This window comes from Castor canadensis, chromosome 1 (genome assembly GCF_047511655.1).
Source record: "Castor canadensis chromosome 1, mCasCan1.hap1v2, whole genome shotgun sequence".
In the NCBI taxonomy this organism is placed as follows: Eukaryota; Metazoa; Chordata; class Mammalia; order Rodentia; family Castoridae; genus Castor; species Castor canadensis.
Window position 1 is genome coordinate 198,438,362 of NC_133386.1, and position 252,530 is coordinate 198,690,891.

The 252,530-nt window shown below is 50.0% G+C and overlaps 5 protein-coding genes, 2 long non-coding RNA genes, 2 other non-coding genes and 1 pseudogene across 20 annotated transcripts; 8 read left to right on the plus strand and 2 right to left on the minus strand.

The window, feature by feature from the left end:
* The first annotated feature begins 5,936 nt into the window (after window positions 1-5,936).
* On the plus strand, window positions 5,937-23,741 carry LOC141413830 (uncharacterized). The gene is made up of 3 exons (XR_012438762.1): window positions 5,937-6,134; window positions 7,501-7,622; window positions 18,743-23,741. It is a non-coding gene; the product is annotated as an uncharacterized lncRNA (long non-coding RNA).
* Window positions 23,742-60,740: 36,999 nt separating this feature from the next.
* Dagla (diacylglycerol lipase alpha) lies at window positions 60,741-120,640 on the plus strand. Of its 5 annotated transcripts, none has more exons than XM_074046945.1 (20): window positions 60,741-60,866; window positions 95,772-95,909; window positions 96,312-96,523; window positions 97,853-97,954; window positions 98,371-98,509; window positions 101,606-101,693; window positions 103,651-103,785; window positions 104,365-104,442; window positions 106,211-106,335; window positions 109,839-109,992; window positions 110,485-110,568; window positions 110,674-110,751; window positions 111,196-111,276; window positions 112,005-112,147; window positions 112,516-112,584; window positions 112,893-112,965; window positions 114,178-114,374; window positions 115,121-115,250; window positions 115,849-116,036; window positions 117,404-120,640. In XM_074046945.1, exons 2-20 carry the CDS (start codon window positions 95,815-95,817, stop codon window positions 118,359-118,361), a joined length of 3,129 nt encoding a protein of 1,042 aa, XP_073903046.1. In that variant the 5' UTR covers window positions 60,741-60,866; window positions 95,772-95,814; the 3' UTR covers window positions 118,362-120,640. The 5 variants fall into 5 exon arrangements, with proteins under 5 accessions (XP_073903046.1, XP_073903070.1, XP_073903065.1 ...); XM_074046969.1 differs by having other exon boundaries at window positions 112,098-112,147; XM_074046964.1 differs by lacking the exon at window positions 60,741-60,866 and adding an exon at window positions 61,015-61,187.
* Window positions 120,641-124,565: 3,925 nt separating this feature from the next.
* Window positions 124,566-156,783, plus strand: Myrf (myelin regulatory factor). Of its 6 annotated transcripts, none has more exons than XM_074046978.1 (27): window positions 124,566-124,697; window positions 136,003-136,090; window positions 136,282-136,545; window positions 139,023-139,084; window positions 139,990-140,266; window positions 141,214-141,464; window positions 141,558-141,681; window positions 143,355-143,550; window positions 144,835-144,911; window positions 145,068-145,178; window positions 145,590-145,680; window positions 146,065-146,265; window positions 146,465-146,576; window positions 147,061-147,170; window positions 147,845-148,005; window positions 148,088-148,160; window positions 148,424-148,512; window positions 148,802-148,870; window positions 149,234-149,314; window positions 149,456-149,544; window positions 149,642-149,827; window positions 150,057-150,308; window positions 151,888-151,975; window positions 152,162-152,236; window positions 152,548-152,653; window positions 154,109-154,183; window positions 154,379-156,783. In XM_074046978.1, exons 1-27 carry the CDS (start codon window positions 124,652-124,654, stop codon window positions 154,457-154,459), a joined length of 3,435 nt encoding a protein of 1,144 aa, XP_073903079.1. In that variant the 5' UTR covers window positions 124,566-124,651; the 3' UTR covers window positions 154,460-156,783. The 6 variants fall into 6 exon arrangements, with proteins under 6 accessions (XP_073903079.1, XP_073903082.1, XP_073903088.1 ...); XM_074046981.1 differs by having other exon boundaries at window positions 149,459-149,544; XM_074046987.1 differs by lacking the exon at window positions 149,234-149,314.
* Window positions 156,784-157,385: 602 nt separating this feature from the next.
* Tmem258 (transmembrane protein 258) lies at window positions 157,386-160,481 on the minus strand. 2 transcript variants are annotated; one of them, XM_020162733.2, is made up of 4 exons: window positions 160,338-160,481; window positions 158,676-158,785; window positions 158,007-158,143; window positions 157,386-157,493 (listed from the first exon to the last, which is right to left on the minus strand). In XM_020162733.2, the coding sequence occupies exons 1-3, from the start codon at window positions 160,338-160,340 to the stop codon at window positions 158,017-158,019; spliced, it is 240 nt and encodes a 79-aa protein (XP_020018322.1). In that variant the 5' UTR covers window positions 160,341-160,481; the 3' UTR covers window positions 157,386-157,493; window positions 158,007-158,016. The 2 variants fall into 2 exon arrangements, with proteins under 2 accessions (XP_020018322.1, XP_073903152.1); XM_074047051.1 differs by having other exon boundaries at window positions 158,676-158,892; window positions 160,338-160,409.
* On the plus strand, window positions 160,470-167,711 carry Fen1 (flap structure-specific endonuclease 1). The gene is made up of 2 exons (XM_020162611.2): window positions 160,470-160,797; window positions 163,081-167,711. The coding sequence occupies exon 2, from the start codon at window positions 163,102-163,104 to the stop codon at window positions 164,242-164,244; it is 1,143 nt and encodes a 380-aa protein (XP_020018200.1). The 5' UTR covers window positions 160,470-160,797; window positions 163,081-163,101; the 3' UTR covers window positions 164,245-167,711.
* Window positions 166,547-180,025, minus strand: Fads1 (fatty acid desaturase 1). Of its 2 annotated transcripts, none has more exons than XM_020162494.2 (12): window positions 179,676-180,025; window positions 177,663-177,773; window positions 176,962-177,159; window positions 176,157-176,258; window positions 175,920-176,048; window positions 172,184-172,244; window positions 170,846-170,922; window positions 169,904-170,001; window positions 169,622-169,718; window positions 169,356-169,435; window positions 169,131-169,256; window positions 166,547-168,767 (listed from the first exon to the last, which is right to left on the minus strand). In XM_020162494.2, the coding sequence occupies exons 1-12, from the start codon at window positions 179,880-179,882 to the stop codon at window positions 168,716-168,718; spliced, it is 1,338 nt and encodes a 445-aa protein (XP_020018083.1). In that variant the 5' UTR covers window positions 179,883-180,025; the 3' UTR covers window positions 166,547-168,715. The 2 variants fall into 2 exon arrangements, with proteins under 2 accessions (XP_020018083.1, XP_073903126.1); XM_074047025.1 differs by lacking the exon at window positions 179,676-180,025 and adding an exon at window positions 178,928-179,420.
* Window positions 180,026-180,098: 73 nt separating this feature from the next.
* Window positions 180,099-240,957, plus strand: LOC141413835 (uncharacterized). The gene is made up of 4 exons (XR_012438769.1): window positions 180,099-180,445; window positions 189,256-189,395; window positions 238,478-238,516; window positions 240,559-240,957. It is a non-coding gene; the product is annotated as an uncharacterized lncRNA (long non-coding RNA).
* Trnat-agu (transfer RNA threonine (anticodon AGU)) lies at window positions 186,036-186,108 on the plus strand. Its single transcript has one exon. It is a non-coding gene; the product is annotated as a tRNA-Thr (tRNA).
* Window positions 195,553-196,467, plus strand: LOC109701630 (G/T mismatch-specific thymine DNA glycosylase pseudogene; annotated as a pseudogene).
* On the plus strand, window positions 227,764-227,836 carry Trnav-aac (transfer RNA valine (anticodon AAC)). The gene has a single exon. It is a non-coding gene; the product is annotated as a tRNA-Val (tRNA).
* Window positions 240,958-252,530: the final 11,573 nt, after the last annotated feature.

Below are 252,530 nucleotides of genomic sequence, written 5' to 3' on the forward strand. Positions count from 1 at the left end.
CCTTCTCCCCAACTTGGATCCATCAGCCCTGAGCGCTTGAGGTGTCCGGGTCCGGGAGATTGCAGGGCGAGGATGCGCGTGCGCGTGCGCGGAGGGGGCGCCGCGGCGGGGGGGGGGGGGCGCCGCGGGGTGGGGTGCCGCGGGGGGGGTGCTGCGGGGGGGGCGCCGCGGGGGGGGCGCCGCGGAGTGCGAGTGACAGGCAATGCAGCAGGATGGGAGAGCACGCAACCGCGCCCTCCCGAGAGGAGGAGAGGTCCGGTGCATAGAGCTTGCGGCCCTGGCACTCTGGGAAGAACCCCAACCCTGGTACTGAGTCTCACTCCACCCTCCCCAGCAGGAGTAGAAGATCGCGTTAGGGGTGGGATCCTAGCCCTCAGCAGGTCAGAGGGTTGTCTGTATGGGGAGAGCTGTGACTGTCCTGATGCCACCATCCCTGGTTCTGGGTCCTTGAGGGTGTCAAGAGGGGCACCACCACTCCAAAAAGCAGATGAGTTCAGATCGCCAGGCCCTCTCCCTCACCGAGGCCTCAAGGGACTGCTGGAGTCCTTGGCCCTGCCAGACGTAGCACCAGAATCCAGTCCCCACTCTGTAATAATTATAATAGCAGCAGTCACCATTTATTGAGCTCTGAGGGCTTGCCAGGCCTGAGTGCCAAGTGCATAATACGGCATTATCCCGCTTAATAGTCAAAGCAACCGGAGGAAGAAGTCCCGTTGTGCTCCCCTTAGGAAGGTGAGGAGGCTGAGCTTTGGAGGTGGTGGTATGGCCTGCCTGAGGTCACAGCCAGGGGTTAGGGGTGGGGGAGCAGGTTAGCAGAGTGGGCTTTGTTGCCTTTGACTCTGTGGCGCTTTTCTGAAGGCTAGGCAGGGACCAAGAGCAGCTCAGTAGTACCATGGGGTGTGGCCCTGCTCATGGAGGTGAGGGGGAGCCGAGGCCCACAACATGAACAGGGAAGAGAAGATGGGGGACCACCCCCACCAGCTCTCTGGCTGCTCTATTTTCTTCTGGATCCTTTGTCTTCCTGCTCCCACCTCTCCCAACAGTGGGTGGCCCCTGAGGCTCTGTCCTCAGCCTTCATCTTCTTTTTCCCCCACACTCTTTTCTTGTGATCTCATTCACTCCCACAGCCTTAACTTTTGCTTCAGCCCCACTCCCAGCCCTGTCTCTGGGGCCCTGACCTCCCTCCCCAGCCCGCATCTGTGTTCTTAATGAACCATCTCCACCCAAGTGGAGTGAACTCATTACCTTCCAGGGAAGAGGCACTCCCTGATCACACATGCCTGGGAAGGCCTCATTTCTCTCCCAAGCAGCAGATCATTTTCCCAATCCCTCCTGAGGCTCTTCTCATTTAACCAACCTCTTTTCTCTGCAAAGCTTCTCAGACTCTGCAGCCACCTCCCTAAGTTACACTCACAGCCTCTCGCCCTCTGCCTCAGCAGAAGCTTCTAACTAGTTGCCTGCCTCCTCCAGTCCTTACAATCCAGTATGCTCCTTGCTGTGGTTTTTCTGACAAGATATGGTCATCCCCCTTGTTCCCCAGCCTTGGGCCTTCAGTGGCTCCCTGTTGCTTATGGAGTCGGGTATGAGCAACTTTATCTGACATGGGGTCCTCCCTAGTATGACCCTCTGCCTCCTGCTCCTTTGCCTTGCACAATGTCCTACTTTCAGCTAAAAACTGTTCAAGTTTCTATCTGTGGATTTCCACTCTTCAAAGCCCATCTTACATGACACTTTTTCCAGGGAGCCATCCATGATTCCCCCTGAGTAACTTTGAACTCTTCTCTACTATTGCCTCTCAGTACTCTCCCTGCTCTTTTCTGGTGGAATTGTTTACTTTAACAGTATTTATGTAAGCTGGGTGTGGTGTTGGACACATGTAATTCCAGTTTCTTGGGAGACAGAGGCAGGAGGACCTCAAGCCCAGTTCAAGGCCAACCTGGCAAAGTTAACAAGACCCTATCTGAAGAACAAAATATAAACGAAAGGGCTGAGTGCATGCCTGTACCAGAGTTCTTGGGAGAAGCTTTGTGTTAAATCCCAGTACTGGCAAAAAAAAAAAAAAGGATTTATGTACTTCTCTAATCACACAATTCTTTATCTTGTCTTTTCCTATCCTAACTTATTTTATTTTTTTAGTTATATAGCCCAGGCTGACCTGGAACTCATGATCCTGCAGCCTTAGCCTCCTGAATGCTGGGATTATAGATGTGTGACATTATGCCTGTCTCTGGGAGCTCTTTAAATGCAAGAATTGCTCATTACTATCCATCTTCATCTTTCTTGCCTTTACATTTTTATTGATCCATTTGGTAAACATTAATTGAGTTGCTACTATGTGCTAGGCACCACATACACCAATCCCTATTCTAGGCTACCCCTGGATAACAGGTATACAGTGGGATGGAAGCAGTAATGGAGGCATGGTCAAGGTGTATTCAGAGTAAGCATTCCCATTTCTCCAGGCTCCTGAGGCACAAAGGGGAAATACAAACTGGAATAAGACCAAGTGTTGCCCTCCAGGATGGAGCAATGAGATGGGCACAGATGCAGGTATAGACCAAGTACTCTGGACTATAGAAGGCAAAAGAATGACCTTAGCCCTGGGAAAATTCAGAAGCTTCCCAAATACCCAGTGCCTTGCATCAAGTGTGAGCCTCACAAATCTTTGCTGAATTAAATTGGTTTGAAGAGCAAAGAAGGTGTAATAGAGACTATAGAGAAAAAGAAAGGTTATGGTGGGGGGTGGGGTGGCAGGGCATTTTCACAACATTTGCACAAAGTGGCCTGGTAGCTCACCCCAGAGGGATATCTTGAGGATGAATGGACATGCATTGGGCTGAACTCTTGGAAAGAAACAAGATTATTTTTAGTCTGTCCTTATCAGACCAGGGGAGTCCTATCCATGAAGCCTCAGTTCCAGCCCCCCCAGCCCCCAAGAAAATCAGGTATGCCCTCTGGCAATTCATTTCTCTGTTTGTGCCTCAGTTTCTCCACCAGAAACATAAAGATGAAGGAGGACATGCCCTGAGGATGCTCCATGAGACAGCTATCTGACCAGGGCACGCCCTCTCTGTCCTTTGTACAACACCTTGGGATGACCTGATTTATCCCCATGGTGTCACAAAGGCTACTCCCAGTCATATTTGTCTTTCTGGTTAAACAAGGCTATGTAGAAAATTACAAAGTGTGGAGTTTTTGACTGGATGTTTCCTACAAATCCTGGAGCACAGGCTTGAAGCCTGTTTCCTAATAAAAGCCCCTGTGTGTGCCCTCCCCTGCATCCCAGGTCCAGGGTCTGGGTTCCCTGGGGCAACTCCATCCCTCTCCAAATCCTTCTAGGTCTTACCCATTATACTTAGGAGTCTTAAGGTACATCATGTCCCCAGTGAAAGGGGTGGGAATGGGGGAGAAGTTTCTGCCGTAGGACCTCCTTACCTCCTCTTGATGTGGGCCCCATTTTCTGCCCTTGGCTAATGTGTTTCCCTCCCAGCCCCCATGTAAAGGAGAGACCTCCTCTTTTCTTTTCCTTACCTAGCACATTTCATTGATGACAATCCTGTCTCCCCACTGTCCCTCCAGTTCTTCACAGCCTCCCCATCCCAACCACCCTCACATCCTCTGCTCTAGTCCAGGTTCTCTTGCCTCCCATGGGCTTCCTCCCTGACCCCCATTCAACCTTGAAGCTGGCTCCACTCCCATCCACTTGTGTATGGGCATCAAAGCATGAATAAGACTATGTCACTCTTTAGTTCAAATCCCTTCCATGGACCCCCATTTCTCTTAGGAAAAAGCTCAGACTTCCTATCTGGCAGGCAGGTCCCTTCCTGACCTAAACCAGAGCAGTGAAATGGTCTTTGAGAGGGTTGTGAAGGTGAGAAAGAGCTTGCTGGAGGATGGTGCTGGAGGCCAATTTCTGAGGGAAGGAACCACGAGTACAAAGGTGGGGAGATAGGATGGCTCTGGGGTGGCACATAGGAGTGCCCAATACACACATAGTCATCCCAGGCTTCTGCGTGCCAGGCACTCCTGTGTGTCAGGTGCTGAGGATACAGCAGAGTCCAAAATGAAGATCTCAGCCCTCAATAAGCCAACATCCAACGGGGCAAATAGTCAGCCAAGAAGTAGCACAAGAATACAGGGTATGAATAGCCAGTAGAGTATGCTGAGGGTCATGAAGAAGTAAGAGGAGGGTGGGGAGGAGCAAGGGCGATCTAGACTGTCTGGGAGCCAATTGTGACATTAAGACAGGTGGACAGGGCACCTTTATTGAGAAGGTGACATCTGAGCAGACTCTGAGGGGGTGATCTTCAATTCTGTGGGTAACATGTAGCAGCGATAGCAATTAGTCAAGGCAAAGGCTCTAACTCAAGACTATGCCTGGTGTGTTTGGCATACAGCAAGGTCCTTATGGGGCTGGAGCCAAGGGAGGGTGGTGGCAAGGAAGTAGGAGAGTACCGGGCATGTGGGGAGGGCAGGGCACTATAAGGGAGTTGGGAGATGAAGAGGAAGGTGGGAGCTGGCTCACACATAAAAGAATCCCTGTGCTGTGTGCAGAGGGAGCCGGGACAGCCTCCGCAAGACACATGGCTGCTATTGCAATAATCCATGTGAAGAAATGATGGTGGTTGGATGTCGTATGGGTGGTGGGGAGCTGCTGGAATCTGGATCTGTTCTGAAGGCAGAACCAGCGGGATTTCCTGGTGGATCAGATGTGGGTTGTGACGAAAAGGAAGGAGGTGAGATCAAATCCGAGGTTTTGGCCTGAACAATGCCTGGATGGGATGCCAGTGGCTGAAACAGGAAGTCTGTGTTACAGTGACGGCAATGTTTCCTAAACTTTTTTCATTGCCCATCTCCAGGGAGCTGTTTTAGACTTTTTTTCCCCAATCACTCTGCCCTAAGGGTGCAGCTATCATACATGTATGTTGATACACTTTGGCTTTTTGGAGAGCCACAAGCCATAAGACGTTTTTGTCCCCCAAGAACCAATTTTTGGCCCCTTGGGAGACATACTGTCCCCATGGAGGATGCATGTGTTAGAGCAAGTTGTGCAAGGCAGAGCAGAGCTCAGCTTTGCACACGTTGGATTTGTACTGGCTAGTATAGGGCGATGTCAGATAGACGGTGGGGCATTTGAGGTCCAGGCTAGAGTTGTAGATTTGGGAGTCCCTTGAATATATATGCCATTTAAAGCCATGAGATTGAGTGTGCATGTCAGGCGAATGAGTGCAGAGAGATCAAAGTCGAAGACTGACCTTAGGATGGGAGATCGCGGAGAAGAGAAATAACCAGTGAGAAAGTAAAGAACAAACAGCCGGAAAAGTGAAAAAAAAAAAAAAAAAAGAAAAGTGAGAACAGCAGACCACCCAGAAGCCAAGTGTAAACAATGTTTCAGGGAGCAGGAAAGGATATTGTGTCAATTGCTTCCAGATATCGAATAGCAGGAAGTCCAGTAACTGATCACTGGAGAAGCTGGGAAGTCTCTGGAAAGACAGGAGCACCTTTGATGGAATGGTGAAAACCAAAGCCAGATTGGAGTGAGTTTAAGAGAGAACAGGGCCGGGTGTGGTAGTAAAAGTCTATAATCCCAGCTATTCTGGAGGTGGAGTTTGGGAGGATCAAGATTTGAGGGTCAGCCTTGACAAAAAGTTAGGAAGACCTCCATTTCAACCAATAAGTGGATTATGATGGCAAGTGCCTGTCATCACAGTTACCTACCTGAAAAATAAGCTAAAAAGCAAAAAGGGCTTAAGGCATGGCTCAAATGGTAGAGTGTTTGTGGAATACACCCAAGGTCCTGAGTTCAAACTCAGGATCCAGAAAACAATGAGGAGGAGGAGGAGGAAGAGGAAGAAGGAGAGGAGGAAGAAGAGGGAGGAGGAGGAGAAAATACAAAAGAAAGAAAAAGAAGGGGAAGAAAAGAGAGAGCAGTGGATAGACACTAAGGAAGAATCTGGCTGCACAAGGACACAAGGAAATGGGCAAGGGAAGAGCCAGAATCTGGCTGCACAAGGACACAAGGAAATGGGCAGGGAAGAGCCAGGGTCCAGAGGTGTCAGTGAGAGGGGAGGAGAAACAGTGTATTTGTTCACTGGCAGGAATGATCCAAGGAGAAGGAAGGACTGGTGATGCAGGTCAGCGGAGACTTGCTGGAGCCACGTCTCCAGAAGGGCTGGGTCCCATTTCTGAATGGGGAGGAGTGTGGGTAGTCAGTCATGTCTCCTGAGACTCAGGAGACAGAGTTGTGGGTGCAGATGCTGGTGGCTGGTGAGGGCTGATGTGCCTGTGTGCATCTGGCAGTACTTCTGATAGCTGACATTGTCTTTGGGGAGTGGGAAAGAAGGTCAACCACAGAGTGAGGACCTGGAGGAGAAGCAGAGGAAGTGAGTGGGTGGAGGGAAGTGTGTGTAGTGGTGGAACAGCAGCCCTGAGTATTCACCTCCAGCTCTGGGCTCCCTGACTCTACTGAATTTAAAATTTTTAAACACCGACTGTTCTGGTTCCTCCAGAACAGGATCTCTTTCTTTCTTTTTTTTTTTTTTTTTTGGCAGTACTGGGGCTTGAACTCAGGGCCTACACCTTGAGCCACTCCACTAGCCCTTTTTTGTGATGAATTTTTTCAAGATAGGGTTTCATGGAACTATTTGCTCGGGCTGGCTTTGAGTCATGATCCTCTGATCTCTGCCTCCTGAGTAGCTAGGATTATAGGCGTGAGCCACCAGCGCCCAGCTCTTTCTTTTCTATTCTAGTGACCTTCAAGGGCTTAGCAGTCAGGCAGCCAGTGCTGGAATTCTGCATGACTTACTTGCTGTACAATCTTCCACACTTTTCTTTCTTTCTTTGTTTTTAACGTCCTCATACCTGTGTTCTTATCTATACGGTAGAAGCAATGGTAGAAGTAAGCACTGTGTCGTCACTATTTTGTACCTGTTGCCTGGGGGAGGAGGGAGGACTCAGTAGATGAAGAGTGAAGGGGGAGAAGGGCATGGTGGTGCACATCGGCAATCCCAGCACTTGAGAGGCTGAGGCAGGCAGATTGAGAGTTTGAGGCCAGCCTTGGCTACATATCAAGACCGTCTTAAAATCCCTCCCCCAAAAGGAATGAATGAGGGAGTGGGAGAGAGATTTTGCTCTCCATCCTTGCATGCCAAAAAGTAAGGTGAAGAGGGCAATTGTTACTTCTGTGTCCTGGCTGAGGGAGGACTCTGACCCCCAACTCTAGTGCATAACTCCACTATGTGAGCTGAGACCCCTGAAAGGGTTCTCAGTGGCCCTTGAGGACAGGCCTTCCAGTGAAGCCCAGGATAGTCCCTTGCTTAGCTCAAGGTCAGGGCCAATCTGGGCACCTTCAGCAGAGCACACTGAGCAGGGTGCTGCGTCTTCCTCTGGGACCCCACCCTTGGGACTTCCTCCCCAGCCTGGCCCTTCCTGTTTTTCCTCCCTGGACATGAAGGCCATTCCTCCATGGGGTCAACGTGGGCTGTTGCTTTCTCTCTCTAGAGCCTGGAGCCTTCTGGACTCACAAACCTCAGAGCTGGGCCTTTGGGGTACATAGGAAGTAGCCCAACTGGCTTATCCTCTACCCAGAGGCCGAGATGTGAGGGGGTGAGACTCTGCCAAGGGTGAGTCCAGCATGTGTGTGTGTGTGAAGAGGTCTAGTCTTGCCCTCTGCCTGGCTGGCAGCATAGCATAGAAAGCCACAGGACCAGAGCTGGCAGCCCTGAAAGAGGGGCCTCAAGGCCCTGTGACCTACTGTGACCCAGCTAGAGCCTCTCCCTCCCAGAACTTTCTTCTCCACCCCCTGCAACCTGGAGGCAGCAATAAAGCCTCCATCACAGGGGGCCAGCAAGCAGCAAGGGCTAATGGACTTGAATGGGGCTCCATAGACCGTTATGAGAGCCACAATGTTCCTGCTTGTTCCCAAACGCCTGGCGGAAAGGGCTGGGCGGGAGCTGCTAAGTGCCAGGTGGTGTTAAGGCTGGAGGGGGTGGGGGTTGGGACAAAGTGCTTTGCACAGCCTTTGCCTGCTTCTCACCCCTTAATGAGCAAACCAGCATTCACCAGAAGCTTCCTTCTCACGTCCTGGTGGAGGCTGGTGCCGGCACTAATGCCTGATTGTCCTGATCGCTCATGTGTCCTGCACACAGGCGGCTTAATACAGCACTGGTCCCAGGAACCCCTGACCCATTCCCACCCTTGAGTGCAGCCTTGCTCCTTGGCTCCTCCAGAGGGGCAGGGCCGTGGTACAGAGTCCAGGAGCAGGCCACAAGCCGGGGGACCTTAGTCATTACTTAGTAACGCAGTATTTGTATCATGTAGCCTGCTATTTGTATCATGGTGGATAAACAAACAGAAAGGGCATGGAACTTGCCTGAGGATGCACAGTCATTCTTTCAGAGACAGCCTGCTGCCTCCTCTTGCAACAGTCAGATTCCCATTCCCCTTCAGGGGACTGTGGAATAAAAGACGTCACCACTTTTGCCCCTACTAGTGATGTCAAGCCAGAAATAGTACAGGATGGAGAGAAAATAACAGTTCCCTTTTATTGGAGACCTACTATGTGTCAGGCAGAGTCTTAGGTGCCTGTGAATTAGTTTAGTGAGTGAGGCAAAGTCTGCCCTTACAGACCTCATGTTACTGCATTAAGTCCTCTCACACCCTACATGGTTAGTACTGCTGTACCCAGTTTACAGGTGGAGAAACTGAGGCTTACAGAATGTAAATAACTAGGAAGCTAGGTCAGGTTCCAGAGCCCGTGAGTGTCACAGCAGGGATCTGAACCCAGGTGTGTCAGCCTGGCCTCTTTTTTTTTTTTCATTTTTCTTTTATTATTCATATGTGCATACAAGGCTTGGTTCATTTCTCCCCCCTGCCCCCACCCCCTCCCTTACCACCCACTCCGCCCCCTCCCGCTCCCCCACCTCAATACCCAGCAGAAACTATTTTGCCCTTATTTCTAATTTTGTTGTAGAGCGAGTATAAGCAATAATAGGAAGGGACAAGGGTTTTTGCTGGTTGAGATAAGGATAGCTCTATACAGGGCATTGACTCACATTGATTTCCTGTGCGTGGGTGTTACCTTCTAGGTTAATTCTTTTTGATCTAACCTTTTCTCTAGTACCTGTTTCCCTTTTCCTATTGGCCTCAGTTGCTTTAAGGTATCTGCTTTAGTTTCTCTGCGTTAAGGGCAACAAATGCTAGCTAATTTTTTAGGTGTCTTACCCATCCTCACCCCTCCCTTGTGTGCTCTCGCTTTCATCATGTGCTCATAGTCCAATCCCCTTGTTGTGTTTGCCCTTGATCTAATGTCCACATATGAGGGAGAACATACGAATTTTGGTCTTTTGGGCCATCAGCCTGGCCTCTTAACCACTGGGATGTATCAGAAAGAGCCTTGGGCTTGGAATCAGAACACATGTTGGTCACTCACTGGGGTATGGGCTTTGGGACAGCTTTCCCCACCCTGGACTTCATCTGTATCTGACCCAGAAGGTTCCTTCCAGCATTTGTGCAATCATGGAATGTCAAAAGACCTGGAAATCTGGCTCTCCAAAAGATCTTCAGGCAAGAATTCTTCTCCTTGATACTGCACCCAGGTAGATGGGACAGGAACCAGCCTTTGCAGTGTAGGGGGAACTTGGATCCTAACCTTCATAGCAACCTGACCAGGCTTTGCCACAGTTCTCTTGGTGACTCTACTTTCCATTCCCACCACTGGTCTCAGCTTGGTATTGGACTTAAAGGTACAACTTCTAGTTTTGACTTTGCTTCTTCTAACTTGCTGTGTGACTAGGGGGAGCCCCTGCCACTCTCTGGGCTTCGGATTTCTCATGTACAGGGATGAGCTCATGTCTGAGTCTCCCTGGCTCTGCTGATCTGATTGCATAAGCATGTCAAGCCATTCATTCAGCCCAGTGCTTGCTGGGAACTGAGGTAAAGAGCATCTTCTGGTCTTGAACTCCACTCTGTCCTGCATCTCATCTTCCCTATAAACAAGGAAGGGAAGAATGGCATGTCTCACCTGCACCTGGGGTTCCCCTCTCCCATCCCCCATGCATAGGCTCTGAGTCCTCAGCACCCCTCCTCCCATGAGAGGCGTTTTCACCGCCACCTCCCCATTGGTCAGGGGGAGAAGACAGAGTGGACAGCCAGACGATCATGACAGGTAGGGCTAGGAGGTAGCAAGGGCTCTGTGGAGACCATGCTTAGCTGGAAAGGAATTTCTCATTGTGGGCACGCCTGCCAGGTAGTGGGAGGACCATTTCTTTCTTTGCTTTTTTTATCCCTATCTAACGTGGCTGGGAGTGAGGGTGCCTAGGGAAAAAGACTCCCAAGATGGAGGATGAGCCAGGGGGTCCACAACCTCGGCTCAGACGGGCTGGCACTTGCATTCAGGGTCTCCCACATTCTGCCCCATTCAGACCCAGGCCCAATGCAGGCTGCACCCCCTAGCTGGGTAGAGGAAGGGCTGGACATGCTCTCTTTTCCAATTCTGTCATAATGTTAACGTGGGCACCCCACTTTACAAATGAGGCCACTGAGGCTCAGAGCAGAGAAATGGCCGGCAGATAATTGGGACAAGTAACACGCCTCCTGGGAATTCTCTAGCCTCTTCAGGTAGAAATGGTAAGCTCACCTGAAGGGAGAGAATCATCTCACCCTCTTTATTAAAGTGGGGACTATGGAGAGCCAGGAATAGAGAGGAACAAAGAAGTCAGTCCAACTACTACTGGAGTGGTCCCAATAGTCTAACTACTGAGAGTTCCCAGTCTACATCCAGACCTCTGACTGGGCTTTCCTTCTTCCTTGAACTAGTTCCCCCAGTTGGCCAACTCCTATTCATCCTCCAAGTCTCACTTTAGCTGTCACCTCCTCCAGGAAGTCTTTCCTGATTTCCCTGGGATTAGACAGCCCTGCTATGTGTTCCCACTGCTCCCAGGACTTTCCTCCAGGGCACAAATCACTTGGTATGTTGTGTATTTCTCCTCTTCAGACTGGGAACCTTTTGAAGAAAAGGCTGTGCCCTAATGTCACTTACTATCTACATCCCAGAACTACCCGGCATGGAATTGAGTACATAGTTTGCTCCAAGAGGTATCTGTGGAATTAGCAAATGGCTGAATAGATATCTGTAGACTCCAACTCTGTGCGAGGCTGGTACAGAGGTCCAGTGGCAAATATGACCAGCTCAACCCCATGCGGCATCCACAGGTACGATGACACTTCTAGTGAGAGCCAGGACAAGGTGTAGCAGGAGCTCAGAGAAGGGAAACAGCACCAAGTAAGGCTGCTAGGAAGCTCCAGGAAGAATGGCCAGGGGCAGGCATTGGGCTATGGGGCTGGCTTAGTGATCCCAGACCACTTTGCTGAGTGGTCTCAGCAAAGTTGAGCCCATGAGTGGACCACTGGACAGGGAAACTGAGACACCTAATGGAGTCCCATTTCCAGGTGAGCCCAGAGAGGGCAAGTATCATGTCTAAGGTAACACAGCTAAGCATCTGCTACCAGCCTGGACTTTGTGCTGTTCACCACCCTGCTTCCCCCACCTGGCAGCCTTGGGGCTCCAGGCGAACAAGCTTCCATGGGCTCCAGGGATGCAGCATCAGAGGGAGGTGACAATAAAAGCTTATCAAATAGCACGGAGGAGGCAGCCACAAATTTCAGCAGCTAAGTAATCTGGGTCTACCGTTCACTTAGCAGAGCGTGAGCCTCTGAAATGTCAGTGCCCGAGGTCTGCCCCTGTAGCGGCCAGAGCCGCAGAAGCCTGGGGAAGGGAGTCACTCTCCCAGCCACCTGGCACCAGGGATGTGGGGACTGTGGGGGGCGGGGTAGGGGACAGTGCTGGAAGAGCACCTGAATCTTCAGATACCAGGTTATCCTGGGACTCCTTCCAGGGAGAAAAGAAGCTTCATTTTTGGTTTTGAAAAGAGTATTCAGGAACATGGAGTCAGAGCTGCCCATGTACAGACAGGGGATAGAAGAGGCTTAGCTGTGGGAACTCAGCCTGAGTGACTTCAGAGCCTGGCTTTACCCATGAGCCTCTGCTGCTTCTCTGAGTGTCCTGGGACACCCACCCCAAGGGGCACAGGGGAGGAATCCTACCCTCATTCGGTGCCATGGAAATGAGGCCACACATGGGCTATATGGAGAAGGGGCTTGGGTTCAGGACCTTTCTGAAGGCCAAAGGACTCAACCTTACCTCCTGAGTGCACATGCAGGGCTTTGGGGTCTACTTCTGCCCCATCTCCCTGTGTGACCTCAGGCAAATCCTCAGTCCTCTCTGGGCCTCAGTTTCCCCTATCTATAAAGTGGCTGGAAAGGTCTCCAAAGTCCTATCCTTGTACAATGTCTTCTACATGATAAATGAGACACCTGCGCCTCCTGTTCCTTGCCTTCTGATCTGCTTCTGTCTTCTCCCTAGCACAGGGGTCTTTGTTTTGGTCACTGCAGTATTTCTAGCCCTGGGGCCTATCATATAGTGGGTGGTCAGATAATATTGCTGGCTTTGAAACTCTCAGAGACCACCCCACTTCCTTGCCATAGATCTCTTTCTCTTGGAAGAGATGAATCCCACCTCCTGCCCCCACTTTTTGCTGGTCCCCTCGGAGGCTGGGCTGCATCACAAACTCCTGTGCACGTGTTGGTGTGCAGATCTGGAAGCCTCCCCCTGTTTCTATTCCACCTTCTCCTTTCCATCGTGGGTGCGTGGGCACCATGTCTTCTTTTAGATCCCCCTGGCACAGCTAGGATGAGTGCCAGGCCCTGGTGGTACAGCCGGTGCTCTGTGGAGTTGTTTACAGCCTGCCATGACTCACCCACAACAGCCCAGAGAAGGCTATGCCCAGCTTGTGTCCCCAAGGAATCAAGAGAGACCATATCTTGAAAGCACCCTGGGATTCTAGACCTAGGAACCAAAGGTCTCCTTCCCAGCCTTACCCTGGTCCTAGGGGAGCAGGGATGGGGATTTGAGGGGGCCAAGCTGGGCCAGGACTGAAAGGATCTGTTCTTCCCAGACCCAGGGATTCATTCATGTGCAGGCCCTGGTCAGGGCCTCACTCTAGGCCCCTGGGCTGAGAGCCAGGACCCTGGGATAAATCAGCTCAGGTCTTGGCATCCAGGAGCTTAAAGGGTGACAGAGAAGGCAGGGGTGTTGTGATCCACTGGAGTCAGCCACAGGGGATGTACATGTGCAGTTGGGGTGGCTGTTAGCTCAGTGGGCTCAGACTTTCTGAGGAGGGGTCCTACTGGCAGGAACAACACACATACCTAACTGCCAAGGTTGAACTCTGCAGTGAGTGCCCAGAGGCTGGTCCTGTCTTGCTCCTTGTGTCCATGGGCCACCCTCACCCCTGGATTTCAGTGTTGATACTACTCGGGCGATTAGGGGTTAGGGGTTGATCTGAAAGTTTTCCTGGGCCTCTCCAGTAATGAAGGGGGATTGTGCAGGAACAAGAGGAGTGAGGTGTCCTCAGAGAGATCTGGTGGCAGTGAGGTCCTGGTAGCTGGGCAGACTGGACAAACAGGGCTGTCTGTTTGGGCAAGGAGGGGAACTAGAAGTAGGATACTGCCAGCCAATTAGACTGTCTCTCCAAGTCTCATATTTGTTGATGGAAGAAGGGTGTGTCAACAGTGGGGAATGAGGTGGCCCTGCATTACACAGCCTGTCTCTGGAGCTAGTCATCGAGAGCGCCAGCTGGCAGGAGCCCATGAAGTCCAATGTTCCCATTAAGTGAGGTGCTCAGAGAGCTCAGCCCAGGCTGTGTCTCCAGCTCTCTTCCCCTGTCTCAGTTTAAGGAAAGGGGCAGGGGGTGGCCCATCCCCGCAGTAGGGAAGGGAGCCCCCAGTGCCTCCATCTTGGTCCCACTGGTTGCCCAAGACCATATGGTTCAGTCTTCCCTCTGTCACTAATTTGTTGGGTGACCCTGGGCCAATCTTTCCCTATCTCGAGCGAAGTCTCCATATCACTTTTCCTCCCTGAAATGAGACTAGGCGACAGTGTATTAGCAGTTGGGACTCCACTCTGCTTCTGCCAGAGCAGTTCTGCCTGAAGGCTGACTCCTTTGTGTCCTGACCAGTGGTCTGTGCCTGCTCCATGCCACATGGGGTAATGAGAGAGAGCAGCTAGCTTCTTCAGCGTCAGTCAGCTTCTCCTTCTGAAGGGAGGTCAGTGAACCCGGATTGTACACAGGGTCCAGAGATTTGTCCTTGCCCATGATCAGTCATGTGACCTCATGTGACCCCCCACCCCCACCCCATGCCTCATCTGTAAACTGGGGATAACTATAGCACCCTATTGGATTGCTGTGACACCACCCAGTATAATGCGTTTCGAAGGCAGGCATCCAGAAAGCCAAGGTTGCTGTTACTTTTACAAAGGTTCCCAACAGCTCCACCCAGTTCGAAGAAGGTGTGGTGGTGGAGAAAAAGTCCTATGGGCTATGCAGGGGTAAAAGAGAGGGACTGAGATGGGCGGGATAGGTGGCACAGAAGATGGTGGGAGGCGGTGCCTTCCCTACTTCTTCCATTACACCCCCTCCACACTCCATCAAGCTAGCAGTTCAAGGATCTTTTGAAAGAACCCCTAACCAACACACAGAAGCTTCAGACCTCTTGTCAGGGAAACACCTTCCTACGTTAGGTCTGTTTGTCCAGGAAAGCAGGGAAGGTACCAGACAGGCCTCCCATCAGGCAAATGGAGAAACCGAGGCCTAAGTGTTAGGGAAACCAACCATCTTCCTACCATCAGGGCCCAGGAAGAGCTCTAGGCCTGGTTCCCTGCCCCATTTGTAGGGAGCAGAGTAAGGCTTAGAGCTCCCTGACACCAGGTCAGGTGTGCCTTTGTTCCACCCTGCCCCTTCAGGGCATCAGCCACCGAGCACACCCTCTGAGGTGCCTGCCTCCCCCCAGGGGAAGCAGATGGTGCCAGAGCCTGCGGGGAAGTGGCTGTCCTGGAGCCCAGCTGTTACACAGATGTGTGGGGGTAGGCAGGGAATGGGGTTCTGAAGGCAGGGACCCTTGGCAGCTCGGGTGTGAGTCACCATCAGCTCCAGGAGCGGTAATGAGGGATTAGGTTATTACTGCCAGATGACTGGGAGTGCACTTGCTCACCCAAGCAACCGCTGACGAAGGCCTGGTCACACACGGCTGCCATGCCAGGCCCACCTTGCCTGGCCCTCTCATTGACCTCAGCAACATCTGTGGCCTTCACACACCTCATTAGAACTGCCTGGACCTGCCCACCCACTGCTCAGACGTCACCCCTCTTGTTCCTCTTCCTGGGCTTGGTAGGGGACACAGAGCCTAACTTGGGTCTTTTATAAGTAATCAGGGAAAGTGGTATAAAGTCCCTTTGCCCATGTGGAACTGGGGCAAGGACAGGGTGTATCAGGGAACCAGCCATCAAGGCAGCCTTTGTCTGGTCACCTCCCAAGGATCTGCAAGCAGGGGGCCACATAGATCAGGCTAGGGATACCTCAGTTTCCAGGGAGGACCACACCTTCTTCCCCACTGGGCCTCATGTCTTTGCTTCTGCCAGTCAAAGCAGGACCAGAACCAAAATGGCCAAGTGGCCAAGGGCTAAGAGATGGAGCTGTGAATCAGGACAGCCATAACAGTACTTATTATGTCCCAGCCGTCCTGGTGAAAGTGCCGAGTGTGTTTTTATTCACTTTGTCTTCACAACAGCTCCAAAGGTGAGTATATTATCATCATCTCCATTCTATGGATAACAGGCCCCAGCTCACACAGCTGGTGGGCAGCACAGCTGGAATTCCATCCAAGCCTCTCTCAATTCCTGCCTTTGGTGGCTTCACTGCACCTGCCCCAGGGCTTCTCTGCCTGAGTTGATCCCCACTGCCAACCTCACTAATCATCTTCCAGAAAGGCACCTCACATCCTCCAAACAGAAGACTTCTGGTGTTGGGGCCCACTATCCATCCCATCCTCCCTCATTTTCAAGGCTTAGGCCACCTCTCACACTTCAGCCTCTCGTTGCTTCCTTGGTCGTCCCTGTTCTTGTGCTTGCTTGAGCTGTGCCTCTACCGGGAATGCGCTTTCTGTCATGTCCACCTGGCTCCATAATACCACCTGCCCTGTCTGCCCAAGCGGACAAGCATCCTCGAGGCTCAAGGGGAGGAGGGAATACTGGAGAGAGGCAGTAGAGAACTTAGGACTTTGGACTGAGGTATGTGACTTCAGAGCAAGTCGTCAAATTGTCACCTCCCCGAGCCTCTGTGTCTGCTAATCATCCCAGCTTCCCTTGAAGTTTAATGATAATGGACTTGATGCTCTTGGCATCCAGTGTGTTCATAACCACCTGCTGTGACAGATGTAGGGAGACCCCTGCTGTCCTTGTGAGGTCCACTGAAGACCCTTTGGTGTTGGCAATAAAGAAAGTCCATTTAGCTGAGGCTTTTGTCCCTCTAGACTCGCTGATCCCGGATGCCTCTCTACTCTGGTTCCATCACTAACAGCAGGGCTGGAAGAGGTGGGTACATATCAGGTGGTCCCTAGTGACCAATGTTGGGAGAGCATCTTCACCCCTTCTCCTGGAGCCCAATACTTGCCAACCCCTGTGCTGGGAGGGGGTGGGTGGCACCTGCCGCCTGCACGCTGTTGCCTTCTCAAAGAGTTAGAATCCAGGGAGACGGTCTCCTGGCAGCAGAGCTCCTGCCATAGACACATGAGTGTCTATGATGCTACCACACCCACTGGGAGTGGCATCAGAGCTGACTACACCTTGAGAGTGGGATGAGGGGCAGGAACCCAAGGTGGCTGCTGGCCAGGGGGCAGGTGCCACCATGGTGCACCCCCCAGAGATTGTGGGCAGGTGTCATGCAGTTCTGACTGCCCTGGGCTCCTGCCCCTTGTCAAGGGAAAGTACCTAACACAGGTGCACATCAGGTGATCAGTGATGGGCCAACCTTCCTTGGTAGGATTGTGAACACTTCCACTACCAAGAGTGTCTGAATTGCTGGGGAAGGAGGTGTGCATTTGATAATGGCTGTTGGGAGAACAGGAAATGTCTCACCCTTCCGTGTGAGAGGCACTGGTGTCCTACTGGGCCAGGCTCAGCCAGACATGGGCAGATTAACGTGACCAGGACAGACCTAAGGATGAGATGCCATTTCTACCCTGGGATGCTGTCACGGAACCAAAAGCACATTTGGAGTTCTGTCTTCACCAGGAGGGTCTAATAATAAACTTAATAAAATAAGTAATTAAAAGGAAGCAATTTATGGTTTAAATGAGTAGTATACTCACACTATTCAAAAGTCAACACTCAAGAATGAGGGCCCTGGCATGATGGCACACAGCTAGTTGGGAGGAAAACGTGGGAGGGTCTCAGTCAGAGGCCAGCCCAAGCAAAAGCATGAGACCCTATCTGAAAAACAAACTAATAGCAAAAGAACTGGGACTGTGACCCAACTGATAGAGTATTTGCCTAGCAAGTGCAAGGCCCTGAGTCCAAACCCCAATACTGTCTTAAATACGTAAATAAATAAATACAGCACCAGTCACTTCTCCACTCTGTCCCCAGCTGCCCAGTTGCCCTCTCCAGAGAGAAGTGTTGTCGCCAGTTCCTCTCTTCTTTTCTTGAAATATACAATGCACCAACCATCACCTTCATACTTCTTTGCATTTGTTATCCTTTTAATATGCATACACATCCTTCTCTGTACTTGGCTTTCTTCCCTTAAAAATATATCTTGGTTACTGTTCTGTGTCATTTGCAAACAGCTTCCTCATCCTTACTTTGTGGTTGCCCATGGCTTCCCTGTAAGGAGGGACCTGCGTTATTTAACTGATCCCTTATTGATGCACACTTAGCTTGTTTCTAGTCTTGGGCAATTACATTAAATGTTGTAATAAATAACCTTGCACACAGGCCACTTCACAGGGAGGCAGAGAAATTCCCGTGGTGGAGTCGCTGCTGGGTGAGGTAAGGCAGGTGGTGACTGAGGTCCTGAAGGGGTGGAAGGTCCCAGCCTTGTCTGCATTTGCTTACTACTGGAAAGAGAGCAAATGCTGTGTTTCTGTGGAGAAACTGAGGCTCAGGGGTCATGCTTCCCTACAGTCCTACAGCCTTGAAGAGCAGGGTGGAGATTTGAACTCAGATCCTCTGACTTAAGCTCATGCTTCTTCCCTGTTCCAGAATACCTTCCTGGGATGGACTGCTGAAAGTACCCCAGGCCTGAGGACAACCCCCTCCCCGCTCTGGGACTCTGGGCCCTGCCAGGGATATTGGTCCTCAGGAGTGAGTGATGGACAGAGTTGTGGCCCCCCATATCCCTGCCTGGGGGGTGTGGCCCTCCCTGAGATAGATCCCCAGGTCCCCAGCTCTGCCCTCCTAAGATGCGCTCAATGGGAGATGGGCAGGCTGACATCCCTTGACAGGGTTCTTTTCCCAGCAGCAACTTCCACAGTCTGCTTCCTGAGTCCTTTCCCTTTCCGGAGCCCTCCCACCACCCTCCCCAGGAAACCCCCATCCCAGTGCCCTGTCCACAGCAGAGGATTCCTGGGGCATGTCCCTTCTGGTCTCCAAATCTCCTTGGTACAACCAACAGCCAGCTGGAGAGTGCTTTTGACTTGTCCCCTGGTGAGCCCAGAGCTGGGGGAGAAGGGTGTTGAGGCAAGAGCCCAGAGTCCACCTCTCTGTGTGTTGACCTTCCTGGACCTCACTGCATCATGAAAACTGTGAAGTGCCATCCAGACCTGCCAACTCTTTTTCTTCTGTCCCCAGGAAGGCTAAAGAGACTCCAGCTGCCAAGAAGAGCTGTTCCCATTATAACACCCAGCTGGTGTCTCTCTAGAGACCCTGAGGCCTTCACCACCACAGCTTGTTTCCCTGCTTGGCACCCGCCAGCAACTCTGAACTCTGATCCTGGTTTGTCCAGCACGGGTGGGGCGGGAGTTCTGTCAACAATGGGAGAAACTTGTTAACTGAATGTCAACAGGATTATAGGCTTTGATGGTCCAGGAGACAAGGGTGACATCACTTGACCTGATGGACAGTGGGGAAGGGCTGCCTGGAGCAGGTGTGTGGGTGTGGGTGTGGGTGTGAGAGAGAGAGAGAGAGAAGAGATGGCGGATGAAGAGAGAGAGAGAAGAGATGGGGGATGAAGGGATGAAGAGAGAGAGAGAAGAGATGGGGGATGAATGAGTCTATAAAAGGAGCAAGGAAAATGAAGATTGAGCACCTAGAGGTGTTCTGGACTGAGAAGCCTTCTGTGGAAACCATGGACAGCACCCCCAGGGACTGAGAATGGCAGGTTTGTCACTCAGACAAGGACAAGATGTATTAAGCACCCACGGGGTGTCAAACTCTGCTGTGTTGTTGCAGGGGCAGGCAGGAATGGCAGAATGGCAGAGAGAAGAAGGTTGCCTCTGCCCTGGGGCTTCCAGACACACGGGGGAGTGTGGGCATGGGCTGACGTAGAAAGAACCTGACCACCTCCCCTGGGGACCCATGAGGCAAAGTGGAGCTCCCAAGATAACTCAGCTAGCCAGGCATAGGTGTGGTCCTGGGCCGGAGACTCCTGGCCCAGTGCTCACTCCACAGTACAGTGGTACTGCCCAGCAGGTGGGATGCTGTGTGCACACACAGGGAAGGTGTATGATGCTTGGTGCCTGGTGTGAGGTATGGAGAGCACCATTGTAGTTCTTCCAGGCTAAGCAGGAAGGTGCAGGAAAGTGATCAAGAATAGTGAATGCTGAGCAAAGGTTGAAGTACTGCCGGGTGTGGTAGCTCACACCTGTAATCCAATCTACTCAGTAGGTAGAAGCAGGAGAATTGAGAGTATGAGGCCAGACTGGGCAAAGATAGTGAGAACTATCTCAAAAACCACTCAGAAAAGCCACTGTTGGAGTGGTTAACATCATAGAGCACCTGCCTAGCAAGCATGAGTCCCTGAGTTCAACCCCCAGGTAACCAAACTGAAACAAATAAACAGTAACAACAATCCAAAAAAGGGCTAGGGATGTGCCTCAAGTGGTAGAGGGCTTGCCTAACATGCTCAAGGTTCTGGGTTCAGTTCCTAGTATGAGAAGGAGGAGGAGGAGGAGGAGGAGGAGGAGAAGGAGAAAGGTTGGAATTAATGCTTTCTGTGGTGCAAATGATGGGATCTGGCTCTGGGTTGTGATCTTATCATGAATGCTCTCCTCTGAGCCTCAGTTTCCTCTTCTGGAATAGCAGGGCTGTTGTGAGGTTTAGAGGGGAGCCCCTGCACATAGTAGGACTCCAGGATTCTGCTTTTCCTTGCCCCCATTCGAAGTTCATGAGAAGACCAGTAAGGCCTCTTTGGATGCACTTGGCCCTGGGAGGAAGCTGAGTGAAGCAGGATGACAGGAAAGAGGATCAGAGGGTTCCTGCCTGATTCTGGGGTCCTTCAGCCACAGTCAGGAAAGTGGAGGCCAGGAAGCCTGGGCACACAGCCTGGATGCAGCAGTACAAACCCCACCTTCTTTGGGAGATGCCCAAAGCAGAGAGGAGTCTCAGAGCTGCCCCATTCCTGGTAGGGCCCAGGACATCTGCCATGCCTGTGCCACTGGCTGGCACACACGCAGGCAGGCAGGCGGGCAGGCCGGCAGGCACTCCAGAAGTGTAAATTCCACATTTGCATCATGGATGTTCCCAGTCCCAGGGGCCTCTGACCTTTACAGCTGCTGCTTCCACCCTTCTTCCCCTGCAGGTCTCCTGGCCTCAGCCCGGCTGGTCACCAGATGCTGGGGCCTTGGAAGCTAGGGAGCCAGGGGCTGGGAGCCAGGAGCTGGGGAGCTGGGCCCTGTGATCCCAGCTTGTCCTCCCCTTGCCCTGACTCAGCTTTAGTACTACCCCCACCCCAATGCCAGGATCCCCTCTGCTCTCTTTCAGCAAGTCACTGCCTCACGTGTGCATGGGCAACTTGGGCCCCAGTCTCATTGGCAGTAGTGTCAATGAGACTTCAGTCGCCCCGGCTGCTGTGACATCTCCCTGGGGACTCCCCTTCTGTGCTGAGTGGCAGCAGCTCTGAGCACTGTCAGCTTTTCTGGGCTCAGCAGCCAAGCCTGCACCTCTGGGGGCAGAAACCCCTCCCAGCCAACCCAGCCCCTGAGGACTCTTGTCATGGGTGGCTTGGGCAGCCAGCTGACAGGGCAAATCTCCCGAGACACATCTAAATTGAAATCCATCTACTGGCCCTTGAGGAAAGCAGGCTCTGTCCTAAGTCCTGGGACCACACACATGGGACACCAAGTCCTACCGTGGGAAGAAACCATTTATTCATTCCCTACCCTCCCACCCCATACTGGGGATTGAAGATTAGACCCAGGGCTTCATGCTGGCTAGGCAAGTGCTCTATGGCTTGAGCTATGCACCCAGTCCTTTTGCTTTTTAGTGTGCTTTTCAGATTGGGTCTCATGATTTTGCCCAGGCTGGCCTCAGACCAAGATTCTCTTCTTTCCTCTTCCTGAGTAGCTGGGATTATAGAAGTGTGCCACCACACTCCATACTCATTTTTTTATTCTTTTGGTTCATTTCACCTCACAGACACCTCTCTGGCCGGGTAGAGGGAGGGGACTTTAGTGAGTGTTAGGAGTTGAGTTATATCTCCCCAAAGGATATACTGAAGTCCTTACTTACCCCTGGCATCTCAGAATGGGGCTTTCTTTGGAAATAGGGTATTGAAGGTGTAATCGAGTTAAGATGAGGTCCTGCTGAGGTAGGGTGCCCTTCATCTAATGTGGTGGTGTCCTTATGAGAAGAGGGAAGACAAGTCAAATGAAGTCACTGACACAGAGGAAGATGCTTTTACCAAGGAACACGAAGGGCTGCCGGGATGGGGTGGGGAGAAACTGTCCCTGCTGGCACTTGGTTTCACACTTCTGGCTTCCAGAATTTTGAGGCAATTGCTTGAGGACGTCCAGTTGGTGGTAATTTGTTACAGCAGCCTTAAGAGACTAATAAATTCTGTGAGAACCACTAATACTGTGGTTTTGGGCCTGCTGGAGCTGACGAAGGAGCCAGGGGAAGATGGAGGCCACAGCAAAGGAGATAAACACACACGTGACCGTCCTTGTGCTCTGTCTCGTGCTTGCTACCTGCCTGGCACAGTTACAGGGCTTTTTGTTTGTTTTGAGATGGGGTCTTGCTATGTGGCCCAGACTAGTCTTGAACTCCAGTTCAACTGGTCCTCCTGCTTCAGTCTCCTGAGTAGCTGGGACTACAGATGGGAGTCACTGTGCCTGACTTGTCACAAGTCTTTATACAAAGCTCAACTAATCCCCACACCAAAGCTGTGGTGCCCATTTTACAGATGAGGAAACTGAGAAGCAGAGAGGTTGAACGTTGTGCCTGTGGTCGTACACTAGTCTATGGCGTGGGAGCATTTGAACCCAGGATGCTGGGCTCCAGACTCCACATGTTTAACCATTACTCAACATCCCATGCAGGAAACAAATAGGGAACTAAAAGATAGGGTGGGAGACCATCTGCAAAGAGAACCGAGGATCCTTTCAAGCAAAACCCAGACACATCGCCTTCCTCCCGCTCAGCCCTTCAGTGGCTCCCTTGTCTGCCTCACAGGGGGCTCTTCACCCCCTCCAGCTGGGGAGAAGCCTGACAGGTGGTAGGTAAGGATAGGGATTCGGAACTGAGGCTGAGCTGAACTTGAGTCCTGGTTCCATCACTTACGAGGGTGACTTCTGACCCTCGGCCCTTCACCTGCAGGAAGGAGAAGGGGACCCCACTGGGTTCATGAAATAAAGAACGGGAGACCCTGGCACAGCAGGTGCTGCAGGAAGGGCTCCCCCAGGCCCTGCTCTGCCCCCACTGAATAGAGAGGCCAAGGTGGCTCTGACCTGCTGGCAAGTCTCTCTGCCCACTGTCACTCATGCTGTCCCCTACATGGGATGCCTTTCCCTTCCTTCTTCACTTCCAATATCCCCCTTGAAGCATCCCCTGCTTAGACCATTGGGGCCAGGTGTCCCCCCATCATGGCCTCCCAGGATGCCCTCCAAGGACATCTCCCTGGGAGCCTTGTGAACAGGAGGAGCCCTCCCCATCTGCCCTCACCCCCTGGGGCAGCAGCAGGACCATAGATGGGTCTTGCCTCAGTTTACCCATCTTGAGAGTGCTGTGGCACCCCGGTCCCAGTACCTTCCCTTACTTGTCCATCTGCTCTGCCAGCTGGCCCCCCAGCACCTCCCCCTACCCCCTCTGCCCTGCCACCCCCTGTCTACCAAGCGTCAGCCTCAGCAGGGGGTAGAGGATGGGGCCCGCCTCCTCTCCCCAGCTGACGGGCAGATTACAGAGCTGTCTCTCCCGAAAGAGAGTGGGTGACAGGGGTAATTAGCTGCCTGCCAACTAGCCACCAAGGAGCAAGCTCTGCCCTGGAGGTTGGTGACAGCAGGGAAGGCCTTCTTCACCTACTATGGCCAGACTCTCCCTCTCTGGGCAGGAATCCTGACGATACCCAGCCCCTGCAGCCTTCTCACAGGACTTGTCAACCATAAAGTCATATCTTGCTGGGAGTGGTAGGAAGACTGCAACTTCCATTCCAGTCCTGCCTCTTCTTTGCTGTGTGATCTTGGGCAAGTCACTTCCCCTCTCTGAATCCTGGGACCCCAGTACAAATGGGCTTCCATCACACAACTGTGCAAACACTTGACACCCACTTCATACCCATTCCCTCCCTTTCTACTGGTTGGCCTCACTCCAGTTTGTTCAAGGACTGTGGATGCATCAGGGTACCTTCCCTTCCTGTTTCCCCTCACTCTGTGGTTGACCAATGAAATAAAAATAGAAGTTGACTACCATTCCAGAAAGTCTTAATTTTTATTTTATTGTATTTTATTAAATAAGGGTAGACTGGGCTAGGAGGATTCCTTTTGGCCCCAACTTCCTTTTTCTTACCAGGAACCTGGACACGATGCTTGGAGGTGTAGCAGCCATTCTGGCACCACAATGTTGACTCCTAACATCTAAGGCTGGGAGAGAGGCAGCTAGAAGGCAGTGCCCTGGCCCTGGCCCCTTGCCTCCAGACTCCTGTTTTGTGAGACGCTTTGAAGAGTTTAAGCCACAGCTTTCAGGTTTTCTTTGACTTGAGACCAAATATGTTCCTCAAACATGCATGGGATGACACACTGATGTCCCCCTTGCTCTGTCTACTTTAGTAGGTTTGGAGCCTGTGACTTGGTGGCACTACCAAATGCCTGATGACTGGCTAACTGACTGAATGGATGAATTCATCATCGTTGTTCTGATAAACTGAATCCTTGATGTGCTTTCTCTGTGGAGCAGGATCTGATTTAATCCTCACAGCAGATTAAACACCCTCCCTGTCCCCATTTCACAGATGAGGACAGCAGTCTCAAAATGGAGTCTGCAGCTTGTAGGTGGTGAAACTGGGGTTTACCTCAAGTACCTGAGTGTGTGCTCCTCTCACCTCACACCCTCAGACCGAAGGACCCAGCTTGACCATTGTGTCTCTCAGCAGAGCTCCTGCCTAGCAAGTGCAAGGCCCTGAGTTCAAATCCCAGTGCTGCCAAAAAAAAAAAAAGGCCTGGCTGGCTCAGCGTGAGGGGCAGAGGACAGAGGGGTTGGGTGGGATGTGGGGGCCAGTCTCTGCTGGATTATATGTGTGGGATGGGTGACATGGAGGGGTGGACAATGGCCACGAAGACTCAGAATGGCCCAGCCAGGAGGAGCAGGCTCTGGGCTGGAGCTGGAGCCTCCCTCAGGCCTCGTCCAGCTCAGCACTCTGAGGTTGTAGTTAAACACTCTGAAAAATAACCCATGCTCGTGAGAATCCGCCCGTCAGACGGTGGCCCTGCAAGGTCCTCCATTTCCTTCAGGCCCCCTGGAGGTCAAGGGGAAGAGGCGCCTGCCCTGAACTCAAGGCTAGCCACTGTGCCCACTTGCCCCCCTCGATGTCCCTCTGTGATTAGCCCTTTCCCTCTCCTCTTGGCTCAGCCCTGCATACAGAAGGGGATCTGAGTGCAAATGCTGTGCAGGAGGCAGGTTCTGCACCCAAGGACAGGGAGGACTGGAGCAGCAAAAGTGCTTATTTGATCTAGAAGGTTCCCCAAGGGCCTGGATGTTAAAGGCTTGGTCCCCGGCTTGGTGCTCTTGGCAGGCGGTGGAAACCATGAAGTGGGGCCTGGGGGAGGTCTCAACTCTTTGGGGTTGTGCCCTTGAAAGAGACGGCTGGAATCTGAAACCTCCCTCCTGGCCGTCTTGAGGTGAGCAGCGTCTCCACCATGTGCTCCCACCATGATTGCTTCCTCACTACAGGCCCCAAAGCCACTGGGCCAACCAGCTATAGATTGAAGCCTTCGAAACTGTGAGCCCAAATAAAACTTCTCTCTCTTTCTGATGATCATCTCCAGTATTTTGTTGCAGTAACAGAACGCTGACCAACACAAGGAGAGAAAATGCAAGTTAGCTAACTTGTCCAGTCCCCCCTTAGAGAGCTGGAATGCAGACCAAAGGCCAATCTTCTTGCTTTTCCTTTCTGTACCAATTTTTCGTTCCAGATGTTCTTGTGAGTTAATGAAATATCCATAGCCATCACGGCAGCTGAGGGACTTCTGCAACGTTTAAACAATTCGCATTGCTTTTATATTTGTATATATGGATTCAGGTATAAATGTGATGCTAGTTCGTCCTATTACCAACCACATGGGCTTTGAACACTAGAAGTGCTAAAAGGTTTTCAAAAATGCTAAGATCCTATCAAAATTTCAAAAAAAAAAACTGTTGGAAATTCAGATTTTATTTCGAGTGATGATTTTAACTGCTACATTAATTGCAACTTGAATTTTGTCTTTTCATTTCAACACATAATTTTGGATATTTTTTTAAAAATGCCTTTTTGAAAAAATATCTTTAAAATTTTACATTTAGGATAATTTATCTTTTTTGATGAAAACCGTGTTTCATTTCTTTAATCTTTTTGGATCGCTACGGTCACTGGTGTACAAATGAGGACTTTTGGTGAAATGAAGGCATGGACATTTTTATGGACTAAAACAATGGTTATTTATGCGTTATGTACGTCTTTATTCTATCACTTGTCAAAACACAGCAGGCCCGTCATCAGAATTTCCAAACATGACAAGCAAAGAAAAACCAGAGCTGAACACATTTGTCTCGGTTCTGCCACTGTGAGGGTACATTTGTCAAGGTAAGAGAAGAGACCATATTTTATTTAACAACTGGCTCACTTGATTTTTAAATATTTAGGCATCTGGTATATGGGTCTTCATTTGTGCTTCTGCAAATCTCAGAGACGGGTCTGGATTTTTTTCAACAATAGCTTTTTTGATATATATAATTCAGATGCCATAAAGTTCACCCTCCTGAAGTGTACACTTCAGTGGTTTTTAATATATTCACTAAGTCTTGCATCGATCACCATGATCTAATTCCAGCTCATTTACGTCACTCCCAAAAAAACTCTGCCCCCATTAGTGACCACCGCCCGCTCCTCCCCACTGCCAGGCCCTAGAAATCACTCGTGTGCTTTCTGTTTCTCTGACTTCACCAGCTCTGGGCATCTCCTGTGAATGGAATCACACAGAACAAGTCCTTTTGGGTCTGGCTCCTTCACTTAGCATGATGTTTTCCGCATGTATCTGTATTGTAGTGTGAATTAGTGTTTCATTCCTTTTTTATTACTGAATAATATTCCACTGTGTGGATGTATCCCTTTGTCAGTTGATGGACATTGGAGTTGTTTCCATCTTTCTGCTATTATGAACGATGTATCTGTGGCCATTCCTACACCATTTTTTTTTTTTTGGCAGTACTGGGCTTTGAACTCAGGGTCCATGCTTGCAAGGCAGGTGCTCTACTGCTGGAGCTGATACCATTTTTTTGAGGACATATCAATTCAATTCTCTTGAACTGAGAGTGGAATGACCAGGCCACGTGGTAATTCCACGTTTAGCTTTTTTGAGGAACTGCCAAACCGTGTTCCAAAGCCACTGCCCATGGAGCATCCCCTCCAGCAATGCACAGGGCTCCAATTCCTCCATCTCATTGCCAGCACTTGCTATTGTCTGGTTTTGATTACAACCATCCTGGTGTCTGTAAAGTAGTGTCTTCTTGTTGTTCTGATTTGCATTTCCCTGAGGAGTGGTATTGAGCATCTTACTGGCTCTGTGTAAATTTGCTCTGAAGAATGCCTCTGCAAATCCTTTGCCCGTTTTTAATTGGGTGATTCAAGCCTTGTTTTAATACTCACAGGGATACACGGCAGCCAGAGGACCCTGCTGCTTGCTTTCCCAGCAGCCTGAACGCTTTGGGGCGGCTGCACCTTCCTTCTAAAGCCTTTACACAAGCGGGTGCTGTGGCCTAGCACACTTCTCGCTTCTTCCCCATCCTCTGATCGCAGAGAGATACCTGACCATGCTGGACCAGAGTCAGCTAGAGGCGGTGACTAAGAGCTTGGGCTGAGGGCCAGCCCACCTGGTCCCTGTCTGCACTCTAGCTTCCCGGGCCTTGCTGCGCACCCTGGACAGCTCACTCCCCAGTTTCCTCCTCCAAGGTGGCACAATGACCTTCCTTACAGAGCTGTCTGTCTGCATCTGTGCCTGATCCACACTTGGTACCTTTCCCCGGGGCACAGCCCTCCCGGTTACCAGGCTCAAGACCTTCTATTTAGTGTTAATTGGAGGAAGCCCTTGGAGTGTTTGGAAATCATCCTGTGCCCACCTGCAGGGTCCCAGGGCCACAGGGGCCTTTGGAGTGGAGGCCTGGGGTTCCCCACTGTCAGCTGTCACTGGCCATGCACTCCTCCCCTTCCCTTTATGTGTCCTCCCTGAGTGGCGGGTGACTGCCCAAGGGATGTGAGAGGCAGCTGGAAAGTGGCACAGCACCCCTTAATTACCCTTGCTGCCTTTATCCCAGCTCCTAAATTTAGCCAGCAGAACTGGCGACCAGTTTCTCCCTCCCCAGGCAGGGCTTCTCATGATCCTGGGGGTGCCGGGGAGACATAGCTGAGGCCCGGCAGGGGCACTGGGCTCCAGCTGGCAGGTGGCGATGGGGGCTGGAAGTCACAAGACAGCAGAATGCCACTTGACCACCCCCTGCCTTTGTTAATGATGGGGAGCCTGGGAGGGAGAGTCAGAGAAAGGGGTCGGAGTGTTAGGGGCACAGGTGCCAGATTTGTGCAACAAGCGGGAAGTTCTGAGCCTCAGCTCCACCCACTGGCAGCTGTGTGACCTCGGGCAAGTCACTGCACATCTCTGGGCATCTTTCCTCATTGCAAAAATGTGAACCTCCTAAGTAAGGAGACTGTGAGGTTTAAATGAGATGATACAAATAAAGCATGTTGTACCAAGAAAATACCTGATGGACTGAGCCAGTTACTGTCCATGTTTCATGGCATGAATCCACACTCCTCCTCCGTCAGTGACTCTCAATGCCTCTTTCAGACGGGGACACTGAGGCAGAGAGAGGCTAATGCTAGCTCCAAGGTGGTCTGGTTACCTGGAAGTAAGGTGGGGATTTGAACCAGGTCCTGTAGGTGCTAGAGCTCTCTGCAGCTAGGCCTTCTTCACGGTGCTTGAGGCAAGGTTCCCCTCTTTTATGCCCTCAGAGCCTGCCGCCTCCAGGAAGCCTGCCTGGCTCGCTCCATGAAGTCCCTCTACGTTTCCCAGCAGCAGATGTTGGGTCCAGACCAAGCCCAGATCCAGATGAGGCTCTGGAGGGAGACAGCTTGCTATTGCTTCTGTGAGTATTTGAAGGTCCTAGAACAGAGCCTGTGTGAGTGCCAAATTGCTGATCTTTGTAGCAAATAGAAAAATGGGGTATGGGCAGGCAGGAGGGGAAAGTGAGGCAGGTTGGAGAGTTGGCTGGGGGGAAAGAAGTCTACTGAAGGAATGTGCCTGCCCTGCTCGGCACTTCACACAGGTGACAGTTAGGGGACAAGAGTGCGGTGCCAGGGTCAAGCAGGCCTGGAATTGAGCTCTAGTTCTGGGTCTCCAGGCCTTAGTTCCTCATCTGCAGAAGCCAGGCAGTAAGGGCCTGGGTGGAGGAGGATGGATCGAGTGCGCCAGCTCCTCAGGCCTCTCCTGTCCCCTGAGGCAGCCATTCACGCATGGCCTTCAGTACAGAGAGCACTTCTGGAGGATCGGTGGAGGTAGCTGGGGTATGACCTGGCCACACCCCCCCACTTCTTGGTCACACAGGAGCTCCTGGGCACAAGCCCTCAAGGACATGGGTGGAGGAGCCCCTGCCCGTCTGCTACCCTGACCCCGGCCTCCCCATTGTCACCAAAGCCAAGCAAGGAAATCAGGGCCCAGCGGGGTTAAGGAAAACTCCAGAAGGGTGGCGCTCCAATTCAGACCCCGACAGTCTAGGCCCCAAGTCTGCACTTGAGGCCACCACACCCTTCTGCCCTTGAGCAGGACCCCTTTGTGAATGGGAGGTGACAGTCTTGGGTGTGCAGAGGGCGTTTTGGAGGTGGCATCTCCAAAGCCAAAATCCTCCCTGGATGCGTCCCTCACCAAGGGGCCCATGGACTTGGAGCTCCTCTCTTGATACACCTCCCTATGATAATAATGATAATAAAATATTAATAATGATACATTAGCAGCTCATGTACTTTAGGCAGGCTTGGTGCACCCAGCACCATCCCAAAACGTGACATTCGTTGACTATCTCATGTTCATGATGCCCTAGGAGAAAGGTCTGCTGAGTTTTTTCATTGTCTAGATAGGGAAACTGAGGCCAGGAGTGGTCAAGTCACTGGGCAGCTCCCAGAGCTGGTGGTGGAGTGGGTGGAAGTCAAAACCAGTCCCTCTGGCTCCAGCCATTCACTCGCCCTGTGCCTCTTCACCTCATGGCCTCCTTCTGCCTCACCCCTTGTGATGTGCTCTGTCCCCATGAGGGAAGTGGTTCCACCCCTGCAGCAGCCAGGATGATGGGACACAGCCCTGGCACTCCAGCCCTGGAGCAGGCGGGAGGAGACGTGGGAAGGAGGGGTGTGCTGGGCACCAGAGCAGCCCAGGAGACCCGAGGCCTCTGCTCCTGGCCACCCCCAGGAGGCCTCGGGGGCCACATGGCCCCACGCTCTGGAGCCCATGCTGCCCTTGCACACAAACACAAGATGGGAGACAGAAACCTGAGTTGTCCCAGCTGCCTCTCGTTCTCTCACCCTGGATCCAGTAAGCGGCCTGACCCTGCAGAGAGGTGCTGGGGCCTTTAACCACGGCTCTCTCTCGGTGACACTAGATGAGGGTTGTTCCCGTAAAAGCTCCATTAAGACCTCAGCCAATGGGGATGTAGCCAGTAGCGTGTAGCGTGCGCAAGGCCATGGGTTCCATCCCAGGACCACAAAACAAAACAAAACTCAGCTAAGGACTGCATCTCTGCTTCCATCCCAGCCCAGGGAAAGGGGACACGGGCAGTCCCCTTGTGGAGAGTTGAACATTGCAAAGGGTACAGTGCGGGGGGGGAGGCCTTCACTAGATGAGCGCTATTATAATTGTTTATATTGTCAACACAGCAAAGAACTCAAAACCTAATGTATCTAGGGAGGGAATAAAAACGGCAGCCCAACGATGCTGAGGAGTTAAATAAGTTTCTACCATGTTTTCCCCCCAGCACTGAGTGGTTTGTGTTTAGGGGGCTCATGGAGTCAGAAGACCAGGCTTTCTGAGTGGGGGCCTGGCCTGGGGACCAATCTCTCTCAGGATGCTTTGTTAAGGCTGCATCAAAGATGGCATGTTTCTGAGCGTCGCATGGAAGCTTCCCTGGAGAGAAATCTCTGGACAGGGTCCGGGCGTGTGGGATGATTCTGGAGAAATGGCAGCGTGCCTGTGACTGCTTATGAGGTGTAAGGTGCCCCTGGGGTTTTCTTTCTTTTTCTAGATCATGAATTTATTTCAGTGACAGAATAATGGTGTGTAAGGGATCTTGAGAAGTTTCCTTCTTGACCTGTGTGTGTTTAGGATATTCCACCTGAAGGAGACAGAAAAAAAAACCCACGCACATAGCATGGCAACATTATAGAAACTGATTGTTCTCCCGAGTAAACAACATTTGGAGGGATCTGGTTCGGGGTTAGTATGGCAGCTTCATAAGCAGGCACCCAAATCACCCTTTTCTTGTTGTTTAGTCATCTTAACATATGGGCTTCTACCTAACCAAGATGGCTGCTCCAGCTCCAGCAATCACATGTATATTCCAGCCAGTAGAGAAGAAGCCATTAAGAGGGAAAAAGAGGGCACTCCACCGACTTTTCAATGACATCTCTTATATTCCATGGAAGAACTTATACATATGGTCATGCATATGGTTAAGGGAACCCAGGAAATATAATCTTCCTTTCAGGTGGTTTTGTGCCCAGCTAAAAACCAGGGGTTCGGTGGCAGAGACAGAAGAACAGATGTTGGAAAATAGCTGGCAGTCTCTGGGCATATTGTAATATTCCTCCATTCCACGGGGAAGGTTGGCACCACGCCCCAGGCAGCCTTGGATAGGTTGCTTGTTCTTGGATATTGCTCCCAATCTCTAGCACAAAGCCAGACTGCCTTAAGAGCAAGACAGGGACCAACCCACAGAACAAAGCCTTCACTCTGGCATTCAGGGTCCTTGGCCACTGGACCCCATCAGCTGCCAGAGCCCCATGCTCCTCTGCCTAGTCCCTCAGAGTCACCTGCCTGCTGCTGAATACCTTTCCTGACCTCTGCAGGGACTCCTGGTCAACCTCAAAGACCCACCACCAAATGGAACTTGGTTGGTGCCTCACTTAGCCGCTTGGGGAGAATCAGACTCTCTTTCCCCTGCCTCCCCTGGGCTTCCAGAGCCTTCTGTCATCCCTCTATTTATAGTTCAAGTCAGGTGCCCCTGGACATGTTGCTGGGAGGGCAGGGCTTCGGCTGGAAGAGCAGGTTCTGAGACCTGTGTTGGGAAGGGCTGGGATTTTCCAGGACAGCTCCTTCCTCCCTATGTCCATCTCACTACGTCTGAGAGGGGCACACACCAGGGCAGCCCTTGTCACCTGCACCCTGGTGGCTGCTTGTCTCCCAGCTTTGCTGTGTGCCCCGGGATGGAGATGTGTGCATTCCACCCCTCAAACGTGGAGCCACACCCCAAGTCTGACCCAGCTCCGTGGTTGTGCATTGGTGTCAGTCACTGGGGTTGGGTTGGATGGTCTCGGTGTTAAGAGGGCACTGAGCGGGAGGGTCCCTGTTAGAGCAGCTGGTGGAGAGGTCAGAGCTGGCGGTGACTTTGGAGGCTTTTTCCTTGGACACTTGGCTTCCCTCCAGCTTCCTCGGCTGGTCCAGACCATGCACGGTGGGTGAGGGAGAAGCAGTCACCCTGCAGAAAGCTGAGCAGAGGAGAGAAAGGGCCCTGTGTCCCCATACTCAGTGGCACTTTCACCTTCCCTCACGCAACCCAGCTCTTCCTAGTCAGGTCCACACCGACTCAGAACTTGCTCTGAATTCTTTGGCCTCTCCCACCATTGCTCACTACCCATCACAGTCTCTTCAACCCAGCCTCCAAAGGCTCTCTACACCTCAGGTTCCCAGCTGTCACCACCCACATTCTTCCAATAGACTGACAAATGTGAATTCTGGGCCACTGCGACCTGGGATCTGTGTTGGATGCACACTCCCATTTACACACTCCTGTCAGGCTCATTGGCCCAGCTACCCGCTGTGTGTCCCCTGCCCTTTCCAGTCCCACACCCAGCCCTGACCCCTTGGACCCAGCCCCTCAAGCCTTGAGCAACTGCAGGAGCTCCTTGTGCAGGGCTCATCCCCTTTGTCACTACTGAGGCTGGCAGGTCCAGTGACCAGCACCTTCCTGCCTGCCAGGGGCCATGAGACAGGTACAGTCCAGTGCCTCCACCCTGAGCCTCACCTGAACCAGGGCTTGCTCAGGTGTTCAGAGCTAGACAGACCTGGCTATGCAACCTCCAGCAGCTTGCTAACCCTTGCTGAGCCTCTGACATTTGTAGGCTGACACACAAAACTCCCAAGAGGCTTAAGGAGGGGACCAAAGGGGTTTCATGTCCTGTGGGTTTGACATCTCACTTTTCCCCACCCCTCCCTTACCTTTGGGATTTGAGGGGTGGCTGCTTCTATGGGGATGGGCCAGGAGGAGGAAAGAGGATCACTGTGCCTGTGAATCTTGCCTCAGGAGCTAGCAGCGTTCAGTGACCACCACAGAGGGTCCCTCTCCTGAGGGTCAAGGACATTCTGGTGCCAGCCGGGAGACTCCAGTCTGGGGCGCCTCCTAGTGGACACCAAGGGAACAGCTGCTGGTAGACAAGTGGTCCAGACAGCTTTCAGCTTGAAGTCAGGGTCCACGACGAAGCCCATTACTGCCATCTGTGTGCAGTGAGGTTTTCCAGGTCCTGAGAGGCAGAACCTTGCTCAGGGGCCACAGTGAACTGGTGGGCAGGTTGGGTGAGGAATCAGACTCCTGGCCCTGTGCTGTTTCAGCGTGACCTTGGACTTTCCAGGTCTATTATCTTTTCGTGCGGCTCTGAGCGTTTTCAGATGTTTTAGCGCTATTAACACGCCTGTCCCAGGAACGAGTTCACAACTACATCCCATTAACCTTCCTGCCAACAGTTACGGGATGTGATTTCCTTTCCAGCGTTTGCTGGGACATCTCTGTTCCCATCTTTCTGGAAGACAGAAGTCTTTCATGAGCCACTCGCTTGCTATGCCTCCAGCTGGGGCCATGAGGAGTCTCTGGTCTCCAGCCTGAAGATTTGGGGCTCTCTGCCAGGAGCCAAGGATGACCTGCTCAGCTGGTACCCCATGATGCTTCTGCCCCATATGAGGGTACAGGTAGAGAGAAGGGACTTCCCTAGAGGGAAAGGGGGTGCAAAAGGGGGCCACAACCTGTCTGATCTTTTTGTTTAATCCCTAACAGTGGAGAATGGGCCCTTCTGAAGTGCATGCTGGGTAAGGCAGCAGCACCCCAATTCCTCCATGCTAATGAGGCTGGCACTGGGCGTGGAGCCGACTGGGGGGCTTTTGACACAGCCCACTGCTGTGGTTGCATGGGAGTGGCTGGTGGGATATGTCCCTATTGCTGTAGCCCTTGCAATCACCTCTCACATCCCAGGAAGGCCCAGGGGCCTTGGTGATGGGGCTGAGGATCTGCAGAGACACCTAGACTCTTCCACGCTGTGACATACCAGCTTCTGGGAAACACCTTTTGTGAGCACCTATAGATGAACAGACACACAGGCAAGCAAAGACAGAAACCACTGGTTCATGGCCCCAAGAAGACTCTGCAGATAACACACCGGTGGAAGAAGGGGAGGGAGTCCAGATCTCTGGGAGAGCTAAGCAGAGAGCAATGGGTGAAGTGGATAGCTGGGCACACAAAGAACAAGTCTACCCCCCTCCCAGCCAGACCACCTTTGTCCAAGACCCCCCACTAAAAAATGGGGCTGGGGAGCAGGAAGAACATGGCCTGAAGCTGATAACCCAATCCCAGGCCTGGACAGCCACATTGGGGATCAGATAGCGTCAAGGCCCCAGGTTGAACCAGCTAATATTACCTTTTACCTTCTCCTGGCTCCCTCTTCCCACACTCACCTGTGCTGCCATCCAGCTCACCTGTCCCTTCCTCCCTGCAGGGGGACACACCTTAAGCACCTGCTAGGCTTTTCCATGCTGTCCCAGCCCCCACCAACTTATGCCTTTCTCCTAGGCTCTGGCCAACACTGGATCCTCATCCAAGGTCCAGCTCCTCGGACCTTGGAAGCTCCCCCACGCTCCAACTGGGATCTACCTCCTAGCTCTGACAGGACCTCTGCACTGACCAAGTCTTCCTGATGTAAGGTTCCATGTGCAGCACCATCAGCAGAAGGCCATGGCAGGGTCTTAAAAGAACTCTGTATTGGATTAGATTTGCACTTTAGAAATGCAGAGGCAGATGGCGATGGAGGTGGGAAGAGACACTTGGGGTACAGCCTCCTCACAGCTGAAGGTCCTCAACCTGGCCCTGCACCAGAATCCTCTGAGAAGACTTAAAAAAAAAAAAGAAAGATTCCTCAGATGCATTTAATAGGATCTCAGGACTGAGGGGCAGAATTTAAAATTTTTTATTGTAGTAAAAAAAAGGACATAATACAAAATTTATCATCTTAACCATTTTTGAGTAAAAGTATAGGATAGTGTTAAGTATATTTGCTTTGATGCCTAAGATTTTATCTCGTAAGTTGGAAACTCTGTCCCTATCAATGACAACTTCCCAACCCTCTGCCCCCAACCCTCAACACCTGCCATTCTGTTTCTGCTTCTATTAATTTGACTACTTTAGATCTTTTTGTGAGGGAATCATACACTAGTTGTCTTTTTTGTGACTTGGAATTTGTATTTAAAAAAAAAATCCTGTGGGGCATGGGTGGCTCACATCTGTAATACTAGCTACTCAGGGAACAGACATCAGGACGATTGGGGTTTGAAGCCAGCCCGGACAAATAGTCCTTGAGACCCTATCTTGAAAAACCCTTCATAAAAACAGGGTTGGTAGAGTGGCTCAAGGGGAAGCCCCTGAGTTCAAGTCCCAGTACCACAAAAAAAAAAAAAAATCCTCATGCAGTGCTGAAGTAGCTGGTGTGTGGCCAGGAATTTAGGGACCATGGACCCTGTCACTCAAGCAGAAGGTGCTCATGCCCTGATTTTGTCCTTATGAACAAAACCAGATCCTAGTGACCTGAGGCTTGAGTGGGGTGGGGATGGGGGATTCCCTTTGACCTCTGGGGAGAATTTCCTCTCAGACAGGCGCTCAAAGTCTACCACGTTTAGACCAGGTAAGAACTCAACACCTCAGTTATGATGCGATTTCATGACCTCCATTTTTGTAATGTTTTTGATGCTGGCTGTTCAAAGTGTGGTCCCTCGTAAGTCCTCACTGACCCCGTCCTGACCACGGAACCAGCAATCAGGATGAGCATGCCAGCCAGCGCCTTGGAGGTTCAGCACATTGACCCTGCAGCTTTCAGGGTTAACAGAGCAGATCGTGTCTGCTGGGAGTTGGGGGATGGAAGGGCATTTGAGATGCTGGAGGGAGACCAGGCTGAAGGAGACCAGGTTCTGTCCCAACTCACAGTCACAGTTGCCTTTGAATAAAGCTGTGCTGCCCCGCCCCATCCACACTTGTCAAAAGCTTCCTGGTGGCCTAGTCCCTGGTTCTCAGATGCCTGCCTTGTGACCAGCTTTTCCAGGCCTCAGTGACAAATGCCCAGAGCAGCCTGGCTATTGGAAACATGGCCTTGCACTTGACTTCTCTTCCACAGTCCAGCCTGACACAGACCCTTCCAGCAGAGCACCAGGTCTGGTGAGTTCCCACCCATCCCTCCGGTCACACTTGTCACACGGCTTACTGAGCACTTATTAAGAGCCAAGCCCTGAGAAGAGGGCTCACAGCCTCCAGGCCACTCAGTGCCTCAGAAGTCCAGGAGGATGCCACAGGGGTCATCCCCTGGAAGGTCAAGTGACAGGTGCAAGGTCCCATGTGTACTAAGTGCCAGAGTTAGAATTGGAATTGAGGCAGTCTGACAAGGCTGAGTTCCTAACGGGGACACCTCTGTTCTTGCTGTCTTTTTCTAGAGCACACTGAAGTTCAGTTTCATAACCTGCCCAAGGCCATATGTCTGTTAGGTACAGGACCAGGGAATTGAACTCAGGATCATACACAACCAGGTCCTGAGTTCTTTACTACTGGGCTTGGTTTCTTAACCTCATTTTCAAATGTGGGAGTTTCTGCAAGTCACCCTGAGTATGTGAGGATCTCCAGGCTGGCTTGGGCACCCCGTTTCCAGCTGCCTTGGCTCACCCCTGGCTTCAGCCCCCTCTACTCAGGCAGCTACCAGCACCAATCAACCGGGTCCCCAGAGCCAGAGCTGCGCTCGAGAGCTCAGCACCACAGGGAGAAATGGAAAGTGACACCTTTGAATCCCACGGCTCAGTGCCCAGGCAGGGGCGCATACTGCACACCTGGGCGCGGGAGGTGGCTGAGTGCAGCAGCTGTCTTGAATCAGGAGGCAGCAGGAATGGAAAGTGACAGTATAGGTGGATCTGCTCACCCACCACAATTGGAATCGAGGCTGGGGGTGCAGAGTGCTCAGGACAGCCCCCTGGCCAGCTGGGCAGAGAGGACAGGGCCTTTGAGCTGGCTCCCACACAGTGACAGGAGACATAGCTCAGATTTAAAGTGCCCTCCTTAGCTGGACTTCTGGGGGTGAGTTGCTTCAGCTCCTCGTGTATAATAGGGATGGAGGTAATAGCACTTCTTGAGCTGCTGAGATGCTCTGGGCACTAGTGTACAGGGAATGACTACTGCCCAATACACCTCATTTTGTGGGCTGGCTGAGTCTAAGACAGGCAATTTACACCTGGCTGCTGTGAGGGACAGGTGAATTATACACAGGAAAAACCACATAGTACCAAGCATGCAGCAAGCTCTCTGTCGGTAATAGGTATTATTATTAGGATCGAGGCCAACTACATAATTTGCAGAGCACAATACAAAATGGAAATGTGTGGGGCAGGGGACCTTGCTTGAAAATGATGAAGAATTTCAAGATGGCGGCCACAGACCATGAAACAGAGACCAAGCCCTTCCGAGCCCAGACACCTGTGTAACTGGGCAGGTTGCAACCCACGGCTGGCCCTAATTAAGAGACAGGACACCAGCTGTCTGTCCTTGAGGGTGGTGCCCATCTGTTCAACATTGGCACTGGGTAATTTCCCCATTCCTATTCCTGCCTCCCTGGTCTCTAGATTATTCTGGTAGAACTTGTTTGCTGGGAGCTCCTAACATTTCCCTCTCTTTAGTCAACTCCAAGTTTATTCATCCAGTATGAGAGAATAGAATCCTTGAGCATGATAGCAAGTGACCTTTTAAAATCATCCCATGCCCACTTCAAGAGGGCAAGACCCTGCAAGACTGAGACCTGGCTTCTGACTCCCAGCCTGGGGTCCCATCTTCCAGAACCGCCTGAGACAGGATGGGGATTCCAGGGCTCTGCGGCCGGAAAAGGGTGTGCCCTTGAGGGAAAGTTTTCGGAAGGATCTTTAGTTGCCTGTATGTTAACCTAGGTTGTCCTTGGGGGCCAGGATGGGGGAGTTTCTGTTCTCTTGGTTTCTGTGTGTTTTCTGCAGTGGCAGAAATTGCTTTTGTAACAGCAGGAAAAACTATAAACGAGCCTCTATTTAAGAAAAAGCACAGTGTTCTCATAGGAACCAACATGATAAGACTCTGATGCAAAGCATATTGAAGGAGAAGAAAATAAAAACCACAGCAATGATTAGATTAGAGCAATTGATCTTATAATGTCCCCTTACCACTCGCTCCCTCCGTGACATCCTGGGGTGACGGAGGATTGACTCCCCACTGGGCTGTTGGATTCTAGGTGGGGATGGTGTGTGTGTGTAGCAGAATATTGTAGATGCTGGACCCGTGGTGTCCTAGGGATGCTCATAGCAACAGATCGACCCAGAAAGAACATGGACTTTGGAACAGGGAAGAATTGTATTGGAATCTCAAACCTGTCACATCACCTTCCCAAGCAACAGTTCCCCATGTATGAGATGAGAAAACGATGGCTTCAGGGGGTTGTAGCTGTGAGAACAACAACAACAAAATGCGCTGGCACCAAGCCTCCTTAGCACATAGTAGGTGTTCAACCAGCGTGACCTCCCCCCCACCCCAAACACACACACACACATTCACTTTGCACTTGACAGTTCCAGAGGCTGGATCTCATGGTGATCTGTAATCTGACCTCAGGGGACAGCAGGGAGGCCCTAGGGCATCGTGGGGGACCAGGGCCTGGAGTTCCATGTGCCACACCTGTCACCATCTAGCCCCACAGTCAGAGGCTTCAAGTGAATCATTGTCAGCCCAGCCCAATCCTTAGCAGGACCCTGGAAGGAGACATTTGGCGGAGCGTTGAGACCCCTAGTGGCCATAGTGGGGACTGCACCTCCAAGCCTAAAATCTCCCACGGAACAGGAGACTTCTCTGCCCTCGTCTCCCTCCTAGGCTCTGCAACATTTATAGAAAAAAAGTGCCAAGGCTTGTGTTTAGTGCTGTGGTTGTAGAGAGGAGGTAATTCCCAGTCCCAAGAAGCCCATCTCCAGAAGTGGAGGCTGGGCTGCCCCACTCCTACCTCCACCCCTATGTACATCTGTGTAGAAAAGAGCCTGGGGCTCACTCAGGGACCCAGGGCAATACACTCCTAAGTGGAGTGAGGCACTCTCCACTTAGGCCTGTGTGAGTGGAGTGGTGCTCTGCAGGGCATCACTGGGACAAGCAAGAGCTCAAATTTTCCTGTGATTATCCAAGGTCAGAGGTCACGCTCCCTTACTCCTTTCCAAGCTCATTGGAGACTGCTAGACTGATGCTTGAAGCAAGTTTCTGTGATGGGTCAGGTACTGGGAGAGCGAGCCCTCTGCATATGGGGGATTCCTGTGACACTTCCATATGCGCTTACAATGTATCTAAATTAGATTCACCCCCTCCTTCATTCTCCCTCATCCCTCTGCTCTCTTATTAGAAAATTTCAACAGGTTTTATTGTTCTATTTTCACACCTGTATGAAGTACATCCACCATATTTGCCCTCCTTCATTCTCTCTCTGTGTCCTCCCCCCTCACACTGGTACCTATCGCCAGACAGGACCTGTTTTACCTTTCAGTCCTTTTTAAAAATGTATATTGATTGCTCAGGGAGGGGTTGCCATGGTATTTCACACATGTATAATTGTACTTTAATCAGACTAACCCTCTCCATTATTTCCTCTTTCCCTGTTGCCTTGCTCCCCTATTACGCAACAGCTTTCAAAGCATTTTGTTATACTGTCTTCATACACAGTACAGGAGGCGTCTTAACCCACCCTTGAGGAAGCTTGGGAAACTCAGCCACGGTGGAAGAGTAGGGATTTGAACCTAGGATCAATTGGCTCCAGCACCCAAGCTTTTGAGCACAAAGCAATATGTCTGCCGCAGAGGACAGCCGGGAACTCACCAGCAAATGTATTCATGTCTCCAGACCTCAGAGTCCTTGGTCAAGCCGATTCCCGGCTCCAGCTGCATTTGGACACTGAGTTCCAGGGGTCTGGTCACAGCCTGGTATCAGAGTTTTCAAGTTTCCTGGGTAGTTGTAACAAGCAGACAGGGCTGAGAAGGACCATGCGGGCTGCCCTACAGGGCTTGTGCACTGTTCTGTTAGGAATTAAGCCTGTGGAGGCTCCTCACACCAGGTCTTCTCAGTTACTTGTCACTATTCATTTCTTAAATGAAACTCACTCCCTTTAAAGAGTGCAATTCAGTGACTGTGCAACCATTGTTGTCAGATTGCAAAACATTTTCATCCCCTGCAAAGAATTCCTAAACCCATTAGCAGTCTCTTCCCACTCCCTTTGGTCACTGGAAACTCTAATCTACTTCCTGTGTCTATAATATGCTTATTGTGGACATATTCCATATCTCATAAAAATGGAATCATATACTTCTTTTATTTAGCACGGTGTTTTCGAGGTTCAGCTAGGTGTGGCCTTTCAAGTGCTGAATAATATTCCATTGTATGGCCAGGCCACATTCTAAAAATCCATTCATCACTCCACAGATAGGTTTAAGTCTCTGATAATCTCTGGGCCTAGAAAGGTGACCCAATTGGCACAAGAGGTGGCTGGAAGAGACATCAGGAAGCCGGGACCTTAATCTGGGGGAATACCCAGAGAAGGGTGTGAAAATCAATCCCAGAGTTCCAGAGGGTGCATCAGGTTAAACCCTGAGCAACTGTGAAAGGTGGGCACACCTGTCCCCTCACCTCCTTAGCAATAACCAGGAGCTGCGTCATTGTGGTGTGGTGGAAACAGTGAAAACACAGAAACAACCTAAATGTCTGACAATCAGGAAGTAATAACAGGCCACCATAAACTATGGCATGTCCATCCACAGGAACAGCACGCAGTCCAAAGTGGCACCGAATCAGCCCTTGCTAATTGGGCCTGCTGTGCTGAGCCCTGCTTGTGGATTTCAGCCACTCAATCACCTCACAGATAGAGGCTTTCACAATGCCCAGGTTGCAATGCAGAGAGAGAAGCAGGGAGCAATTTCAGATCTTGCTCAATGCTATGCAGAAAGAAAGCCTTAAAGCTGAGATGCCAACTGGGGTTCACTTATGTAGCACCTCTGTTCTCCCTCCTCCCCGAGGGAAGAAAGCAATATTTACTGACATGAGAAGCTGTTCACAAAATATTGGTTGGGTGGAAAAAGCAGGTTATGGAGCAGCATTCAGCACGTGAATCAAGTCTGGAAGGAAACAATGCCAGATTGTGGTTAGAGGAGGTCTCTCCACGTTCAGATTATGAGTGTTTTTTACTTTCTGCTCTGTGATTGTGGTTTTCCAATATTCTATGAGGAATGCAGTTTTGTTTTGTTTTGTTTTTTTTACAAGAAAAAAGTATTTCGTTTGGTTCACTGAAAAAAAAACAGTGAACTGAAAAAACACCTTTCACATGCTGCTGGTGGGCAATTTTGCAATATCTGGCAAGGTTGCAAATACATTTGCCTATAGACAGCAATCCTGAGTCTACTTTTTTTTTTGGCAGCACTGGGGTTTGAACTCAGGGCATCACGCTTGCTAGGTAGGCGCTCTACTACTTGAGCCACTCCATCAGCCCATGAGCCTATGTCTTATCCCTTCATTTTCTAGGTAGAGGAGTATAATACGCCTGAGGTAGGTTATTCACTGGAGTGTTTCCTGTAGTAGCAAAAGGTCAGAAACAACCTAAGCACGCACTTTACAGGGGCATGGTTAAATAAACTGTGGAAGGAATTCTATACAACCGTAAAATAGATGGAGGAGGCTTTGTATACTGATAGGAATAGCCTTAACAGAAAAGGCAAGACAGAACGGTGTGCTTATGATGTCACTTCTGGGTAAGAAGGAGGGGTGGTGTTTTAGTCAGTTCAGGATGCTGTAACAGAATTCCACTGACTGATGGTTTCATAAACACACAAACTTATTTCTCACAATTCTGGGGGCTGAAAGCCCCAGATCAGGTGCCAGCATGGTCGGGCTCTGGTGAGGGCCCTCTTCTGGGTTGCACCATATCTTCACATGGTAGAAGAGCTAGAGAACTCTCTGCTGGCCCTTGCATAAGAGTACTAATACCATTCCTAGGGGCTCCACCTTTGTGAACTAATCACTTCCCAAAGCCTTAACTCCTGGTACCATCACCTTGGCAGTTAGGATTTCAACATATGCATTTGTGGGGGGGATGGACACAAACATCCAGCTTAATGTGGGGAGGAAGAGGAAAAAGAATATGTGCCTGTTTATACTTTACCAAAGAGATGGGAACAGGTCTTCTCAGTCTCTGCCCTATATAGTATTTTGATTTTTGAGCCATGGATTGTATTGTCTGGTCCCAAATAACAATAATCATTTGCTTCCTCATTCTTTTTTTACAGCTGTGTAATATTCCTTCCATAATTTATTTAACCAGACCCCTATAAAATGCGTGCTCAAATTGTTTCCGTTCTTTTGCTATTATAAACGCACATACACCTCTACCTAGAAAATGTAGGAATAAAATGTAGGCTCAGGATTGCTCAGTCAAAAGACAGAAATTTTCATTTTACAAAACACTGCATGCTAGGATGGCTTCCAGTTCCAGTTCTGCTATCACAGAAGCATGGGGAAGACTTAGAGGAGAGCGTTTGGTAGAGTGCAGAGGGTGCTGGGTATCCTGACACCTTAGGGTGACCCCTGTCTGTCTGTCTCTTTTGCTTCAGCTCAGGAGTGAAGCCTTAAACCTTCCCTGAAGTGTTGGTCTTCACTATACTGGCTCAGGTATGTAAGGACATAGGTGAGGGTCAGTGTGCTTCCGAGACCCCCCTCAAAGACCCCAGGATGCAGGCACTTCCTTGGTTTCCCTGGCTTGGTCAGTGCGCAGCACATAGTAGGTGCTTAGAAAACCTTCCTTTAATGAATGGGGCTCTCCCTCCCTCCCTCCCCTGCCTCATTACTTCACCTTTTGGGGTCGGGGTAAGCCACTTTTCCACACAAATCTGCCTGGTGGCTTAAACCTTGAACTTGCTGGTACGAGGCCCTTATTATTTTAATCAGATAATCAGATTTCTCCCTTCCTTCATCTGGCAGAGATCCGTGCATTAACCAAAGGGCAATGAAACCCTCAAGCGTCCACTGCATTGGGCAGACATTTATCTGCAACCTGCTACGTACCAGTCACAGGCCAAGTTCTGTGTTGAGGAATGCCTTGGCTTCCTTAGCTAAAGGAGAAACCAGGCTGCCCATTGTCCCTGCCTTGACGTCTGCTGAGGTGACTTATGTGACTTGTGCACACTTATGGAGCAGTGACATGAGGATGGCACCGGGTGGGGCGCTCTGCACAAACAGCTCACTTAATCCTCATAAGAACCGGGACTAGAAGTGCTTTCATTACTAGAGGCAATGGGCTTGCAATGGGTGCAAGCCACAGAGATTCTCCCTGGCTCCAGGCCGGTTTTGATCTTTATTTCCCACTTCTAGTGGGAGCTTGGCACACGTTAGATGACTGTGAACGTGGATAGATGGAGGAACACACCGTCAGGATGGAAGGTAGACTGGAGTGTGAGCAGAACTCTTTATCCAAGGCTCTCTTTGCTTGATCTGGCTTTTCATTGACCTTGGGGTTGGCGAACGGAGATGTCTCCCAGGTTGTTTTTGGGGATGTGTTAACGACACTGATTCAGTCTGCCTGGGGTTGGGATAAAGGAAGGGTCCAGTATTGTGTCTCTGGCCAGATGCTTTGTAGACTTTCTGGGCCTCATTTTACTCCTAAGCAGAGTCCTGCCAGAAGGACATTCAGTAAGGACAGCCAGAGCTGGGCCACCTTCACAGCCCCAGAGCCTCCCTCTGTCTCCTGCTGCCAGCAGAAAGGCTCCCTCCTTGCCAGAGGGAAACCTGATCCCTACTCAGCTGACAGATTCTGGGGACAGGAAAGCTGTGTCCCCTGCCCCACCCCCATCCTAGAGGAAAGGCCAGTCCCTCCAAAAGGCAAGGACAGATGTGGGGCCTCCTCATGGCAACAGCAAGCCCAGGGCCTGACCCACAGGCAAGGCCCAGAGGGCTCAAGGGCCAGACACACCAAGGCCTCTGTGGACAGAGAAGTTCAGGCCCTGGGGCCTGGCACAGGAAAAGGTAAAGAATGGCCCCACTCTGCTCACTTTGCCCTCTGAGTCTCAGTTTCCTTGGAATGAAATCATAACTTGCACGTCTTGGGTTTGGGCGGATGCTCCAAGGAGGTCCCTGGAGGTTCAAGAAGACCCTTGGTAAACTGCAACAGCTTGGGTCTAGGAGGCTGCTCTTGGATCCTGAGTTTCTATGCCTGGATAGCCTTCCACCTAGTTCTGCAAGAAGTTGTTCCTCTAACCCTGCCTCACTTGTTACGTTATGGCGATTCTGATGGGGCATGGAGAGTGGGGAGTGGGTTGGGAGGGGGCAGTTAGGACCACCATTCACATGATGCTTAATGGCTTGATACTAGCAATTTCCAATTTATCGGAAATGTAGGAGACAGAGGAACAAACTTAACAAGAGGGAGCCTCTGAGACAAATCCTGACGGTGAACCATTTTGCAAAACAACTGGTCCAGTCTTTCCAAGTTATTGTCATAACACAGGGACTTGCAGGACCCAGAGAGACTTGAATGCATCCAGCCAGAGGCCTCACAGAGTTCTTGACTACACACAGCTTAAAGGACACTTGGGGACATGAGGAAACTTGGATATGAACCCTGCATGCACAAGATGAAGACATATTGGCAGGGAAAGGCTGAGGTTCTCACTGAAGAGGCCTGTATGATCTCACTGTGATTAAAACATTTATATGCATAAAAAGAAGAGACAATAAGGTGTTTACAGTGATACTCCCCAGGTGGCAGGAAGAGAGTAGTTTTGTTTTCTTATTTTTGCTCATCTGTGTGTTCCAGCTTTCTACAATGTACATGTACAACTTTGATGTTAATAAAAGGTTATTTTATTTTGAGATGAGGTCTTGCCATGTTGCCTAAGCTGGTCTTGAAATCTTGGGCTCAAGAGATCCTCCTGCCTCAGTCTCCGAAGTAGTAGGTAGGACTACAGGTATGCACCAGCACACCCAGCAAGATGATTATTTAATTAAATTAATCAGTTTAGTTTGGGCACTGGGAATTGAACCCAGAGCTTTGTGCATGGTAGACAAGCACTCCACCACTGAGCTACTCCCCCAGTCCCTTAAAAGATTATTTTAAATCAGAGCTGTTCTCTGCATAGTCCCTAACTCTGACCAAGTGTCCTTTGGCCTCAGCCTTCCCTGCTTTCTGGGAGCCGTCATCTATACTGACCTGGGTACTGTTGTGTGACTCAGGCCACAGCTTCCCTCCTCAAGAGGCCCATCTTTCTGCCTATCCTCCCTGGCATCCTGGTGTTGCTTTAGGGGGAAATGGGGCCTCTGATTGCAGTAATGTTCCGCCTAATTTTGTGCTTCCTCCCCTCCTCCTCCACAGAGAAGTGACTTAGCTGATGGCCAAGTTCAGGACGAGCTCCTGGGCATGCAGGGACTCACTCCACCTCTTTTGAAAGACTTCTGTTCCTGCCTGGTAGTCAGCAGCTGCTAGTATCCCCACTGGGCCAGGGACTCAACAGCTTCATAGGGTATCCCAGATGGAGAAGATCACAGAGACAAAGGCAAGAAGGCTGGTGGCAGCACAGGAAAGGAGGGGAGCGGAGCAGAAGCCAAGACAAGGCTGAGCCTTTTTTGCACACAGCTCTAGGGATGCCCGCTTGGACCATGGAGCCACATCCAGTTTTTAAGCTGAGAAGCATTTGCAAGTTACAAACATCTCTGGGGCTGTGAGGACAGACCGAGGGGAGTAAGGAGCTCAGTCATGGAGTTGTTCACCTAGACACTCACTAGGGAGAGGGAAAGAGCTACATAAAAGAACAAGTGATGGCAGCAGCCTCCACATCCCACATGCGAGCAGATTGAAGGTTTCATTTCAGGAACAAATCCCTCTCAGCTGATGGCTGATGTGAAACCTCAGAAATGGGTTTTGTGAATTATGCAGAGGTGGTCCTTGAGCTGTGGCTTGCAGTCCCCTCACACCCAGCCCCCACTTGGGTGACAAATATTTCCTTAATGTCCCCTTCCGCAAGATGAAAAAAAAATCGATATACTACCCTAACTATAGTATGAAGGAGAAATAAAAAGAAAGTAACTTATAACAAAAGAACTTGAGTTTCAGGATGAAAAGGCACAGGTCAGCTATAGCAGGTGATGGGGTGATACAGTTCTACACTTGCTCCAAAGGTGGGACCACAGAGACCGTGGCAGCCACAGAGGCAGATGGACACAGGTGGCTATGAGGGTGACTCAGACGCCACAAGTGGCGCTGTTGCTGGTGACATGAATTGGGCAACAGATCCTGGCAAGATGCCGAACAAAACAAAGGACAATCTTCTCTTCGTGTACACAACTGTCTTGTTCCCAGAAAATTCTGTGTATATTAGAAGCATGCAAAAATTACTTTGTGTTGATATATAAACAGGTCACACAACACACACACATTCCCTTTGTGACCAAGAAAGATGCATTTGCATATTTGCCAGAGCCCTTTGAGAGGCCGCCTTGGCCTCATTGAGCGCAATTGTCCTAGAACCGCGTCTGTAATGACAACATTGAGACCAAAATGCAGATGCCCTGTGGAATTGATTGTGCACCTTCTCCTGGTGGTGGAGGGCGTGGGGGGAGGACAGTTGGAAGGAGGGTCCAGGGAGACAGGTGCTGAGCAGGTCCCAGGAAATGGCATCAGACCAAGGCCAAGTGGAGACACTGGCTGCTAAGACTTTTCTTGTTACAGGTTGGACAAAAGAGGCTAAGCAGGTTGAAGCTGGCAGTTCAGGTATAAGCTGTTCAATGCTGGGCTGTGCTGTTCGCAAACCAGCCATAAATATCAGTTACACACAGCAGTGCATATAAAGAACTGAAGAAAAATGGCGGCTCATACTTCCTAACTGCCAAGCACTGGGGCCCACCATCAACTCATTTGACCTTCAACAAGTCCTAAGAGGCAGGTGCCCCATTGGTAATGAGGAAACCAAAGCCCAGGGAGTCAAAGCACCTTGCCCAAGGTCAGTGGCAGAGCTACGTTGATCTTGGCTCCTACTGAGTATGCCAGCTCAGCCCTCCAGGGCCAGGCCTGTCCTGGGTGAAGCACTGTGGAGAGAACCAGCAGCAGCAGGCAGGGAGCTGGGGCTTGATTGCAGAAATGTGGATTGAACAGTAACAGGAGGTCACAAGCATCCATTGGAGAGTCTCAGAAATATTGAGAAGGATTCTGTGCTCCCTGGGTACAAAGGACAGGTACTCAGAAATTTTAACTGCATTTTACATGAAGAGGGGGAGTGCATGCCAGGAGGTGGGAGACTTGTGGTATTCTGTCCTGATGGAACCCCCAAAGGACCATGTTAGCTCACATCCAGAGTCCATCTCAATTTGTTTTCTGAAGCCTTAAATTTCGATGGCATCAAAGCTGGGCAAGGAGGTTCATACCTGTGATCCCTGCTACTCAAGATCTGAAGCTGGTCCAAGCAAAAGCTTGATACCCTATCTGAAAAACAAACTAAAAACAAAAATACTGGGGGTGTGGCTTACAGGCCAGAGTGCTTTCCTAGTAAACATGAGACCCTGGGTTCAATACCCAGTACTGCCAAAAGTAAATAAATAAATAAAATAAAACAAACAAACAAAAAACCCAAAGGCAACAACCTTACCTATTTCTATCCATTTGTTAGTAGCTGCATTTTTATGTGTTCGTTGGCTGAAAAAAACATAGCACAAAAAGACGACAGTGAGTTCAGAAATACTTTCATTGAACATGAATGTCATTAATCACGATGGAGTCCACACACACTGGGAAGCATTACACACAGTGGCACATGTGGAAACCAAATGCTTCCCAGCTATGCTGCCCGGCAGCTACAGAAGACAGTGCACGGGAGGAGCTTGGAAAAGACACGATGGGTGCGACCGACGCTCCTGAGCTACAACCCCCAAGCTCCAGATCACCCCACAGGTGTGGCTTGGGTCCCCAGAACAGCCCTAATCCTTGTCATCCCCTCCCTGCTGCCACAGGACCTGAAGAAAGGCTTTGGGTGGACAGTGCTATGGTTTTGGACATAGTTTGAATGTGTCGCTGAGGTTTCATGTACTGAAATTTAATCCCAGTGGTGAGGTGTTAAGAGGGTGAAACTTAATCCTACTGCAGTGTTTACAGGTGGGGTCTTTGGGAGGTGATGAGGAGTAGATAAGGTTATTGGGGTGAGTCCCCAAGATTGAATCCTGGTGGCTTTATAGAAGACACACACACACCCTCCCTGCCTCCTGTCCCCTGCCGTGTGAGGTCCTGCGTTAGGTCAGGATTCTGCAGCATGACTATCACCAGCTGTGGTCCCTTGACCTTGGATGCACCTCCAGAACTGTGAATCAAAGTAACACTTTCTTTAGAACAAACACCCCAGACTGTGGTGTTGTGTTATCAGCAACAGAAAATGGACAAATACAGGAGGTTCTAATGCCACTCATCACAGACAAACTCCATGGGCGGAGCTTAGCCCAACCCCCACCCCCATGAGGTAACTGACCTCTGTCCAATCCATAGAGAGGTACCTTCAGATTGAAGGCCAGGCCAATCAGCTGTGACCAACGGAGCCAGTACAGACCTGTTGGAAAGGATGTGAAGCAACAGGGTTGGTGGGAAGAAGATGGTAAAGCCACTTTGGAAACTTGGAAAGACTGACCAAATCTAACATACCTGCAAATCCCCTCCCCCCTACCCATGAATATACTTGACAGAAATGCTCACCAAGAGAAATGCACAAATGTTCATGGCAAAAAAACATCCATTGACTATAAAGTGGATAATGTGAGGTTGAAACTTATGAAACAGCCTTTTTGGATAAATAGATCAAAGATGTATTATAGTTTATTTGTATTATGGAATACTATGTAGACACGAAAAAGAATGGGCCTACTGCTACATGCAATGCTGCAGATGAACTGCACAGACACCAGATGAGTGAAAGAAGCAATTGCAAAAATAAGTAGACTTTATGATTCCGCTTACTGGAAGTTGTAAAAGAGGCAACAATATCCAAGTCAGAAGTTGGAGTGGTGTTTTTCTTTGGGGAATCATGACTGGGAGGAGTCATCAAGAGCCCTTCTGGGATTGTGGAATGTTCTAAATCTTGACCTGAATGACAAGCATCCAGTTGTATATGTATGCAAAATAAAACACTGAAGCTGGACACTTAGGATTACAGTGTGACTTTCATCTCAACAAAAAAAGAAAGAAAAAACTCTACTTAAGATTTGCCAATGAGTACATGAAAGATGGCCGACCTCACTAATCATTAGCGAAATGTAAATCAAAACCACAACGAGGCACCACTTTACACCCATTAGGATAGCTATCATGAAACAGAAAGACAAACCCAAAGACAACAAACACTGGCAAGGATATGGATAAGCTGGAGCCCTTGTGCAGTGCTGGGATGAATGCAAAATGCTGTAGCCACGGTGAGCACAGTTAAGACACAAAGGTCCTGTGACCCAGTCATCCCACTTCAGAACACACACCCAAAGAACGAAAGCAGGGACTTCAATAGCTGCTTGCACACACATATTCTCAGCAACATTATTCAAGTCAAAAGGTGGAGACGACCCCGATGCCCACGAAAGGATGAAATAGGGTTTTCAGCGGTGGGGAAATGTGGCATATACACAAAACAGAATGTTATTCAGCCTTAAGAAGGAATGGAATTCTGACACGTGCTACAAAGTGGGAGGATCTTGAAGCCATTGTTTCCTTTTTTTCTTTTTTTTTATGGTAGTGGGGTTTAAGCTCAGGGTCTTGTGCTTACTAAGCAGGCGCTCTACCACTTGCGCCATATCCTAGCCCCTTGAAGCCATTATGCTAACTGAAATAAACCAGGGTAAACACTGTATGACTCCACTTGCGTGAAGTATCTAGAACAATCCGCAGCCATAGAAAGTAGAACCTTGATTATCAGAGGGTTGGGGACAGGGAACTGGAGAATTATTGGTTAACGGGGATATAACAGGTGCTTAACAGCTCCTTTTTGCCCAGGAGCACTGACTCCTTTCTTGGACCCAGAACTTAACTAAAGGCAGGAGACAGATGATTGTGACATCTCTTTTCCATAGAAATAGAAGGAACAAGTTGACAGTGGGGAAAAGGTAACTGGTACTAACCAGATACTCTGCTTGTTATCCAAACTGACATTCCCCGCCAACCTCTCTCTCTCTCTCCCTCTTTCTGCTGGAGAGACCAAGGTTAACATTCTCTAACCTTTGATTAAACCAGGCAATCTTCTTCCCCTTCTCTCTCTCTCTGATTACCCAGGAACAAACCTGTCAACCAACACACAAGACATACAGCTTCAGTGATGTGGCACTAGTAAGCCGGGAGGAAAGAGTCAAAGTTTTGGGACATGTGTTTTGTCACATACTGTAACTGAGCTCCTGAACTCCCCTTTACATGGGAGCTGACCCTCCTTGTCCTCCTCTTCATCTTACCAATAATAAACCTTATTTCCTTTTTCTCAAAAACCCTGCTCTGGCTATTTGTGAACTGGCATTGTTGGAGCCAGGACACAGACTTTCTGGTAACAGGGACAGAGCTTCAGGTGAGGGAAGATGAGAAAGTTCTAGAGGTGAATGGTGGGGACGGTTTATCCAGCACTGTGATTATATTCAATATCCCTGCTCTGCTCACCTAAAAATGGTTAAGATAGCAAATTTTATGTTATGTATGCTTTACTACAATTTTTTAAACCCCCAAAACTATACTTAGTCCCTTGTACCCATGAGTTCCACATCTGCAGATTCAACTGATTGTGGATAGAAAATACTTAGAAAAAAAAATTGGGTCTAGCCTGGTGTGGGCACTCAAGAGGCTGAGGCAGGAGAATAACTTCAGCTCAGGAGCTCAATGCTAGTGTGGGTGTCACAGAAAGACTCATAAACACATGCAGGCTTTTTTTTTTCTTGTCATCATTTCCTAAACCATACAGAATAATAGCTATTTATAGCATTTACAATGCACTAGTCATCTAGAAGTGATTTCCAGTATATAGGGATGTATGGAGGTTATATGCAAATGTTACACCATTTATATAAGGGGCTTGAGTGTCATGGACTTTGGTATCCTTGGAGGTAGTCCCTACAGATTGGAGGGACAATGGTGTTGAGGGACAGGTGTCTGAGATTTGAGGTGGCCCTGAGATTTCCTGGACTCAAATACCCCCTCAGCTGTGCTGTTCTGGGAGACCCCATTATATACCTGCCTCTAGTGTCCCAGGGTTCAAATCCTTGTCCCCCTTTCCTGACATCCACTTCAAAAGGTGGGAAATTTTTGAGAAGTCTTTTGGCCCCTTTGGGGCCTGCTAGGAAGCTATTATCCTTCATAGTTTTATCACAAAGGCCACCTTCTGGCTCACGCTTCAGGATGGGTTGGATAGTTCACCCAGTTAAGGAATCAGTTTGAATTTCTGCTAACAGTGCTCGAGTTCAGCTGAGACGGTCCCCAAACCCAGGGATCTGGGGCAGGAAAGCACCTCACTGAGTACCTACCATGCACCAAGTGCCTAGACTCCCATACACCACCAAATGAGGGGGATATTAGCAAAGCCATCTTCCCAACAGAAAACTGAGCCTCAAAGGGGGTTCTCACAATCAAAAACAGGGATTCAGACTTTAGAGCCAGCACTGCTTGGTTCTGAATCTGCTGTGAACTTTTCAGCTCACGTCTGGCCTGGGGAGGAGCAGGCTGTAGGGCTGCTCCTCAGAGATAACAGGAGAGAGGGACAAAGTCAGGCGTCCTGCGTTCACAGCAGGCGCTTCACCCAGAAGTTGCTTGGAGAGGCAGCCTCTGACTGGAGGGAACTTCTGTGTCTCCCACAGACTCTTTGCCTGCTCCCTAACCCCCAGGGTCAGACACTTCTTAGTAAAGGAAGCTTTGGGTGGGAGGGGAAGTGCATCTTTGAGTGAGAAGCTGATGGCTCAGAACAGGGCTGGCTCAGAACCTTATAAGGTAGGAGCGCTCCTAGTGGGGAAAGAACCCTGGAGTAGGAATCAACCTGGAGTTTTAATCCTAACTCAGCCTCCATCATACTGTGCAACCTGGATCGGGTCCCTTCCCCTCTCTGTTCCCCTGTCTATTCAACAGTGGGGTTGGAGTTCATCATTGTTAAGGCTTCATCCACAGATTACATAAATATTAATTGAGTCCCTTCTCCAGCCACCAGCCAAGCTTTGGGGGCCTAGCTGGGAGCAAGTTAGACTTGCCTCCCACTCCTGGAGCCTAGCAGGGAAGACAGACGAAGACCACAGCCCACAGATCAGATCTAGCCTCAGGGATCTACCCAGAGTACAAACAACAGTCTGTTCTCTTCTGGGCGTTACCCTGGAACCCCTGTCCCTTGAATGTTCCTGATACCCCCTGCCTGGGGTCAGCCCATCAGGGGCTCCAGACTCCAAATGGGGGCTCTCACCCTTGCTTCCGGATGAGTCTGAAGAGAAATACAAACTGTCATTTTCAGAAATGGAAACAACTCGACTAAGCAGAAAGGGCAGGAAAGAGCCACAGGCAGAGAGCAGCTCTAAGGGTTATTCCAGAGTAGCAAAGTTCCCAGAGCAGATGAGGGTGGGACTAGTGCAAGGTTAGTAGCAAGAAAGCGAGAAAAAGAGGCTCTGTTGGCCCTGTGGTGCTCAACCCCAGCTGCATATTAAGGAGAAGAGTATGACCTCTAGACACTCTGCAGAACTGGCCTGGGGTGCAGCCTGGGCAGGTGACTGAAGGTTACGTTGGCAGAAGGCTGGAGTCTGCTCAGAGGCCAAGGGGGAAAGTGGCTAAACAGGTCAGAGGGCAGCCGGCGCTGTCCAGGAAACAAACAAGCTGAATTCTGAGCAGCATAGGGTAGGTCCCTAGAAAGGTAGGGAAGCAGCGATCGACACCCTTAAAGCCCCACTCCAAGCCCCAGATAAAACACAGGATGCCCAGTTCAACTGGAACTTCAAAGGGATAATGAGTATCGTTTTAGTTTAAGTACGTCCCTTGCAACCTTCAGGCTATGCTTACATTTAAAAACTTGGTGTGTTTATCTGAAACTCAAATTGAGTTGTGCATCCTGTTTCTGTACTGGTTAAATCTGGTAACATCCCCTGCCCCACACCCCAACACACACTGAGCTCAGAAGCAACAGCCCTGGATTTGGGTCCCAGCTCTGATTCTAACATGGAGAAGGCCTTATCAACTCACTGCCCATCTCACCTACTTCCATATCCCTCCTGCCTCAGGGGCTGGGAGACTGTTTCCAAGCATGAGTCACAGGTCCTCAGAAAGGCTCTGAGCTGTCTGCAAAGGAATGCAGGACTTGCTTACCAAGAGATCAGGATTTTCCTCTTGTGGCTGAACCCAAAGGATGTTTTTCTTTCTTTCTTTCTTTTTTTTTTTTTTGGCAGTGCTTATATTTGAACTCAGGGCCTTGTGCTTGCTAAGAAAATGCTCTACCACTAGAGCCATGCTTCCAGCCCTTTTCATTTTTAGGTTATTTACAGATAGAGTCTTGAATTTTTGTCTCAGGGGAGGCGTTGGTGTGCAAGCCTCCTTCCCATGCCTCCTGTGTAGCTGGGATTACAGGCATGCAGGCAGTAGCTCAAGATGTGGGTACAGAGTTGGCAGGGCCAGCAAGACTGGATGGTGGAAGCCACGTGGAGAGTCTTTTCTGTAGTTTATGACCAGCAACTCCAACAGCTTCCTGTGCTACTGTAACAAATTGCCACAACCTTGGTGGCTTAAAACAAACCTATTATCTCACAGTTATGAAGGTCAGAAGTCTGAAATAAGTCTCAATGGGTTAAAATTGAGGTGGGGGCAGGGCTGTGCACCTTCTGGAGGGTCTCAGGGGGCATCTCCTTGCCTTTGCCAGCTCCAAGAGGCTCATCTCTTGGGCTCATCTTCCAAGCCAACAATGGCTGGCAGAGTCTCTCTCACACTGCCATCTCTGGTTCTCTCACTCGCCTCCCTCTTACGCTCAAAAGGATTCTTGGGATTACGCTGAGCCTATCCAGATAACCCAGGATAGTCTCATCATCTCAAAGTCAACTGAGGTGAAAACTTAATTCTACCTGCAGCCTTAATTTCCCTTTTCCATGTAACCTAACATAGTCATAGATTCTGGAGATGAAGATGTGGACATCTTTTGGTGGGGGAAACCACTAACCCCCTATTCTGCTTTTCATGCTATCCAAGAAAAAAAGTACGTCTACCAAAAGACTCATACATGAGAATGTTCACAACAGGCTGCCTTAGTCTATTCCTGCCGCTGTAACAAAATATCTTAGACTGGGTAATATATAAATGATAAAACTGTTTCTCACAGTTCTGGTGGCTGGGAAGTCCAAGTTCAAGGTGCCAGCATGCCAGCAGATTCAGTGTCTGGTGAAGGCCAGCTCTCTCTTTTCAAAATGCTGCCTTTTGCTGTGTCTCACATGGAAGAAGAGAAAAAGGGGCTAGCCATTCCCCTCATGCCTTTTAGAAGGCACTAATCTCATCCAGCAAGGCAGAGCCCTCACGATATAATCATTCCCCAAGGGCCTCACCTTTTCATACCATCACCTCGTGTGTTAAATTCCAACATATGGATTTTGGAGGGACATATACATTCAAACCATAGCACAGTCTTATTCATAAGAGCCCCAAACTGGCAAAAGCCTTGCTATCCATCACCAGAATAGATATTCATCAACAGAATAGATTAGCAAATTATGGTATATTAATCTAATGAAATATTGCATAGCAATGAGGAAGAATGGATGAACAATCTCTATAAAAACATGGATACATCTCACAGAGATGTAGTTGAGAAAACAAGGCAAATACAGAAGGGTACATAGTATATGACAGACAAAACTCATCTATGGCACAGTCCAAATACTGATTACTTCTGGGAGATAGTTACTGACTGTGAAGGACACTAAGAACTGGAAATGCAGTCACAGGTATGTGCGTATATAGAAATTCATCAAGCTGCAAACTGTACTGTGTGAGTTACAGCTAAGAAAAACTACAGTCTGTATTTTAAGAGCAGCAGGAAACTTCTGCAGGGTCTTAGGCAGTGATGTAACCTAATGGTCATTTATGAAAGGTCACCCCATTTGTTGGGTGGAAAATGGGTAAGAGTTGAGAGCCACTTTGGTTGCCCTGAAGACAGACAAGGGTGCCCTAGACTTGGAAGATACTTGTGGAAATAGACAAAAGTGGGTAGCCTCAGAGATATTAAAAAGGAAGAATTAAACAGACATCATTTAGGAGGCAGTTGAATAGATGGATGGATGGATGGATGGGTGAGAGATGGGAATGTTGACAGATGGACAGATGGAAGGATGGATAAATTGATAGATGAGTGCTAGGGTGGGTGGGTGAATGGACAGACTGAGTGGTTGGATGGGTGTTGGGAGAATGAGTGGGTGGGCAAACAAGTGGATGGACGGATGAACACTGTCAAAGGATACACTCTCTACTCTGGTTGTTGGTGTAGAGAAAGTGTACATGAATCACACAGACTTCCCCCTGAGACATCTGTGTTTATACTCCCGTAGGTCCCCAGTGCCCCAAGGAGAAAAACTAGTTACTACAATACTCATCCGGGAGCAGACACTTACAAATTGACTGACTTAATGAGATGCAAGGCTCTCCCAATCCTCTGGGCATTACAGGGAGAGTGTTGGTGACACCCAAGCAAACACATGCAGCAGGAGTAGAAAAACCTTCCACAACTTTCCCTTTCTCCTCTCCATCATCACCACCACCAAGCCACCATCGCCATCATCTCCTCTAGCATCTCCAACATCACCCCTGTCACTCTGACCATCACATGGATCTGTTGACTGAAGTTTGTGCTAACTCAGGTCAAAGATGTGGGATTTTAGGCTTTCCACTGGTGGGAGGGAACAACTTACTTCTTGGACAGAACCTCAGCATATCTTGGGTGCCAGCAAAGCCATGTGGTCCAGCCTCCACTTCCACCCTATTTGCCCCCGAATCCACTCCTGTTACTTCATAGCTGGAGGGCCAAGGAAGGCAGGGAGGGTAAAGGCCTGGCAGTACAGGGAGAGTAGCTGTTTACAGAGGCAAGAAGGTCTGAAATCCTCCCAGGAGATGGTCCCATGATCTGCAGGTGGAGCTCCCTTCAGGTGTCCCAAACCCCAATTCACATGCATTCCCTAGCCTTGCACCTGGCTAATTTCTCTCCCTGTGGGAGTCTGACAGCTCAGCCTCCAGAGCTTCTCTCCCACTTGCTTCCCTAGGCAGGCTGAGTTCATACTTTTTGGGTAAACAACAATCCCCTCCTTGTTTGCCACAGACGAACTTATTTACCTGGTGGCAGGGTCCCACCCGTCTCCATCAGCGGTGCCAGGGCTCAGGGTGGGAGCTAACACTGTGTAACACTTAGGGACATAAGACTTAGCCTCTGGGGGTGGACAATGATCTCCTATTAGCCACAGGGATCCAGGGTGGGGTACCACAAAGTCAAAGTCACTATTTATCTCTGAGGCCTGGCTGGTCTTTCTACACTTGGGAAAAGCTAAAGTCATCATGCCTTGGGGTTGTGATTTCATCCAGTTATCCTACACCCTGCATCTAAGTGAAAATATAGTCATTGGATCCCCTTCGCCCATGTATAGACACTTTATACTTTAAAATCTTGTGTGCTTGAATTCTCCCAACCCCTGGCCTGTGTGTCTTGGTGCTGCTCTCTCCCAGAGGCGGTGAGGAAAGCAGATCACTTGATCACTGCCTCCAAGGGGCAGTGCAATCTAAGGTGGTGTCCAGTTCAGGAATTCTGCAGTTGTTTTTCTGCAGGCGGCTCTGTCCTACTGCAATCACTGTCCAGGCCGTCCCAGGCTGCAGCTGCTGGGAGCTGAGTCTGGGGCAGGGTACAGCTGTGCCAGCTGTCAGAGACAGATTACGATATGAAGCTTGGCTGTGACTCACATTCCAGTACAGGGGAGATGTGCCGGCTTTGGGGTGCCAAAAATCATCTTGGTTTTGTCTTGCAAGATGTTCAGCTTGCAGAGCATGGGGCAGACACGGGAAGGGGGTGTGGAGGAGACAAGGGGAGCAGATCTGTCTCCAGCCGACTCTGCCTGTCACACACCCTCCATCGCTTTTAATAACAACACTCAGCATTTAATCAGCCCCTTTGTGGAAGCAGGCGATGTAACACTCATTAATTAGTTAATCCACACAGCCCCCTGGGAGGAAGACCCATGTTATTATCCCCACTGGGACTCAGAGGGAAACTGAGGCCAGAGTGGGAATTTGGCAAGGAGCTGAGGGAGCATAGCCTGGCAGCTGGACCAAGACCAGTCTACAACTTGTCATCAGCTCTGGTGCCCTCACGCTTGTCCTTCTCCCCAGCTCCAATCTGCTCACACCTCTAGTGACTGTATCCAAAGACACCTGACTAAACTTTCAGAATTGCACCAAAAGGTACCCTGAGGAAAGGCCAAATATGGCATTAGAGCCTGGTGTCTGCACCAGACTGGGTACCCAGGAGTATGTGCTGAGAACTAGCCACACTTCATGGGCTGTTTCTTCCAGAGGGTCTCAGAATTGGGGGTGGAGGTGATGACATCAGTAAGATGTCTGCTCTGGGTTTTGATTTTGTGCCTGGTGTTTTCAGAACTGGAGGGAGAAACATTTCCATCAGGAGGCATAATCGTGGTTCACCAGATTAGAAACTGGGACAAGGGGAGAGAGAGAGAGACAGAGAAGGTGGAGCTAGGGCTCCCATGAAGTACCTCCTATGTCATTGCACCCAGTGGTAAATGTGGCTGGAAGCCTGCCGAGATGTTTTATAGTTGGAACCACCAAAGGCTCTGCCCTCAAGGATGAAGATTTAGGTTAGTCTGCCAGGCAAATTAGGTGCAGGCAGGAAGCAAGCAGAAGGGGGAATAAGTCAGAGGAAAGAGTCAAAACCAGGAGTTTGCAACCAGATGCAAAAATAACGCCTGCAGCTTCTATCTGCATCTCCTTGCTTGTTACTGGAGTTGTTGAAGAATAAATAATCACCCTTTCTCCCTCCCCCTTTTTTAAAATTTTTGGTGTTGGGGATTGAATCCAGGACCTTGAACATGGTATGCATTCTTAGCACATCCCCAGATACATCCCCAGACCTGACTTTTTAAATAGGAATGATCACAAATTTAAAAAAAATTTCCTTGTCTTTTCTTTTCCTTTGCCCCAGGATGTATAATAGCAGTGTTTCTCAAACTTTAAGGTGCATACGAATTATCTGGGGACTTTGTGATCAGGCTGAGATTTTGGGGCCTGAGATTTTGCATTTCCAGCAAGCTCCCCAGTAGTGTCAATTCCACGTGTGGGGTTGCAAGATGTATTGGTGGTGGTTAAACGTACCCTTCATCCCATTGGTGAATGCCTGGACGGAATGACTACAGAACCTGAGGAGGAATGAACATCGCCTTGAAGACCTTGGATAATAGTGGCCTTGTGCACGAAGTCTGGGGGTGGCTGAACAGGAACTATTCAAACTCGTTTGGTGAGGACAACTGGATGAATGGGAAGGAAGAGGTGTTGGGGGACAGATGTGTGCACATGGACTCCTGTGCATTCCCATGCATGGGGCAGTTAAGGTGTGGAAAGCCATCTTTGTAGTAAGCCATCTTGGAGCAGTTATTCAGGTCACAAATTCTCCTTTGGGAACTTCTGTCAATAAGGAAGAGTGGATTTGTATGACACAACACTTTTTTGCCATAGCTGATCAGCCATGGCCCATGTTGGACCAATAACATTCTTTCTTCTGGGAATCTGGAACTTCAAGCCAAGAGATATTAAGTCTGGCTGTTTTGGCTGAGTGTGGTGGTACATTCTGTAATCCCAACACTTGGAGGCTGAGGCAGGAGGATTGTTATTTCAAGGCCAGCCTTACATAGCATGTTCCACGACAGTTTGGGAGACCCTGTCTCTCAAAAAAAAAGTCTTTTTTTTTCTTTTGATGGTGCTGAGGGTTGAACTCAGGGTCTCTTGCTTCAGAGGCAGGGCTCTACCACCTGAGCCAAGCCCCCAGACCTTTTTTATGTTGGTTATTTTTGAGATAGAATTTTGCTGGCCTGGACTCCAATCTTATTTGTGTTTCCCCATATAGTTGGGATGACAAGAGCAGGCCACCTTGCCCAGCCATTTGTTGAGATGGGGTCTCCCAAATGCCCCCTTTCCTTTGGCCTCCAACCGTGAACCTCCCAATCTCTGCTCCCAATTAGTCTGGATTACAGGCTGCTACACCCAGTGCTGTTTTGATTCTGATTAATTGTAATGATCTAGAAGGAAGGTCCCTGAACCGAAACTGCTATAGTCAGTCCCTAAGGCCTCCCCTGATCTCTTTCCAAAAACCTGGGGATTCTGCTCCTCCTTAAATCCCTCCAGGCAGCTCTGGGTATTGGTATTTATCTCTGGTCCCCATTTTCTTTTCCTTTTTTTTTTAACCTAAGCCAGTTTGTCTTCGCCAAGACCATAGATATTACAGAATACTCCCAGGAGAAGGCTGTCCCGGAATACGGATTTCGCTTTCAGCCAAATGTCCAGGTAATCTTGGGGGGGAGGCTCCACCTCAGCCTCCCTTACACGTACCTCCTTAGATCCACCTGTGGCTCCCACTCCTACTGAACTGCAGCCAGTCACCCTAATTTCTTAGGATGGCAACGTTTTAGAGGCCTTCCCTGCCTGAAGCACTTTACTCTTCTTTTTTTGTGTGTCTGATGAATTTCTGCTTGACCTCTGAGACCTGGCTGAATTGCCATGATCTCCAGACCCACTGGCGTCTTCTAAGAGCTCTGAACGTCTCCACAGCTCCCGGCTTTGCTTCCATTGGAAACATCATTCCTTTGGCTGCCTTCCTCAAGGAGAGAGGAGAGAGCTCCTTGAGGGCAGGGCAGGTTCTCATCCACTTGTGCCCTCCCCCTCCCGGCTCGGCACAGCGATGGGATACAGCAGTGCCCCTGCCTAAAGATCAGCTGTCAGGAAGACTTGCTAAGTGACTTGCTGCGTGGATGAATGGGCGTGTGTGAAGAACAGGAGGGGTGATTTTCTTCATTTACCAGAAATTCAAATTTGACCGAGCGCCCCTTTGGATGTCAGGCACGCTGGGCTTGGTGGGTGGTGGTGGTGGTGGTGGTGGAGGGGAGGACACAGATGAAGATGTGCTCCGACTCCTTAAGGAGCTGCTCAGTAACCCCAAGAAGGTGGAACCCATCTCTCTCTTTCCTCCCCCCAAATAAACCAGTTCTCCAGTGATCTTACTTGCTATTTTTCCTCTCCCACGCTAAACCCCGTCACGCGGGGCCTAAAGGAGGGGGACCCAGGCAGCTCTCATCCCCGCATGCAGTGCTGCCCGTCTAACCCCTCCCATCTGCCCACGGAGCCCCTACCGAGGCCAGAGTCAGGGGCCCACCGCCCCCATGCATGGGGCCCAGCGCAGCCAAATGCTCCGCTTGCTCGGGCCTCGGCGCCGCTCCCCTCCCTGACGCCAGAGGGCGCTGTTGCCCCACGGCCGTCGCCATGGTCACCGCTGGCGGCGGAGTGGGGTTTACGTAAAGGACGCAGCGTCCCCCGGGGGGTGGAGGCGGCCTTCGCGCCGGCGCCGGCGCCCTGCGGAAGCAGTGTTAGTGAATCGGGGCCTTGGGGAGCCCAGGATGGAGGTGGCGGTCGCGGCGGCGGCGGCGGCGGGCCGAGCCCTGCAGCGGGCGGGAGGTAAGGGGGACCTCGGGCGCGGCGGGCTGGGGCGCGGGCGCGGTGCGCGCGGCGCGGCAGGCTGGGCAGCGTCCAGGGCGCGCGGTGGCCGGCCCGAGGTTCGCGGGCGGAGGTTAGGCTGCCACGCGCGCCAGTGGCAGGTGTGAGGTCCGTGGAGCCCCGGGCACCAGTGTGGGGATGGTGACACCGTGGTCGGGGTGTGGGCAACGTGGATCTGGCACGGGCAGCGTGGTTTTCCTGGCACGCGTGTCAGAAGACTCACCCCCACCTTGGTGTGGTGGTGGCCGCCCAGGTGTGAGGCGGGTGCAGCCCTCCGTACAGGTAGGTGGTGCGCATAGAGCTCCGGCTGGTTGGGAGTGGGTGCCCAGCTGGTGCCGGCATGCAGGTGCGGCGGGCATGGTTGTGAGGAAGGGCTGCCATTGCTGGGGTGTTGGGGTAATTCTGGCTGTGGGCTTAACATGGTCTGGAGTGACAGCCCTGAGGACTTTAAAAATCGGTGTCCTCAGATGGTTTGAGTCCCTGAAGTGACTATGAGAAATGTCCTTGGCTCTGCTCCGGGCTGTCTGGCATTATGAGGGGGTGAATTGGTGGCCCTCAGACCCAGGTGGAATGGAGAGTAAACATCCACCCTGGGGTGATGAAGGGCATTGCCTCTGTCAAAGGACCCAGCTTTCATGCCTGTTGGGTACATTGGACTGAGCAGAGGCTAGGAGAAGGTTAGTGTCCTTTATAAAGGACATGAAAGAGAAACTCTAGTAGATGCTTCCACCATGAGGTTCTCCATGGTGACCCAGATGAGACCTAGCCTGGTGCTAGCATTGTGCTGGACTCATGAGTCCATCCCTCTTTGGGGAAGATGGGAGGGGTGGATAGTTCTCATTGTTCCTGATCACAGGAAAGGTGAACATGGAAAGGGTGCCAAGAGGTGACCCATGTCAGCAGGTCAGGGGGCCATGTGGCACACCACCTGTCGGTAGTCCCTGGGCCTGTCTTCTCATTGGGTTGATGGGTTCACTGCTGAGGACCTGGGAGTGAGCTCTCTTTTTTGATGCTTGGAAACCTTTGGGTCCAGGGGACCGTTTGGGGGATGCTTGGAAGATGATTCTGTAACCACTGGGATCTTGCTGGGATTATATCTGTCCTCATACCAGTCCTTTGGGAAGATTTGGGGGAGATGTCACCTGGTGTCCTACTTCTCAGAGGGACAATTTCCAGACCTCCAGAGAAGTCTTGGGATGTGGGGGAAATCTTTAGGTCTTTGTAGATCTCTTGGAGAAGTAGCATTGAGGGTGGAAGAAGAAAAGTAGTGAACTTGGGTTGGTCTGGGAAAGGCATTTAAGAGTCCAAAAAGACAAGATCGAGGGTATTGGACACTAAGGTGGTAGGTGCAAATTTGCCAAGGTGAGTGTCTGGAGATACCAAGTTCCCTCACTCTAGAGTACTTTTAGTGGCATTTGGATCCAAATAACTTCAATTCCAGTAGTGGTTGTGTGACCTTGAGCAGGTGACTTTACCTGTCAGAGCCACTTCATATGGTGGTCAGTGGTCACAGAGAACAAAAGGAGAGGTGCACATGGAAATCCTCTGTAAACAGTGAAAGGCTCTGCAGAGGTTAGGGATTCTCTTCAGGTAAAGAGACCAGGGCGGGAGGGAGGAGGCCATAACAAATGGAAACATGGAATGTGATTGGGGAGGAAGGGAGCCAAAAGTTGAGGGCCTGTCATCAGGAATTAGAGTCCCTGAGTGTCCATGCTCCTGGTGGGGGGAAAGTGGGTTCTGTTGACACTGTGAGTCTGCTACTGAGCTGGAAGCAGGCCCGGGGTCTCTCGAGGATGATTCTGGACATGGCCGAAGAAACTGAGTCTGCAGGAGTGGAGGAGCCCCTGCAGGAGGAACCTCTGCAGGAGGGAGCCCCTGGCTTGGGCTGCAGGCACAGCTCATCATCTGGGTAGGTCTGGGAGGTGTCTGTGGCTGAACGATCTAGGGTGCTTGTGTGGGAGGGAGACTGGGAAGTATGCGTTTTCTCTTGAGAATTTCCCTTGGCTCCCGGCTCTGGGTGGGGAGCAGTCAAATCAGCATTGGGGGCTGTAAGCCTGAAGAAAGTGAACTGGGTCAGGGCACTCACTGAGTGGACTCAGGACTGGCTGGTCCTGTGAAGGAGGTTGAGGCTGAATGGCAGGGGGACTCGGGACAGTGGGTGGTGCCTTAGATGCATGGGGAAGAGAAAGGGGCAATGGACCCCTTAGAGGGTGCCCCAAGGGTAGACAGATGTGAGAACTCAAAGGACATCTCTCCTGATGTGGTCCAAGTTCCAACTGAAGGCCCTTCCCAGATGGGGAAGATGAGAGAGGCTGCACATTGCATTACATCAGCCACCAGGAGCATAATTCTTGATAAGGGGCTGCAGAGTCTGAATTACAGTCCCCTGTGGATGGCAGACTTGGTACTGGAAAGCCCCTCGAATCCAGGCCCATTTTCTTGACCATTTCCTGTGGGCGTCTGCCATAGCCAGCAACCCATTTCACAAGCTTGCAACCCCGAGGCAGAAAGTTTTTGCCTTATGTCCAAGCTGCAGTGGAACCACGTGGGTAGGAGGACATAGCCGTGCCAAGCCCAGGGTGGCAAGCTGACTTTTCCATGCTGTGAAAAAGTGACTGCTGCTGGGACACTGCCTGGCATTGCAAGTGCTCCCTTGGTCATTCCCTGGTTGGCCTGAGGGGCGTCCAATGCATGTTCCCACAGTGCCTTTATACCTCCCGAAGGAATTGCCTGGCACTTCAGCTCCTGCCTGGAAAACGCTCTGAAGTGCAGAGTCTATTAAGGAGGAAGCCTTCAGCCTCCCTGTTGTGAATATTCAATGTTCATGTCCCCTCAGCTCACCCTCCACACCTCCGCCTGTTTGTTCTGATTTGTGGCTCAGCCTTATGGTTTGGGGCTCCAGGAGCCCTTTTCAGCCACCCCTTGCCATCTGCTTGGGATGCTGGGACTCTGCAGAGCTGGGCGGCAGGCGAGGCAGATCGGAAGATGCTAAGAGAAGGAGCTGGTCTCAGTTCCTGCAGAGCAGAGCAAGCTTTCTGCCCATCCTCGGGGTTTGAGGCAATAGGGAATCCAGCCAGGTGACCAGCCCTGATTCTTGTGCAGAGATGCCGATTTGGACAGATTCAGCAGAGACAAGGGGCTAGGGACATAGGACATAAAGGGCAAGCTGAGGTTTTTCAACTCTTGTCTTCAGTCCTATTTCCGTTTTTTTTTTTTTTTTTTTTTGGTCTGTGTTTCTCCAAAAGTTGCTTTACTCAGCTCCTGGCAACCTTTCCTTCCTTAGCTGCCCCATAAATCATAATGCCAGGCTACTCCGCTTGAGGGGTGCCAGGGAATCAGGCATCACAGGCTGGAGGATGCTGACCATTTCTGAGAGTGCCAGGTCAGCTGGCTACAGCTGAAGGCGTGGCCCATTAGAAGAAGCCTGTCCACCTCACTCTGTCCCTGTCCTCAGGCCAGAAAGGGACTTCAGTGTTTAATCACTTGTTGGTCCAGCCTCCATCAGAGTCAATTTCTCACCAGAATAGCTTTACATTACCCTCCAGTGGACTAAGCAAGTAGCGCTGGGGGAAATATCAATGAGCGTGTGGTCAGAGAAAGATAAATCTTTTAGAACCGCCAAGCCCAGGACATTTGAGGATGTGGTTACCTCCTCCCATGGGCAGAGCTGAAAATTCTTCATCTTGATTTTCCTTTTTGATACCGATTTGGGCTGGGCTTGATCTGGGTCGGATGGAGAAGAGCATATGTCTATGGCTGTGAAATATCCAGGAAGCTGCCTCTTGGCGGTGACTTCTTTGCTGCCAAGACATCCAGGGAGATGGTGTGGAGGGATCTGTGGGCTAAGGGTGAGGTGTTTTCATGGGGTGCGTGGCAGGTCATGTTGAAGAGAGCAGGGCTGGATGATTTCCTCTGCAGGACTGCTCAGGGAATGTATGTGTGTGAAACCGAGTGTGCCCGCAAGTGTGTTTATGGGAAGCAAGGGCTGAGGGAGTGTGAGCGGCTGGTGGTGTGGGAATTTGTGGGCTCTGGTGTCTGGCTGGCCTAGTGTCAGTGGGTGTGTGGAGTGGGGCGTTGCTGGGCTCCTGGCAGCAGCAGGAGGAGGGAACAGAGGAGCCTGAGGGGGCAGTCTTCTAGCTCAGGGAGGGTGGGAGGGTGGGATTCATGCCTCCCTCCTGTGATGATACTTGTGCTACTTATGGGGGTAGCCTTTCTGCTTTCTCAGTAATCCTTAGAAGGAAGCCCAGGCTAGAGGTGTGGCTCTGAAACACCCATATGTGCACTACCTGGGGGCGACTCACACACTCCTGCCTTCCAGAGTCAGCTGCGGATAGTCCACAGGGGTGACAGAGAGAGCAGTGTAGTCCTAGGCATTGTGACTTTAGAGCCTGAGGGCATACAGACCCAGATGTGAATCTTGGTAGCTGGCCACTCCTCAGTTTCCTTGTCTGTAAGTTGGGGACAGTAACTTCCTCGAGGGGAGAATTGTAAGAATTCTGCCAGATAATGCCAGACAAGCAGAGACACTGCAATCAAAGAGAGTAGTCAGTAAGCGTCTCTGTTCTTGCAGCCAGAATCTTTTCCTGGGGAAAGTGTTCCATCATGATCTGTGTAGGTTAGCACCAGGAAGGTGTAATAGATCCAGTACTTGATAAGGAGATGGTAACTCTACCCTGCCCTGGGGGTGGACAAAATTTTGCCTATCTATCCGTATCACCTACCAGGATAATGAGTTAGTCCTGGGGATGCCTCTGCCTGGATTCAGGGGCAGTTATTTCTTGACCACCTACCGTGGGTTGTGGTCAACAAGAGCCATGAAGATGAATTGGACATACCAGGTTCACAAGGTGTAGATTTTGTCTTCGAGGATTCAAAGTCTGTCAAGAAGACATGGCAATTTCTAGAAGTGGGTGCTGTGGGAAGTCAAATGAGAGGAATAACTTGAACCAGGGTGATCAGGGGAGACTTGGGTGGTCATGGTCTTTGACTCAGGCCCTTAGGACAAGTAGGAGTGAACACAGGAAGGTGAGTCTAGAAGTGGCAGCAACCTGAAAGCTAATGTTGGAAAGGTGGGTAGGAAATAGGTTCTTGGGACCACAGCTGTAGGGCCAGAGGTTGAGTCTACATCTGTGGAAAACATGGGAGTTGCTAAAATGTCCTGAGTGAGGGTGTGGAGCCTTGTGCCAGGAAGAGGCACCTGGTGGCAGGTGACAGTACTACTGATGGTCAGAAGTGGTGAGGGCCCAGGGGCAGAGCCCTTGAATTGGGGCAGTGGTTTACCCTGAGGAAGGAAAGGGAGAGACAAAGTCTGGTATGTTATGGAGGTCAGGAAGGAGGGTCTGTGGAAGGCGGACATGGGAAGGGGCAGAAGGTAGGGCCTGGAGCCTGCTCAAGGCCATAAGTCTGGGTGTCTTTCCCACTTGACTTTCAGCTCCTTACAGTGCTAGGCCATAATGTGAGCAAGGGACTTTCAAGGATCCCTGAGGACCACTGAGGGGTTCTGATGTTTCTAGCACTTATTTCCAAGCTTTTGATCATTTTTTCATCAAATTACCCCTTGAAATTTTGCCTCCCTGAGTTCAGCCCAGGAGGTTACTATTCTGGGACGTTTCATCAAAACCCTTTCAGCATCGGAGAGTTCTCCGAGCCAGGGGCTGGGTGGGAGGAGAACAGAGCCTGTCTTCTCTTGTGTTCTGAGGAGTGGTCTCTACACCTGGAGGCTTTCCTGGCTAAGGAGCCTGCGGGACTTGCTCGGGACTTGATCTTGCTGGGGGCTGGGAGGGAGAGTGGCCTTGGCTGTGTAAGCTGAAGCAGGATTACTGCTAACTCATCTCCAGTAACCCTTATCATTGTCTCTCAGGGAGCCATTTCATTAATTTATGATTGATGTTCCTGGACTTAGTCGAGGTTAATTCATTGTTGATGTCCCTTCATTTTGTGCCACATATCCTGCCCCTCTCCCTCAGGGCAACCCTGTAGACTGGCCTTATGAGGGGTGGGCTCCATGGGGTTGTACCTCAGTCCCTCTGTGGACAGAGCCCTGCACTTGCCTTTTGTCAACCCTTTCAGGTTTGGAGTCAGGGAGGGCACCAGGGCATGTCTGCAGGAGGCTTTGCTCAGCCATAAAACAATAATAATAATGACAATAGTTTCCATCTTGTGAGTAAGAAGGGACTTTGCCCAACTCAGGGGGAAAGAGGATCTCATTTACTCCATGCAACGGGTACTCCCTTCACACCCCCATCCTACAACCCTGTCTTATAGGAGGCTTGGAGAGGTTGCATCACCTGCTCAGGGACTCAAGGATCCAGTGGGGAGCCAGAGTCTGAGCAGGGTGTGTTCCGTCCAGTGTCCCACATACACCCTGCGCTCCTCCAGGCCTCTCACACAAGCCCCCTCCTCCAGGAAGCCTTTCTTCATGCTCTGCTGAACTCTAGTCTATCTACAGAGCCTAGAGCCCCCCTGAGAGTGTGTGTGTCTCCCCTCACTCACTCATCCATGTCCTCTTGAAAAATGAGGATCCCGGTGACATAGCGTTCACTGAACACAGATGCCAGCACCATGCTAAGTGCTTTCCATTTCTTAGCCACCACCCCAGGGGCAGGTGGCACTAAGCCATTTTATAGATGACATTTAGAAACTTGCTCAGTTTCATTCAGCTGAGAGGTGCTGGGGCCTGGATCCATAGGCTTCCAACTTGGTTCGTCCTCAGGGTTTTCTTCTCTCTCCATCTTCTTGGGCCTATTTGTCCATTGTCTGCGTGTTTATCAAACAGGCACTCCTGACTCCTATCTGACCTGTGTTGGGCCCAGGAGTGCACACTTCTACAGATGGGTGATTTTAGAGAGACAGGGTGGAATGTGGAGACGGCTGGGCCTGGATTCGGTTCCTGGCTCTGCTGGGCATTGTTGGATAAGTCACTTATCCTTTCCCAGCCTCAGGTGTCCCATTTGCATCACCGCAGCAATGGTATTTATCCTCTTCCCCTCACTGACCGCCCCACATTCCAAGGTAATGGGACTCAAGGAAGACATGGTGCTAATGGGAGGTGTGTATGTGTATGTGTGTGTGTTTCCAGAGCTGACACCCAAGGCCAGAATGCTTAAGGCTGAGCACGCAAACCCAGGCTGAAGCATCTGAACTCACCCACCAAGCCACCCTGGGCAGGCTGTGAGAGAATTCTGTGGCTTGTCAGCTGCCAAGAACTTGCCCAAGGACCTTGTGGGGCCAAAAGAGGGTCAGAAGATCCCCAATGTGGTGCTAGGCCCTGGTCTGTGTCCTGGTTGGCTAAGCAGTGCTGGGTCCTTGGGGACAGCCCCTCCTCTGGATCTTGGTTGTATGGAAATGCAGAGGGCCTTCCGGGGTTCTTCCACTGTCTCCCACGCTCATCTTAACTAGGTCGATTCAGACTGGGCTGGTGAGGAAGGAGGATAGCTTGCCCAGCAGCCGCCCAGACCTCCCCACCCTCCAAGCATGTGGAAGCCTGATGAAGAGGTGAGCCCCATGTCCAGAAAATAGCCAAACCACCAGGCTCTCTGTGACAGGGTTCCCAGGGCGTTGGCTAGGAATCCTCTGCTTTCTCATCAGCTCTGCCCCAGCAAGCAAGCGAGCAAGTGCTGGTCAGCGCCTGGCCAGGCTCAGGAAGGCAACACATGCTGCACAGCTGGCTCCTCCCAGCCCCAGGAAGAGGGCTGAGTGACTTGAGGGTGGGGGTAAGGCAGGCCTGGCTTCACTTATTGGAAATCTGTGGTCGGGCTGCCGTTAGGTGACGTTTTGTTTCACTTCCCAAGTTTCCGCCTTCTGCAGGCCAGGATTACATCAAGCTCCCCTGGCACGCCCTGCAGCCAGCTCCCACTCCATCCTGCTCCCCCACTGTCCTACAGCAGCAGCCCCGCTGCAGTTTCTGGGCAGTTTCAAGAGTGGCTAGGCTGCCCTAGGCTGGGCTGAGGGACTGTCCTGGCCTTTCAGGTCTCAGCTGCAGGAGTCTGTATCCCCAAAGCCTGTCTTCCAGAGAGCAGCTGCCTGCTTCATCCCCCCAAAACTGCCTGTCTTCAAGAACATGCCACCCCTTTGTGCCTCGATTGTCTGCTTGTAGTTCATGCATTCTGTCTTTAAGTTCAACCTTGCACAGACCTTCAGATGTGGGCTTCTCACGATGACAGAGTTTCATTTGAGTGCAGTGCTACTTAAGCAGGTTGCTGACCTCTGTGAGCCTCAGTTTCATCTCCAAACAGGGACTCTAATGGAATGTGGCACACTGGAATCAAATGAGACTCATGTAGGAAGCCCTGCCCAAAGCCAAGAACATGCTAGGGTCGCAGTACACACAGTACATGTTAAGTACTGCAGTAATTGTCTTGATTGCTTCTCTCAATCACTCTGTCAGCCCAGCGGGGTGCTAAGGCTGAAAGACCTTCAGTTTCCTCGTGCTGTAGCCAGGCCGCCCTGCCCTACTCTTGCCATGCAGATCACTTGGGCTTCCCTCCCCTCCAGCATCTTCTCAAAGCTGGCAGCATCTGCTGCCCTCTGGATCTTACCCTTTTCACACCCAGCCCTCTCTGGGGCTGGGCTTCCCAGCCCCCCAGTTCCTTTGGGTTCTTCTCCTATTTTGGTTTCCTTCACTTTGATGCCTCTTCAGTCCAGCTCTTTTCAGGCCTTCCTCTCCCAAGATCTTTGGTGGAAGCCAGTTTGTTCCTTGGAGCCCCTCTGAGCCTCCTTGTGCAAAGCCACTCAGCGCCTCCAGCTGTCCTTGGGCTGTGGAATGATGACTCTGTGGGCCAGACTGTGCGCCAAGATGGGGGTCATGGCTTGGCCTCACAGCTAGGAACATTGTTGGCCCTGGCAAATCAGAGTTCCACTGTGTCCTTTTCAGCCAGGAACCTTGCTTGGGTCTGGCAGCCTCTCTGGAGAAGCAGGGACCACAGGGCACTGCTGAGGCATGAGGCTTTCCTGTGTCCCAAGGATGTGAAGAAGAAGTCCAGGTCAGCTGAGTGTTCCCAAAACCCAAACACCAGTCATGTAGAGACTTTCCTCCGGTGGAGTCAAGGAATTTTTCTCATGGGTCATTTCAGTTTTGTGCCTTGGAAAAGAACTTGGTCTTCCTCCGGCACTTCCCTGGGATGCGGGCCAGACCACAAGCAGGGAATAATTCTGTCACTTGCAACTTCCTATCCACCCATTCATTCCAGAACACTTATTAAGTGTCTACTGTGTGTTAAGCTTTGTGTATGGAGCTGGGGGGTTATAAGAGAAAAGTTACCCAGAGTCCTCTGGTCTTGTTAGTAACTGACATACGAATGGACATTATAGCTCTGACAGCAGCCACAATAGCACACACTTCCAGGGTCGTCCTTCCTGCCATATCTGTTTGAGTGTTTCAAATATAAGAACACACTTAATACAAAGAGCAGTGACAACTTCCGTTTTGTGGACACTCACCCCAGGCTCTGTGCTTAGGACAGTCCCACAGCTCTCTAGGAGGGCGCACTCGTGTTTTACAGTAGAGTATGGGCCAGGACCTCAGCTTCTTTGGAGAATCAAGGGAATGTGCTAGAAGCCACGTAGTTGCAGCTAGTGTCTGTCTGGCCTTGTTTTCAGGATGTTCCTCTCCTTAATTCATATTGGGGAGCCTGTGGCTACAGGCAGAACAGGTTCCCAAAAAAGGAAGACCCCTTTGGTCACCCTGTTGCTGAGCCCAGCCTTCTGCATTCTTAGGAAGCCCCGTTTCTATCCCCCATGTGTAGGCCTGTCTGTGGCTCAAGGCTGGCTTGGTACATGGCTTCCCAGATCAGCCTTCCTTAGACCCTACACCTCCCTGGCCTTGGTAGGTGCCTTTCAGGCTCACATAGGGTGGTTCCTCTTACCCCACATGCCCCCTTCCAGTGCTGCTGAGCTGCCCAGATTGTTCTCCTTGCTGCCTGCCTGCTATACTTTGCAGTATAATCTGCAGGCTCATGGAGGCCCTGGGTACCTCAGGAGCTGCCGTCTCCATTTCTCGGCCCCTTTAGAGAGTCTGTCCCTCCCTTCCCCAGGTGAACCCCATTCAGCAGGCTTCTGGGAGTGGTAACTAAGCCAGGCGCCCAGCCTGCCACCTGCTCAGTATTTTATAAAAGTTTAACCTTAATGGTGTAATGAACTCCCGTCATAAAGCAGCTGGAGCAGTGCATCCTGGGATGTATAAATTATAGGAGCCCTCTGAAGTTGTAATTGGAAATGGCAGCAACTGGAACGTTGAAAGAGGCTGGCCTCACTGGGCTGAGCACAGCTATTCTCTTCTTTCTTTCAAAAGGCACACAGAACTGGGTCTGGCTGTGAAGAAAGAATGTCCTCAGACCAAACCGAGCTCCTGGTTCTTCCGCCCCAGATCCCACTTCCTGCCCCCGACTGTGTCTGTGGAGCCTGTGGGCTTTGGAGGCAGGACCTCCACCCCTGCTCAGGCTCGAGTTGCAGACCTGCAGACAGAGTGGGCTGTGGGGGAATGAACTCAGCTCCAGACAGCCAGTGAGGTCAGCTCCAGCTCTACCATCCAGGGAGGGCTGCTGTGCAGTTGATTTGACTTCCCTGTATTTCCACAGTCTGATCTGTGAGGTGCAGAGGAAGCCCACCTCAGCAGTGGTGGTGGGGTTGGAACAGAATCCTGGGGAGGGGTGTGTGCTCCAAATGGGGTTGGTGTCTGGCCCCTTGTCACATTTATTGCTGGTTGTGTGTTCTTAACTGAGTCATTTAACCTCAGTTGCAGTTCTCATCTTTAGAATGGGGGCACTCTTCAGTCGCTTGTCCAGAACTCACTGTGGTGCTGCTTTGTTGTTCACAAATGATGCAGGGAGCTTGCTGATGAAGGCACAGCATTTCTAATAAGCACTTGTGGGGCTACTGCTGATCAATTGACCACACTATGAGAGGTGAAGGCAGGATGTGTGACACTTAGTAAATGCTTGCTGTGACGATCCACCAGGCAAATGGTACCTGTCATCTGCACCTGCCCAGAACTGGCACCAGTGCCCATGTAGGTGTCATTAAGTGCTCCTGAGTGTGGCCCTGAACCAAGGAACAGGCTAGAAAGGAGAATCTCACTCATTGCCAATCCATCTGACTCTGGGATGGAGCCCTGAGTAGCAGGAAGCCTGGCACTGGAAATGAGCCCTCTGCACACTCAGGTGGGACTCGCCCTCCAGAGCAGGGTTTCTCTGAGTGCAAGGTTGGTCAGCTGTGGCATCAGAACCTGTTGGGGTTGGCCTATGTGGAACTTGCTAAAATACAGGTTCCTGGGCCCTGCCTTGGCCTCACTGATTAAAAATTGCTAAACGGGAGCCTGGGAATCTGTATTTATCAGTCTGCTCCATGCCTATTCAAGTTCAAGTCCGAGCATTACTGGGAATCACTTGCTGCCCAAGAGCTGTGGTAAAGGGCAGAATCCCCACTCCCTGCCCCAACCTTGTGCATAAGGTTTTGCCTCTGCTGAAGGAAGAACAGGGCTCTGGTATGGTTTGCCACCAAAGCCTGGAGCCCAGAGCTGCCCTGTCCTGGGCCTACCACAGGGCCTTTCTCACAGTTAGAAGAGGGGGGAAAAAACCCTGATTGTCTACCAGTAGGGACTTGGGAAAATGAACCAGTGATTCTACTGTAACAAGGAAAGTTGGTGGTGAAATACATTTACTAAAGAAAAAGTTCACTTTCTCTAGTTCTCTAGTGGTAGCTACAGAGTGGCCCCATATTTGTACACAAATCAGAAAGACTAGAAGGATGGTAATAGTTAATAGTTCTCCTGGCGGGATCTCAGGTGTTGTCTATTTTGTTCTTTTTGTTGTTGGTTTCTATTTTCTACAGAGAACATAATTTTGTAATAAGAAAAATGTAGGCATAAACATGTCTGGTCCAGGGTCCTTGGGTCACGGAGTACTTGCCCTGCCTGAGACGAGAGTCCTCCCCAAGCCAGGGGCAGTCCAGCCTCCCAGGGCTCTGGTTTTCTTGTGGGGCTGACCTTCACCATGTCCCTCACCTCCAGGCTGTCTCGCATACTGTCTCTCCTGCCTCTTTCTGCTTTGGTTTTTCCCTGGTGATGATAAGGATACCTCCTCTATGTTATGTGGGAAAGGAAACCAGAGAGGAGTGCAGCCCCCTCCCCAAACCCCAACTCGCAAGGCTCTGGGGCAGAGTTCATTTTTCATCACCTCAGCATCCAAACCCTTAACTTCAGAGCCTAGGCATGTTAGATTCACTTGGGAGGCAGTGGTTACATGAATGAGGCTCAGAGTGCTGTCAAGGACAGGGAAAAGCCCAAAGCTGTGTAACCTTGGGCACATCGACATACCTCTCTGGGCTAAGGGTCTTCATCTGTAAGGTTCTGGGGATCTGGGAGGTCTGGATGCTGGTTTCCCCTGGTCCTTCTAGCTCTGATCTTTTGGGGAGTCACATGCCTTCCCACTTCTGCTCTGCCTGATTTTCTGAGCAAGTTATGCTGCCCAAGAAAACCTCTCCTGTCTGTTCTAATTGCCTAGTAACAGTTTGTACCTGAGTGGCTGCTGGGGCGCAGCACTCCAGGTAAGGGTTTGAGCAGGGAAAATACTGTCTCCCACAGTCAAGAGGAGGGAGAGGGCAGTGCTGGGACAAGAGTGTGACCCACTGACCACAGAGGGCTGGGTGCTTTAGCTGTCCTGGGCCTGAGGTTGGCCTCCCCTGAGCCCTTTGCAGCCTCTTCGTTGGGTGTCTTCCTTTCCTTCTTTCTTGGCCTGAGTTGCCTTGTGAGTGCCCCCGCTGGGCTTTGTGTCTGAGACCCATTTCCATCAGCCCCAGCAGTCCAGAGTCTCAGCCTTTTGAGCTACTGGTTTCCATTGAGTGGCTCAGTGGGGAGGGAGGGTGGGAGAAATCCATTCAAGCCATTTGTTTGAAAGACATTTAAGTAAACCCAGGAGATTTGTGTGGTCACATGTTTTCAGTGTTCTTTCAGAGGAGCGGATGGGCTTCTGAATCTCTCCCACCACCCACTTTCCTGCCTGGGAAGTGCATGAGGCCTAGGCCTCAGGAAGAATCATAGAGAGGAAGCCTGCCTGGAGCCTGAAGATCAAAGCTGGTAGGGGGCTGAAGAAACCTGAGCATGAACTTCAGCTGCCACTTCGTGCTTCCTGTCAGTGGAGGGGCTCCCTCTGCCTACCCAGGCAACACCAAGTATGTGTGTACCTGTGATGCCAGGGAAGCAGCATCACGGCTTCTGTGCACTCTCAAGCAAGCTTTCCCTGGCCTGCAGGAGCTGCCACCTTCTCAGGCAGCCCAGAGCAGGAGTGGGGAGTTGCTGGTGGCATTCAGTACCAGGGCCTCTAGTGCAGTGTTGGGGAGGCAGGCCTCTGCTGGCCTAGGGCCCTGCACATGGTTGCACCCACTGTCCACCTGGCACTGGGAAGTCTTTGCGTTTGGGATGGAAGGAGGTGAGAGGAAATGAGCCAGCCTTGCTTCCCCTTGTTGTTGCTCCATGGTCAGTCCCTCCAAGAAGCCTTCTGTGTTGCCTGGCTGAGCAGTGGGTCCCACCCTGGGGTCCCTGGTATTAGAGCCCTGTACTTACTGGCCCACCTTGGTTTCCTTGACAGTCTGTCCTGTGAACTCCTTGAGATTGGTCCTTGGCATTACATGTGCATGTCCTCAGAAGCTCCTTCATGAGGTCCTGCTGAGTGTGACCAGTGCCTCCTGGTCAGGGATCTCCCAGGTCCAGGTCTGGTCTTTGAACCACCAGAGGCTGTGGGTGGGTTGTACTTTGGAACATCTGTTTCACCTCACATTCCTCACATACTGTCACCTCACTCTCTTCTCACTCACTGTGTGAGTGTCAGGCTGGAGAGGAGAAGTAATGGAGGGAGAGGGTAGAAGGTCCCCAGGCGGGTCCAGCCAAGGTAGATCCATTCATAGTGGCCAAAGCCAAGATCTCTCTTATGTGCCCTCAGGCAGGCACACAAGGAGGTGGCCAGATAGCCACTGGCACCAACCGGTCTGGTAAGTTTGCAGACCTGGCCATTTCTCCTGTTCCTCCAGGGACTGGGTGTCTTGAGGCTTTGTGCCTTCTCTCCCCTTTGCACAGGGAGGGTGTTGACCCCTGGCCTAGGTTTTGGTCCTTTCTCAATCCTGCCCTTTTTGGGGTCTAAGGTAGTACACAGTAGGGGTACTGGGCTCAGGCAGAATAGGAACCCTGGCTGGACAGGGGTCAGGCACCTCAGAAATATGGTCGGGTATCCCTGCTTTCATCCCCTGAGACCATGGGGGATACTAAGTCCTTGGAAAGTAGGATACTCAAAGGCTAGGACGCCAGGCACTAGATGGGAGCTGGCAGGGGCTCTCTCAGTTAATGTGCCCAGGACAAGGGTTCAGAGGCCCAAAAAGGCAGCCATGTGCCCATGGCCTCACTTGCAGGGTTCATATGCATTGTGACTTCTCTGTGCCCCTACCCGCCTGTCTCCCCTCTCAGAGAACAGGAAATGGGGGTGGGGGAGCCCGGGTGCTCCTCTCACCCCTGTAGGAGGGGCTTGACACCCCCTCATAGGTGTCAGCAGAGCCTCCCCAGTGGTGGTGTGGGTTCTGGGATTTCCCTGGCTGAGTCACCCTCGGCCTGGCTGTGCCTCAGCTGAGGCAGGAATGATTTGTGAAGGTGTTTGGGTGGTGACAGCGACTCACACAGAGTCCCAGGCGCGGGACGTGTGGGGTGGAGGGCCCTGCATCCCCTGCTGGCTGTGAGCAGCGACCCCTTCTCCATCAAGCCCACCATTCCCACTTCTCAGCACAGGAGGAGTGAGGCTTCAGGTCCTGAGCACAGCTGGCAGCTCCCAGAGATTCCCTGGGCCAAATGCCTTCCCTTCTCTGCCCCTGCCAAGAGTCTAGAGAATAGGAAAGCCATTGAGTCCCTCCCCAGGAAGAGCTGCTTCACAGACTGGGCACCAGGCAGGATACTGTGAGAGGCAGGAAGTGGGGTCAGCATGGTGACCTAGTGGGGGCCAAAGACCCCTGGGAGGAAGGGGGAAACTGTAGGCTCACTCCCTAGAAAATCACATAGATCTTTGTGTACTTGGGGTGCACAGTTGAGGGAGCTCATCCTCATCCCCCTTCCCAGGCAGTGGTGGGTGCAGTCAGTAGGACGGAGGTGTCGCAATCACGGCATGGGGGAGGGAGGGGGAGGACAAGCAGACAGGAGTCTGCTCTGGAGTATGTGGCTTGCAAGCAGGCCTGTGGGGGCGGTGTCAGCAGTGCTGCTGGGGGGGTGGGGTGGGATGTGCAGTTCTGGGTGACTGGCCCCAGAGTCCCTGTCTTCCGGTTGCCAGTAGGAGAGAGGGTAGCCCTCTGGGCTAGAAATGGCAGCCTCGGGGTGACATTTGGAACCCTGGCATGATTTGGTCTTGGCAGGCAGACTTTTCAGCCTCTACCCACCCGCCTGGCCCGGTGAGAAATGCAGCCGTTTTTGTTGGCAGGGTGCCAGGGGGCAGCTGTAGCGTCTGTGTGGACGGTGTTTAAATGCCTACGAGCACATCTGGCCCATTGGTTGCACAAATTCTTCTGAGTGCAGGCACAGGATAGGGTGTTCTGGGAAGGAATGTGACTGGTAGGCCAGCCTTATGAGCCCCCAGTTTGGCCCACTGCTATGTCAGGAGCACTGAGGCTGAGCCAGCCACAGCCCAAGCAGGCAGCACGAGCCAGTGGGGTAGTAGAGTAGTGAGAGGCCTGGTCCCAGCTAGGCTAGCACTCCCTGGGCCTGCCAAGGGGGTGTCTTTAAAGGAAATGTGTCCAGCCACTTGGGAAGTAAGCAAGTGTTACAGGCTAGTTGGTGCCAAGGACAGGAGGGTGATCCTGCCCAGGAGTGGGCCAAGCCCTTTCTTGGACCCTCTGTTTCCTCCTCCCCTGGGAGTGATGAGGAGACATGAGGTGATGGCTACAAGTTCCCTGGACAGGGTCTCTGGTGGGTACTTGGGCTCTAAATAAGCAAGAGCTGGTATCATTGCCCTCATTACCCTTTTTTTTTGGCAGTGCTGGCATTTGAACTCAGGACCTTGAGCTTGCTAGGCAGGTGCTCTACCACTTGAGCCATATCCCAGTGCTCCCTTATTACCTTGATGTTTAAATTAGCATCATCATTACTGTGAAGTTGGTTTCCCAGAGCCTGGAGATCCCCCTGGAACAGGAAGTGTGCCTTGTGTCCTTGACTGGCATCCTGGTCCCTGTCTACCCAAGAATTAGAAGTTCAGAGATAGGCAGTCGCAGTGTCTGGGTAGACAGGACAGGACCTTGGTGCGTCTCTGTGGCCTCTGCAGACTTGGTTGAGCCGCCCACTCCCATCTGCAGGGGGCTAGCCCCACCCTCCTGAGTTGGCTGGGAGACCTCCGAGAGAGGAGCGTGTGTTCTCCAAACATCTCGCTCACAGCAGATGGCAGCCACAACTGCCTTTCTCCCTGCAGTTCCGGTGCAGTTCCCTTCCCTTGCTCACCCCCTGTTAACTTTGCTTTTGGAATTGGAGAGGCAGCCTCCAAGCCCCCAAAGCCACTTCCGATTGTGGATAAGGCTTGGCACAGGTCGTGTGGACAGTTTGTAAAGGAGTGGAAACTTCATGCTCCCACCTACTTTATGGGGATGCTCAGTCTTGCTCTGGTTCCTGCTAGCTGACTCTCAGTCACTTTGGCCAAGTGTGCTGGCAGCATGATCTGAGAGGAGCAAAGTTGCTGGGCCCTGGCCTTACTTGATATTTCTTGTATAGCTGCTAGACACCAGGTGCTGTGCTGGGTGCCAGGGACACAAAGAGGCAGTATGTGCAGCCCTGCTTTCCAGTGGGGAGTTTGGAATGGAGGTCCACTGACCGAAATTCCTGGAGGATTGGTTAACCCTGGTGGCCACACGGAGGAGGTGGTGCTTAGGCTGAACTGATTGAAAAGGGCATCCTGGGCCAAGAACAGCCTGTGCAAAGGCATGGAGGGATGAAGAGCTCTGCCCACAAAGCACTCAATTGTGGCACATGGCAGAGCAGAGGAAGAATGTACTGCCTCCTCTGGACCTGCTGTTCACCCTAGGAGAAGAGTCTCTCCTAGCTGTTTCTAGATTAGGGTCAGCCGAAAGCAAAAGCGCCAAACAGGAGCCAGTGATGACCAGGTTTTTCTCAGCTTGGGGGTGGGATCTGCCCTGGGTTTGGGGCCAGCAGGAGCAGCCCCTATAAGTGGAGTAGACCTGGTGTGTCTCTTCCTCCAGGCTGGTCCTGCAGCCAGGAGATTGACAGTCAGGTATTCACACTGCTCCTCAGGAGATCCTAGAGCAACTGGGTGAACATGCCCTTGGAGGGGGTGGTGCCAGATGACCACAGCACTTCCCCACATTCTGCACTGGTTCCCCCAGTATCGACAGGCAGCACTAGAATGAGCATTCATGTGGCTAGGTGCTTGTGTGTGCTGAACCCTAGGATGAGTGTTCCCATACAGGCCTCATCGTCTTTAGCCTAATAAAGGCCATGAGCAGCTGGCACTGGTGGCACATACCTGTAATCCTAGCTACCCAGGAGGTGGAGATCAGGAGGATCACAGTTTGAAGCCAGCCTGGGCAAATAGTTCATGAGACCCTATCTCAGAAATACCGAATGCAAAAAAGGGCTGGTGGAGTGGCTCAAGTGGTAGAGTGCCTGTCTAGCAAGATTGAGGCCCTGAGTTTAAGCCCTAGTACTGCCATAAAAAAAGAAAGGACGTGATCAGTGGGCATCACTACTGGCCCCAGGGTCCCAGACCTTGCTCGAAGTTACTCGGGAAAGACACCCTCAGAGACTCCAGGCCCAAGAAGCCTGTCACTCTCCAGCATATCTCCTGCTGGGTTACCCTGTCCCCAAGACAAGGCTCTGGGCGTGTGGGGGGGGGGGCGGGGGAGGTGGGTGGCAGCCAACTTTCAGGAGCCCAGTTTGGAGGACTCAGGGCTGCCCCATTCTTCGCTGTTGCTGCCTCACCCACCTCACAATCAGGCCCCTCTCGGGGAGTGACGTGGGAGGAAGCCAACTCATTCACCCTGTGGGGCCCTCCAAGTACTGGGGGCACCAGCAGCTGCTGCCGACAGGGCCTTTCGAACACTGCCCTGTGGGGCAGCAGCCAGCAGAGTGGACACCCTGGTGTTTGCTTTTCCCAGCCCTGTGCTTGCTGTGCCTCTTGCACCTGCATGACTGTTTGCCCAAGGATTTACCCTCCTGGAAGATGGGCGGGGCTGGGTGAGGTTTGGCAGGCAGGTGGCCTTTTAGTTCTGGGTACCCAGCTTTTCTGCAGACCCCACACTGCCCATTAGCATCATTGCTGCCCCGGTGGTCCCTGAGGCTATCCCAGCAGTGTGTGGCCTCTCCTACACAGAGCATGTGACCTTGCAATGCCTGGGCCTGGCATGCCTGGCATCCTGGGTGGCGGCAGCAGCAACAGCTGGACTGTTAGATAGCCCTGTGCTGGGGCACTGGCCCCAGAGTGTGGGGGTGAGGGGCAGCATCAATGGGACTTTTGTGTGGCCAGGGCAGAGGAACACATGGCCGGAGCCAGGAGCCCTGCACAGGCACATCTGTTCCTTTCTTTCCCAGAGTAGTCTGTCTTCAGGCCCCCACCCTTTCTCCTAGCAGGAGACCTTGTCTTGATTCAATCCATCCCAGCCCTGACCTTCCTTTCACCCTCTTTCAGATGAATCAGCCCCAGAAACTTGCACTTGAATTTCTCCAGTACTGGGCCTGCGTCCTGAAGGTCTGGTCTTCCAGCACCTTTCCCCAGGCTGACTGAACTCATCACCAGTGACTCCTTGAGGCCCTAGTCCTGGTCCTCTGGGTTGAAGGCAACAGAGTAGATAACTAGTGGCTGGATAGATCTGGCATCTGGGAATGAGGGAGCCCTTTATCTCTAGTAGCTGGGAGGCCAAATTAGGGCTTGCATTAGCCAGGCAAGGAGCCAGGCATCTCTCTCCCTGAAGTCTTGCCTGTGGCCAGCCATATGGAGTGCCTTTGTCCCTGTTAGGAGGGGTTTCTAAGCACCATCTTGGAGTTTCTACTCTACTTTGCACAGTGGCCTTCAGCAAATCCACGGCTCTCTGCCACTCAGTATCTGCCATACAAGCCATGTGAGAACAAGCAGGCCATCTCCAAGAGGCTGTGCTGCATCCTCCATAGGCAAAGAATTCTGTAAACAGGACAGCTTTGAGAGCACATTCACTCAGGCTTGGTGACAGCCTTCCCAGGTGGGCACCACTGTAAGAGGTGGCCTCATCACTCCCAAGTGCCTGTGGGGATCTGGGCCATGTGTTGGGTGCAAGGAGGTAGCCTGTCCAGGGTAGCCTGGCCTGGCGAGGGGTGCCTGCGGCTACTGGCTTTAGATCTGCTAGGTGCTCCCAGGTCTCCTCCAAGCAAGGGAGCAGGACAGCAGGACGGATGTGGAAGAAGGTGAGTACTGGTCTCCCTGCTTCACGGATGGGGGCAGGGGAGCTTGCCCAGGAAGCTGGTCTTGGGACACAAACAGGGTCAGCCAGCCTGGGAGGCATTGCAAAAGCCCCATCCTCAGGCCATCATTCAGAACCACGTCCATGTGCACTGCTCTGGGACACTCTGTTCCATGCCAGGCACATGCCCTGACTCCTCCCTGTGGGCTGGTGCTTTTGCAATCTGCATTACAGAAAGGAAATCCTATCAGTGCTGCATTTCTACATCACTCAGATGTTGCCTGTCCCCCTCTTCCAGGAATTGGGGCTCAAAGAGGCTGCACCTTGCCCACACCTGTGAAGGGGCTGGGCGCAATTCCAGCCCACATTCTGTGACACCAAGCCCCATGCATTTCCCACTCTGCCCCTGCAGTCACAGAAGTGCTAATAAATAAATACACTAATACATAATTAATCCCATGTCTAACCCTCTGGCCTTTTCTCTCTGAGCACTTCCCAGATGTGATCTCATGTGTCCTGTCAGAGCCCCAGAAGAGCTTTGGGGAGGCCTTGTGCAGACAGTGGGGAAGGACACATGGGCCACAGGAACTTAAAACTGCCCCCCACTTCCCTCAGGCTCAGCCTAACACCTGTACACTGCCCTCCTTCAGCCCTCTGCCTCTGGGTAGGTAGTTTTGGGGCAACGTTCACCTGCTCTCTTACTCTGGACTCCTCAGGGGTGCAAGTGGGAGGAGGAGAAGGTGGGTGTGCAGGGTGAACAGAATGTGGCTGAGGCTCATTATAGGGCTTTCCTGCTAAGAAGTCTCCTTACAGCTGCTTGTTCTCATATTCCCTGGAAACTGGCAAAGAGCAGATCAGGGTCATGGGAGGGAGGCAGAGAACAAGTTCCTTACCCAGGGTCTTCCTCTATTCCCCAGTGGCTGGGAGGTAGTGGCTGTTCCTGTCTCCATTGTGTGGAGAAGATGGGGCTTAGAGCCTCATCCAGATCCCATGGGAGTCACTGAAGGACTCTGATGGACTTCAAAAGTCAGGGCACTTACAAGGCTGGGCCTGTTTCCTGAGAAAGCCAGTGAGAAAGGCAGCAACAGGCTCAGCCTCTGTACTTTTCAGGGCATATTCCTGAGCTGGAGGCTGAAGAATATATGTATAGAAACCCAGCATGCATGGGGAAGAAGTGAATCCTAAGAAACTGGAGGCTGTGGTTGACCCCCTTACCTACTATAAGACGACCCTGAGGCTCAGTTCTCCTTGCTTACAATCAGGCCACAGCATCCTTAGCTGAGGTCAAGGCTCAGCCCCAGGCTGTAGGCCTGTCACCAGGAGAGGGCACATTCCTCAGGGCTCTTCCCCAGAGGTCCTCCTTCCCTCCCTCAGGGACGCTTTACAGAGGTGGACATTTGTCATAGTTTCTCAGATGCCCAGGGAGACCACAGGCATGGAGATCTATAGAAGGTAGAGGGGAACCAGGCTTGTCACTGCTGGGGAGCCCCTCAGGTTCACAAGATCTGCTCACAGTGTCACCTATGTAAGTCACTCAGCATCCCCTTTCTGCTCCAGTTGCCTCCTCCATAAAATGAAGATACTGCATTTATTTCCTTCCTGGCCCCCAGCAGGGTGCTGCACACCCATGCCATCTGCCTGTGGTCCCTGCTGTAGGAACAGGTTAGGGTTGGGTTTTAGATCTGAGCATCCAGTGAAGTGAAAAAAGCTTGAGGTTGGCAGTCAGGAGCCCTGGGCTCTGGGCTCAGCTCTGCACTTCTTTCTACACATCAATCTCTGTCCCTGGGGCTGTGCTCAGAGATGGCTTCCCCTTCAGGCAGCAAGGATTTGGTGAGCTCCTGCCACCTGCCAGGCCATTTGCTGGGGGCTGGAGATACAGCATGCAAGAAAACAGGAAAGGGCCTGCCCTGGAGAGCTGCACCCCCGTGGGGGGACCCACACAGTAACAAGAGAGCATTAGATGGTGCTAAGTTCTGGGACGAAAATGAAACAGTCACACAATGGGGAGGGAGTAGGGCTACCTGAGACAGCGGGCAGGTCCAAGCATTTGAGCTAGGAACTGAATGACAGCAGGGAGCCAGACACACAGAGGTTAGATCTGGTGATAGGATGGAGGTGGGCTGATATCCAGGCAAGAGAAGGAGTGAGGGCAGAGGCAGGACACACTTGGCTTGTTGGGGGACAGAGAGGAGGCTGGTGTGCTTGGGAAAGGAGTGAACAGGGGCAGCATGGGAGAAGGTGAGGGCAGGCAGAGGCAGGTCCTTCAGAGCCAGCAGCCCAGCTTGAGAAGCAGCATGCTTTCTAAGGTGATGGGCATTGTGTAATGAGTGGAAAAAGTATATGGGAGTGGGGGTGGAGGATGAATGGATGAATGGATGGATGGACAGATGGACTGATGGATGGATGCTTGAGTGGATTGATGTGTGGATAGTTGGATGGATGGTTGGGTGGATGGATGGGTGGATGGATGGATAGATGGACATACAGACGGATGGATGCTTGAGTGGATGTATGGATGGATGGATGGTGGGATGGATGGAGTTGAGTGGATGGTTGATGCCTGAGTAGATGGATTGATTCTTGAGTGGATAGATGGATAGTTAGTTGATTGGTGGACAGAGATCCACTCTAAATTCCCCTTCCTGTGTGGGGCTTAAATTAGCTCTGATTCTCCTTTACCCGGGTCGAGCCTCTTTGTTGGTCATTGTCATGATCAGAGCTGGGTGGCAGAAAGAGTAAGGAGTTGACTGTTGCTGACTGTTCAGGAGGACTACCTTAAATCTGAAGCATGTTTTTGAGGACCCTCAGTTGTGGAGACACAGCCCAGTGACCACCCCAGAATGGGTGCTTGCTGATTGGACATCTGACCTACCTGTGCACAGGCTCACTTCACTCAGTTCTGTGCTGAACGGGAACTCTTGGGGAAATATGCTGCCTTGGGGATGTGGACAGGTAGCCCCAGGCCTCTGTTCTCAAGGCCTCTCTCCAGGATCCAGTGCCCTCTCTGCTGTCCATCACACAGGCCAGAAATCTGGGGTCACCCTTGACAGTTCCCTCCCCTTGCCCCAAGTGTCAATTTTTTATCTGCTGGATCTCAATCTGGACCACCCATATCCATCTACTCTCATATCTACTTCAGTCGTGGTCCCAAGCTCGGATCAAGGACCTGACCCACAAGAGGCAGCCACTACTCTGCCTACACTGCCCTGCCAGGCTTCCCAACTTGGCCTCGTCTCTGCTCCTCTCCACTGGCCTGCTCTTAGCTCTGCCCTCTGTGTCTGCAGGAGTAGGTTCCTGTTGAGGGGCATCCTCCATGTTTGTCCCTGCTGCTCTCTCCTGTGATCTCTGTGCTCCAACTCAGCTCCAGCCCTGTGTTCTCAAGGTTACTACCCTTGCTTCCTTCTTCAGGCTCCGGTGGGCCCACCATGCCTTCCAAACATGCAGCATTCAATTTTCCTTGTATGTGGAGATTAACTTGGAGTCTTTCCTTCTGGAGTATAGGCTTTCTGGGGCCTGGCCCCGTGTCAGCTTTTCTTTATTACCATCCCCCAGGTCCCTGACACATAGTTGGGCCTCTGTTGTTGGATGAGTAGAGGATGGCTACATGTGGAGATTTAATCTGGTTTATATCTGTGCTCACACTGCCCAGGGCCCTACCCAGGAGCTCTTTCCTGCCTTCTCTCCTTTCAGAGACTGCCCCTGCCCCGACCTAGGGAGCCTGGAACCAAACCCTGCCACTGTGAGTGTTGGTGTTCTCACACCTACCAGGTCTGCAAAACACCTTCTGTTCTGTGCTCCCCCTGGATCTGCTAGGCCTGGGGCTTGAGGCTTGGGCCTGTCTGGGCTCTTGAAAGAGGGAAGGTATCACTCAGAAGTTGCCACATAGAAGATTGAAATTGCAGAGGGCTGTCTGAACCACCACTAAGCATTCTGATGGCCCCTGGCAAAGTAGAGTATGTCCCAAGGAGGCTCTCAAGGTGGTGACAAGTTTGGAAACCAGAGCACAACTAAGCATGAAACAGATTCAAACTAAGAATCCCAGAGGACCATGGGAGTGAGAATGTGGTGTGGAGGGCTCAGAGTGCAGTGGCTTTGGAGCTTTCACTCCCTGAGCAGGGCTCCAGAGAGAGACCGAGGCTGGGGACTGTGATGGATGACACAGACAGCAGTCTGAGGCAGCTGGTGGCCTTGGGTGCCATGATTCTTCTGGGCCTCTAGGGCCAGGGCCTGGTGATTTTAGTGATTTTAGCGCCTTGCCCATGAAGAGGGTGGGAATACCAGTCGCAGGTAACTCGGTTTGTGAGCCCAGCATGTCCCTCAGGGTTGGGGTTTTCCCCTTCCTGGCCGAGGTCCTGCTCCTGTTGAGGGCTGACTGTCCAGCTGCAAGGACTGTCAGACAGGCTGTGTCTGAAACAGGCAGGGAGGGGCCCCAGGAGGCCTCTGAGTCCATGATTCTAGGTCACCTCCTGCAACATCCAGAGACAAGAGTGGTATTTATAGCTGCCAGCGGCCACCAAGGGTAGAGAAGGCAGCAGGGCTATGTGATGCAGGCTGACCCCCTCACCACCGTCCCCCATTCCTGAGCCTTTCTGGTATGTGAAGGGAAGGACTGTGCCTGCTGAGGAAGCAGGCATCGTCACATTGCCACCCTGGGCCCCAGAGGAAACAAGGTGCCATTTTCAGCCTGGCAGGAGGCTTGGCCTCCACTATTCTCTCCAGGACCTTATCTGGCTTGCTGGCCCCAGGTGGGCATCCTGTTAGCACGCGGTGCCTTCCCTGCCAGTCTTTTGCACATGTTGCTGCCAGCTCCATCCTTGAAAGGTTAGTCCCCTGGAGTTAGCGCAGCTCTGCTGACCTCCCTTGAGCCGACAGGGTCAGCTCAGTGACTATCTCTTCCTGCTATGCGTGGTGGAGGGGACAAGGGCACTAGCCCCAGGCTGACTGGAACAAATCTGCTAAATGCCTGCCACTGCCCTGCTGCAGCCTTGCTAAGGGGCAGCAGAGTGCTACTCAGGTTGGAGGGGTGGTCCCAGCTCTACCTCCTGTTGTGCCTTACCAAAGCGAAAGTATGACCAGACCAGGGTGCCCAACTCCTGAGGGCACGTCCTCCAGGAAGGAATGTGAGGCCAGCCCTGAGTAAGAGGTCTAGCAGGCTGGGTCCCTGCTTTCACCCAGCCTTTACCTACCCAGAATAAAGGGGGCCAAGGGTCCTGTCAGGAATGGGCAGGGAGAAGGCTGCAGGTGCCCCATGGGACTGCCCCCATCTTGGAGGCCAGCACCCTCCTTCTCAACTCCCTCATTTTCTCAACCTATAGTTTGCTAGAACATCGGGGCCCATCCTCGAGGCCAGGGGAGAAGCAGGTGCAGGCCAAAGTTTTTTCTTTGGGAGCCTGAGATGTAACAGAGAAGGTGAAACAGATGCACCAGAAACTGCAGAAAGTGGGCCAGGGGCTGACCTGATCTGTCACAGGCTGACCAGCCAGGGCTAGGGCTTGGGAGCAACTGGGGATAGGCACTTGGAGCAGGCCTCATTTGGAGGAACACCTGAAGCAAGGGGAGCAGGAGAGGGGGAAATTCCTGGCTAAGTGCACTCAGTAGGAACATGTACATGGTAGCAGTGCCAGATGCTAAGCTGGCAGAGATGAGTTGGACATAGTGGAGGGTGTTGAAGCACCCCTTGTATGGTAGAGCCTGCTGTCAATACTCCAAAGCTTTTTGTGTCGGGTGGTACTGAGGTTTGAACTGAGGGTCTTGTGCTTTCAGAGAGGCCCTGCCACCATCATAATCTCCTGGGAAGTGGCTAGCCCTGGTCTTGCACTTTGAAGTTGGGGCCCTGTGGACAGCTGAGAAAATAGGGGAACTAGGACCAAGCATCAGGTTGAATCCTGCCCTCTCCCCAGAAGGAAGAAGGGCTTTGCATGCCTTGCCCTTTGTTAGAGGCCTGTGTAATTTGTGCTTGGGTTCAGGTTTATCCTGCTGACCAGTGGGAAGGAATGGGCCATCTGAGGACAGCAGAGTGAGGAGTGGCTCAAGATCAGTGTTTTTTTCCCTGTGGCCCTTTTTGCCCTCCTGGCTCGGGCAAGGCGAGGAGAGATGTGCAGTGGTCCCAGGAGCCCAGGCATCTGTGCAAAGCCCCAAGGTCCTCTCTAAAAGTCAAAGCCAGAATGTACCTGCAGGCTCATCCTGACCATTGCTTTCAGACATTTTAAAGCCCTGGGGCTGTTTAGTTCAAACACAGTGTGAGGGGAGCTAAAAACTGCTCTGAATCACATGGCCTGCAAGCCCAGGAGGCCTGTCTGCCATAACCACTTTCCTTCACTGGGGTCCCCCTACTGTGCACAGAAGGAAATAGAACTACAGAGGGGAGAGGACTGGCCACAGCCTGTGTGCCATTTGTGATAGCAGATGCCACCTCCACCTCTATGCTCCATGTTTGCAGGGTGTACTGGCCCTTCCTTTTACACACCAGAGCTCTGCAGACCTCCCCCCTGGGAAAGAGCTCATGTTTCACAGTCACTCGATCCCTGCTTGCTTTTGAGATGCCCAGAGAGTGGTTGAACGGAAACCCAATAGCTCAAGTGGCCAGCCTGTGCCCTAGATGGCTGTGCCACCCAAGAAGTGGCTGCTGTGAACACCAGAGGCCCATACAGCCTCTTGAGTCTGGTGTGACTTCCCCTGCCTTTGAGCAGCATGCACTCCAGCAGGCCAGACCCAAAGGCTGGCCCACAGCCCAAGGAGGTGCAGTGGGACCCAGCTCGGTATGCTGAGTGCTGGGGGAGGGGGATACAGGGTGGGGAAGAGTGCATGGACAGAGGGGAGGAGTTGTGCTAGGTGTGCCCACTTAGCACCTCATTAATGGCCTCATTAGGAGGGGCTCTAATGAAGTGGAAGGTGCTAGCTAATTCCTCTTGGAGGTGTCACTAGCAGCTGGGACTGACAATCTCCTCTGGAGAAAGCCGAGCATCCTCCAGATGCAGCTGGGAGCTATGAACTGCCTGGCAGGGGGACCATCTGAGGAACAGAGAGCTTCTAGCAAAGTGGCTCCCAGCAGACCGAAAGGCAGGGGCAGAGCAGGGGGCTTCAGGGGCATCCTGAGTTTGGGCTGGGAGGGGGTCTGCATTGTTATACCGTGAAACTCTGACACAGACAAGGTATCCCTGCAGGAACCCAGGCTTTGGAGTGTTCCAGAGCCTTGTGGCCCTGGGCAGGAGCTCTGTGGTCTGAGCTGTCCTATCTCACTGGCTTATGGATTCAAGGAGTCAGTGCCCTCGGAAGTGTTCCTTGAAGATGCCACCACCCCTACCTGAGAAGGCAGGTCAGGCAAGGCTGAGCGCAGGTGTGTGCGAGCGGTCCACAGAGCCACTGGGAATGGGAGCAGCCCTTCTGTTGGGAGGGCTGACTTGGAGAAGAGGTAGTGCCCCAGCCACACCACAGGATCAGGGGCTTGGTGCAGTGAGGCAAAGGTTCTATGTGTTTTGGGGAGAGCTGATGGCTAACTGAGCATGGGAGCTGCCTGAGAGCCCGGCACTCTCTGTGCAGGGCCTCATTTGCTCCTCATGGCTCCCCATAAAGTGAGTGCCTTCCTCATCCCATTTCTCACAAGAGGAAACTGAGGCTCAGAGAAGTGCAAGTCATAGACAGATATAAGTGACCTGCCCTGGGACTGCCCCACTGCTGGGCAGGCATGAGCCACCACCCTCAAACTCTATACGCTGGAAAGAGATAGCGAGTTTGGGGAGAGTCAGCAAAGATGAGCTGGAGAGTGAGGGGTGTGAGGAGACCACGGGGGCGACGCAGGAAGGGCTCAGGCCAGATGTGAGCCTGCCTGTGCCCTTCCCCTGGGATGGGCAGGAGGGAGCAGCCCAGCCACACCCATTGGGAGGAGGAAGGCTGCCTGGGCTGTGCATACAGGCTGCTGCACTGCCCACCTCAGCCAGCATAACCTGCCTGTCTGGGCCTCTCCAGGCCACCTTTGTCCAGGGCACTGGAATGAGCATGGGACAAGGTCCTGTGCCTAGTTTCAGGAAAAATAGATGGTCTTCAAGAAAGAATTCAGAAACAAAACCAGGCCTTGCCAGTACTTGGGGAGCCTTCTAGACTGGGAAACCAGTTAGCCTAGGAGTTAATGAGCCCTGGCATAACTGACCCCTCTCCTCAGAGGCTGGGGGAGGCCAGGGGTGGGAGGAGAGTCCAGCCTGGTTGCCAGGGGAGGGTCCAGCCATTCTCCTGGGTCCTCCCTCCTCATTCCCTAGCAGCCGGCCCAGCTGCCCTCCCAGAACAACCAGCAGGAAACGAAAGGCCCCAATTGATTCCTGGGGAGTTGGCTGGTGTCAGTGGCAGGGCCAGTGGCAGATGGCAAATTCTGCTCATTGTAGAGGAGTGGAAAATAATTAGCGTGAGAACAAGAAGCTGGAGACTGGTGATAAATGGAGCCTGGTGAGGGCTCATCGGGAGGGGCCAAGCTCAAGCTCTAGAGCCTCATGCCCGGCTCTCCTGCTCCCTAAGTGACTTTTTGCAAGTCACTTAACCTCCCTGGGCTTTAGTTTCCTTATCCAAAAAATGGGGACTAGAATAGCACTTTAGGCTGGCCGTGGCAGCTCATGCCTATAATCCTAGTTATTGGGAGGATTGAGGTTCAAGCCCAGCCCTGGCAGGAAGTTACCAAGATTCCATCTCAACCAGCAAGCTAGGAGTGATGGCTATCCCAGCCGTGGGGATGGCACAGGCAGGAGGATCTCAGAGCTTGAGACCGTCTGAAGAATAACTAAAGCAGAAAAGAGCTGGGGCATGACTCAAATGGTAGAGTGTCTGCCTCGCAAACTTAAGGCCCTGAGTTCAAGCTGCAGTACCACTAAAAAAAAAAAAAAATCACTTCACAGGGATGTTAAAATTATCAAAGGAGGAAATTCTTGTGAACTGCTTGCTACCTTATCTAGCATGCAGTAAATAAAATGGAGTTTTATTAAATATGTGACCTAATAATTGCTGTAACTTTCTGGTGGCATAGGTATCACCTAAGCAGTGGGGCTGCTTCCATTCCTTTGTCTTCTTCCTAGAACTCTGTATATGGCCCTCAGGTGGCTCTTTTAGGGCGGGGTCTCCGTCTGCAAGTCAGTTGATGCTGCAGAGATCTGGCTTCAGTGCCTAACTCTGCCACTTGCTCACTAGGCTATTAACTTCTCCAAGCCTCAGTTTTCCCATCTTTGACATACAAACAGCCAGATCCACCAGCAGGGTTTTGGTGAGGACCTCTAAGTGGTGAGGGATAGAGGAAGTGCAGCCTTCAAGATCATCCCAGTGGGGGCAGGGGGAAGTGTCTGTTAGTCTCTGATCCTGGGTGGCAGACAGGAGGGGAACAGAGGGCAGCGGCTCCCACGCTTGCCCCAGGGCTGGGCATGTGAGGACCTTTTCATACTGAAACCCTACCCTGGCCCTGGGTAGGCTTGGCTCTGCCTTCTGCTCTTGCACAGCTGATGTGTGAAAAAGCAACAGCTTTCAGGTCCCTAGCTTGGGTTGCACGCACCCGGGCACAGTCTGGTAGCACACGTGGACCCCGGCCCACGCGGCTTTCTCTGTTGCCTCCTCCGCTGCCTTCTCCTTGTCTGTGCTCTCAGAGGCCAGCCCCTTGGCCATCTTGGTGGGCTGCAGACCTAGGAAGGGGAAGGGGAAAGCAACACAGCCCAGCGAGACCTAGGAGCCTGTGGGTCCTGGTGTGTGTGTGTGTGCCTGGGAATAAGGAGTCAGGCTGACAGGCAGAAACTCCAGGAGGCTGCTTGAAATTCCAGCCCTGCTACCTCCTCACTGTGGGGACCGAGGGCAATCATTCACCTGCAAAGTGGGGTAATAGCCTGTCGAACCTGGAGTGTGGTGACATGGAGCGTTTCTAGTTGCGCTTTCTCTTGGTTCCCCCCCGCCCATTCTAGTAGCACTCCTAGGCACAGTTTTCCTCATTTGTAGACTGGGGCTGATACTTGTCCCGTGCAGTGGTATGATTGTGTCTGGAGCCAGACAAAGACCAGAGAGCTCTTTCTGGGCCCTGAGGCCCCGCCACCCACTTGGTAGGGAGGTTAGAGGCCAGCTTCTGAGTTCAGAAATTGGCAGTTAGCTGAATCCTATGCCTTAGCAGGTTAAGACTTAGGCTCTGAAACTGGGCTGTGTGACTTTGGACAAGTCCCTCACCTCTTCCGTAAAATAGACATTTCAGGCAGCTCAAATGTTGGAAGAAACAACCCAATCCTAGCTTCCCAACACCTCCTAATTCCCATTCCCCGGGGCTGGCCCTGATGTCACCTACACAGATTCATTGGCCCCCTTCCCCTGTCTGCCTTTTTGTGTAATCCTTGTTAGTCAGAGCAGAGAGGTTGGCCGGGGTCCTTGGTTCAGTGCTGGAAGTGGAAGAGCTGTGGTTTACCCAGCCTGTGCAGACTCCAGCCAGTCATCAGTGACCATTGGACATGAACATGGTTGACCTCTTCTCACAGATCTATCTCCCTTTCAATGGATTTTGCTGGCTTCTGTGAGGGTTATGCAACTTTAAGAGCAGCAGGGTCTTGGCTCAGTATGATCACCAGGGAAGAAGGGAGTGGGCTGGCTCAGGGACTCTGAGTGCTGTCTGGGTAGCACCTGGAATGAACAATGTGGAAAGTGTCCTTTCTGAACCTCGGTTTTCTCACCTGTAGAAGGGGTCCTTGGGACTATTCTTAGGCCCTCCTAATTTTGACATCCCTGTGCTGTCTGTGGGCTCTGCATGGCAGAAGAGTGACCAGTGCCTCCTGCCTGCTCCGCTTCCTGCTTCTTGGGAGGTATCAGGGCAAAGTCTCAGTGCCTCAGTTCCCTCATTCTTAGATAGTTAATGAAGAAAGAAGCAGCATTTGCTGAGCACTTCCTACATGACAGGTGCTGTTTCATGCGTGGGACTTTAGTCTTTGTGACAACTCTGAGGTGGATACTCTGCTCAACCCCCTTTTAGAAGTGAGGAAACTGAGGCACAGAGAGGTTAAGTAATATTCCCAAGGTCACACAAACTGTGAATGGCAGAGCCTGGGCTCAGATGCAGTCTGTTTTTAGAGTGTGTACCTTCCCTGTGGCATGAGAGTGACATTGTTACCCTGCATAACACTTTGAAGACTGAAGTAAATTAGCCCAGGATGCGGGACATGGGAGGGGCTCAGCTAATGTCAGGTGGATCCTTGTGGCCTGAACCTGGTTGTCATCCCCTCTTTCAGGTTGAACCTCCAGCCCATCCCTGAGGTTGGGTACCTCAGGTCACCTGAGGCCACCTCTGGCCAAGTGGGAGATCTCATGGGCTGAAGGTGGCCCTGGTCAGGGCCCCCCAAGCACATCATTCTGTGCCTTATGGGCACTCAGGTGTCTGACCCCACTGCAGGCAGGCAAGGTGACCTCTATGGTGAGCTCTTCATGGCTCATCAGAGGCAGACCCACTGTGCTACCCTCATCCCATCCCAGCTCTCTACCCTGCTGCTGAGAGGCTCTTCCCTGAGCTACTTCAGGGCTGGGCCTCTGGAGACCTCAGGACAAGGGTCAAGGCCCAGCCTGGGGCATTGCCTTTCATGATAGCAACCCATCCATGGCCAGTGATTCCCAGTCAGGCTTATGTTTGCTCACTGCAGCCAGTCACGGCACTAGCAGTGTCTTCCCAGACCCAGATACGCATTGCATCGCAAGAAGACTTCAGGAGCCTCTAGTTGCCTTGTTAATACAGTGGCCACTGCACAGTGCAGTGATCCTAAGTGCTGTGCTCAGATCTGTGCAGAGCCCCTTAGGGACATCATCCCCATCAGCTCTCCATGCAGTCTCATGAGAGGTGGTATCCCATTTTACAGATGAGGAAACTGCAGCCTAGAGCAGATCATGTGTGTGGGGTCCCCCTGAGCTGTGAAGTAGGCACTGGCAGGCAGGCAGGGAGGGGCTTGCCCCAGAAGGGAAGGGGAGAGCTAAGAGGAGCTAAGAGGGAGAAGGAAACTTTGTCACCCTTAAGACATGGTAGAGGCTGCTGCTGAGTAGCCTGGGTCACTGCTCTTTAGTGGTACAGAGGTAGTTTGGGGTGAGGCTGCAGGGCACCAAGGGATGTGAAGGCCCTGACCCCTAAGACTCTCAGGTGAACCCAGGCCAAAGAGGACAGCAAGCCTGGGGGGAGTGTGGATAAGGGAGAGCGAAGCTGTGTGACGAGGGGCTGAAGAGCTTCCCTGTCACCCATGGCAGGCTGTGTGCATTCTGAATATTTTCCTCCTGGACAGGTAAGGGTAAGGGAAAACCAGATTCAGAGAGGGTAAACATATTTAAAAAAAAGTTTGCAGTTTTAGAAAGTCGAACTCCCAGAATGGGTAAGACAACCCAGGGGTCTGAATCATCAGCAGAGGAACTGAGCCAAGTGAGCAGGAAAGAAAGAGGCCCTTTAGGGCCAAGTAAGTCACTACATCCACATGAGGAATGTTCCTGGTACCCCATTTATACCTTCCTGGGTAGGAGGTCAGCCTGAGACATGGGGAGCCCCCAGCAGTGCTCCTGAGACTCCTGCCGGAGAGGTTATGGCCTGCCCTGGAAGCCCAGGGGTCTGGGATAGAAGGGTCAGGGTCCCTACTCCATCCTACTGCACATAGGTTGTTGAGGCCACTCTGAGGTGCTCAGCCCCAGGCCAGGAAGTAGCCTCTGTCCTCCCCCTACTGAGACATTTCCTCCCGATGAAATCACAGCCCCAGCTGGGGAACAGGCCCCCATTGTGATGGGCTGGGGTCTCCAGAGAAAGGGGCCTTTCAGGCCCTTAAAAACAGCAGCTCTGAGATTTATGAATCTGCACAGAGCACTATGCAGCACAGACCCTGCCACCCCCATCCCAGACCATGACCTGTTAGTGACCAGCTAGAGGGCAGCTGACCTACCAGGGGCTCACACACATCCCTCCGTCATCCCCCTCCCCCTGCCATCTTAGCCAGGGCTCTGTGGACCTTCTCTCCTATGATCCTAACCATCACCAGAAGTTTAGGAAGTGGCAGAATAGGTATTTCACCGATGAGGAAACCAAGGACAACTAGTTAAGGCACACAGTGAGGGGTGGTGGAGTCCTGGTTCCAAGTCAGGCAGCCTGACTCTTGAGCCTGGGCTCCCTCCCCTGTTCCTAGGAGGTCAGTGTAGGTGGTATGTGTGTGGGGGGAGGAGGGACAGACAGGGAGTAGTCTCATGCCAGTGAGATACCTGTGGGATCACCCTGCAGGAACTCTGCTACCTGACCTAGGTGGGACCCCACTCTGACCATAGCAGTTAGCTACAGGCTGGTCATCTCCTGAGTAGGGCAGAGGCAGCTCCTAGCCATATCACTCCAGTATCTTCATTCTGGCTCACTTTCTTCACCTAGAGTTGGGATAGTGCGACAGGGCAGAGCAGAGGCTCAGAGTGCAAGTTCCCGGGCTGGGTGTCTGTAAGCTAAAAGAGCACAGAAACCCTTCTAGACTTCTTGAGGGGAAGGGGGTGGTGGTAAGAGGAGGGCCCCCAATGTGTCTCAGTGTGCCATCCTGAGGGTCTGCTTAAGAACGAGATGTCCTGGGCTGCTGGCAGGGACAGGATAGGTGGCAGTCTGGGTAGCCAGGACCCTCCCCATTACCCACTACAGGCAGGCACCCCAGAATCCCCTTCTCCTCGGCAGTCTGATTGGAGCAAAGTGCAGAGCTCAGCTGGCTCACTGTCTCTGGATGTGTTCCACTTCTGTGAGGGGGGCTCCCAGCAGCCCCCTAAGCCAACCCTGCGCTCCTCCAGCTTACCCTCTGTGAGCCACCTGCAGGTGGGGAGGGGGTGGGAACACCAGCTGTTGGCAGCTCTGTCCTGCCCCAACCTTACTGCCACCCACGTGCCCCAGCCCACCCCACCCCATTCCATTCTCTCAAACTGTGCCACTTTGTCACAGACACTGTTGAAGCCCTAGCCCCCTGCAGACCACAGACCCCCACCCCTGGCCACCCCAGCACCGCAGCTCTCTCGCTCTCCATCCTCCCCGCTTCCCAGAATCACGCTCCGACTCCTCCTTGAGAGTGGGATGATGTCACTTCCTGAGGGGGGAGGAGTAGGCACGACCCCAGCAGGCGAGCCCGCCAGCCCGCCCACCAGGCCGCCAGCTCCCTGGAGCAGCCCAGGAGCGGCTGGATGAAGTGGCTGTACCTGGGAGAGGCCGATGGGCCGGGCTGGACATGCGGGTCAGCCACCCAGCCCTACACTCCCTCTGCCACCCTGAGGGTTGTGCTCACTGGCTAGGGAAGGCTTGGCTGCATCCTTCCCAAGTGATGCCGGTTTTCGCGGATACACATTTTCCCCAGAGCCATCACCCGGGAGAGGAGGACCTGCCGCCTGCCCCTGGACTGGGTGCCATGTAAGCCTCTGACGGCCTGGGGGGGCAGCTGCCCACCAGGAAGGTGCCCAGACCCCACAGCAGGGGTCCTGCACAGTGCAGTGCCTTGCTACCCTGGAGCTCCTCTTGAACCAACCTCCTGCCATGCTGCTACCCATCTTCTGGGGGCTCTAAAGGGGTCCATGGGCCCCTCTTGAGCTTACTTGTGGCTAGTTTGTATCCAACTACTTCTGAGAGTTGAGCATGTGTCAGTGGAGGCTGGACTCAGGGTGGATATGGAGGTGTGTTATTACTCTGGGAGAGAGGGGCAGATGTCCCAAGACATACTGTCTGACCTCTGTCTCCACCTCGTCCTTCCCTACTCAGAGGTGTGGCTATGGCTGTGAGTTCTGTCTGATGGATACAAAACCAAGTCAGAGAGCAGCTCGAAGGGCTCTGGCAGATCAAGGAACCAAAGAGCTCATTCAGCAAAGACCTACTGAGCACCTACTGTGTGCTGGGCACTCTGAGAATTCCTCGCCCTTGTGTTTATCATCCCCAGCCATGGCTGTCACACACCGTTACCCACTGTCCCCCAGACCTTCAGCTTTCCTCCTGCCCTGCTGGGCTCTGTGTTGTGCTGAGGGGTACTTGTTCTGGGCCTCGGGAGCCCTATGCTAAGGACTGTGCATTGGACAGGGTCTCCTTGTGGAAAGGCAATAGGGAGCCTGTGGGCTGAGGGTCTTATTGATTCTATGTAGCAGGAAAAAGGGGTGAGGCCTGGTCTTTAGTGGAGCTGAGCAGTTGCTGTTGGAATAACCCTAAGCAGTACCAGTAGGGTGAGGGTATGGGGCAGGAGTGACCTAGGGGTCAGGCTGGAGCCTATGCCCTGGTGCTGAGGCCCTTGGTGTTGGCTTTGGGTGTTGACAGGCCCAGAGGCAGCTCCTGCCTGGAGATAGGCAGCATTTCCAATGCCTGGAGGTCCCTGGGCTATGGGAGAGAACTTGTGGGTGGTACTCAGGGTGCCTGTGCTGCTGTGCCACACCTGGGACTGGCCCAGCAGCTTTGGAGTGTGGTGGCCCTGGGTGCTACAGCCTCCTCCCCAGGCAGCTCCACAATTTTCTGCTTGCTTTCAGGAGGTGAGCGCCAGGCCTGCTGAGCCTCCCAGAGCTGCCAGCCATGCCCGGGATCGTGGTGTTCCGGCGGCGCTGGTCTGTAGGCAGTGATGACCTCGTCCTGCCGGCCATCTTCCTCTTCCTTCTGCACACCACCTGGTGAGTTTTGTCTGGGGCAACAGGCCTGGGTTTAGGGAGAAAGGTCTGAAAGGAAGCGCTCTGGCCATTCATTCCTCCCTGCCTGGGCCCAGTCCTGACCATGTCCTGCTCCCAGGAGGAGGTTCCTAAAACTTGGAGTCCCTCAGGGCAATACCCACATAGAGCCAAGGCCCCTCCTAGCCACTGCTGCTCCTGATCCCAGCATTGGGTACAGTCACCATTGCTGTCTTCCCATGCTGACAGTGGGGTTCCCTGCTCTCGTGTCCCTGTCCCCCAGAGGCAGTCTTGTGGGGTAGATGCCTACTGCCTTCTTGTTCTGCTGAGCCAGGTTGGGCATGGCCTGCCTGACGGGCAGTACAAAGTCCATAGGCTTCTGACCTTGCTCACCTGGGCCCTCTGCAGGTTTGTGATCCTGTCTGTGGTGCTCTTCGGGCTGGTCTACAACCCACACGAGGCCTGCTCCCTGAACCTGGTGGACCACGGCCGCGGCTACCTGGGCATCCTGCTAAGCTGCATGATCGCCGAGATGGCCATCATCTGGCTGAGTATGCGTGGGGGCATCCTCTACACAGAGCCCCGCGACTCCATGCAGTACGTGCTCTACGTGCGCCTGGGTAAGGGCCGCCCATTTTGTGCTGGGGGCTGCTCCAGACCACCCCTTCCTGCGTCCTTCTCTTGTGCTCATTTGTTACTTCAGCTGAGATTCCTAGGCACATACTATGAGCTAGACTCTGAGCTACACGGTGTGCAGCAGTGGACTGAGATGTTCTGGGGCTTTCATTCTAGATCTGGGACAGGCTGTGATCTGAGGGCCAATAAAGTTTTATTGGAGCACATTCATTCATGCATGTATCCCCTCGGCGGCTTCAGTGGCCGTGTAGCAGAGATGAGCACAGTCACCCCAAGGTCTAAAACATTTGCTCTCTGGCCCTTTACAGACGGACATTGCCAACTCCTATTCTAAACCATGAGCACCTCTGCAAAGCCCATTTGCTTTGTGATCCCTCTCAGGCAGCTCCACCCCTCCCTGGAAAGCCCTTTGGGCTAAGCCATCTCCCCAGAGGACCAGCCTGCATTCTCTTCCCTGCCTGGGGCCCAGCCACTTCTCCTGGGCATCCCTAGTGAACAGAGCTCTTATTCTTCTGTGTGTAAACTCATAGGAAGGAGTGTTATTGGCCTCATTTTGTAGGTGAGGCTACTGGTGCCCAGGAAACTAATTATCTCTCTCAAGGTCACACAACTAGTTGTTATGGAAGTGTCAGAGCTGGGATTTGAACCGATGCTCTCTGCCTCCAGAGTCTGGGCTCTTAGCTGCCACACTGTGCTGCCCCCTGCCAGGCTGCCATATCTCCTCTCTACCCTGAATCCAGGCCCTGGGATCAGTGTGCTGACGGACTGAATGCACAGGCCAGACTGGGGTGCAGACATGAGCTGCCTGGTTGCTGGCCCTCCTCCCTCACCCCTCTCCCCAAGTTCCAGAGGCCTTTTGCTGGGAAGCATCAGTTTTCATGAAATGAATACTCATCTAATCCACATGTTCCTATGACATAGATGTCGTTCCCATTTTATACATGAGGAAGCAGAGGTTAGAGAGATTAAGTAACTAAGACATGTCTGATTCCAGAGTTCCTGCACATGATTCTGAAATCCTGAAAAAACAGGGAAGTGCCTCTTCCTCATCCACCTTTCCAGTCACCTTCTCAGGGAGGCATTGGGGACCTGAGGGGACAATGCAAGGGACCAGGTGATGGCCAATAGGACAGAATGGTGGTGGGACAGCCTTGGGGTCTGTGAGGCAGAAGGCCATGGGGGGGACCCCTGCCTTCCACTCTTGCTGCTTGGCCAAAGGCTTCTGCAGTAGGAGGGGCTGGGCTGCGGTTCCTGAGGCTGCCCTAGTGGGCAGAGGGTGGTCATCCTTCAGCCAGGGACTGCTCTCCTCGCAGCCATCCTGGTGATTGAGTTCATCTATGCCATCGTGGGTATCGTCTGGCTCACACAGTACTACACTTCCTGCAATGACCTCACTGCCAAGAATGTCACCCTTGGTATGTCCTCCACCCCCACCCCTGCCCCATGCCACAGCCCCAGCTAGCCCTGGGGATGGAGGGCATGGGACCAGTGTTGAGAGAAAGGGTCTTGGGCACCCGACAGGTAGACAGGGCTATAAAGGCTGCTCATTTCTCTCTCTGCTCTTCCATTCCCCTGGGGACCTGGTCTTTGGGGGCCACATTTAAGGTTCCTCAGCAAATTGTTGGAAGCCCACAGAGCAGCCTGCTCTGTGCCAAGGTGTGCCTTGGGGGTCATGGCTCAGCAAAGCTGAGGCTAGCGGCTTCTGAGCCTTGCTCTTGGATCCCAGAAGCAGTTGGGGGCAAGGAGGTGCCAATGTCCCTTTCTTCAGAGCTGTTGGTCAGGGAGGTGTCCCCAACACCTCCATCTCTTGCCTCACACTCTGTCTCCAAAGGGATGGTTGTGTGCAACTGGGTGGTCATCCTCAGCGTCTGCATCACCGTCCTCTGTGTCTTCGACCCCACGGGCCGCACCTTTGTCAAGCTGAGAGCCACTAAGAGGAGACAGCGCAACCTGAGGACCTACAACTTGCGGTCAGTTGGCCAGCTGGGTGGGTGGACAGTCCCCTATTAGGCAACTCATCTCAACCTCTGTGAGCTGTGGGCATTAGTGAAAGTTAAGCTTAACCTCTCCCTGCCTCCGTTTCCTTGTCCTTACAGTGAGAGTAACAGTTCCTGCCCCATGATGAGACTTAAATGAGATAGTAGTGCAAAGTAATTAACCATGCTCCCACCGGTAAGAACTCAGTACTGTTGCTGTCGTTGTCATCAGATGCAGCGCTAGTAACAACGGCACTAACAGCAGAAGGCGCTCATAAATCTAGCCAGACATTATATGGTGTAAGTTACAACCCTGAGGAGTGGCTGTTATTGTCTGCTCCATAATAGGGACTGAGAAACTGAGTCACAGGTCGTTTATATAAATTGCCTGAGGCTACATAGGTTGCAGTGAGGCTGGAAAGTAGCCTTCAGTCTAGAGCCCTCACTCAGCCACCAGGCTAGGCTGCCTAGATTTCAGGGGTTGGAGGAAGTTAATCAAGGAAGACTTCCCAGAGGAGGTGAGTTTCACATGGTGTTTTATTGAAGGGGAAAGCTGTGCCATGGCGGAGCAAAAGAGGCAGGGCATCCAGGCTGGGTCACGACTCCAGTTATTGAAAGAAAAGGAGCAGGGGCTTCCAGGTGTGTAATGGTAACCCTTGTTAATCAGGCTTCTCCTGCAAGGTTAGCCCCAACGCTGAGCCCTTTCCATGGGTAGACAGTTCATCCTGTCACCAACCCCAGTGTAGTTGTGAGACCTGCTTATAGGTGAGGAAACCAGGACGCTTGCCCCAGGACATGATGGTGGGGCATGGAAGTGATGTTCCATCACAGGCCAGCCCAGTGCAGCCTCCTCAGGAGTCCCCATCCGGAGCAAGCTGCCCAGGCCCTGACCAGCCAGACTTCTCCCACGCCTCTCACTGGGCAGAGGGCTCCCCTCTGGGCTCCCTTCCGATTTTCCACGTCAGCTCATCATAGCAGCCAGCACCACACCCAGGCCTAGGCTGGCCACCACTTAGCCCAAAATGTCAGACCTTGGAGTCAAGGCCTGGGAGCCCATTCTCCTTCCTAGTGTAGCTGACCACCCTACACCCCTACCCTGTACCACTCTGTTCCCACATGCCCCCACCCAACCTAATTTCTGGGCTCCTTGGGTCCTGGAGAGCACTGTCTTCCTGACTCTGGGTGATTGTCTTTGCAGTGGGAGGGGGTTGGGGTGGGGGGCGGTGGTTGCTGTCATTTTGATTAGAAAGCTATCCATGGTTTCTAGACCCTGTGGAGGTGAGTAAGAGGCTGGAGAGGGCAGCCTAGCCATAGGGCTTTGTTAAGGTCCACCACCTCCCAGACTGTGCCCCACTTGCTCTGAAACTAACAAACAGATTTTTTGTCTTTTTTCACCATTGGCAAGGACATCTGCAAGCCAGCAATTTCCCAGTGTAGGGACGCACATACCCTTGCTGGCCCACACTATTAAGTCCTTTTTGGGTTGGAAATCCAGAATATGTTTAAGTCCTAGGCCCTGTCTTTTTCCAGTGAACTCTGGTGGGGATTGGGAGGAGGGGGTTCTCTCCAGCACTACTCCCCAGAGCCTTGACCTAACCCCCCCTGCCACACACACATACACACACACACACACACACACACACACACACACACACACACACACACACACACTTTAGTGAGTTGCAAAGGCAGAGGGCTGCTGGGTCCATGAACTTTCTGTTCAGACTTGGCATGTGGTTCCCTGGCTTGGTCTGTAACTTTGCTCCTTCACTTGACCAAACCTGTCACCTTCTCACTTACATGCCTAAGATCAACTGCCCCCTGGTGTGCATAAAGGGTACTGCAGGATAGGTAGTCTGAGTGTTTCTATCTAGCCAGAGGACAGGGAAGAAATTCTCCTTCTATGTTTGAATGCCCCATTGGATTAGAAAGTGTTAATGATTGCCATGCTCTGGGAATTCAACTTGGTTGGCACACTGTTCCTTCATGAAGCCTCTGGAAGGTGGGACATTTGTTTAAGATGCAAGGCTTCCCAAGACCCTAGGGGCAGCTGATCCTAAACCCGGAGTTCTCTTGCATCCTTCCCTAACCCCCGGAAGACCCCGTTCTCTCCTTTTGGCCAACTGCCTTGTGGAGCCAGGGATAGGGAATGAGGAGCAGCCCTTGGCTGCAGAGAGGAGCCAAGCAGCTTGAGGAGAGACAGGCCTGTCACTCCTTATAGCGGTTAAGTGCCTTGAGTACATATTTGAGTGCCACCTTTGCCTTCCCCTCTGACCGCCCAGCATCAGGCTTTTAAGGGGCCAGCACATAGCACAGAAGACAGCCAGCCCCTCCTTGCTCAGTTCAGAGACTGGCATGTTTGACACTGGAGCTATCATTATGCTCAAAACATGCTGGGTGCGCAATGCTGGAGGGGTCTCTGGAAAACTGGCCCACTGCTCTGCCTTTGCATACAGGCTCCTGGTTCCCCTCACTCCCTGTCTGAGGACCCCTCAGGGCTGGTGTTGGGGGTGAGAAGACGGGGCACCCCTGAAGACAGGGGACCCACCCTACCTAGGTAACAGATGCAAGGAATTGGGAAATGCAGAGCCTTATTCAGCCTGTAGATTTCCTGTAAATTATGTACATGAATATCTGAAGTCCTTTGTGAGGAAAAGCAGGTCTGTCTGACGGTTTTGTCAGCCCCTGGAACAAGAAGACAGAGAGGCACAACACTGGCTGACACTTCCCAAGGCTCTTGGTTTGAGCCTTTGGACACCTGAGCTACAGAGAGGCCGCCACTTTGGGCTCCCAGCTCCGAAGCCCTCAAGGCATGCCTGTGGGTCAGTCTTCCAAATGTCAGGGAGCCCTAACTCCTGGTCAATAGCTTACCCTCTTAGGCCAGCAGGAGCTCCTCAGGGAGTGCCCTGGCTGGCTGACAACCAGCTCACTGACCACTCAGCTTTGGCCTGGGCCCTGTTCTCCCCCAGGCCTCCCTCCTGTGGAGCCCTTTGGTGGGGTTCTGGGAATAGGCCACACTGTTTCCATAATTTCTGGGCCCAGCTCTTCTGCTTCAGCCCTCTGACCTGTACCATCTCTCTCCCTTCACAGGCACCGATTGGAGGAGGGTCAGGCCACCAGCTGGTCACGCCGACTCAAAGTGTTCCTCTGCTGCACTCGGACCAAGGACTCCCAGTCAGTAAGTACTGGGAGGTCCCTTCCCTCAGGCCTGTGCCCTGTGATACAGGCACCTTTTGGTCCCTTGGCAAAACCAGGTGGGCAGGGCTGGCACAAGGTGCTGGGTTTTGAGTGTGAGCAGGTGACAGCCTCCTTATATGGTGATCTGGTCTTCTCTGACTAACTCCCCAGCCTTTAAAGCAGCCATCCATTTGCTTTGTAAAAGGGACAGAAAGATGTGAAGTCTTTGTGTCAACCCCCTTGGAATGTACAGTTTAGTTTAGGAGGCAAATGCTCCCAAATCAGGTAACCTGAAGACAGAAAAGTAGCACCCTGCCAGCAGCAGATGGATCTGGCAGGTCTAGTGATGCTGTCTGGTGCTTTGCATGGGAGCTGGACGGTACAGAGTTGGAGCAAGCAGAGGGCCCGACTTTTAGCACCCAATGAGCTCTGCAGAAGGAAGGCAGGGCTGGAGGCGGGTGATCCTGAAGGGAGGGAGGAAGGCAGGGACTCAGAGATCATCTAGTCCCACCCCTCGTTTTGCAGATTAGGCAGCTGAAGTACAGAGAGGTGGAGTGATTTGCTCAGCTTCCTCTGGCTAGTTAGTGGCAGAGCCAGTGAGGTCAGGAGAGCACCCCTCCCTGAAGCATAAAGCCAGGTGCCCTCCTCAGAAGCTCTTGGAAGCCTCTTGCAGCTGCTTCCCACCAGCAGCCCCAGTGAGCTGTAGAATGAGTGATCCAGTGGAAGAAAGCCCCTAGGGGGGAGCATCCTTGGGTCTGTCTGGAGGGGTCACGGCCCAGAGTGTGGACCACAGGCAGCCATGTAGAGGGCAGGACACTGGGCCTGACAGAGCCCATGGAGGGCACACCCTCCCCTCCGAGGCATATACATAGAAGTGGTGCTGTTGCCAGAGCCTGGTGTAAAGGCCACATGTCTCAGGGTAGCTCCCAAGCATGAGTCCCATTAGACACAGAGGGCCTAGGGGCCAGGTGCAGTCCACGTGCTTTTTGATCAGCTTGTACTGTGTTGCTTACAGACTTGATTTGGATGCTAGCATTTAAAAATCAAGGGTATTTATGAAAACTCCTGTGTTTCCGAATCTGGCAACTCAGGCATTTTCCGGCCAGTCAGCTGGAGCTAAGCAGTAGCTGGCACCATGTGGCCTCCTTAGGCATTTGCAAGCCTTGTGTTTTTTTTTTGTTTTTTTTGTTTTTTTGTTTTTTTTTTAATGCATGCCAGACTCTCAAGTGTAAGATCCAGTGAGACAAAACCTCATGAGTTGTCATGAGTTTGTTTCCACCTTGGCCTCTGGTGGTTAGGGAGATGGTTTAGGCCCCAGGACAGCAAGAGGCAGGGAGACTCAGAGCCCACCAGCTAGCAGGGCTTGCCTCTCTTCTTTGCCTCCTGCCCCTCATGAGGCCAAGCACCGGGAGGAAGCCAGGAAGGTCACTGGCCCAGGGGTCATACCCCTTCTTGGGCACATAATGGGGGCCACTGAGCCAGGGCCCATGGTAGCAGGGGAGCTCGAGACCCAGGAGGCTCCATGGAGCCCTTGAGGGGTTTCCAGAATCACAGCTGGTGGCAGAAGCAGCTAGACCCTTCATGTGGCTTCTCTGCTTGAGAAAAAGGCTGCAGGAGCAAAGAACCAAAGCCACTGGGCCTTGGTTCCTAGGGTCTAGGAAAAGAGAATTGGCTCCGGCTAGCACTTGGGCACATTGGACAGTTGAGCTGTGCACCTACATTGAGGGGAGAGGCCTGACAGGTGGAGGAAGGGTCAGCATTAAGCCAGATGACTCCTTCCAGGCCTGTGGGGGCCCAGGGCCTAGAACTGGACCCTCAGGGTCCCTGCTGCACAAAGCCACCTGGGGTCAGGCCTGACTGGTGCTATGGGTAAACCTTCCCTGGGGGATTCACTTTCTGGTCTCTCTTCCTCTTCTGCCACCCTGCCACCACCTCCCACCTTCCGGAACCTCTCATAGGATGCCTACTCGGAAATTGCCTACCTCTTTGCTGAATTTTTCCGGGACCTTGACATCGTGCCGTCTGACATCATTGCTGGCCTGGTGCTGCTCCGGCAGCGGCAGCGAGCCAAGCGCAACGCGGTGCTGGACGAGGTGAGCACTGCTGAGTGCCTCTAGGCAGCCTCCATGCACGCCTTCTCCCGGCCCCAGCCCCAATTCATAACCCTGCTGCTGACCCATGAGGCTGCCTGCCTTATGGGTTCTGGAGGTCTCCCCTTGCTCGCTGCCCTCCCCATCCTGGCGGAAACCTTCAGCCAGCCATTCCACACCTCCTCTTTGGGAACTTCTCTCTCTCTGAGCTATGTGCCGCTACTTCTGGGGCCACCCTCGAAGGACTTCTAATCACAGGGGCCTGATGACCAATGCCAGCCGAGTGCTCCTGTCTTCTGCTTTGCTGCTCTGTCCCACCCCTTTGTCCCTGCCAACAAACCAGTTCTGGTCTTCCTGCATCTCATACAAAATCTCTTTTTCCTGGTGTGGGCCAGGAATGTGCCCTGAGGTGTGATGCTTTGGGTTGAAAAGGAATAACTGGAAATACGGGGAAAACTTCTGATTTTGGAAACTGCTGAATGCTCTTTTGGGCCTCCCAGGTCTTCAGGAACCTCTGGGTGCTGAATACTTTTCTCAGCCCTGCAGCTGGGCCACTGACATCTTAATACGATTATTTTATAGGCAAACAATGATATCTTGGCCTTCCTGTCTGGGATGCCAGTTACCAGAAACACCAAGTACCTTGACCTCAAGAACTCGGTGAGTCAGAAGTCACTCCCATCCCCTGCCCTAGTCCCTCTCTCTACCACGATGACCTAAGCAGGCACCTTCCCGTTGCCCACACAGTATATACGGCCATTGTACTGCTGACCAGGCTCTGCTCAGCCTGTCAGGGAACCTCCTCTCTGATTATGTCCCCGTGAACCCCACCATCATGTTGCTTGTACAAGTGGAACCCCAAATCCCTTAGCCAAACTTCGAAATGTTTGGCCCTGGCTATAAAGTGCTTCACAAGGGTGAGTTGTGACATTGCTACCACTGCACTGTAAGGGCAGTGGGGCATGGCATTGTGGTTTCTAGGCCTTTTCAGTAATAGAAGCTTCTCCCAAGTGCCTCCCACACTCTCCCAAGTGTGACTTGGGGAAAGATGGTATCTGTCCTGTGGTGCTGAGCCCAGGCCAGGGCAGTGCAACCCAGGCTGAAACCACAGCTGGTGACAGGGAGAATGACCCTGCCTGAGGCACAAAAGTGATTTAAGTACACCCTTATTCTGTTGCCTGTTCCTGTGACCTTGAGCAAGTCTGTCATCCTTCTGAGCTTGTCCCCTGAAGCAAGGCTTCCACCTAGAGCTATAGCGGGAGAAAGTAGGTGCCCCAGCATGGTGCTGCAAAACAGTGCTAGTCAGAACATGACTGGAGCTGGAGAGGCTTTAGCTCTTGAGGATCTCTGTCCTTTAGGAAAGACCCAGGCCCCTGTCTGTCCCACTCCCCAAAGCAGGCGTAGCAGGTGCCCTAGCCAGACATCTCTGCTTGCTAGGAACTGGCCTGGATGGCTCTTTCCTCCCCCAGTGGGAGAGACAGGGCAGGCAGAGGGCCAGGTCCATACCTGCCACAGGGCTGCCAGTGCCCATCAGCAGGAAGCTCTGACATAGGGTAATTACCTCTCTGCTGGCTGGCTGGCTCTTCCTAAAGAGCAGACAGAGCAGCGTGGATGCTCTCGCCCCTCTGGGCACTGATTAAGGCCTACCTGTTTGACTTCACAAGATGACTAATCACTGTCCTTAACTTTTATAAGGTGACTAATTCCCTCTAAGTGCCACAGTCCTCCCAGTGTCCTGGGCGCTCAGGACTGACTGCGGCTTTACTGGGACACCATTATCCCCGCCTCTCTCCAACCTGTGTTGCTGATAGCAGCCACAGTGTCAGTAGCAGCCACTGGGCCTCAGACTACTAGGCTTCAAACTGGCGCCTTTCTCCATAGTGATGCCAATCTCCCCGAGACAGCCTCTCCTCAGCCTTGGGAACCTGCTATTCATGAGCCAAGTTAGAGAAAACCCAGAGGCCACTTGTCTCATTGCTCAGAACAGCTTGCCCTGTGGCCCCCAGCCAGACACCCCCAGCTGAGGGCCCAGGGCCTCTCAGGGTGAATTCCCTGCCAGTGAAGTCCCTTCCCAGGGCCTGATTGCTGAGGTGGGATATTTACCAGTCATGCCCCTCCTTCTCTTCCTTGTTGGGAAAACAAGCCAGAAAATCGATCTAGTGTTCCAAGTGATTTTCTTTCCCCAAATGATTAATTTTGAGACTGGAGCCACAGGACAGGTCTCAGGAGGATTGGTGCCCTGGGTGCATGGAGATGATTAGTCAAATGCAGTGATCATCTGGAGGCACCTCCCTTCTCCAGGGCCGAAGGCCCCGTACCTTGGAGGCCTAACAGACCCTCCCCCTCAGGGCTTCAGCCTCAGGACAGTTGAGCAGAGGCCGCAGGCAGAAGGACTGGCAATCACTGCCCTCTGTGCCCTGTCTTCCAGCACGAGATGCTGCGTTACAAGGAGGTCTGCTACTATATGCTCTTCGCCCTGGCTGCTTATGGCTGGCCCATGTACCTGATGCGGAAGCCTGCCTGCGGCCTCTGCCAGCTGGCTCGATCCTGCTCGTGAGTACCCCACCAGCCCCTCCCAGCCATGCTGGCATCTCCCCTCCCAGCTGCCAAGTGTGCAGGGAGAGGCAGAGAGGATGAGCCAGTGCCCATAGGGTCTTCCCTGAAGCTACTGCCCTACCCTGGGGCCCAAGTACCTTCTCTTCCACACCTTTGCCAGGCCTCAGCCTTCCTCCTGCATCATTCCTCGGCAGTGAAGCTGTGGGCTTTGGAGTTACACAGCTCTGGGTTTGTATCCAGGCTGTCAGTTGCAGTCTTAAACGAGTCAGTCTCTCTCTCTCTGAGACTTAGTTTCTGTGTCTGCGAAATGGGGTGTCAACACACAATTCCTGGAATTGTTTTGGAGAGTACTAAATGAGATGTTGCAGTACCTACACTGCCCATTCCCTTCCCCTTCTGGCTCTCTCTGCCCCCTTAACCGTTCCCTCCTGCTCACATCTCTTCTCTGGCTGTCCTCCTGGGTTCTGCCTTTCTGGAAGAAAGCTCTTGGAATGGAAGCCCAATCCATGGGGGGCTCTGAAAGGGCCCCAAGAAGGCCTTTAGAAAAAGGCCCCAACCTTCTTCCTAGAGAGCTGAGAAAGACCTCAGCCCCAGATCTGACTGCTGCCTGGCTCTGCCCTCCACCCAGCCCCTGGGGACAGAGTGGGTGAATTTTGCTTTCCTAAGTGGGCCAGAGAACAGCTCCAGGAAGGACCGTGTTCTTCCATGGTGACTCTGCCTTCAGCACATGCCACGCAGAATCAGGCCAGCTCCTTGGGCTCCTGTTCCAGAAAGCTTTGCCTGTTGGGTGGGAGCTTCTGTCCTTACACCCTACTCTGGGGACCCACAGCAGCCATACCTGCTCTGCACTGCCTCTTTCCTAGGAAAACTGATGGCTCTTAGGACCTTATTCTTACCATCCCCCAGCAGTTGATGAGAGAGGAGCAGGGCAACTTGTGGCCCTCCCCATCTCAGCCAGCTGCACATGCCTGGCATTCTTCTCTGAGCTCTTGGGAGTCCTGGCTGGTGCTGAGAGCTTCTCAAGATGAGCCCTGGGCCCTGAGACCAAGCTCCGGCAAGCCCTGCTCCACTACTCATGGCAGTGTGGACATCTCTCAGAGCCTGTTTCCTCAGTTATAATAGGTTGTATCTATCCATAGGATGGTTCAGAACCAAGGAGTCACTGGCAGCAGGGGGCTTTGGGGACAAGCAGGGATGCCAGCATCTGCATCAGCCTTCTCAGTACCAAAGAGGGGGTGAGAGCAGAGTCCTCAACCCTAGCAGGGCCCAGTCGGGTCTCTTTCCTGGAATGACCAGGGCCCTGTGGGGTGGAGAAGAGGCAGACCTGAAGCTGCAGTTGAGGGAATTAATGGGGCCAGAAGGTTGGGCACCCTTCTCAGCATCCCAGTCTGTGCTTAGCAGCCCTGGCTGCCAATACTGGCTGCAGGAAGGCAGGCCTCTGCCCATCACGGTCTGGGCCTTTCATCACAGGTAAGAGTCCAAGTCAAGCCTGCCCGTGGCTTAGCTACCCCCAGAACACCCCCACAAAACACCTCACTGGGCTCCAGCCCTGCCCTGGATGTGTGATCGGTCCCCTCTCATGGGGGGAGATGCCTATGACAGACCAGGCTTGTGCTCAGGCTCCCATGGGCTCCTTGGTTAGAAGTGCACCTTGGAAGACACTGCAGGGTTGCTCCCCTCCAGGCAGCTAACCCTGCTGCCCTTGCCACTGCCCCTGGCCCTGGAAGCATGACTCAGGCAACACGCCCTGGAGGGCGGGGCATCTCCACTTAATGCAATGCCTGCTGTGCGCTGGGCCATTAGCTTCACAGCAGCCTCAGGAAGCAGCTGTCAGTACCCCATTCATACAGAGGAGGAAGCTGAGGCTTTAGTGGGGCAGTGGCCCTCCAGCTTTGTGAAATCAGGAAAGGACGTGCCAGGAAGGATTCCAACCCAAGTCCAGTCTGAGAAGAGAGGAGATAGCTGCCTGAGACCAGGAGCGGAGTTCTGATACCACTTGACTGGCAGCACAGAGGTTCCCTCCCCCAGCTCTCGGATGTACATTTGAGTGGACCCAACCCCCAGACCCAGTGGCTTCCAGGCTTTGGCTCAACTCCGGTGTTTCTCAGTGAGGCTTCTCTCTTTTAGAACGTGACAGTCTCACTGTTCTGAGAGAAGACAAACATCCCAGTCTCACTAAAATCCCGGATTTTTGATAAAGTCTCAGCCTGCAACTCAAGGCACCTGGTAGCCCTAGTCACATCAATTCCTGGCTTCTGGTGCCTGATCTGTTGGGTTCTGGCTCCCTCTGGTGGCCTGAGAGGCAGCTGCATTCCCAGTTGGGGAACCTGCTCAGTGCTGGTTCAGCCACCCTGCTAGGTTTCATGCTTGGGACATGGTTGTGACCAGCACAGAGCAGACCCTCCCCGTGGAGCTCCAGTGGAGACAGTATGCAGGCAGGGAAATGTGTGGTGTGTCAGAGGAGATGGGCATGTTGGAGGGAGAGACAGCTAGGTGACTGGGGTGGGAATGCTGAGCGGGGAAAGGACAGGGCTATTCTATTAGACCTCACTATAAGCTAAAGGAAGTAAAGGAAAAAGGGGGAGTAGCATTTCAGGCAGAGGAGCTGCAGGGGAGGCAGGGCAGACACCACAGCAGGAAGGCATCCATATGAGTTAGGAAAGGCAAGCTGAAGGGTGCGATCGTAGAGGCAGTCAGAGGAGCAGTCAGACCAGGGTCAGACTGAGCAGCACCTCGGCCCTCAGAAAGACCAGGCCTTTTATTCTGTGCAAGGAGTGCATCATTGTGGGTCTTAAGTAGAAAAGTAACATGGCTTGACTGTTCTTCAAATGGCCACTGTGCAGCTGATTGAGAACACAGTGGCAAGTATAAGTGAGGGAGGCCAGTCACTGGCCACTGGGGCACCCAGGCAAAGAGAATGAGGAAGGGACCACAGGCAGGGCCTGTTTCTGAGTCTGAAGGTAAAACCAGACTGGTGTGACAGGGAGAAGGACAGTGGGCAGGTGTAGAGGGCTTTGGGAGGAGGTGGGGCTCGTAGGGCTTGGGACCTGGCAGTCAGTGGAAGCACCTGGAGGTCACTACCACGTTTAGAGTAAATTCTGGTGTGTATTGATGGCATTTGGAGCTCAAGACTAGGTGAATTTATGAAGCAGTTGACATAGCTAGAGGGAAGAGGAGGTCCAGGCTGAACCCAGGGGCCTTAGTGCCAGGGGACAAGCCAGGGAAGAGACCCAGCCTGGGAAGAGACCAGGACTTGGGTGTCACTAGCCAAGTGCAGAGACACCCATGGTGGTACAGGTGCAGCCAAGATATCACGTGGAGTTGCTGGTTGATGTGGCACCACATCCCTGGTGGTTACCAGGGAATAGCAAGGCCAATTCTGGGGATGGGGTGGGGCTAAAAGTCCAACTGGATGGGGTCCATAGAGGACAGGGGGAGAAAACTACCCCCTGAGGGGTAGTTTCTGGCCCTGAGTCCTCTGCTGCGTCCACCACCCCCAGGTGCTGCCTGTGCCCTGCACGGCCCCGGTTCGCCCCTGGAGTCACCATCGAGGAGGACAACTGCTGTGGCTGCAATGCCATTGCCATCCGCCGTCACTTCCTGGATGAGAACATGACTGCAGTGGACATCGTCTACACCTCCTGCCATGATGCGGTGAGGGTCCGGGTAGAGCTGGTGCTTGAAGTCTGGTGCAGATAGCTAGCGGCCTTGGGCACTGAAGATATCCTCTGAACCAGCAGAACCCATGGTTTGTTTGGCAGTGGCTGGCTATAGTCTCAAGGCCATGCCCAGTGGGCAGGGCAGAGGTGGCCCCTCCTTCTCAACATCCTGGGGTAGAAAAGTGGGCACCAACCCCACAGCCAGCATTGGGGTCTCCTGGCCCCAGCCTTAGGGGAATGAGGGAAGAAGCAGGGAGGAATGGTGAACTGTCTGGACCCAGCAGGTGGGACAGCCCACCCAGGGCCCCTAGAGGGCAGGGAGCCTTTGTGCTGGGAACAGTGACTGCCAGTAACTGCAACCTTGATAGACATAGGGACCACTTGGCTGATGGAGCCAGGTATCCTGGCCAGGAAGGAGACCTGCTTCAGTCACGTTCCTCAGGTCTAGTCCTGGAGTCATTTGGGCTCATGACGTACTGCCCTCTAGGTCTACGAAACCCCCTTCTACGTGGCAGTGGACCATGACAAGAAGAAGGTGGTAATCAGTATCCGAGGAACCTTGTCCCCCAAGGTATGCCCTCCACAGCTTCCCTGTGGGCTCCTTACAGCCCTGCGTGCCTGCCTCCTACTCTGTCGTCCTCAGCTGCCTCTCACATAACTCCTCTTTCTCCCCAAGGACGCCCTGACTGACCTGACAGGTGATGCTGAGCGCCTTCCCGTGGAGGGGCACCGTGGCACCTGGCTAGGCCACAAGGTACCCACCATGTGCATTTCCTTACCTTTCCTGTCCCCGTCAGCATGCAGGTGCCTCTGTTAGGCATCCTCCCTTCCGGCTGGGCCACTGGAAGAGACCAGAAAGGTGTGGATTAGTCTGGTAGGTCCATGGGACCCCCAGCCTGCCTGGCCCAGAGCCTATCCCCAGGAAAGCCTGTTGCCAGGAGGTCCCAACTCCAGGAGGGCCTGGGGAGGCGGCCAGGGAGAGGTGATGCCAGCTTCTATCAGGTGCTCTGCCCTCTGAGCCTGTTTCTTCATCTGTGAAATGGAAGTGCTGTGGCCAGAGTGTCCACTAGCCCCTCAGCGTCAGGTTGTTACAAGAACCGAAGGGGAACATAGTGGGACAGGTCCAGGAAGCTGTGGGTCACTATGGCTCACTGGCTCAGGAGGCCCTGTGCCAACCTCACCCTGTCCCTCTCACCAGGGCATGGTGCTGTCAGCCGAGTACATCAAGAAGAAGCTGGAGCAGGAGATGGTCCTGTCCCAGGCCTTTGGGCGTGACCTGGTGAGGCATTTTCCATGCTACTCAGCCCTAGGGTGGAGAGGTGAATGGTGGCTTCCCCTCTGCCCAAAGGCAAGGCCCCTAACCCTCCCTGCCCCACTCTGTCCCTTAGAACTCATCTCTTGCACCAGCGCCTCCAGGGGCCCTGCTTCCCTCACTCCCAGTTACCAAACACCTACTCTATGCCAGCCTCAGCGGAGAGCCATTTGTCCAAAGAAAATTTTACACAGAACTCAAATATAGAACAGAATGACAGAGACAGCAATCACAGAGCAGGTAGAAGCTGCCACTCTGCTTGGTGATCTGAATCCAACCCTCTCCTCCCTGTGTAGGCAGCTCTAAGGCTCTGCCACCTGCCCCTTCCCTTGCCACACAGACTCCAAGCTACTAGTTGGGGCAGAAGAATGGGACAGGTACCAAATGATTAGGACAGAGTATGATCATGATAGTGATAGAAGGTTAGATGGAGTGCCTATGAGGGAGTAAGCCACTCTCGGAAAGTCAGGGAGGGCTTCTCCCAGGAGGAACCTCTGAGCAAGGTTTTGAAGGATTAGTAGAAGTTTGTGAGAACAGTCTCACGGAGCAGTTAGTCTGTGGGACCCTGCCCAGTATCCATGCAGAACAAACTTGCTCCCAGTGCTCTTCAAAGAGCTCTCTGCCTCCCTGGTGCCAGGTGGGACGCTGAGCATGGCAGGCAGAGAGCAGGGCTCTCAGGTTCTCTTGGTCCTCAGGGCCGAGGAACCAAGCACTATGGCCTGATTGTGGTGGGCCACTCCCTGGGCGCAGGCACGGCCGCCATTCTCTCCTTCCTCCTGCGCCCACAGTACCCGACCCTCAAGTGCTTCGCCTACTCACCTCCGGGGGGCCTGCTGAGGTAAGCAGCACCCAGCTTGGGACCACTGGGGCCAATGGCTGGCTGGGCCGGACAGGCCAAGGAGCTAATGGCTGGACTGGGCCGCCTAGCTTCCAATCACAGGGAGGCCTGGGAGCGGACCAGTTGTGGGGTGCAGTGGTAGAACGAGGGCTCTGTAAAATACCATGTGGATCCCTGGATCCAACCCTGGTGAGGCCTCGTGACAGGCAGGACAGAGCTAGGCACCCTGCCCAGCCTGACACCTGAGCTCCTTAGAAGGCTGAGGCCAGCAGCTCACCTCTGGGTCCCCACTATGGAGCACCAGCCGTTCCCTCAGCCTGAGCACCTGGGCTTCCCCCCGCCCCGCCCCCACCCCACTTTCCTCGCAGTGAGGACGCTATGGAGTACTCCAAGGAGTTTGTGACTGCTGTGGTTCTGGGCAAAGACCTCGTCCCCAGGTGAGTCCCTCACCCCACTCCCCAGGCCCTGCATCTCACTCAGCTTCCCATCTCCCTAGAGACCCTAGTGCCCTAGGTGATAAGAGGAAGGCTGGTGCCCACCTCGGGTGGCTTCTCCTCTCCTTTTTGTCTTTGGCTCTGCTTTGCTGAACTACAGACTCCCCTCCATGCCCCCTCCCCACCGTGACACTGATGGAGTTGTCTTGGTTATGGGGGGCCAGGCATGGCCTCACTCCCAGTGCCCCCACCGTCTCTCACCTGCTCCTCTCCCAGCCCTGACCAGACATCCGTCTCGCTCCCTCCCCCAGGATTGGCCTCTCCCAGCTGGAAGGTTTCCGCAGACAGCTCCTGGACGTCCTGCAGCGAAGCACCAAGCCCAAAGTGAGCTCCCGACTGGCATCCTGGCCTACGGGCAGCCCTGGCTGTCCTTGCCCTTATCCCCCACTGGTTCTCTAGGACAAAGCACAAGAGGCTCCAGCTGTGTGTCATGCGAACTTCAGGCTATCAAACCCTCAGTCTCCAAGCTCAGCCCCATGCAACCACAGTCACTGTACAGATGGGGAAACTGAGACCCAGTGTGGGAGGGACCTATCTTTGCTCACAATAACAAGTTGTTACCATAACAGAACTGGAGCCAAGGTGCTCCACACAGAGCTACCGGAAGTCAGGAAGGGTAATCCCTGAGGCTCAGTGCTTTGAGCAGGCAAGGAAAGGCCTGTTGAAAGCATGTTGGGGTTACACAGGCTCTGGGAAGGCTGGGAAGCCCGGTGGGGAGGATCTGGGCCCAGTTTGTTCTGGTCTTCTGTTGGGGCCAAGAGGAGAAGTCCAGCCTTTCCTAATCCGCACCAGGTCTTGGAGGATCCTGGTGGGTTCTTCCTAGGCAAGGAGGCTTCCAGAGCGCCAGGCAGGTGGGGTAGAGTCGGGTGCTGTGGCCAGGGGCCCTGAGCAGCCCTGGGCAGCAGGAGGCCCCTTTAATAACATGGGCCCTCGCCCCGTTCACTATCCTCAGCCTGTCTGTGCCGTTTGTGGCTTCAGTACCTGTGACCCTCTGGCAGGAGTATCCTGGGCCAGGTGCCAGGTGCCAGACAGTAGTCAGGGTAGCATAGCTTTATGGGAGTGTTCTGCTTGGTTCTGAGCAATAGACACTGCTCCTAGAGAGCCAGGCCTGGGCATTCATCAGACCTGGAACCAGGTGGCTAGGACTTGACCCAGAAGTAGCTAGGCCTGGCAGGTACAGCTGGACCAAACTGAGGTTTGTTCTGCCTCTAACTTGCAGAGTGACCTAGAGCAAGTCCCTTCCCTCACTGGGCCTGTCTCCCATCCACTAGATGAGGGCTTGGCTGGTCTTCCAGCCCTGAAATTCAAAAATTCCGTGTCACCTGTCCTTGGCATCTTATTGGCCATCTGGCCACTGTACACCTCAGCCACTACCTCTTCAGGTGGGCACTGACCTTTAATGCTCTGGCCACTGCCCCCTCCCCCATTGCCATTCCCCCTCCCCTCTCACCTGTTGATCCCTCCTTCTGAGCTCCCCAGCCCTGCCTGTCTAGTCAGTACTGCTCAGCTCTGACCCCCTTCTCTGCCCCCCCACAGTGGAGGATCATCGTGGGGGCCACCAAGTGCATCCCCAAGTCAGAGCTGCCCGAGGAGGTGGAAGTGACCACCCTAGCCAGCACGCGGCTCTGGACCCACCCCAGTGACCTAACCATTGCTCTCTCGGCCAGCACTCCACTCTACCCACCTGGCCGTATCATCCATGTGGTTCACAATCACCCTGCAGAGCAGTGCTGGTGGGTGCTGCCCAGGGCCCCAGGTCTACAGCGGCGGGAACTGTGTCCTGGGAGGGGGAAGGGGACGTCAGGGCCATCACAGAGGGGGTTTCTCCAGCCTTGAGCTGTGGAACTAGAGGAAAAAGCCAGGCCAGAGCAGCACACCAAGCCCCTGTGTCACCAGTCCCAGCCTTTAACTCCAGAATTGGCCTTTCTGCAGTGTCCCCCAGGGAAGCTTGCCCTACTCTTGGTCCAGTTAAGAGTGCATGTTAGGCTAGGGGTGTGGTAGAACCATGCTCATGCCTAGTGGACATCCTAGGATGGTCACCTCTAAGGCTCTGGCCACATGACACCTCAGCATCCACTATATTAGTTAGCAGATAGCTGTGGGAACATACGGGATCAGGGCAGGAGCAGGAGTAGGCATGGGCCAGTAGACAGACTTCCCCTGCTTCATGCTCTAACAGCTTTGGGCCCTGGGGCACCTGCCCAGCATGGGCTGCCTCCCCTGATAAAAAGCTGGGGAGCTGGGCCCTGCTCTGGGTGGAGCAGATATGGGCCAGGCCAAAAGCAGATGGAGGCTATGTAGGGACTGTGGCTCCAGGTCAGACTTTCCAAGGCTGAGGGCAGAGCAGGAATAAGGGATGCAGCCCTGCTGGCCAGGCTGAGCATAGAGCCTTCAAATCTATGTCCAGCCCAGCTAAGCAAGGACCCAGAGCAGAGCTGCCTGACCCCTCACTTTCCAATGGCCCCTGTGTCCCTCTCAGCTGCTGTGAGCAGGAGGAGCCCACATATTTTGCCATCTGGGGTGACAACAAGGCTTTCAATGAGGTGATCATCTCGCCGGCCATGCTGCATGAGCACCTGCCCTACGTGGTCATGGAGGGGCTCAACAAGGTGAGACACAGGCCACCACTCCATTATGTCACCTGCAAGGAGCAAGATGCTGTCACCTTGTCAGCCCTCAAGTGCCTTACGTGTTGATTTCTGGTCCCCTCCTACAAGCAAGGGAACTGAGGCTCAGACAAGTTAGGCACCTCAGCCAGAGTCTCCAGCTGGGCCCTGGGGAGGGACAGAAAACCTAGCTGGAGTCCTTCGACTTGTACCCCTGGCTCTTCCACACCATCATATTGCCCTGCGATGAGTTTGGGAGACTCCCAGGGACTTGTCCTGGGGCAGGCTAAGCTGAGAGGCGTTGAAGGTCACCTGGCACTTACCAGATGCATAACCAAACAAGGACAGTCTCAGCCTTCCCCAGCTTTTGAAGGACTGAGCATAGGACAGGAACATGCCAACCTGGCCCATCTGTGGGGCAAGCATCCTGTGACAAGTCCCAGGCCTTCCTTGAGGAGTCTCAGACCCTCAGGAGGAGGAGAGAGGGACTCCCTTGTCCTGTGGGGTGTTTTTTTCTGGGAGGCCTGGGCTTGGAGGCCTGCTCCAGCCCCAAGGCTGGGCTTGCCATCCCTCCACACCAGCTCCTGCATCCTGCCTCCAGGTGCTGGAGAACTACAACAAGGGGAAGACTGCCCTGCTTTCTGCTGCAAAGGTCATGGTGAGTCCCACTGAGGTGGACTTGACTCCCGAGCTCATCTTCCAGCAGCAGCCGCTGCCCACAGGGCCACCACTGCCCACTGGCCTGGCCCTGGAGCTGCCGGCTCCAGAGCACCGCAATAGCAGTGTCCGGTGAGTCCCGCCACGCTGAGGGTGTGGTTTTGGGGTATGCACAGTTGTCTGCATGTGCATTGTGCGCATTCTGAGCTCACCTATGTTCACAGAGCTCTGCACATGTGCACAGGAGGGCCTAGATGTCCCCCTGTGTTCTGGATCTCTTCTGCTCTGTTCCAACTGTCTTTCAGTCTGCCATCCCTGAATGGGGCTGTGTCTCAGGTTTCCCATATGGGCTAGGGGTCTTTGACACATATGCATAACTATAGATCCCAGGCCACAAACACACAGATTCATTCACTCATTCCCTCTCAGATCCAAGCAGATGGACACCTATGTGCTTAGACATGTGCATATGTATGTGCTGTTTTAGTTGTGAGTACACAGATGACTCCATACAGACATACACATGTGCAGAACACACGTATACAAGACACATTTGGAAAAGCAGACGTGTACAAAAGGCGTGAATGTACCTGTGTCATTCAGACACACAGCACATAGACACACACACACACACACAAACATCTGGTCTACACACTGCGCACACAGATGCACACACTTCTCCTCGTAGTCACTCACACTCTTTGAAAGGCGTCAGGCTCTTTAGTGATGGCTCTTTTGGGGGACGGTTGTCCTGCCTTTCTGGGACCCTCCCTCCTGAACTTGTGCCCTTGGTTACAAATCTGACCTGTAGAGGCTCCTGAACACCTTTCCCTGCTATGTGTGCATTTCCTGTGGCAGCTGTATGACTGATGGGGAAGCTAGTATCATGCTCAGCCACAGTAACCACTTCGGCCACCTGCTCTCCAATCCTTATCACTCCTGTTGGCTGGTCTGCAGAACAAGGGCCTGAGGGCTCCCCATCTAGCAGAGGGCTGTGCCATGGGAGAAATGGAGGAGCCTCAGGGTAAGGAAGGAAGTAATGGGAGCCCTAAGGAATGGCACAGAGGGGCACTGGCCTGAGAGTGGGACTAGGGCAATGCTTCCTTTCATGCCTTCATCCCAGCTTCTCTCTCTCTCTCTCTATCCTTCTGTCCTTCGCTGGGTCCCTCTTCTTCCACCTTGGTCTCATGAGGGACCAAGGGCAGCGGTCTCTCGAGGCCTCAGTCTCCCACGAGTACAGTGATAGGGCTATGGATACAGGAATCCCCAGTAGTCCTTTAGCACCCTAATGCCCCCAGTAAGGTCTTAGCCCTTTGGGATCCCTACCCCAGTTTATCCAGTATCAACCCTGTCTTCCATCTTAGGTTCTTGTAAGTTGGTTTTTTAAAAATCAGGGTTCCCTGCCCCAAACCATTCAACAAAGACTGAGTTAATTGTGCCCTAGTCTCCTCTGCCCTTCCGAATCTCATGCTCCACCCCTACCCTGGTCTCCTTCATAGGAGCAAGTCCCAGTCTGAGATGAGCTTGGAGGGCTTTTCAGAGGGGCGTCTGCTGTCTCCAGTGGCTGCTGCATCAGCAGCCCGCCAGGACCCCGTGGAGCTGCTGCTGCTATCCACCCAAGAGCGACTGGCAGCAGAGCTGCAGGCCCGGCGGGCACCACTGGCCACCATGGAGAGCCTCTCGGACACAGAGTCACTGTATAGCTTTGACTCACGCCGCTCCTCTGGCTTCCGAAGCATCCGCGGCTCGCCCAGCCTCCACGCAGTGCTGGAGCGGGATGAGGGCCACCTCTTCTACATTGACCCTGCCATCCCAGAGGAAAACCCATCCCTGAGCTCCCGCACCGAGCTGCTGGCAGCTGACAGCCTGTCCAAGCACTCACAGGACACGCAGCCACTGGAGGCAGCACTGGGCAGCGGGGGTATCACTCCTGAGAGGCCCCCAAGTGCAGCCAATGAGGAGGAGGAAGAGGTGGGTGGAGAGGGTGGTGGGGCGGCCCCCCATGGAGAACTGGCACTGCACAATGGTCGCCTGGGGGACTCGCCCAGCCCTCAGGTGCTGGAATTTGCAGAGTTCATTGACAGCCTCTTCAACCTGGACAGCAAGAGCAGCTCCTTCCAGGACCTCTACTGCATGGTGGTACCCGAGAGTCCCACCAGCGACTATGCCGAGGGCCCCAAGTCTCCCAGCCAGCAAGAGATACTGCTCCGGGCGCAGTTCGAGCCCAACCTGGTGCCCAAGCCCCCACGGCTCTTTGCCGGCTCTGCTGACCCCTCCTCTGGCATCTCACTCTCACCCTCCTTCCCGCTGAGCTCCTCCGGGGAGCTTATGGACCTGACACCCACGGGCCTCAGCAGCCAGGAGTGCCTGGCATCAGACAAGATCCGGACTTCTACCGCCACTGGCCATGGGGCCAGCCCCGCCAAGCAGGATGACCTAGTCATCTCAGCACGCTAGTACCACACAGCAGCTGCCAACCAGGCCTCAGCCAGGCCTCGGCCAGAGCAGGGAGCCCCATGGGCACCTGGTGGCCACCCCAGGGCCAGGTAGCTTTGAGGAGAGGCCCACAGGGGCCAGCTAGCCTCAGGCCTGGAGCATTGCTGCTGGGCTGGGGGTCTGCATCCCTACCTCAGCTTAGGACACCCAGAATCAAGGTGGCTGGGAAAAGGTGGGGAAGACATGGAGCAAGGAGGGACCAGGGCAGCCTGCCGGGCAGGCAGGCCACACTCAGCCCTCAGCCTGACTCCTCCACAGGGCATCTGGGCACCCTGTTCTGGGATAGGCACTGGGCAAGCTTGTTCCCCATCACTGCCCTCTGACCACTCCTCCAGCGCCGAGCCCTCTCCCTACATATTCTTACCTGTGGTCCAGGTTGGCATCTGTCCTGGCCACCCCCCAGATCTGGTGCCTGCTGGCCAGCTCCCTGGGGTGACCCCCACTAAGGTGGCCTGCAGTGCTGTATATGTTTACCGAAGCTGCTGGGCTTGCCTCAGGATGTGTTCTGGGCAGCTGAGGGCCCAGAGGGGCCTAGAGGAGGGTGAGGTCAGGACTGCTCCTTCTCTGCCTGGTGCCCCTCCTGCTGGCCCCTCTTTGTGTGGGTCCTGGGCACCATAGCCTGCTCTTCCTACCTGCCTCTGTCTGGCTTACCTTCTACTCCAGGGATCCTGGCCACTCAAAGGGTGGTGGGCACTGCTGTGCCCACCCCTGGCTGCAGAGTCAGGGTCCAGGGGAAAGAAGGCAGTCAAAGCCCCTGTCCTCTGAGCGCCCCACCCAACCCCTTTATGTGATCCCACCATGCCTAGGCAGTTCTGGGCCCTGGGGTCTGAAACCAAACACACCTCTGTTCCCTAACCCCTTCTTGCTGGCCTGGATCCTTCCTGGGATCTGGGCTTTCTCCCCGTCCCTATGTCCTGTTGGTAGGAAGTGGGGCCAACAGCAGGGCATTGTTGGATTTGGCTGGAGACCCTTTGTCCAGGAGGGCCAGGGCACAGGGGCTGGCCCAGTTTAGCTAGAGGCCCCCATAGGAGTTCCCTATGGGTTTGGGAAACAGTTGGGGAGGTGGGAACCCAGCTTTTCCCCCAGGCAGGGGTGGGGGAGGTTGTGCATGCTAGTGCCAGGCGTGTGTATGCATGTGCATGAATGTGCACCGCTCCTGAAGATGGGGCTGCCCTGCCCTGCCCACCCTCCTGCCTGCTGCCCCTCCTAGCCTGCCAAGAAGCAGTCCTCCAGCCTCAAGTGGGCCTGGGAGGTGGGGCCACAGGGCAAACCCTGTTATTGGGGTGTGCAGGCGAGCTGACTGCCCGCTTGTGCCTTTGTCTCCTCGGAGGCATGGTCCCTACCCCTTTGGTCCCACTCACAGCCTCAGTGGGTTGCCTAGGCCTCCTCAACCAAGAACCCAATCTCATGATCACTGGTATGAGACCTGGGAGCTGGGCCTCCCCTCACTCTCTGTGACTCCCACCCTCGCCAGACTCCAGGCCACCCTGCACCTGCTGAGGCAGAGCCTCAGCCCAGCACAGAAGTGAGACAAAAATCAGTGGTTCCTAGAACTTAAAAAAATGAGATAAAAATCTCAGAGGGAAGTTCCAGTGAGCACTCTAACCAGCGGCAAGGAGACACTTGGGTCTGGCCTTTTAATTCCTCCTCTGCCAGGGTGGGTCTGGGGACCTCTAGGGTGGGTATCCTTCCCATGCCCAGGACTGAGCCATCAGGGACAGACCTCCCACCCCCAAGGCTGCAGCCACACTGGGTTACAGGCTTGGGGCTGGGACAGGCTTGGACTCAGCCCTGGACCCCCAGGGTCAACCCACCCCTCACCTGCCCATTCCCTGCCTAGCCCCTGAAGGATGGGCCTGCTGCACGTCTCCCTCCTCCTGCCCATGCCACATCTGGGGGGGTCTGAGCCACCCCCCTCAGCCCAGCTCGGCTCAGACCGACCCCCACACTGTCCCCCAGACCCGCAGCACAAGCTCTCCCAGCCGTGCGCTGGCCTGTCCTCCCAGGGACCTGGGCGACCTCCATATGCAATCGGTAGTGAGCAGCCGGCCGCATAGACCCTCTCGCACTCTTTACGTGCCATTCTCCCATGACTTTTTTGTACTTAATGTATGAAAGATCCACACTAATATTGCTGTAAAAAGGAGAGACAGATTAATATAGCTTATTCTATAAATATATCTGTATATAAAGGTTTCTGTATATTGTATAGAGCTGTGTATAAATTGAATGTAGAAGCACTCCTGCTGCCTCAAGTGATCTCTCTTCTCATACAGGGGGACAAGGATGGAGGAACTTGCTGCTAGGGTCACAGCACAGTGGGTGGACAGCACCTATGTGACTAATCCCTGGACAGAGCAGAAAGCCTAAGGGGGAAACTAAGGTTCCTTGGGTCCAAGCCTGAGCTTCCCTCAAAAGACACAAGATTTGTTTGGGTGGGTTACGTACAGCCCAGTCTGTGGCTAAAAGTTGGGTTTGAACTGTGTGGCTCCAAGTTTGCACAATTCCCTGGGTCTTGTAAAATGTGGGTGCTAGTTTGGTGGATTGGGGTGGGGCTGAAAGCCTGCATGTCTTGCTTGCTCGGGCTCCGCCAGTGTCCAGGCCCAGGACCACAGTGTGAGTTGCACCGAGCCAGCATAAGATTTTCAAAGTCCTGTGTGCACGGGGTCAGTCATATGGGTTCAGCCTGTTTGAGATGTACCAGGGCATTCATATCCACCTATCATGACCTTGCAAGATGTCGGTGGTTAGCCACCCCTTCCCCCCGAGGGGCCTGGGGCTCAGAGGGAGTTAGTAGGCCGACCAAGCCTTAAGAATCAGAGTTTTGGGTACCAGACTGGTCTGATGGTGGCCACTCAGACCTGGTGGGGACCCAAGCAGGATAGCGCTAAAATGCAGGGCCACTAGAAGTTTTGCTAATTGCCACTTCTGCACAGCAGGGGGCGCTGTTCCTCCAACCAGTCACATGGTGACCTGCAAAGCTTGACCAGGCACTGGCCCAGCCAAGTGTCAACCTCACTTTCCTTTTCTCCACTCAACCACTTCCCCACCCAAATTCCAGAGTGATACCGCAGCTAGGGAGATGAGCTAGGAGAGGGTGACAGGACAGTGCTCTTGGCCTTGGAGCCTGCCTTCTGAGGAAACAGCTTGCTCTAGTTCACAGAGGAAGTGGAAACAGTCCTGAGGTCAGAATCCAGGCCTCCCAGCCTAGGACTCTGGTCCTGTCCCCCACCTAATGGTTTCAGAGGTTCTCCCTTGTCTCATTTGTTTGCAAATTATCCTACCCCTGGTGAGAAGACTTGCAGAGCGAATAGGACTAGAGAGGTTCGGTGGCTTCCCCAGGGTCACACAGCACAGATGGGCACCCATCTCTGTGGATGGGGCCCCTCGAGGTCCTGGTACACAGACCTTCCTGGACTTCTTCACCGGCCCCAGAGCCACCCTGCCCAGCCTGCCTCAGGTGGCTTTGGGCCTCATGGTGGCTGAGACCTTGAGTCTGGGCTGAACCTTGGAGTCTGAGATAGTTCAGCCTCCCTGCTTCCCCATATCAGGCATGAAAACCCCTGTGGACAGTTGCTTCTTTGCTCAGTGACCTAGTGGGATCAGGGGAGGTGACATAGCCTGAGGCCCTCTAGCCAGACCAATTCCCATGGGATTAACAGAGGATCGCATCCTGGCAGGTCCAACTACAAAGCCACCTAGAGATGGAACAACCTAACATCTTAACGATGAGGTGAGATGTCGGGGACAATTAGGCGTCTCCCGCACACCCCCAGCCCCAATGACAGGGACAAGTGCAATGCTTAACTTGTCATTGCTCCTGGATGGGGAGGAAAGACCTGTGGGTGGGGGAAGTCTCACAGGGAGAAAATAAATTCATCTTAAAAATCGCATGGTGCAGCCGGGTGTCCACTTTGTCTGTAAGCAGTCCTGACCCTGGGGGGAGGAGGGGCCAGAGCGGAGAATAACAATTGTCTTAGGGGAGTCTACAGAGGGGGCAAACCTCTCTGGGGGTGCAATCATGGAAAAGAATAGGCGACTCAGTGTGGCCCTCTCCCCTCTGGGACCAGCCCCGTGGGGAAGGGGGAGGGCAGTCAGTACACACAGCTGGGCCTCCAGCAAAATCTCATTCTATATACCTAAGAGCAACAGCTCCGAGAGCGGCCCCCAGAGGGACAAAACCTCATTGTGAGGCGCCCGCCGGCCTGGCCACCCCCTCCCCCAAGCCCAGAACTGTTGTGGCATTGACCCTCCTCGGCGGGCCACCATGGGCCTGCTGACTGGGCCACATCTGGGGCTCAGGCACCGGCTGCCCCTCCCCCATGGCTGGCCACTGAGGAGGGGAGGAGGGAGGGAGGGAGGGGGGTAGGAGCAGCTAGCTCATTAGGATCTCACCCAGCCCCCTGCACTGGCGGGTTTGTGCCCCACCCTCCTTTGGGGGCCACTGCCTGTCAGAGCAGAGTCTCCACCCCTCTGGGCCTCGGTTTTGTCTTCTGCCAAGCAGTGGTGAGGTGGGGTGGGTCTTTCCAGTTTTGACTTGTTGTGTCTAAGGGTCCTGAGAGGCCATGATGCATTGAGCCGCTTCCTAGCAGGATGATTCCCTGGGTCTCAATTCTAGAACTCTGCTCCAAACTTTAAGCATTCTAGGATTCTGCAGTTTGCAGGTGCCATCGTCCATTCATTGAACATCTATTTATTGAGTACCTGCTGTATGCCAGGTAGTGTTTTCTTGGTGTTGAACCATAGCAGTGACCAAGACAGAAAAATCTCTTGCCCTCACTAGAGTGAGAAGGATAACAGAAACTAAATTTTAAAATCTTCTACATGGTGAGAAAGGCCTAGGTGGGAAAGGTCAAAATAGAGGGAAATGCTGTAGGTAGGATGCTCAGAGAGACCTGTGAGCTGAGACTTGATTCCTGAGAAGGAACCAGCCATATGAAGATAAGCATTGTAGACAGATGAAATAGCGTGTGCCAAGGCCCTGGGGCATGTGTGGGCCTGGCATGTTTGGGTGATGGCAAGGAGGACTTGGCAGCAATGATTTCTAGAGAGAAAGTGGGCAGTAGAGAGAATAGTGGGAGCTGAAGTTAGTGGTTCAGGCAGGGGCGGAGCATCCAAAGCTTAGGAAATCAGGGCAAGAGGTTTAGATGTCTGAGTGCAAAGGGAAACCACTGGTTTTAGCAAAGGAATGATATGATCTGATTTATGCTTTACAAAGAGTGATTGTGAGGACTGTAGAGGGGTCAGTGAGGAGAGAGGCCATGGTCAGGCAGGAGGGAGGAGAGGTGGCACTCAGAAGGCACAGGCAGGAGACAATGACAGTGACTTTACACACACTTGCCTGTAACCTTCAGGTCTGGCTTTACCAGGCAGGACGGCAGGGAATGGGAATGCTGATTTCTGAGTCAGCCAGGATTTGCCTCTGAACCCTACTGACCTTGAACTCTTAGATCTGCATTGTCCAATTCGATAACCACATGTGACTATTAAAACACTAAAATTAATCAAAATTGGAAACAGTGCCTCAGTTAAGAGCCACATTCCAAGTGCTCAGTGGTCACTGCGGCTGGTCACTACCCTATTGGACAGCACAGAGAACATTTCTATCAGTCCAGAAGTTCTATAGGACAGTGCTTCCCAGGACAGGACTTAATCTCATTAGGCCTTAGTTTACTCTCCTATAAAGTGTAGGTAATAACAGTACCTCCTTGGCAGGTGCCTGTGCGGACCGAGGTACTGTCCGCAGGGTGGTCAGTGCAGGGTGGACATTACAAATACTCAATAAGCCCACAGTGCTACTGCTGAAATGGGAGTGGGTAGGAATGGGGGCTCTGTCTTAGTTTTGGTTCTGAAAATCTCAGATTCAGAATCCTGGAACCTTGCTCTGCCCAAGGAGAGGGCAAGAAACCTCAGTCCCCTGCCACCCTGGCCAAGCCCGCGCCCACACCCCCAAACCCCCGGCAAGACCCAGGGCCCAGCGCCGCCTGGAGGCGACGCCGCGTTCTGCTGCGCGGACCTGCCGGCAGGGGGCGCTGTGCGCGGCGGGCGGGGCGCGGGGCGCGGGGCGCGGGGCGGGCCGGGGCCGGGGCCGGGGCCGGGCCAGGGCTGCGGGGGGCGAGCGCGCGGCTAGCCGGGCGGGACCGCAGCCGGAGCCGAGCTGGGACTACCGCGCGGGCCGCGCCGGCGATGCCGCGCCCCCGGGCCGGGCTGTAGCGGGGCCGCGGCCGGAGCGCGCGCGGGGCAGGCGGGACATGGAGGTGGTGGACGAGACCGAGGCGCTGCAGCGCTTCTTCGAAGGTGAGAGAGACCGCGGGCTAGCGGGTCGGCGACCATCCTGCGCGATCAGCCGGCCCATCTCCCCGGGGACCAGGACTTTCCACTGGGTTCTAACCACGCCAGGACCTCTAGAACGCCTCCTCTGTCAGGGTCTTCCTCCAGGTTGGCACCAATCAGCGGTGCGTGGCTGCCAGCGCTAAGGGGCTCGTGGAGGTTACTACTGACCTCCACTGGACTGGGCTCCCTCTGCCCACCCACCCACACGCAGTTTCTTTGGGGTTGTGTCCCCTTCCAGGCTTGGTTCTTCTTTCAGGCTTCCAGGACCCTCAGACCCCCTAAGTGGTGACACTTGTCAAGTCTGGGAACCCTCTACCCTGGAACTCCATCCACGCAAGAGGCCCCCCACCCCAGCACACCTTCTAGGACCTACCTCTTATGACCCAGACCCAGTGCCCCATCTTCTAGAGACCATTCCTTTCAGGTTTGTGGCCTCCCCTCAGCCTGACTCCTAAAAGCTGGGACCTCCCCACTGTGCTTCCCCAAGACTAGGACCCCTTTCAGACTGAGACTCCCTTTGAGACCATCACCTGCCTTGGGCAATGCTGGTTCCTCTCCCAGGGCTGAAACTCCCCTTGAAGCAGCTGCTCCTCCCCTACATGGGGCTAGACCCCTTCCCTACAGATGGGACCTTTTTGAAGCTGGTTTCCCCACCAGCAGCCACCTCTGCTCTTGGAAACCCCTCAGTGCCGTGAACTCCCCAACACCTGGAACTGCCTCTTCCTACACGAGTAACCTTGTCTCCTTGCCTTGACCTGAAAGGACCCTCCCCTGGGTGGGATCTACTCATACCCCACCATATTTCCTTCACTGCACCCCCACATCAGTTTTAGAGGTCTGCTCCTATGCCTAACCACCTCCCCCGCTTCCTCCAGGGTTGCCCCTCCTTCCTGAGTGCCCCAGTTCAGGAGGGAGGAAACGGGATGGGAGGGGGAGGGGAGGTGCAGGCAGAAGTCTCTCAGCCCACTAGGCTTCTCAGACCCTGAATGGAATATTGAGCCAGGCCCACTGGTTCCTTTTGTGTCACTCTGTATCTAATCTTGGGGATACCAGCTCCTACCCGACCCTCTTCCCCATCCTACTCCTCAGCGCACGAAGAGCCTTTCATGAGTTGAACCTGCTCTAGGCCTGCAGAGCTGGGACTGACTGCCAGCCTGGTGGAAATTGAGGCCCAAATTTCAAGCCCAGTCCTCCATTCTCTTGGGAGTCTCCTGGGCAAAAGAGAAAGCTTTTTTCTACCCCAGTTTCTCTCTGTGTGACTTGGAGGGTGGCAGGAACCTTTGTCCACTCATACTTGTTGAGTAGCCCAGGCAAGGGCATCCTCAAACGTCAGCCATCCTGCTTCAAGGTACTAGACACCCTGGCTGACCTAGGCCCCAAGAGACCAGGCTTGGACTGTGTTAAATGGCAGATCTTGAGGCAAATGGGCCATTTGAGTGTGCTAGGCAGCCCCCCCACCCCCACCAATCCCAGGGACTCTCATTCTCATCCTCTGTTTGCTCTCCGGGGGGCCTTTGGGGATTAGGGTCCCCAGGCAGAAGAGAAGAGATGCTGGTCCTTGAGGGGGGTGGTACTGATCCAGGGGTGCCTTGTGCCTGCTAGGGTAGGTCCCCTTGATTCCCAACGATATTCCTATGCCTCCTCCCTTGGACCTGAGCCCTGGGCAGAGGGGTGGACCTGGCTGGCCTGGCTCCCTGTTCCTGAGCCAAACCTTCCCTCCTGGCCTGGGGGCGGTGGGGGGGGGGTGGGCAGCGCTGACGCCACGGCTCAGCCATGCGGCTGCCTGGTGGGGAGGCAGTACTGCTCCCTCCAGAGAGATAAGAGGAGACTCAAGAATGTCTGTGGGGAGCAGGGCGGGGTATGAGGCTGGCCGCCCAGGAGCGCCAGGCTGGAGAAGTCTCCCGGAGCCTGAGATGGGAGGGAGGGTGGGTGGGCAATGAGGGTCAGTCCCTGGGAGGGGGAAAACCAAACCCCACAGAGAATCAGGGAATTGGGCTGACGGTGGTAGGGAGGGGTGCCAGGGTGGGATGCAGGGAGTGAGGATAGGGCCCTTGTGCTCAAAAGCCTGAATGAGGCAGGATGAGATGAGGGAGCTGGAAGCTGGGCTTTGTGTGTATGAATGTCATTCTCAAGCTCAATGGGGAGACATGTTTTCTCACACCCAGGGCTGGGGACACTTGAGTCCTCATCCTGGTCCCCCTGTGGTCTCTGTAACTTTTGGACAGTGGGCAAAGGGCTTCATGCTTTTGGCTGTGGGCTGGGAGGCTGGAAGGATTTTGCCTAAGGGGCTGCCATGTCAAAGCTCCCCTCCTCTGCTGAATGTGATGCCCACTCCCTCAGAATACTGACACATGGTCTGGTCCTGTTCTGGGCAGGTGGTGGGACTGGGGGCTAAGGCGCTTTGGGCCTCTGGTGGGAGGCTGGGACAGGGCGGCCCCCTCCAGGCTGGTACAGCCAGGCCCCCGTGACGCCCAGCTAATCCCCTCAAAAGAGGCAACAGCAGCCTAGATCAGTAGGCACAGGGCCTTAGAGAGAAGACCTGCAGGCAGGATGCATTGGCTCCCAGCAGGTAACTGGTGGTGGGGCAGGTGTGCTTCCCATCACCTGACTGGCTGGGATTTTGGCCTCCCAGCGCCAGGACAGAGGTGGGGCAGGGCAGCATCAGAACATTAGGCCAACACCTCAGAAGTTCTGGTGAGAGTTGGGCCATGGAGGCTGTGGAACCCTGGGCAGAGCCCTTGTGTTCTTGGGGCCTCTTTTCCTCACCTGCAAGACAGGAGCTGATGGCACAAGAGGTTTTCACAGTGCCTTCAGCTATGATGAGTCTCCTCTTCCAGTTCTGGGAAGAAGGGATATTTTAGAGTATGATGGCTAAACCTGGAAGGGGTTGGTGCTGGCCTCTGATTCTCAGGGTACAGGAGGCAGTCACTGCCCCCAGAAAGCAGGTAAAGTGTGGAGGAGGACTTAAGAGGCTTAAGGGAATAGAGCTTCCAGCGGGTGCTAAACTGAGAGTTTGGGGACTTCCAGCCTCTGGAGCCTCATGTGCTGGAGTGGGAAGCCTGGGTCTCCCCTGAGCTTTTGAGGGTCTCCACACAGCTTCTAGAGCCCACAAGGGCTAGAGGGGGAGCTAGTGTTTCCACTGAAGATTTGGGGGCCTCCTTTCAGCCTCTAGAGCCGGGGTGGACAGGGAGACCTGGGTTTCGCTCCTGCTGAGCATGATGGACGAGCTGGGCTGGCAGTTCCTTCTCCGGCCTCAGTTCCCCTCTAGAGTGTACATTGGCTGGACCAAAGCAGGGCTTCTAATGCAGTTATTTTCAGCTGTCAAAGACCAACCCATGGCCTTTGATAGGACATACAAGGTGGACAAAGTGGAACTGGACTCCCCATAGCCCCAGAGCACCAGAATCTGGGTTTGAGACACCCCATGGCTTGGGATGGAAAGAGAAAGGATATGGCATTGAGCTCTTTCCCAGAGTCCAAGAGCGAGGGGGGTCCAAGACTAAAGGGGTTAGTTAGCCAGTTGGTCAGTGCTGACCCGGTGCCCAGCTCTCTCCTCTGCCATCGGGGCCCTGGTGAGAGGGGTTACCTGTAGGGGAAAGCATCTTTGCCACCCCGCCCCCAGGTCAGGAGCCTCAGGTGGAGGCTACCTGGTGATTTAGAAGAAAGGATCGCACCGGCATGGCAGTGTGGGCTGAGGTGGGCTGTGTGTTGGTGGTGGCTATGTGACTGTGTCAGCCTGTCTGTCTGAAGGTAGTAGTGGGGAGGAAGTGGAGGCTTCTTCAGCCCTGACTCCTACAGAGATGGAATGAGGGGCCTCTTGCCTCCTACAGGACTTCTGTACAGCTCCAATCCATGAGCAGACTGCCAGATCCAGGGCCTGGGGAGGGGAGATGATAAGAGGGGGGGTCTCATCCCCTGTCCCCATACCCAGCTCAGAGCCACACCTTGGAAGGTGGGCAGGAAATGTTCCCGGCCAATGGAGGCCACAATCGGTATGTGAACAGAAGTGGTGGCGGAGGCGCATCATCAGAAGAGATTCTCTGGGGTCCGTGTAGGGGTCAGGAGCAGTGTCACCAGACCCCTGCCTTTGGGCCTCTCCTGAGTCTGAGGGGGGTGCACAGAGTGCTCCTTGGGGGTCTTAGGCATAACCAAGGAGGCTGTTTGGGTACAGACAGACTACTCTAAGCAGAATGACCTCTCCCTGGGGACACGCCTCTCCTAATTCCCAAGGGGTTACAGCACTGGGTGGGGGTGGGAGCCTAGAGGCAGGGCTGCTGGGTAACAGCCCAGCAGGGATGCTGATTGGCTGATGTCCTTGGACTTTGCCCTCCTCGATAAGGACTGGGCAGAAATTATTAACTGAATTATTAACTGGAGTAGCCCCGCCCTGCCCTGGCAGCCTCCCCTGATTTTCATGTTCTTCCTCCTCCTCAAAGCCTAGCCCACTCCTCTGAACCTCAGTTTCCCTTAGTGGAATGACTCCTCTCCCATCTCAAGGCCACCAGCCCCTGCTGTCACTGAGTGGGGTTGGCTTATTGGCAATGTGGGGGGGGTGGGTAACAGGGAATGATGTAATGGTTTTGCACATTTGCTGAGTGGGCAGAGGGGCTACTGCTACCTCTGCTGCTTACCGGTGGTTCCTCTCAGGCATGTCTCTATCATTCACTGTGCTCTCTGTCTCATCTGTAAAATAGAAACACAACTGTAGTACTCTTCTGTGGTTACCTCCAAGGGTTTCTGTGGGACTGGGTAGGACAGAGCCTGAAAAGGGCCTGGCCCAGTGCCTGGCCTGGTTACCACTCCATAAATGTCAGCCTCCACTTGATCAGTAGCCCACAGGCATGCACAGCCTAGTCCATAGGCCCAGGGCAGGTGTTACATGCCTACCTTGATGATTATTGGCCCACAGAGTAGGTTGATACCCCCTAACTTGGACCAGGGCCTTGTAGTTGCACTGTGTGCACCCTCTCTTGACTTCTCATTCCAGGGGTGAGTGCATTCTGTCTGCAGGGGCCTGTACCATGGCAGATCTGGTCCCTCCTGGTCCTGGTCCCTGTACATCAGTTGGGACTGTTCCACTCTCCGTCCTAGAGATGTGGAACTTGTCCCCATGGAACAGGGCACTCTCTGCATATGTTGTCTTCTGGAGTCCTAGGCACACTGGGAGGGGAGAGCTGAGGTGGGAGAAGAAAGTGATGGATCAGACTCACTCAGGGTGGCTACAGCTGAGTTGGGGCAGGATGTGGGACAACAGTTGGGTGCCAGCCCTGGGCAGGCAGGGAAGGCAGCCTCCCATTGCACACTGAAGGGTCTGACCCACTGGTGATGGCCATGCTATGTGATGTCGTCCAGCCCTTGGCTTCTCTAGACCTCAGGACCCTCATTCACATGGTCAAGGCTGTGTGATGTGAGTAGAGAGACCCCAAAAGTGCCAAGTCCTGCAGTGGGATGGGAGGAAGAATATGGATCAGTGGGCAGCTGAGTTCAGAGCCCCCACTGGCCTGGAGGCTGGACATCCTGTCCTTGTCCCAGGAGTTTTGTCTCCCATCTGCCTCCCGGTTGGGGGCCAGTGACCTGAGAAGGGGAGTATCTCATCTCTGCCCTGGTAGCTCGGAGGGTAGGGGGAGAAGGGAGTGCTGCCTTTTGTGAGGGTTGCACCTATGACATGAGTTTGCTCAGTTGGATCTGGTTCCAGCTGGAGCTGAGGGAGGGTCTGACTGCAGCCGGTGGAGAGAGGGATTGAAGGGAAGAAGAGGGGAGAAGCTTTTCCTGACCGGCCCTGACCCACACATATGAAGTCCTGCCTGGGAAGGGTAGTGGCTGGGGCCTGCTCTAGGGCCAGTTTCATTTGAACACGCATGTCTTGCCGTGATTGCCAGTATATACATGCTTATATACCTCAGGCTTTTGTCCTCACCAACCTGACCCCTCTAAAATGCCATGGATTTTACTGACCTGTCTTGTCATCTGACTCTGATCCCTAGATTTTCAGCTCCATGTGGGCCAAGGGTTTTGTTTACTGCTTGACACTTAATGTACATTTGATGAAAACTTCCTGAATGAATGGTGAAGTCCACCTGGGGCATGCTGGTGTGCACTGTGTGTGGACTTGTTGGAGTATGCATGTGTATTGGAGTGTGCCAGGGGAAGGATGTGCTCATGTGTTAACACAGATGGGCAGGGGTAACTCTACTGGAGTCCTGTCCCCACTCCAAACTGCAGGTCTTTATGGCAGCAGGTGTGGCCTGCTTGCCTTGGTACCTGTGGGAGAGGGTCAGAGGCACTGGCTGGAGCTAAGCTGGCCCTGTGAATTTGAGCTGGGGGCTCCCAGAACAAATTGTAGGTCCCTGGGAACAGCACCGGTTCCCTAAGAACAGGCCATAGGTGCAGGCCTCAGTTTTTCTGGACCTGACTTGGGAGTATGTTGGGGCTGTGAGTTCATTTTTTGTTGTCCTAAAGACAGGGTGGCCTCCCCATGGGGACCAGAGGAGAACGTGACCATAGCCCAGATATGGGCTCTTCCTCTGGAAGAGAGGGTCTCCACAGGCAGGCTGTGGGGCTTTTCTGTATTTCTGGTGAGAAATTAGAAAGAAACAGGCAACTGTGACTTAGATTTAAGGACCTGGTGTAACAGTGACCTGAGAGTCATATCTTTGTCAGATGTGGCTGTTGGGCCCAAGCTAACTGAGAGCTTGGTGCAGGGTGCAAAGCGTTGCTTGCATAATCAAGTATCCAACCTAAAAGTATTTGAATGAAAAGGCTTTGGTCACAAGTTGAAGCCTGAAAAAACAGAGCCAGTTAACAGATTATATTAATAAAGATAGAAAGTCCAGATCAGAGTTTGTTGTAGCTGGGTTAATGCTGGGAGACAAGCCACAAGCAGGTTGTCTGTGACTGGGTGATTGGGGCGGGTTTGCCTGGGCAGGTAGGAGGCAAGCATAGAAGACTTTACCCACTCGAGGATGGGGGATAGCCGGGGCCACGCCTAGAGGCTGGGGTAGCAGTATAGTATGGGCCATGTCTAAAGGGACTTAGGACAAATATGAACCCTCGGAGGCCCCAGAGGCTCCCTGGAACAGGTGTGTGGGAAAGCAGAGAGGTGTGGGTAGAACCACACAACCTCAGGCAGAGGCGTGATGTTGGGGAAGGCTTGTGGCCTCCTAGGGATCACTTGCTTTGGGCTTGGGACCACCACATGAGGCAGGGGTTCATGCTCCATTTGACAGAGAAGGAAGCTGAGGCTCGGGGTGCTCAGATGAGGATGCTAGGTGGGCAGTGCTTGACCACCAGCTACTGCCTAGAGCTAGGGCACCCTCAGACTCGGACACCTTGGGTGATCACTCAGGAGACAGGCTTCTGTCCTTCTGCCCTGTCCACCCCAAGTTCAGATCTACTAGTCTTGGCTAGCATCCTCAGGTCCTAGCCCACCCTGTCCACAGCCACGTGGCTGACGAGATTTCCGCCATGTTTGGGGCATGAATTGACAAGTGCCCCATTGACGGGGCAGGGGAGGGGGTGGGCAGGGCACAAGCCTCCCACTGTGCCATGTCCCCACCCTCCCCCGTCCCCAGGGACAATGGCCGAGACTCAGCCAGCAGTCACAGCTGGTGGTGGTGGGGGTGAGCACGAGGAGGGGTGAAGGGAGGGGTCCAGTGTGGAGGGAACACCTGGGTCCCCGCCTGCTTGGGTCCTGCACCTGGCTTGGCTCCCCTGAGCAACCCTCCTGCCCATCTGGGTGGTCTTAAAAGGAGTAAGAGAGAGGGAAAGGGTCGTTTTCCAACCTGCCTGAGAAGCAGCAGCAGCTGGCTCCTGTTCCAAGCAGGTAATAAAGGGCCTAATTAGTGTGGAGCAGCTGGAGCTCAGCTGTGCAGGATAGGGCAGGACCTAGAGGGGCCCTGTTTAGGTCTGGACCCCAAGTCCAGCATGATCTGCCTGAGGTCCCTGGGCCCAGCAGGACTGCTTCCAGTCCCCAGCTTGTCACTTTGCAAATTCATTCTCTGGATATTCATTGCATGCCTACTACTGTGTGCTAGGAAACTTGTAGCCCAGAGAGACAGAAGGCATATTCCAGCTCTTGCCCCTGGAAGCGAAGGGCGGAGTAACTACCCTCAGTCTCAGTTTCCTCATCTGTAAAATGGAGAAGAAAGAAGCCTCCTGCCTCCAGGAGAGCTGCTAGAGAATTAAATATGAACTACGTAAAGGGCATGGGTGGATGTGGGCATACTGGCCACAAGGTGAGGGAGCTATAGGCACTCACCTTCCGCAGGGAGATGCATACTGGGCAGGCAAGCAGAGAGCCTGATGAGAAAGTAGAATGGGGGCCCAGGGGACAGTCAGAGGGGCTTCTTAGGGATATTTATGTTTAACCAGAAACCTGAGAGGAAACAGAAATCTGCTTTCTGTGGCATGTGGAAAGGCCCTGTTGTGGGTGTAGTGTTTGTCCTGAGATAGGAAAGAGACAGGGACTGGACCCTGGAGAGTTGCACAGAGGCGAACTGGGGCAGGAGGAGGCTGTGTCAGATGCTGGTTGGTGACCTTGAGGTGCCACTTTCTGGTCGTGAGTGCCCAGCCCACTCATCCCAAGGGGGATGATGTCTTAAGGATCAGGTAAGACACATGTTCCACTCTGAGCCTCCTGCTTACAAGTGTCCCACATGGGGACCTGATGATGCTCTAGGACTCTTGGCAATGATGGGGAACAGCACCCCAAGAGTGTACCACGGGGATTCTGCCCCTTCCTGGGTTCCTAGAGGCTCTACTCCAGCCTCTGGATCCCTGGACTCCAGCCTCCATTGTGGCTCATGGGACAGGCTGGGGGCCTCTGGCTGGTAGCTGGCCCAGTCAGGCTGGGTAGCATGGGGAGATGAGGCAGGCTTCTGGGGCTTCCAGAGAGAAAAAGGTGGGGGTCGGCATGCTTTGAGAGGCCCTCCAACTTCTCCCCCAGCCCTGGGCCCACCCCCATCCTGCCATCAGCCCCCTGCTCCCCCCTCCGTCCTCCCGGCCCCTGGCACGGAGGGTCCCTCCTCCTACCAGCCACATCTGTTTCTTGTTAGGGTCTCCCAGGATGCCTCTGCTTGAGGCCCCTGTCCCGGGGGAGGTGGGCAGGAGGATTAGGGGCGATTAGGAGTGCTCCTGGCCAGGGGAGGAGGAGCAGGAGAGGAGGGTTGGGCCCGTTATAAATAGCAGCACCATGACTGCAACAGCCCATCATTCACCATAGATTCCAAGTTCAGTCTCAAGAACCTGCAGCTTCAGCAGGCGGGGTCAGGGAAGGCACCAATCCCTCCTTCCTCCCCACTGGGCTTGATCCTCTCTCAGGAACCTTCCAGTCTGTCAGATGGGGCAGCCCCTGTGGGTGGGGCAGGGGTGGGAAGCACAGCCACATGGCCACACCTTCCTCCCTGGAGTCAGATCCTGCACCTGGGTTTGACTCTTCCTTCCTTGCTGTGTTGTCTTGGGTGATACTTGACTGCTCTGAACCGTGGAGATGGAAATAATAACCCCAAGTTCATGGGGGTGACTGGGATGTAAAGTACATAAAGTGCTTAGAATTGTGCCGGACTAGGAGGGATTCAGTCAGTAGGAGCCCGTCAGTGTCACCATCATTGTTATCGTCACATTTATGATTTGTGATCTGGTAGGTACTCCGCATCTGCCATCAGCACCAATGTCACTTTCTTTGTCACAAATAGCCCATGTAGAGCCTGCAGAATGCCTTACACGTAATAAACTCTCAATGAGCTTGTGGCACAAAAAGTGTGTGGCACATAGCTGGCGCTCAGTAAATGGGAACTGAGGTTAACAGGGAAGGATGGGGTAGGGCTGGAACCTAAGTGTGCAGACTAGTCCTTCCCTGTCCCACAGGGCATGGATGCCCATTGGTCCTGCGTGGTGGGTCCTTGGTTGCCAGCTGGGTGAGTCGGGTGGGGGTCAGCAGGAGGGCCTGGCTTGTCGCAGACTGCGCGTGATTCCTAGGAGGGCTTAGCTGCTCATTAATCACCTAAGTGAGGCTCAGCATTCTTGAAATGCCGGCTGAGGCCAGGGAGGGCCCTGGGCTGGGGGCTCTGGGACCCCTGGACTCTGGGAGCTGGGAAGCGAGGACAACTGCTCCATTTGTAGAGCTCCCACTGTGTGCTGGGAATTGCACAGACCTTATCTGCTCTAAGAAACGGTAGCTGCCCATGTTCCCATTTTACTAATGAGGTGACTGAGGCTCAGAGAGTTTGGCTTGACCCCGCCCCAGGTCACTCAACAAGGAGTGGCTGAGCTGGGGTTTGTTCCTGGCCTATCTGAGCTCTGTTCTCAGGGCTCACCAGGGAAGGGGACATAAGGTGCAGACCCCAGACAGGTGTGGAAGGGGCCTCTGCCTCAGTGGGTATTGCCAGCCCAGGTCAGCAGCGTGGGTGGGGCAGTCCTCCATTATCAAGGATGACGCATCTCCCACGTCAGCCCCCTTATCACCCCTCCCTCCAGCTCCCCCTGCAAGGTGACCCTGGGAGAAGGCCAGCACCACCCACTCTCCTCCCTCAGGATGCCCAGGAGCCCTAGGTCGTCTTTTCTGAGTCCCTCCCTGTCAAGGGCCGGGGCCAGTAGGGAAGGCCCAAGAGAGGGAGGCATGTGAGTGGGTAGAGGAATAGAGCTCTGACTGACATCACTCTGTGATCTAGGCCTCTACCTCCTCTGGAAAGCAGGGCCTGGGGCAGTGAGCCTCGCCACCAGAGGGGGTCCCCACTCCTCCCTGCAGCTGGGAGGAGTGTTGCAGTGGCTTCTCCACTCCCTGGGTCCCCAGGATGTGTGCCCCTGCCTGCCCAGGCCTTGTGCCTTCCCAGCTGGGCCACCTGGAACTGATCACAGGAGTACAGGGCAGGACAGTTTGTGCTGGATCTGAGCTGGCCAGTGTGATGGGATCTCACTTGTTCCTCAAGGTACCTTGAAAAACCTAGGGACCAGAGATTTGAAATATTGATGAGCGAGAGGACCTTGTGCCTGCCACACAGCTGGAAAGGAGTGTAAAGGGACAACAGGGGTCTCTCTGTCCCCAGATCTATGCTGTAGGGCTGCCCACCTCCTGCTAGCTTGAAGGTGGACTTGTGGGCTGGGGGAGGTGGTTTCCTGAAGAGGTGTTGGAGGGTGGACAGAGAAGGACCCCTGGATACAGATGGAGAGGAGCAAGGACGTAGGTTTCAGCCTGCGGAGGCAGGGAGGGCTGGGCATGAGTTTTGGGGGGCTGTGGGGAGCCGCTCCCAGACCAGTTCCCCCTGTCCTATAGGCCATGACATCAGCGGTGCCCTGGAGCCTTCCAACATCGACACCAGCATCCTGGAAGAGTATATTGGCAAGGAGGATGCCTCGGACCTGTGAGTTGCCCTTGCCAGCCACTGGCCCCTGTTCCCTGGCAGGCCCTGAGGCTGACATGTCCTGTCCTGACAGCTGCTCCTCATCCTGTCCTGATGCTGACTTCTGGGCCCTCTGAATAGTTCCCTGCGGGAGGCTGGGGTGGGGATCTTCCCCTTGAGCCTGGGAGCTGAACCTCCTCCCTTCCCCACAGCTGCTTTCCTGATATTGCTACTCCAGCCAGTGCAGCCTCCTTTCCACATGGGCCGCTGGCCATCCCCGGCTCCAGTGGGCTCCACCACCTGAGTTCCCCTGGAAGTGGACCCTCCCCAGGGCGCCATGGCCCCCTCCCTCCCCCAAGCTATGGTGCCCCACTCAACTGCAACAACAACAACGGCATGGGTGCTGCTCCCAAACCCTTCCTGGGGGGCTCTGGGCCCCCCATCAAGGCTGAGCCCAAGGCTCCCTATGCCCCAGGGTGAGTGAGGGCAGGGAACGGGTGGGGACAAAATGCAGGGACACAGCAGCCTATGATCTGGAGGCAAGAAGGGCCTAGGTGATGGGCTGTCCTGTGGATAGGTCAGTGAAGGGGGGATGCCAGGCTGAAGGGGGACCATGGGCTTTGTTCTGAGATAGTGGACAGCCCAGGGTTCTGAGCAGAGAATTGATGAAGACTGATGTAAGTCTAGAAAAATCTTTGAGAGCAATGTAGAGAGGGAAAGGAGACTGAACACCATAACCCTATTACATTCAGGGGAACCCCAACACACACATGGCACACCTGCAGGGCACCCAATGCACTCCACTGCCCTGTCCACTCCCTGTGCATTTAGCTGACATTTTCTATGGCCCTGGGAGTTGTTCGTGGCTCAGATGTGGACCCTTAAGTTCCCCCTACCCAAACAAGCCTTGTAGAGCCAGGGTCTCATCCTGAAGAGACCTGGTCCTCCCAGCCCTCCCCCTTCTCTCTGACGAGTCCACACCAGTGGCCTGACCCAGCCCAGCCCAGCTCCAGGGCAGCCCCAGGGCTCATGCTTAAGGGGAGAAGCAGAGAACCTTGGTTCACCATGCTAGGCAGAGGAGCTTGGGAAAGTTCTGGGTTCCTGGCCAGAGGCAGGAGCAGAATCCTGTGTCCGGAGGGAAGAAGCTAGAGCGCTGGGGCATGGATGATGCTGTGTCCTGCAGCCTGGTGCCAGTCCCAGCTCCAGCTCCAGCTCCAGCTCCAGCTCTACCACATGCCAGCTTCCTGCCTTGCTCACCGATGACTTTTGTCAGGGCCTCAGTTTCTTCATTTATAAAATGAGCCCCAAATGCCTCCCCCTTGAGGTCATTGTGGAAATTAAGTGGAAGTAAGCAAAGGTAGAGTGCTAGGTGAATGGTGGTTACTGATACCCCGCCAGCAGGCTCTGCTGAGCCCCTGGCCTATGGGGGACAGTAGTGGAGGCCCGACTTGGGATGCAACGGAAGGCAGACTGTCTCCTTGAGGCCATGATGCTGTCCTTAAGCCAAAGTCACCGAGAGCAGAGGGGAGAGAACTAAGTTTAATAAATACCTGCTAGGTGCGAAATGCCTCTGTTCGTATGAGATCATCACCTTCCCTAGGAACCAGTTCTGAGGGGGCCCTCAATCCTTCTTGTGACAGGATTCTCATGTTCCCAGAAAGAAAGGGGCTTTTCCAGTGCCACATGGGGATCCTAGGAGGGACCAGGGTCAGGTCCTGTTCTGGGTGATAAATAGGACAGTCATGTGCCTTCTGGGGAGATTCTGCAGGTAGAAAGAGAGATATTAATCAGTGTGTCACAGGACTGGTGAAGTAGCTCAGTGGTAGAGCACTTGCCCTGCATGCTCAAGGCCCAGCACCATAAAAATGAAACAAAACATCACCAAATAGAGGGATAAAAAGAAGTGAGAAGAATTTATGAGGAACAAATGCAAGGTCCTATGGACTTGGGGTATTTGATTACAGGGACTGGAGGGTGTGAAAAACCTCAACACATTAGAGAAACCCAAGGCCATTGTCAGGGACGGTCAGGTTGCAGGCAGACAGGTGGAGATGGGCTTGGAGCTGTGGCAAGGGGTATGGGTGTGAGTTCTCACTCATTTTCTGTGTCACCCTCACAAACCCTTGTTTTGAGGTCCATATTCTTGAATCAGTTTCATAGATCTGTAAACAAGGCTTCAAAGGTTGGTGGGGGCGGGGATGGCTTGTCCAGGGATGCGCTGAGACTGTGGAATTAGGGCTCTGTCCATGATAGCTTGGCAGTGTTCATGGGCACACTGGAAGGGGATGCTATCCAGACACGGGGTACCAGGGATGTCCAAAGAGCTGGATTCCCAAGAGGCCAGCCTCCCTCTTGCTGGGTGAACACAGGGTTTGTGTAGGACACATTGACCTCTGGGGCTCGAGTTTGTTCTTTTTCCTGAACCACTGATAAAACAAAACTTGCCAGAAAAAAATAAGGCCAGGCCTGGCAGAACTGGCTTCCTGCCAAGCCCACACCTGCCTCCAGCAGGGCAGCCCCCAGTGACCCACTGAACCTCCCCAGGCCTGACCCCAGGGGCCAGAGTCTCCAGGAAGTCGAAGGGCTTCGGTGGATGCAGGGAGGGAGGGTAGGCCTGGCCTCTCCACCTGGGGAAAGACTCCTTGAATCCCTGAGCCACGAGCAGGAATTTGATTACTGGCCCACAAGTAGCCATTAGGTCTGAGGGGATTCTGGGCAGGACCCTGAAGCCCCCCCCCCACCACCTACAATGTAGCCCCAGGCCATGCCAGACCCTCCAAGGCTGGTTGAGCAGAGAAATGGCTGTAGGGTGGATGTGACCCTAGGATCACAGTGCTCCTAAGCTGGAGGTGGGGGGAAGGTGTCTCTGGGACCCCCCCCTCCAGGAGCTGCCAGGCTTGAGGGCTGGAGGCTCAGCTGCTGGCCCAACAGCCCCCTCCCCCGGCCCCTGCAGCACACTGCCGGACTCCCCCCCAGACTCAGGCTCTGAGGCCTACTCCCCCCAGCAGGTGAATGGTGAGTTCAGTGGGAGGTGCCACCCTCCCCCTCTGGGTTTGGGCAAGTGGTTGGGGCTGGTTGGGGCGGCCTTATCGGGGGAGGGAGGGAGGAGAACGGGAGGGGGCCAGCGGCTGCCCAACGGGGCCAGATTATCGCTGGTCAAATACTCCCTGGCGCTGGCTATTGTTTCCGCACGGGCGGGTGGGGAGCCTGGCCCTGCCTCTGAGCAAGTGTCCCTGCTGGTGATGCCACCGCCTGGCCGCCTGCGCCATCATGGACGCGCCCTTCGGGGGTAAGTGGACTGCTGGGGAAGGCCACGGGTGCAGACTGAGCACAAGCCTGGCAGCTACTGGGCCCACCTTACCTTACAGGGTGCTCAGAGTTGAAGTGGCCCCCAGGCGGCCGGGAGCAGAATGACCATGAGCAGCTGGCTCCCTGCAGCCTGAAGAGGGGTCAAGAGTTCTGTTTATCTTACCAAAACATCCCTGGAATGCCTCCTGGGGAACAAAGGGAGCTGTGCCCCCCCACCCCCCCAGGCCTGGGGGGCTGGCCCCTGGGAGCCAGGAAAGGGGCTGCTGGAGGGAGGAGGCTCAGCTGGGAACTGGGCTGGGGTCTCTTGGGAGTCTCCAACCTGGGGCCAGAAGACCAGGTCTGAGAGTTGTTGGTAGCTGGAAGAACTTGGAAATTTGGGATCTCTCAGGGTGCTGGGCCTGGCCAGCCTGAGGGAAAGAGATGGCGAAGGGAGAAGGACAGCCACCCCCTGCACAGGGTCTCTCTTCCCTGTCCAGGCTCTGATGGCCAGCTGCCCAGCCCCTGAGTGTGGCTTAGGAGGGGGCAGAAGCAGGAGACCCTGCCTGGGGAGAAAGGATGCCCGAACCAGAGCGAGTTCAGTCTCTGATGCCTGTCCCCCATCCCTCCTGCAGACCCCCATCTCCTGCGTACCATAACCCCTGAGACTCTGTGCCACGTGGGAGTGCCCTCCCGCTTGGAGCACCCACCGCCATCTGCAGCCCACCTGCCTGGCCCCCCGCCGCCCCCACCGCCCCCTCCTCATTATCCTGTTCTGCAGCGGGACCTGTACATGAAGGCCGAGCCCCCCGTGCCCCCCTACACTGCCATGGGACAGGGTCTGGTGCCGGCCGATCTCCACCACACCCAGCAGTCGCAGGTGTTACACCAGCTGCTGCAGCATGGAGCTGAGTAAGGCTTGGGCAGCGTTCTGCAGTGGAAAGTGGGGTGGGAGCTGGGGCGGCAGGCCGGCCAGAGTGCTAAGCCACCAGCTGAACCCAGGAAGGGCAGAGGCTCTGCAGGGAGGCCAGTATATTTGTACACATGTGCCCAGCAATGCCCTGGGGGACTTACAGCCATAGCAAATTGCTGACAAATACCTTTATTTACAGATAGGTAAACTAAGGTTCTGAGAGGGGAAACTGGCTTGTCCAGTCATGGAACTGGAAAAGAGCAGAGCCAGAACTTGAACCTGGAGCTAAACTCTTTTATCCCAGACACTAATGACTTTCTACCTGCCTCATGAAGTCCTTAGGTTTCTGTCTTCTAGATCTGGGCTCAGGCTCACCATTTCATGATTGCCTTTTAACTGTTTTACATATTGAAATTAGTTCAAGGAAAGATTCGGCTGACAATGTTTTGTAAACCCAAAGGGGAAGGGGTGCTGCGCAGGTCCCCTTACCTCCCTCTCTTCCCTATACCAGGAAACTCTCCCTCCCTGACCCTTGTGGTCCAGGCCCTCTAGCTTGTTTCTAACCCACGAACCAATCCCCCACAGTACAGAGTGACGCTGAGAGTAATACCCCCAGGAAGGGACCAACTCATTCTACCACAGACACTTGCAGAATGCTCTGAGTACCAGGCTCTTTGGTGGGTGTGATACACAGTCTAGCCAGGTTTGGCTCCTGTCCTCCTGGATTCCATGGATGGGGGGCAAAGAGTGACAGTGGCAGAGAATGGCAACACTGAGTGATGTGGGGGCACCGAGGAGGTCAAGCCTGAGGGCTTTTAGCAGGAGGTATCCTCTGGGTTGAGCATATCCTGCTGAAATGGGGCAGAAGGGAGAGGGTTAGGCACTGCACCGTGGGAGGGGGCTTAGGAACAGCCAGTCCCCATGGTGCATACCTCTGTCCTGCCAGGCTCCCCACACACCCCTCCAAGAAGAGGAAGCACTCCGAATCACCCCCCAACACCCTCAATGCCCAGATGCTGAATGGAATGATCAAACAGGAACCTGGGACCATGACAGCCCTGCCCCCACATCCTGCTCGAGCCCCATCCCCACCCTGGCCTCCTCAGGGTCCACTCTCACCAGGCCCAAGCTCCTTGCCCCTCAGCATCGCCCGGGTCCAGACACCACCTTGGCATCCACCAGGTGCACCCTCCCCAGGTATGTGACTGATCAAACCTTGGAGCTGGGGAGTGGAGACTGGGGTCTGGGCCTCAGGTCCCACATGGGCATTCGTTCGTTCCTGCCCTCTAGGTCTCCTACAGGACAACGATAGCCTCAGTGGCTCCTACTTGGACCCCAACTACCAGTCCATCAAATGGCAGCCGCATCAGCAGAACAAGTGGGCAACGCTGTACGATGCCAACTATAAAGAGCTGTGAGTGACCTGTGCTGCTCTGCCACCCTTGTCTTGGGACAGCCCAGGACCCCACTGAGGTTCTAGATCAGGACCTAGGAGCACCCCAGGTACAAAATAGTCTCATTTCATGGAAGAGTAAACAGGGTTAAGGAGGAGCCAGAACTGGTTCTCAGCCTTCCTGACCCCTGTCCAGCCCCAGGCCTCCCTAAAGAGGTGGTATCCACCAGGGAGGGCCCATGGGAGCCAAGTCAGGAGGAAGTGGGCGGATGTGTGTTTTCTGGCTCCTCCTCCTCCACCTCCTCCTCCTGCATTCCAGGAAGGTAGCAGGAAGCTGAGTGTAAGCAGGGCCTTTCCAACAGTCCCCTCCCTCCACAGGGGAGGGAGGGGGTTGAGGGAGAACTGGGTCAGAGGCTGCCCAGGCTTTTCTGACTCTCCCTCAACACCCACATGGATCCAACTTGCCCAGCCCTAGGCCAGGAGCCCTGTAGGAGCATTCTCCTTGTTCCCCCAGGCCATTGGGTAGGTGAGCAGGTGACTCCCCTCAAGTCACTTTGGACATTGTCACATGGCAAGGTGGTTGGGGCTAGACCTTCTCACTAGAACAGTGGCCTTGGCCCCCCACAGCCTTTTGGAGTTGGGTGCCCCAGGTTGTGGTGTAGCCCAGGGCTGGGTGGTGTGCCCAGCTGTTATGGTGACTGAAGTGTTCTATGAGGTCTAGGGGTGTTCTTTATGGTCTAGTCACTATGGCCTAGGGAAGAACCCCTATACTCTTACCTCCACACTCTTTGGGCCAACCCTTCCATCCCCTGCCCACAGCCAGGGAACTGGCCAGCAGAGGTCTCCAGTGTGGCCCAGGCACTTCTGGGTGCTTCACTAGGTGAAGCAGATGGGTGAGTCCCAGGAAGGAAGAGGTGGTGAGCCTTCCTGTAGCCCATAGCCAGCTCCACAGGCCTCTTCCCATGACTTGAAACACTCTCCCTGCCCATCTTCCTCTGGGCAGGCACCAGGCACTCCTGTGACCAGTCAGGGCTCCACTTGTGCCTGGGGACCTGGGGGCTGGTTAGCCAAGCCATAGACCAACAATTGCCCTCTTTACTCCTACCTGGAGGTCCCCCAGAGGTGCATACTTGGGACACTATGACAGCAACAGATGGCAAGCTTCTGCCGAGTTCAAGGGGGAGTTCAGAAGTGCCCCACTTCCTATGGACAGCGGGAGAGTCAGAATGAGGGCGTTCTGGAGGCTTGAGCAAACTGGTGGGCCAGGGCGGGCCTGCGGCAGAGCCGGCGCCTGGTTCCACCGTTTCCACGGTAACCAGCTGTCAGGCACAGTGAGGCTGTACAGATGCAGCCCCTCTTACACTCTCACGGGGGAGGGGGCTTCAGGTGGTGTCTGTGAAATAGTCAGGTGTGGTGAGGGGGCTGTCAAGCCTCTCCTCCATGTTCCCTCCTGTGTGGTGACCCTCAAGGGTCTTGCCCTGCATCCCCTACCACTGTCACTTTGCCGTACCCCGTGTATGTAGAGGAAAGACCTACACCTTGGTTACCATTTCTAGGAAGTGGAATAACCCCATTGGTGGTGTGGGGACCTTGGGGTACAGAAAAGAAAATGGCTTTGTAACACAGGCATGTTACAAAGTGAGGGGGTCCAGCGTGGGGGGGGCCCATGGTGAATGCCCTTAACTGCCCCTCAGACCTATGCTCACCTACCGCGTGGACGCAGATAAGGGCTTCAACTTTTCCGTGGGTGACGACGCCTTCGTGTGTCAGAAGAAGAACCACTTCCAGGTGACAGTGTACATCGGCATGCTGGGTGAGCCCAAGTATGTCAAGACGCCCGAAGGCCTCAAGCCACTGGACTGCTTCTACCTGAAGCTACACGGAGTGAAGGCAGGTTTGGAGTTCAGCAAGGAGGGGAGGGCAGGAGGGCCAGGAAGCTGGGGCACTGAGAGTCCCAAGGCAAGGTGTGCATGCCAACATGCACAAGCAAACTCTCCATAGTTCAGTTCCACCCCACCGCTCTGCCTCTCCCCTGTGCCTGCCAACACTGGACTCCCCAGCCCTCTCTCTTTCTCTTATGCCCTGCTTTTTCTGTACCCTGGGACCCCAAGGCTGTCCACAGCCAAGTCCCGTCTCTAGCTGTCTTATCAGCTGCCTGTGAACTTGCACCTCCCCCTGGGCTTCCCTCAGGGAGGGGGGACCCAGGGTCTGATCACCCAAGTCATGAAGGGGACCCTCCTGCCTTCACCTTATCATGTACCTGGCATCACTGCTTTCCTCCCAAAGTATCCCTCCATCTAGTCCCCTCCTTCTCCTCCCCTTGGCTTCTCTCCTGGCCCAGGTCACCCCCACTCCTTGTCTGAATGTCTATAGCAGCTTCTACTCTGGCCCCCACCTGTGCACACATGGTCACGGCATGCCCCTTCCTTCCAGTGTCTTCCCAGCAAAGCCATGGCTTCTAAGGTGAGCCCAAAAAGGCCGTGGGGATCCAGCCCTTCACTCCAGCCCTGCCCCATGCTGTGCCTCATACCCTTTGTGCCCACTCACAGCCCCTGCCTTATCTCATGTGGCTGACTTTCCCTGGACACGTTCCCAGCACCCCATCCGGTTTCTCTTAGCAGACTCCATGTTGCACCCCTCAGGGGAACCTGCCATGAGGCTTGTTGTAACGTAGATTCCTCCATAGCACTGCCACAGTCAAGGGTGATTTCGAGCCCTCTGGGGACATGGCTGTGTCTGTCTGCCTCAGTGTCTTGAGCTGGGCCTGGCGTGGTGGCTTGGCCAGTGCTCATGGACAGCCATAGGGCTGTGTTTGTGAGAGAGGGTTTGGGGAGGGTTCTGCGAGTGTGAGGCAGAGCAGGGAGTGTATAGATGTGGGCACAGGTGTGCAAGCATGGAGAAGTTGGTGTGGCTGTGGAAGCGGTCACCATGGGGCAACTGCATTGCTGTGCAGAAGTGGGGATAGTAGTGTGCTGTGAGAAGGTGTAGAAGCAGTGTGTGTACTGAAGATTGGGGGGTGGGGTGTGTGTAGATGTTGGGGGGAATGTGGCTAAGTTTGTGGTGAATTGAGGTGGTTTCCAGGGCTGCACCTGGGCTTGGACTGAGATGGTGAGGGAGGACAGGACCAGGTTGAGAGCCTAGCTCTGAGGTATCCTTGGGCTCTGTCCCCCCTAGCTGGAGGCCCTGAACCAGTCCATCAACATAGAGCAGTCCCAGTCAGACCGAAGCAAGAGGCCCTTCAACCCTGTCACGTGAGTGTCTGGCTCCGTGGGGTTGTGCCTGGAGCTGGCTTGGGAAATGGAGAGCCAGCCAGGTACCCAGTGTTCATCTCCTGCGTGCTCCTGGCCTGGGTGCCCCTCTGGGCGCTCTTCTCTCTGCCCCCTGAGCACCCTACCCCTCCTCTGCAGGGTCAATCTGCCCCCTGAGCAGGTTACAAAGGTGACTGTGGGACGGCTGCACTTCAGTGAGACCACTGCCAACAACATGCGCAAGAAGGGCAAACCCAACCCTGACCAGAGGTGGGCACCCTTGCCCTGGGAGCCCGGCTTCTGAAAGCCAGGGTCAGGAAGACACCACCCATGAAGCATGCCAGGCAGGGTCCACAAACTGTCCCGTTTCACAGATGAGGGACCTGACATTCAGAGTCCTTCCCTGACTTAGGGACTAGAGGAGCTGAAGCTTGCATTCTGGGTTCAGAAGTAGCTCTATGGCTTCTTGGCTGTGCACCCTGGGGGATTTCTGCCCCCTAGTGGAGGCTCAGGTTCTTTCTGTAGGATGCCCGCTAATGCCAGGGGGTAGGGGGTGGGGGGTGGGTTGGGTGGGTGAGATGACGGACAGTGGGAACCTATGAACCATGTGCACCTGGTCCAGGAAGGGTAGCCATGGCGGGGATGAACCCTGAATGCCTCTGAACCCCTTGTGTGTCCCAGGTACTTCATGCTGGTGGTGGCCCTCCAGGCACATGCACAGAACCAGAACTACACACTGGCCGCCCAGATCTCAGAACGCATCATCGTGCGGGTGAGGATCACCTCCCTTCAAGAGTGAACAGTCTTCCCCAGAGTTGGAAATAGCACCCAGGAGAAATACTGGGAACTGGGAAGTTAGATCCTGTGTGCATATTTTGATGGGCACTGGCTGTGTGGCCTTGGGCATGACTTTCACCCTCTCTGGGCCACGGTGATCTCCTTCACAGTAAAGCACGAGGTGGATCAGACCTGGTAGCCTCCTGGAATCCCACAAGTGACTAAAAGTTTTCACAATGGGCAGGGCAGTTTAAGTTGGGCATAGGGTGGGTAAGAAGACCTTACTGGACTAGGAGGGATAGTTGTGGGGTTTACCCTTTTCCCTGGGCTCTTCAGGTCTCCCACTCCCCAGGACTGATCCAGCCCCAACTTGCCTTAGGCCTCTAACCCAGGCCAGTTTGAAAGCGACAGCGACGTGCTGTGGCAGCGGGCACAGGTGCCTGACACCGTCTTCCACCATGGCCGTGTGGGCATCAACACAGATCGGCCAGATGAGGCTCTGGTCGTGCACGGAAATGTCAAGGTCATGGGCTCGCTCATGCACCCCTCAGATCTGCGGGCCAAGGAGCAAGTGCAGGAGGTGGGGGCGGGGCCTCTGACGGGTTCTTGGGGGAGGCGCGGGGCCAGATGGACTGGTCTGCCAGGGTAGGAGGAGGGTGAGGCTGACCCTGGATCTCGATCCTGTGACCCTTTCAGCCTGCAGTTCCCGGGCTGCCACCTTCCTGGGCTCCGGGACCTGCTCCAGGGAGGGTTCAGTCTCAGCCCCGGTTTTCCTGCAGGTGGACACCACCGAGCAGCTGAAGAGGATCTCGCGCATGCGGCTGGTGCACTACAGATACAAGCCCGAGTTCGCGGCCAGCGCGGGCATCGAGGCCGCTGCGCCAGAGACCGGTAAGGATCTGCCCGGTGCGGGGTGGGACTCGGGAATCCAGTGACCTTAGGCTTCAGGAACCTGCTCCCTGACCCCAGGCTCAGGCCTGTCCCTCCTGTCCCCTGGAAATCCTACTTCCCCAACCCTTGACGCCAGGAATTCCGGCCCCTGGGAATCGTCCCCCTAGAAGCTCCGCCCCTCCGCCCCTGGAAAATCGGTTCAGCAAGTGCCCGGAACCTCACCTCTTGACCCATAGGTCCGAAAATCCTGACCGCGATCCTCACCCTGTGGCCCCCAAAGATTCCTGCCTTCATCTTCTTGGAACCCTGCCCCCTTCTTCTGGGATCCTTACTTCCAGGACTCCCGCCCACCCCAGGAAACCCACGCTTTCCCGGGCTCCTTGGAATTCAATTCTCTAGTGCCTCTCCAACCCCCACCCCCACCCCGCATTTTGGATTGCTGCAGACGGTTCCCTTTCCCCGCCCTTGGCTTGTCCCTTCTCAGGTGTCATCGCCCAGGAGGTGAAGGAGATCCTGCCTGAGGCTGTGAAGGACACAGGAGACGTGGTCTTTGCAAACGGGAAAACCATAGAGAACTTCTTGGTGGTGAACAAGGTGGGCTGGGTGGGCAACTGGAGGGGCTTTGGGCAGAGAGACCGGCCAGCTGGGGGCGCTGTGGAGCAGGCTCCTGCCGCCTCCAGAGCCCTGTCCCTGGTGGATTTGGCCACTGGAGGCTTGTCTGGTCAAGGGCAAGAGGAATCCTGCTGATGGTCAAACCCTCCCCCTCAATTAAAGGAGGCCAATAAGATATTGTCACATGGTTGTCTCAAGGCTTGAACATGTGATTTATTTTTTTGCTGTGCTGGGGATCACATCTCGCACTAGCCAGGCAAGTGCTCTACCACTAAAGTTAAACCTCCAGCCCCAACACGTGGTTTATTGAGGATGATGTGTCTATCTTACGTGGTAGACACATCATGTCTACATGAGGAGACATGTAACATGTTTTCACCTCACCTGAAGAGTTTTCACCTCCTCTGACCTGGTCGTCAGAGGAGACAGGTCTGAGGGCTGAGGCGCTGAAGGACAGAACTCTGATTTGGACAAGAGTAGCAGGCTGTGCAGGCAGATGGGACAGCACTGACAGGGTGAAGGGGGGATGCTGTGCAGGGCTGGGTTGGAGGACAGGCCTACGCCCTGGTCTGGATGTTTCAAGGGCCTCCAGTGTCCATGGTGCATGGGGCTCCCAGGTCTGATCCTGCCCTCAAGGTCAGCCCATTCCCTGGCAGGAGCGCATCTTCATGGAGAACGTGGGGGCAGTGAAGGAGCTGTGCAAGCTGACAGACAACCTGGAGACGCGCATCGATGAGCTGGAGCGCTGGAGCCACAGGCTAGCCAAACTGCGGCGCCTCGACAGCCTCAAGTCCACAGGCAGCTCCGGTGCCTTCAGGTGGGGGCGTGGCATAGGGTGGTGGCAGGCTGCAAGACCCCCTTCTCAGAGGCACCCCTAACCCTGTCTCTCCTTGCTGTAGCCATGCAGGGAGCCAGTTTAGCCGGGCAGGCAGCGTCCCCCACAAGAAGAGGCCCCCCAAGATGGCCAGCAAGGTGAGGGTGGGCAGGGCTGAGAGGCAGGGGGGCCTGGGGTTTCCCCATCTCCCACAGCCTCCCTTTTCAGCTAGCACCTCTGTAGTCTCACTGGCTCTTGACTTTCCCCACCCCCCTCCAACCTGCTCTGTAGCCCTCCTAACCCATTTCTGCTTCCTCTTCCTCTGCCCCTGGGGAAATGTGTGGCTCCTAGGAATGGGCGAGACCACAGGCTCCCTAAGTCTGCCTCTTCTGCTGCTTCCCCCTTTCCTCCCGGTCCTCAGGCATCCTCAGTGGTCCCAGATCAGGCCTGTATCAGCCAGCGCTTCCTGCAGGGAACCATCATTGCCCTGGTGGTGGTTATGGCCTTCAGGTGACTTGTCTCCTCGGCTTTGGGGGTGGCTGACAGGGAGAGTGGAGCTGCTCAGTGGGGTCAACTGCCCTTGGGCGCAGGCCCTGGGGAAGAGGAAGATAGCTTGGAAAGTGAAGTGTCTCAGGCAAGGGGGCTGCCTCCCTCTGTCTCCCCTTCTGGGGCTGAAAAGACCCTCTGTGGCATCACCTGGGAGCCCAGGCCCTGGGGCCAAGGACCACTGGGTCTGCCCTAGAGCGGGCACTGGACAGTGGCTCCAGCTCTAACAGTGACCCTGTTCTGTGGCTCCCAGCGTGGTGTCCATGTCCACATTATACGTGTTGAGCCTGCGTGCTGAGGAGGACCTGGTTGACACTGATGGGTATGTCTCTGGAGGCTGCTAAGCCTCCAGGCCAGGTGGGGCTTTGGTGGGCAGCCTGGGGTCATAGGAGCCACAGAAGCAAGAAATTCACCCCAGCAAGCCAAGCGGCTTGCTGGGGTGGGATGGTGGGTCTCCCTGGATGGTAGGCAGCCATTCCCAGTCTCTCTTTGGCCTGCTCAGTACTCCTCCAAGTAGGCTATTTGGGGGAGGTTGGGTAGGAATATGGGGTGCAGGGAAGGCGGGTCAGGGCAGGACTTTGGGCTGTCTGCCACTGTTACCCCAGTTTCTGGGGCCACTTCTGACTGTCTTCTCCTTCTCCTTCCCTGTGTCTGTCTCCCTCTTGGTCTCTCTCTTGCCCCTTAGCTCTTTTGCCGTGTCTACTTCCTGTCTTCTGGCCTTGCTCCGGCCCCAGCACCCTGGGGGGAGTGAGGTCATGTGCCCATGGTACGTGTCTGACCAAAAACCCCTCTTCCTCTGGCTCCTGCTGCCCTTCATCCTGCCTCCTTTCCATCTTCCCTCCGCCTCCATCTGTCTCCATCAGGACTTCCAGGCCTGCCCCTCTGAGCTCAGCCCACCCTTCCCCAGCAGGTCTAGCCAGAGCTTTGGGACCACTCAGCTCCGACAGTCCCCTGTGACCACTGGGCCACCAAGAGTACAGCCATCTTTGCTGCTGGGTGCGTGCCTGGAGGGCTGGGGTAGGGCAGGTAGCTATGTTGTGGGTGGGGAGCTATGCTGCTCCTCTCCAACTCATCCAACCTCTGGCTTCCTCAGTTACCACCGACCCGACCAGCTCAGCCCCAGTTCCAATGATACGCACCTTGGACCTATGCTACAGCCACCACTGCCCTGTTGTCTGCTGCTCTGTACCCAGCCCCAGCACTGCCTCAGACTCTAGTGTTGGCCCCAGCTTTAACCCTGGTCCCAGCCCCAGTCCCAGCCCGGCCACCAACCGCTCAGGTATGGCTATCTTGGGGCCAAGGATTGGGTTGTCTGGGGCCTCAGGATTACGTGAGTCAAGAGAAAGGCCCCAAAGACTCATTGGTGGGAGGGTCTGGAGACCAGAATGAGGGTTGGAGAAAGATTGGTGATTTCCCCTGAGGAAACCAAGAAACACATGGGGTTCACAGAGTTAGCTGGAAAGGAGGCAACCAGCTGCCTTTTCATCAGTCTCTGGTTCTATCCACAGGTCCCAGCCATATGGCCTTGCTGCCAGTCACCAACATCAGAGCCAAATCCTGGGGCATTTCAGCCAATGGCATTGGCCACTCCAAGCATCCCAAGAGCCTGGAGCCTGTGGCCAGCCCTGCAGTTCCCTTTCCTGGGGGGCAGGGCAAGACCAAGAATAGCCCCAGCCTTGGTCTCCATGGCCGGGCCCGCCGAGGAGCCCCTCAGCTCAGCCTGGGCCCTGCCAAACCCACTCAGACCCAGGACCAGCCAGGTACTTGCTCTACCCTGACACTTCCCAGCCCAGTCCAGCAAGGATCAGTGGCCAGGGCCCCTTGTAGCCCAGTCATTTGGCTGCCTGGGCACAGAACTGTCATTTAACAGACATTCACTAAGCACATTCACCGGCACATGCTAATTGTCAGTAATAAGGCCAGGAACCTTGTGTAGCTCTTCAGTCCTCACAATGCAATCCCTGCAAGGAAGGAATTGTTCTCATCGTCCAGGTGAGAAAACAGACTTAAAGAACTTGTCCAGGGAGTCTGCCTGGCTCCTTTGTCATGTGCCAGGGCAAGGAAGGTACTGTTCAGGGGTTCAGGGTCTCCCCCACTTTTCCTCAAATATCCAACCTTTGGTTTTTATAAAGCTAGAAAAGTTTTTATTGCAGAGATTTTCAGACTGAGCTCCTGAGGTGCCAGAGCTGCCTTGGGGTTTGCAGAGGCAGCCAGAACCTTAACCAGCAACTCTGGGCTAGGATGTAAGTCTCCTCATCACTTTCGCTTGGAACTTGTGGCTTACAGTGACTGAAGTTCAAAGTGAAGGGGAAGCCCAAGAGGTAGAGGCTCCCCAGGCAGATGCTTCCTGGGCCCCATCACAGCCAGCGGGTAGTGATGTACCCTCACTCCAGAGTTGGCAGAGATGAGACACCCTGGTGTGATGAGGCTGTGGGGACAGGCTTTGGGATTGTGAAGGGCACTGCATCTGGACCAAAATAAGCAGGGATCAGGGAAGGCTTCCCTGGAGGAGGTGACAGTGGAGCTTTCTTTGAAGGACATTTGGGGTGAGCCCAGGAGATTTGGGAAGGGCACCGTCCATCCTGTGTATTTTGGTACCTGCCCCTGGCTGCACAGGGAGTTCTGGATCCTGCTAGTATCCATGTGGGTTGGGCTTCAAAGAGCTGAAAATGTACTAGATCCAGCAAATGTTCAAAGGCTAGTGGCCCCATCTTTCCCCTTCCCAGGTGAAGGGCCAGGAAGCAGCAAGTCCAGAGATGGACTGACATGAGTAAGAAGGTCTCATTTTCCCCACCCACCCCCCAACCTTGTCATGCTTCAGTTCTACCTGCTATCCAGTCAGCCAGTCTGTGGTGTTTCGCTCAGTGAGGGCCACAGGCAATGCTGTGTTGGTAGATGTTCCGTGGGCTCTCTGGGGGCAGGGGAGAGCCTTGTTTTGTGTGTGGTGCTCTCTCCATGCCTGATTTCAGGCTACCAGGACACTGACACTGAACCTAGAGTTGGGAAGAGTTGTGTGCAGTTAGGAACAGAGGCCTGTGAACTGGCTTCTGCACACCACTGGCCAGGGATACGGAAGCCCCATCCCTGATTCTGGGTGTTCTGGTTCTATGGAGGAGGCAGACCTTAGGCTCATGGGAACTAGCTAGTCATAGAGATGCTGGGAAAGGGGTGTGGTATGACCCTGACCATTGTGTGAGTCTAGAAAGAACCTGAAACACATTCATAGTAAGGTGTGAGTGAATTATCCAAGTTTGACAGGGAAAGACTTGACTACTTATTTGTTTCCTGCATTGCCCCCTTCCTCACTGCCCCCACAGCCTCTCTGTCTTCTCCTTGTAGATCCAGTGCCCTCCCTGACCTCCATCCAGCTGCTGGAGAATTCCATGCCCATCACCTCCCACTACTGTGCACCAGAGGATACCTGCAGGTGGGCTTGGCTCCCTCCTGACACTCCAAGGAGAGCCCCTTAGGTGACATGAGCCCAGGCAGTTTGGATGCCCATATCTTGTCCTCTCAAGGAGAACCTCCCCCATAAGGCAGGGCAGCCCCTTTCCAGGCTTCTGAAGGACTCCAGTGCAGACAGGGGGCTGAGATGCCATCTTTGCCCCTTCAGGCCTGGAAACTTCACCTACCGCATCCCGGTCAGCAGCAGCACACCACTGCACCTCAGCCTGACCCTGCAGATGAAGTGAGTGCTGGAGGGGAAGTGGAGAGGCCCTCGCAGAGCTGACCAAGCCAGCCTGAGCTTCCCTTACACTTCCTACGGGGGAGGGGCTGCTTCATGGTTCTGTGGCTGTTGGACCTAGTCCTGTTGGCTGGGAGGACCACACAGGGTGAAGAGGGAAAGGCTGTGAACTTTACCAGGTCTCTGGCTACTCTGCATGGTTTTCAGGCTGGGCAAGGACTAGGTGCTTGTTTCAGGGGTGGAGGGCAGGTTGGCAAGGCGCTGGATGCAGTGGCACAGAAACCCCATTCCCTACTAACCGGGTCTTTTCTCAGCTCCTCTTCTCCTGTGTCTGTGGTGCTGTGCAGCCTGATGGCAAAGGAGGAGCCATGTGAGGAGGGGGGCTTTCTGCAGGCTCTCCACCCCCTCCAGGACACCCAGGTAGGGGCAGCTGGTGAGCTGGGGCTGAACAGGCCCCAGACCTTCCTCTTCTCTGGACAGTGCCCCTCAGAGGGTTGAGGGGAGGGAGCTGGGAATCTCTACTAGGAACTCTGGGGCTTAGACCTCTGTTCTGGAAGAGGGGGACATGGACACACATCTTCCTTCATTCCACTCATTCTAACATTTCTATCCCTGAGATGATAAAGCCCTGGGGAAGAAAGCAGTTTTCAAGGACTAGGATGGGATAAGTGCAGTGGTAGAGATGGAGCAGTTTTTGGTGCCCAGGGCCTGCAGCAGGGAGGGCTGTGCCAGGGAAGGTGGACATGGCGTCTGCAACCCTCACTTTCAGGCTGGGGAAGTGGCAGGTAAATGTCCAGGGTTAGAGGGCTCTTAGGCCAGAGAACCAGGTGGCTGGGCCATCACTCACCAGCTTCTCACTGGCGATCCTTTCAACCTGGGGTTATGGACCTCTGGTGTCAGACCCCAGGCAGAGGAGAACCGGATGGCCGGGCCATCACTTACCAGCTCCTCACTGGCCATGCTTTCAACCTGGGATTATGGGCCTCTGGTTTCTCCTTGGCCTGAGAGGCTATGGGAGACACCTCTTTGGACAAGTTACAGGTAGTGGTGATTCTTGCTCATTTGTGCATTTATTGTTGAATAAATTACTGACTGATTACAGTACTGGGGGTTGAATCCAGGGCCTTACGTTTGCTAGGCAAGTGCTCTACCCATCTGAACCACTCCATTAGCCCAACAGGTATTTACTGGGGCCTCCGTCTCAGGGCCTGTGCTTCCAGTTGTGGGAGAAAGAGATAGGGTAGACTCGACATTGACCTAAGAATGCACTCTCCCGTGAGGGAGAAAAGAAAGTCCCTGGAGTACAGGAAGGAGTAGGTGAGGTGAGGGCCCAAGATAGGCTAGAACACCAAACCATAGAGGGGTAGCCTAGCTAGACTTTCATTAGACACGTAGATCAAGCCCAAACTCACGTAATAGAGGCAAGCCAAAGCCTCAGGTAGGAGATGGGCAAGCTGCCTATGGCTGGCCTCAGGCTACCCTGCAAAGAGAACCAGACAGACCTGGGTTTGAACACCAGCCTTGCCACACTGCAACTCTGAGGCAAGTGACTCAGTTTCCTCATCTTTGAGATGCAGGTAGCAGCTGCATCACTTCATTACATTCGTGAGGACGGGGTTAAGGAGATAGCTCCATGTGTCTGGAACACGGGGTGAAAGGAAGCAGAGTAAGAGAAGACTGAGGGGCAGGGCAAGTGGCTGTGGACTCGGGGATGTCTGGCACATCTGTGGAGGGAAGCTGCCACTGCTTCCACCCCTTTGAAGCACTCTGCCTTTCTCCTTCGTAAGACTCGCCACACACCCTGAAGGCCATGATGAGGGGGAGGCTGGTTGGGACAGGGAGCTGCTCTGATCCCTCTCTGCTTTTTCTTTCCAGGGCACCACTCACCAGTGGCCAGTAACCATCCTGTCCTTCCGTGAATTCACTTACCACTTCCGGGTGGCACTGCTGGTGAGCATGGGCCCACTTTGCCCCCAATGTCCAGGCTCCTGTATGTGCATGATGCAGACTGGGGAAGGAAGGGAGCTCTACAGCCTGGGGTAGGACTTGGGGCTCAGTGTCAAGCATGTCAGTGGGGGTGGGAGGGAGGTCACTTGCCTTGTAGCTCCAAAACCATCTCGCCCATCCTACTACCCTTCTGCCCAGGGCCAGGCCAACTGCAGCTTAGAGGCCCTCGTTCAGCCAGCTGCAGACTACTACTTCCACTTCTACCGCCTGTGTGACTAGCTGCCTCCTGAGGCAGCACCCCAGCAGGGATCAGGGCACCCGGCTGTCCCACACTGGATGCAATGGTGTTACACTGGAGTCTGCTGCTGGCCAGCTCTCTGCTGCTTGCTCACTGGCCTCAAGACCCTGGGGAAACTGGAAGTCTTCACACTGGAGCTGCTGTTCCTGCTGGCACAGAGGGAGTCAGACAGGCAGACTTCCTGGGCCTTCCTTCTACCACCTCCTTGGGGCAAGACAGGATCCATACATGCGTCTTGTCTAGACATGGTGGCAGGTGGGCTGACTTAGGGGTCTTGAAGGCAAGGGGAATCTGTGGTCCTGACTTGCCTGGTTCCAGTCTCCCTGTCACCCCTTCTGAAGACCTGCTGGGGGCTTGAGCCCAGCCCTAAGACTTGACTGGACACTGAGTCCACAGAGAGCAGACAGCTCTTGCCCTCAGTGCTGCTCCCTATTGGACAGCTTAGTAGTGGACTTTTTGAGGTTTGACTGTTACGCTGAACTTGAACTTCTAAGCTTTAAGTGCTGCCCAGGAAATTTCTTTTCCCTGAGAAAGTTTGGCTCCCAAGAATTCCCGTGTTGGCCAAGGCCAGCCCTGGATGGCTGGAGAGACTGACTTTGTGCCTTAAGTCTTCTGAGTGTCTGAGGAAGCCACCCTCAGCCCTTTGCAGGCCTGAGCGAGTGGGACCTAGTGGGCCAGGTAAGACTTGGACCCTTGAACATGGAGTATCCTGGAAGGGAAGTTCCCTGTGAGCCCCCTAACCTGTGCATTTGGGGGCTCCCAGAGTTCATGCTGGTGTGGCTCCATCATTCTCTCTGAGCAGAGGAGCAGGAATCCCTGTAAGCAGTAGGCTGGTCTGGGCTGGCAGGTGGATGCAAATAGTTTTTGCTGTTATTAGTGAGGAAATTACTAAATGCACTTAAACCAGGGCAGGAGGGAGTGAAGAGTGGAGCTGGAAGGCTGAGTGGATCAGAGCCCTGGGATGACACAACAGAGGATGTCCCTTTCAGGAGCCTCGGACACCCATCCCATTTCCAAATGCAAGGCTGGCTTCTCCTTCCACTCTTGCTTGTGGGTGACTTTGTCTTCCCAAATCAGGCACTCTTGCTGGGCTTGGAATCAAGAAGGCCCAGCTCTGGTCTCTGCACCAGGAGTGGAGTGGTAGGTTTGGGCTAAGGAAGTAGTTCTTCTCCAGTGCCAACTTCACCATTTCTTAGTAGGGCCTGGGACTTTGCAGGCTCATGGGAGCGTGGCAGTCATTTAACCACATCTGCCATGAGGTCAGAAGTGGGGATTGGAATGGCTATCATTCACCTGTGGTATTCTGCCGCCTCTTTGGAAACCAGCCTTGTCCCTATCCAACTCTCATTCTCAGTTCTGAATGGGAGGCATTCTTTGGGAGAGCTGAGTTCTAGAAGCCTCTGAACTGTGGGCCTCCTTCTTTCATAGATCTCAAAGCACTTATCCTCAGGATAGGGAATTACCAGGACGACTCAGGAGAGTAAAGACACCTTGCTTCCCAGCCTTCTCCCCAATTTGGTTCTACCCCATTTGGATATAGGAATCGTATGACTCCCCATCCTCCCGCCTGGGGATGTGCCGTGTTTAGAACCATTTTCTCCTGCCTTGTACAGGGGAGTCCTCCCTACAATGCCTTAAAACTGCAAAGGCCCCACCCCTTGTAACAGATTCTGGGGCTTCCTCGGTGGGGCAGTGTTCTTGGACTGTGGCCCCTCAGCCCTTAACTGGAAAGTGACATTCCTTGTCCCCTGGTGTCCATTTGGACACAGATGGCCCCAGTCTCATTGGCAGCTGGCTGTTTCCATGCCTGGGGAGAGGTCCTCAGTGCAAGAGTTAGAGTCAGGCTCTGGCTCCAAGCTGCTGGAGGGGGTCAACCCTGGACCAAAGTTGCCTTAAGCCCAAGGTATAAAAGGGCTTCAGGAAAGGTGAGAGGGCCACCTGCTGGAGGCTAGCTGCCCAACTGGCCCTCCAAGATCCAGCAGGCCACCCTCCCTTCCCGTCTTCCCTCTGGCGTCTGTTCCTATAGCCAATGGGCTAATTTCCCCCTAGCTTCAAGCTGTACATAGGGCTTCCTGGTGCAGACCCTTATTCACACCACACTCCCTTCGCAGCCTGCATGTGCATAGAGCGCCCCCTGCAATCCCAGTCCTCTCCCTGAGTGCTGACTTATATTTATCATGTGCCCAGTCTGACTCTATAGTGGGAAGATGCCTAGGCCTGCTTGCTCCCAGTTTCCCCAGTGTCCTTTTCTTCTGAAGTAAATATACATATATAAATAAATGTATAAATACTGCTTTGTATCTGAGCTTGGCTCCTATCTCTTCCTGAGGTTGTTCTGCTGGGAGGAGTCATCTCCTCCAACTCCAGGCCAACTGAATTCAAGATGTTCCCTGAGAAATCTGGAATCCCTAAGCCCCGTACCAGAGGGGCAGAGGGCAGCTTCGTGCCCCTTGTCATGAGCATCATATAGGGTTGGAAAGGACTCAGTGACCCCACTTTAGCCACATCTCCCCTGCCCCGTCCATGCATCCTGCCACTGTCCACTTGCCTGCCTATGGAAAAGCCTTCTCAGGTGACAAGCTGAACCTGGTGAAGGCACTCCAGCCCAGAAAAGGGTGGCTAATCTTAGAGGAGGGGAATGGCCCAAGGCAGAATCAACTGATATGGGTTCCTGGAGATGTTTGTTCTAGAAACAACAGAAGAGAGCCAGACCCTTCCTATCCACAGGTAAGCCTTAAATTCCAATGACCAGATACCTATCACACAGCCCTCACTCCATGGATAGGAAGAAGGTTCCCAGCAGTGGAACCATGTGGAAGGCAGGTGAGAAATGGGAAAGGTGGGATTGGGATAGTCACACAGGTCCTAGCACCACCCCACCCAAGCAGAATGGACACAAGACAGGGCTGTCACACATCTGCTTTTATTGTGAGCAGCAGGTGGGACACTTCTAGCAGTAGTAAAAAAAATTAAGTTACAAAAGCAAGGAATTCAGTGATGCCATCTGGCGGATACCTGAAAGAGGACAGGGGTATCAAAATGAGATCAATGACCTTTTCTTCCACTTCTTCTCCCTGAAACCCCATGCTCCTTGGACAAGGGCTGATAGGCACATGCCTCTGAGTATGAGTCACCAGAGCCAATTCTTGGTGACCTGTTTGGTGGGTTATCTGTATCAAGTTTTAAGTCCCAGATCCTTTCCAGGTCATTGGTGTATAACTTTTAAGAATGCAAATGTAAAGCCACAGGAAGCCCTCACTCACCTCTCTACCTAGGATACTCCAAAATCAGATTGGAGCCTTGGGCAGTGTGGAGAACTGAGAACTGACAAAGTAGGTCATACTTGGCTCAATCCCCATGAGAGGCAGGAGACGAGGCCTATATGCCCAGTGTCCCTATCCATCCCAGTGAGTCTGGACCTTGAACCACAGGATCTTGTAGGTAAGAGCCTTAGGACCCACTGATGTGGCTGTGGGAGGCTTCTCCAGGCTTTGAGTTTCAAGCCTATTAACCTATCACAGCTCTTACCTTTGGTAGCTCATACATAGATGCCAACCCAGAGCAGGAGGAAGAGAACTCCAAAGCCCATGAAGAGTGAGGCCACCAAGGAGATGAGGAGCTCTTTGTAGATATCCCGTGTGTACTTGGTGGAGGTGACCTCGTAACTGGGCAGGACTGTTAAGGAGAAACAGGGATGGGCTGCCAAGTGCATGGAGCTGTCCAGCTTCACTCAAGGCAGAAAAGTAAAGGCTGAGGGCTTTTTGGGAAACTTGTCTGGCTTGGTGCAGCCAGAGGGGCCCAAGAGATGACTTGGGCTCTGGTGGTCTATACTATCCCTGTACCACCCATGAAGAAATTAAGACCTAGAGGAGCTGTCACTTGCCCTAGGTCACACAGCTCATACTAGCCTTCAGACCTCCTGACTCCTAAGTATACCCTTCTTTATTCCAAGCTCACTTCCCCTAACCTCAGCCTCCACTTCGGCCAGGCCCTCAGCACTCTGTCCTAAAAGTCAGAAGAGCACATTGGGCCATCTGAACTTGGAAAATAAGGCCAAGACCTGCCCTTGGGCATCACCAGCCTTCTCCTTGCTTTCTCCCATCCCTGCCACAATGTAAAAAACTAGCAGGGTTGCACGGACTGGGTGGATTCCCACATCACTAATTCTGGCTCACTGGCTGCTCAGTAAAAGGATACACGAAGAACCAGGCGGTGAAGAACATGCCAATGGCCAGAAGCACCACAGTCAGATGGGGGAAGACAGCCGGGTTGACTGGACTGGTGTATCTGCTCATAGCCTCGAGCTCCTAAGGGAGGGTATGAGATCACAGCAGTCACAAAATTCCATGATTTCAGCCGTGGGAGACTCTGGAGCAGTCTTGAGCTGCTGTGATTGCCAGAGGCCCATTTCAGCCTGAGAAGTGTGAAAATCCTTCAGAACCAACATTAAGTGATTCATTACAAGAATGACAAATACAACTGTTATCTTAAAACAGAGATGGCACTTTCTCTTCAATATGGGACAAGAGGGGCAGCTGAGAGTCATTGGCTGTGACACAGAAGGTGATTAGCTGCCGATCAATGGTCCTCAGCAATTTCTAAGGCTAATGTCCAGTATGAAAATGTTTGGAAGGTATGGACTCTACCTGGGAAAGCCACAAAAGAACAAACTTGCCTCTAAATTCTGAACCTGTGTCTACAGACTGCAAGTTACTTATTCCTGCTACCAGAGCCTAGACTGGTACCCAGATCTCAACTTCTAATTATCACTACATTATTATGGAATCTCAGGATGTACCAGCAGAAGCTATCAGTTAAAATTCTAGCTCTACTGACTGGTACCCAGATCTCAACTTCTAATTCTCACTACATTATTATGGTATCTCAGGATGTACCAGCAGAAGCTATCAGTTAAAATTCTAGCTCTACTGAATCATCTGATTCTGAGTAAAGTGGCTGTATTAATATCTGTTTAAGAGATGATGAATGATGGCACATCTAGTCCAGTGCTTGGCATAGAGTTTTTGCTCAATAGGTGTTTGTTTCCTTCCTAAGGTTGCAGAGCTGATTATGAGATAATGCCTGTGAAAGAGGGCTGTACGCTTGAAGTTCTGTACAAATGTTAAAACTTCCATTGTCAACCACCAGCCAATGCTTCTAAAATCCAGAACATAACAACTCTAGAGAAGTAAACGGACCCCATTGTTCTAAGAGACACAGGAATTCAATTCAGTAAACAATTATGCCCCTCTCACCCCCCCTAAAACCGATAAAAACAATTGCTGCCATTTATTGAGCCTCCAATTGCAGGCCCCGTGTTTAGCACTGGGAATACAAAGATGAATAGACATCATCCCAGAGCTAGATGCACGTCAGATAGTGGTCACTAGGAGGCGTGGCAGATAACAAAGAAGTCCAATGAAACGTGGCAAGAGGTCTGCACAGACTGTGGGCGCTCCCAGAAGACAGCCGCCAAGTGCCTGAGAAGTCCCTAGTGCTTCTCCAAGAAATGACATGTGCCCAGAACCTTGTAGGATGAATAAGAGTGGGACGTTAACTTTCCATATAAGATAACGGATCACTGGTAATAGATACACAAGTTCGAAAGTACTCAACGTGCACCCCACGCCCTTTACCTTTATAATCACCGAGATCATAAGCCCAATGTGATCTAAACCTTAGCCCGACGAGACCAGGGCAAGGGGCTTTCTTTTCCCACCCCCTAATTGGAACCAAGGGCTCCAGGATCATCCCTTCTCCCCAAGATCCCGGGCGTCTGAGGACTCCGCGAGAGAACGCGGTGCGGGTCGGGCAATCAGCTGCCCTGTTTCTGTCGGGAACTCCCCTCAACCCTCTCACCATTTCGCCCAACACAGGGTTAGCTGCCGATCCGCCACCGGAAGAACACGTCGGCAGGAGCAAGCGCCTTGCTCAGCCGGAAGAGGAAGTGCCCCCGCGAATGGCATTGTGGGGCTTGTAGTCCTGAGGTTCCGGGTATAGCGGAAACTGGACCAGCGAGGGCCTGGTGTGGGTGAAGCAGGGGCAGACGGTAGGGAAAGGTAGTGCAGGGTCACCGAAAGAGTCTGTTCTCCTCGGAAGGACTGCCTGTAGTGAGGGCGACTGACTAAGCGGACAGGCCCTGAACCCCATTTCCCATGTGGCTTTGCGCGGCGGGCAGGTCACGTGACGGCAGCGCGGGCTTTGGAAGGCGGCACAGCAAGAAGTTACCCCCGGTGGATCGGAGAAGTAGGGTTTGGGGCTGCCTTGGACACCACCGGACCCAGCGATAGCTGCCGAGGCTTTCCTCCCCAAAGACCAGGTGAGACCCCAGGGGAGGTGTCTCCGATAGTCTCGGGGTCCGCTGTGTGCTGGGCGTCGTGGGGAGCCGGGCTCTGGAGCTCATGGGATTCAAATGCAGTCTGGCTCTGCTGAGCTTTGGGCCATTAGCGTAACCTCTTCCTTCACTTGCAGGAAGAGGATACTTTCACCTTATGGGGTCGTGGTGTAGTTTTACTAGGCCTTATACAAGAAACATTTGACTCTTAACTTGATTAGACCCCTTTCCCGTCTATGTCTGTTGAATGCCACCAAAGGTCAGCGGCTAACAGGACATTGTCTTCTTTGTACATATCCTAGCAAAGCAGCCTGCTTGAGGCCTGAACCAAAGGACAGAATGGCGAACACTTAGAGAGCATCTGGTGTTGCGCGGAGAATTTCCCATCTTTGTGTCAGTTCACCTTTGTAGGCATCCTGCAAGGCAGGCGTAGTTATCATTCTTTTTTGCTGCTGAGAAAACCAAATTTCAGTGACTTAATACTGTTCCACAGATGGTAACCACTGTTGCCCGGTTTCAAGGCCGAGCTTTTGCCACTGCTGCCGAGCTTTTGCCACTGCTGTTCACAGGAGAACTGAAACAAGATGCATGGTGAAGGGAGGGGTGACAGGATGGAGGGAGGAGGGCACAACTAATTGAGCAATGGTGAGAAAAGGTCATCCGTATCCTACCCTGTCTAGTTTCCAGACTGCAAAAGTTGTTTGGGAACCAGGGCTTGAAAGATCTTGGTGCCATGTTGAGGTGTTTGGACTTAGAAGGAGAAATTTCTAATTAGAAATTAGAAGCATAGTCACTTTTGCTTCAGAAAAAAACCCTGAGAAGGAAGCAAAGTGTGGAGACAATTAGAAGGCCTAATAGAGTGTGGACACCTGCCATCATTGTGGGTGCAAGATGATTTTAAGTTATACATTAGAAAATCCTTTTGTTAAGTTGTACATTTAACACATTAAAATATGAATGATAGAATGCAGGCATTATTGCTCAAGATGGGTTTTCTTTTTCCACTTATTTTAGTTGGCTTTTTCTTGGTGGTGGTGGTGGTGGTACTCAGAGCCTTGTGCTTGCTAGGCAAGCACAGTCACCTCCCCCCAACCCCCAGCCCTTTTTGCTTTAGTTTATTTTTCAGTTTGAGTTTCATTTCAAGCTTTTTGCCCAGGACTGGTGTAGGACCTTGATCCTTCTGCCTGCCTCCTGAGTAGCTAGGATCACAGGCATGCACCACAGTGCCTAGCTAGTTTTTGAGGTAGGGTCTTGCCAACTTTTTTTTTTTTTTTTGGCCTGTCCTGGCCTTAAACTGTGATCCTCCCATCTTCGCCTCCCAGGTAGCTGGGACTCCATGCATGGATTACCATGCCTGGCCTTATTTTAGTTTTATTATTATTTTTTTTAAGTTGAGTCCATTTAAGGAAAATGTTAAGTGAATGAAAGTTCTCATTTTAGTTGGAGTGGCAAAAGTTGTGAGGGTGGTTTGGGAAACACTTCCCTAGGAAAGGTTTGATAAGAGAGCACGAACCACAGAAGTGCGATTCTGAGCTGAGTGACTAGCATGCCAGTCCTTAATTAAATCAGGACCTGGAGTGGGGTAGGAGCTGTGGGGTCCACATTTCAGTCTTAGTGGTGGAGAGAAAATACAAAGAGAAAGACTAATAAAAGTGGAAACTCTTATGTGTTAAGGGGAATGCTGAAAGGCAATGAAAGCAGCATGTGAGATGGCTACATGAACCCATTCAGGTAAGGTGCCCGCTGGTCCTTCTTCAAGGCTGTGTCATCAGTCTGAACTCTCCAAAGAAACAACAAGTCAGTTAGAAGCTAACTTTGCTTAGCTGCTATTTGCCTGTTTCTTGGGGCTCAGCTCTGCTATTATGATCCCTGGACTCCTCCAGCTGAGACAAGCACTCTCCTGTGGCCTTCCGTGGTCCTTGATGTAGACATTGTTGTAGTCTTTTTTTTTGTATGATGGATTATGCCATTGCCGTATCCTTAAGAACTTTAAGTTTCTTAAGAACATCAACAGTCTAATTCCTGTAAGCATCCAGATAAGTTTCTCATACTTAGTAAGCCTTAGTGTTAACTGGGTGAACTCTTCTTCTAGACTGTAATTCTCTTGAGAATGAGGGATCTTGTCTTGTTCATCTTTTCTGCTCTGCTGTCTTGTGCCTCTTTTTTGGTGTTTGACTGGACATGAAGCTGGTGAGTTAGCACCAACCATAACCCTTGCTCCTTTTGTATCCTTAAAGTGTTTCCTCTTACCATCTTTCATTTTTTTAGCTGTCCCTCCTCTGCATTGCCATGGGAATTCAAGGCCTGGCCAAATTAATTGCTGATGTGGCCCCCAGTGCTATCCGAGAGAATGACATCAAGAGCTACTTTGGCCGCAAGGTGGCCATTGATGCCTCCATGAGCATCTATCAGTTCCTGATTGCTGTTCGTCAGGGTGGGGATGTGCTCCAGAACGAGGAGGGGGAGACCACTAGCCACCTGATGGGCATGTTCTACCGCACCATCCGCATGGTGGAGAATGGCATCAAGCCTGTGTATGTCTTTGACGGCAAACCGCCACAGCTGAAGTCAGGTGAGCTGGCCAAACGCAGTGAGCGGCGGGCTGAGGCCGAGAAGCAGCTGCAGCAGGCTCAAGCAGCTGGAGCAGAGGAAGAGGTGGAAAAATTCACGAAGCGGCTAGTGAAAGTCACAAAGCAGCACAATGATGAGTGCAAACATCTGCTGAGCCTCATGGGCATCCCATACCTTGATGCACCTAGTGAGGCAGAGGCCAGCTGTGCTGCCCTGGTGAAGGCTGGCAAAGTCTACGCTGCAGCCACTGAGGACATGGACTGCCTCACCTTCGGCAGCCCTGTACTAATGCGACACCTGACTGCCAGTGAGGCCAAGAAGCTGCCCATCCAGGAATTCCACCTGAGCCGGATTCTGCAGGAGCTGGGTCTGAACCAGGAGCAGTTTGTGGATCTGTGCATCCTGCTGGGTAGCGACTACTGTGAGAGTATCCGAGGCATTGGGCCCAAGCGGGCCGTGGACCTCATCCAGAAACACAAGAGCATCGAGGAGATTGTGCGGAGGCTTGACCCCAACAAGTACCCTGTACCGGAAAACTGGCTTCACAAGGAGGCCCAGCAGCTCTTCCTGGAACCCGAGGTGCTGGACCCAGAGTCTGTGGAGCTCAAGTGGAGCGAGCCAAATGAAGAAGAGCTGGTCAAGTTCATGTGTGGCGAAAAGCAGTTCTCTGAGGAGCGAATCCGCAATGGAGTCAGGCGGCTGAGCAAGAGCCGTCAAGGCAGCACCCAGGGCCGCCTGGACGATTTCTTCAAGGTGACTGGCTCTCTCTCTTCAGCTAAGCGCAAGGAGCCAGAACCCAAAGGGTCTGCTAAGAAGAAGGCAAAGACTGGGGCAGCAGGGAAGTTCAAAAGGGGAAAATAAACGTGTTTCCCCCCATTGTCCCTCCTTGAGCCCAGAATATCTGCTAGATATCTCTAGGTGTGCTAGAGCTAGCACACCTGGAAGCATGGGGCGGGAAGGGGGAAGATTCCATTGCTTTTCTAGTGCTTCCCTTCTCAGTACTGCTTTTCCTTTTTTACTTGATTTTATGGCAAGAAAGCTACAGGGGTGCTTTCTTTTCTTTTTTTTTAATCTCAGGAAAGTATTTCAGGCTCAAGCCACTTCTCAGGCAGGTTAATGGACACTGGATCCATTGTTACATAAAATGACATCAAGTTTTGAAGAAAGAAGAGGGAGCTAAATGGTGGAGATGAGTGTGTAGAGATGACTTCCTGACTTGCCAGCTGCTGGCTGATGGGAAGTGACTGTGGAACATGATGACTATGCTTTCTTTCTAGTTCATTCATACCCATCCTGAAAGATAGCCATCAGGAAGATCCAGGCCTGGTGGATGAGAAGAGCTATCAAGAGAAGAGACAAGCAGAGCACAGCAGTCTCTGCAGTTGGCAGCCGGATCTGACTACTGGCTGTGTTGTGAGGTGGGCAGAAACTTGAACTTGTGCAGTGAGTCTTTACAGTGGTTATTCAGAGGAGTAAGATTGATGATGTGGCCTTTTGACTGAATTGAGATTGGGGTAAGACATTGGTTTGGATGTGCTATTTTTATTTTAAAGATGTGAAAAGAAAATAAAATTATAGAAGTAACAAGAATGTCATATTCTTTGAGGACATTTAAAATACCCCTAGTACTCTCTGCTCAAGGATTAGGTAACGGTGGTTTTGTACCTGCTTGACAGGTGGTTTACGAGTGACCACTAGGTGGCACCATACTCCGTACAGTAGCCATACCAGCTGTGGCCTCACTTCAGTCCTTTAGCCTTTGGAGGATGCTTAATTTATCTTGCTGCTAGAAGAGTTTGAGTAAATTGGATGGATTTCTCATGTTTCACCTATGCTGTGTGAGGTAAAGGAGCTCCTTTGGAAAAAAAAAAAACTTGCAATTTAGCTTAACTACTTCATAACATCCAATTTGTCAGTTTGTAAACTGAAAGCTATTGTTCAGAAGCCACTCTTGTTCCCTTTGTGGTGTCAAATTTAGGTTTGTTTCCTAGAGATGAATATTTGAACTTTGTGTTTTATAATCCTCAAAGTTTGAGTTTATTTTTATTTTGGTGGGGTTTGAACTCAGGGCTTAATGCTTACAAAGCAGGCACTCTACTCTTGAGCCATACCTCTTGAGTTTGATTTTTTTAAGCTTTAATATTACTGGCATTTGAAGTTAATTGTCTAAAATTTAAGTTGAAAATGCCTTAACAGATTAATTGGGAAACAGACTAATACCATTAGTCTTCAAATGTTTTAATGGAGAAAACCATTTTCTAAGAGTTCATCTAAGACTGTAAGAGTTCTGGTTGAAGCAGGCGAGATAGTCTCAGCAATGGCCCCATAACAAGGAGACTATGAAAACCATTGACGTAGACATGAAATTCTACCCCGAACTTAGTTTTGTTCACTGCTTTATTCCAGCAGTTGATGAATGAAACCGACTTCCCAGATTGAACCAAGCCACACAATTTACTTAACTTGATCTTATTTTCTGATTCAGGCAATTTGATTTGGTTCTATACCTGCAGTAATGATGATGAGGCCTAGAAGTGCCAAGACGTCATCACCTTGGTGCGGTAGCTGTAATTAAGGGCTTGTGTGCCCTGTGGTAGTCAAGTATGTAGAATGATTGGTTTTCAAATTTGAATCACTTGTTCCTCCTAGAAGTTTGTTAATCTAACTTTATATGGACAACCTGCAGGAGAAAATCACTTCTGCCTGCAAACAGTTTTTGCTCAGCAGAGCTGTTTTAGTACGATGGTTGGTTAAGAGGCATTGCTCTGAAGCCTAGCTTGGAGGAATTGTGCTTGCAGAGATATAGGCAAGTAAGACTTCTGGGAACTAACTTAAAAATGAAAAGGGAAAAAAATGACTCAAAATTGAAGGACAAAAGAGTTAGTACAATGAGGAGGTGGTGATACCTTGAAGCCTTGTTATTTGGTCAGTTCAGCATCTGAACATATGGGCGTCACAGGAAGGGCCTGGTTTTGCTTCTTGCCATGGCTATCCTTGCCTGGGTCCCTTGGAGTCATGTTCCTTGCTGTGCCAGGAGGCTCATACAAGTTGGCACTGATCATGTTTAGAAAGAAGTTGGAGCACACAGGTGAACAGTAATTCACAGCAGAGGTACCAGCAAATCTTATATACCCGTGCAGACATTTTAATGAAATGAATAGCCTTTATTTGGTCAAAATTAACTTTTATTTTTTAGCTTTACTTCATTGGAATGTGGTAACAACACTGGCACACAAAAAGACACTGACATTGGACCAAATTAAAGAAATTACCTCTATAGCCAGGTAGTTGAAAAGTAAAAGTAACAAAAAATAAGTCAGAATTCTAAAAAAAAAGTGTTTGTTGGAATGTTCTGCAACTTTTCTTCTTGAATCCTGTTTTCTCATCTGTCAGTGGATTTGAGATCAACCATTTTACTACTGTAATATTCTGAGTCCTTTGTTACTTTGTGTCCCTTGTGGCCACATGAGACCACACTGGTAAAGGCCACACTGGTTCAGGTGCTTTGAAGACCTGGTCTTGGCACAGTAGAGCTCACTGGTATTTGCTGGCTGGTGGCCTGGGCCCAAAGCCAGTTGGCTTGACAGGCTGGTGATGCCACCCACATACCCCAGATGGCAGAGATCAACAACTATTTTGGAGGGAGAGAACCAATGAAAATGGAACTGTTCATTTCTGCTTCTAGTTTCCCTACTCAGCCTGTTTTAAACCAGGTTCTTCAGGGCCAAATTTCAACAGACCTGAACTTTTCTGCAACCTCTTTCCTGCCTGGTTTTGACAAACCTCTATATAACCCTGCCAGCCACTGTATGCCAAATCCTAACATGCCTTACCACCCTCATTGTGACCCCCTGCCATAATCCCCAAACTTATCCTGGGCTCTGCTTTTTGCCTTCTAGGCTGAGGTTCTTTTCCAGTATCTAAATGGTCAATATGCTTAGAGTAGACTTTTAAACAGGCAAAGAAATACTGCCTCACCTGGACTGAAGGATTTGGGAAGAAAGAGGGTGTGAATGCTTATGATTGGCCCTGGGAGTTAAGTTAAGACTCTTCTGGCATATTCCTATGTTTGCTCTCTGGGGATAGGTGTTAAACCATTCTTACCTTTTATAAACTAGAAGATTTAAAAAATGGCATTTCAGTATTAGATTGATATGCTTTGTAAGAGGTTATCCTAAATTCCTATGTGGTTTCCAGAATAAGATGCTTGAGTGAACAAGAGTGGACCAAGGGGGATTCTTGGCTGCAGCAATGATACTTAACCTTCCTACTTCTGATTTAGAACTGTGAAATGATTAGTTCAGCCCACAGCTCCTACTAAAAAATAATGCTGGGGCATAATTTAGGGGATAGAAGTTCTGTTTCTGTTTATCATCCTTTACATTCTTTATGAATGAAACTTTGATCACCTGTGCCTTACTAACTGCTATTTTATTAAACTTGGAATTACAGGTTGGGAAGCAAAAGGAAACCATTTTTTTCTGGGGAGGAGGAAAGACTAATTTACCCCATTTATTCTCTTGCTTGTGGAGCAAGCAAGTCCTGGGAGTTCTCTGTTCCTTGAGGGATGGTTCAGAGGTGAAATCAAAAGGGATTTTTGATGGCCAGCAACTCTGTCTTGCCATCTTGGCAAGAACCTAGTACCTAATGTCCACTCTGGAATGAGGATGGAATACGAGACCAAAATCTGTGCTGCCAGGATCTCTCAAGGCCAAATTATCTACAAAACCACAGTCCTTGCCTTTGCCCTGCCTACTTCTGAAGCTGGAAAATGGTTTCAGGCATGGGTCACACCCAGCCCTGGACAGTGAGCTGAGCCTCCAGGCAGGGAGTTGGGCCAGGCCTCAGTAATTCTATGCATGAGTACTTCCTTTCTAAATCTTGCTCCAAGGGTTTAGTGCTCTGAGGTTAGCAAGTGAGGGTAGAGTCACTTGACGCGTGGCCCAGTGAGATGAACACCCCCTATATGAATGAATTTTAGTGATTTGCTGCTTGATGCTAGGCTCAGTAGGTCCCCTCTTCTGATCCTCTCCCAGTCCCCTTTTATCTATCAACTCTGCATCTACCAAAGTAGAAACAACAAAATAGACTCCTATCCCTGCCCCCACAGTTCCTTCTCTCCGTCCAAGGCTTGCACTTCTCCCCACCCCTCCTAGGATCTTCAATTTGTACCTAGAAGGCAAAAGGAGAATGTCTAAACGTGAACCTTTGTGACCCCTAGCCCACCCCCCCTGGGAACATGAGAATCAGTAGCATTGCCCCACAAGTTCCTTTCTGCTTTGGCTCCAGAGTTGTCCTCTTCCTCTTCTAGATGGAGGGGGAGGAGTTGTTGTTATTGGTGAAGATAGGCATCCAGCCAGAGCTGCCCAGACTCCTTCAGTGACCTGCAGGAACAACAGAAGGGATCAGTGAGGGAGACAGGCAGAGCAAAGCTTGCCAGAGATGGCCGAGTAAGGTCCTTACAGACAGGTGGGGCTGTGCCCTGTGACACAGCTCTTCTTTCACCTAAAGGCTTTTCTCCTTTTGTTTCTGTGGAAGCTGGCATGGGCTGTGGCACTGAAGGGAGCTCCAGAGAGAGCAGGGCCTGACCTGGCCGCAGGCAACACAGTGTCCTGCCTTTGCCATGGTGCCCTCCATTCCTAACTAAGAGCCCTTCCTGTGGCTCCTCACCCAGGATCCTGCTCCTCCATTCCCACCACCTTGCTCTCTCCCTCCTTCCAGCCAACTTCCTGGACTCCAGTACTCACTGGACGATGTCGGCAAAGGCTGTGAGCAGGGGCTTGGACTGGTACTCTATGCCATGCTTGGCACATAGGGACTGCACCAGGGGCGCCGCTTTGTGGTAATTGTGTCGGGGCATTGTGGGGAAGAGGCTTCAGGGAAAACAGAAGAATACAGTCAGGAGCTTCTGCCCTTCCATCCCCCACACCCCAAGTCCCCCAGGACTCTGCTTTCTGGGTCTCCCTACTCACTGGTGCTCGATCTGGAAGTTGAGGTGCCCACTGAACCAGTCATTGAAGGCAGAATGGTGGACGTTGCATGTTGCCTGGACCTGGAAGAAAGGCCAGCTCAGCCTTTCTAAGTCAGGCTAGCTAGGGACGACATGCAGGACCATCCCTGGTCATTCCCTTTACATGGTGGCAGAAGAGATGCCTCAAGCTAAAAGGGCAGTTACTGTCCACCATCTGCCCTTTTTGTTAGTGTGTCACGCTCAGGTTTTTGAGGGACTGTCCCTTACCTGGGTGGAGACCCAGTCCTTGTTCCGGTCATGATCGATGTGCATGGGGATGTGGTTCATCTGTGTCACCCACACAAACCAGTGGCTCTCCAGGAACCTGTTGGATGTGGCATGCAGACACCAACAGTACAGGCAGAGCCCAGACTGCCTACTCCTCAGGTTGCCACGCCAGCCTGTCTACCTTCCCAAGCCAACTCCCCAGCAGCCTCTGTTGCCTGAGCCCAGCCCCCAGACCAGCACCTGTACTTTCCTTTGCCAGCCCCTCTGCCCATCAGATACTACCTGACAATGAAGAAAAGACCCAGGAAGCCTTTCAGCCCCAGCAGCGGCATGTAAGTGAGGAAGATGCGGACATAGAAGGTGACCATCCAGGCCAAGTCCTGCAGTGCGAACAGCAGAGTGGCTTTTCCACCCCTTCCCTTCCCCCGCTGCTCCGCCTGCTGCAGCCATCCTCCTGCCCAGGCCTGGGCACTTGTTACATTCAGCTTCTCTGGGATCTGTCCTGCACCATCTAGTGCCACTGTTCCTTGTGTTCTTGGTGGTACCCCAGGGGTTGTCACTCTGGAGAACCCCTTGTCCCCTTCCCAGGGGTGCACATGGTCTCCCTGCCTCCAGCTCCACCCCAGCCTGTCTAAATGCTGTCAGATGAATCAATACCATAACTCAGTCTGTGCCAATGCTCTATTAAAGGCAATTCCAATTGCCTGGCGAACAAAGCACCAGTCTCCCCCACATTGGTGGCCAAACTTGCCCCTTACCTCCCAGTTTCTCTGCTGCCCTACTTTTACCTGTCAAGATCCTGCCTGTCCTGAAGCTAGTTAGAACAAGTGACTTCATAAAGCAGACACAGGCCCCTTTTGGGATCCCAGCACCTCTTTTGTCTGTGCCTCTTTTTGCTATCAGTCACATTCTGTTGCATCAATAATTCCCCGAAAGTAAGGAGTGTCTCTGGCTCCTCTTCCCCATTCATTTCCTGCTGGCACCCTGGCCTTCTGCCCAGCATGGGAACCTCAGGAGACTGGATGCATGAAAGCAGGCATTGGGAATCAGGTTGTCTGGTGAGCTCAAATCATTTTGTGCCACCTAGAGAGCAACTACACCTAGTTTTATTATTTTGCTTTAAACTGGACCTAGAGTCAGCCTCAGTTTCACCTGGAGAGCCCCCTTCCCTCTGCAGGGTGCCAGAGAACACAGGATGTAGGACTCCTAGGGTATGGTACTCACCACCCATTTCTTCCGCTGGATAACAAAATAGAAAATATACCACTGGAAGTAGAGCGGCAGCAAGGCTGGGGGCCCAACTGGAGAGGAAAAGGAGATGTGAGCTGTAGGAGGGTCACAAAAGGACTGCTATGGAGATACAGCCCCCAACACAGAGCTGCCCCTGCCCATCCCCTCTTGTTGCCTCTCCACTTGCCTTAGTACTCCTCCAGTGGCTCTAAGCCAGCAGGCACTGAGGATGGGCATGAATGCAAGCTTGGAGAAGGCAAATTCTCCAAGAGGATGCAGGGGAGAGCAAAGGGTGGAAGGAGCACCCTTTTCCTATGTAAGAGGGTAGGAGGGGAAACTCAAGCTCCAGGCACGGAACATGCTCTGCTCCCACGTCTTTAGAAGGGCACTGCTAATACTCCCTGTGTGGCCTGGGCCACAGCTCTGCCCCTGCAATCACCTGCATGTTCATGGCTGCTCCACCATGCAGGTCAGGAGGCAGGAAAACGTTTTGGGGTGGACCCTCCTGAGCTTTCACATGCTGAAAGGCGCACCTGATGCCACCTCCAACCCTGCACTGCAATGCCCGTCCATCACTTCTGAATCTGATGTGCGTCAGATTCTACGATTCTTTCTTAGAGAAGATTCTGCTCTACCTTCTATCCAGCTGTCTCTAAGCAGGAACAGTTAGTAATAAGCAGTTAGGATAAATTCCTTCCAACTTTTTTTTTTGGCTGTACTGGGGTTTGAACTCAGGGCGTACACTTTGAGCCACTCCACCAGCACCTCCCCCCCTTTTTTATGAAGGGTTTTTCAAGAGGGTCTTGTGAACTATTTGCCTGGGCTGGCTTCGAACTGTGATCCTCCTGATCTCTGCATCTTGAATAACTGGGATTATAGCCCTGAGCCACTGGTGCCCAGCTACTTCCAACTTTTAAAGGAGTTTTAAAGCTCACATTTGGGGCACTATGGAGCACTCTTTGAAAGCAGGGGATACATAGCAGGCCCCAGAAAGGCTTAAGTGACCACAGAAATGTCTTCTGTTCAGCAGCCATGCTCCTCATGCCCCACCAGATCACCTTAACTGACTTTCATCTTTGTTTGACAAGGGTTAAGGCAAGGTTGAAAGCTCCAATAAGAGGCCTCCACATACTACTCAGTTTTCTGGTGGAAGCAAGAGTGGGACAGGAGAAACTAGTTTGCCCCCTGCACAAATGACTAATCAAAACAGTAGCCTGCTGATGTTGCTCAGTGGAGAAGGTAACTACTCCCGGGTAGTTGTGAGCCACCTACCCGCCACACTCCTTAGTAACCCCTCCCAAGGCTGCTCCCCATGTGGCTAAAGACACTTACTCAGGAAGAAGTACTTGTGCTGGTGGTTGTAGGGCATGTACTTTTTCTTTTGTTTTCCAAGCTGTGAAGCAAACACAAGTCAGCAGTCACCATTCACAGACCAGTCACCCATTCCCCTCCTCAGCACCTGGGCTTTTTCCTGCCCAGAAGCCTGCAGGACCCCTCAGCTTGTTGGTGTTACTGGGAAGTGCTACAGGCCCAGTCTTACCCCAGCACCCAGAGCAAGAGGCTTGGGCTGCTGTGATCTGTGGAGTGTCACCTGACATAGCTCATGAGGCCTATCAGAAATGTGCACAATGCCAAGTCTACAGGTCTTCTGAACTCCTAATGTTCACCCAAAGATTCTCTACCATACAGTTTCCAGGCCCCATGGCCTTCCCTTCCTGTCACCCATCTGGTACTCTCTGGACATCAGTCTCCAAGGAAAACCATTCTGCCGGTACATGGGTAAGCATTCCCTGTATGTCTAGCCCTTAATCTTCTCCATAAAAATCTTTTGGACTCTTAACTTCAACATGACCTTTATGTAAATCTCTTGAAAGCTAAGCAAAGTTTGGCAGATATTTGTGGAAAGGCTACTGACAGCTGTCAATCTGAAGTTTCTGGCAAAGTTTTCTCCAGCAGGTGGTGATTATTTTATAAGCTGAGCTGCTGAAGGGATAGGCTGGGACCACCATGTCAACCAATCAACATAGAGCCCCTTGCATGGGCTCCCGTGTTTGCTCTGCTGCCTCACTTGGTGGCTTCTGTATTTCTTGCCCTAATTCTGGTACTCAATCACAAAGGCACAGTAGAAGCCCTCAACCCAGAGCAGAATGCTGGCTCCTCCTCTCACACATCTACCCACTGTGTCCACAGGTCACTTGAGCTAGAGGAAGCATTCTTTCTACATGGCTGGATTCATTCAATAAGCATTGGAGTGCCTATGTTGCCAGCCACTGTTCTGCATGCTGAGGGAACAGAGGCGAACAGTATAGTTCCTGTCCACATGCAGCTTATAACTTGAGAAAAGGAATCTGCTAATAAACTTGTAAATAAGAGTTCAGAACAACTTACAAACAGGAAAACAGGTCAGAAAAGCAGCAATTTGGCAAAGGTGGTCAAATTTGGCCTCTTTTAGGCCCTGACACCTGACTCCAACCTGAATGATAAGAAAGACTAACAATGGCAAAAGCCCAGGGGAAGAACATTTAAAGCAGAAAGAACAGCCAGAACAAAGGCTCTGATGTTCAAGAAAACTAGGGAGGGGCTAGGTGACCAGACTAGATGTTATGGTTTGATGTGGTTTGTCCTTCGTGGATTCTTGCTTTGAAGGTTTGGTGCTCCCTGTGGTGATGAGGAGGTGGGACCTTTTAAGAGGTGGATCTTACCAGGAAGTTAAATGGATCACTGGGGGCATCACCCTCAGATGAAATTAATGTAATTTTTGTTAGTTCCTTGGAGAGCGTTATACAAAGAGTAAGCCTGGCCACCTTATCTCCCCACAAGATTGTTCTTAAATTGATGGAGCCACCTGATCCTGGACTTTTAGCCCCTCAGACTGTTATCTAAATAAACCTCTTTTCTTCATAAAGTACCCAATTTCAAGCATTTTATTGTAACAACCCAAAATGGGCTAATATTCCAAGAGAAGGGGCAATGGAGCTGTAGATTTTGATGGAGTTGGCAAATATTCTAGAGGCAGGTAAATAAGGCTTGCTGAAGAATTGGATGTGGTGGTGAGGGTCAACCCACTCTGAGCCACATTGACTGAGGGGAAATCTAGAGGAAGAACACCACTTTTGGTTGGTGGGATGGGTGGGGAACTGCTATGGGAAGTGGCCCCATTATGATTCCAATAGCTTTGCTCCATTGTGTTTAGACCCTCAGGGTTAGAAGAGTTCTGCTAGGGGGAAAGTGTCACCTGCACCCCCCCTGTCCTCCAGCAGAAATGGGAGGCACTGGACAGATACACTGAGTTAGCCAGTGCATCACTGTCCAATTAAGCTGTCCCCAGAGGGACCAAACCAAGCCCCAAGCAGCCTACAGCCTATTCACGACAGGTACCTAGCAGGAAAAAGCGATGAAGACTACCTTGGTTCCTCAATCATTCTCTATTCCTGAAGTTTGCAGACAGGAGTTGCCTGAAGACCCTCGTCCCAGGAAGCAATAAAGTCAGTGGTGGGAAACGATTCCTTTCACTAAGCCCCTTCTCCTTTTAAACCCTAAGTAGTGACAAAAGAAGTGCTAAGAGCATGGTGCTGTTCTCAGTAAGTAATCTACACTGCCCTCAAAGCAGCCTCTGGAGCCAGGAGAGGCCAGGGCTGGTCCACTATCTGTGCACTACTGACCCTAACACAGAGCGGGACCCGTAACAACCAAAAAAGTCGATGCTTAGGAAGTGAGAAAATGAGAGCATTAGGGACAAGTGGAGCATAAACTGAAGCTGTGAGCGCTTTGTTCCAGGACAACCAGTGCTGCCAAATCTCTTCCAGAGTATGTCTCATGGCCAAAGGGGAGAGGAGGGTCAGGCTACCTTGAACTCATGCCTGAAACTGAAACATGTTCCACAACAGTGTAATACCTGGCAAGCTGAAATGTCATTAGGTGGGGAGAGGGGACTTGGCAGAACTCTGACTGCAGCATGGAGCCTAGGGACAAAGGGTTTTAAATTAACTTTTCAAGGAACTCTGCTGGCCATTCAGAACCTTCTATTGCTCATGCTCACGACGAAACCTTACCAAATCTCTAGCCCCAGACATTCTTCCAACAGCAGCTGCATTCTGATTTTTTTTTTTTTTTTTTTTTTGGTGGCAGTGCTGGGGTTTGGACTTAGGGCCTCAAGCTAGGCAGGTGCTCTACCACTTGAGCCACACCTCCAGCCCTCAAGTTCCTTATATAAAGTGGCATAGTATTTGCAAGTAATAGACACCATATACTTTAGAGTAGTCTTGTGAGGTTGGTGACATGGGGCTTCGATTTTTTTTTTTTTTTTTTTTTGCAGTGCTGGGCATCAAACCTAGGATCTCAACTCATGCTAGGCAAGCCTCTTACCACTGAGCTACACCCTAGCCCTTTCCTAGAATTCTTTAAATCCTCTTTAGATTACTTATAATACCTAATAAAATATAAAGGCTATGTAAATAGTTATTATGTACTATTTAGGAAAAAGAAACAAAAAAACCAGTCTGCACATGTTCAGTACAGATGCAATTTTTTCTCCTGAATATTTTGACCCATGGTTGCCTAAATCCACAGATGCAGAAGTAAAGGATATGGAGAGGTGGCTGTACTCATTGAAGGAATGTTCCACGCACTGGGCATCATCAACGCCATTAGCAGGGAAGACTGACACAGCAGGATATCCAGTGTAAGAGACAGAAACACTAAGTGCACTGGGGGTGACGGCCTGCAGTGGTGGTGTCAAATGATACCCTGAGTAGGTGTCATCCATCAGCTTCTAGGGTGAGCAGGGGCTTGCACAGCATCCTACTGTCACCCTCTGGATCCACTGCAACATGTGGTACTTTTACACAGTAACTATCTGCTGATAGAACTCACTAGAAGGGATGGGTGATTCTGTTCTGGGAAGCCATGGTTTACTGTCTGTTGCTGCCCAGAGCTTCCAAAAGACAAGGGCCCCAGCCAGGGCAGCCCCTATGTCTTACCAACACCAACAACCTTCTGTTTTCCCCAAAGCTCTCTGCAATGGTTGCTTTCTATTCCCCAAGACCTTAATATTGACACCTTCACTCACTTCCACAGAAAGAACCTTTCCCAAAGCGAAGAAGAGGGGATGCATGTTGATGTCTGGGTCTTTTCGGAAGCAGTTGGGCTTGGCATGGTGCTGGAAGTGCATGTGGTTCCACCAGCTGGCAGGGGCCCCCTACAAAGAATTGAGGATATATAAAAACCTAGTGTCACACATCCTCCCCGCTCCCCAAGCAGTCCTTTATTGACTGGAGTTTCAGAGACCCCTTCCCATCCCATTGACCTTCAGGTGGCCAATCACAAAATGATGTAGCAGGTGGTTCCACATAGAGGTGCCAAAGACCGACAGGTGCCCAAAGTCATGCTGCAGCCAACCAGCTTGGGCCTAGGAGAGAAAGGTTAACGGTGAGAACAGCCCCACCAGCCCATTTCTCTCACTGACCTCAACGGCCCCTTCAGCCTCTCCTTCTTCCTTCATCCATCCAGGAGTGTGATGGTCTCACTACCCCAAGTGAGCCTATCGAGAAGAATCAGGAAACCTGGGTCCTAAGTCTGGTCAGTGACTGACTCACATGTGAGTGGAAGCAAATCACATTCCCTTCTTGGTTCTAAAGTGCTGTGACATAGGATGGACTGACATCCAGAACACAGAAAGGTCTCAGAGATGAGTAAGAAGGCTTGCCAAGTGGTTCTGACAGTCAAGTATTGGGCCCAATCATGATTAATTAGCATGTTGGACAATGTCAGTGGTGGGGAGGGAGTCAAACACTGGTGAAAAACCAACATCTTGGTTCTTGGCATGCTTGGACTGTGGCAGAACCTGAACTTGAAGTTTCAGAGAACAAATTCTATAGGAAGAAGAGAATCCCGGAAAGAGGAGCTGGAAAGCCAAGAGAGAAATGAAGATGTACATACGGTCAGTGAGCAGCTAACAGCCATAGACACTGGAATTTGAATGTATGTGCTCTTTCTGTACAAACTCTCCTGAATATCTTCAGATCTGCAGGCAGGAGTCTTGGCCTTCTCAAGTGTACAAAGCTTTTCTGAGGGATGCCAAGAATAGCACATGACCAGCCAGAGGCTCTCACCTGAACTGTACTGAGAAGCACTGCACAAAGGAGGAAGGGCACAAAGGATGTCCCAAAGATCCAAAGAGTGAACCAGGCAGCGACATCCAGCAGCAAGATGTGCAGCAGGTGCAGCAGGAAGAAGAGGTGGTTGGCTTTCAGGAGCCCCATCCGCTCCACTGTGGTCCGCAGTTCCCGGAATTCATTAGTTAGCTCTTTCTGTGGAAGAATGAGGTTGTTAATTCTCCCCAGTTACAACCCAACCCTGCTGGAGACAAAGGCCCTTTCAGGCTCAAGGACCTGTTGTACCTGCAGAAAGTCCACAATCCGAGACAGAGATACAATGATAATGAGGAAGTATGACAGAAGGAGTCGTTAAAGATGGGCTCATACTCAATGGATAAGCAAATCTGATTTGGGTCCCTGCTTTGCCATTTACTGTCTGATCCGTGGCTGTGTTGCTTAACTCTGAGCCTTGGTTTTCTCATGTGTAAATGTGTGAAAATTACGGGTTTATTATAGGTCTCATGTGGATGGTGCTGATGGTAGTATTGGTGGTGTCAGCCTTGGGAAAAGCATAGTTTCCAAAGTCCTGCTTTGTTGGGTTCAGGACTCTCATGACTAGGTAACACAGGCAGGGACATCAAGACTCCTGATGTCACCTGTGATCCTATCTAGGCTTTCACAACAACTAAGTCTCCAAACAATGAATAGGGTCTCACATGCTTGGTGGGCTCAAAGCTGGGCTGCTCCGGAGACAGCTCTCCAATCAGGAGAGAGTTCATATACTTCCTCACAAGGTCCTGGTTAATGTGGAAGGCCACAAAGGGATCCTGTAAGTGTGGGGAGAAGACAGAAAGGTAAGGGCTCATAAGAAAGGCCATCCTCCTGACAGCAAGAAGGCTTCACACAAGTTCAAGTAGAGACCACCTCCCTCCCCCCAGCCAACTTTGGACAGCGTTCAGGCCTTTCCTACTGCCTACAGTTCAAGATCTCCAAGCATCTGGGTTTCCATCACATCAGTGCTAACCAAGGAGTGGGAACTATCCCCTGGGGGCTACCCAGAAAGACCTGTCTGGGCTAGCCTTCTTGTCTACAGACAGCTTTTGCCCCATGAATTTCACATAGATGAGTAGAGCCAGAAGGGACAGGTGGAGCTATGAGGCTTCTCTTTCTGTTAGACTTTCAACATTCCCTCCTTTCTCAGCCAGCTTCTCCATAAACTGGCGAGGAAGACTCCCTATATTGAAGGTGGAGAAATTTCGCATTTCTCCTTCCCTCTACTGCTCTTCTGGGAAGGAACCCCTCTTTCCCCCAGCTCTCTAACCACCCCCTGCCCCAGGATGGCTAATTTTCATTATGCAAGGTGGGGAACTCTGAGGCAATATTCATGTCCCTGGGTGGGAGAGCCCCAGGTCCTATGGGAGAAGCTGCCATGTAAGGGTGGTGGCCGAGGAGGGGCCAGGCAGACAGTGGCACCACACATTCAGACCAATTAGCTGTCCTGGCTGCGAGGTCCCCAGTCCCAAATCACACTGTACAGGAAGCCGGGATGGTGGATCCTGCGCGGTCTGCGCATGCTGCTGTCTGGACTCCAGAGGTCACTCCGGGTGACCAGCACAGGCTCCAGCCCCTGAGGCTGGCTGCGTTTGAATGAGGGACGGGACCTCCCACAGCATCTAAACCCAAGCGCAACTTAACCCGGAATGGTTCTGGAATGCCAGGGCGGGGGTAGAGATGGTGTGGGTGGGGGTAGGGCATCATGCCACTGTGCCACAGTTCCAGGGCCGCTGAGGGGGTAATGCGGTAAAACTAACACCCCAATTTTCGGGTCCCAAAGGGTAACCCCCAGCCTCAACCTCGCACTCCCACCAAGGGAGGCTCTGAGGTCCCATAGTCTAGAAAGAGAAGTAGCAAGACCAAGACCCGGGAGTACTCAGACCTCGCGCGAGGTCCAAGAGGCGACCCGACCCTGCCAGGTACCTACCACCCAGGAATGCAAACAGCTGTCTGCTCTGCCGTCAGAGACTCCCCGTCTCTAAGTGACCTCCCTTGCTCGATTTGAAGGGCAGTTCCGGGATTCGTCGCTAAGGGTATGCCGAAGCAGGAGCCCCCACCTTCAGCGCCCAGCTCCCATACCCGCTGTACGTCTGCCCCATGGTGGCCCTCTCTGACCAGTGCTGTCCCTTTCCTGCAAGGGGTTCCCAAGGCGATGGGCTCTTTGTTTCAATCTTATCCTCCAGAGTGGTTCCTCTCCTGTTCCCTCCCCGCTTCGGCTCGCAAGTGGGGCACCGCACAACAGGTCGGATGCGGCTGCACTTCCCTCTTCCAGTCTCGAGACAGGCCACGACTCTTTCTCCCTCCATTGACCCCTTCCTCCCCCGGGCGTCCTACATTCTCGCTCTCCTCCCTCCTCGTCCAGCTCTGGATCCAGCCCGCCCCTGGAGACAGCGGGTTGGGGCTACAGAGGAAATGCACCGTGCGCAACCAGCCCTTTCTTTGTGTGCGCCTGCTGGCCTCCCTCCCCACCCCCCGGATTTCAGTCTTCTGAGCCTCTCTCCTGCCTCTGCATCCCAGGTCTGCAGGACACCAGACTACAGGGCGCCTGTTGGCTTTTCTCCGACTCAGTGGGAGTTCCTCCCAGGGTGCCAAATTTCTCGTCTCGCGTGCACTCAGTCTCCCGCCACGGTCGCCCGGCCCCGCCCCCTCCTGGGTCCCCGCCAGACGGCGCTCACCGTAGCATCCTGCCCCGCGTAGTGGCTAATGACCCGGGAGCCCCCAGGGTGCCGGCGGACAAATTCGCTGATGTTGTACACCTTCCTCTCGATCACTAGCCATCGCTCCTTCTCGCGCCCCGAGCGCCGCGCCACCTCCTCCCAAGTGAAGTATCTCAGGGTGGGGCCCAGGGCCGAGGTCCCGGCTGCCGCTGGGCTAAGGACCATCGCTGGCCTGGGATGCCCAGCACCCGCGGAGCAGTGGTGGTCAGGCGCGCGCTCGGGCCCGCGGGGCAGCGCACGCCAGCGACGCGAGCTCGAGAAGTTCGCTGGCGCGCCCCCGGAGCCCGCCGCCCGCGCTTTGCGTTTTCAGCACCCGCGGCGCGGACCGCCGACCCCTGCAGCGCGCGCTCCCATTGGCTGAGCCACGTGGCGTGGGGCGCGAGCTCCGCCCACCCGCCGGCCCTCCGGGACAAGCGCCCTGCGAGAGACTCAGGCAGCTTCTGGCTCAGGGATACGCGCCTCCTAGCGAATGCCTTAAAGTGGTCATCCCCGGATTCCACCTCCTGACTACCGTCTAGCCCAGCGCCTGCAGGGCATGGCCTTCCGTGGCGCTGCAGACAGAATAACGGTTTCTTGGTGAGCTACAGCTCGCTGGGGTCAAGGCCTGGAAGGGCCTGCACGGTGAGGATGTGTTTGGATGGAAAACACTTTGGACAAATTAAATTTAGCAGTTTATTTGAACAACGCAGCATCACCCTGAGCAAGCAGAGAAAGCTCTACCCATCAAGGTGGGTGGGCAGAATTTATAGACCAAAAAAAAAAAAAAAAAAAAAGAGCGCGCGACCTATGGAAGCAACCTGATTGGTTACAGCGTACAGCCTTTTGCCTTATTTGGACATGTCTACGCAGTTTGCACCCTGTGATTGGCCGAAAGCTAGGCTGCCGTGATTGGCTATGACTCCGCATAAGTATGTACTCTCGGGTTGCAATTTATCTATTAATTTAGTTTCCTAGTTTAACGGACAACATAGGACCCTTTGTTAAGGGTGGATGACGTTTTATTTATCTTGTAGAACATCATGTTTTAAGTATATAACCGTTGTGAGGTGGTCAAATGTAGCTAATCCATTACCTCCCATAGTTATTTTGTGGTGAGAATATCTAACATTTGCTCTCTTTGCATACATATATATTTTTTTGAGCCACTCCACCAGCCCTTTTTTTGTGTGTGTGATTTTTTTTTTTTTTCCGAGATAGAGTTTTGCAAACTGTTTGCCCAGACTGGCTTCGAACTGTGATCCTCCTGATCTCTGCCTCCTAAGTAGCTAGGATTACAGGCGTGAGCCACTGGTGCCTGCTAATTTACATTTCTTTGATGATTAGTAATGTTGAGCATTTTTAAAAAATAAGTATGCCAGGTGCCGGTGACTCACGCCTGTAATCCTAGCTACTCAGGAAGCAGAGATCAGGAGGATTGAAGTTCAAAGCGAGCCTTAGGGCAAATAGTTCATGACCTTATATATATCTTGCGAATACAAAACAGGGCTGGTGGAGCGGCTCAAGCGGGAGAGTGCCTGCCTAACAAATGTAATGCCCTGAATTCAAACCCCAGTACCACCCCTCCCCAATAGGTATATTTTTAGAAGCTGTTTTCAATAGGTGATTTTTATGGCTTTTGAGAAATGCAAATGAAGTTTCTTCTCTCTCTGTGTATGTTTAAGTTAGGTTGTGGTTTATTTATGTATTAAATTATATTACTGTTCACTATATGGAGGCAATTTTAGGCCAAATTTAATTTTACAAGTGAATAGAAGGTCTGGGTCTGGGATAGGGGCTGAGGGACTGATGGGGTCACAGTAGGGTTGCGGGGAGGCTGCCCTCAGCAGCTGAGGTCATTCTGGGGCCAAGGCTTTTAGGGTCAGGGCTTCCCGCAGGAGGGGCAGGGGTGCTGACCTGATTTTAGGCTATGAACGCTTTTGCCAGAGTCACCAGAGCTGACCCTCCAGGAATCAAAGCTCCCACTGCCACACCTCGGGTGTTCTGCCTTTTATGCTGCGTCAGGTAGCAGTATGAGAACCTTTGCAACTGCAGTCATTTTATGAACAGCATAATTTGGTGGTGGTTAGGAGGGTTGGTAATGCCCGATTTGCTCAGTATATTATTTAAAATGCCCCATAATTTTTGTAACCCTGATTGTCTATTTGTTTGTTTTGTTTCTTAAACAAACTGGGATCCATAAATAACGATCCCAGCATCGCCTGGCACTTCCATGGCCCATGTGAAAAGTCTTGAACATCAAGGTGAGACTTTTCTCCTCTAGCCTGGAGGTGCCTGGAGTCCTAGGTGATCTTTAAGGAGAGACTTGGGACTCAGATCTCTGGGTTTTGGGAAGAGGAGTGGGAACACACCAAAGGTGGGGTGCCAGTTCAGAAGGTGTTGCAGTCCTGAAGAGACCCAGAATTTAGGTGCTCAATTTTCTTTTTCAGTCCTGGGAATCAAACCCATGACACTTACTATGCACTAAGCACTGTTCTTAGTGTTTTACAAACATTAACTTATTTTATTCTCATAAAAATGCTACAAGACTGAGCTATTACTAATCTCAATCACAGATGAAAAAACTGAGGTGGAGGAGGTTAAGTGTGTTCTCACATAGCTTGTAAGTGGCAGGGACCGGGCTCATAAATGGCCTGTGGTCTGAATCCCTTGGCTCTGCTGTCTCTCACTAGTTTTGGCAGACTTTGGGGTGGCTCAGTATCTCAGGGCAAGGAAACCTGACTCTAAAGCATCAAGCACCTACTTGTCAGGAGAGGGTGATACAGAACAGACTAGAAGTTTGGCTAGATTTCTGGTAGAAATCCATTTGATTTGAATCCCTGTACTCTTTTGATGGAGTAATTTCACTCTTGGGAAAGTAGGGGGTGGAGAGACAAAGATGCAAAAATTAGCAAGTTTAATTACAGAAGAAAACAACCCCAAGTTCTGATCATGAAAAAACTCCCAAGCTCATGGGAATATATCGGTACGATGGGAATTAAAGGGTGAGTTAAAACGATTAAGATGAGAACTATATTGATGGTAGGAAGTACTCAGTGAAATGAAAGGAGTATGGCTTTCTTGATTACAACTATGTGTGAAACTTGTGCACACTGAATAACAGGAGAGAAGTGCTTGTTTAAGTCATTTCTTGTATATTAAAAATACAGTGGGAGAGAAGCTGTGTTTTAACTGCTGGTGAGAATGTAAGATATAAAATGATTAAGTTTTTGTAAGGTTCTTGTTTTTATTTTTATTTTTCTCGGAGATGGGTGCTGGGGATCAAATCCAGGACCTTACGCATGCTAGGTAAGTACTCTACCAATGAGCTACATCCCCAACCCTAGTGAAACTTTTTGGAAGAATAGTTTGACAACTTTATTTAGATTCTTAAAAATGTTCCCAGTAATTCCATATTTAGGGATATAGATATAAATAAATTGTTGAAGCTGTTGTGTTGATAGCAACAATTAGAAATATCTTAGATACCTGTCATTGGAATATTATGCAGTATTAAAAATAATGTGATAAAATTATGGCTTTAGAATTAGCCACTCAATAGAAGGCAAGTAGAAGGAAATGATAACAGTGATTATTTCTGGCTGGGTAGAGCAAAATAATTTGCATTTTCTTTAATAGCTTCTGAATACTTTATAACGAGCATGCAATACCCCCAATTTAGTAATTGGGGTAAAAGGGGTCTTCCAGCATGGTTCCTTGGTTAACCTCACCTATGCAACACCACTCATAAAGTGCTTTATTCAACAGCGTCTCCCGTTTGTCAATTACTTGGTTAGGTGCTAGGAATACAAAGTCCATTACCACAGGGGCCAGGACTAGCCAAGACACCGGGGAAGGCAGACAAGCAAGTAGGTCATAGATTGGAAGGATAGTTGCAAAATTACTTGATCTTTCTGTTGCTCAGCACTTAAGCAGTTTGTGTTCTTACGTTACTGTTATATATTTTGGTTATCTCCCTAGGAAGGTTGTAATCTTCTGGGGGTGAGGACTGTGAATTCTGAAATAAAATCATGTCTTGCATAACAATGTTTTGGTCAACAGCAGACCCCATATACCAAGGTAGTTCCATTTAGTCCCATGGAGCTGAAAAATTCGTATGATCCAGCGAAGTTGTCGTGTGACAGGCAAATACATTACTCACGTTTGTGGTGATGCTGGTGTAAACACACCTGTGCTGCCAGCTAGGTAAAAATACAGTGAATGCAAGTCCATATGGTACATAACACTTGATAGCGATAACACGTGACTATGTTACTGGTATGTGCAATTATTATTCTATACTTTTTAGCATTATTTTAGAATGTACTCCTTTGGTTTATATAAGACAAAGTTTACCATAAAGCAGTATTCCGTATCACCCTGGCAGCAGCCTTGTGTTCACCTGAGTGTCTTGATTGTGTCATGCACTTGTGTCTTTTGTGCTTGACTTAATTTCATGTTATTTTGTCCATCGTGGCCTTGTGTTCACCTGAGTGTCTTGATTGTGTCATGCACTTGTGTCTTTTGTGCTTGATTTAATTTCATGTTATTTTGTCCATCATGGCCTTGTGTTCACCTGAGTGTCTTGATTGTGTCATGCACTTGTGTCTTTTGTGCTTGATTTAATTTCATGTTATTTTGTCCATCATGGCCCTAGGATCAGTAGACTATTCCATATATACGTATGTACATATACCATTTGGCTATTTGTGTAGGCCTCACCATCTAGGTTTGTGTAAGTATAGTCTATGATGTTCATACAATGATGGAGTTGCCTAATGAAACATTTCTGAGAACATATCACAGTGTTTAAACAGTGCATGATGGTATATTTGAAGAATCCTACTTTAGAGTTCTATGTGGACTCTCACGTAAATTTGTTGACCAATCCTTTCAATTTGGAAAAATACAGGCCAACAAGCATATAGGCCCCTAGGTAAGTCTCCCATTGTATTCTCATACTCCCCCTACACAGATGGTCAGACAGACTAAAAAAGGCATTTTCAGTCCTAAGGCGGGGAGGAGGGGTGTTGGAGCGCACTAGATAATTCCTTTGCCTTGTGGACTCTGCTGATCCTAAGTTAACTTGCCTTATTCGGGATGTGAACCACAGGCTTAATTTCAGGTTGGCACTTGTGAATACTAATTGTTCTGGTTAAATTTACTCCTCTGGAAACAGAGTGAAATCAGATTAAGATTCTAATGCTGATTTTAACCAAGCCATATTTAAGTAAATAACTGCTAAATACCATGGGAAAGCACATGAGATGGGTATTTAAGTTTGGGACTGTTTTGACAAAGAATCAGACATAACAGCTGGACAATGGATTGGATCCTTTACAAAGTCAACAAGCACAGAAGGAAGAGTGCTAGTTGCTGCCCTTCCTGCAGCCTTCTCTCAGTGACAGGCCTTCACGCCTACTAAAGACCAGAGCCATTTTCTCAGGATCTGGTTTGTGTGAAATTTGGTAACATACAGGGTTGTAGTGAGTCCCATGCCCAGCATACAGTAGGCACTAGAAGAGTTAGCTGAATCAATCTTTAAGAAAAGTTCTGGGCTGGTGGAGTGGCTCAGTTGGTAAGAGTGCCTGCCTAGCAAACAAGTTCAAACCCTAGTGCCACCAAAAAACAAAAAGAAAGGTCTTTTATAATAGTTCTCCAGGTAAGACGAAGGCAGAACTAGTAGCAGGGTTTTGGTTTTTTTTTTATTACTCTCTAATACTGCAGGGGGTTTGGGAGTGTCACACAGGATGAACTTGTGGGGTTCCTCCAATGCAGTCTTCTTGTTATGGGTGTGTAGAGCATAAAGACTTTAAAGACAAGCATATTCAACTCACTATTTTATAGAAAGGTAATTGAGGACCCAAGCACTGAAGCCACACATGAGAACCTGGAAATCTGGGACTGGAACTTGCTCAAGACCTCTTTCCTACCTTTTAGTTCCTCCGTGCAGAAGCTCCTAAATAATGAGTTCAATACATGTTTTTGGCACAAGGTCACCCTAGTTGACAGTCAGTTTTACTGTTTTTGCTTCTTTGGGGTACCTCTTCCTCCTGCCTTGTGCACCTGCCTTTATAAAACCTTAGAAGTCAGGCCTGGCTAGGTAAGTCTCAGGCCTCCGGGTTAGGGAGTTGATTGGTCTGGAGTGCTCCAAGCTGTGTAAGCTTTTTGCTGGTATCCTAGTGCAGCTTTACAAATCACCTCTCTTTGAAACGAAACAAAAAGACTAAGGAATTTTTTGATGGGGAAAATATTGTTTATTTCACTACAGTGAGTCATCATTTATGTGTGTGTGTGTGTGTACATAGTCAGGCACCCCTTAAAGAACAGGATATAAGGGCTGGTGGAATGGCTCAAGTGATAGAGTGCCTGCCTAGTTAGCATGAGGCCCTGAGTTCAAATCCCAGTTCCACCAAAAAAAGGTTGGCTTTTAGCCGGGTGCCGGTGGTTCACACTTGTAATCCTAGCTACTCAGGAGGCAGAGATCAGAGGGATCATGGTTTGAAGCCAGCCCAGGCAAATAGTTTGCAAGACCCTATCTTGAAAACACCTATCTCAAAAGGAGGGCTGATGGAGTGGCTCAAGGTGTGGGTCCTGAGTTCAAACTCCACCATCAAAACAAAAAGAACAGGATATATTTTAAGAAATGCATTGTTCAGCAATTTCATATTGTGCAAACACCATTGAACGTACTTACCCAACTTAGGTAGAATAGGTCAGTCATTCTATGTGGCCTTTTAATGTTATCAAGGGAAACAGTAAATCTAAGATATTTGAGACTGCTGGCGTAACACCACATACAGTAAGTCTTGTTCTTTTTTTTGTGTGTATAATAGAAGGAATGCAGCCTAACGTAACAGTGAAAAGTGTAGTATTGTGCATTTTAACAGTTCTGTATTATCAAGTATTTTGTAGTGCACGTCACTGAAGATGATACACTTTTATCCGAGTGGAAGAGTGGCAGGTTTGCTTACACCACAAACATGGGAGTAATGTGTAGCACCTCAACACCACTGGGTGATAGGAATTTTTTGGCTCCATCATAATTTTGTGGGACCATTGTCCTATATGTGGTTTCTCATTGGCTGAAATTTTATATAGTATGTGACTAAGATAGATAGATAGATAGACAGATAGACCCTAATATATTTAACCATTTCTTTAATGTTGGACCTTTGTGTAGAACTCTTTTTTTTTTTTTTTTATGATTCTGGGGATTAAATTCAGGGCTTCACACTTGCTACAGAAGCACTTCCCCAGTCCTTTTTGTTTTTAGTTTGTTTATCAGACAGGCTCTCAGGGTCCTGGACTGGCCCCAACCGACATCCTCCTGCCTCTGCCTCCCCAGTAGCTGGAACCTTGGTCTGCACCACCACGCCTGGCTTAGAATTTTCTGCTTGTATGAATACTGTGTTGATTAACATCTTTGTATGTAAATGCTGGCTTAGATTTCTGAGAATTTCCTTATGGTAACTCTACATGCATACTTAGTAGAGCAAATGATTAAAAAAATCATTTTTAGGCTCTGGTTACTTATTGCCAAATTGCTTCTTGGCAAAGTTTCAGTGATTTGTTGAGCATTTGCTACATATTGCTTAGTTTCCCCACAGCTGCCTGCACCAGAGCAAGACAGGAATGTTGCTTTGCAGTCCTGAACTACTTGCCTCCCCACTAGTACTGTGAGCTCCAAAATGCAGGAACGAAGCAGTACATTCCAGCTCTCTGGAGGGCGTCTTCCAATCCCCTCTACCTTCTATCCTAATAACTGCAATATCAATTGAAAATCTAATTCTAGTCTAAATTTACTTCAGATGTGGAGAAGGATCCATCAGGCTGTAGCAAGGAGGGGAGAAATGTGGTGGATAGGAATTTAGGGTTGGTGCTGGAAATACCTGGGGCCTATGCCTGCTACTCCACCTTCTGTTACATAACCTTGGACAAGTCAGGTCAACCTCTCTGGATCCCAGATTCCTTATCTGCATACTGAATAGAGCTGGTCAACCTATCTTTTATTTTATTTTTATTATTGTCTCTGTGAGGTAAGGCTTTTGATAATAACTCAGTTTCTAAGATGGGTTCCCTAACTTGTCATTTAAGACAAGATATCTTAGTTTAATACTGTTATTTTGTACCATTTTTGCTTGTGAAAAGTTTTTGATGACTTTCTCCACAAATTAATAAATTGTTATCTAGGGAACTTGGTTAAAGGAGTTTGGCCCAACCAAACTCCTGTTAATTGTTAGTTAAGATAATAACACAAGTGCCATTTCATATAACTTGTGTCTTTTGGTCGTCATTGTTAAAAAAATTACATGAGATAGGTAAGAAATTACTATTTCCATTTTATCATGAAGGAACAGAAAGTCACAAGACTGTGTGAGACCTGATATCATGCAGTAGGTATGGGATAGAAATGCAGCGATGTGTTACTTAAGAACAGATGTGTTGTGACGCTATTTCATCATTGTGGGAACACCATAGGGTGCACGCACACAAATTTAACAGTGTGGTGTCACTACGCCGTGTAGCGTTACGGGACCAGTGTTACTTAATCAACCCATTTTGACTGAAACACCATCATGTGGCTTGTTACTCTACTACAGTAGTTTGTGATTGCTTTCTGATTTGTGACTTCCCACAAGAAGGAACAGACCCTGTTCTCCTGAGCTCAGGTTTGATGCTGGCCTTGTGTACTAGGCCTGGCCAAATAGAGTAACTCACCCCTCTTCCATCTAACAATAGTGATTGGCCCAGAGGTCAGACATAAGACCCAGAGTCTTTCCCTAGAATTGTTCCATGAAGGCAGGGCTAAGAGAGCATTCTTTTTGCTAGGGTCACTTAGCAGGTACAGCCATATTTTCTGTCACCTGGAGAAACCTCTCTCAGTAAGAGAAAAAGGCCAATAGGGAAAGAAAAGCAGAGACAAATAGAAAGTGTTGAACCCAGAGACCTGGGTTCCTGAAGCTCTTGGGTTTTTTTTGGGGGGGGTGGCTGTTGTAGTGCTAGTGATTGAACCCAGTGCCTTGGGCATTCTAGGCAAGCACTGTACTTGAACTACATCCCCAGACTGTTAGAGTTCTTTATTTGTATGACCTATCTGGCTAGTGGAGCCAATCAATTTCTTTTTCTCCACTTTACACTAAGTAGAGTTTTTTTGCTATTGTTTGAAACCAGGAAATGAACCCAGACCTTTGGTTGTGAGGCCATTGTCCTTTCTTTTAGTGTTAGTAATAGCAGTGAGTGGTTGAGTATTTACTATGTGACAGTAGTGAAACTTCTGACAGAAATCACTTATAGGATCTAAATGGGATGAGGAACTATTCTAGGAGGGCATTCTTGCATGTCTCTAGCTAAAACACCCTGCTATGACAGCTGCAATGGCCACACATGAACTTTTCACCCAGAGCTAGCATTCGGATAGGTTGTCTGCACCAGTCACCTTCCTTGGCAAATAGCTTGTGCAAGCTGCCTTTTGTCTTTTTGTTTTCTTTTTTCCTCTCCTTCTCTTTAACAACTGTGAATAACAAGCCTCTTTGCTACTTCTTTGTTGGTTTCATTTTAGATTGGTTGACACTTCATGATGTCAGAAGTGGGAAGCAAAAATGATCCTTCATTGCTCTTCAGTGACACATGGACTTGAGCATGGTACCTGCTGGGGCCTTCTGTGCCCCACTTCTTCCCCAGTGGCCCTGATCTTAGTGGGTGAGTCATCTTGTCTTCCCAATCTCCCACCTTGGTTCAGAAGGCCTTTGTGGGATGTTTTTTGGTACTGGCTCTGTCCCAAATGTTTGTTTTCTGTTTTTTCTTTGTTCTCATGGGGAGTTCACAGTCTAAGGATGCAGCTTTAGAATGGCTGTACAAAACTTACCATTCTTCATCCTGTGAACCCTTGACATGATGGACCAACTTTACTAAAAGTAATTTTGAATCACATGTCCGCCCCCCCCATCCATTATGACATCTGCAAACTAGCCTTTCTCCATAGACAAATGGAAGGACAAAGATAAAAAAAAACAGTCAGCCAGGCACTGATGGCTCGCACCTGCAGTCCTAGCTACTTGGGGGGGTGGGGAGGCACTGAGATCAGTAGAATCATGGTTCGAGGCCAGCGCAGGCAAATAATTCAAAAGACCCCCCATCACCAAAATAACCAGAGTAAAATGGACTGGAGGTGTGGCTCAAGCAGTAGAGTGCCTGCTTATCAAGGGCAAAGTCCTGATTTCAAAATTCCAGTCCCACCAAAAAAACAAAACAAACAAAAACCACACAGCCCAAATAGGACTCATACTTTGGTATTTGGAGGTACATAGAACGACAAAAATCCAAAATTGTCTTTCCAAAAGACAGTAACGCCGGTCATGGTGGCGCATACCAGTAGTCAACGAGGTGAAGAAGATGAGGCAGGAGGATCACAAGTTTGAGGCCAGCCTAGACAAAAAAAAAAAAAAAAAAAAAAAAATCAAAAAATGCAAAGCCAGCTCAAAGACTGTAAACTAGAAAAGATTTCCAAAGCTTCTGGAATTAAAATTACACCCAAACTGAGCCCTGCTTCCTCTGTCTGTCTGCCCTCTGCTTCTTCTCTTTCTTCTTCATCCCCCACCATTCACTTGGCCTTGTCTGAACCTTCCTTTTCCAGTTACCCTGCTCATTCCTTTCAAAGTAAGCTCATTGTTTAAAGTCCTATAAAAGTTAAACCAAATGAAGGAGGTCCTGGGACTCCCTCTTCATCCTCCTCCCCCTGGACTAACCCAGAGCTCAGAACAATAGCTAAGGGTTCCCAGACCCCTATTGTGTCTTCTTGCCTTTATTAAGAATTTCTCTTTGTTTCTAAGATCTATGAGCCTGGCTACTCTGACCTTTACCAGTCGATACACAGGCTTGTTGGTGTAGGACATGCTGAAAAGGGGATAGAAGGAACAGTCAGCAAATCCCCTTACAAGATTTTTCAAAGAAAAGGGTCACTGACTTGATGGATGCTGCCACATTAGCAAAAGACCTCTGTAAATACATCCTGTGGTCTTCCTGCAAGCTGTTGACTGGGAAAAAAAAAAAAAAAACATAGCAATGTACTCAGGACCCAGACAAACCTGTGTGTAAGGAATGTGGTAGCCTGGAAAATGTCTTTAAATAATATCCTGGCCTGGAAACGATGAGGAAACTGTGAGATCTCCTCCCTTTTCAGTTCAACCTTCATTGATTGGTTGGAGAAGCACTTAGCACATTAGTGAAGCAAAGTCAGCTTATCTGGGCCAGGATGGATACTCCTGCCTTACTGAGCTGACAAACTCTCCAAAACGCTGCTGAAAAGAAAACGACCCAGCTGTTAGACTTTCAGATCTTGGGAATTATAACAGGATACCTGGCCAGTGATGACCCAAGGATACAAAGAGAGCCATGTTTATTTGTCTCAGATCCTAAAGGCAGATTGAGTAGAAGTAGAATTCCCTACCATTCCACTCTTACACAATGCACTGATGACCACTTTGCTTACACCCCCACTGGGCATCTCTGCAACACAGCTGTCATTTATCTAAGATATTAGCAACCAAAGGCCACAGTCTCTAGGGAGGAACCTCAGTTTTCACTTGCCTAAGTTAAATATTTATGTCATTGGATTTCAGAACAAGATCTTAATTTTGACCCTCAGAAAATAAAAAAGGAATTCTTTCTTCCTAACACCAACAACCAAAAGACAGTTATAAGGATTTTTATAGTCAGCAGGGTAGTATAGACAGTAGATTCCAAATTTTTCTGCTATAACACAACTTTGTACACATTCCTTTAGGGTGACCAACCTGGATCTTTACTGTGGGCAGAGAAAATGGAAACTTCCTTGAGTAAGCCAGTCTCTGTGACTTTATCTTTCATCTTCCTTCTTTCTCTTTGAACAAGGTGGAAATACCTTAGATGAACTAACCCCCAACGGGGAGGTAAGCATAAGCCTACTGAGTATGATAGCCCATGGTTAGACCCTGTAGCTAAAGGGTTGTCTCCTTGTATGAGAGCAATTGTAGCTACTGCTAATGTACTGCAAGCTATGAAAGAATTGATTATTGGGCCCCCTTGACCATTTTTGTTCTGCATTCTATCAAAACTCAGCTCCTACCACACCCAGCATCTGTCCACCAATAGACTTACATCTTTCAGAATCCTTTTGTAACCTCCTTCTAATGGGATTATCACTCATTGTGGTTCTTTAAAACTTGTCACTGCTTCCTCTCTCTTCTGGCAAAGTTCCCATGACTGTACAACCCTGACAGTATATCACACCTGGACTGGACTTATGAGAGATCTTTTTTGTCTTACCAAAATGAGTGAGAACAGTAGGCAGTCATAAGAAAAAACTAGAGCCAGTAAACACAAAAGGATGCTTAAACTCTGTCCCATAATTTAAAAAACTTAATTTTTGCCCATCTGATTAACAAAATTTAGAGGTTTTGTCATAGGCTTGGCAACAGTTTAGATTATGAGATCATGAAGGGCAAATTAGCGCACTTCTGTTAGAAAACTCTTGGCACTCTTTGTCTTGGTTTCTCTAGCCTTAGTATACTTATAATAAAATGAGTTGACCCAGAATTTAATAGATAGATGATCAACTCTGTAATTTAATCATACATTCAAATTCAGCTGCTTAATTCAGTTAAGCCAATTGCTCTGTGAATGGTGTAGTCACTTAGTGGTTGATTAAAAATACTTTGGTTTCCACTGGAATGTACTCACCTACCCACAGTTGCCTGTCTTTGGGCATTGACCACTCCTAAGTCATTAATACCAGTTAGGCAAGTAAAGGATAAGCACATTTTATTGTCAGACACAATTTATATCTAATTTCTCCAGATGTTTGCTTTTCCAAGTCATTTGTTCACTAGCTAAAGATAAGGCACATGTCCAAACTTCATGAGTTTTAAAATACTTATCCTAGGAGGGGCTGGGGGAAGTAACTCAGTGGTTAAGCACAAGCACAAGGGCCTTAGGTCGTATCCCCAGCACCACACACACACACACACACACAAACTCTCTCTCTCTCTCTCTCTCTCTCACACTCCCACCAACTACTTAAAAAACCTTATTCTAGTCAAAGAAATGGACGTATTTTTAGATACATTTTTTTAACAACCGAAGAAGTGTTTTTTTCTTTCTAGTTTTGTCTCTAGCTGCTCCATGGATTCTGAAGTCAGAGGAGGCAAGGTGGGAATATGGGGGAGGAATCTGAGTTCAGCTGAAGAAAATTTATGGTTTTGAACTATCTTTCAGCTTCCTTCCTGTTTAGGAAGGAAGCAGATATTCTCCCAGCCTCTTCTTCCTGGAACATACTGAAAAGGCTCAAAACTGACGCTGCTGAGCCGAAGCTTATTCTTTGGAAATCTGTTTCTTGAATATTTTGTTTTGCCAGTTTAGCTGCCAAAGAAATTAATGTAGTCCACTATTAACTATCTAAGTGCAGTATATCTGTCTAGGAAAACAAGTGAATAATTTAGCTTGTCTGTTAACATGAAGTCACTATGCTTGAATATTGTAACAAAGCATAAACATCTTGAACTTCTGGCTAAATACATATATTAAAATGTACTGGGGCTAGAAGCAAAAAGAACATTTGGCAAGATATTCAGTGACCCAGCAACTCCAAAGATATACTCACACAAGAATGTTCCTGGCAAGTGTGAAGCCCTGAGTTCAAACCCCAGTACCACCAAAACCGTGAAAAAAGAGGATGTTCCAGAATACTCACAGCTAACTTGTTTGTAATAGTAAAAATACCAAATGACAATAGCTAACAGTTTTGAGTACTCACCTGTCCCAGGAACTGTTCTAAGCATTTCACATATAGTATCTTGTGGACTTAACAGAGCAACTCTATGAAATGGTTTTTGTCATTATTTACCCATTTTATAATTGCTGGCAACTCCCTCAAGCCACAGCTAATAAGTGGCAGAAGTAGGAATTGAACCCAGGGCTGCACACATGATCCTTGAACTATTCCTTCGTTTGGAACAACTTAAATGCCCATCAAATTATGGGCAAGTTATATAATGTGGTATCTGAAATTCTGTACTGTTATGACCCTCCTACCATAAACAATTATAAAACTGGACAAAATATGTGAAGCAGCTGTTTTGGACATTGTAGAATAGGCAGTGCAAAACTGTAACATCAAGGGAAAGGAAAGATAGTGAATCCCACTGTCTCCCTGGCTTTCTGCTTGAAGGAACCTTCTCATGCTTCAGTGAGGTGCCATCCTAGCACCATACAGCTGAGACCAACAGTGGAGGTTGCCAAAGCAGCTAGGGTTTGTGGGTCAGTGTACTAGCGAGAAGGGCGTATAGAGAAGGAGCTCCAGGAATCTGTGCTGGGATCTCCTTAGGTCTTTAGCCAGATACACCTAAGCACATGCAGGGTGAGACTCCGCAGGCCTAGCAGAGAACAGCTACTGGGTCTCCCTATGCTAGAAGATAATCAAGAGACCTCACTAAATCCTCTGAGCATTCAACTGTGACCCAGAACAGTAGGGCTACTGTAACCCAAGACTATGCGCCACTAAAGACTTTCTCAAAAAGCTTAAAATAATCCTCAAAAGAATCAAGCTTTCCTGCTATAAATTACTATCTGCCAAAACAAAACACAACATCCTGTAAAGTCAAGAAATTTAGCATCAAGCTAGGCACTGGTGGCTCATGCCTGTAACCCTAGCTACTCAAGAGGCAGAGATCAGGAGAGGAGGATCAAGGATTGAAGCCAGCCCGGGCAAATAATTCATGAGACCCTATCTTGAAAATACCCATCATAAAAAGGGCTGGTGGAGTGGCTCAAGGTAAAGGCCCTAAGTTCAAACCCCAGTACCAAACACACACAAAATTAGCATCCAGCATAAAATATAAAATTTCCAGACATGAAAAACAATCAAGAAAATGTGACCCATAACCAGACTTTAAAAAAAAAAAAAGAAAAAGACCCAACAACAAACCAATATGAAGTCAAGGGTGGTGGTACACACTTGCAATCCCAGAACTTGTTAGGTGGAGGTAGGAGGATCCCTCATTTATTTGAAGACAGTCTGGCCTTCACAGTGAGATCCCAAAACAACCAAACCAAACCAAACAAAACAAAACTCCAGCAAACAACCAAACAAAAACAAGATAAATTGACCCTGAGATGACAGAGATAATAAAAAAAGCAGACAAGAACTTGTAAACAACTGTTTTAAGTATATGTGTGGAATTAAAGGAAAATAGTAATATACTAGGCAAAATGATATCCTGCTAGTGAAAAGGAAAGCTCACCAGAGAAAAAGAAAACAATGAAAAAAGAATTAAATGGATTCTAGCAATGAAAAATATTACATCTGAAATAAATTTATTGGGTAGGATTTTAAAGTAGATTGGAAACTACAGAAGGGGAAAAAAAAAAAAACCCTTGAAGATAGGATCATAGGAATTTTCCAGAGTGACACAGAGGGAGAAAAAAGGCTGAAAAAAAGGACAGTGGCTGGGTCAACATCAAGTGTTTTAACGTGCATAAAATTGCAGTCTCAGAATGAGAGGAGAGAAAGATTGGGGCATAAAAATATTTTGCAGAAATAATGGTTAATGATTTTCCAGATAAGATGAAAACTACCAATTCACAAAGCCTAGAAGCTCAATGGACCCTCAAGCAGAAAAATACAAAGAAAAATCACTCATTAAAATAATCTGACAAGTCCACAAAATAAAAAGAAAAGCAAGAAAAAAAATCACTGACACATTTAAAGTGAAAAGTAGACCATTTCCATGATATTTTTGAAGCTGAACTTTTGACCAAGACCCTCCCTGACATTTTGACCTTCATTCTGGACATTGTGATTATTGGCACTAACCCAGGACTGATGGCTGCTTACAAAGAGCATAATAACCCTGGACCTGGAAACCATTTTTGGAAGTATCTATTCATGTCAGAGCTGAGTGAGGTTGAGGTGAGTCACATGGATGATCACAGCTTAGCAGGGAATGTGGCATTGTATGTACCAATATGGTGGACAAGAGGACACCAGGCAGCAAAGATCTTTCCAGTAAAGAATTTTGTGAAGGAGTACGTATTCTAGTACAGAAATTACAGAAATATCAGCCACAAATAGCAGTGTTTAATGGGAAAATGTATTTATGAAACTTTTAGTAAAGAAGTTTTCGGAGTAGAAGTTAAGAACTTGGAATTTGGGCTTCAAGCCTCTAAAAATTCCAGATCCAGAAACTTTGTGCTGTTATACCATCATCCAATGCAAGATGTGCTCAGTGTCGCCATGCCCAGGACAAAGTTCATTACTACATTAAACTGGAGGACTTGAGAGATCAGGTGAAAGGCACTGAACGAAACACAGATGTTCAGGAGGTACACTATGCATTTGACATACAGCTTGCCCAGGAGGATGCAAAGAAGATGGTGGCTAAGGAAAAAACTATGAGTTATGAAACAGCGTATGATGGTGCTTATGGAGAAAATCCATCCAATAGTGAGCCTTGCATCTTCTCCTCAAATGGGCTGACTGATGGTGCAGTGCTAAGAGGAGAATCTGCTTTCACTGACATTCCCAGTGGGCAGTGGATGAGCCAGTCATTTGCAGACCAGACTGCTTCCTGAAAGATAGTGAATAATTATGAAATACATCACAGATGTGTAGAAGCAAGACACAACAAAATACAGTGAAAACTGTTGAACCACACAGGATGGAGGGAAAGGCTGAGGAAGTACAGAGGAGGAGGACCTATGGGAAGGGCACTAACAGGAGGGGAGAGTACAAGAAGTAAAGAAGGTGAATATGGTTGATGTACTTTCTATATAAGAATGATTATAGAATATTTAAACCTGTTGAAATCAGTATAAGAAGGGGACTAAGGAAGAAAAGAGAAAAATGGAGGGAATGAACTAATTTGGAATATAATACATAGATACATGGAAATGTTATAATGAAACTCCCTGTATAGTTATCTTGAACAGAAAGGTCTTTTTTCAAAAACAAAGGACAGGAAGGTAAAATAGGTACTGTCTGAGGGTTAGTTCCAGTGGGAGAGGGGAGGACATAAGGAAAGGGTGTAGGTGGTTGAAAATGGTGGAAATATTGTGTATTCATGTATGAGAATGGAAAAATGAGACCTGTTGAAACTATTCAAAGAAGTGGGGGGAGAGGAGAAAATGCAGAATGATGGAGGGGGTGAATTTAACTAAGATATATTGTAAATACTTTTTTAAATGTCACAAATATACCCCCAGTACAACAATAATATGATAATAAAACTAGAATAAAATTTTAAAAATAATAATTGTGCAGAGCAATAGTAGGAAGAAAGAAGCCGTGCTTAAGGAAAGTGCTTCTCAGCTCTGCTTTGGTGCTGCTGTTTTAATGCAGGTCTTATGACGGAGAACCTCAGTTTGGAAACTGAAGTCTTTTGTTAGTACTTTACTCTAGTGTGTAATTACGGTGCAGAACGATTATGTGGTAGAATCAACTGTAGGAACCTGAGTAGTTTGGAAGGAAAAAGTAGTTTTGTGGTTTTCTTTTTCTGGGGGGCAGCACTGGGATTTGAATTCCAGGCCTCACGCTTACTAGGCAGACGCTCTACCACTTGAACCACACTACCAGCCCAAAGTAGGAGTTTTGTATATGAGTTTTTATATTTGAATTGACCACCATTCCAGCTTTTTATATACTGTATTTCATTTTATGAAGAACCCAATTTTCTTTTGGGAGTCACTTTGATCTGTAATTTAAAAATGCAACAGTCCAAACAATTATAGTTGATTCTAAAGTGTATAGACCCAAGTATCTCATTTTTGCTTTTGCTGCCTAAAACAGGCATGCTGATAATACGTACCAGTGAGAAGAGGGAGAGGTGCCAACTTCCACATAGGAAGGGGATGCTCACTGGAGTCTCACATGGTAGTGTTGGTGACTGGGGGTAAACTCAGGGCTCCCTGGGTTGTAGTCACTTGGACCTCTTTCCTTTCTCAGTGGTAGGTGTATGCAAGAGTTGCTTCTCCGTAGGAATGCAGAGTATGGCCTTGGAGTAGCAAGGTTGCCTTTGGCCTCCTCACCCCTGTGTGTGTTAATCCCCTGGGAGGCAGAAACTGTTCCTGAGCTGGTTCCAAACAATGCAGTGCCTCTTTTACATTTGGTCACTCATGGATGTTCTACTTGAAAGGAATAAATCTGATAGGGAAGGATCTAAATTACTCAGTATTTACCACCTTTCTAATTTTATATTCTTTGGCTTGAGGGGGTTGTGACATGGAAAGTGTAACATGAACTTTCAGCTGAGCAACAAGGCACAGGCGGTGTTTGATAATTGTATTTAAACTGGTGCTTGGTGTACATGAGAATTGTTCTTTCTAGGTAAAACAACAAGTCAAAAATTTAAAAACTCCTTTTTGTACATCATTGCTGTTGTGTAGACTATGAACCTTGAGAAAAAGTTAGATCGAGTTAGGTATTTTGTGATTTTTCTAAAGCATTTTCCATGGTATTTCAAACAGAGCAGACCACTAGGTCTGGTGGATATTAAAGCTGAATATTCAGAAATGCCACGTCCATCCACACCTGTCACTCCTGAGTAGTCTAATTTTATACATACCCAGGAGCGTGCTATTTTCCAATATGAGATGTCTGCAAAGGTTTCATGTTCCCTACAGGCAATTGTGTAACCAGTCCTGTTGATAAAGAGAAAAAAATTGGGGGGGGCCGTGGTCTTGAGCTTTGAACTCAGAGCCTCACACTGGCTCTACAGCTTGAACCACTCTGCCAGCCCTTTCTTGTGTTAGGTATTTTTTGAGATAGGGCCTCACAGACTATTTGCCTAGACTGGCCTCAAACAGTGATTAGTCTGATCTCTGCCTCCTAAATAGGTAGGATTACAGGTGTGAGCCATTGGCACCCAGCAAGAAACTAATTCTTGTTATGAATTTTAATCTGCTTTTTAGCTATGGTGATGATTTTGTTTCTCCTTAAGTCTAGGTCCAGCTGTGTATAAGTCATCAAAGTTATTATTTATTTATTTATTTTAGTGAGAACAGTAGCAAAGGTTATTAGGAATAGTAAAGTTTATTAAAATAGAAAGGCACTTTTGTTACTGGTGGATGCGTTGCCAGCCAGAGTGGGTGGTGTCTGTGATCAGAAGACTTCCGAATTCTTTGTGTCCTGAGGGGAAGAATCCATGGCAGGACATGTGGGTGTAAATAGAGTTTATTAGAAATTAGGGACAGGAAATACAAAGGGAGCATGTTGGGGCCAGGTGGAATCTGCTAGCAAAGAGAGCTTCCTTCTGTTCTCCAGATACTTTTAAAACTTATGCTGACCTATGGGACGTGAGGAACCAGGTGATCCCCACTCAATAATCAAAGAGTGGGGAGGGTCATGGGGGGTTCCTAGGGCAGTCCCTGAGCCCGAGCCTGGTCAATCTGAAATGTATATTAAGTTTCTATGCGTCCCAAACTTTCCCTAATTTTAGCTGGCTTCAAATACCTCCTGAGAGACAAGATCTTGAAAAAATCTTTTTGAGGTTGCTGAAGGGCTGGAGTTCTTTTTTTTCTGAATCTGCTTCGCGCTGACAAGGGGCGGCAGACCCTACCTACCAAGGGAAGTTGTCTCTCCTACTTCTTTCTTTTGGGGCTCACTTGGACATAGGTGTCTGAATTGTTCAGCACAATGGAAGTTTCTCATGGAGACCTGAGTTGTTCATGGAGCTCTCATTGGTCTGTAGAGATCAATAGCCCTGTTGCATCAAGATTTGGGCCCTAAAGGCTTTTATCTGGTCTCCTGACTGGTTTCGCCACATGTTGCTGGTGGATGTGGAGTCTGTAATCAGAAGACTTCCAAATCTTTCTGTCCTACCTGGAAGAACCCATGGCAGGACATGTGGGTGTAAATGGAGTTTATTAAAAGTTAGGAAAGGGACATACAAAAAGGAACATGGTAGGGCCCAGGTGGAATTTGGAGGCAGAGACATCATAAATGTTATTTAAATGGTGTACTGTACTGCTGTTTATATGGCAGTTAGGTGCAGGTGATTTGAAGTGCATTTTATCAGGGACCAGGAGCAATTGAATTATTTTTTATGGGACTATGCAAAGTGTGTGACGAGGTGCTGTGTTGGTATATAAGTATTGTAGCTTTACAACAGATTTCCTTATTTGAGTGGAGAAAACACTGACACTCACTGGAGAACAGGGGTGAGGATTTTCCAAGCATACAATCATGCTGTTTTTCATTAAACATGACAGATGAGAAATAAATGTTGATATATCCTGTTTTGTTTTGTTTTTTAAAGTAGCTGCAGAAAAAAGCACACAGATAGGAGACTAGAAAAATCCTGAGTGGTAAAATGGTAGGAAATTCTGCCAACCTAGGAATCTATATCTAGTGAAAATATCCTTGAAAAATAAAGGTGTGTGTATGTGTGTGTCTTTGGGTATTTTCCACTCAATACTGCTGTGAATCTACAACTGTTCTAAAAAAAATAAAGTCTATTTTTAAAAATGAAATCAAAATAAGTATATTTTCATACAAAGAGGCTGAGAGCATTCGTCACCAGTAGGCCTGTACAAGAAAGGAAACATTAGAGCTTGTTTTTCAGGTCAAAGGCAAGTGTTATGAGATGGAAAGTAGGATTTATACAAAAAATGAAAAGTGCCCCAAACAGTATATATGTGAACCAGTAAAGCATATATTTTCTTATTTGTTAAATTTTAAAAGATAATTGACTGCTTAATGAAATGATAGCAGTGCATGGTGGAGTTTGTGTTTCTTATATTGTATCTGAAGTAGAGTATTACGAACTCATGCTAAATGGTAATGAGTGATGGCTGCATATTTATTCCCTAGAATAACCATTGAAAAGGAACAGCCAAAAATCCAGCAAAGCAACTAAAATGAGACAAATTTAGTTCAATTTACTTAAAAAACAAGACAATAATGTGTGGCTCAAGTGGCAGAGCACCTGCTTTGCAAGCATAAAGCCCTGGGTTCAAACCCCAGTACCACCAAAAAATAAAAATAAATAAAAAGAAACAACCTAAAAAAAGATAAAGGAGAAATAAAGGAACATAACATAGCTGAGACAAAGAACAATGGCAAAATGACAGACTTAAATCAGCCATAACAATACATAAATGTAAATGGATCATAGACTAGATAGCAGAGCGAGACTCAATTGCATGAAAGATATATTTTAAATACACTGACAGAGAAATAAAAGCATAGAAAAAGATATAACAGACAAATGTATAGAAAGCTGGAGTCTGTATTAGTATCAGATAAAATATACATCAAGATAAAAAGTATTATCAGACAGATTTTCATAATGAGAAAAAAATTTATTTTTAAGACATAAAATCCAGAATGTGAATGTAACTAATAGACAAGCGTTGAATATGTGAAGCAAAAATTTGATCGAACTGAAGGGAGAAACAGACAAATCCATAACCAGAGTTGGAAGGTTTTGAAATCCCTTTGGTAACTTATAGAACAGACAAGAGTTTAAAGTATTTGAACAATACCGTCAGCCAGCTTGATGTTGTTGACTTTATCAAACACTACATCCAAGAACTACCGAATATATTTTTGGAGAGTACATTGAACATCCATCAGTATAGGTTATGTGCATACATATACATAAAATACATATAACTAAATATCAAAAGATCGAACCGGGTGCCCGCAGCTACTCAGGAGGCAGAGATCAGGAGGATCACAGTTCAAAGCCAAATAGTTTGTGAAAAAACCCATTACAAAATAGGGCTGGTGGAGTGGCTCAAGGTATAGACCCTGGGTTCAAGCCCCAGTACTGCAAAAAAAAAAAAAAAAGAAAGAAAGAAAAGATTGATATTATACAGAGCATATTCTATGACTACAAACAGTGTTGAAAGCTCAAGGGATTAGAAAATACATTTAACCAAATGATGACAAATACACAATTTATCCAAATTTGTGGAAAAAAACCAGTGGAATATAGCTACAACAGTGTTTACAGGGAAATTTATACCCTTAATGTTTACTTTATTTTAAAGTCTTATTTATTTACTTATTTTTTCTTTGAGACAGAGTCTGTCTTTGTAACCTAGGCTGGCCTTGAACTTGCAATCCTCTTACCTCAGCCTCCTGAGTGCTAGGATTATATGTTTGCATCACCATACCTGGCACAATATTTATATTGGAAAAGGAGGTATAAAATCAAGTGAAATATAAAACACAAGTAGCAAAAATAAATACAATAAAATTAGTTCTTTGAAAAATGAAACAAAAGTGATAAATGTCTGGCAAGAATGATCAAGGCAGAAAACCCCACAAATTATTAAAATCAGAAATGAAAGGAGACATCTCTTCAGATCTTACAGACTTAAAGTGATAATAAGGGAATACTATACATGACTTTTTTCAGCAAATTCAGTAGCTTAAATGAAAGGGACAAATTCCTTCAAAAACACAACTTCGTAAAACAGAAGAAATAAAAAACTAAATGTCCCCATATCTATTAAAAACTCACATTAATAATCTTCATACAAAGAAAACTCTAAGCCCAGATATGTTCACTTGTGAATTTTATCACATTTCAGGAAGAAATAATAATAAGCCTATACAAAATTTCTCAAAGTACAGAGAAAGGATCTGGGTGTGGTGGTATACACCTGTAATCTCAGCACTTAGGAAGTAGAGGGAGGAGAATTGTGAGTTCAAGGTCAGCCTGAACCATGTCTTTAAAACAAAAAAAGAAACCAAAACATTTTAAATCATTTTATGACTCCTGCAAACCTAGATGGGTGTGAAGGCTCAGGCCTGATATCCCAACTACTCAGTAGGGGAAGATTGGAAGGATTATGGTTTAAGATCAGCCAAGACAAAAAGTTAGCAAGACTCCATCTCAACACAAGCCAGGTGTGGTGGTGTACTTCTGTAATCTCAGTTGCATGGAAGGTGTAGGTAGGAAGATTATGATTGGAACTAGCCCCAGGCAAAAGTGAGACCCTGCCTGAAAAATAAACTTAAAAGCATAAAGGGCTGGGGGGCATGGCTCAAGTGCCAGACCCAGAGTTCAAATCCCAGTACTGCCAGAAAAAAAGCTGAGATAATAAATGGAGATTTTTTTATTGTTGCATTGGATGGAGGTACTTCGTGACATTACAAAAGTTCTTACCATGCATCAAATACCTTATCCTTGAATTCACCCCCTCCACCATTCTCCTTTATCCACCCCTCCCAGAATGTTAGTGACCTGCATGGCAGGACACATCTGTAATCCCAGCTGTGAGGGAGGTGGGGAGGGGAGGATCGTGTGAGAGGCCACCCAGGACTAAAGCACAAACTTATCAAAAACATGGACAGCAACAGGGCTGGGCATGTGACTCAAGCTATAGAGCACTGTGCCCAGCATGTGCAAGGACCTGAGTTCAAACCCCAGTACTGCCTAAAAGATAAATCAATAATGTTAGGAGAGGAAATCAGTAATTTATAAAAAAGATTATAGACAAGTAGAATTTAAGATTGGTTTCAAATTTGAAAATCATGGCCATTCATCACGTTAATTGAATCACAGATTTACAGACATAGGATCATTTCACAGTTGATTCAGGAAAAGCAGTTGACAAAATAAAACACATTTCATGATGCAAACTCCCAGCAACGCAGGAGTAAAAGTGAACACCCTTAATATGACAAAGGCCTCTATAGAGAACCCACAGCTCCCATGATGCTTTAGTGGCATGGGACCCAACTCTCGCCCTAATGGAGAAGAAGGCAAGGAGGTCTGTTCTTGCTGCTGCCGGTCAACATCTTACTGGTTGGTCAGCCAGTTCAACATGGCAAGAACAAGAAAGGAAAGCTACACAGAAAGGAAAAGGAGAAAGTAAAACTCACAACTTGTAGAGGACATGTTGTATATGCAGAGAAAACGAAATTTACAAAACAAAACAAAAACATGAAACTAGAACCAGTGAGTGAATTCAGTCAGGTCACAGAATACAAAGTCCAAATATAAAAATGGGTTGTATGTGTTTATTTATGCTAGCCATGAGCAAATAGAAAAGGAAATTTAAAGCCACCCTTTTTTGGGGGGAAGGCTGAGGGGAAGCTCAGTGTAGACCATCTGCTTAGCAAGCATGAGGCTATGAATTTGATTCTCAACACCACACTCCCTCTCCAAAAAAAAAAAAAGAGACCCAGTAGCACCAAATATAAGAGTAACATCAATATAAATTATTTAGGGATCTATCTATTTTAATGAAAGATTAAAAATGGTTTACATTGAGGACTTTGGACAGCTCCAAGTGAATGCCTTATACTCATTTTAAGCCTAAAGTTAAGAATGAAAGTGTTGAGCTGGGCACCTGTGGCTCACATCTGTAATCCTAGCTACTTGGGAGGCTGAGATCAGGAGGATTGTGGTTTCAGGCCAGCCTGGGAAAATAGTTTTGGAGACCCCATCTCCAAAATAACTAAGAGCAAAATGGGCTGACTCAAGTGGTAGAGCACTTGCTTTGTAACCCCTGAGTTCAAATCCCAGTCCCACCAAAGAAAAGAAAAAAAAAAGATGGTTGACTTTTGACTCCTACATCTACTCCATTTTCTCATCTTGTAAATGGCACTACCCTGTAACTGGTTTAAGCCAAAAGCTAAAAGCATTCCTTGATTTCTCTTATTTTGTCACACCCCAAACTCTGTCCCTGTGCATCCAATTCTTTTGTAGGCCTTGATTCTTCCTCTAAAAGTAGTCTGAATTGATCTATGTTTCTCCATTGCTGTCAGATTTGCATCTAACTGAAGCAATGTCTATCTATTACCTGTATTGCTATAATAGTCTCTTAGCCTGGTTCCATGTTTCTATTTTTGCCCCTTTACAAACAAACCAAAGTAATCTTTAAAAAAAAAAAGTCAGGTCATTTCTCTCCCTTGCTTAACCTTCCAGTGGTTTCTCAATGTACCTAAAGTCCCCTTCCCACAACCTTCAAGATCTTGGGTGATCTGACCAGGGCTTCCCTCTCAAAGCTCATTTCCAGGAGTCTCCCTCAATCACTCCACACTCCAGCCACACTGTCTTTCTGTGCTTTGCATACTCCAAATTCACCACCCTCTTGTTCTGTCTTTTTGGAATGCTTTCCCTCCAGAGCTTTGTTAAGTCTGGCTCCTCCTTATCGTTTAGTTATTAACTTAAGAGCACATCTTGTCTGTGAGAGATCTGTGCTTCCTTCCTGCAGTGCTGCAGATTGGATTAGAGATTGGGAGTCAAGAGAGCACAGCCACCCCAAAGGCATGCACTCCTGCTCTGGGTTCTTTATTTGTTAAACAACGCAGGATGTGTAGGAAGTGATGTGTTACTGAGCAGAGCAGTATGTCTTCTCCCTTGCTCTCTGATCTTTTTGGACAAGAAATGTCCTGCCAGAATTGAGAGAAAAGCCAGATCCTTGCCACGTCACTGCTTTTTTTAAATTGAGGCTGGGAGTGGGACTAACAGTCTGTGTGCTTCCATTTAAGGGAAGCTTTATAAATATTGAGCTCTGCTATTTCTTAACTCAGCATGGGCAAAACTACATCTTCATCCAGGGGAGAGGAAGCATGTCTTCTTGTCTTCCCCATGTCCTGGTCACATCCCATTTCTTCCTGCTGTCTGTCCGTTTCTCTCTGTAGACCTATTTTTCATACTTCATAGCACTTCTCACTCTGTGAAATTACTTGCACGTCTGTCTTCTTCACTAGGATAGAAGCACTGAGCTGGGGAAGTAATTTAGTTCAATCCTCAGTACCGCCAAAAAAAAAATTACAACACAAAATACAAGCATGCTGGGATCTAGAACTTTCTGTCTAGTTCACAACTATACTTCCAACATTAAAAGGTGCTTGGCTGTAGCAGATACTCAACAACTATTTACTGAGTGAATGAGTGTATTACCTCCTGCTTCCAGTCTTGACACCCTCTAGTTCCCTCTTCACCTGGAGCCAAGCAAGCTCCAGGCATCTCACCAACCCTCAGCTAAAGTCTAACTCCTTAGCAGGGTTTGCAAGGCTCTCTTTGAACTGTGCACACTTGCTTCTGTGTCAGCACTCATTCTTCTTGCCTGAAATACTCCCTTCCACTTCCCCAGCTCCTGGCTGATTCTGTGTTCTAGATCTACTGAATTTCTTTCAGATCCTCAAAGTTGCCGAGGTCTCTCTGACTTACGTGCCCTAACTAAACGTCTTCTCACTTCTAGAAACATCTTTACCATCCTCACTCCCCCATCACCATTCCATGCAATCGCCTTCCTCTCCTATTACTCTAGAGTTTGTATGTCTTCTTGACACTTGCCCTCCTTAGCAAGTTACTCACTGTCTTGTGAGTGCTACGTATGAGCTGCTTCCTCTCCTGACGCAGAGCTCCAGGAGACCAGGGCTTATTCCAGTTAGTTATACCGGTTTACACACACAGAGCTTGAAGAACATGCACGTAGTAGGAAAGAGGGTCATTTCTGGGTGGACAGGATAAGTATATTTTAATATTTTAGCTTTATCTATATTTTCTGAGTTTCAAAATGAACATCTTTTGTTTTTCTCCTAATAAAAAAATATTACCAACCTAACTTCAAGACTTACTTTAAAGCTACACTAATCAAGACTGTGGTGTTTGTGAAAGCACAGATAGATCTGCAGAACAAAATTCAGAGCCCAGAAATAGACCTACACAAATGTAATCAAATGATCTTTGACAAAGAAGTAAAAGGGACATTGGAGAAAAGCTCATCTTTTAGCTTGCTAGGACAACTAGACTTCCATATGGAAAAAAAAATTAAGACACTGACCTTAAGCCCATCAGAAAAAGCAACTCAAAATGGATTACAGACAAATCTAAAGCACAAAATTATGAAACTCCTGCAAACTGATATAAGAGACAGTCTAGATGACCTTGGGTTTGGTAATGACCTTTTAGATATAACACCAAGGGCATGATTCATGAAAGAGTTGATAAACTGGACTTTAATAAAATTAAAAACTTCAAACCAGGCATGATGAGCACATACCTACAATCCCAGCACTTGAGACTGAGGCAAGAGGATTGTGAGTTTGAGGCCAGTCTGGACTATGTGGTGAGTTCAAGACCAGAAAAAAGAAAAATTAAAAAAACTTGTGCTCTGTGAACAAAACTCTTCAAAAGAATAAGAGAACAAATTGTAGATATGTAAAAGTTAGTTGCAAGAGATATATCTGATAAAGGACTTTATCTAAAATATATAAACAACTCTTAAAACTCACAGAAAGATACTGAACGTCCCAATTTAAAAATGGGTAGAAGACCCAGTGGATGCTTCATCAAAGAAGACCTACACATAGCAAGTAAACATACAAAATGATTCATAGTATATATCATCAAATAACTGCAAATTTTAACAAGAAGATACCACTAAACACCTATCAGAAATGCAAAAAATCCAAAACGCTGGCAATTTCAAATACTGGCAAGAATTCAGAGCAATTGCCCGGTGTCGGTGTCTCATATCTGTAATCCTAGCTACTTGGAAGACTGAGATTGGGAGGATCATGGTTTGAGGTCAGCCTGGGAAAATAGTTTGAAAGGCCCCCATCTCCAAAATAACCACAGCAAAATAGACTAGAAGTATGGCTCAAGCTATAGAGTTTTGCTCTGAGTTTAAACCCCAGTGCCATCAAAAACAAACAACAAACAGAATTCAGGTCAGTAGGAGCACTCATTCATTGCTGATAGAAATCAAATGGTACAGTCACTTTGAAAGACACATAGAAGGTTTCTTATAAAGCTTAACACAGTCTTACCATATGGTCCAGCAATTGTGCTTCTAAAGATTCACCCAATTGAGTTGAAAATTTATGTCCACACAAAACCCTCCAATGCTTGCTTATAGCTGCTTTCTTCATAATCGCCAAGGACTGAAAGCAACTACACTGTCCTTGAGGACGTTTGTTTGAATGGACATGGTGGTTTGTCTATAGGATGGGCTCTTATTCAGCACTAAAATGAAACAAACTATTGACACAAAAAAATACATGGAGGAAGCTTAAATACATTTTGTTAAGTGAAAGAAGCTGGTATGATTCCAACCATATGACATTCTGGAAAAGGCAAAACTATGAAGACAGTAAAAGCATAAGTGGTTGGCTGGGGTTAATGGGGAGGAAAAGATGAATATGTGGAGCACAGAGGATTTTTAGAGCAGAAACCCTAGTCTGTGTGGTACTGTAATGGTAGGTGCATGTCCTTCATTTGTCAAAATTCACAGAATGTACAACACCAAGAGTGAATTCTAATGTATGCTAAGGACTGTGGGTGACAATGACCTCTAGATATAGGCTTGACAATGGTAATGCATATACCACTTTGGTACCGGATGTTGAAGGTGTGGGAGGCTATGCATGTGTCAGGGAGGAGGTATATGGGAACTCTCTACACTTTCTGCTCATGTTTGCTGTGACCCTAAAACTGCTCTGAAGAATAATGTCTAAGCCAGGCACCAGTGGCTCACACCTGTGACTCCTAGCTACGAAGAGAGTCAGAAATCGGGAGGACTGCAATTCCAGGCCAGCCCAGGCAAAAAGTTTGAGAGACCCTATCTCAATAGCAAAAGCTGGGTATGGTGGTCCACTCCTGTCCCAGCTACTACAGGAAGCATAAATAAAAGTGATCATAGTCCAGGCTGGCCCAGAGAAAAAACTGAGACCCTATCCAAAATAACCAGAGTAAAATGGACTGGAAGCATGGCACAAGCAGTAGAGCTCTTGAGTTCAAACCCTAGTACCACATGCACACACAAAAGATTAAAGTCTATTAAAAAAAAAACAATGAAAGAGATTTTGAAAATAGAAAACCACCTGATCTGTCCAGACGACCTCTGCACACACTTTCGAACTCTAGGACTTTGAGCAAGCCATGGAACCATGCCAGGCCTAGATTTTTTGTTTTCTACCCAAGAATGAAGAGTTGAGATAAATCAGTGGTTCTTGGACTTTTGGGTTTCTTATGGAGAAGTAAACATGGAAATCAATGTAGGATTGTCATTTTTCATTTTATCAAATAAACATAAAAAACTATCTAATGAAATGGTGATTTCATTAGAAGAAACATATCAGGACACAAAAATTAGGGTATAATTTTAAATAAAAGGCAAATACTTAAATTGAATACCCTTAATTTTATGGAAAACTCTATTTTCCTTTATTTTTCTAGTTTTTCTTTTAACTGTGGAGAACATATCCACTTTGTGGCCAAGTCCTTAAGGATGAATAAATGACATCTAAGGTCTCACCAAACCTTAATATTCTGAGACTGTGTTAGTCAGCTTTCCATTGCAATGACAAAATACCTGAGACAGTAACTTCTAAGAAAGAAAGGTTTACATGGGCTCATGGTTTCAGAGGTTTCAGTGCATGGTTGCTAGGCATGCTTGCTTGTTGGCCTGTTGTAAAGCAGTACACCATAGAGGGGGCACATAGCAGAGAAAGTTGAAGGCAGCTGGGAAGCAAAGAGGAAGAGGAACTGAAGGGACTGGGGTTCCGTTGAGGGTACACTCCCAATGACCTAACTTCCTTCCACTAGGCTCCACCTTCTCAAAGTTTCACCACTTCCCAATAATACCATAGACTGAGGACTGAGTCCTCAACACATGGGCCTTTTGGGGGACATTATACATTTTTTTTTTTTTTTTAGCACTGGGAATGGAGCCCAGGGCTTTGTGTATGCTGGGCAAGTGTTCTACCCTACTCTAATTTGAGCCACATCCCCAGCCCTATGTAGAGTAAGCTTTGTATTGCAGAAAGGTCCACAGTAGGTCTGTTCAGTGCTGGATCTAAGCAAAGCAGTGAAGAATGACCACCAGCTGTGAAGGCCCTGCTGGGTATTCCAGGCATATTATTGTTAATACCAAAAGCAACTCTATGGGATTGTACAGATGACAGTGAGTACAGATGACACAACCAAAGCTTGGAAAGATTATGTAACCAGCCCGAAATCACAGTGGGTCACAAACCCAGACATGTCTTTATCCCCAAACCCCTTGGTTTTCTTGCCCTTAGATTCTGGTTTTCTGCTTCACCCACTCTTTTTCCTCTGGAAGACACATTCTTCTCTTCTGAAAACAGCTCCTTCTCCCATTCCATCTTGAGGATTGGTCTCAAGGGAGGTCAGACTCCAGGCCATATTTGGTTCATCCAGGCACGGGAACTTGATCCAGGGATGGGGTACCAGTTAGAGCTTGTCCTCCGGTATTTAAGTTTATACCTGGGGAGACTGGAAGGCACTGCATTCCACCAAGCCATAAGCTCGAAATGTTTTTTGGCAGTCTGTTCAACCAGAAACTGGTCTTCAGGGAGAGAGAATGAACTGACCTCAAAATGAAAAAAATGAAACTGGGAGAGAAACCTGCAGAATTCAAGTGCCCAGATCTAATTGCTCTTAGGGCCTCCTCATCCCCACCTTTCCCATGATTAGATGGTTCAACGTTTCCTAAGCCTTTCTTTTTCCCTAAGCCAATTCAAGTTTTACCACACGCAGCCAGCAGACTCAAATTGGAGACTCATTCTTCTTCCCCAGGAAGGAGCAGCACAGGCTGCTGTGGAAAGAATGTGGACTTCAGTAAGATCTTGGGGAAGATTGGATGAAACAATGCTTCATGGCATTTCAGGTCTATTAACTCTCAGAAGCACTTGCAGGAAACCACTGCAGAGTGGATGAGAGACTGGGCTGTTGTCTCAAATGCTAAGAAGTGCACTGAAGCTCTCATTGTGTTAGAGCACAAAGGTCTTAGGTCCAGCTGAGAAAAGAAAACAACAAAAAGCCCCCTATGTTCATTTTGCAGTTCGGTTGTTTTTGAACTAATGACAAAAAGTATGTTTTCTAAACCAAACCTACCTTTTCCACAAGCCATGCTTTATAACTTTAATATTCTGCAATTGTATTTTATTTTTTAGAACAGGATCCTGCATATGGATTAAAAGGTACAAAAAGGGATACAGTGAAAAATGTCCCTCTTATTCCTTCCTGCCTCTGACCCGGACCCTCCCCCCACCACCTCAGGCAGCCTGTGTAGCCAGTTAAGAAAATCTTACATGAATATGCATCTGTATATACATATATGTTGACTTTTGCAAAACTTAGTGGCTTACAACAACAAGCATTTTTATTTGTTCGTGATTTGGTAGGGCATCTACGTAGTTCCAGTCTGGGCTTGCTTAGCTGGGGCTGGATGGTTTAGGACAGCCTGATCACACGTCTGTAAGCTGGGGGATGAGGGGATCTTACACATCTGAAGAGTGGCCTGATGTCAGCTGGGGTGACTGCCACAGCCCCCCTCATCCAGCAGACATCCCAGTCTAATGTGATGACAGAAGAGCTCCTCAAAGTAAGAGGAGGGAGTTGTACCCCAATGCCCAAGAAATTCAAGCCTCTCTTTTCATCGTATTTGCTAAGGCAGCTTTGGCCAAAACAAATCATATGGCCAAGTCCAGGTTCCAGAGGTGGAGAAATAGACTCCATGTCACCTTGATGGGAAGAGCTGTTAACACTGCAAAAGGAGGTACCTATAGAGATAAGGAGAATGTGTGGCAATTTCACTTTCATTCCAACACAGCATATGCTTGTAAACATGACTGCATGTATGTCTGTGTGTGCATGCTCTTTTCTATTTTTTATATAAATGGTGTCATATGGTTTCATGGCTTTTATAATTATTTAAAAACCTGTTTTACAAACCTTGATATCTATCACAGCATAAATGTTTATATTTTAGATGTTATAGATATATTGTAGCCAAACAATTTCACAAGTGAGTTCTTATCTCTTTATGTTGAATGCTAGGAAGGTCAAGTTGCAGGATGAATCTGCAATTTTCTGAATAGAATAAGTTGAGGACAGAACAGGGTTAGCTTTAGTTTTACTTGGAACTTTTGCCTGAGTTGATTCATCAGCTAATCAAGAATCTTTGTCTTGTCCTCTAGGGCTTCTGCAGAAAGAAATCAAAGCACTTGGTTTTTTTGTTTGTTTTGGTAGTATTGGGGATTGAACTCAGGGCCTTGAGCTTGCTAGGCAGGCGCTCTACATCTTGAGGTACACCTCCAGCCCTTCAAAGCACTTCTTGGTCTGAGGATTTGTGTTGTGGTCTGCATTTAATTAGAGTGATCCTCTTTTGGAAAGAATCATTTCTTAGTTGTCCTTTGTCTAAGAGGGGTGCTTGTATTGGCCACCTTTGAGTCTCAATGTCACCTTGTCAGTGAGGACTTCTTATTTAGTACAAAAATAGGAACTCCTTGCTTCCCATCCATTTCCTCCTTTATTCTTCTCCATAGCAGGATCACCATGTAACACATGGTGATAGATACAGTTACTCATCTCTGCCAACTAAAATATAAGCTCTAGGAGCTTCTATTGCTCCAGTGAGCAAGCTTTCTCTTGTTCACTACTGTATCCTCAGCATCTGAAACAGTGGCTGGCATATAGAAGGCCCCTGGTAAATATTTACTCAGTGAATATAATGAATACACTGGTACAAGTTAGTTATCTTTCTAAGCCTGATGACCTCATCTTTAGGATGGGAATCTTACCCCGTTGAGTTTCCATGAGGAGTAATTGAGTTGTGTGTATGTAACACCTCACTCAGCATGTACATTCAGATATGCATTACAAGACTATTGTTTTGTCAACCAGAAGCTGTGCTCATAGCCCGCATTTATATTAGTACATAAATGTTCACAACAGCAAGTAAAACCTCTCTCAGGACATTGATCTCTGGTGTGGTTCACAACCTTTAAGTGAAAGGAAAAATATTAGCTTCATATAATGTTATTCTAGACTTTTCTTTCAGAATAGTAAACTGCAAAAGTGATACTCCATGAAAATTAGAATAAGAAACAGAAAACTAAATCCATGATACTGAGGAACCTAGGATGGACCGTCCATGGGCAAGGGATTTAAATGAATTTTTTGGAGACATAAAGTAGATAGAAATGTCTGGATGGATGACATGGAGTAGAGGAAACCATAGTCAAGAATGAATACCGAAGGACCTTCAGCCGAGCTGCTGAGCAGAATTCCAGACAGTGGGATACCTGTGGATGGAGGGTGGGAGAGAGATAGGAAGGCCATGTTGGGGGTTAGCGAATTCTCTACCTTCCTCACCCCTGTACCAGTAGCAATCTTCTCCAAAGAACCCAACAAGCTAGACATGGTGGCTCACACCTGTCATTCTAGCTCCTTAGGAGGCAGAGATCAGGAGGATGGCAGTTTGAGGACAGCCTGGGCATGGTGGCATGGGCCTGTCATCTCAGTAATGTGGGAAGCATAAATAGGAGATCCAGGCTGGCCTGGACATAAATGTGAGATCCTATTCAAAAAATAGCTAAAGCAAAAAGGGTTGGAGGTCTGACTCAAGTGGTCCAGCACCTGCCTAGCAAGCACAAGGCCCTGAGTTCAAACCCCAGTACAACCCAAATAAGTAAAAATAAATTAAATAAATAAAGAACCCAATGAACTGCTTAGAGACAACTTTGGCAGTTAAAGTGAGTGTTGGGGCCCAGAGAAAAGCCTCTCTGTTCTGCCATTTGCGGTTTTCCACACCGAAAGGCTAGCTCTTGCCCCTTCAGCTAGAAGCAGCATCCCCAGGTGCACACATTAAGTCACTCACGTCTGAGGTCCTTCTCTGCAGGAGGACCTGAAATTATTCCCTGAACCAAGGTCCATAAGATGCCATGTGTCCTGTTCTCTTTTGCCTCTATACTAACAGTGGAATCTGCTTTTCTGATTTGCCCTGAATAAAATCTGTGGAATTCAGTCACGTGAGCATGTATGAACATCATATTTTGAGACAAACTTCTCCAGAATGGTCTTAGTTTCTTTTTTCCCACAGCAGTAGTAAGGCCAGTGGTATGAACTGGCCCCTTCTGGATTCTCTGGAGCCCCAAGTCTTTGGGCCTGAGGTTTCTGATTGACATGTCAGAAACCTCTAAAGACTGATTATTGGGGAAAATTAACAGGAAGGTTCTCTGTCCTGGAAAGCCAAATACCTGGCTGGCTGTCTTAGCAACACCCTCAGTGACTTAGCAAAGAGAGGCGGGGAGGAGCCACAATGCCAGCTTGTTAAAGGGTGGGTGCCCCCCTTTCATTTACTTCTTCAATTTGAGCTAAAAATTCATGCAACATAAATTTAAGCATTTTACAGTGCAACCATTGCCTCTGTGTAGTTCCAAAGCCCCTTCCTGAGCAGCAGTCACGCTGCATCCTCCACCACCCCTGGAAGAAGCTCTGTTTTTGCATGAGATTTCCAAGTGCCAGGGTTGGTTGATACGAAGCAAGTCTTCCTTCTCTCAAGGGCTTTGAGACATGTGCCTTAGGGTCACATAGGGCAGGAACCAAAGCCTTTATTGTCATTTATCTATGTGACCCTGACCCTGAACTAGTTGCTTGATCTCTCCTGGCCTCAAGCTGGGATGCTAAAAGACCCTGTCTCAAAAAACAAACAAAGAAAAAACAGGGCTGGGGGTGTGGCTGAAGTGGTAGAGTAATTCAAACCCCAGTACCTCCAAAACAAGAAAAAAAATCAACAACAGTAAAACAAAACAAAGAATCAACAACGACAAAATAATTGAAGCTCAGATAGGGTAGTCAAAGGGCAGTTCTTCACTCTTCAGAGTCTATTCTTTTATTTTTTCCTTTTTTGAGACAGGATCTTGCTATGTTGCACAGGCTAGTCTCGAGCTTGTGATCCTCCTGCCTCCACCTCCTGAGTACCGGGATTACAGCATGAACCATGACACCTGGCTTCTCCAGGGTCTTCTGGAAGGCTCTGGAAAACTAAACTTGATCCTTCTGTCCTTCCACTAATCTTTAATAGATGGCCTTGGGGACAGATGTTCATATTGTAAGACAGAAGCCTCTACTTCCCATATTTAACACCACGCTTAGCTCATAGATTCTGTAGAATAAGCAAATGAAAGAAAGTCATTATCTACTCAGTCATGGAGATATGTTGGCAACTGAGGGGTCATAATTGTCATTCCACAGGCATCATTGACTCCTAAAAGAGTAGTGAAAATTGCCTTTAGAATTAATCAGCAACATTATCCCTTAGGAGCTCTGCTTGTGGGGACACTATCTCTTAGACTTTTCTGCTTCAGTGTGTGAGAACCTGGGCATGGGCCAAGTTCATCTGTGGCCTTGTGCTAAAGATGCTAAGAGGTCCAAAGGGTCTGACAGTGAGCTAGGCCTTGGGCTCCCTGCCCTTCCCTATGAGCAGGGAGCTCCTTCCCATGGGGTACTCACATAGTTTTATCAGTTGTCACAGGTGCAGGTGAGTCTCACACTTCTCTACCACTCCTGTGAATTCTGTCAGTGGGCCTGAGGGTCTAAAACAATCTGGTTCTGGGCTCTTTGGCTAAAGGAATGAACTTCCAGGGACTTTGGGGTCCCTGGCAAGTGGGTAACTTCAGAGTAGGCCTAGCAACTAAGCCTTAGCAAGCTTCAAATCTCTTGAGGCAAATGCAGACTGGCTGCTCTCTGAGGCCCTCCTGGAGCACCACTGAGCCAAGCAAAGGGACACTGAGCTTCTTGAACACCTGAGAGCAAAACACCTACTTTGAGGGTGAGACAGAACCTGACCAGTCTTGAGTAAGTCCTAGGGAGAGGAGGGGCTCCTGAAACTGGATGAGCTGGAGCCTATTTCTGCAGTGCTAATAAAGTCCTGAGAATCAGGAGTCAACTGGCCTATGACTTGTTTAGATGAAAGGGTTTTCTGGATTTTATAGGCTCAGGGAGGACAGGCCTAGGTCTCTTAGGGGTCAGGGAAGAGGAAGTGTTGTAGACCTGACTAGATTCAGGGTCAGAGCATTTCCAGTGGGAGTTAAAATCTTGTTAAAATTCAATACTTACCTCACTACAAGTAGGCCACAGCCCGTTGGTGACTGTTTAGGAAGAAGACTGAAAAGGCTCCATCATTTCCTTGGCTATGGATTTCAAAGGTAGTGACTCTTTGCAGAATGGAGGGTGGATGTCATTCCTTACTGTAGAATCCCTTCCCAAGCTTTGGCTGGCTCTCTGGGGATCCCTTCCAGAAGGAGCCAGGAGCCTGGATGACTAGTGGGCCTCAGTTTGCCCACTTCTGTGAAAAATGACCTAAACTTTCTGCTAGAGAGAAGGTGTCTCTTTTTCTCTCTCCCTCTCCTTCATTAACAAGGATGGGACTTCTTTGTTCACCTAGGGATGATGGGTCTTGGCGTTTGTTCCTGTACTATCCCTGCAGGTGTATGGAAGGAGACCATCACTTGGAAAGCAGGGAGGCAGTGAGGGAAGGTGCACAGAAAAAGCCTGGGTGGGAGAAGGGGGTGGGAAGCTAAAGACATAGGAGGAAAAGCTATGGATAGCATGTTCAATAAGGAGACAGGCAGTGATAAGAAAGGAACTAGATAGGGCCCTGGTCATGTTAGCCATTGCCAGGGACTGGGACTTTATTCTCAGGGAAGTGAGAAAGCTGGAAGAGTTTTAAGCAGCAAAGGCACATGCATGGCCTTGTGATGTAGGACCCCTAACTTCAGGGTGGCAGTGGGTGGGATGAATCAGATGAGTGGACAGTTGCCATGTGGATTGAACATGGCAAGGCAGAGAGGAAGCAACAGTGACTCTTGGTTTGGGGAAAATAGTGGTGCCACTGGCCAGGAGAGGGAAGAGCGGGTACAGGGGCAGGCTGAGGGAGCAATTAGTTTAGGGGTAGATATTCCTAGGCTTGTGTGGTACCCAGGTCGAGCTGCTGGGTTGGCAGCTGGAGAGAAAGCTCCGAGTACAGCCACAGGTCTGGGGGCAAGGGCCAAACTACTCAGAGAAACTGCAGAGTAAGAAGGAAATCCTGGGGCAAAGCCATAGTAAGGGGCTGGGCAAAGAACAGGAGCAGCTAAGGAGCATAAGCAGAGCAGCTGGGAAGGAAACGGGGGACAATAGGGTCATTGGCAGCTGGGTGAGAGGAGGAGGAGGAAGTGTCAGAAGTTTCCAAGAGGCTGTGAACAGAGTCCATTGGATTTTGCAACAAGAGGCAATTGTAATCGTGTGTGTGTGTGTGTGTGTGTGTGTGTGTGTGTGTGTTCCTGGGGATGGAGCTCAGGGCTTCATGTGTGGTGGGCAAACAAGCACTCTACCACTGAGCTGCAACTCTGGCTCTGTGTTACAATGATCTTAGTGAGCAGTGGCCTGGGAGAGGTGGATGCAGGTGTAGTGAGCTGAACTGAGAGGTGAGGACATGGAGGTGACTTTCTGGAAGTTTGATTGTGAAGTGAACTTTGGGGCATGGAGTTGGGGGTGGGTTTATAGACACACAAGACTTCAGCATGTTTGTATGTTTACAGGAAAGACCAAAAGGGAGTGGGCCATTGACCTTCCCAGTGGAGGGCATTTGGGTATTGTTTCTAATTATGCTCCAATAACAGAGCAGCCTGTGCACCCACCCTTAGGCACTGTGCACTCGTTTCCTTGGAATGACTTCTTAGAAGTGGAATTACTGCGTCAAAGTCTGTATACATTTTAAATTTACTTATATATTATCAAATTGCCCCCTCACAACATTTGAAATTCAGACAATGATTTATTGGCAATGACATCCTCACAAACTTTGAACATTACCCATTTTTAAGATCTTTGTCAGATTTTTGACTAAAAATATTCCTCATTGCTATTTTATATGGTTATTTTTCCTTGGGATGCAGAGTGGCTCAAGCAGTAGAGTGCCTGCTTTGCAAGCACAAAGCCCTGAGTTCAAACCCCAGTCTCACAAAAAAAAAAAAAAAAAAAAGTCTCCCTTATCCATGGAGGATAAATTCTGAGACCCCCAGAGGGTGCCTGAAATCCAGGAGAGTACCAAACCCTAGGCTTTTTCCTATACATACATACTTTGCAAAGATTAACTTATAAAGTTAGCATGGTAAGAGATTAATAATAAGTAATGATAAAATAGAGCAATTACAAAACTATACTAATAATATGTTAATAGCAAAGTAAGTTGTACAAAGATTCTCTCTCTCTCTCAAAATATCTTATGTACTGTACTTCTTGTGATGCTGGGTGACAAAACAATCACCATCATCAAGGTGAATGATGGAGGCTTTGTGATGATGCATTAGGACACAATATAAGGCTTACTTGAACACAGGTCCATGACACCGAGTCAGCCCATTTGATAACTGAGATAGCTAGTAATGACTGACAAACACACAGGCTAGACAAAGGGATGATTCACAACTTGGGTGGGAACTGGTGGGGGGCACTGAGATTTCATCAGAACTACCCAGAATGGTGTGCAATTTAAAAGTTATGAATTATTCATTTTTGGGAATTTCCATCGAATACTTTTTTTTGACTGTGGTTGATTGTGAGTAACTGAAACTCCAAGAAATAGAGACCTCAGAAAAGGAAAGCCAAAAAATGTCTCCCTTAGGTATTTTGTACTTTTGGTGACTAAAGAGGTTGGGCATCTTTTCATGTATCATTCACTATTTTTATTTCTTGAATTACTTGTTCGTATTCCTTTCCATTTCCCTACTGGGATGGAGTCTTTTTTCACTTATTAGTAAGAATGCTCTACTAAGGATGTGAATTGTACCATATTTTTACCTGCAGTTGTTTGTCATTGAACTTCAGTTAGGACTTTTTTTCACACCAGGGCTGCAAATCATCTTGTCAGCTGCCCAATCCGTCTTCTCCCAGAGTTTTCATTTAGCTCTCCCAGCACCTTGACACTTCACTTTCAACTGTCTAAATTTTCACTCTGCTTCAGTTTTTTCTTACTCTTCTCTGATCCAAACTTTTCTTCTTTTCTAAGCCTAATCAGGGTCCAGGTTTTGCAGATGATAAAAATAAAGCCAACATGATTTTTGTTTTGCTCTTTTGAGACAGGGTCTTGGTACACAGCTGGGGCTGGTCTCGAACTTGCAATCCTCCTGTCTCAGTGCTGGGATTACAGCAGTATGCCACCACACACAGCCCAATGTGACTGACTCTTGTCCTGTTTCCTTTGGTGTCTGAACACTTTTCTAAGGTGAGCAGGAAGGCTGAGAGTGTGCTCCTCCTGGACTCAGGCTGGAAAGCCTCTGTATGGCACTCTGGCAAAAACCCAGGAATTCAGTCATGGGGTGAGGTCCCAGCAGTGAACTGTTTCTAATCCCTGCAGGTGTTTTCCCAGAAGTTCTCATGCTGTCCTCAACCAGCCCTGGGGGAAGGCCCAGCTGTCCTCGGACCCTGCCTCAGCTTATTTCTGCCTCAGCTGTTTGCCCTATATGTCTGTACTTGCCCATTTTCTGTTGCTATAATGAAACACCTGAGGCAGATGAACTTTATAAAGAAAAGAGGCTATTTAGCTCATAGTTTTGGATGCTGAAAGTTCAAATAGCATTTCACAGCCTCAGATGAGGGTCCCCCACTTGGCTGTGTCACCTGATGGCCATGGACAGTTGCACATTGCAAGAGCAAGAGATCATTTCTTAAAACAGGAAAGAAAAGAGTGATTTAGGTGGCACACTCATGCTTGCATAACAACTTGCTCCAGAAAACCAACATTCCTTTCTGAGAGCAAAGCCCCAGTGCCCTAGCACTCCCCACCAGCCCCATCTCTTAAAGGGGCCAAGCTGATCTGGGGATCAACACCTGAACCCTGAGGGGTAAATCACAGTCAAACCATGGGAGTCTCCCATGGTACTAAAAGTAATAAAAGTAACAACTAATTTTAATGCTGTTTTTACTCTGGAATGACTGAAGAGGTGATGAGCATCACCTCCCCTTACTCTTCCCCCCCCCCCCACTTTGAAGCTTGGGCTGCTTTCCTTTCTCACTCTTTCACCTTGTCTCTCTGTGACCCAGTGCTTGGATTACACATGAGATTAGATGTGGCCAGAAAATGTGATGCCTTTTGTTGGGGGATGAAGGGGAGATGTAGGAGATTAGTGTGAGAGACAAGGGGGAAAGAACAGTTTTCTTTTTATTGTTTATTACAACAAAGTTCAAATGTAGACAAAAAGTAGAGAAAATGGTCTGATGAACCTTGTGACCCCCTGACACAATTCCAAAGGTTTCACCTCATGGCCAGTTTTGTGTCCCCAGTACCCTAACTGGGTCTCTGTCATGTTTTGAATTAGTTCCCAGGCATCATATTATTTCATCTGTAAATATTTCATTATCCCATAAAGATAAGAACACTAGAAAAAGAAAAAACCCAAGACCATCATCAAACCAAAAAAAAAAACAACAGAGAAGATTTTTTACTGTGTTTTGGATATAGGATGTTAGGGCATAGGCTTGTTTTTGGCTTTTTTCTTTCTTTCTTTTGAGACAGGGTCTTGCTATGTAGTCACAATCCTCCTGCCTCTGCCTCCTAAATGCTGCGATTATAGGCATGTGCCACCACACCCACTGGAAGATATGCCCCCACCCCAGCCTGCCTGGAGCAGCTCTGACCTGGGGAGCCAAGCTCTCTCATCATGGTGCAGTTCTGCCCTCTCCATAGCCTCTGTGTTGGGACGCCCAACGCAAGTCCCAAAGGATGCCACAGACAAGGTGTTTGTGCCAGAAGTCACTTGTGCCTGTGGCCTCATCCAGAGCCCTTTGTGCATCTGTCTGATTCTGGTATTTTGTACCAAATCTCTACACGCTAGTTTTTGTAGCTCTTCTCAGACTTCATTATATGATTAAATATTAATCAAATTAATGACACTGGTCATTTACAGAGAATATTACCTAAAATAAAAAAATAAGTTCTCAATATGCATTCATCTGTGTCTCGGTGCATTTTGTGCTACTGCCCCAGCATACCTGAACAAACACTTATTTCTCACAGTTTTGGAGGCTGAAAGTCCAAGGTCAAATGACTGGATCCAATGAGGGCCTTCTTACTGCATCATAAAATGGCAGAAGGCTTCTTCTTCCTACTCCTCCTCCCCCTCCCCTTCCCCCCTCCTCTGTCTTCTTCTTCTTCATCTTCTTTTTTTTGGTGGAATTGGGAGTTGAATTTAGGGCTTCATGCTCACAAAGCAGGCTCTCTATTGAGCCACACCCAGGCTGACCTCAAATTGTGATCCTCCCCATCTCAGCCTCCGAAGTAGTTAGGATTACAGGCATGAGCCACCAGCATCCAGAGGCTGAAGGCTTCTTAGGGCGAGAGAGCAACAGGCGAGAACTTTCCAGAGTGCAGGAGGGACCAAATTCACTTTTATAACAAACTTGCTGCAAATTAATCCATTCATGAGAGCAGAGACTTCATGACCTAATTTTGTCTTAAACACCTCTTAAAATATTGCTTTGGGGATTAAGTTGCCAACACTTGGCCTCTGAGGGACACATTAAACCAGAGCAATGTAGGATTCTATTTATCTGTACAACTAAGGTAGGGAAAGGTAAGGGTTATGTTTCAGATAGAGTAGCAGAGAGCCAAAGTAGCTAAGTCCCTTGTTCCGTGATGGAGGAGGTCATGGGCAGAGTTAGAGCTCAAAGGGGCTTCTCCTGGGAGGTGGGGGCTGCAAAGGAGAGGGAGAGTGAGCATGAAGAAAGGACAGCCCATATTCATCCTCCTGAAGACACAGGAGGAAGAAGGGGGGAGGGCCAGCTCTCCCGGGTTAGGGCTTCCAGGGCTGTGAGCTCACCCACCTGCTTAAAGTGTGGGCAGGCAATATCTCTCCTGGCAGGAAGTTAGGCTCAAGAGTGCTTGTTAACTGCCTCCCACACCTGGTAGACTTGGCATGTGATCAGCAACAATGTTTGAAAGAAATTGAAGCCCAAAGATTTTCCCATTTGCTAAGGTGAAACTTGGAGATCAACAAGTCCAAATTCCTTTCGCAATGAAGGAAATTGAGTTCTGACAGGAAGAGCCTTTGCCCCTCTCTCCTGCTAAGAGTCTCCAGGGCCTCTTCACTCTAATTGGTTTCCTCTGGAGTGAGGGAGGTGGTCTGAGGTCACCAGAGAAGTAGGGGAGGGATCTTTTCAGTGTTGATTTCCGCCATGGTTGGAGAATTGCCAGAATACAGAACAATTATTTGTGTCCTAAGAGCATGGGAAACTCACAGCCTGTCCTAGCCACTTTGGTGACCTGGGTCCCTGGCAGTCCTGCCTTGAGCCTTTCTGGCAGGCTTCCCTGGGATCATTGCCTCCCCCTAAAACTTTGGGCTTTGGTGGGGCTGGGGAGGTGTGTTTTAAACACTCCCTAAAATACAGTGTAGCTGGGTACTGGTGGCTCATGCCTGTAATCCCAGGTATGCAAGAGGCAGAGATTAGGAGGACTGAGGTTCAAAACCAGCCTGGGCAAATAGTTTGTGAGACCCCCATCTGGAAAATGCTCAACACAAAAAAGGACTGGCCACGTGGATCCATCAGTAAGTATAAGACCCTGAGTTCAAACTTAAGTAGTGTAAAAAATACAGTGTCTTTGACATTGAATAGGGGGTCCTACTTTGTCCAGTATTAATTTTGCCTCTTTTATTTTTGTTTGCATTCTTCATCCCCTTCACTGTTGCAGGAATCTCAAGCTGAGATACTGGACTCTGAGGCAGTTTAGCAGGAAGCAATGTATTATTATGTTGGCACAGACTCAGCAGACTTGTGTCCAAAGGAGCCCTGAGAACAATAGAGGTCTTACCTTATAGACCCTTGCAAGCAGGTTACAGAAGCAAAAAACAAAGCTTAACCCATATATGGCTGCATATGACTATTTTATTCCCCTAGTGCTATGTTACCTTTTTTATATTTCAGTTTTTTAAGTTTTATCTCCCTGCTATACCATCCCTTCCCCCTGCCTCATTATCAGAACACAGCCTGTCTGTTTTTCTTTTGGTCCTCCTCCCTGCTACATTAGTTCCCCCTTTGGTGCTTGGATTCACCTAGGGTCAAAGAGCATCATCTTGATCTAGGGATTTGTATTTTTATAGCATCATTACATGTGTGGCTGTTTTTCTCTCTGTAGTGGCCTCTATAATGGTCCTGATGGACCACAATATCAAGGGAACCAGGCAAGATAACATCAAACACGCTCCCAAGACAAGACCCATCGCCCTGCTTTCCATGACGAATGTAGCCTGCATTGTTTTCCTTACTCTGGGACCTTTAGTATTGCTTACTGGCAACCTGGCAAACCTGGGGAGTATATGAGCTGATGTAACAACCAACTTGTTGGTGGGTGCATGACACAAAGTATGGCTATGCGGAGGCCCCAACAACGGCTCTCTTGTAACATTCAGTACATGGGGGAACCTTGCAAGGGCCAACCCCAAAGGTAAGAGTCCAAGTGTGTAGAGGAGAGCAGGGGTGCGTCCCATGTTTGAACTTCCACCGTGCATAGACTAGTCAGGTTCCAGATTGACTAGAGCAGGGTTGTTATCCCATTGCAGTGGGAATAGACAAGATAACAACAAAAGGGCTTCTCAGTGGGGTTTTAATGGTTGGACATTTTATTCCTTTACCCAGACAGTATTTTTTGTTGTTTTTTTCTGAGTAGAATTACCATGGCAACAATATATTATCAGTATATATGTCCAAGAAAATCCATTGTTTTAAAAAAGTTTAAACCACCATCTTTAAGTATCAAAGGACATGTTTAGAGCTATTAAAAATAGTCATTTTTGTCTCTATTTAAGTAGAAAACCCTAAAAAATATGAGTTTGTGTCTAGAAAGGCTTTAATGCCAGATATCCACACATGTATAAGAACCACTTCCTCAATCTGCTTGGCCTTGGTTATTTTTGAGAGGTCTGGCACGAGTGTCTCCATTAGAACTTTGACGGCATTCCCCCTCATCTCCAAACTGTTGGTCTCTGAGCAGTCTCCTCTGAAGAGCTTTTTCCCATTCAAGTACTAACCAGGCCCTTTAGCTTCTGAGACCAGATGAGATTGGGTACATTCAGGATGATATGGCCTTAGACTGAAGAGTCTTCTTGATTGGTCATTTTCTTTCCTCATCATGAGGATTTGCTCTTTCCTGGATTTTGTTTGTTTGGTTTTGGTCCTACGTCCGGGGGGTGGGGTGGGGGGGTGGGGAGGGAGGGGGGATAACGAGCAGATCAGGTGGGAGTCAGTGCCAACTAGACCCTTTTGGCCAAATTTAAGCAGCAAAGAGGCTTAGAAAGAGTGGCTCTTAGGCAGTGGGCTTCTAGACAAGGACAATACAAAACAAAATCCAATAAAAGTAGACGTCCAAAAAGCTAACCTGGTTGACACATAAATAGACATTAGAGTCATTTTTATGGACTTGATTGTAAATGCCCCAGAAGGATCAGAACTGTAATGACAAAACTTAAAAGAGCCATGGTTAAAAGTCTGATGGACAATTTAGCAACTAACAGAGGAGTATATAAGTACCGTTAACTTTTTGTTATTTTGTTTATCTAAATTTTGTATTTTAAAAGGCTTGATATACTTGAAAAACATAAATGTATTTAGTATAGAGGAACCAGCAACAGCATCACAGCTCTATAGAGGTTATATATACATATTAGTTTACTTGTTGCACTTGAAGTAAAACCTTAGATTTTCTCATTAGTTGGGGGGGAGGGGGAACAATGTCAGTGACCCTGAATAGCCCTGTCTCAGACACATATAGGGTACCGACTGCATTAGAATCACCCATGACAATAGTTGTTTAAACATGAGGTCATCTAGAAAATTTTACATAAACCAACTCTTAAGTGAACATGCCTCAATTACCTTAATAGTCAAGCCCTTACCCTTAAAAAGGTAAATATGTATGGGGACTAAGTGTGGAGTTAGGAAACCTAATGGTCAAGAATCATGGCTCAGATGTTAATAAGGGATCACATCCCAGACTGTTGACATTAACAGAAGACTCATGACATACATCAGGATCCCACCAACCTGTAGTCATTGGATCCCCCCCTAAAATAACAGGCTCAGTCTGGCCATCCCAGGCCAAAAACTCCCTCTGCCTGACATGTGGAAGGAGTAGGACTAGCATCTCCACTTTGTTGACGACAACAGACTGGAGGTCTTGACCTCCAGTGTAGTGCTCTTTTCTGAGTTTTTTTTTTTTTTTCTTTATCCTATCTGGAGGGTACACTTTGGCTTTTTTTTTTCTTTTTACTTTGTTTTACATACATAAATCTGTCTCAACCTTCATATCAGTATAGCAGCACTCTCTGTGCTCAGTGGCCTCTTGCCTCTCTGTGTTTTAATAAACTCTTTTCTTGATAAATTCATGGGTTAATCTGTAGCACCAAAAATTCCTGACAGTTATCTTGATAAAACAAAAACCATTTTTAAGACAGTTTTTTGTAAATGTTATCAAGAACAATATAATATTCTTAAGATAGCCTTTGTTATTAGCATAGAGAATTAAGTTTTAGTTTAATATCAGTACATTAAATTTTGACCTCACAAAACCTTTAATGTAACTGGATTTTAGTCAACTCAATCACTTACATAAGCATTTATAAGTTCCATCTTTTTATGACAACTTACTCTGTACCTTTATGACAACTTATTTTGTATCCTCTGGGGGAGCTTCTTTTTATCCTTATTTTTAAAGTATTTTTTAACTTTTCGTTTTTAAAAACAATATCCTTAATACTGTATACATATCTTTGTTACTTGTTGAAAATAACTCATAAAGCTGTTTAACTTAGAGCCTTATATTTGTATGAAAAAAAAACCAGAAACAAAGCAACCTTAAAATTATTTTTTGTATAAAAATGATTTATAGAAAGCCCATGTATTATTAAGAGAGAATTAAATCCCAGATTTTATTTATGACAGAATGAAACAGGCTAAGGTCACTTTTTAACTTCACAAATTTCAAGATCCCTGTTGTTGGCTATGCCCCTCTCCTGCTTTTTTCTCCTCTGATCTGAGCCAGAGTGTTAACTCTTGAATGCCTGCATCCTAGTGAGACCTGATTGAAAAAGTTTGAAAACCTGTTTTCTTAAAAGTAGCAGTAGAATAGAGAAACTTTTTTTTTACATTGACTGTATAATGAGAACCATCCTCAACGTGTTTACATATTCGTATGTCAAAAATTTAAGCAGTTTATAACAGAGATCTTGAAAACAAGCACCCTGTTTTTTTGTTACCTTGAATATCACATTAACCTTATAACAGCAGTTTAAGAATCATTTTGAAGATGCTTACACACACACACACACACACACACACACGTTTTATAAATGAAGCGTGCTAGAAAAAAAAGTCAACTTAAGCACGCAGAAGATGACCTGGAATTCCTGGAGTAAATTAAATTTTGTTCAATGTTGTAAGCAAATTGACATACACAAAATTAAGAGTGCACTCTCAAAACCTTTTAAAATCATACCCAGAGGGCTATCCGGTGGAATGGTGGATGATTCATCTGTTCTCTTCTGAGTCTTCTTTGGAACTGAATTTTTGTTACCCATCCCTTAACCTCAATTGTGGCTATTTTCAGGGAAGAGCTCAAACCCCTGTCCCCCCCAGTAATGGAGGTTTCTTGCATTTTACCCAAAGTGCTTTTATTTTTTTACTTGTGTTGTTTCTCATCCTGGTCTATCTTGCTGGTGAGAAAACTCAGTAGGTGCTCAACCTCCCTAATTCCTGGATGTCTCTCACACATTTTTGCCGTGCTCCTTAAACCTAAGAGACCTGTTTTCACCCCAGACAGGGTTACTTGAGGGTCTCTGGGAGGTGATCAGTCTTCCCTTCTGCCTCCTAAAGGCAGGCCTATTATTTAAACCGGGTTCTTACCAGTCTGATGAGCTGTGCTCCCCTCCTCTCACTGATTCCTGCCTCATAGGGTTCCATTGTGCATCTGAGGTCTTCACCCTGACTTGCCAGGAGGACAAGTCCCTCCTCTGGATTAAACTGTCCATTGGCACCTGGTGAGCTCACTTCTTCCAGTGGTCTGGGGGATGCACCCCATTGACAAGGGAGGTAACAAATCACCATCTCCACAATCCCAGACAACCCCCCAAGAAATGTTGCAGGAATCTCAAACTGAGATACAGGACATTGAGGCAGTTTAGCAGGAAGCAAACTTTTGTACCAGCACAGAATCAGCGGCTTCATGTCCAAAGGCTGAGCCCTGAGAACAAAGGGATCTCACTTTATATACCCTTGCAAGTAGGTTACAGAAGCAAAAAAGCAAAGCTTAACCCATATATGATTGCATGTGACTTTATTGGCTATTTTATTCCGCCAGTGCTATGTGACCTTTTTTACATTTTAATTTTTTAAGTTTTATCTCTTTGCTATGCCATCCCTTTCCCCTGCTACATTATCAGAACACAAACTTATCTGTTTCTTTTCTGGTCCTCCTCCCTGATAGATCACGTTTAACTTTTTGGGGTCATTTTGTTTTAGGTAGGTCTCTATAGTCAAACCTATAGTTTGACTCCCGTTTTTACCCTGTCTGAGTCTTTGCCTTTTTATAAAGGGTGTTAAACCATTGATAATTATTGCTATAACTGGTCCATAGGTGTTCTTCTTCCCCTAAACCATGACTCCAGCTCAGTCATGAGAAAAACATCAGATAAATCCCAGCTGAGGGATATTCTACAAAATACCTGACCAACACTTCTCAAAACCATCAAGGTTGTCAAAACAAGCAAAGTCTGAGAAACTGTCAGAGATAAGAGATACGTAAAGAGGCAGGGTAGCAAAATGTGCTATGGTGCCTTGGATAGGACTCTGGGACAGAGAAGGGACATGAGGTGGAAACTAAGGGAGCCTAAATAAGTACATACTTATTTAAAAAAATTTCCCACAGCTGGGTACCAGTGACTCATGACTATAATCCTAGCTACTTGGGAGGTTGAGATCAGGAAGATCATGGTTCAAGGCCAGCCTGGGCAAATACTTCAAGAGACCCCCATATCCAAAATAACCAGAGCAAAATGGACTGGAGGTGTGGCCCAAGTGGTAGAGTGCCTGCTTTGTAAGCATGAAGCCCTGAGGTCAACCCCCCCACAAAATGAATAAAAATTTAAAAAATTCCCACAGAGAAAACTTTAGGTTCAAATGGCTTCTCTGGGGAATCCTACCAAACAAAGAAAAAATAATGGCAATTCTACACAAAATCTTACAGAAAATAATAAACAAACATATCTCATTTTTAAAAAATTAATGCTGGTGCTAGGGGCATGGCTCAAGTGGTAGAGCACTTGCCTAACAAGCAAGAGACCCTGAGTTCAAACCCCAGTACCACTACCAAAAGAAAAATGAATGCTAAAAAAACCACGTACCTAGATGTAAGAAAATATAAGCTAAAACTATAAGAACCTAGAAAAAACAGGAGAAAAACATTTTTGATCTGGGGTCTTTTTATGAAGTATAGGCTGGCCTCAAACTCCTGGGTGCAAGCAGTCCTCTGCTTCAGTCTTGAGACTGCTGGGATGACAGGTGTGTGCCACCACACCTAACTTGGGAAAAAATCTTAATGACTTCGAGTTAGGAAAAGATTTCTTGAAGACATAAAAAAATAACAAATTCTAAAAGAAAAAAATTAATAAATTGTATTTCATTAAAATTACATTTTTCTCTCTTCAAAATGACACTGTCAATAAAATGGGTCAAGGCACAGACTGAGAGAAAATATTTGTGAAACATATTCATCAAATGATGTGTACATTGTATGCAAAGAATTACTACAATCTACTTATAGGAAGACAAAAACCCAATATAAAGTTGAAGAAATATTTTAGTAGACACTCCTCAATATATATGGGTGGCAAAGAGGACATTTCACCCAAGATTTTACATGCACATGGACACACACACACACACACACACACACACACACATCAATCTCATTAGTCATTACAGAAATGCAAATTAAAACCATAATGAAGACTGGAGACATGGCTTAAGTAGTAGAGCACCTGCCTAGCAAGTGGGAGGCCCTGGGTTCAACCCCCAGTACTGCCAAAAACAAACCTGTTAGTCTTGAATCTAATGGACACATTAGCAGTTAGGAATTGCTGTCCCTTTTGAGATTGAATGAATACAGCGTGATCAATTTGTCCCTCAGGAGTGGTTGTCCTGGAGGGACAGTGTCCTGTCAGACTCAGCCTTGGTCTCATCCAGCAGAACGCTGGTAGCTGCTTAACAAGGTGCTCTCTGGAGATGAGGAGGGGACCCTGATTTGCCACATTTGTGGATTTCTGTGATGTAAGTACTCCAACTACAGCCAGTTTCAAGCTGTCAAGATGACATTAACTATCTAAAAAAATTCCTGAATATGTTATAATTTTAGCCTAGGCTGGCTCCAGCAGCCATGGTGTCTGCCAGTAGGTGAGATATTTAGCCGTGGCAGTGAGGAGAGACAAGTCCATGCTGCTGAACAATTACTGCTGCCTCCCTCTGAGCCACCACAGCTACTCCATCCATCCACAGCCCATGTCAACACTGGGTGACTTATGACAGAGGCTAAGTGAATACCCAAGACTGGGTATTTCTAAAGAAAAGGATTTTATTTCTCACAGTTCTGGAGGCTGGGAAGTTCCAGATCAAGGCGGCAGCAGGTTCAATGGTGAGGGCTTCTCTCTGCTTCTAAGATTGCTGTGTCTTCCCAGGGGAGGAAGTTTGTCCTCACATGGAAGGTGGAAAGGCCAGCAGGCTGAATGCTGGTCAAAGCTCCTTTATAAGGACCTTAATCGCATTCATGAGAGAGGAGGCCTTATGGCCTCATGACCTCTTAATACTATGACATTGGCCACTACGTTTCAACACCTGAATTTGGGAGGCAGACATCAAACCATTTCAGAAAGTTATCTAGGACTGGAAATAGAAGGGTGAGAGTCATTCTGAAGTCATTATCTGGAGCCATGAGGCTGTATGCAATCATAAGTGAAAGAAGATTAAAACAAGAGAGAGCCAAGGACTGAGTCCTGGGCCCCCAATATTAAAAGAGAGCCCATGGGACTGGGATCTTTGACCTTTCCTGACCTATCTGAAGATCACAGAATACAATAAATGCTCAGTAAATATTTGTTGATTAAATGAAAGTTCAGAAGTTAAAGTTCAAGATGGAAAATGGATTAAATAATCATGTCTCAAGTCCAGGAGGAATTGTGTTTTATGGATTGAATATATCCCCTCAAATTTGTTTACTAGAGCTCTAACCCCCAGAGTGATGATATTTGGAGATGGGGCCTTTGGGAGGTAATTAGGTCATGAGGGTGGAACCCTAGTCTGATGGGATTATGGCCTTTTTAAGAAGGGACACCAGAGCCCTTGATCTCCTCTGTGCTCTGAAAAGACCATTGAGGACACAGTGGGAAGGCAGTCCCATATGTAAGCCAGGAAGGGAGCCCACATCAGAGCCTGACCATGCCAGCACTCTGATCTTAGACTTCCAGTCTCCGGAACTGCGAGAAAAGAAATCTCTGTTGTTTAAACCACTCTGCCTGTGGTACTTTATCATGGCAGCCTGGGAAGACCAATACGTTATATACGTTATATACCAAGAAAATCTCAGCAGAAGAAACAAAATTATCAGCCACCAAGAGCAGCTATAATTCTAGGCTATGTCTTGTACAAATACAGTTCCAAAGAGCAAGACCCTGGTAAGCAGAGGAACTGAAGACCAAGCCTAGCCTTCCCTGAGATGGTTTTGTCACCTCAGGCAAAGCAGTCCTTCCATCTCCACCCTCAACTTTAGCACTACCAACTGAGAAGGTTGGATGATGTGAATTTGCGGCTATGTGCTATTATTTTTAAATGCAAAAGTAATTCATGAGTTCATGTTTATTTTAAAACTTCAACCATTGCAGGGCTGGAGATATACATCAGAAAGTATTAAAGGATATTAAAGATATTAAAGGACAGATTTTGAATATGTTGGATTTTTTTTTTTGAGGCAAAACACTTAAATCTTAAGTGTGTAACCTGAGGAATTTGTACACATGTATGTGCACACAAACACCAACACCCCAGGGTAATCATCACCCAAAGACCATTTCTAATACCTTGGAAGTTCCCTACACCTTTTTCCAAGCAATACCCCCAGCCCGAGATAACCTCTGTCTGACTTGTATTCCCTTTTCTTGTTCTTGAACTTTACCTAAATGAATCACACATGTTTTCATCGCCAGAGTTTGAACTCAGGGCTTTGTGCTTCTTGTGACGGAGGCACTCCACCGCTTGAACCATGGCTCCAGTTGCTCTGGTTATTTTGGAGATAGGGTTATGCTTTTTTGCCCAGGCAGGCCTGGACCGTGAGCCCCCTATTTTACATTTTCCACCATAGCTGTGATGACAGATGCTCACCACCACACCTAGCTTAGCTTTTTTCCATTGAGATGGGGTCTCACAAACTTTTTTTTTTTTTTTTTTTTTTTTGCCTGGGCTGGCTTCCAACCTTTATCCTCCTGATCACAGACTTCCATGTAGCTAGGATTCCAAGTGTGAGCCACCAGTGTCCGGTTGACATGCTTTTTATTTCTGTCTTCGTTATGTCTGTAAGATTCATTCAAGTTTTTGCACGTAGCAGTGGCTTACTCTCTCTCTCTTTTTTTTTTAATTGTTAAGCAGTATTCCATTATGTAACTACATCTCACTTTGTTTATCCTTTCTACTATTGATAAGCCATTTGGTGTGCTTCCAATTTGGGGGGCTGCCTGATTTTTATTGTATGAGGACAAGGCTTTTTGGTAGGCATTTGTACTTGTTTCTCTTGTGAATATACCTCCCAGTGGAGCTGTTTCTTAAGGAAAACTCAGAAGGATTTGCCTGGCCACAAATACTGAGGCCACTAAAGGAGTTGTGTAGTATTTGTGAAGTGGTGAGAAGATGTCACCTGTCAGGGAAGATCACCCCTCTCTGCAAGGGGCAGCAACCAAAGGCTGACACGAAGAGCTGCAAGCCTGGAGAAAGATTATTTCACCTAATCCCTGGAGCTGGAGCCAGTTGAGCAGTATGCATTTCAGTAAACTCCCTGGCTATTTACTTGTGCCTTGTGACTTGCCCCCTCTAACCCCCAGCTCAAAGATTGAGTTGGGGGAAGTAAGTTTACATCTTGGAGCTTCAGATAGGCTGGTTTAGCTCAGGCCACTGTCTACCTATTTAGAGGAGGACTTTGGGTTTTCTGGAATTAGCCCTGATTAGCACAACGAAGTCAGGGACAAATCAACAAGTCCCCAGCACAGCAGGACCAGTGCTCCCTAGAAGTTCAGCCCATGACACCACCAGGGCCAGCAAATCAGATTCCAAGCTCAAAGGGGACAGAAATCCCCAAGTAATCAGATCGAGATAGCTCTTTCAGGGGTCTGCCATGCCAGGGACTTGCAGTCACATCTGAAATGTATCGAGCACTTTTACCACCACATACGTCATAATGTCACTGGAATCAAACTATAACAGTTTAAGAGCTGTTTGACCTGCCTAATCATTTTACTGGGTCCAACATAGCCCCTTATCCTCAGACAAGAGCAGCAGGAGGAAGTAGAAAGTGAGAGTGACAACAATCCCAGACCTACCAATGTCAGACTGAGTGCTGTGCAAGTCACTGCCCTCTGGCACTGTGTATTCATGGTTATAATGGGGCCAGCCCTACCTGAGTTTATTACCACATGGAGGTATTTGGATAATCACATAACAGCTCACTGGAGAGAGAAAATTGGCTCTAAAAATATAAAATAATTGCATTAGCCCTCAGCAATTGCTTACAGCCAGAGTCAGGGAATGACTAATTAAATGGCCTTAGACACAGGGCTCTCCGGCCAAGAGAGGGCCCTCCCTTGGGTCTTCTTACCATCCTTTTTCCCAGGCAGAAGGAAGTGGCACAGAGGAAGCTCATCACAGCCACAGAGTGAGGGGCCTGTGATCAGTGTGGGGGCTCAGCCCAGAAAGCAATGCCCCACTTCTGTCACCCATGGGTGACCAGTTGCACAGATATAATTGACTTTATTTGGAAAGGAACTAAACCTACTCAAGGCCATCAGCATCCTACAGTTAGCCTCAGTGGTGGAACAGAGGACCCACTCATGTTCCTAGTTCTTCCATGCCTCTCCATTGGTCCTCATGGAAGCTGCGTTTGTGCAGGAGACCATGCAAGACCTTGAGAATGGAATTAGAGATCCCTGATTTGCTGACCACTAGAGGGAATCCCCAGCCAGGTCTACTGGCTTCCTGCTATAGCCCTAAGCCACCTGTCCAGCTGTCCCCTGACCTGCACCCATGGCCCCCATCCTTCATGCCAACCAATCTCCTCAACCTTCCAGGCCCTTCTCAAAGGAGCTTTTCCCCATCACCCTCTCTCTTGATCTCTTGTAGGGTTCTTTTTTTTAAAGAAATAACAAGCATTGGAAGCTTATTTAACCCATTAATGGGGGACTTTATGATATAGTAAAGATGGCTCCTGGGAGAATTTCGGGAATGGGATATTTGTATAGATTGAAAAAAAATTCCAAATGTTAGAATAAGATTGGTAGATCAGATGCAAAACCTGTACTGCTTTTCAATGCAAACATCCTCAGAGAAATAATTTGTGCACAGCCTGAGAAGACATACATGCTAACATGGAGCTTCACAAACCCAGAAAGCAGCAATCAACAGTCACCAGACCCTCGCTCAGGAGTTGTTGAGCCACAGCCCACAGCCAGATATACTGTCCCTTTGTTTCTGCTAATAAAGTTTTATTGGAATCAGCGATGCTGATGTGTGTATTTATCTGTGGCTGCTTTCACGACACCTTGGCAGGACTGTGTTGTGGAGTTACAACAGAGCCTGTGTGGGCCAGCAGAGTTGGCTCATCCATGTATAGCGTATGTCGGCGTTTCCTTCCTTTCTCTGTTTTTGAGACAAGATCTCAAACTGGCCTTGAATTCATGATCTTCCTGTGTGAGCCTCCCAAGTACTGGAACTACAGGTGTGTACCACCACTCAGCATTTCTTTCCTTTTTAAGTCTGGATAATAAGGCTTCCATTGTATTTATATGCCACATTTTGCCTTTCCAGTCATCCATTAATGCACACTTGGACTACTTCTTAACTATTGTGAGTAATGCTGCTACATGCATAGCTATACAAATGTCTCTTCCAGATCTGATTTCACTTCTTTTGGATATGTACACAGAAGTAGTAGTGTGTGTCTTATGGTAATTCTACTTTTAATTTTGAGGAACCACCATATTGCTTTTCATAGCACCTGTATCCCGCCAATGGTGCACAGGGTTCCAATTTCTTCACGTCAGCACCAACACCTGTGACTTTCTGCTTTTTTAAATAGTGGCCATCCTAATTTCCTAAGTGTCTATACCCGCTACCTGGCTTGCCTCTTCTCAGCAGTTCCTCTCATTCACCTATGTCCTCAGGTTAGCTCCTTCAGGCTTGAACAATCATGTCTGTACCACTTCAGTGACCAGCACATTTGTCGTCTTGAATGACCCCCCGATTTCCAAGAGCTTACACTAAACATGTTTCCAGAGAGCATGAAGCTGGGTATGACTAAGGATACCTTTGGACTACTAGCTGGCACAGTGTCATTACTTCCAGCTGGGAGTTGGGAGCTGCTTTCAGCTGGTAAGTTTGGGGCTGAATCTCGATGAGTAGGGGTGTACTTGGGAAGAGGAGAATGTGAATAGATGATACTCTACCTGTGGGGATGACTTGAGTCAAGACGGGAAAGCTCAAAGCCAGAATTATCAAGTCTGGTTAAAGCAGTATTTGCATATGTGGGCTCTTGGACACAGCTTAGCAAGCTTGCCTGAAGCTTGAGTGGGGATTAGATTTGAAGGGACCAGGGATAGCAGATGGGTGGCATGGTAGTCCTTGGTTAGATCTGTTTGTCCTTCCTGTGTAATGATTACCTGGACCCCAGCTATTCGTTCTTGTTTCTACCACCTCAAAGTCACTAGCATCCTAGTGCAACTTGTCTCTAACCTTGACCTTGTGGCCTCAGTACACTCCATCCCTCTGGTGTCTACTCCATCTGTCACCGTATCTGCTATCTGTCCCAGATTACCTCAAAGTTCAGTTCGGATCCTTTAACACTCTTCATTTCCTCATTGCCCAGAAATAAAGTATTGACTTCTTAGAAAGTCAGTACAAGGACTGGCCCATTCATCACCACAGCCTTGGCTCTAGTGGGCCTCCTTCTGTCCCCTCTGACCAGGGCTACTTAACACCCCCATGTCCCGAGCACATATGTACCATGGCCTCCTGGCCTCATAGAAGCCTGCCCCAGTCAGAAGTCTTCACTCTCTTCCTTGTCCCCATGGCAGGCTACTTTTCTGTTGTGGTGCAGTATAGGAGAGGGAGCATAGGGACAAATCTGAAGACTTGAGTCTGACCTTGATCTGGCTCTCCTACCAGCTGACCTTTTGTCTTGGGCAAGTTACTCCACTTCTTGATTCTCTGTTTAGAGAAAGGAAATTGGGCCAGAGCATTTGGAAGTTTCCATCTGTAGATAACATTCCATAATCTTCAGCTACTTGTTTTTCCTTTATTTCTCCTGACAAACTGTATTCCTTTGGGACAGAGACTAATTTATTCTTGGCTTCCTGTCTTTCTACCCCAGCACCCAGCAGAGAGTGCTCAGAATGCGACTCTTAGGTGAGCAAATAATTTCAAATGTTTTCCCTCTGTCATCATGCTATTGCCATGGGTAGCTTTGAGCACCACAGTATTTTCTGTGCCTTGCTCATGACATGACATGCTTCCGTCCAGAACATTCTTTCCTCCTAACCTCTCTAGCTGACAAATTCTTCTTCCTCATCACAGAGCCAACTGGAGTGTCATCTCTGAGAGCTCTGCCCTTAGTACTGTGACATTTATTATGTTGTACCAGAATTGGCAGCATTTTGTTTTCTTGGTTGGACTGTGAGCTCCTGAGGGGTATGGTCCTCTCTTCCTTTCGCACATGCCAACCACAGACAAGAGGAGTGGAGGAGTCTAGGAGAGTACCTGAGTCTGAGAAAGCGTCATGCCCAGGGGACATCAGAACCCATTGCCTCCCTGACTGCTCAGGATCCATGGAGACAGCAGCACAGAACCCAGGCCCAGTGCCCTTAGCAATGGGGTGACATGAACTCTTACTTCCTCATGTCCTCTCTCCTGTTCTCCTAGTCACAGCTAAGATAGCCCTGGCAGAGGCCATAAGGGTTCCAGATGAGTATGGTCATTGTCTCCATCTGTCCTGCTAGCACATGGCCTGGGACACGAGTGGCTGACTGGGTCTGGGAGGTGAGGGAAAGTCTGTCAGCTAGGGGAGCCCCACACAGTGAACCTAAGCTAATGCAAGAGCTTTTATGCTCTGGCACAGCTTCCATCTTCCTCTTGGGGGAGGGCTGAAGTCTGGAGGATTTATCAGAATAGACAACAACTTGCTGCCTGCCCCAGTGGGGTGCCAGGCTTTGTGAGAGGGGAACAGAGAGAACTGGGGTCTCAAGACACACATTGGAGGCAACTGGTAAGTAGAAATAAGGCAGTGCTGAGAGAAGGATGTCAAGGAATATGGCCTGTGTCAGCAGTTCCCAGACCTACCCAGGTATTGGCCTCATGTGGAGACCTTTGGTTGGTTTTGTTTTATGCAACAGTATTTTCTTTTTAATTTGTAATTCACTTCAGTGGTCCTTTCTGTGGAACTTTAAATAAGATGGAGATAGATAGTAATACATTTTTAAAAAATCTGATTGAGCCAGAAGTGTGGTATACACCTATAATTTCAGCATTAGGGAGGCTGAGGCAAGAGGATCGAGAGTTTGATGTCATCCTGGGTTATATAATAAGACCTTGTCTCATCACATTGGAAAAAAAAAAAGGAAAAAGAAAAAACAAGAATCTGATAGGGGAAGACTGAGCGAATTATCAAAGTACTTATGAGTTCAGTAAGACATATTTGGGCAAAGGCCACAGGGTAGAAGGAGACTGAAGGAGATTGAAGAGTATATTTGGAGGGGATGACTCTGACAGTTCAGATGGGTTTGTGGTTGGAGTCAGGGAATGAAAGACAAAAAAACTCTCCCATATGAGACAGAACTCAGTAGACATGGAAGTCCCCAGTGGGTGATGGCCAAATACAGGGCCTGAGGTCAGGGTCAGGAGCCCAATCCTCATGCAAGAGTGGTGTAGATAAACCCTTGTTTGTTTAAACTACCTGCTCCTGTGCCCTTTAATCAGCAGCCCTGGGAGCAAGGGCCTTAGTTCCCAGTGTAGCCAGCCCAACACAGTTCCAAGGACATATATTGGGAGCCATGGATATAGACAAGGACTTCTGAAGCAGAACCAGGTCTATGCAGTATGAGCTGTGTGACCTCAGACTGCTTACTTCATTCTTCATCTTCATTTCCTCATTTAGTTGAAGTAGAGATAATACTTCCATAAATCTTTGGTGTGCAGAAGGAGTTTTGTAAATAAGGGCATGGCCTGCTGCCTTTGACTTGTGGGTCTAAGCTGTTGACCCTCCCCTGACGTTAATCATTAAGTTTGGAAGGAAATGGTCTATGTTTGTGATGGGAGATGAGTAATGACCCCTCCTCTCTCAATGACACTGGTAAAGTCCACCTGCAGTGAGTCCCCCAGGCTGCTGGTGGCACATCGGATTCCCTTCCATGGGCAGCTGTCCAGAAAGTAGGTGGAAGCATGAATGCCTGGCTGAGCTGCGAGCACAGCATTCTTACAGGTGTGGGCTATTGACATGCTTCCCAGGTCTCCTAAGCTCACAGCCCTGAAGCCAGGCTGGAGAATTCCAGAGACCAAGAAGGCCCCTTGGGAAGCTCATTACTCAGATGAAGACATGGCGGTCCACAGCAGGAAGGGCTCACCTTAGGTCACAGGGAAAATTAGTGTCAAAGGTGTGGTAACCAGAACTTAAGTCTGGCTGGAGGGAGAACACAAGTTATGGCTGGGGAGAAGGCAGACATTCCCTTAGGAGATTACGTGCCCTGCTGCAGGAGTGTATCTGAGGAATCTGTAGCTTTTCCCCAAATGAACCCATGACCTCTCATCTCTGATCTCTCCAGCACCATGTGGTAAATTCAGGGAACATCAGACAGGCAAACAGTGGGGGCTGGCAGTCTGCTTCCAGGTTGGCACTTTCTGTGCCATGTAGGGCCAAGGGTAAAGGCCCAGCTGTAGGGTCCACTCCAGAGATACCAGGTAAGCCTGGGCTATCTCGGGTGAAGGACGATTCTGGTTCACTGATGTCATTTTACTGCCCTTGACACTGTCCTCCTGGATTGCAATGACCGTGGGAGAAGGGAACCCAGTGGCTTGCTCCATCTGCAACTTAACAGCCAGAGCAAGGACACAGTCCAGCTCCCTGTAGCAGCCTGGGTCTTTTCTCTGGAATGAAGTGCCTTGTTGGGACCTTTGGTGGCATCTCAGCTTCAGGAGCATGGCAGCTAGGGGCCAGAGGCAGCTGCTAGGCCAGAGAGACCCGCTATGGAAGACTAGTGTCCACAGGACTTTGACATCTTGTCTTTCTATCTACTGCTAAGACATTTCTTATCATCTCACAAGGAAACCCAGTACCTATTAATCAGTCACCCACAATTGCCCCTTTCCCCTGTCAGTGCCCCAGCAAGCACCAATCTGCTTTTTGTCTTTATAGATTTGCCTTTCTGGCCATTTTATGTAAAAGGAACCATACAATATGTGGCCTTTGTATTTGGCTTCTTTCACTGAGTACAAGTTCCTCCATGAGGCGGCACATATCAGTACTTCATTCCTTTTTATGGCTGAATAATATTCCACATTATAGCCATGATATTACCATTTATATATTTTTGTTTTTGGTTATAGTTCCTGGCTCATAACTTCCTCCCCAAGGCAGGCCATAGAAGCTAGAATTTCTCTTCCCCAAGACAAGTTATAAAAACTCTAATATTTCCCTACCTTTCTGTCTTGCAGCTGTCCAGGGCTAGCTGATCTACACTTGTCCAATAGCAGGTAATAAGACCTTCCTCATTCCAGGGGGCCGCCTCACACCCTGGAGGGAGGACTGCTACACAGAGAAGCCAAGAAGAATCTAAACAGACAGGCCTTGCTGGGTTTTCCCACCCAGTCTGTTAGCAATCGTGCCTGTGCAATGAAGTGTCCATTGAAACCCGAATGAACAGGGTTTAGAGAGCTTCCATAGTCATTCCTTCACTGGATCTTCTTAGGAGTCTGTAAGGGAGGCAGGAAAGGAATGACCTTAACGCGTGGGCGTTAAATACCTACCCAGTACCAAGAGCTAGCACAGACCATGGACCTGTGCCCTCCATTCTCTAAGTAAGACCCTCAGTGGCTCCAGACGTTCCAACATCACAGCGACCAAACAGGCAGATGCTGGGACACATCAGGACAGCTGACAAACCAGTCTAGCTCTGGTAGAATTGGAGAATTTCCACTCTAAAGGAGCTTTGAGCAGAACCATATCATTTTGTATGGACGAGGACAAAGGCCACACAAGCCGTGTCCAAGGGATGAGCTATGAGGCTGAGAGACTGGGTTGGGGCCAGAACTGGGAGAGTTTGTAGTGCAGGGCCATGGCTTGGGGTGGGGGAGGTGGGGACGATCACCAAGTGTTAAGAACAGAGAGACCAGTTCCAAAGTTTTGTAATAAGATCAGCCTATAACATCACAGGCAGAACAGAGGCTGCTGGAGAGACCAGTAGGAAAGCAACTGTCACCTCAGGTTAGGGATGGATGGGAACCAATGAAATCTGAGTTACAGGAAAGAATATGGTGTATGTGGGGGTGACAGAGGGAAATGGGGACCTTGAACTTTTGTGACTTGGAGCTGCAAACATGATAATGACAGTCAGAAAAGAATCCTAGAAAGGTGCTGGCGTGTCTAGGAAGGCTGAGTGAGCCTTAGGCATGAAGAGCGATTCAATCACAGAGCTTCAAGCTGGAAGGGACTTTGTAAGTGATATAAAATGAGTGTCCTTTATCCAAAATGCTTGGACCAGACTCTGATTTTGGAGTTTTTCAGATTTTTGGACACCTGCATAGACTTTATCAGTTGAGTATTCTTAATCTGTAATCTGGATATCCAAAATCCAAAACCTAATATGCTCCAAATTTTGGATTTTTTTTTTTTTTTTGAGACAGGGTCTTGGTATGTAGCACGGGCTAGTCTCAAATTTGTGATCCTTCTGCCTCAGCCTCCCAAGTGCTGGGATTACTGGGATGATAGGCATGTACCACCACACTTGTTTTAAAAATCTGGAACTTTTTATTTTAATGATATTGAGTAAAGCAGGTGCTCTATTGCTTGAACCACACCCCCAGTCCATTTTGCTCTGGTTATTTTGGAGATGGTGTCTCAGGAAGTTTTTGCCCTGGCTGGTTTTGAACCTCGATCTTCCTGATCTCAGTTTCCCAAGTAGCTGGGATTACAGGTGTGAGCCTGTAACTTTTTGGAATTTTTTGAGGGTTTTATCAGTGCTAACAAAATTTTGGAATTTTGGGTTTGGGATCAAGGGTGTTCACTGGGAAAACAGACCCAGAGACGTGACGTGACTACTTAAAGGCACATGAGGTCTGAAAAGTGAGATTGGACCCAAACTCAGGCCTCGAGGCCCAGTGAGGTTTTCACTCCAGTTCACTGAAATTCATCTACTCTCCTCTCACACCAGCCGAGACCTCCTAACACTTGTTTGCTGGCTGATTGGCAAACATTCCTTGTCCTTATCAACACCGACTTTTCTCCAGTGAAATCTGCCTTAAGTATGGATGACGTAGAGATGTCCACATTTAATCTTTCATCTCACACCCTTAAGACTTAAAAACATGAGCTGTCCTATTGAATTCCTAATGGTTTCCAGTGAACAGCTTTACAGTTTGGGGTAAATGACTTAGTCTGTGTTTTCTCTTCTCTAAAATGAAAATAATAAAGGTTACTTCCTGGGCCACGACTCATTATGAGACAGTAAACAGAAAATACCCAGCACAGTTCTAGCAGATGCTGGCTATTTGACACGTCTTTCCATTTTCTTCCCCAGGCCATCACATAGACAATTATGTTGGCTGAGTCAGGGGGCTCAAAGACGTGAAAATTCTTTGAAGATGCAAACACACTAGTGTTACCAACAGTGCAGTGGACTACTGTGGCTGAATCAGGCTGGGGGTATATTTTTCCTGGAAATTGCATAGGCGTCATGACAATACCCTGAAATTAAAAGCACACTGGAAGCCAATTGGTGCCAGCATGGTGCAGCACAGTGGGAATGGTAAGTAAGCCTCCTCTTCCTCTGCCCAGGCTCTGGGACATATTTATTAGAGCTGTCCTGGTCTTCTGGTCCCTTGACTGTTGATATGCATGTTCATACCATCCTGCCTCTTCATACAGCACACATTCACTCACTCAGCAAATAATTACTGACTGCTTAGTGTGTGCTGGGCTCTCTGCTAGGGGTTGAGTGTGTAGAAGTGGGCAAGAGGGACCTGGTCCCCACCCTCAGAAAATTAACAGTCTAGTGGAAAGAAAGACAATAATAAACCAGCAAACCAACCATTACAAAGCATGACAACTGTGTGCTGGGAAGGCAGCGAATAGGGTTGTGGAGAGCAAGTCGAGGTTAGGGGTGATTTTTGAGTGGGGTCTGACTTTTGAGCTAGACATAGTCTGGGAGGCAAGGAGGAACACACTAGGCAGAGGTGGTGGTCTGGGCAAAGGCCATGAAACAGGAATGAACTTGACTTTTTAAAACCTGCACATGAGCCTAGACTACTCTTAAGTACAAAGAGAAAGGCTTTTAGCAGGGGAGTGATGACATCCAACCTGGGCTTTAAGATCACTCGAGCTGAGTGAAGCAGGGTGACTGGAAGTGGCTGGGCCAGCCCAGACCTAGGTAGGCCCAGGGCAGGGAGGGAGGAGATGTTTGGGGGTGCTATAGCTGCCGGTTTCTCTGTGGAGTTCATCCAGAGATGAGAAGGGAAGAATTCCCCACTCAGCTAATGTGTCCAGAACAGCTACAGGCTGGAGGCACCCATCTGGAGCTGGTGTAGGAGCAGGAGCTGGCTCATTAGGGCTAACCACAGTTGGCCAGACCTCCCAGAATCCTTCATGCAGTGTCCAGTGAGCTGGCAGCTTCCTTAGGCAGCTCAGGGACCAAGATGAAGCAAGGAGTGACATGTGGCTGGGTAAGGATTAAAGAGTGGAGGTGTGGAAAGGGCTGACGACTCCTGGAGTGTCCCTGTCTTTAGGGCTTGTTGCTACAAATAATATAATTTAGATATCCCTGGGTCTTAACACTTTAGGGGTGCTGGTGAACCCACAATGGCATGGGTAAACAAATTGCCTGGGCTTGTGGTAATTTGCCCGGGCAGGACTGTAGGGTTCCTGGTTAGTGTGCCTAACCCTTTTTCATTATCATACTCCAAAGAGCCGTTGTAGAAGTTTCCCTCCCTAGTTGCAACCCCCCCACGCACAGTGGAAACGTTAATACCACAGATATGCTGTGCAGAGTAGTGCTCCTTTATCTGTGTGGGATACATTCCAAGTTCTGCAGATGCCCGACAGCACAGACAGGGCCCAACCCTGTTTATTCCTGCATATACCTGCCTGTGGTAAAGTTTAATTTATAAATTAGGCTCCATAAGATATTAACAATAATAACTAATAATAAAATAATTATGACGATGCACTGTAATAAAAGTTATTTTAGACATATAAATTGTTTATTTTTGGAACCTTCCATTTAATATACTCAGTCTGCAGTTGACTATAGGTAAAGTGAAACCACAGATAAGGGAGAACTACCTTATCTGTTTACATGCTGAATGCACACCTATGGTTTATATATATGAAAAAGGATAGGGGTTGGGGCTGATGGAGTGGCTCAAGTGGTACAGCACCTGCTTAGCAAGTATGAGGCCCTGACTCAAACTCTAGTACTGCCAAAAAAGAAAAGAAGAAGAAGAAGAAGAAGGAGGGAAAGAAAAGAGTAAGATTAGCTGAGCATGGTGGTTCATGCCAACTACTCTGAGAGAGGCAGGAAGCTCATGAGTTCAAGGCCTGCCTAGGCAAAGTTAACAAGAGAGACTATGTCAAAAACAAAATACAAAACCAAAAAGGGCTGGAGGCATGACTCAAAAGTGGTAGAGTGCTTACATAGCATGCTCAAGGCCCTGGGTTCAATCCCCAGCACTGCAAAACAAAACAAAAAGAATAAAAAAAAATTTTTTTTTTGCTCCATTTGGGGATGCTTTGGCCCTATTAGGAATGCACGCTACATTATAGCAGGGTCCCACAGAGAGTGCCTCCTCTGTGCTCACAAACATGTCCCCCTTATGAATATATCTCCATGGCTGTCCTTGCTAACAAACACTGCAGAGGACCCCACATTTCCCCAGGGAACCTTCCCACCATCCTGGAGTGTGGAAAGCCTTGATTTGCTAAGGGACCTATGTATCTCATTGTCCCCTTCCTGCAGTGTGTCGTACAGAAAGGAGGCCCGTGTCCTTCTCAGTCTGCGTCATTCTGTATCTCCAGGTCTGGAGGCCGCATGTGTGTCTTTCCTTAGGAACAGAAAGACATCATCAATCCTTCAACTGAGGCTGGCCCAGTGAGAGCCTGCTCTGTCTCTGCTCCCAGGACTCCCAAAACGAGCTGCTTGATGAGTCTTTTTACCAACTACTGATTAGCAACCTGAGCCAAATCCCAGCTGAGGCTGAGTGGGTCTTGACCATGATGGAAAGAGTTTATAATACACTCTCACTTAGCTCAGCTTATCATCCCTCCTACCAGGACTCTATTATACAGATGGAAACCCAGGCCCCGAGAGGTCTGGTCTCAACACAAAGTCATGGAGCAAAGCCAGAAGGAGCAAGGAACCCCAGCAGCAGTGCCTCTGCATCAGGTGGCCAAGGCCTGTCCCCTGGCCCATTAGGCCTACTCAAAGTCCACACAGCACACCTCCCAGGAACTGTTGGTTAACAGTCTGCAATTAGATAAGCACAGCAATTGAGTTAGCATTTAGGAATGTTACTAGCAATTTGATGGAGTAATTTTAAGCCTATTAACTTCAATTAAAAAATCTGGGCTCAGATATTGGATTTTGTTTTTGCATTTCATTTTTGTTTAAAAAAACCTTTGAGGGTGGCAGGGTGTGTGGGGGGGAGACCGTGGGGGTGATCTAATCAATGTACAATGTAAGACTATTCAGAATTGGCTCAATGAATCACCCCTGTACAATGAATATATGCTAATAAAAATGAAAAAAAAAACCCTCAAACTTTGACACAATATGTGAACATATTTATGGGGTACAGTACGATAATTTGATACATCTATATAAAGTGTAATAATCAAATCCAGGTAATTAGCATTTCTATCTCCTCAAACATTTATCATTTTTATGTGTTGGGAACCTTTAAACTCTTCTAGCTGTTTTAGAATATATCAGAATTATAGATTATAGTTAACCAACTGTGCTGTAGAACAACGAAACCAGTTTCTCCTCTCTAACTGTATTTTGTTACCTATCATCTAACTGCTCTCCATCCCCCCCCGCCTCCTCTTCATAGTCCCTAGTAACATTATTCTACTCTTTTTTTTTAGGGGATAGCATTTCATTTTTCCAGTGATTTGTGTTTGGTGTGTCTTAGGAAAGTGTTAGTCTGTGATAGATTGAAAATTTAAAACAAAAGGCTATCTCTTCACTGTGGACTGTTTGAGAGGCACTGTGTAGGCTGCATATCTCTCACTTCCTGTGCTGAGCATGGAAGGTCTTTGACCTCAGGATTAACAGAAAGAAAAATAACATGTAGTTGTTGACTGAACTAACTGGTGGCCAGAGCCCAAAGTTCTCTCTTTAGCTCTGGGCAGATGCAGCCTCAAGGTCATTGGAGTTGGTTTTTTTTGTTGTTTAGCTATATAACTTGGGTTAGCCTTGAACTTACAATTTCCAGGGCCTACACTCCCAATGATATAGAGGATCTGAGGGACAAACTGGTGCCCCTCACTCCAGAACCCACATACTTGGCCCAGGAGCAAGATGACCTGCAGGCCAGTGGCTGCCCCAGGCCATCAAGGTAAGCCAGTAATCTAGTGACAGTGTGCACAGGGCTCCCCCACACCTGCCCTACACAACTTCACTTCTGCTTTTCAAATCTTACACACAGGTCTCTTGTGGCCAACCCTAACCCAGGACTGTGTGGGCAAGGGAATTCTGGGAAATGTAGTTCAGTTTGTCTAAGTTGCCATATCACAAAGCCACTACAAACCCTTAAATGGTGAATGAAGGAATGAATGGTGTGTCACAAACAATTGACAGGTAGAGTGTGACTGTCTATCACACACACCTACTTCTGCAGAGGATCTGGAAACAGTCCAGTAACAAGACCACAGGCAGGATGCCCTTGCTGTTCCGGTGAGTCCATGCCTCAACCTTCTTTTCCCACAACTCTCCCTGGAGTTGAAATCCACAAATGTTTAAGGAGCATCCTTAGCAAGGATTCAACCCTAAGTCAGACTTAGCCTCGTCCCACAAGGAACTTAGAGGTTGGGTGGTGGAGCAGCTTTATAAAGCACTTTGACACTTTGGGGTCCAGAGGAGGGAACTTCTGACTTTGCTATCCTCCCCTGCAGGCTCTTCAGATCGAGTAAGAGCTGTGGGCAGGCTGGACAGGAGACCAGCTGGGCCCAAAAACCAGGAGGACTGGGAGAGGTCACAGTCATATGTGGGGAATGTGCACATTTCCACATGGCTGAAGGAAAACTATTGAGGAGAGAAAAGAGTCAGGAAGACCTTAAATGGCAGATGCAGAACTCTGGCTAGGAAGATGCAGATGGCTAGACTAGGGAAGCGCCTTGGGTATGGGGAAGCGAAATCTACCTCAGAGTCAATTTGGAGGTGAGGTTAAGGGATCTCTTTGAGGCCAAGAAAGGCCTCAAAAGGTCTGACTGGGGCGGGGGTCTGACTGGGGCGGGGGTCAGAGGAATGGCAAAATGATGAGGAAACCTCTCCAGTGTCAGGGCCTGGGTAGAAGGTGAAGAGAGGTGAGGCTTGCAACCTTTCACTTCTGGTCAGACTCTCCCATAGCAGGAAGGCCTTTAGAGTTTACCAGCCTGACAGTACTAGTGCAGGCAGGCGTCTAGATTACTCAGAGCTGGTAGGCGATTCTTATCAGCAGCTTTGGGGATGGGCTGCTCTCCCCCACCTCCTGTGCACACCAAATGCACAGGTTTCTTGTATTTGAAGCTATTAGTAGAATTCTGGATGAGAAGGGAACTTTGAGATACCTGCTTAGCACCATTTCCCTTACAAGAGAAAAGAGGGGCAAAGTGAAGTCAAGGAACTTGGGACTAGACTGCTTGCGTTTTTCATTTTTTTAAGCAAGAAACTCTTTTGTTTGTTTTTGCAGTATAGGAGTGGAACCCAGGGCATTGTGCATGCCAGGTAAGTGTTCTACCACCGAGCTGCATCCCTCCACCCCATTTGACATCCTTCTTAAGATGGCACACCAGTTCTCTTGTTGGGCCTTGGTTTGTTTCTTCTCCAGATGGAGATGGTCCCCCTGGGTGCAGGACTGAAAGTGGAGGGATGCTGCTCTGTGAGCTTCACAACAGGTCATGAAAGGTCTACCAAGTCTTTGCATAGTTGAGGAAATTGCTGAGTTGTATCCAGGACTGAGTGCATTTTTCAGTAAGAAGGTGGATCCAGATGCCTAGGCCATTCTATTCTTAGAAAAGGAAAATCTCTTAGATTTCCTGACTGCTGTGGGACATTAGGAAGCCAATCTCTGGGCCTGAGTGTCCCTATCTTAAAGGCAAACCCAGACAATTAGCACTGCCTCCATGACCTCATCACATTTGGCCTTGCCTTTGGCTGAGTGTCTCTTGGCCTCTTGTCCCATGCCACTCTGATCTTGGGGCTTGCTGTCCTTGGAGGTGCTTTCTCTGTGCCCCCCCTCCAGAGCTTTCCAAGATTGATCATGCACAAAGTGGACTCAGAATTTACCCTTCTCACTTCAAAGCATAGGTGGGGAGGAGGAGCCACTGAAGCACAGAAGCAATATTTCAGCCTAGCCCTGTGGATTCATGGAGGCTCCATGGGGAAAAGAGTTCTGGAATAGAAACCAAGGCAAACTCTAGCCTTGATTTCTTGAGACCAGTTTCCTGTCTCAAATCAGATGATGAGATTAGATGTTAAATTGCCTCCACATGCTAGCTACGTGTCCAGGTCATATCTAAATCTAGCTGTGTTTGTACTATTCAACTTGCATTTATAACACTTTTTTTTTTTTTTTATAAAACACATGAGAATTTTATTGCTTGAAGAATACAGCATATGAAATCACAAGAATATCAAATGAAAATTCACTAGGCTTTAAACATATAGTACATTATCAGATGCAGGAAATTATTAACCAACCTGAAGTCTGCATCAGAAAGAAAAATGCCTACGGCTGTGTACTTGAGGAAGTACGAGGGTGTTACAGTGCAATCAGAAAAGCAACACTTACTAACTTACTCTTTCTCTAGACTACACTACCTTTGGTACTTAAAACTTTTTAAAAAACAATGCCTTCTATCTTGTCCAAACATACTTCATGGATATGATATCCAGGAAGTAACGTGAAGTAATTTCAACTTGAAGCATTCAGCAAAACTATTAACCTTCTGGTTATATGGGGGAAGTGTATTTGATAAATGTCTTTTCTAAGACTGAAAAGTGTGATCATTAAGAAGTCTAATACTTAGAAACTTCACTTACTTAGCTTCCAACTCTCCATCCTCCTTCCTCAGCCTCCTGAGTGCTGGGAATACAAGTGTGCACCATTGTGGCCTGCCTGCATCTGTAACAATCTTAAAAGTGCTTTTCTATCTATTACATGAAGTGATTGTCACAACAGCTTTTGGAGGCAAGTGGGGTGTGTTGGTATCTCTTTTTCATAAGTGGCAAAACTGACTATCAAAAGGGTTCAGTGATTTTCTTGCAGTGATGCTAGTTTGAAAGAGATAACACATTAGAATTAGACATGAAAGTCAAATCCCAGTTTTGGCAGTGACTTCACCGAGTCTCAGTTTATCCAACTGTAAAATGAGGGTGATAAAACAATGGCACTTGTCACTGGAGTCCCTCCTTCAGTTGGCACAGGGTTGGGCACCAGAGGTGACATTTGTGTGGTGAACTAAAGGCTGCCTTTAGGAGCTGGAGACTCACCTAAGGTCCTGTGAGTCTCTGCTCCAAAAGATTAGGTCTCTCAGCAGACATCCAGGTGAGAAGAGAGGATCCAGGTGCAGCAGTGGGAGGAAGGCAGGAGATCCCCCAGGACCCAGGCTCTGAGCCCCTGGGGAACTCTTTGACTCTTATCAGCATCAGTTTTGTGCTGTGGGATCAATCAGATCTCACCCTCTGTATTTGCCTTGGCCATAGTGAATAAGGCACCGATTTGAGTCAGAAAATTCCTGACTCAGGATTTCTAGTCCTTGCTCTGCCATTTATTTGTTCAGTGGCCTTGGTTAAGTTCATCATCCTCATTGGGCCTTAGCCATCTAAAACGAGGTCCTTCCAGGTCTAAAAACTATGAGATTATGAAATGAGTAAATGCACCTGAATTTAGTATGCTTGAAAGCAGAGGCTAAGGTCTCCTGGGCAGCTCTTCCTCGAGCCGAGGGCTGCTTGACCCAATGACATTGCCTATCTTGTTTACTCTGCCTGGCGTTAGTGGGAACTCAATAAATATGCTTGCATGCATGACAGAATGGCTTTAAATTTAACCATTTACCTATTGTTTAGATTCTACTCTTATCCAGGCCATGCAATTTGGAGAAAAAGGTGTGGGTTAGTCTCATTAATTAATGCTTATAAACTGTGGGAATTTGGCAAGCTGTGTAACCTCTCTGAATCTTATTGTTGTCATTGATAAAATGATAATAATGGGTCCTGCCTTGCAGCACTGTTATGAGAATACAGATGGATTTAATGCATTGAACACAGTGCTTAGTGCCTAGGAAATGGCCAAGAAATGCTATTATAGAAAAAAGACAAGCAGCAGCACCAAAGCCCTGCCACTAATGACACAATAACAATGACAGCAGCAGTAAGTCCCTTATTCTGGGTAGATGGATTACTTTGTAGATCATCAAGTGTTTTTAGTTTTCATTGTAATTACCTGAGGTTTTTCTTCATAATCCTACAAGACAGGTATTGTTTCCATTTTTCAGATAAGGAGGCTGAGACTCAGATCATACAGCCAACAGGGACCAGAGTGTGGGCAAGAATGTAGGTCTTCTGATACCAGAAGTCTCTAAGGTCTGGCCCATGGCCTGTCATGTCAGAGTTCTTCCTTGACAGGGACATCAAGGGACATGTAAAAGTTCACAACTTTTTTTGTGATTGTGAGAATTAAAGACTAAACATACTCCACCTAGTGTGGCTCCCTAAGCAGTCTGGAGCGTCCAGCATCCATTCATCCTTACATCTGTTTCCTCCTAGATAATACAGATCTTTTAAAATCTGTAAAGTTATGTTGGTTTCCTTCTTTGTGTCCCAAGAAGGCATTCTAGGGTTTAGTGAACACTCCTGGTTACCTGGCAGTCCTTCCTTTTCTCCCTTCCTTCCTTCCTCTCTTCTTTCTTTCTCTGTCTCTCTCTCTCTGTCTCTCTCTCTGTCTCTCTCTCTCTCTCTCCCTCCCTCCTTCCTTCCCTCCCTTTCTTCCTTCCTTTCTTTTCTCTCTTTCTCTGTCTCACTTTTTAGTGGGACAGGGGTTTGAATTCAGGGCTTCCCACTTACAAAGCAGGCACTCTACCACTTTAGCCACACCTCCAGTCCATTTTGCTCTGGAGATGGAGTCTTGTGAACTATTTGCCCCAGCTGGTCCCAAATCGCAATCTCCCAATCTCAGCCCCTCAAGTAGCTAGAATTATAGCTACTTGAATTATAGGTGTGAGCTACTTGCACCCGGCTTTTGTTATTTCTTGTTTTTCTTTTAATCTTCAGACTTGTGAGAGCATCCTTTTGCCATAAGAAGACACCTTCTTCTTAGTCATTTTTGGCTTCACAATCAGAACTACATGGGGTATTCACACCACGATTTGCATAAAAGTAAGATCATTTCCCCAGCATCCTATCTGATGATGTCTATTTTTTTAGCCTTTTGGGTAGGAGGTGCAGGCAAGGCCAATGTCTTCAGGAAGCACTTTTCTTTTTCGGTGCTGAGGATTGAACCTAGGACCTCATGCATGTTAGGCAAGTGCTCTAGCACCAAGCTACATTGCCAGCCTTCAGAAAACACTCTTATTATCTATGTGCTTTCCTTCCTCACATCTTCCCTACTTGCTAGGCAATGAGGGACCAAGGAAGGTTTGGGGACAGGGGTGGTCACAGTGAGCTTGGCTCAGTGTATGCAGTGGTTGGTTGTTGGTGTGTGTGTGTGTGTATGGCAGGCTCAGCTAGGACAGAAATACAGGCAACACAATAAGAGGGGCAGAATTAACACCTCTGGAGGCACGACCTGCTGAAAACCACAAGCCTTTTTATAAGAGAGAGAGGTAGATGAAGGGAAGCAGCAAAAGACACTCTGGAATTCTGAGACTGCATGGTAGAGGAACAGTGGTGCCATTAATGGAAATGATGAAGTTAAGGTGACAAATTTAGCTTTGCTTCTAAAACAGTGCAGGTTAGACCTGGACAGGCCTAAAGGACCCACCTGGTAGAGGCTTTCCTTGGACTTGGGAATGTTGAGTGTGAGTTGCTAGCGGTGTCCACAGCTTAGCATGTGCAGGAGGTAAATGCAAATGGGGTTGGGTCCTGGAAAGAGATGGCACTCTGAATGTAGATTTGGGAAGCTGAGTGTGGCCCCTGAAGAAGGAAATATTGAGGGAGCCAAGGACCAAAAACATTTAGAGGGGAGGAGGAAAAATAGAAACAAATAGAGAAGATTTTTTTTTTTTAAAGTGTGGTCAAGCAGTAGAGTTGGGATTAGGTCTTGTCAGAGAAGCAAGGAAGCTGGGTATTTCAGGATGCTGGCCTCCCAGAGGCCTTGCAAGGTCTGAGAAGGGATGACTGGGCATGCTGGCAACCTTCACAGAGGGTTCCAGGAGGCTTGAAGGAAGCAAGACAAGAGAGCTGAATTTAGGGTCTTGATTTTGAGTTCCAGGGCTCTGTAGAGGGCAGGTAGAAGAGCCAGATTTGTTCTGTCTTCATCTGCAAACATGAAGTAATAGGGCTGCCTATGCCTTGCAGCGAGGAATGAGGTCATGAGGCAGAAGGGTGAAATCCACCATCTACTCAGCGCTTACTCTGTATTGGACAAGGTGAAAATGGCTTTTGCCCATTCCTTGAAAGTCCTTTGCACACCTAAACTGATAGACCAGTGGGAGGGCTTTTTAGCATTACTTTTTAGTGTAGTTTGGATCTTAAGTGTACCCCAAAGGTCCATGTGTTAAAAGGTGTGGTCCTAATCTGGCTCTATTGGGAGGTGGTAGAACCTTTAGGAGGTCAGGCCTAGTGGGAGGTCTTCAGGTCATTAGGAGTGTGCCCTTGAATGGGAAAATGAAACCCCAGCCCCTTTTTCTTCATCTCTTTTATTTCTCAGCCATGAGGTGAGCAGGAGCACATGCTCCTGCTGTGATGTGCCACCATAGGCCCAAAGCAACGAGGCCTACTGATCATGGACTGAAAACCTCTAAAAATGGGAGCCAAGCTAAACCTTTTCTCTTTACTAGTTTGTTACAGTAATGGAAAGCTGACTGACACCCTGTTAGAATTGGAGACTGTGATGATCTAAGAAATGAATGGGAGGCAAAGTACATAGAAAGAAGGCTCACTTTTCACTCATGAAATTCAGCAATGATTGGACTGTGAGAGACAGGGGTCAGGGATTGAGAAACATGCAATTTGGAAGGTTTTTTTTGTTTTGTTTTTTTTTAACAGTTCGGGGCAATATGGCCATAGTTGTTAACAAGGAAAGGAAGAGATGAAAGAGGCTTTGCCTTGTGCTGTGTCTCTGTCATCACCCCACCAGGTGCAGGGTGGCTGAAGAGCATGATTCACTTTCATTCTCCCTCTGATTAACCAATCTCTTCCTTCAGCGGCCTACCAGTCTCCCAGCAGCCACCAAAGGCTCCTTGTGAAGCGTGATAAAAGCCTTCCTCACCAATTCAGTGAGGACTATGGTCGTGGGCTCTATCCCTACAGACTCTGTCGCCTGGTGCACCTCACCACTCAGTCAAGTCTTTCATTCACCTGGTGACTGAGGAGTCTGGGTCCATGCCACCAAAGCTGGTCTCGTGTTCCTGATAAAGATCAGTGATCAAAACAAGACCCTGGCAAGATCCCCAGGAAGCTGCTTGGTGCTCCTGGGGGAGCAGGGTGCAGGTTCTGAGGAGCAGGAGGAAGCCATAGGAACCTCATCCTTCTCTGAGAACACTCCTATTCCTAAGTGACTCTGGAGTCAGCTGGATACTGTAAGGTTTTCTCTGAGCAAACAGTCTCATTGGCCCACCCCAGCAAAGAAAAGAAAAAAAAAAAAGCAGTAGTAGAGGAACAGGAAGAAGACAGAGGGAACAAGACAGCAGTTGGGGTAGAGTCAGCCAACTGAAGTCATCGTCATCCAGGCCTCCTCTCCTCTCTGCCAGAGCGTGGAGCTGATCTTGCAGCTGCCCTAGTCTTTCCTGCATCCCATCCTAGTGCCAAGCTGCTTCTGGAATTCTCTTTCCACACCATGGATCTGATCAGAGCATGCTCCGGCTTGATGAATTTCCAAGGTTTTGCCATCCCCCACCATCATGTGCCTTCCATAGGCTTTTCCCAACTTGAACCCTGTGCACTGTGGCTTTGCCTGAGCCAGTCCTCGCTATGTGTTCATTTGTTCCTGTCTTTTTTGTTTGTTTTGTTTTTTCAGGTCCTTTTCTGGCTAGTGCCTGGTACCTGCTGGGAATCCCAAGCCCTGGTCCATTCTCTGGGCATTCTCACTCTTTCCTCAGCCTTCAAAGTCTCCCCCGTGAGACATTCCCTGTGTCTTC

Bases quoted from the DNA above. Each gene is read 5' to 3' on its own strand.
- Dagla (XM_074046945.1), top strand. From the start codon at position 95,815: ATGCCCGGGATCGTGGTGTTCCGGCGGCGCTGGTCTGTAGGCAGTGAT. The intron at 112,148-112,515 runs GTAAGCAGCACC...CTTTCCTCGCAG, and splicing joins CCTCCGGGGGGCCTGCTGAG to TGAGGACGCTATGGAGTACT. The intron at 112,585-112,892 runs GTGAGTCCCTCA...TCCCTCCCCCAG, and splicing joins GGCAAAGACCTCGTCCCCAG to GATTGGCCTCTCCCAGCTGG.
- Myrf (XM_074046978.1), top strand. From the start codon at position 124,652: ATGGAGGTGGTGGACGAGACCGAGGCGCTGCAGCGCTTCTTCGAAG. The intron at 141,465-141,557 runs GTATGTGACTGA...CCTGCCCTCTAG, and splicing joins ACCAGGTGCACCCTCCCCAG to GTCTCCTACAGGACAACGAT. The intron at 150,309-151,887 runs GTACTTGCTCTA...TTCTCCTTGTAG, and splicing joins TCAGACCCAGGACCAGCCAG to ATCCAGTGCCCTCCCTGACC.
- Tmem258 (XM_020162733.2), bottom strand. The intron at 158,144-158,675 runs GTATCCTTTTAC...AGTCCTGCCCAG, and splicing joins TTCACCGCCTGGTTCTTCGT to TTACGAGGTCACCTCCACCA.
- Fen1 (XM_020162611.2), top strand. From the start codon at position 163,102: ATGGGAATTCAAGGCCTGGCCAAATTAATTGCTGATGTGGCCCCCAGT.
- Fads1 (XM_020162494.2), bottom strand. From the start codon at position 179,882: ATGGTCCTTAGCCCAGCGGCAGCCGGGACCTCGGCCCTGGGCCCCACC. The intron at 170,923-172,183 runs GTAAGTGTCTTT...TTTCCTCTCCAG, and splicing joins GCACAAGTACTTCTTCCTGA to TTGGGCCCCCAGCCTTGCTG. The intron at 169,719-169,903 runs GTAGTATCTGAT...CACATCCAACAG, and splicing joins GGTCTTTTCTTCATTGTCAG to GTTCCTGGAGAGCCACTGGT.